The sequence below is a fragment of the Alosa pseudoharengus genome, unplaced genomic scaffold, assembly GCF_046254945.1.
Source record: "Alosa pseudoharengus isolate Yale_2024_CS ecotype anadromous, Long Island Sound unplaced genomic scaffold, YU_APseudo_1.1 YU_APseudo_1.1_scf_10, whole genome shotgun sequence".
NCBI lineage: Eukaryota > Metazoa > Chordata > Actinopteri > Clupeiformes > Clupeidae > Alosa > Alosa pseudoharengus.
This window is the reverse complement of record NW_027468565.1, coordinates 2316619-2604976: the sequence shown is the minus strand read 5'-3', so window position 1 is coordinate 2604976 and position 288358 is coordinate 2316619. Positions and strand designations below refer to the sequence as shown.

The 288358-nt window shown below is 39.9% G+C and overlaps 4 protein-coding genes and 1 long non-coding RNA gene across 6 annotated transcripts; 3 read left to right on the top strand and 2 right to left on the bottom strand.

Annotated features, from left to right (window-relative positions):
- Window positions 1-53098: 53098 nt before the first annotated feature.
- ppib (peptidylprolyl isomerase B (cyclophilin B)) lies at window positions 53099-55878 on the bottom strand. Its single transcript, XM_076302740.1, has 5 exons — window positions 55520-55878; window positions 54754-54867; window positions 54541-54634; window positions 53803-53987; window positions 53099-53666 (listed from the first exon to the last, which is right to left on the bottom strand). Exons 1-5 carry the CDS (start codon window positions 55652-55654, stop codon window positions 53544-53546), a joined length of 651 nt encoding a protein of 216 aa, XP_076158855.1. The 5' UTR covers window positions 55655-55878; the 3' UTR covers window positions 53099-53543.
- Window positions 55879-57598: 1720 nt separating this feature from the next.
- On the top strand, window positions 57599-63838 carry LOC143142070 (uncharacterized). The gene is made up of 4 exons (XR_012990881.1): window positions 57599-57802; window positions 58126-58181; window positions 61550-61699; window positions 61885-63838. It is a non-coding gene; the product is annotated as an uncharacterized LOC143142070 (long non-coding RNA).
- A 6970-nt stretch (window positions 63839-70808) lies between these two features.
- pclaf (PCNA clamp associated factor) lies at window positions 70809-83750 on the top strand. Its single transcript, XM_076299582.1, has 4 exons — window positions 70809-70975; window positions 71641-71724; window positions 71849-72020; window positions 83518-83750. The coding sequence occupies exons 1-4, from the start codon at window positions 70930-70932 to the stop codon at window positions 83552-83554; spliced, it is 339 nt and encodes a 112-aa protein (XP_076155697.1). The 5' UTR covers window positions 70809-70929; the 3' UTR covers window positions 83555-83750.
- A 6530-nt stretch (window positions 83751-90280) lies between these two features.
- bbs4 (Bardet-Biedl syndrome 4) lies at window positions 90281-212576 on the top strand. Of its 2 annotated transcripts, none has more exons than XM_076302728.1 (16): window positions 90281-90434; window positions 116274-116319; window positions 138534-138613; window positions 142857-142920; window positions 165509-165620; window positions 166237-166309; window positions 172485-172538; window positions 172624-172751; window positions 178993-179047; window positions 179346-179414; window positions 179514-179666; window positions 179788-179959; window positions 185532-185601; window positions 185695-185839; window positions 191819-192026; window positions 211377-212576. In XM_076302728.1, exons 1-16 carry the CDS (start codon window positions 90414-90416, stop codon window positions 211502-211504), a joined length of 1578 nt encoding a protein of 525 aa, XP_076158843.1. In that variant the 5' UTR covers window positions 90281-90413; the 3' UTR covers window positions 211505-212576. The 2 variants fall into 2 exon arrangements, with proteins under 2 accessions (XP_076158843.1, XP_076158850.1); XM_076302735.1 differs by lacking the exon at window positions 90281-90434 and adding an exon at window positions 92143-92527.
- Window positions 212577-260376: 47800 nt separating this feature from the next.
- LOC143141776 (carboxypeptidase A2-like) lies at window positions 260377-270851 on the bottom strand. Its single transcript, XM_076302487.1, has 11 exons — window positions 270781-270851; window positions 270554-270635; window positions 270246-270380; window positions 270056-270154; window positions 268676-268777; window positions 268485-268586; window positions 263589-263699; window positions 261298-261388; window positions 261007-261206; window positions 260784-260868; window positions 260377-260564 (listed from the first exon to the last, which is right to left on the bottom strand). Exons 1-11 carry the CDS (start codon window positions 270849-270851, stop codon window positions 260377-260379), a joined length of 1266 nt encoding a protein of 421 aa, XP_076158602.1.
- Window positions 270852-288358: the final 17507 nt, after the last annotated feature.

Sequence of the window (288358 nt, the reverse complement as noted above, 5' to 3'; positions counted from 1 at the left end):
GTTAGGTTGAGAGTTCGAATCCTGCTAGAGCTTTAGGCTCAAGATGCACATGCTATTGGTTATTGAAGATTCACACTATTGAACAGCACCTGAATGACCTCAGACAATTAACATTCACACTCATTAGTTGCCAAGAATCAGAATGCCGACACACTCTATGACATATAGGGGAACTTCTTTGTTTACTATTTTTCCTTCATCATTAACCCTTAAGAACGTACCGTCACACTGGTGTGACGGCCGTTAACTATCCGTAAAAGCGTACCGTCACACTTTTGTGTTTGGAATGTTGCTACATAAGTATTCTAATTGCTGCTTAACAATGGGCTACCACTTGTTGGCTAACATGGGCTGACATTGTACATTCTCAAAGTCAAAGATGGTCTCTCGCAAATCACTTTGCCACTACCATTTTGTTATGTCCACATTTTGCAGATCTAGTTTATATTATGATTGTGTGGTCGGGCTATACATGACAAAATCCACGGAAGTGGCAAGTATTGGGAAGACGTTTACTTACAGGAGGCTACAAATGTTGCTAGCTTCACTGCCATTTATTGCCATATTTCTCAATGTCAGTCATTACACCAAGCACAATAAAACACGCAAAATGTGTTTTTTTTTTAAATTAAATGATGTTATTCAGTGTTTAGTCAAATCTCATGCCCACTGAAAAGATGAAAATCAAAATGACCGCGAAATGTACGGAATGCTGGAAACAAACATCGTTCATTCACGAGCTATGTAGCTTTGAGTAACGCACGGCTCAGGAAAAATAGTTTGCTACATTCATAACATTTAAACTCGCACAAGAAATGCGCATACATCTTTATCTTGTCCCATTATAATCACAGCTTTATTTGCGCAATAGCAGTGCATCCATCAAGTCCGTCAATGCAAAACATTACAGCGACCGGCATCTCGAAGTATATTCATTCACAAAACAATCGTAGTATATTTACAGACGCTATAATATCATAGATAATTTTAAATTAGGTATGGCACATTTGAAAAGGCGTCAGCTTACTGATGAAGAGATCAGGGTGATTTTTACATCAAATGATGACTCTGACATTGAACCTGCACCTGTGGAAAGTGACTCCTCTGACGAGGAGTTGCCGGACAATTTGGCAGCTCTGGAGGAAGAGGCGCCGGAGGACACCGGGGATGTCAACTGGAGGGAAGGAAACTTTCGTCCGAAAAGTGTCAACTTTGCCAGGTCTTTATCAGGGGTTAGGAAGCAACCTGACAATCCGACGGAGGTGGAGTGTTTTAAAATGTTTATCTCTCCCTTCACTGTGGCTACTATTGTGGCAGAGACCAACAGCTATGCCCAGACACTGAGGGAGAAGTTAAACTGTGTTGGAAAGCTGGCAAAGTGGGTGGACACCACAATAGCTGAATTGTATCTCTTTTTGGCCGTCTTAGTTCTCATGGGTCTAGTTAAAAAGAACAACATCAGAGATTACTGGACCACAAATCCCCTGCTATCCACACCATTCTTTGCCACTGTGTTCTCTCAGGACCGCTACCTCTTGCTACTTAGAGCTCTGCATTTCACCGGCATGACCTCAACTGACCCCCTCCAAAAAATTCGATCTGTTTTGACCCCAATTATCACATCTTTCAGCCAGATTTTTTATCCCCACCAAGACCTATGTATTGACGAGTCGATGAAGTGGAAAGGGCGACTATCCTTCAAACAGTACATTCCATCAAAACGACATCGATTTGGCATCAAACTGTTTGTGTTGTGTGACGTAAAGACAGGATATGTTCAGAACATGATAATTTACACAGGGAAATCGACAGATATTACCATGTCTGAGGGTGTAGGGATTTCTGGGTCAGTTGTTCTCACATTGCTGGAGCCTTTTCTGGATAAAGGTCACATTCTATATGTGGATAATTGGTACACCAGCCCTGCCCTTTTTAATCATCTTTTGCAGCATACAACTGGTGCCTGTGGTACTGTTAGAGCCAACAGGAAAGGCATGCCACATTTCCCTAAAAAAATATCTAAAGGTGATGCTGCATTTTTCAATAATGGACAAATGCTGGCTGTGAAATGGCATGATAGGCGTGATGTGCATGTTTTGTCCACTGTGCACTCTGGAGACATGGTACCAACGGGCAAAGTGGACTATGCCACAGGTCAAGGAGTGGTGAAGCCAGTCTGTGTGGTGGAATATAACAAGAAAATGGGATCTGTGGATAATTTAGATAAACGAAACACCTTTGTTAACTGTGCTCGAAAGTCCTTCAAGTGGTACAAGAAGCTATTTTTTTATGTGCTGGATGTGGCTGTTTTCAATAGCTATGTGCTCCACCATGAATTGACCAGACAGGAGATGACATATGCTCGGTTTAGAGAGAACTTGGCACGTCAGCTGCTGGAGGAATTCCACACTGCGAGGAGGCCTTCAAGTGGTGGCCGTCCAACACTTGACAACCCAGTCCGTCTCACTGCTCGCCACTTCCCATCACTGGTGACACAGACATCTCAGCAGGGTATTCGCACAAGGAGGCGTTGCAGGGTCTGCCAGACAACAACCAGGCGTCAACAGCTGCGGAAGGCCACCAAGCACATGTGTGTCCCCTGTGATGTACCACTGTGTGTGACTCCCTGCTTTGAGGAATACCACACCCTCAAACATTTCTGAGTGTCCAGTCATGTCAGAAAAAGACAAAAAACATACAAACAGTAGTTAATATTTCAATAATCTATAGTTCTAAACAGACAAATGACAACTTTTTGTTCCTGTTCCTGTGTGTGTGTCTGTCTGTGAGTGTGTGTGTGTGTGTCTGTGTGTTCATGCCTACATGAGGCACACGTGTTTGCCTCATGGGCCTTCCAATAAATGGCTTCAAAGTTCTTGAATTAATCTGACCGTTTTAGACATTCATTTTTGTCATTTACCTTGTTTCCAAAATTCCAAAAATCTGATAAAAAAGATCCTTTATCAGATATTGAAACCCCTAGGTTCAGAAAGTAAAATTCTCATATTGTGTGCATTGTGTTCATTCAAAACAGCTAATTTCCTTTCATGCCTCGTCTGCCTGGTTTAAGATTTGTGCTAACAGAATTAGGTTTATTGAATGGATGGAATATGATAGCCTATGACGTTCACTTTCTTTAGTGTGTCTTCCACTTCTAAAAGTATATTATCCTGACTGGCTACTCACAGAGTTCACTACCATCGACTAACTATCTTGCCCTCTTCCCCTCAAACACAACAAAGACCAGTATGCTAACATTATATGATAATGACATCTGTAGGCTACAACATCGATTGCTGTAAATGACAACGCTATAACTTATGAACTGATTTCTAGATTTGATACATAAATTATAAGGGCACTTACGTAAAATCCATGTGAAGGAAGGAAACGGACGACAACAAAAACTTCCTTGGAGTTAAACATCCGTCTGAGGTAAGAGATATTCGCGTGTCTTGTTATCCTCGTGACAATTGTAGCACGTTGTCAGCGCGACTTCATTTGCGTAATCAGGTGCATGCATGCAACACATGTGATCACATGATGAAAGCATGTGTGTGTGTGTGTGGTACTTTGCAATGTTCACGTGAAATAAAACAGATCAGGCCATGCTAACACTGCATAGATTGTAGGCCACCTAATAATGACTATAGAATTTCAGTGTAGAACGCTAGTGACGCAGCCTAAAAAACTCACCCAGTGGAGTACGTTGGTTTAAATAAAACCTACGTTCTTAAGGGTTAAGTCTATCATATTTATATTTCATCCATTACTGTTCTTCTCTATAAATGTCTAATTGCCCCAGAATATCCAAAAGTTTTCAGGTGTATTTTTTCAGGAAAGCCCTTCATTTTATTGTCAAATATATACTTGGAGTTTTTCTTGTGTGTTTAACAACACACATTTTCACCATGTGAATGTGACTACCCAATATGTAGGATTTTCAGTGGCTCAGTGGGATAATGCCTAGTGCTGGTGTTTGTTAGGTTGAGGGTTCGAATCCCCGGTAGTGCTTTAGGCTCTAGCTCGAATACTATTGGTTATTGAAGATTCACACCATTGAACAGCACCTGAATGACATCAGGCAATCAACATTCACACTCATCAGTTGCCAAGAATCAGAATGCCGAGACACTCTATGACATATAGGGGAACTTCTTTGTTTACTATTTTTCCTTCATCATTAAGTCTATCATATTTATATTTAATCTATTAGTGTTCATCTCTACAAATGTCTAATTGCCCCAGAATATCCAAAAGTTTTCAGGTGTACTCTTTCAGGAAAGCCCTTCATTTTATTGTCAAATGTATACTTGGAGTTTTTCTTGTGTGTTTACCAACACACATTTTCACCATGTGAATGTGACTGCCTATTATGTCGGATTGTTAGTGGCTCAGAGGGATAATGCCTAGTGCTGGTGTTTGTTAGGTTGGGAGTTCGAATCCTGCTAGAGCTTTAGGCTCAAGATGCACATGCTATTGGTTATTGAAGTCACACCATTGAACAGCACCTGAATGACATCAGGCAATCAACATTCACACTCATTAGTTGCCAAGAATCAGAATGCCGACACCCTCGAAGACATATAGGGGAACTTCTTTGTTTACTATTTTTCCTTCATCATTAAGTCTATCATATTTATATTTCATCCATTACTGTTCTTCTCTACAAATGTCTAATTGTCCCAGAATTTCCAAACATTTTCAGGTGTTCTCTTTCAGGAAAGCCCTTCATTTTATTGTCAAATGTATACTTGGAGTTTTTCTTGTGTGTTTACCAATACACATTTTCACCATGTGAATGTGACTGGCAAAGATGCAGGATTGACAGTGGCTTAGTGGGATAATGCCTTGTACTGGTCATCCTTATGTTGAGAGTTCAAATCCCACCTGAAGCATTAGTGTTAAAATACTGTTGGGTTGTGGAGGTTAGCATACTAGAATAGAATGCTGTTGGGTTGTGGAGGTTAGCACACTATAACATTACAGCATTACAGCTACTTGTCAATATGGACTTGTAGTGCAAGGCAAGTATAACTGTATAATTATACGCTGTTTATCTTATTGACTCCGACACAGAATCAAGATTTGATCCAATCCGATAGCTGAAATCCGGTAACTGAAATCCGATAACCGAAATCCGATCACGTTTCTTTTGAACAATTGTGCCCAAACAATCAAAGCATATGTAAAACTAAAAAGCTATGCTATCATGTTCGTTTTGCTCGGACCCCGTAAATCACCGCTTGCGGTTATATTTATTATTATTCCTGTAAGCCCGATTTTGGGCCAGCTCCTGCTCCTAGACCTTTTGAGATATCACCACCGATCCAACTCTGGAACGTCCGGCCGGAATCGGTGTAGTGTGGAAATTGAAAATGACGTCACTGACCCTTGTCATTCTTCCGCCATATTGGATTGAATAGAAAGCGAAACTAAAGTTTCACAGGTCACAAATTTGGTCCGAACTTCACGAAACTTGACGTACATGATCCTTGGACCAAGCCTCACAAAAGTTACAGAAAGGATTTTTGATTTTCAGAAGCGTTTGCCCGTCACAGCCAAACGAAATCGGCGGCATTGCTGCAAAACAGGAAGTTAGGTATTATTTCAGGAACGCTGTCACATATTGAAACCAAACTTTGTACATGAACTCGGGACTCCAATGTGAGGATGAACAAGATCTGAAAAAATAAAGATTAAATAAAATGGTATGCCAATTGACAAACCCTTTTATCTATGCCATGAAATTCAAGCCCACTTGTGCCTGCTGCACCCTCACTTACATATTGCTGCACTATGCACAGATTAATCTCAACCTTGCCACGCACTTCAATTCAATATCATGCCATGGGATAGTATGGACTTACAGATATTTAGTGAGAGGAACCATGTGCTATATATACCAGCAGTACTCTGCAGTACACTATTATGGTTTTCAAATCTAATTTACTTAATTGTCATGATATGAGAGTATTATTCTAAATTTACATGTACAAAAGTATGCAAATTAATATATTTATGGAAGATTATGTAATATTAAGAAGTTTTGTGATTTTTAAAGACTTGCAATGCATTCTGGGTAGGCAGCGGCCATTTCACACTTTTAATGTTAATGCAAGACAGGTGGCACTGTTGTATTACATTTCACAGAGGACCAACGTGAGAAGGCAGTAAGGCACGTTGTTTTATTTCTGGGGTAATGAGTTTGCATTGTGGCTGTTCATGACTGCAATATCAGTAGCCTACGACGGGAATACAGTTTGTGAAGGTGTGCATTGATGAACCAAGTAAGTTAGACGTGAACCTTTTAATTACGTAGCCTACCAGTTGTAGGCTACTTGAATGAAGAGTTTAATGAATGCCAACGAGGGACTGAATGTTAGCATATGTTTACTTTGTTATAGACTGCTAGCTAAGTCTGCTAACGAACTTTTGTCTTTATTTTCCACTATGTATTTGATATCTAATATGATAGTCAGTATAGCGGTGAACATTGACATCACGGTTATGATTTATTTAGTAGCCGTTTCTATTCATGTTAATTAGTTAACTATCTCCTGGGTGGACATTGCTTTTTGTGGCATTTCACCAAAGAGGGTTAAAGCGGAGCTAGTAATCAAGGATATTGATTTTACGTCGTGGTGTTTTGAAATTAGCCTGGACAATCCAGACCCTGATAATCTATTTTGAAATGCGTCTACAGGAGCTTCCAATCAAAGATTCTAGAACAGAGCTCTAGAATCTTGCGAGGGAACAATTTAGCATGGTAGGCATAACTAAGGGATGCAGTAGCCTAACACCACCAACAACAACCAAAACTAGCCTACTCATTGTCAACATGTACATTAAATGTGACATTTCATTGTGAGTCAAATTAAAATGTTCTCCTCTTTGCAAACGTAGGCATAGACATATGGTGACAGATTCATTTAATAATGTTGCTGCGTGAATCATCACGGTAAGCGCGAATGAGGTGGCCACTTCTTAATGGGACCCACTGTATGGAAGTAGGCGAGATGTGAGATAAGGTTAATCAGAATTCTAGGATATGCCCGCTTGACAACGGCAGAGATAGAACTGGCCTTTGGCCATAGCAACCATCCATTTAGAACGACTGGCCTTCATAGCAACCAAAGATCTTAGCTGTGATTCATGTAGCCTACTGTAAGTATGCATGCAATGTGATGCAAAGTATAGAAAGGTGATGAAATATACAGAGACAGGTCAATAACTATAGTGTAATGTAGACAGTAGTATAGAGTTGATTTAGAGTAATATGAATTAAATATGTGCAGTAAGTAGCAGTTACCTCATACAATAAGTAGAATAATGTATGTAGATGTAGCAGTAACATTATAATAGTTCAAATAATAATAATATATATGCAGTGTATTAACAGAATATAATAAAACAGAATAAATGTGGATATTCAATATGACAAATATATAACAGATATGTACATAACATACAGCTATGTGCAGTGTGGTAACAGTGTCATTGTAGTGCAGAAACAACATTATAAGAGTAGTAAGAATAAGTCTATGTGCAGGATGAATAGTATGAAGATCAGTAGAATAACTATGTATACATGTAATTACAGTAGGCCTATGTACATTTGTAAATAAATAGAAAACTATGGGTGAGAGGGATAATTAATTTTATTTAATCGTAAAAGTAAATTGCATTAAATTAAATTGCAATAATGCTATAATGGCTATAATGTCACGCAAAAAGTACAACCAAAGCTGAGCTTGATCAACTAGAATGTCTAAAGAACCAGAACTTCAGTGTCGTTTTTTGCTGGGTCCCAGGCCATGTTGGTCTGAGGGGAAATGAGAAAGCGGACAGTGCTGCTAAGCAAGTCCTCAATGAAGAAGTCACAGAATGTCAAATCCGTGCCCCAGACCTTAAACCTATACTGAACTCTTACATCACAGATAAGTGGCAATCTGAATGGGATTAATGTACCAACATCAAGCAAGGAATGTGAATTTTGACACGTTTTCATGATCGACTGGGTCGTTATGGGCCACACAAAATACGGTGTTGCTAAAATTACTCCTATTGTGGCTATTAGAGACATGCGTTCATGAGTATTCAGCTACATTTAATGAGTTAAGTAAAATACATTCACACAAAAAAAAAACATCAATAATGTTGTGGACATTACTTTATTCTGAGATACATCAATAGGCTCTTAAAACAATCCTAAACAGACATAAGGTCTTTATAGAGCAAATCCATATCCTATTTGTCAAATAAACCAGTAAAACAGAATTAGGGGATGGAATATATAACATTCACACTCATAGCTCTTATTTTTAAAATAAATCAGTGAAAAAGTATCCTGACAAACAAGCAGCATTTGAATTCCTTAGTCATATTTCATCATTTCAATTCTTCTAGGTTACCTGATAGCCCAGTTTGAGAGGTGCAAGACACGTGACATTATTTATTTTTGCAACCAATCACTGCTGTTGTTTTATTTTATTGATTTGATCTTAGTCATAGAAGCTAAATTCAAAGGCAGGCCACAGGTAAAATCCAACGAGCCGCATTCACCCCGCAAGTTAATAGTTGAATAGCCCTCTCCTAGAGCTTTTGCGGTATTGCCACTGCTCCAACACTGAAAGGCACTGTTAGAATGCTTGGATCAAGCCAGGTTCAGCATAGCGTATGCCACTGTCTGCTCACGTTGGTGACCGGACCAGGGCAAGCACACTTTGTGCCTATATTACTATTTGTCTACTGAATGTAAAAGTTACTATTACATGTCTATTTGTTACTACTACTGTACATGTATATTTGAATGTAGCTAACCTACCAAAGTCAAATTCCTTGTGTACCGTACTGTAAGTAAACTTGGCCAATAAAACTGATTCTGATTCTGCTTGCAAAAGACTGTAACACATTTAAAACATGCAGCAAAAGCCAATTTTGCTTTCAAACAACACAACATGTAGTCAAATTACTGTTTGCTTCCAATCAATCATTACACACTGCACAACAACATGCTAAACACTGTTCTCAAAATGAGGAGATTCAGCATTAATTTTTGCTATATCTGTGCGATTTACTTTTTATTTTTATAACTGCATTCATTTTTTCCAAGATGTAACTGCCATTGACATGTGACCTACAGACAAGACACATTTCATTGCACTACAACATGCCATTTTGTATTGAAATAGATCTACAGTTTTTGTACTGTTTTCTTCACCAAATACGCAATACAGTACTTTCTCTAAATCTGCCTTATTAGATCCATACCTCCAAATAGCAACACAGAACAGACATGGTATCTCTTATGGATAATGAATGATTGCTCATTGAAGAATTTTGCAAAGGAGTTTCACACAGGTGTATCAGAGATTCAGACTTATTTACAGGTGGTAGAGATGTATTGCATAGTTTCCTTTTGTTTAGCACAGGGAAACCAATAGGGTTTGGGGTCTTTGAATGATAGCTGTGTTAACTGTTTTGTGAACCCAATAAAACGTGTGACACACTGGCAAGAGATGACTTCTGCTGTTCAAAGGTGTTAATGAAGACCAAGTGGATCCCAATTTCTTTAAGCAGATCAAAGCATATGAGGGAAAATTGTAATTTGTAATGCTGAATAGGTCAAAGTTCGAGTTAATGTAAGTGCAGAAACAGTAAACTCTTTTCTAAAACACGTTCTTGTTTAAGGCTTGCTTGTAAGTACTGAAAAACTGTGAGCTATGTAGCATGACGTTAAATGGTTGTTTGAACTACGTAGCATATTCTGTGCAATTGTTGCTTATCTAAATAGTGTGAAGGGAAGCATCCTAAATAGATGCAGCAGAACAGATAGCTATAATCTCTTCTAGCACGATGCTAATCGTTGAATCCTGTTTGTGTACATGCAGTTTCATTAAGTAAAGGCATGGTAAGAAAACGGGAAGACATGGGCATATTTTGATTTTCTGTTTATTTCCCGTCTTACAAAAATGGAATTTAATTGAAGTAAAAGTTAAAATACAGTCAGCTTCCTTTCTAGAGCTAGTTGGGTAGGAAGGCAGAGCTTGAGACATTAGCTTAAAGCTAGCAAGAGACTGTCACCTCATCATCTGAGAAATGAAAACAAACGTCCCCTTGTTACAGTAGAGTAGACTTTTCGGCGTTTATAAACCTGACACTTGACATACATTTTCATCTTGTTACTCTCGTTAGTACTATCATTACTGATACTGACCTTCCACAGTATTGCTGCTGCATGACTAAACAGGAGCTTTTTAGGTTCTTATTACCATTGTAAGACACGGAGTCAACAAAGTACGCAAAAATCCTGCCATACGTTATCCTATGCAATTTTTTAACTTAGTCGTTCCATCCAGTAACTGTGGAGGGCAACGGTATATTTATCTTGCCGTTTTTTTTACTCGGCTATGTTGTGTTCCTACCATGGAGGTATTATATATAACTGGAGAGAGTGACTAAGTCCCGCCCTCCATACAAATGAATGGTGGAGGCTAGGCTAGTAAATCCGGCCAATTCATAGGCAACGCCATCTTGAACACTGGGGTTCGGATCCAGCGCCAGTCGACTCTGACCTATAGACAGTAAAAGAAATGGACGAACAGACTCCGTCGTTCTCAATGGGAGGGTACTGAGTCATTTTTCAGTTGGTCCCCCCAGTACTGCGCAGACTCGCACTTAACTTCGTGACGTTAGCCATCGAACTGAATCTTGTAACTCGTATGATAGATAGGCTACACAGAAATTCTTCTCACACTTCCTTCGCCTTCAAAATCATCAAAGTTAAAAATGTATTTATGTATTATTATTAATATCATCCTCACAAGTGATATCAAGTCGTGTTAATGTTGAAACTACCACACATGATCATCTTCGAAAACAGTCATGGTAAAACAAAACAAAAAAGTTATAGCCTTGAGGCTAATCTTCTTTCCACTTTTCTGACCTACGTCAATCCATCGAAAACCTCTGAAATGATTAACGTTAGACTACCTAACGGTAAAACTACTGTTTTTCCATTAGGTTTACTTGCCTCTATGCTTTACCTTAACATAGGCTACAATGCTATTGTAGGCTACATAGCTTTGTTCACGAGTTTCCGTGCTGGCTGGACTACGCTTCTTATCCAAACAATACGGTTATCTCCCTTCAGTGCGTTAGCTTCCCTTCAAACGGACATGTTAAACATTCTTCTTACGGGAACCTAACGTTACGTATGAGGTAGTCGAGTCTTGTTTTGCCTTTTATTGTTTATGTAGATAACACAGAAGCTAAAATATCGGCACATGATATATGTTATATGAAGTTATGGGAGTTCAAAAAAATCCTAAATGGATGGGCGTTCTATGGGGTTAGCAGAGAGTTGATAACCACCGCTACATCGATGCTTCTACTTCCGGGAATTCACCTGCCCCCTTGCTCTGACCATGCGCCAGTTACAAAGCTGGAAATGACGCATGGACCAACGTCGATTTTTATTGGATATTCTGTAAAAAGAGTGTCATCCTCCAGTAAGAGGGTGGCGATAATGCACATAAAGTCCTTGCCTCATAACAAGAAGAAGAAAAAGTTGCTCGGGAACGCGCATGGAGTCCGAGTGGAGTCGCCCTGAAGCGCAACTTAATTTCATTGGATAACACAGCGGCTCTAACTAGGAGCGGTCTGCTTGCTGTCCTGCTGCAAATATGCATTCGAACTTGACGTGAAATATCCGTATTCGAACTATAAATAAACTATTCGGTTTTTAGTGCCAAGTGTAGCGCATTTTTACAGTCTATGATTAGTTAGTTTTTTATTTTATTGTTTGCCATCTCATAGCGGGTGCTCTAAACGTATTCTAGCGTTGGCCCATGACCAAATCAAGACAATAATAGCCAGTAGCCACAATAATGACTGGAGCCAGAGCCCTCAATAGCCACCCTGTTTTGAAAATAATATTGAAGATAGTATTGAAGATAACGCACAAAACGGTCAGCCTGAGCGGACAATTACGTCCCCAACTCATCTAAAATGTGGAGTCTTTACTTTGAGTTGTACACCGCAGATGGTGAAGTAACGGTTAAAGAGAATGTTGTCTGCGGACTCAGCAAAAAACAGTTTACTTACGCATCCACGACGTCCAATCTTCGCGCTCACCTGTGGAGTTACCATCCAAATGAAGCAGCGGTGTCACAGGCACAGTAGACGGCCAGAGCATCGCCAGGCGTCCAACATCGTATGATTGCATTTCCGTAAATCCTAAATTATGTCCAGGGTCTGCTATTTACTTAGGCTGCAAAGCACAGGTATTTATTTGAGGTATGCTTATTCGAGGCAGACCTTTATTTCTTACATTGTACGTTATTGTGAGACATGCGTTTTGTTTGGAGCGGCATACCAGGCTATCAAACGCAGACGATTTTCGGCTTTGGTATGGGATTTAATTTACTTTTTGACTTTTATTATATAGTTAAATGTTGAGGCTGATGGGCATTTAAATATAGAGGGTATTTGATGATCACTGTAAAGTTTCGTGTAGTTGAAAAAGTGTTGGAATTTCCAGCTGTTTATTGCGAGACAAGGCCATTTTCATTCATTGAACGTGCGCTGTGCTCTAATGGAATCCTTATTGCATAGAGAAGTAGCCTAAATTGAGTTTTTTTTTTAATTATGCATGGTTTACTTTTTATTAAATTCGTAGGCTGGAATGCCTCGCGGCAATAATTGTGTTTAAATGTAGTAGCCTAGTGCTTCAGCCTCTGGCAAGCTCCAAAGGGGGCGGCTATAGGTTGAGAGGTCTTTATGCCGCTGTTGTATAATTTATTGTCTTTAATCATGTTTAGGCTACGTTTGTTCGGGACAAACAACAAGGAAACAAGATCAATACAATTTTCTTTATTTGTTTATTTGTCATATGATGGATAAACAACCATAATATGCACGTCTTCTTATAGGATCCTCAAGAAATACGCACTGAATAACGTTTGGCTGTAGCCGCCGGATAGGTACCCGCCCACCAACATGTACGCGCATGAGAGCTCGTGCCCAACACGGATTTTCGTGCATGGAGTTGGTTCCAAATGCTCCATGCAGCGCCATATTTGAAAATGGCGTATGCTAACATGCCGAAGCTAATCTGCACGCTCTTGACCCCCTGGTTCCTACAGTGTAGTGAATGACAGGCGGCGATTTTTTACATCGATCTCAGCAGCGTGAACCTAGCGAAAATAGAATGTTCGTGCCGGATGTATCTATTGCTAGCAAAGGCGGCTAAGAGTTAGCCATTTTTTCAAAATAAAAGTCCCGCTAACCACATTGGGTTTAATGGAGATCGTTCAGAATAATGAAACAAACTTTTGATTTGACTAACCCTATAACATAAACCTATGTGAAATAAATAATTTATTAGGAAAAAACTGGTTAAATGTTCAAAAATACATTTAGTTTATGAAGCTTCTTATGTGTTATGATTTGTATAGTATTGTTTATTGTTTATTAGGCTGTTAATTAATTAGACATTGTTGTCAAGTTGTTGAGCTAAGAAAACTAAGTCTTGTGCCCCCTCAACATGGGGGTGAAATGGCATCCTCACATCATCAGCTTTCAGAAAATGTACAATTTATGCGGATTGAATCGCCCGGGCGGCCTACGGGCATCATCATGTGCCAACTGCATCACAAGCAATGGTATGGTATAGTGACATTCAAGTTGTTGAGCTAAGAAAACTAAGTCTTGTGCCCCCTCAACATGGGGGTGAAATGACATCCTCACATCATCAGCTTTCAGAAAATTTACAATTTATGCGGATTGAATCGCCCGGGCGGCCTACGGGCATCATCATGTGCCAACCGCATCACAAGCAATGGTATGGTATAGTGACATTCAAGTTGTTGAGCTAAGAAAACTAAGTCTTGTGCCCCCTTAACATGGGGGTGAAATGGCATCCTCACATCATCAGCTTTCTGAAAATGTACAATTTATGCGGATTGAATCGCCCGGGCGGCCTACGGGCATCATCTTGTGCCAACCGCATCACAAGCAATGGTATGGTATAGTGACATTCAAGTTGTTGAGCTAAGAAAACTAAGTCTTGTGCCCCCTTAACATGGGGGTGAAATGACATCTACACATCATCAGCTTTCTGAAAATATACAATTTATGTCGACTGAATCGCCCGGGCAGCGTATGGGCATCATCATGTGCCAGCCGCGTCATAAACAATGGTATGATATAGTGACATTCAAGTTGTTGAGCTGAGAAAACTAAGTCTTGTGCCCCCTCAACATGGGGGTGAAATGACATCTACACATCATCAGCTTTCTGAAAATATACAATGTATGTCGACTGAATCGCCCGGGCGGCGTACGCACATCATCAGCTTTCTGAAAATATACAATTTATGGCGACTGAATCGCCCGGGCGGCGTATGGGCATCATCATGTGCCAACCGCGTCATAAACAATGGGGGGTGAAATGGCATCCTCACATCATCAGCTTTGTGTGTGTGTGTGAGAGAGAGAGTGAGAGAGAGGCTATGCCATGACATGAACTGACAACATCAAGTGTGTCTGTGTGTGTGTTTGTGTGTGTGTGTGAGAGAGAGAGAGAGAGTGCATATGTGTGCATGCATTGGTGGTTCACATGCACAAGTGATATAACATGATGTGTGTGTGTGTTTGTGTGTGTACATGGCATGAACTGACAACATCAAGTGTGTGTATGTGTGTGTGTTTGTGTGTGTGTGTGTGTGAGAGAGAGAGAGAGAGAGAGTGTGTTTGTTTGTGTGTGTGAGAGAGAGAGTGATGACATGACATGAACTGATAACATCAAGTGTGTTTGTGTGTGTGTGAGAGAGTGACAGAGAGAGTGAGAGTGTGCATATCATGCATTGGTTCACATGCACAGTGACATGAAGTGACAACATCAAGTGAGTGTGAGAGAGAGAGAGTGTGAGAGAGAATGTGTGTGTTTGTGTGTGTGTGAGAGAGAGAATGAGAGAGAGAGAGAGAGAGAGAGTGCATATGTGTGCATGCATTGGTGGTTCACATGCACAAGTGATATAACATGATGTGTGTGTGAGAGAGAGAGAGAGCATGCATGTGTGCTAACATTGGTGGTTCACATGCACAAGTAGCCTAATAGCCTATGACATGAACTGACAACATCAAGTGTGTGTGTGTGTGTATGTGTGTGTGTGAGAGAGAGAGAGAGAGTGTGTGTGTGTGTGTGTGTGTGTGTTTGAGAGGGAGTGTGAGAGAGAGTGTGCATTGATATGTGTGCTAATTCATTGGTGGTTACATGCACAAGTGGCTATGCGGTTGCTATGACATGAACTGACAACATCAAGTGTGTGTGTGTGTGTGTGAGAGAGAGAGTGAGAGAGAGAGAAAGTGTGTGTTTGTGTGAGAGAGAGAATGAGAGAGAGAGAGAGTGCATTTGCGCATGCATTGGTGGTTCACATGCACAAGTGATATGACATGATGTGTGTGTGTGAGAGAGAGAGTGTGCATGCATGTGTGCTAACATTGGTGGTTCACATGCACAAGTAGCCTAATAGCCTACGACATGAACTGACAACATCAAGTGTGTGTGTGTGTATGTGTGTGTGTGTGAGAGAGAGAGAAAGTGTGTGTGTGTGTGTGTGTGTGTGTTTGAGAGGGAGTGTGAGAGAGAGTGTGCATTGATATGTGTGCGAATTCATTGGTGGTTACATGCACAAGTGGCTATGCAGTTGCTATGACATGAACTGACAACATCAAGTGTGTGTGTGTGAGAGAGAGTGAGTGAGAGAGAGAGAAAGTGTGTGTTTGTGTGTGTGTGAGAGAGAGAATGAGAGAGAGAGAGAGAGTGCATATGTGTGCATGCATTGGTGGTTCACATGCACAAGTGATATGACATGATGTGTGTGTGTGAGAGAGAGAGTGTGCATGCATGTGTGCTAGCATTGGTGGTTCACATGCACAAGTAGCCTAATAGCCTACGACATGAACTGACAACATCAAGTGTGTGTGTGTGTGTGTGTGTGTGTGTGAGAGAGAGAGAGAGAGAGAGAGAGAGTGTGTGTGTGTGTGTGTGTGTGTGTTTGAGAGGGAGTGTGAGAGAGAGTGTGCATGCATATGTGTGCTAATTCATTGGTGGTTACATGCACAAGTGGCTATGCAGTTGCTATGACATGAACTGACAACATCAAGTGTGTGTGTGTGTGTGTGAGAGAGAGAGAGAGTGAGAGAGAGAAAGTGTGTGTTTGTGTGTGTGAGAGAGAGAGAGTGAGAGAGAGAGAAAGTGTGTGTTTGTGTGTGTGTGAGAGAGAGAGTGAGAGAGCAAGGAGAGAGAGAGTGAGAGAGAGAGAGTGTGCATGCATGTGTGCTAACATTGGTGGTTCACATGTGTGTGTGTGTGTGTGTTTGAGAGGGAGTGTGAGAGAGAGTGTGCATTGATATGTGTGCAAATTCATTGGTGGTTACATGCACAAGTGGCTATGCAGTTGCTATGACATGAACTGACAACATCAAGTGTGTGTGTGTGTGTGAGAGAGAGAGAGAGTGAGAGAGAGAGAAAGTGTGTGTTTGTGTGTGTGTGAGAGAGAGAATGAGAGAGAGAGAGAGAGAGAGAGTGCATATGCGCATGCATTGGTGGTTCACATGCACAAGTGATATGACATGATGTGTGTGTGTGAGAGAGAGAGTGTGCATGCATGTGTGCTAACATTGGTGGTTCACATGCACAAGTAGCCTAATAGCCTACGACATGAACTGACAACATCAAGTGTGTGTGTGTGTATGTGTGTGTGTGTGTGAGAGAGAGAGAGTGTGTGTGTTTGAGAGGGAGTGTGAGAGAGAGTGTGCATGCATATGTGTGCGAATTCATTGGTGGTTACATGCACAAGTGGCTATGCAGTTGCTATGACATGAACTGACAACATCAAGTGTGTGTGTGTGTGTGTGAGAGAGAGAGAGTGAGAGAGAGAGAAAGTGTGTGTTTGTGTGAGAGAGAGAATGAGAGAGAGAGAGAGTGCATATGTGTGCATGCATTGGTGGTTCACATGCACAAGTGATATGACATGATGTGTGTGTGTGAGAGAGAGAGTGTGCATGCATGTGTGCTAACATTGGTGGTTCACATGCACAAGTAGCCTAATAGCCTACGACATGAACTGACAACATCAAGTGTGTGTGTGTGTATGTGTGTGTGTGTGAGAGAGAGAGAGAGTGTGTGTGTGTGTGTGTGTGTGTGTTTGAGAGGGAGTGTGAGAGAGAGTGTGCATTGATATGTGTGCGAATTCATTGGTGGTTACATGCACAAGTGGCTATGCAGTTGCTATGACATGAACTGACAACATCAAGTGTGTGTGTGTGAGAGAGAGAGAGTGAGAGAGAGAGAAAGTGTGTGTTTGTGTGTGTGTGAGAGAGAGAATGAGAGAGAGAGAGAGAGAGAGTGCATATGTGTGCATGCATTGGTGGTTCACATGCACAAGTGATATGACATGATGTGTGTGTGTGAGAGAGAGAGAGTGTGCATGCATGTGTGCTAGCATTGGTGGTTCACATGCACAAGTAGCCTAATAGCCTACGACATGAACTGACAACATCAAGTGTGTGTGTGTGTGTGTGTGTGTGAGAGAGAGAGAGAGAGAGTGTGTGTGTGTGTGTGTGTTTGAGAGGGAGTGTGAGAGAGAGTGTGCATGCATATGTGTGCTAATTCATTGGTGGTTACATGCACAAGTGGCTATGCAGTTGCTATGACATGAACTGACAACATCAAGTGTGTGTGTGTGTGTGTGAGAGAGAGAGAGAGTGAGAGAGAGAAAGTGTGTGTTTGTGTGTGTGAGAGAGAGAGAGTGAGAGAGAGAGAAAGTGTGTGTTTGTGTGTGTGTGAGAGAGAGAGAGAGTGAGAGAGCAAGGAGAGAGAGAGTGAGAGAGAGAGAGTGTGCATGCATGTGTGCTAACATTGGTGGTTCACATGTGTGTGTGTGTGTGTGTTAGGTTAGCTAAGGCTGTCACATGCATGTTTTTACAATCAAAGTACATTATGCATGTGATGCACCAAAAATGCTTGCATGTGACGCAAGTTATGCAGGTGGTGTACTTGATACAGGTTATGCACAAATAAAAGAGAAGCCTGTGGGTTTTGCAAAAGTGAAGTCCTGAAAAGATTTCTGTCAGTTGCAGTGCCTGGCGGCTCGTTAGGAAATGTAGCCGATTTTTGCCGTCATTTCACGTCAACGATCAAGACAGCGGGAAAGTTGTGACCAATGATAAGAGTCCAACAGAGCTGGCAGCAGCGGAGTATTTAAAGGTCCTAGACGTCATAGCGCATCATTTCTATGCTATTTGCTCTCGCATCGCATGTAAGAAAAAATGAACGCAATGTATGGTACAGGATATCGCCACCGTCCTATGCAGTGGCCGAGATCTGAGCTCACAGGTCACTACCACAAGACGGTCTTTCCAGACGCATCGACAGACAAGAAGGTGAGTTAAGTTAAGTTTAGCCTACTTCAGTTAGGATAAGTTATAAGTAATGCAATTTCAATCAGGGTGCCATACGAAGATCGCTATAGGTTTTTGCAGTCTGACTATTCCATTTAGGACTTATAATTTAGAATAAAGACATTGTAATTTTATTAACTTATAATTAGAATATTAACTTATTTAGAATAAAGACATTGTAATTAGTGCCTAGTGCCAATTTTTGACAAAATTTGGTTGTGTGTGCTATTTGACTTGTCATTTGCAAATGTGTGCATTTCTTTAGTTTGTCATGGTATTTGGGGCTTCCCATCTTCGAAGTCTGGTAGATGGGATTGTGTCCTTGCCGGTAAGCGGTCTGACCTTCGGGTTCGACAGCACGCCGGGGGCTGCTGCTAAGGCTCTCCGGCAGGAGTTACAGGCAGTCACCATGCCACAGACTCCAGACCTGGTATGTATTATGGCTCCAAGCAATAACATAACTTGGTCCACTCGTCGTCCCCACAAATCAAGCTTGGCTTTAAATGCAGCGACTTTATCTGCCAGTTTAAAGACAGTCGTCATTCTCCCCTGGAGTGACAGGTTGAGGTCATTAAGCAACCCGAATGTCACACAGGTAATCCTCATCACTAAAATGTGCAGCTAACGGTGACTTTTTTTCTGTAAGAAATCTCTGCAGCGGCTCTCGCAACTCAAACACCCTGGCCAGTGACCTGCTAAAGATACTTGTTTTTTGTTGTTCATTCTAGCAGTTTAGCTAACTTCGTGTGACACTACCGTTCGCCAAGAACTGATCAAGTGAAGTGAGCTGACCTGAGGCTGCGCAGCGCTGAAGGCAATTACTGTATGTAAAAGTGTTGAAGGCGGGCAGACAGACGTAAGAAAATAGACCTTGCATAATGCAAACATGCGTGCAATCAAACAACTGCATATAGGCCTATGCCATGTAAAAACGTGACATTATTGCGAATTAAATTTAGTTTAGTTTGCATGCATTTTTCTTTTAAACTCATGTCGTAGGCTACGGTCCGGTTAGGAATGTCCTGCGGCCCGGTGGTTGGGGACCGCTGCCTTAGAGCGCACCCATCACAGAGCCGACATTTCATCCCCAGGGCAGGTAAGAAAACAGTAATTAGGAAATCCGTGTCATACATCCATAATGCAATATCAGTCAACTGATGTGACCTATGATCTTAAATCAATAATATGTCACAGGGGAACACCAACACACGGGCATTATTGGACCATTCTTTGCCATCGAGATCAGGATATAAAGGCAGACGATGTAAGTAATGAGATCATAACACGCGATAAACATCACGATAAGAATGGCGTCATTTTTATTTATGAAAAGTCAAGTGGTGACGGTGTTGCTGAAAGCCCTCAGCAATCCATAGACCTAGTTAATGGCTTGTCCCCAGAACTCAAACCAGTGTCCAGCGCCACTCTTCAAAGCCCAGAGCGTTCGTTATGTAGTTACGACATAATAGAAGACATCCATGTCTGCAAGGGAGATTGCTTGTTAAGTCTAAATGAAACCGGCGTAGGCTTACATATTCCACCAACTTCAAAGGAGATACGCGAACATCTTAGTACAGACGATGTTGCTATATTAAAAAGTCTTCGATGGTTAAATGATGTAATTATTGATTCTTACCTCGACCTTTTAAACAAACAAAGTAGGTCTAAAGGCAACACCCTAACAGTGCCAGCGACGTTTGTAAGTCAAAGTCTATACAAGTCATACATGTCTGATCCTGGGTCGTTACCCCTTCCCTCTAAACGAAAAAAGAACAACTGGTGACAGTATCATGAAATAATTGTTCCCATAAATATTTCGTCCCATTGGGTGTGTGTCATAATCAGGATTGATGCTCATAATAAAAATGGCAATGTAGTAGAGATACCTGTAAAAGTAATGGATTCTCTAGGTAAATTCGACAATGAGTTTCAACTCAGATTACAATTAATTCAGAGGTATCTCACGGTACAATATTTAGATCTTTTTAGCGAGATTGTCAAGGTTACATTCCTTGTTAGCATAGAGCATGAATGCTCCACATTTATTAAACAATCTGATAACAGCAGCTGCGGTTTGTATGTGTGCTTGTTTGCGAAAAAAATATGTACAGGTATAAATCAAATGAGTGGCGATGGGCAGGACATGCGTAATGCAATAATTGGTGACTTTGAATTTTTATTGGACCATTCTTTGCCATCGAGATCTGGGTATAAAGGCAGACGGTGTAAATAAAGAGATCATAACACGTGATAAACGTCATGATAAGGAAGGTGTCATTTCAATGAGAAGCTAGAAAGCTCAGTGTGTAAGCTTAGTCGAAAAAGGAGACTTTACGCCAAATCTGTCCTATCATTCAACCATATGAATAATTGCTGGTTTGATATTGTAACTCAAGCCATTGTAAATGCAAATGATGTTATCCAGCACTTGGCGTGCCGTAACCCTGTGCTGTGGTCAGAGGTAGACTATCAGACTTCTGTTTTCATGTGCAGTTATACATAATACTTATGTCGACAATGGTGAGAATGTATGATCGCAAAGCCATACATGGTTAGTGTAACGGTCAGTGTTTTGTAAAGGTCAGCTGTGTGCGGTGTGAAAAAAAATTACAGCGCAGACAATTTGAGGTCAGTAGGGAGAGTAAAAATACAATGTAGGCTATGCAATGTTCTAACTTTCCAGCATGGCAAAGGAATTGTTTTTGTAGGGTTCGAATGTTGGCATTGTTTACCACCTCCTGGGTGTAGATGTGCTCCGCCATCCCTAAGCATTAACTGGGCAGAGAGAAGAAACCATAAGAAAAGAAAAGGCATAAGACCAGACAGTCAGGATAGGAATGTAACAGGTACTGTAGGGACAGTTGGAGGAAGGGCAAGTCATATATGGTTACAAGTGTTTTGTAATTGTCAGGCTATGTGTGTCTGAAAAAGATTGCTGAATTCCTGTAGTGCAGCAGCTCTTTTGCATTTCGATGTCAGATTTTTCTTTTGTAGCACTGTGCATAGTCAACTGATGTGATCTATGATCTTAAATCAATAATATGTCACAGGGGAACACCAACACATGGACATCATTGGACCATTCTTTGCCATCGAGATCTGGGTATAAAGGCAGACGATGTAAATAGAGATCATAACATGATAAACGTCATGATAACAACGGTATCATTTCACCTATGATGTTAAATCAATAATATGTCACAGGGAAACAAATCCCAGAGCGTTAATGTGAACATAGAAGACATCCATGTCTGCCTGTTAAATGAAACCAGCATAAGCATAGGCTTAAATATTCTACAGACTTGTAAGGAAATATGCAACGTACCTGGCGATGTACAAGACTTGCGAAATGCAATAATAGCTGACTTTTGAATATTTCAAAGTAATAGACAAATAGGCCTAATTTGTAATCTAATGTAATGTATTATACTGTACTGAATGGATGGTTGCTATGGGCAGAAGCCAGTCGTTAGTACATATTTAGATTGTTTATTGCGCTTCTCAACCAGAAGAGGGACCCCGACAGCGAACACGTGTCATAGGTGTGCAAATAACCTATGTTCTAAAGAGCACATGACCATGGGAATTTAACGAAGCAGTGGTATACTATACTACTATAACCCAGTGTTTCTCAAAGTGTGGTCCGGGGACCACTGGTGGTCCGCAAGCTATCCCAAGTGGTCCGCGAGCAGACGTGGTAAAATATAATATAGATGAGTTGTTTGCCATATTGAACTAACTTGTATGTAAATCCAAACAGTTCTGCAACGCTGCCTATGTAAGTTATGCCAGTTTAAATCATATGAATCCTCTGACACAATAAGCAAGGTGCAAAGAAAATAAGCAATGTGGCTCAGTGAATAAGCCTATTGTGTAAGTAACTATTTAAGTAGGTCTACTCTTTTTTTAGCTAGGTGGTCCGTGAGTTTTTTTTTTATTGATTAAGTGGTCCTTGGTCTGAAAAAGTTTGAGAAACACTGCTATAACCTACCTTAATATGAATGCAGACACTTGCCACAAGTTGTACAGAGTGTCATGAGTGGTAGCCTAGCACTGTCAGGTCACATATTATTACAGTGCATGAAAATGCACTGTACTGTTCTTCCTAGGCTTCTTCTTATTACAGTGCATGAAAATGCACTGTACTGTTCTTCCTAGGCTTCTTCTTATTACAGTGCATGAAAATGCACTGTACTGTTATTCCAAGGCATTTTATTATTATTATTATTACAGTGCATGAAAATGCACTGTACTGTTATTCCAAGGCATTTTATTATTATAGTGCATGAAAATGCACTATACTGTTCTTCCTAGGCTTCTTATTACAGTGCATGAAAATGCACTGTACTGTTATTCCAAGGCATTTTATTACAGTGCATGAAAATGCACTGTACTGTTCTTCCTAGGCTTCTTCTTATTACAGTGCATGAAAATGCACTGTACTGTTCTTCCTAGGCATTTTATTCTTATTACAGTGCATGAAAATGCACTGTACTGTTCTTCCTAGGCTTCTTCTTATTCTTATTCTTCTTCTTCTTCTAACGCGCTTAATACAGCTTCAACCGTTTAACGTAGAAACTTCATTCAAACTGCGTTGCGTAGGTCTTACTTATGACATGGGTGCTATGTATTTTTCATCTTTGTAACTTTTATACTTTTTAAACTATTAATTAAAAACTAATCAAAATTTCCCCATTGACTTAACATTATGATTATGACATCACAATACAGCCGTTAAGCAATTAGAATCCTATGGCAGGTGTTCGGGCCACCTGGATCAACTGCCAGTTTCAGGCTTTAAGCATACAAACTGGCCCTATTAAGACTACACATCCTGTTCAACTGCTTCCTCTGCCAAAAACTGTTTCAAAATAAAAGTCCTCACTACAATATTTCACTGTTAAACAATTTAACCCTTAAAACTACTGAACTTTTTAACTGTTCAGCCATTGTAACTGTTACTTGTCATCAACTATGACTCCTACCCACTGTAGCTAGTTAGCATGGTTAGCATAGTTAGCATGTTAGCATGCTAGCATGTTAGCATGCTAGTTAGCATTTTTAGCAAAACTGCTAAAAATGATTAGCTAAGTTAGCTAAGTCACATGGTTAGCATAGTTAGCATGCTAGCATGTTAGCATGCTAGTTAGCATTTTTTGTAAAACTGCTAAAAATGATTAGCTAAGTTAGCTAAGTCACATGGTTAGCATAGTTAGCATGCTAACATGTTAGCATGCTAGTTAGCATGCTAACATGTTAGCATGCTAGTTAGCATTTTTTATAAAACTGCTAAAAATGATTAGCTAAGTTAGCTAAGTCACATGGTTAGCATAGTTAGCATGCTAACATGTTAGCATGCTAGTTAGCATTTTTTATAAAACTGCTAAAAATGATTAGCTAAGTTAGCTAAGTCACATGGTTAGCATAGTTAGCATGCTAACATGTTAGCATGCTAGTTAGCATTTTTTATAAAACTGCTAAAAATGATTAGCTAAGTTAGCTAAGTCACATGGTTAGCATAGTTAGCATGCTAGCATGTTAGCATGCTAGTTAGCATTTTTTGCAAAACTACTAAAAATGATTAGCGAAGTTAGCTAAGTCACATGGTTAATATAATTAACATGTTAGCATGCTAATTAGCATAGTTATCATAACTAATAAAAATGATTAGCTAGGTTAGCTAAGTCATATGGTTAGCATAGTTAACATTTTAACATTGTTAGCATGCTAGTTAGCATAGTAACTTGGTTAACATTATTATCTTTATTAACATAGTTAGCATAACTACTAGCAAACATTGGAGCCATTCTAACTGTTAGTTATCGTCAACTATCTGCCTAAATAATTTAACCATTTCAATTATTAACCTATTTAACTGTTCAGTCATTCCAACTATATTAAACCTTATCTACCAAGCAAATAATTTAACCATATGAACTCATCATATTTTTGCATTTTCATGCACTGTATTTCCTTCAGGAAATGCTTTTCTAGTTATACTTCTTCTTCTAACGCGTTTAATGCAGCTTCAACCGTTTAACGTAGAAACTTCATTCAAACTTTGTTACGTAGGTCTTACTTGTGTCATAGGGGCTATGTATTTTTCAACTTTGTAACTTTTATACTTTTTAAACTATTAATTATTAACTTTTAAAAAATCCCCATTGACTTAACATTGCCCTTTATGACATCATCGCAATTAGAATCTTGTGGCAGGTGGCCAGGCCAGCTGGCCCAACTGCCATTCTCAGGCTTTAAGCATACAAACTGGCCCTATTAAGACTACACATCCTGTTCAACTGCTTCCTCTGCCAAAAACTGTTTCAAAATAAAAGTCCTCACTACAATATTTCACTGTTCAACAATTTAACCCTTTAAACTACTGAACTTTTTAACTGGTCAGCCATTGTAACTGTTACTTGTCATCAACTATGACTCCTACCCACTGTAGCTAGTTAGCTAAGTTAGCTAAGTAACTTGGTTAGCATAGCTAGCATGCTAGCATGTTAGCATGCTAGTTAGCATGCTAGTTAGCATTTTTAGCAAAACTGCTAAAAATGATTAGCTAAGTTAGCTAAGTCACATGGTTAGCATAGTTAGCATGCTAGCATGCTAGTTAGCATTTTTAGCAAAACTGCTAAAAATGATTGGCTAAGTTAGCTAAGTAACGTGGTTAGCATAGTTAGCATGCTAACATGTTAGCATGCTAGTTAGCATTTTTAAGAAAACTGCTAAAAATGATTAGCTAAGTTAGCTAAGTCACATGGTTAGCATAGCTAACATGCTAGCATGTTAGCATGCTAGTTAGCATTTTTTGTAAAACTGCTAAAAATGATTAGCTAAGTTAGCTAAGTCACATGGTTAGCATAGTTAGCATGCTAGCATGTTAGCATGCTAGTTAGCAAAACTGCTAAAAATGATTAGCTAGGTTAGCTAAGTCACATGGTTAACATAGTTAGCATTGCTAACATGCTAGTTAGCATAACTACTAAAAATGAAAACATTAGCTAAGTTAACTAAGTTAAGTATTATCCACCTATTTAACCGTTCAATCATTCCAACTATATTAAACCTTATCTACCAAGCAAATCATTTAACCATATAAACTATCCACCTATTTAACTGTTCAGTCACTCCAACTATATTAAACCTCATCTACCTAGCAACCAATATAGTTAGTTTTTACTCTGTATGATATTTTACATCATATTTTTTGCATTTTCATGCACTGTATTTCCTTCAGGAAATGCTTTTCTAGTTCTTATTCTTCTTCTTCTTCTAACGCGCTTAATACAGCTTCAACCGTTTAACGTAGAAACTTCATTCAAACTGCGTTGCGTAGGTCTTACTTATGACATGGGTGCTATGTATTTTTCATCTTTGTAACTTTTATACTTTTTAAACTATTAATTAAAAACTAATCAAAATTTCCCCATTGACTTAACATTATGATTATGACATCACAATACAGCCGTTAAGCAATTAGAATCCTATGGCAGGTGTTCGGGCCACCTGGATCAACTGCCAGTTTCAGGCTTTAAGCATACAAACTGGCCCTATTAAGACTACACATCCTGTTCAACTGCTTCCTCTGCCAAAAACTGTTTCAAAATAAAAGTCCTCACTACAATATTTCACTGTTAAACAATTTAACCCTTAAAACTACTGAACTTTTTAACTGTTCAGCCATTGTAACTGTTACTTGTCATCAACTATGACTCCTACCCACTGTAGCTAGTTAGCATGGTTAGCATAGTTAGCATGTTAGCATGCTAGCATGTTAGCATGCTAGTTAGCATTTTTAGCAAAACTGCTAAAAATGATTAGCTAAGTTAGCTAAGTCACATGGTTAGCATAGTTAGCATGCTAACATGTTAGCATGCTAGTTAGCATTTTTTATAAAACTGCTAAAAATGATTAGCTAAGTTACCTAAGTCACATGGTTAGCATAGTTAGCATGTTAGCATGTTAGCATGCTAGTTAGCATTTTTTGCAAAACTGCTAAAAATGATTAGCGAAGTTAGCTAAGTCACATGGTTAATATAATTAACATGTTAGCATGCTAATTAGCATAGTTATCATAACTAATAAAAATGATTAGCTAGGTTAGCTAAGTCATATGGTTAGCATAGTTAACATTTTAACATTGTTAGCATGCTAGTTAGCATAGTAACTTGGTTAACATTATTATCTTTATTAACATAGTTAGCATAACTACTAGCAAACATTGGAGCCATTCTAACTGTTAGTTATCGTCAACTATCTGCCTAAATAATTTAACCATTTCAATTATTAACCTATTTAACTGTTCAGTCATTCCAACTATATTAAACCTTATCTACCAAGCAAATAATTTAACCATATGAACTCATCATATTTTTGCATTTTCATGCACTGTATTTCCTTCAGGAAATGCTTTTCTAGTTATTACAGTGCATGAAAATGCACTGTACTGTTATTCCAAGGCATTTTATTATTATTATTATTAGAGTGCATGAAAATGCACTCTACTGTTCTTCCTAGGCTTCTTCTTCTTCTTCTTATTATTCTTCTTCTTCTAACGCAGTTAATGCAGCTTCAACCGTTTAACGTAGAAACTTCATTCAAACTGCGTTGCGTAGGTCTTACTTATGACATGTGGGCTTTGTATTTTTCATCTTTGTAACTTTTATACTTTTTAAACTATTAATTAAAAACTACTCAAAATTTCCCCATAGACTTAACATGGGCTGATGACATCACAATGGACTAATTAACTTGATTTGCACCTGGTATCATCTTCCAGCTGCTCATCTAGGCCCCATCAAAGAATCAGTTCAACTGATTGCACCTGTATCAACTGCTTTCTACTGAACTAGACCAACTCTCTCTGTCTCTCCATTCTACAAGGATATAAGACACATTTCATCCAACTTTCTATCCATTCATCCTCTTCAAACCATTCACTCATCCACCCATTAAACTATCCATCAACATCGATTAAACAATCAGCCTATCAACATCCATTCAACTTTCTGTCTATCAACATCCATTACACTATCTACATTTAACTTTTAAACTATATACTCTGTCTCAGGCTTTAAGCATACAATATGGCTCTATTAAGACTGCCGTTAAGCAATTAGAATCCTAGGCCAGGTGGCCAGGCCACCTGCACCCTATCAGTTTCTCAGGCTAACCTTTTAAACTATCCAGCTATTTGACTGTTCAGTCAGTCCAACTATATTAAACCTCATCTACCTAGTTCAGTCATTCCAACTATATTAAACCTCATCTACCTAGCAAATAATTTAACCTTTTACACTATCCACCTATTTAACCGTTCAATCATTCCAACTATATTAAACCTCATCTACCTAGTTCAGTCATTCCTATATTAAACCTCATCTACCTAGTTCAGTCATTCCAACTATATTAAACCTCATCTACCTAGCAAATAATTTAACCATTTGAATCCTATGGCAGGTGTTCGGGCCACCTGTTTCAACTGCCAGTCTCAGGCTTTAAGCATACAAACTGGCCCTATTAAGACTACACATCCTGTTCAACTGCTTCCTCTGCCAAAAACTGTTTCAAAATAAAAGTCCTCACTACAATATTTCACTGTTAAACAATTTAACCCTTTAAACTACTGAACTTTTTAACTGTTCAGCCATTGCAACTGTTACTTGTCATCAACTATGACTCCTACCAACTGTAGCTAGTTAGCATGGTTAGCATAGTTAGCATGTTAGCATGCTAGCATGTTAGCATGCTAGTTAGCATTTTTTGCAAAACTGCTAAAAATGAATAGCTAAGTTAGCTAAGTCACATGGTTACCATAGTTAGCATGCTAGCATGTTAGCATGCTAGTTAGCATTTTTTGCAAAACTGCTAAAAATGATTAGCTAAGTTAGCTAAGTCACATGGTTAGCATAGTTAGCATGCTAGCATGTTAGCATGCTAGTTAGCATTTTTTGCAAAACTACTAAAAACAATTAGCTAAGTTAGCTAAGTCACATGGTTAGCATATTTAGCATGCTAGCATGTTAGCATGCTAGTTAGCATTTTTTGCAAAACTGCTAAAAATGATTAGCTAAGTTAGCTAAGTCATATGGTTAGCATAGTTAGCATGTTAGCATGCTAGTTAGAATTTTTTGCAAAACTGCTAAAAATGATTAGCTAAGTTAGCTAAGTCACATGGTTAGCATAGTTAGCATGCTAACATGCTAATTAGCATTTTTAGCAAAACTGCTAAAAATGATTAGCTAAGTTAGATAAGTCACATGGTTAGCATAGTTAGCATGCTAGCATGTTAACATGCTAGTTAGCATTTTTAGCAAAACTGCTAAAAACAATTAGCTAAGTTAGCTAAGTCACATGGTTAGCATAGTTAGTATGCTAGCATGTTAGCATGCTAGTTAGCATTTTTAACATAACTGCTAAAAATGATTAGCTAAGTTAGCTAAGTCACATAGTTACCATAGTTAACATGCTAACATGTTAGCATAACTACTAAAAATGATTAGCGAAGTTAGCTAAGTCACATGGTTAACATAATTAGCATATTAGCATGCTAATTAGCATAGTTATCATAACTAATAAAAATGATTAGCTAGGTTAGCTAAGTCATATGGTTAGCATAGTTAACATTTTAACATTGTTAGCATGCTAGTTAGCATAGTAACTTGGTTAACATTATTATCTTTGTTAACATAGTTAGCATAACTGCTAGCAAAAATTGGAGCCATTCCAACTGTTAGTTATCGTCAATTATCTGCCTAAATAATTTAACCATTTCAATTATCAACCTATTTAACTGTTCAGTCATTCCAACTATATTAAACCTTATCTACCAAGCAAATAATTTAACCATATGAACTCAACATATTTTTGCATTTTCATGCACTGTATTTCCTTCAGGAAATGCTTTTCTAGTTATTATTATTCTTCTTCTAACGCACTTAATGCAGCTTCAACCGTTTAACGTAGAAACTTCATTCAAACTATGTTACGTAGGTCTTACTTAGGACATGTGAGCTTTGTATTTTTCAACTTTGTAACTTTTATACTTTTTAAACTATTAATTAAAAACTAATCAAAATTTCCCCATTGACTTAACATTATGATTATGACATCACAATACGGCCGTTAAGCAATTAGAATCCTATGGCAGGTGTTCGGGCCACCTGTTTCAACTGCCAGTCTCAGGCTTTAAGCATACAAACTGGCCCTATTAAGACTACACATCCTGTTCAACTGCTTCCTCTGCCAAAAACTGTTTCAAAATAAAAGTCCTCACTACAATATTTCACTGTTAAACAATTTAACCCTTTAAACTACTGAACTTTTTAACTGTTCAGCCATTGTAACTGTTACTTGTCATCAACTATGACTCCTACCCACTGTAGCTAGTTAGCATGGTTAACATAGTTAGCATGTTAGCATGCTAGCATGTTAGCATGTTAGTTAGCATTTTTTATAAAATTGCTAAAAATGATTAGCTAAGTTAGCTAAGTCACATGGTTAGCATGCTAGCATGTTAGCATGCTAGTTAGCATTTTTTGCAAAACTGCTAAAAATGATTAGCTAAGTTAGCTAAGTCACATGGTTAGCATAGTTAGCATGCTAGCATGTTAGCATGCTAGTTAGCATTTTTTGCTAAACTACTAAAAATGATTAGCTAAGTTAGCTAAGTCATATGGTTAGCATAGTTAGCATGCTAGCATGTTAGCATGCTAGTTAGCATTTTTTACAAAACTGCTAAAAATGATTAGCTAAGTTAGCTAAGTCACATGGTTAGCATAGTTAGCATGCTAACATGTTAGCATGCTAGTTAGCATTTTTTACAAAACTGCTAAACATGATTAGCTAAGTTAGCTAAGTCACATGGTTAGCATAGTTAGCATAGTTAGCATGCTAGCATGCTAGTTAGCATTTTTTTACAAAACTGCTAAAAATGATTAGCTAAGTTAGCTAAGTCACATGGTTAGCATAGTTAGCATGCTAACATGTTAGCATGCTAGTTAGCAAAACTGCTAAAAATGATTAGCTAGATTAGCTAAGTCACATGGTTAACATAGTTAGCATGTTAGCATTGCTAACTACTAAAAATGCATTAGCTAAGTTAACTAAGTTAAGTATTGTCCACCTATTTAACCGTTCAATCATTCCAACTTTATTAAACCTTATCTTCCAAGCAAATAATTTAACCATATAAACTATCCACCTATTTAACTGTTCAGTCACTCCAACTATATTAAACCTCATCTACCTAGCAACCAATATAGTTTGTTTTTACTCTGTATGATATTTTACATCATATTTTTTGCATTTTCATGCACTGTATTTCCTTCAGGAAATGCTTTTCTAGTTATTCTTATTATTCCATGTCTTCTAACGCAGTTAATGCAGCTTCAACCGTTTAACGTAGAAACTTCATTCAAACATTGACGCGTAGGTCTTAATTAGGACATGTGGGCTTTGTATTTTTCAACTTTGTAACTTTTATACTTTTTAAACTATTAATTAAAAACTATCAAAATTTTCCCATTGACTTAACATTGCCCTTTATGACATCACAGCAATTAGAATCTTATGGCAGGTGTTCAGGCCAGCTGGCCCAACTGCCATTCTCAGGCTTTAAGCATACAAACTGGCCCTATTAAGACTACACATCCTGTTCAACTGCTTCCTCTGCCAAAAACTGTTTCAAAATAAAAGTCCTCACTACAATATTTCACTGTTAAACAATTTAACCCTTTAAACTACTGAACTTTTTAACTGTTCAGCCATTGTAACTGTTACTTGTCATCAACTATGACTCCTACTCACTGTAGCTAGTTAGCTAAGTTAGCTAAGTAACTTGTTTAGCATAGTTAGCATGTTAGCATGCTAGTTAGCATTTTTAGCAAAACTGCTAAAAACGATTAGCTAAGTTAGCTAAGTCACATGGTTAGCATAGTTAGCATGCTAGCATGCTAGTTAGCATTTTTAGCAAAACTGCTAAAAATGATTAGCTAAGTTAGCTAAGTCACATGGTTAGCATAGTTAGCATGTTAGCATGCTAGCATGCTAGTTAGCATTTTAGCAAAACTTCTAAAAATGATTAGCTAAGTTAGCTAAGTAACATGGTTAGCATAGTTAGCATGCTAACATGCTAGTTAACATTTTTAACAAAACTGCTAAAAATGATTAGCTAAGTCACATGGTTAGCATAGTTAGCATGTTAGTTAGCATAGTTAGCATAACTACTAAAAATTTAAACATTAGCTAAGTTAAGTAACTTGGTTAACATTATTATCTTTGATAACATAGTTAGCATAACTGCTAGCAAACATTAGAGCCATTCCAACTGTCAGTTATCGTCAATTATCTACCTAAATAATTTAACCATTTAAATTATCCACCTATTTAACCGTTCAATCATTCCAACAATATTAAACCTTATCTACCAAGCAAATCATTTAACTATATAAACTATCCACCTATTTAACTGTTCAGTCATTCCAACTATATTAAACCTCATCTACCTAGTTCAGTCATTCCAACTACATTAAACCTCATCTACCTAGCAAATAATTTAACCATATGAACTCATCATATTTTTGCATTTTCATGCACTGTATTTCCTTCAGGAAATGCTTTTCTAGTTTGTATTATTATTATTGTCTGAAAGTGTATAACTGCCTATTCCCTGCGTTAGCAGGTTAGACATGAAGCTTCTCTGGTCCTCCCAGCTGGTGAGACAAGGAATGGACTATGTAGTTTATTTACAGACATAATTTCTGAAGTACATTGTATTTGTTTAGTGCCAGTTGTATGCACTGTAAGGTCCTTCAGCTCTCGGAATAATGTACTAGGCTATGTTGGTAGAAACCTGACTTTAAAGCTACCAAAGGGTACCACACACACATTTGCATGTTATGTCCATGTAGCTTCTTATCATATAATGTCAGCTTAAACACAAACAATTCAGTTTACTGATTAATGTCTACATTTGAAGGCTAATTGGTTTCGTTTTCCCTGCATTACATATGTATGTCATTAATTAGCTTAACACTAGGCTTAATTGTATCATATTGTGTGTAATGCAGGTTTTGCTTTTCCCTACAAAAAGGCAAAAAATGCTGGTGGTGGCACTTCTGGTTTTACCAGGGTGGGGTTCAACTCCCCATAGCATTGCCTTGTGTTGGTAGAAAAGTATTTGGCCAATTGGGTCACTAATTGGCTAATTATTATGTATTTTTTTGGAAATTATAATGTACTGTAGGCAACTTTATGTACCATTTACTGAATTACCTGGTAAACTGCCTTAGTGTTATTTTAGGCGTAGTGTCTTTTGCTATATTTAACTACTGTTAACCGTTTTGTACTTTCTGTGCTGTACGACATTACTGTGACTTGACCCTCAGATTTTGAATATAATGCATGTGTCTTCCAGCTGTTCACTGTTCCTGAAGGATGCACCGCAGGATGAGAGCTACGACTCCAGTGCCTGAGTGTGGTCATCATCATTGACCAAGCATCTGCATAAGATGACCACAAATTCGTTATTACTGAAGTTGTGTGGATTAACAAAAGTATTGATTTTATACCACTAACATGGGGTTAAAACATCAGCTTAATTAATACATGTGCATGTTTTGTACTGTCTCTTCTGTTTTTAAACTACTCTACATTTCAGTGCTGTACAACGTTACTGTGACTTGACCCTCAGATTTTGAATATAATTCATGTGTCTTCCAGCTGTTCACTGTTCATTGGGGTTAAAACATTAGCTTTATTAATAAATGTGCATTCTAAATTGCGGCATTGTATCATTAATTCTTCAGTATTTATGTGTAGCCTAAATAGGCCTAAACAAACAACTGATTGTTGATGAGGAAACAATGAAACTACACGTGCAATAGAATTACACATTCTTAAACCTATTAAATATTTATTGCAAATGAAATGAAGAACAATAAAATAAAATTTAAACAAAACATTTACCACATTTGTTTCGCTTATTTTTTATTGTTAGGCATTTGATTTCTGGTCTTGTGTCCTGTAAACAATAAAGCATATTAAATGGATATAAAGCAAATCAAATGGACCGATATTCTGTATGTAATTAGTGTCTGCACGGACCCGTTTGGGTGTTGCACCTAGTGAATCAGTACGTTACACTCAGAATAGCGACAGGTTCAAAATTCTCTATTTCATCTGACAAGTCAATCGAACTTGAGCAATTATAGACGGGTTTGCGTACCTACAAAGACGGAATCTGCTAAAAAACAGGTCTAGAACACGTTGTGTATTACGCGACTTTTATTTAGCAAATTCTGCTCAACCGGAAGTCTTATTTTCACTGAACAATCGCTAATTTCGCTAGAATAACAGAACTATCGATCTCGTATTAACCGGAAACGAAGCCCACAATCGCGCAAAGCATCACGGGGCAGTGGAAACTTGTGGATAGGCAAGAACCAAGGGGGCAGGCGAATTCCCGGAAGTAGAAGCATCGATGTAGCGGTGGTTATCAACTCTCTGCTAACCCCATAGAACGCCCATTCATTGAGGATTTTTTTGAACTCCCATAACTTCATATAACATATATCATGTGCCGATATTTTAGCTTCTGTGTTTTCTACCTTAACAATAAAAGGCAAAACAAGACTCGATTACCTCGTACGTAACGTTAGGTTCCCGTAAGAAGAATGTTTAGCATGTCCGGTTGAAGGGAAGCTAACGCACTGAAGGGAGATAACCGTATTGTTTGGATAAGAAGCGTAGTCCAGCCAGCACGGAAACTCGTGAACAAAGCTATGTAGCCTACAATAGCATGCATTGTATGTTAAGGTAAAGCATAGAGGCAAGTAAACCTAATGAAAAACAGTAGTTTTACCGTTAGGTAGTCTAACGATAATCATTTCAAAGGTTTTCGATGGATTGACCGTAGGTCAGAAAAGTGGAAAGAAGATTAGCTTCAAGGCTGGAAGCTATAACTTTTTTGTTTTGTTTTACCATGACTGTTTTTGAAGATGATCATGTGTGGTAGTTTCAACATTAACACGACTTGATATCACTTGTGAGGATGATATTAATAATAATACATAAATAAATGTTTAACTTTGATGACTTTGAAGACGAAGGAAGTGTGAGAAGAATTTCTGTGTATCTATCATATGAGTTACAAGATTCAGTTCGATGGCTAACGTCACGAAGTTAAGTGCGAGTCTGCGCAGTACTGGGGGGACCAACTGAAAAATGACTCAGTGCCCTCCCATTGAGAACGACGGAGTCTGTTCGTCCATTTCTTTTACTGTCTATGGCAAGAACAGTATTGAAAAAACTCTTTGAGCCAGAGGGCTGGCCGATAGCATCAGGGGTCAGTAAAGCATATTGAATGAATGTATTTCATTGCATTGTGCCCAATTCACAGTTACTTGCAAAGATTCAAAAATAAAAACATAATTAAATAATAATAATAATAATAATAATAAAAACACTCTTACGTGTCTTAGTGTTTGCTTGAATTTTCCCTGGGGATCAATAAAGTATCTATCTATCTACACTAGGAGCTTATTCACCTGTAGGCTAACAAGCCCCATAGGCATATAACTGATTTGCCAAATAGGCTGTGAAACCCCAAAAACCTGTTCTGCCAAAGCATCATTAATGTAAATGGAGGGGTGGAAGGGCTTTGCAAGTGTTTTGAAAGATTTAGATAGATAGATAGATGGATAGATAGATAGATAGATAGATACTTCAAGGTCTCAGTAGCATACAGACATCACACACAACATGCACTAACAACAAAAAAAGTAATAGAAGTATATAATATAAAAAACACAACTAAGCAATAAGGACAGTAGAAGATAAAGGGTATACTAAAATACAAATTATACTGAATAACACTAAATCTAAAACAAGTCTAAAACAGTATCCATAGTGTGCTTAGGGGTGATTAAGCATGAGGCGCTTGCAATGACTGAGGATGGGACTGAGCCTGTGATTCTCTGTGCATAGTAAGGTAAGGTGCTCTGTGAGAGTGAGTGTCATTGTGATGGTGCAAATTAGTTAGTCCAACAGTGCAAGAATAAAGTCTAGAGACCAGCATAAAATAAATATGGACATATAAGAGAGTAGACAAGGTAATATAAAAAAGACTATAGAAAAACTATATCAGTGCAAGAATGGGTTGACGTAATAGGGTTACAGCCGTTATACGAGTATTGATTATAAAGCATTAAGTATTAAGTATAGGTATAAGTGTGGCCAAAATCCAGCTGTGGGATGGAGGGAGGGGTTATGCATATGTGCTAATATAGCATGCCAACAGTGAAGCAGTAAGACAGTGGTAAAAAGTGGCTAGTGGACAGACAGTACAGCAAGATTTTGATACTCTGTTAAAAACACCTAGCATAGACATATCAAGACAGTGTTTCTCCAATAATTTGTTGTAACACTTCTGGGGGGAAGATTGGCCTGTCACTTGATGTGCTTGATTGAGAGGGTGAGAATTGTCCGACAGCTTGTCCTGTAAGACTAGAGAGAGAGAGAAAGAGAGAGAGAGAGAAAGAAAGAAGAGGAGAGAAGGGGAGGGAGATTAGATACCATATTCATTAGCACCAAATACAAATAAATGGCCAAGTTTGTTTTTGTTTCATTTGTAGCCATGTTAGAAAATGGCAAAGTACAGAGACAGTATGTAATACCTTTCACTGCTTGCTGTCGGGAAGGTGGTGCTGACGTGGGCCGATGGAGACGATGGGAGCAGCTTGTCCTGCAGGGCTAGAGAGAAAGAGAGAGAGTTTTTTTTAACCATCTTCATGAGCAACAAATAAAACTAAATGGCAAAGGACAAATATAGTAAGTGATACCTTTCACTGCTTGCTTGAGAGGGTGGGAGGGGTCCGCCAGCTTGTCCTACAGGGCTAGAGAGATTACAGAGAGATGAATAACAGACACTACTTATCCACAATTATACCTGCCACCAAAACGTAGCTTCACATCCACCAATGTAATAGTGTGCCATTGCCATGCTAGCTAGCACGTTAACTCTTACCAACGAACTCTTACCAACGATGCTAACGAACACGAACAAACATCCAACTTAACAATGTACTCTGGTCATTTCAGTCCATATAAGTATTATCTGTGATTTCAGCTACACGGGAAAATACTGGGCAAAGTCTGCGCAGCAAAATCTAACATCTAACTACAAAGAGTTTTAAGTTATACGTTGCTCTCTTCTGGCTAGCTGCTAAATATGAACAAGATAACATGAGATTACCGAACCACACTTGTTGCTTTTACTATCAGATTCTGATACAATTAAGACGAAACAACAGCTTAGTGATGTAGGGTAAATGGAAATACTTCCCCAATGTTGTCAAAACAAACAATAGTCAACTTACTGACATCTCTCAATGGAAAATACCGAGAAACCTTCTCGGTGCACACACGGGATGAAATTGAGGAAAAGGAAGAAGAAATGACATCATACCCAGCGTCACTTCAAGCTCTTCGTGATTGGTCGATGCTGCAGTACCAGGAACGCCCAATGGGCGTTCTTGTTTAATGACGGACACGCCCATGCCGCAGACGGACCCTACTCTGACACGAGCGCTTCCCTATGAATAACACAGTGCGTCCATTGCGCATCGGGTGCTATCTGGGCCTAGGCTACAGATAAAAAATAAATAAATAAAACTCCTGTTTTTCACGTCAGTTCGCGCCCCACCTGGCATGTCTCCGCGGCCCACAGTTTGAGAAACGCTGTTTTACCCTCTCTGTCTCCAATCTCGAATATTTTGTTAATCCGGAGAAAATACGTTTTTAATGTGCAGTGCAAATGCGGAAGTTAAGTTATCAACGTGGGATAGAGAAAACGTTTGAAAAGGCATATTACATAGATATTTTTTCACGTACCCCCTGAAATCAGTCCACGTACCCCCAGTTTGACAACCGTGGGCCTAGTGTAACGGATGCCAGCTAGCTTAGCTGTGCTTGTGGAACGTTGGTAAACCTCCGACGCCTCAAGAATGCTGCTGGCACGCGAGCCACCTAGCAGAGTGGAGTTTGAAATAACAAGATGCATCGGTTCATGCATGCTTAGCTTAAGGAGAACGAGTCATTGAAAACTCAAATTCGATTCTACAAAGGCAAAGTAAGTAAACTGTAGGCTATTGAGTGCAGGGCAGACTTAAATCATAGCGAGAACTCCAAGAATCAAAGGAAGTGTTCACCTACTGATGCCTCTCCAAAAGCAGAAACTGTAAGATACTGGAGACAACAATAAAGACAGCAACTTTGACTGCACGGTAACTGGTTTACTCAAGCACTGTATATAAACTTCATTGTTGGTGACTACTACTAACGAACAGGTACAGAGAACATGCAGCGCCCCTAGAGGCACAACAATACATTACATCTCCCCTTCAGCTTATTTGTGGGGACTCCATAGCAGATTAAATAACTGAAGGTTTCTTACACACATTTAAAAGCAAAGATAAACAATATTCAAGAACCTTCCAACTTATTAATGTCAATATAAAAAGGCACCACAATTGGCATATTTCTTTAACTATTCAGGAGTAACTTGAGTCCATTACCAAATATTGAAAGCTATCAACAAACAGTCGGGCCTACTGGCTCATTTCACTACTGAACTCATCTAACTCATGACAAGTAGCAACTTCAAATCCAGTCTTTCGGGAGGTTTAACTACTCTGCCATGCTTAGTGGTGTAGGGCCGAGAGGGCTGTGGTTGACCCACATTCAAGGGTTCCTTGGCAGGTAATGCTGAAGACCCAACTAGGGAAGGACTCAGTTCCTTTTGTTCAGGGAGGACATCAGGGACCTCCTCCCAGGGCTCATCTTGCACGAGGTGACGTGACTGATTCGCTTTTTCAGTGCTTTTGCGAAGGTGCTGACAGTTCCGGCGGAACTCCTTGCCACCAGAATTGACGATGTAAGACCTGGGTGTGCTGCTATGTTGCTGGATGACAACAGCTGGAGACCACTTGGAGTGGCCGGGGTAGGGCTGCATTCTGACTTCTTCCCCTGGTACCAGTGCAGAGCGAGCGCCCATTGTCCTGCCTTTGTCATAGTAGTACTTTTGGGATGCTTTGGACCTATTGAGTAGGTGTCTGACTTTCAAAGAGTTGTAGGCCTTTGGGACAAGCAGTTGTTGAGCTGCAGGGAGTTTGTTTCTGGGTCTTCTGCCCATGAGCAGCTGCGCTGGGGACAACTCCACTGTCTCTAGCGGGGTTGTTCTATAGTCAAGCAATGCCAGATGTTTGTCTGAAGCTTTGTTCCACAGTCTTTTCACTGTTTGTACTGCCCGTTCGGCCTCTCCATTTGAGTGAGGTGTGTGAGGTGATGATGTGAGATGTGATATGCCATAGTTCTCACAAAAGTCTCTAAACTCCTCTGACACATACTGGGGGCCATTGTCTGTTCGTACAGTAGGAATCCCATGTCGACTGAACTGTGATTTCAGTATTTCGATGGTGGTGCGGCTTCGCTGATCTTTGAGCTCATCCACTTCAATGTATTTGGAAAAGTAATCCACTAGAAGAATTAAGTGCTTGCCCTCAAACTCAAAGATAAGAGGCCACTAGCTCAAATGGCAATTCTGGGGTTTCAGTTGGCTTTAGAGGCAACCTTGGTAGTTTGTTTTGGAACTCGGCACATTTGCTGCAATTCTTCACTACTTCCTCTATCTCTGCACTCATGCCCGGCCAGTAGAGCACTTTGCGTGCTCTCTGCTTGCTTTTCACAATTCCTAAATGAGACTGGTGTATGAGTTTTAACATGTGCTGTCTCATAGTGGGTGGTATTACTATACGCAGCCCTTTGTACACTACTCCATCACATATGGTCAGTTGACTTTTTGAGTCCCAATATGGCTGAACAGTCATTGGGGGCTCTCTCCTGTACTCTGGCCAGCCTCGCTGGATGATGTGTTGTAGGGAGCTCAGTTCTTTTTTTGTGTATTCTTGTAGCTCAGCGTACTTTTCTTCACTTACAGCCACAAAGTTCCTGGAAACACATTCCAACTGTTCCAATTCTGGAGTATTGTGTGTCAGTGTGTCAGGCAGCTCCATATCTTTTCCTTTCCTGTACCTCACAGTCAAATCATACCACTGGATTCGCAGGCGCATCCTCTGTATGCGCATGGGGGTGGAAAGCAGAGATTTCTGAAAAATGTGGTTTATGGTCATTATACACCGTGATTGACTTTCCAAAGATATAGTGGTGAAATGTTGTGCATGCATGGACAATAGAAAGCATTTCCTTTTCTATCTGTTCATAGCGGGTTTCTGCATCGGTCAGAGACCTTGAGGAGAATGCAACTGGGTGATCGTCCTGCAAGAGCACAACACCTAATCCACTGCTGCTTGCATCACAGAAAATCTCAACTGGCTCTGATGGGTCGTAGTACTTAAGTACAGGGGGGTCTGAGCACAGTTCTTTGAGCCTTGCAAAGGCTCTTTTCTAAGCCGGTTGCCACGCGAACTCCACATTGCCTTTCAGAAGCTGACGCAGTGGGGCATCTTCCTCACTGAGATTTGGTATGAATTTTGACAAATAAGTCACAAACCCCAAAAAGCGGCGAACCCCTTCCTTGTCTGTAGGTTCCGGCATGCCCCTTTCAAAATTTCAAACTCAGCATCTGTGGCACGCTGTTTGTAGTGCACTGATAAATCTACAGCAGCGACTGGCTTGAGCTTATGATTAGAGTAGGAGTGCAACAGCTTGTTAGAACGCTTCAATTCACCAGTGTGCACGAGTTTTTGGTAACTGTCAAGGGTCAATGTGTTGCACCTGGCACCAGTATCTATTTTGAACTGGACTCTTTGTGAAAGAATCATCAAATGTACCGACCATTTATCCACAGTTAATGCAGCTGCCGGAAGCACAACATCCGTTAGGCTAATGTTCAGTATTTCATCATCAGTCTCCTCCAGTGCCTCTACATTCAGTGTGTGAACAGCACGTTTACGGCACACTGCCATCCAGTGGTTGGGTCTGTGGCAGTAAGAGCATGTTGAGCCCTTGGCTGGGCACTTGCCCTCGTTCCATTTGTGATCAGGATGCTTGCCGCAGCTACCACAGAAAGCTGGGGGCTTTGACTGAGTGAACTTGCGATCTGGGTAACGAGTTTTCCTACTTTGGCCAGAAGGCTTAGGTTGAACACTTTCTGCTACAGTGGACACTTGAGAGCATGTAACATCATCTCGAACTATTTTCAATTGTATCTGAGACATCTCATATTGCTGAGGGATCTCAATGGCCTTGGCTAGCGTTAATTCCTTTCCTTTGTCCAGTAGTCTTTCTTGCACTCGTTTTTCACACACTCCCGCGATAATCGCGTCAATCAACATGTCGTTGGGTTCGACATAGGCACAATCCATTAACAGTAGCCGTAAATCTTTAACGAAATGGTCAAAGCTTTCACTTACGCCTTGTTTCCTTTGCTTGAAACGATGGCGAGCTATCCTCTTGTTCTTCCTTGGCCTGATATATTTCTCAAACTTTTCTAGTACTTGTTCGGGATCCTCTTTCTCTCCTTCAGCCCAGGTGAGCGTTTTGTAAATTTCTCTGCCTTGTCCTTGTCCACGTACCCAGCCAGCCGGCTTGCTGCTTCGCAGTCAGGTCGGATAATGGACCATCAAAAACGAAATTAACGTGGCTCCGAAAGCGGTCGAATTCCTGATATAAATCAGCAGCTTCCCAGTCAATTTTTGGGTGCTCAAACTGCGGGTAGTCATGCTACACTTCTGACACCATGTAAGATACTGGAGACAACAATAAAGACAGCAACTTTGACTGCACGGTAACTGGTTTACTCAAGCACTGTATATAAACTTCATTGTTGGTGACTACTACTAACGAACAGGTACAGAGAACATGCAGCGCCCCTAGAGGCACAACAATACATTACAGAAACGAAGCGCAATCACGCCATTACGTTAAGACATGTTAAGAAAAAAAATATTCATATTTTGCTGTAATCCAATGACACGAAAAAAAGTAATCCACATCGATCAGTAGGCCTAGCTGCACTAAAAGGGTCATCTAGCCAGGCCTACGCACGTCACATTCACCAGCCAGTTCCAAACAGGTGAACAAGGCTTTGCCACTTTGCTGTTTAAACAAAGTGGAATAAAAAGTCCAAATCTACACACAACGCAAAATCAATTAGTAAGCTGACAGGACATTTATATACATGGCATTTAGGCAACCTTTATTGCAACGTTGGCACGGCAAGATGTCCATACTAGTGCAACAGTAATTTTCGCGTTTTTTGCGTCCTGCGTCAGGTTGGCCGTAATGTCACTTTTCAATGTGAAGGATCGCAAGAGAAGAAAACCTGGCTGCTCCCATCATCAACCGCAGCCCGTTCCCTATTGTTGTTTTGTGTTATTTAAATTATTTTTAAAATACACCTGGTTTGACATAGTCGCTCCTACTCATCCTGGATTGGCATTAGTGAAACGAGTTGAGCTAGGATGACCAGACAACGCTATGAAAAACCTCGCTTTATCACTTATCTTGGATGTCTTAATTCTGTCTTAATACCCCTCTGGAAGAGCTCCTAGGTAGCATCACACTTGGTTGTTGGACCATGGTCTGTTGGATCTTTCCAGCCGGCCGACTCACATCAGGTTTGTACTGTTGGCAGATTGAACATTCCTGTATGTACTGCATAGCGCCACCAACTGGCAACAGAAAGAATGGCAATTACACTGATGTCACGTGATCAATTTTAACATACTCCTTCCTCCTAGACGGTTTGTCAGATCCATGTGAAATTTGGCAAACATGAGGTCAAGATGTCGCTGATGTTAAATTGTGAAGGCATTATTGTGATGATATTCACATGTGTAATTCACATGCCTAGCATAGCGCCACCATCTGGCCAAGCAGGAAGTGTGCCTGAAATGTTCTATGCTTTGAATGGATCGTCTGAAACTTCTCAGATTAATAGATAGTATGATTATGATGATATCCAGACACCCAATGGGCCGGCCTGGCATAGTGTGTAATTCACATGCCTAGCATAGGACCACCATCTGGCCAAGCATGTTCAATGCTTTCACTGATTGATCTGAAATTTTACAAAATATTAGATATCATGATGATGATATATTCATATGTGGTATTAACATGCCTGGCATAGCGCCACCAATTGGAAAAAGAAGGAATGTGTTTTTTCACTTTCACTTGGATATCACAATCAGATTCATCAGATTAATCAGATTAGGTGTATATGACATCCAAACAACCAATATGCCTGTCTGGCGTAGCGCCACCAGCTGGCCAAAGTCAGAATAGTTTTTTGGAATTAAAGGTGCTCTAAGCGATGCTGGGTAACGTCACTTCTGTTGACTTTCAAACAAAACAGAGAGCTAGCTCGCTACTTACTCCCCCTCCCTCCCGTGCTGCTCCCGTGCAATTGAAACTCTCCTAAACGCGCATCTTGTCTGTGATTTGCTGGAACAGTTTGTTATGTTTTTATGGGCTAGGTTTGCCCAGGTTGTTTTTGTTGCCGTTTTTGGAGCCTGGGCTGTCCACAGAGATAACGTTTTTTTACAGTGTATTCAGGACACAGACAGCTAACGGTTGTTTAGGTGATGTTTGCAGTAAGTGACATAAAATGTTTAAGTGACATAAAACGTGTGGCATCGCATAGAGCCTTTAATTAACAAAATATTAAGTTAATATAAATCTGATGATATCCACATGCCCAAACTGCCAACCTAGGCTAGTGCCACCACCTGACCAAACAGGAAGTGTGCCAGACATTAACAACACATTGGTTAATTGGTTGGAAACTTTCAAAAATATTGGATATTATTATTATGATGATATTCACATGCCTAATTAATGTGTGTGGTATAGCACCACTAACTGGCAATAGAAGGATTTTTTCCATTTATTTTGGATATTGATGTCAGATTCATTAGATTAATTCAGTATAGGTGCATGTCAACTTACTAGTGTCCTGACTTGATACCCATACATCTACACTTGAACACACATACACACACACACACTAGTCAAAACACACGCAGACACAAAGAGGCACATCATTGCAACCTACATATTTGGTGAAGTGTCACCTAGTGAGTATCATCGTCACAGTGTAAAATGTCACACCCAACAGGAAGTGAGTAAGTGTTTCCAATGTATGAAACTTGCAAAAACAAATTGCAAACACATCATTGTTGCTTTATGAAATGGCACGGGTCGCGGAGCCACATGTGCTCGGGCCCGTCATGGCTGCTTGCGGCTATTTTTTATTCATTTTTTTGTTTGTTTTTTTTTTTTTTAGCCTATTATTATTATTTACGGTATTTATTATTATTATTATTATTATTATTATTATTTGTTATGTAAAGCACTTTGGTGCCATGCTGTTGCTTTTAAATGTGCTATAAAAATAAATTGACTTGACTTGACTTGACTTGGAAATTACTGCTTTTCAGCCACCTGATGCTCATTCCGGTGTAGGCTATGACAAGATAGCATACAGAAGTGTAAAGTGTATCAATTAATATACAAGTATATTAAATCAAATATATTTAAATTAGCCATCACCGGGGTTTTTTTTTTTAGGGTGGGGGTTGCTCTACCAAATATTGATTTAATGTTGATTTTCTCTTTAACAATATTTTTGTTCCAACTGAAAATGACACCATCACATGCCAAAAGGTTGCAAGACAATGTGGGACAAACATGGAATCAAAAAAGAAGCGTTTATCTTTTTTACAAATTGTATGAAAAATGACATGTCCAAAATGATTCATACTCTTTTTAAACTAGATGTACCGCAGAGCGGTACAAAATATGACCGCCGCCCAGTCCAGCACATTTTTTCCACAAAAATAAATCACGCTGAAAGGCCTGTATGATTCTAGCTGTCTCACTAAATTGCATTATCCACACTCAATTCTCACTGATATCTGCTAGACAACAAGTACCAAAACATGATTAGTTCATAGATTTCACATGTAAAATTCATTTTATACAACCCCACCTCCATCTTGCCTGTTCATAATTCTGAGAAATTCTTGAATTGTGTGCATGTGTGCATGTACATGTTTATGTTATGTGTGTGTGTGTGTGTGTGTGTGTGTGTGTGTGTGTGTGTGCGCGTGCTTGTGTGTGTGCCTGTGTATGTGCCTGTGCATGCAAGCGTACATATGTCTACTGTGTGAGTATGTGTCATACGTATGATTACTGTGAATGTATGTGTGTGTGTGTATCTGTTTGTGCACATGTGTGCACATGAAATGGGTTAACATGACCCCTGGAGGCAAACATACGGAAAAAAAATGGTCATCCTAGTCCCTACAGTTCTCAAGATATTCACAGAGAACTGTGTCTGCCCTACTCTCCTTTCGGGGGGTCCAGTCCAGCGGGGGGGCTACAGATCAAAACGAAAAACGACGGTTCCATGCTATCCATGTGGGGTTACATGCCCACCAAGTTTTGTGTACCCCGGTCTTTCAGTGTCCCGGGAATCCTTGTTGGTGTACGTCACTAAATGTACACATACATTATTTTATTGTAAGGCCCCCCATGAACGAAAGTACACAAAACTTGGCATGCATTCGGAGGGTGTCATAATGATCCTACACTTTTAATTTTGTGCAGTTTTGACCTTGTCAGCCAGATATATTGTGATGAAAACACCTAATTTTTTGCTTTTTCATTTTTAACTAGGTGGCGCTATAGATGAAATAAGTGGTAATGGGATGGGTTGACATGCCCCCTTAAGACCAACATACATAAAAAAGGTGGACCTCCTAGGCCCTACGGTTCTCGAGATATTCACAGAAAACTGTCTCCGGCCACCTACAGGCCAGTTGGTGTATAGTAACATAAATTAATTTATTGTGTGGCCCCCCATGAACGGAATTCCACAAAACTTGGCGTGCATACAGAGGGTGTCATAATGATCCTACACTTCCAATTTCGTGCAGTTTTGACTATGTTAGGTCACAGATACCTTCAATTACAACACCTCATTTTTACTTTTTTGTGTTTAACTAGGTGGCGCTATACATGAAATGAGTGGTTATGGAATGGGTTGACATGGCTCCTTGAGATTAACATACAAAAAAAATGGTCCTCCTAAACCCTACGGTTCTCGAGATATTCACAGAAAACTGTGTCTGCCCTACCCTCCTTTCAGGGGGTCCAGTCCAGCGGGGGGGCTACAGATCAAAACGAAAAAAACGATGGTTCCATGCTATCCATGTGGGGTTACATGCCCACCAAGTTTCGTGTACCCCGGTCTTTCAGTGTCCCGGGAATCATTGACGGAAATTTGGGCATGCGAAAAATTAAAAATAAAAATAAAATCTGACTAAACCTACCGGTCATAATAATCAATGGACCAATGGATCTTTGCACCTTGCTTTCAGATGATTCATATGATAAATAGGCATATCTTACATAGGCAGTGTTGCAGAACTCTTTGGATTTAGACTACATACAAGTTGGTTCAATATGACAAACAACTAATCTATATTATATTTTACCACGTCTGCTCGCGGACCACTTGGGATAGCTTGCGGACCACTTTGAGAAATACTGATTTAAGGCAACAGGCCCCAGAAACAGCCTATTCTGAAAGGGACTGAAACTGGCAAGAATGGAGCTGCTGATAATGTGTAATCTGAGGGGAATTGTTTGCAAACAGCTTCAGGGACATGTTTTGAGCAACTCATAGTTCTATTTTGACTTGTTGAAAAAGAAGTATAATATGAATACTCATACCACGTCCAGTATTACCAGTATTAATGTTGGAAGTTGGACAAAAAGGCTTGGTTACAAAAATGCTTAACATTACTTCACATTTCAATAGGTTGTAGTTTCAAAACTATTAGTGATACCAGATTTTTCTGAGAAACATTCTATGACCTAAGACCTATGAACTCTTGCTCAAAATGGGTGGTTTGATATGACCCTGATATCAACAAGGGCAAGGGAATGCATGTTTACAATGACAAAATAGCTTACTTTATTTCAACTTCCTTCATCTAAAATAGTTACTCAAAAATATGTACCCATGGTATAAATGTTGCTTTAATGGAAAATTGAATCATCTAACTCATAAATGTATGTTTTGTATGGTAAAAGCCTGTAAATACCACAGAAACTGCTTCATTTTACAATACAATTTAAGCTTCGATACTGAGTAAAATGTTGTGTTTTGCAGTTTTTCTTTTTTTTTTTGTAGCGGTGGTAGCATAGCGGTTAAGGAGCAGTGCTAGTATACAGTAGCCTGAAAAGTAGGGTTGGGCGAATGAAGCCCCATGAGGCTTTGGAAGGTTCTTCCTGATTGTATCGTAAGTGTTTCGAAGTGAAGCATCGAATACAAAACAGTGACATCTGGTGGTTAGCAGACATAACGGCGGCTCTCATTAGCGATTATACAATCACAGACGAAGCCACATGCCGACCAAATGGCCCTTCTCTGACACTGGTAAAAAAAAGCGGAGAGACAACATGTTCTGTTCCCTTGTGAGTAAAAACTATTAGGCCTACAGTCATTGGAATAAACATTATAGTTTTGATATGCTTCTAATAATTCGAATTGAAAATGTAATGTGCTTGGTTTTAAATAATGCTATGTTTCCGTGAAAACCTTAAAATGGCCTGCCATGTTCATAATTGCCATGAGTTAGCATTACTTGATATTGCATGCTTCTCTATAGTGGTTGTGTTTAAGACTTCATTTGATGTTTTGCAAAAACTAATGGCAAAATAACGTATACTAATTGCTGCAGATGACCACAGCAGTGTCAGATAACAGAAAACATATAAAGGGCATTGTGAAAACATGGGGCATTGTGTACAGTGGGGATTGTGAAGTGCTTGTGTAGGGCTACAATTTTAGAAGGGTGCTTGTGCAACAAAACATATACATAAGGTTTATCGAACCCCTAACGCTTTAGGGGTTTGATACAAGCACCGGTGCCCCTGTGTCAAATGTCCCATTTAAACTTTTCAGTGACGTCCGAAGCTTCATACGTCATCAGTCACGTGACCTTACAACTTTGATACGCGCTCCGATACATTGTGCCGAAGCAGATTGCTTCGCGGAAGTGATACGAGCTTCGGTGCCTCGGTGTCAGACTTCCCATCCCTACTGAAAAGTTGTAGATTCAATACCCAGTTCCATCATTGTGCCCTTGAGCTAGGCACTTAACCCCAAGTTGCTCCGTTCCTTATAATGTAATTGACATGTGTGTCTCTTTCAGTGGCGTAACAAACCAATGGTGGGCCCAGGTGCGAGAGCACTGTGCGGGGCCATCCCGATATACTTAGGCCCAGGATGATTTAGCTCTGATACATGCAATACACATTATGGGTGACTTTAATTGTTTATACAAAGGGCCTGAGGCACTGAAGTAGTTTAGTAGTTACATATTACAATTTCAAATAAAAAACACACGACTACATAGGATGCATTACATGTGAAAACATAAAAAATAATTTTATTAACAGCCTGCAGGCCATGGTAATCTAATATTACTGCATTACATCAACTCGCATGGAATTATGGGAACACTCAATGCGCTCAATGCTCTTCTTCAACCCTCTGCTGAAACTGCAAGCGTTGCTTGCTTATAAACTCGCACTGCGCAGAAACAAAACTTAATGTAGCTTATTTAACCGTGCAGAAACCAAATAAAATCATTCATATGCATACAATCCCCAATATGCGTGAATTAGGCCATTAGAAGAAGGCCATCTTACGAGCCTTTCGTTGTGCAAAATCGTTAACGATGTTCCCAATATTTAATGCTCTGGCTCTCGTATTTTCAATGGACAGGATAGCTACTGAGCCTCTCCTGCCCCATGCTGCTCCTTAGGTAGGTCTTAATAAGTTTGAGTTTGGAAAAAGATCGCTCAGCTGTTGCCACAGTCACAGGCAATGTGAGAAACAACATGAGAGCAGTATACACTTCCCCGAATGTGGATGTTACACTGTCATAATCTACCACCAGCATTTTGGCAAGTTGAAAAATAAATGACTTCTGTGAAATCTCTGCTTTAAAGCAAGACCTGAATGAGAGGAGTTGTGTTGGGAATGTCGGTGCAATGTCCCTGCTATAATGGTCTGACAAACGTCTTGCCTTTTCAAGCAGTTCATCATCACCTGCGAGTTGAAGGGTCATAGGACGTAAGACTATAACACATGACAAGTTTCCAGCATACTTGCAAATCTTTGGGAGAGCTGACTGATTGTGATGTCCAGAGTTGCATTAAATACCTGCACTTTGAAGTATCTCTCTGCATCGGTTAAGCGCTCATCTTCCGATAGTTCGTCAAAGTGACGCTTCACTCTCCGTGCTCTAACATTTTCAAATACTCCCCATTTATTTGCGAGCGTCTGCGCTGTAGCCTTGGGCTGGTCAAAGGCACGCCGGTAGTCAGAAAGGACCTGTATAGAATTTTCCAGCAATTGCATTGCGGGGGTAGCGACGGGCCCCAGGTCACAGGCCCTGGTGCGACTGCACTTGCTGCACCTACTATAGTTACGCCACTGGTCGCTTTGGATAAAAGCATCTGCTAAAATGTAAATGCTGTAGCTTTGATTAAATGTAGGCTAAGTGTCGGACACCCTTTTTTTACAGTATGGTTTCATGTCATGGTCATGTTTCATCTAACCTAATCACAAAACGTGATAATGTTGCAGAACATACATGGTAACGTTATGCTGATTGCATGGGAAAGGGAAAACCTAGGTAAAAAACAAACGACTTCATTTTACAGTGTGGTTTCTGCTACTTATTGAGTAAACTGTTAAAACATCAGCAAAAAGGTCCCAGTATTTAAGATGTTCCATGATGGAATCGCTCGATCCTGTGGATGTTAGGGAAATGGAATATACACATTAGGGGGATTCGACTTGATGTAGAACCGGAATTGTGCATGTGTCATGGTTGAAAACGGAAAATCAGAATCTCAGAAATAATCATGTTATGCAGTCAGCTTAATGTAATGGATGCCAGCTAGCTTAGCTGTGCTTGTGGAACGTTGGTAAACCTCACTCCCCGACGCCTCAAGAGTGCTGCTGGCATGCGAGCCAGTAGCCTGGGCTATTGGCTCAATTGTTAGCGCGCTCGCCTCCCGATCCGAGGTGCTGCTGTTTCGCGGGTTCGAGTCCGGGCGTGTGCAGGGCTGAATCGCGCAGGTTCAACTCAACGCAGGTTACATTAAAGGGAATAGGCATTTAAAAGAGAGACAGAGAGTGATATGACTCAGAAATGACATCGGGCGATGGCAGTGTGAGATGTTCAGAACGTAAGAGCTAAAACTTCTACAAACTCAATAACATCCACAGCGGAAAAAGAAGGTAAGAAAAATAGTCGGAAAACTTAGATGTGTAAGGCAAGCAAGCAAGTTTGGCGGTTGTTACTAAAAATGTGAACATGCACGTTGCACTGTTGTGCGGTGGACTTTCAGAATGAATGGAGTCGGAGCTATAAAATGAATTGCGATGTCTGTCTGAAAAAGACGCGCTCGTGCAGTCAAAATGAATGGGAGTCTTCAGAACAGGCTTGTCAGTCAACCTGACATATGTGTAAAGTAGCCTATAATGTGAATGACTTGTTATTTTATCAAGGATTTCTTTCTTTTTGCAAAAAATAAAGTACAATAGGCATTAATTAGGCCAGGAGCATGCTGAAATTATGTGGAAAATTGCGTTTTTTTATTACAATGATAAAATTGTAAAATGACGTGACCGAAGCTGAGGCAAGCCAGGCAATAGGCCTAGGCATATGGCCCGACGGTAATTGTAAAGCAATTTACAAAAGATTCACTGAACAAAAATGCTGATGTGGTACATGAAAATGTAGCTAAAAATGTGGAGAATGCAATGCAATCAAGCATTTTGGACGATATATTGTCACAAGCTGCATGGCAGAATAGGCAACAGGCCGATGTGCGTTTTATTTGGAGACTGTTTTGCGCGACAGAGACTGAGTTTGCTGCTGATATTCTGGGGATAGGCCTAGCCAATGTAGGCTACGACTTCAGCCTTTTAATATATTTGCTGCATTAGATCAGTCTTTCTAGAACAGGCAAGGGCTTTCTAGCCTCACGTCAGCAGCGCTGCATCACCCATAGGCTATAGCCTACATTAAAACAACCAACGGATGGTGGGCGGGTGCCGTTTTGAAAATTGGTCAACTAACTTTGGTGCTGATGGATGGCTGATGGATGATAAGTTTTGCTATGCAGTTATGGTTGAAATAATAGCCCATCAGCGCATCTCTAGTGTGTGTGCCTCTCTCTCGCTCAGAGGGGAGGGAGAGGCTGAGGGTCGATCCAGCATGGATTCTAAACTCTGTGGTGGATAGGATCGATCTACAATTAGGTGTTAATAATATTACCACGCTAGGTCGAAGTACTCCCAAGTGCTATTGCGCCACACATTGTAGTTCTCCTGTTTATTCGCTTGGAAAATCGCCACGTTTCATGTTGTGTGACGTACACATTTTTATCAACTACTCGTGCAACTGTATTTAAGTAGGGAAAAAATGGAGGTGTTTGATTACTGCTATGTTCCTCTCTGTACGGCCACGGCAGAGCCCGCTAGCATAGCAACATGCTAACACATTCGCGCCGCGCGACAGAGCGTTTGAGTGCACCTACCGGCGCGGGAGAGGTATGACTCAACTCGTGAAAGTTAAGGTAAGAACATATATTAGGGGAGAGCCGGGACAGTTGAAACACTTTTAAATTAAACGTAATTTACAAAGCGATCGTACCACACTGAAAGCTAATATTTGGTCACTAGTAAGCTACATCTGTCCTCTGTCAAATACAAATGCATTTTCAGCTTTGAACAAAACCGTTCAGGAATTATTACAGCAAAAGTGGGACGTGCGTTTTGTTTCATTCGTCCCTCCTGGTCGGGACAGTTGAAACAACATAAGGGGACGAATGAAACATACAGTTTAAGCCATATAAACGTCCCACAACTTCAAAATGTTACTACATATCATGAATAGTACTCCCAAAAGGTGTTATTTTAGATAGATTGTTGCAGGGCTATACGTCTTCGTGCATGTCTGTTTACAATTCATTGCCATCATCGTGAAGCGTGTATGAAGCGGTTTTTGAAATATCATGTCCTGTGGATGATTCTGCCATGTTTATAGCTAGAATGGTAAGCTTTCCCATTTATATCATGTTTATATTGTTGAAAATGTCGTTTCACTAGGTTTTTACGTGGGTTAGGCCACTGCACATCCAAATAATAGGCTTAACGACCCATCGGCCGTCAGTCTCCATAGGATAACATGGGAAAACTCAACCCCCTAGCCTACCTGGTGGGCCCAAATGTATTTTCATCTTCCTAAAACTGTTTTTCCATGTCTCACCTCCATAGATGATTGTTTAAACACAGATATTTGTGCATTTAATTAAAATACATGGAGGTACAGCCTGTTCGGGACGATTGAAACACTTGTTTCAATCGTCCCGACACAGACATACACTATAGCTTGTTTTGCTTTCCATGTAAACAAGCATGCGATATGAAAGTCTGGGATTGTGGAGAACACTAAATGGTGTACTGAATAAGCATTAAGTCGAAACTTTAAATGAAAAACACTGATTAATAATCGAAAAAATTTAACCGCTAATGAAGTTTACTTTTGCGCATTAAAACTCGTTTATCGCCTGTAACTCCGTGATAAAATGACATAGCAGGAAGATATTTGGCTGATAGAAGGAGGTTAACATGCTCTATGTTTTGACCAAAGGACGTCTGTCTATCATCATTACACTCGGAGAAAACTGGATTGTTTCATTCGTCCCGTGTTTCAATCGTCCCGGCTCTCCCCTACTACTGATTTTGGGTGGCGTGTTCCTTTAAGACAGCTGCAGGCGGCTACATCAAGTCGAATCCCCCTATTATAAATGGGTAAGTCATTTATTGGACGGTTCCATCTTAATTTCTGGGTAACATAATTAAACATATTTAAACCTGGGCTGTTACCAAAGGACCCTTTTCACAGCAGCCATTTTTGACATGAAATATACAGCAGGCCCAGGTGTTGCTAATGAGATTAATTAAGGTTCTGATTCTGTTGCACTTAAACTGAACAGTCTCCATTAACGTATTTAGTAACACCTGTACTTACTACTAAATGTAAAAATGGCTGCTGTGAAAAAGGTCTATTCATGGGTTTCATCAGGTCCCTTTCCACAGGTGTATTAATCAAGCACCATGCAGGCTGCGTTCATAATCTAAGTGTTTGATTTTATACACCTGTGGAAAGGGACCTGATGAAACCCATAAATATTACGCTTGAATAACTACAAGTGTTACTGGAATTGAATGGTTACAGCAGGTGTTTCTAAGAATGATTTGCTTACTTTCGTACAAAGTACATTACCTGCAACCATTCACAACATGTTTCTTAATGGAGTTGATAACTAATAGTGGAAGTTTTTCTTAGTATTTGCACCGTAGTTTCTCTGAATCTACCAATGTGTTACCTGTTTCAAGTCCAATTCCCCAATAATGTTTCATAATTTATTGGTAATAAATTTATGTTCAAGTGCTCCTTTCATGTGGTACTTACCTTTATGTGTGTTAAATAGTGAATAAAGCGTTACCATCTTTTTTAATTTATTTTTTAAGGTGTCTTTCAGTTACAGGTTGAACAATAACTTCGTTCCTCTTAACATGAGCCTGTGACACATTTATTATCTTAATCACACAAACCATTCCTCAAAATATCCTTAAACAATTGGCATTCATTTTATGATGGTGGTATCAAAAACATGTATTAAGTAAAAACCTTTTGGACTTTGGACCAGGCTCAAATACAAACTAAACATTTCTTTTCAATGAATATGGCAAAAAAGGTCCATTCACAAACCATACAGTTGCAGAATGTGCTACTGGGTAAAGAAGTTGCCACTAGTCTGAAACTCCAGCATTTGGCCCACAAAAAGGACCATAAGACTTGTACATAACGCACATAAACACCAGTGGACCGCCCCCCTCCTCCCCCAGCCTCAGGGGGAGGGGGAAATAATCATTTTCCACTTTAATTACTCCTTTGCAATAGCAAAAGGTTTTTCTACATCCACCTTGCCACATTCATGAATAGCCACATCTTTGAGGGGCTTATCCCGACCATCTGTCTTGGTTCCTTCTATCTTCCGCACCACATCCTGTTAAAAAGTAAAATAAGGTTTTATACATTTAACATCATGAAAACTATTAAATGCTGTGGTGCAGGACCAAATGGATGTTCATCAAGCATTTAGGCTGACATATAGAAATATATGTGCATATACATTGACTCACCATGCCTTCAAGGATTTTGCCAAACACAACATGCTTCCCATCAAGCCATGGAGTCTGAACAGTTGTGATGAAGAACTGAGATCCATTGGTGTCCTTTCCAGCATTGGCCATGCTCAACCAACCAGGTCCATAATGCTTCAGCTTGAAGTTCTCATCTGGGAAGCGGTCCCCATAAATGCTTTTCCCTTCAAATACAAGGTTAATAAGGTTTTGTTAAATGTGTGACTCATTTCTAACAGCATCATATTATGAGCCATTTTATTACCATATCTCAGTTTACACATTTGAACAGGGTTCCCACAGGCAATGGAATTTCTGGAATATCATGGAATTTTGTAAAGTCTATTCCAGACCTGGAAAGTCAGGGAATTTCTATCATTTTTGGGGCAAAGTCATGGAATATCAGCGAATTTTGTTAAAAATGTTAACAAAATTCAGTTTTTAAAATGTCAGTATAAAATGTACTTATACATTAATATATTCATTCAAATAGGTCTACGCAGAATTTGAATATATCTGGTTATTAGCTTTAATGCTTGCTTGAGTAGCCCAAATTCATTTATTTAATGCCCATTTATTCATTCAAGAAATAAAAGATTCTTGAATGCTACCCGGCTGCTCTGAAATCATTGGTCGGTATATTGTACAATTAAGTCATGGAAAGGAATGGGAAGGGAATGACCTACGGAAATAAATTAAGTAAAAAAAAATAGTAAATCTTAAGATAAACTATCTTACCCCCTGTGCCATCTCCTCTGGTAAAGTCTCCACCCTGAATCATGAAGTCTTTGATCACCCTATGAAATTTGCTCCCTTTGTAGCCAAATCCTTTCTGTTTGGAAAACAATTTGTATTTCATTCAGTGGGCCTTCTGTTTGTCGTTTTTCCAACATGTCAATTTCTCTGTAAGGCAGAACATTTTGTTTCCACTTATGGTTACCGTTTACTTACCTCCCCAGTTGCCAGTGTGATGAAGTTCTCCACTGTTTTTGGCACGGTTTTCCCAAATAATCCGATTACAATTCTTCCAACATCCTCATCGCCGATTCTCATGTCAAAATACACCTGGAAGCAGATACACCACACTTCAACTGTCGGAGTTTAAGCATGCAGACACCACTGATGCTGCTCCATAGGCCGCAAGTGAGACGTGGCTCATTTCGTTGCGACATTACATTGCGATTTACGACAGTCGTCGCGGTCTCCTATTAAAATTACCTTTGTGTTGCATGGATGTATGCTGAAGCTAAAGCATATCATACACCTTAATACCAAACGATAAATCGGTTTCAACACAAACATATTGATCACAGAAAATACAGCACGCTTGAGTCCAAATTCTGCAACGTTAGTCCAAGCTGCAGCTTTGGCTAACGTTACCCATAAAGTTAGAGGCCGCAGATATGTCGTTAACCGGCAGATAACTTAACTTTTAACGTTTGTCGACGTTGCATTTTCAACTTGCAAGCTATGTTAGGCCTACAAGCTACTACAAATTCCGTCATTTTAGAAACTAAGTTACAGTAGTCCCTCGACAGACCTTGGAATAAAGCACACCTATACACTCCAGCTAGTTAACGTTTAGTCCATGGACATTCACATTAACGTTACCTAAATAGTTACGATTGATGAGGGCATTTTATACGAATTAGTTAGACACAATCATCCAACGGTAAATATTACAGTAAGTCGCTGACCAAATAACGTTAGCTGCTACCTTGGCGGTGACTTTGGGGCCTTTTTTCTTTTCATCCGCATCTGAACCCCCTGGGAAGAGAAGAAATACCACCGACCCAACTATGATAGTAACTGCAAGTAAAAACTTCATCCTCCTCTCACAAATTCGAACCATGAAAAAGATGGTATAAAATAGTCGTGATATATTTGTAGCTGCCTTGAGTAGGAGGGGGAACCGGAGAAAATGAAGGCTGGAGAAGAAAATCTTCACTAGGATAGGACCAGCTGTGAAACAGTGTTCACATCTAGCCAATAAGAGTATGAAACGCGTAAGAATGTGTTGATTTCACGTTTACGCAACAAGATCCAATCAGGGTGGAGCGAGACAACACTTCGGCAAAAGGAAAGCTCGAGAGACTCAAACAAAGACGACCACTTCCGCGTTCTCTCTTTGTAAGGGGAGGAGTTTTTCCCGGGGGCGATATTTTTTTCCCAGGATGGTAGGGGAAGACTGTCTGTGATTGGCCAATACCGCCCTACTCTGTCTGTGATTGGCTGGGTTATGCATGAGAATACGCCCTACTCTGTCGGTGATTGGCTGGAGTTATGCATGATTGACAGTTGCTGCCTCTGGTTAAATCTGACGAGAACGTTAAAAAAACAAAAGACAAAACTGATGGGCTTCTATCGCTAGCATCAGCCATGGGTAATTATAAAATATCCCACCTAAATGTCTGACAATGACATGTTTTAAGCCTGCAGCAAACAAACAGTCCTAAACTCCTGTTAATTATGTCAGTTCAATTTTATATTACCCTGATAACCTACAAGTTGATATGCTAGTTGTCAGTTTGGTTCTGGCTCACAAGGATGCACTAGCTAGTAGCAGCTAGCTAGCGCTACCTATCAGTTTATAAAAATAAGTTGGGGGGAAACCCCCCAAACCCCCTTAAATACCGTAACACTTATTCATCATGTTGACAACATAGTCTGTAAACAAGCTATTTTAGAGTCTTTGGTTGACAACTTCAACCCTAACCTTAATCAATGCAATCCTTGTTAGCTAGAGGTTGCTATGCTAGTTGTCAGTTAGATTCTGGCTCACGAAGTTTAGATAGCAGCACCATGGCAGCCATAGATATATATAGAACACCTATCAGTAGGGAATTTAAAATAAGTTGGGGGGAAACCCCCAAACCCCCCTATTGCTAATACAAACAACCTATTTCACAGTCTTTGGTTGACAACTTCAACTATCAGTTGCATTAAAATTGTTCAACGTCCACGACCAGAATGATGATTTGATTACTACCCATCTCCATAGAAACGGACAAGGTAGTAGCCGGCCAATCACAGGGCAGGTAGGACGGGACTCTTCCCCTACCATCCTGGAAAAAAAATATCGCTTTGGCAAAAGGAAAGCTCGAGAGACTCAAACCAGAGCCCTTCTAAGGAGAGCCTCCCCACTCTCTATTAATCCCATACAAACCGAATTTGGCTGCAGTTCACCAGAGTTCACCTAGATGGCGATCGCGGGCGAGTCCAAAATACATGGGGTCCTATGGAGCTACATGGCTACATTTGTTGTTTTCACCTATTTAACAACTGAAACCCTCAGATTTGATTTGATTTTTCGCAAAATGGATATGGATTTTCAATCAAAAGTGAAATAATCCGGGAGTCATGTCCTTTCGTTTTCTTACAGGTTGGGTCGTTGTTGCCCATAACACGCTAGCATTGATGCTATGCTATGCTCTGATCATGCTAATGAATGATGTCATTGGCATGTTTGAAAGGCTTTTTAGAACAATTAAGTGACTTTAAAAAATATAATACTCAACCAAGTGTATTGTCTTTGCCTCCCCTTTCGAATACAATATTCAAATTACTTGAAAAAAAATTATATCCCGAGAAAAGTGGATTTTGAGGGGTACAGCTCCATAGACCTCCATTCATTCTGGACTCGCCCGTGAGCGCCCCTAGATGCAGTACCACACCGGAAGAGTTCCGAGAGTGAAGGTTCTCTCCTTATTAGACATTCTCTGCTCAAACAAAGACGACCACTTCCGCGTTCTCTCTTTGTAAGGGGAGGAGTTTTTCCCGGTTGTGGCTAGTGTCAGTACACGATCCGTACCGCCTGCCAGATCCGTTCTGCGCATGCGCATAATTACGTAGAAGAAGACGTAACGATTCCTCTGTAATATCTGTACCACGCATGTCTTGAAACAGTTGACGGCCAAGAAGCGGCACATTTGACGAGACCAACTTCGCAGAAAAATATATTTTGTCTACGCACGACGAATTATGTCCACAGATTGTGCAGGTAAGAGTACAGCGTTCAGATGTTCAATGTATCTTTGTCTTTAAAAATGTTGCTATTGTTGGTTAAACGTAATGTCACTATATCTTGCATATGGCAATTGTTAACAGTGAACGTTAGCTATCGTTAGCCGTTTGGGTAATCATTAACTTAACAGTAACGGTAATTTAAATAGGGACCGCATTGAGCATTAGCTAGTATTTATTCATGCCAACACCGCAACCTAACTTATCCAACACTTAAGTGTTGGATAAGTTAGGTTGCTGTGTTTCATCTGAAGGTTTATGGGCTAAGGTTAAGGTAAATAATATGCATTTATTTATCAGGTTGATGCCACTAAAGGCCACGATTAACTTCACCAAAGGACATGGAAATATGTGCGGTAAGTAGCCTACTTTTTTTTACTGGTTAACGTTAGTTAAGAGACCTGTTATTCAGCACATGTTCCAGACAAGGTCGTAGTCTGAATTTTTAAAATACCGAGGTCAGGGGCGTCGCTAGAAATTTTGGGCACCCCAAAATGCTAGGGGCTTCTGAGCCCTCCGATCATTTTGCCAACAATGACACAGAAGGATAGATTTGTTAATTTTACATGTTTTTTCTTTTTTTTTTTTACTTGAACCAACACACTTTTCCACAATATTCTATTTATTTTAGATGCACTTTTATATCTCGAGCCTTTTCCCAAATTGGCTTTGGATATTTACAGTGCATAAGGAAAGTGTTCACAGCGCTTCACTTTTTCCACATTGTAAGTTTCAGACTCATCTTAAAATTAATTCAATTCTCTCATCTCAATCTACACACAATACTCCAACACTCCACAGAAAGTGTTTTGTAAATTTATAAATAATAAAAGACTGAAATATTTAATTTACAACCAAATGTTTTAGAGCCCGCGTTGAGAGATGTATTCAGGGCAGGGCTGTACCTACACATATTTGTTGCACATGCTACAAAAATCATTCTTTGCGATGGATGATTTAGTAGCCTGTCAACATTACACCGGTCCGATACAGTTTTGCCTATGGGTATACCATGAGACTGAGACGCTTTTTGTTTGTTCGAAGTGCGTGTTTAGGGTGTGAGAGGGGAGTGATGTGCTGTGATTCCAGCTTGGTAGTTGTAGTCTATGCGATTAAAAAGCATGTGTGTGTGAAGTATCCAAACAATGATAACACTTTCATTATGGCTGCTTTAGCCACAGACATTCAGCTACTGTACCGTGGGTCCCTTTTAGAAGTGTCCACTTCATTTGCGCTTTCCGTGATTCACGCAGCTGCGTGAAATGTATTACTACTGATATGCAAAACTATTAACTTTTCGCCAAGAGGTGGCAGTTTAAGTCCGCTTGATACTGTAAGCCATTGGTTCCCAAAGAAGATTTTATTTGGGTCGCCAGCATAGCCTAGTTACAATTTATGTTGTGTAATAGGCCTAGCATAGGGCCTACCTTATATAGCTTATAGTTTGTTAAGTCACGGTTTTGTCATAACTCCCTCTATGCACTTTTGCATTTAGATAGCTCTGAAGTCAGTAAATGTATGCCAAAGTAAAACTGTGGTGTATGTCAGCATAATGAAATGTATGTAATGCAAAAAGGTGTGTCAGTGGGGAGCGCAGCCGCAAGTGTGATGTCGAGCAAGCAAGCCAGCAAGAGGTCTTTCGCGGACTGGGAGGTCCAGGTTTTATCCGGCTCCTAATTACGCCACCAATTAGCCACGTCATCAGAACCCTAGAGCTCCCCATGCAACCAATGAAAGTAGTACAACATATTGAACAGGTCGGCCTCTTTTTAAACTGAACTACATTTCCCTTGTGCAATAAGTGCATGCCTGCTGGCAACATGGGAGATAAACAGAATAACAAGCTATAAGGTGTCCCAATATACGGAATGAATTAACTTGGGAGAGAATTCCACTCCGGGAGGTCTTTGTCTCCGTCTCCTCCATTATTTCTGCATATCTGGACACCTCAGCGGATATTACTCCTTACATAAATCCTCATGTCAAATCCAAGTTTTAATACTGTCCTGTAGTAAGAATAAACATCACAATGGTCATAATGTGGCATACCACAGCAAGGAAAATGGGTAAACATGTGTTGTATAAAATTATCCTATGGGTTGTAGACATCATTGAGAGAGAGTTTGAAACTGTAAAGCATGTATTCATATAACCTTAATCATAATCAAGTAATACACTGAAGTTATTCCTAACCATAATACTCTTATAACATTTTAAATAACAAGTTTAACTAATACTATTAACATACTGAAGCTATTCTACCAGAATTCCCCCTATGTGCGCTCTGTATCCCTATGTCTCTGTTTGCTGCCCTGTGTCTCATTTTGTTGCACTGTGTCTCATGCTGCCTTAGCCTAGGCCTTTTGAAGAAACCAAAGTCGGCCTTGAAGCTGCAAGATAACGCGTACACAGGGCGAGATCTACTCATAACAACCAGTAGGAGAGTGCAGGGGGGCGAACGATATTTAACCCATGCACAATGTATGAGCTGTGATCACTCTATACTGTACACCCCTGAACTTTCCATAAACTTAAGGTGAAAAGTTCGTTCGGGGTAGTGTTGTGTCAGTATTTTGAAGGGGTATAAGTAAGAGAGTTCTACCTTTGTTCGGGAGTGCAATCGTGCGATCCACTCAGGCTTTGCGCTATGTAGTCATTAAAGGAATTTTTGCACGGAACTCTGCCGGACTTTTGCGCCTTCTTTCTAATCTAAACCGCAGTAGGCTCATGTTAATCTAATGGGCTTTGAGACATCTTTTTTGTCTTGTGACAAAGTCTCCTGGTTCAATTGTTTCCAGTTTCATTTATTGTTTATAATGCTAAAGAGGAAAAATAAAACATATGGTTTGCAGGGACCACAAACAAGTTATGTCATGAATATCTAACATATTAAAGACTGTTACAAAAAAAATCTCAAAACAATTCAACTGATTCTAAAAATAAGGTATGACCACTAGAAGCAATAGAGGGTCTCCGCGGATCCTTAAAAAGTATTAAAACGTCTTAAATAAAATATACATTTTTTAAGGTCTTAAAATGTATTAAATTTAGCTAATTTTCTCATCTGGGTGGAATGTAAGAAATATGTCTGGAGAGACTATTTTCCATGCTAACGTTATTTCACCAGTGCACATCCCTGTCTAACAAGACAGTGCCAGGAGTGATTTCAGTGAAGCAGAGAAAAGCTGTGAGTTGATAAAATAGGCTGTATGTGCTCTGAGCAAAAGCTCACTTGTAGTCGGCAAACCAGTTTCCTGTTCTTTGACATGGCTGTCAACAAGCACCTGAAAATGAGTGCTTTAGTTCTACTAAAACGTAAAAATTAGAATGTACCGCCTAGAACAAGGTAGCGATGGAGTTTCTCAGACATTCGTCGTGACAGATTTACGGAGTGTCGTAAATCATATACTCTGAGGCTGTAGGGGGAGCTCTGTAGAGAAACCTGCCAGCAAAAAGTGAGAAAACAGAAAAGAAATGGCCAAAACTGCATAGTTTCTCTTTAATCACAGATGCATCAGAGTATTTATTGGATTATGACCTAACGATTCTTAGCGTTTGCCCTTTTGTTTTTCTAATCAGTATTACAGTGTATGAATGATGATGATGATGATGATGATGATGATGATTATGATGATGATACTCTGTTTTAATGCTGTAGTAATATTATTCTAATAAATTATTTTGTCTGTCCTATTTCTCTCTCTCACACACTCTCATTTAACAGTTCACACCACCAGAAGGTGCAGTGCAACCAAGTCCACCAAGACCCCCCAGTACACGTAAATCCCCCAAGCCCCCCCAGGACACATAAATCACTCAACAACATAGAATGACAAAATGCCACCCCAAATTGTCAGATGGCACAGTTCATGTTGTAAGTTCACCGTATGTTTTTTATGTATAATGTAACCCCTTAGCTGAAAAAGTTGGAAAGTCCTTATAGGGTGACTTATTTCTCCTATTTTAGTCAGTGTCAAACCACTGCATAAAAACTTATAATACATTGGTGTAAATAAAGTGCATTAAAAATGGTCAACTCCAGGTGATTCTCTTTCACAGAAAAGCCCAAGGACTCGGAACATGAAGCCAAAGAAGTAGATGATGACTCGGCCCAGTGACACCAAATGGAAAAGCCCATCGCAGTAGTCAACCCTACTGGAGATGAATGCATCAATAAGTTATCTAAATCATGTTTTGACATTAGACATCTAAGTTTGGCCATGTTTTTGAGGCTTATGACTCTGCCACTGCACATGGTTTGTAGAGAGAGGCATGCACACTCTATTCTGTGAGATGAAAATGTTTGCATGGCTCTGATTGGAAATTGCCAGAAGGGATAGGTCAAGCAGGAGCAGTGTGAAAGGCGTCCTAATTGCTTGAGTGGGAGGGGAAACGTCTAATGGCCACCTTACACCAAACAAGTTTGACAAGATTTGGGAAAGATTCTTAAAAGATTGTAGTATTTTAACTAATGCCCCCATTCAAGCTTTACTCAAAAGACTCCAATCTTTGAAGAATCTTTCCCAAATCTTGTCAAAGTTGTTTGGTGTAAGGAGGCCATTAGTCTAATAGCCTTGCACCAAACCACCAAAGTACTCATGACTGTCAGGTAGGGGTGTGACGGTATTTTAACACTATTTCAAAAATGTCCAGTGATGACGTATTACAGCAAAAACCTTTTATAGACTATTTCTTTGTACAGTGTACTCATGCAATGGGCAGCAATCGTGAGCTGTTTGCTTAATGTTATAGTTGTGAAAACATTAGAAAATGTTATGGGCTTGAAATTGCATACAATACCTGATGTATTTTTTCATGTTACATGAATTAAAATTAAGTGTTATTTATATAAGATCGTACTTATGTAGTTAAAAAAAAATATTGAACGGTGAATAGTCTCTTGTAGCCTATTAGTGTGTTAAGTCAGAAGTTGCAGAGCATCTTCAAAAGGATGAACACTCATATGCTCTATGGCCTTGAAGGATTTGTTATTTATGCATGCAATAAAATGATATTGATAAACGGTCATTGAGTCCATGTTCTTGTCTCAACACAGCAAGTTAGTTTACTTGTTGCCCTCCCCCCCCTCTCTCCTCCTATAGGGCTCATTCTCTCAATGCATTTATTCATGGTTGTAATAGCATACATCTAAATGTAGGTGACCATACTCATCTTTGCAATTCTGTCTTTGATTCAGTCGAGTTATTTACACAGGCAAATACGTAGGCTAGCAAGTTCACAGTAAAGGAATGACTGATTTGATCATTCCATGTGTGAATTTTAATGTGTGCTCTCGTTTTGATGCAGTGTTGCCTCCTGAAACGCTTACGCAGGTGTCGTGCGTGCATGCATGCAAACGTTATGGGCCACTAAATGAAAGTATCCAGTTCCCAGATCAGTTCCTATTTCATTATTAAAGTATAACAATGTTATATGTGAAAACAAAGACTTAACAGTTAGCGTGAGGAGATGGCATGTAGGCTAATGAGAGCTGTCAATTGTGTAACCTAGCTTAAGTGTAAACTAGAAAGCTGTTTCGTACATCTCATCCAGGGTTTTGGTCTGTAGAAGTTACAAATATTTTTTTACGTTCTTCACGTTTTCATGCCGTTGATTCATCGTTGAATTTCGGTCGTCTGACAAACCGTTTCCCTAATAGTTGCTAACCTGTTAGTTGGTTGGCAATGCGGAAATTGCATTGCAACCAGCTAAGATGCTAACTTAGTTAGCAGCTAGGAAACGCAACCCTGACCAATCAACGTTGATTCGACCTTCTTTGCTATGTGGGTAGCCTCCATACATTTCCGTTGGTTCCTTAAAACATGTACATTTAACTATTAGAACTTTATTACTGCTACAAACAATGTTAACTTGACTTATTATACATTCTCGTTCTCTGGATAGGTAATACTGACAATCGCGCAAGCGTAGAACCGATCATGTAGTGTCGTAAACCATCGTAAAAGACGTTGAACTTCTGCGCATGCGCGAGATTATGCACATGCGCAGAACGGATCTGGCAGGCGGTACGGATCGTGTACTGACAGCTAGATGGGATACAGCTAAGAACGGAAGTTACGTAACAGACAGTGAAATATCGCAAAATCTCGACGACGATACCAGAGCCCGTTTACGGACGATATTGTTACTATAATGATGGCAGCTTTCTTGTCGTACAGGACTTTCTTGTCGTACAGGAGTTTTGAGAAGTACCTCAGTGATTATGAGGAAGAAACCATGACTAAGTTTACAGTCTTAACTAAAGACCGCAGTTTTGGTCAGGACGGTGAGTTCAGCTAAAAAAATGTCTATTTAAATCGATAGTCTAGCTGTTAGCTTAGCATTGTATGCGCGAGTTTGTTTGTGTGTGTGTGTGCGCGCGTCTCCCCTCTCCCTCCTGTGTCATATAATGTGTCATATAAAGGCCAATGTTATAATGTAAGCAACTTAAAAACTTAAAATTCAGATTGACAGAATCTCCTGTTTTCCCGGGGAGTGCGCGAGTGTGTTTGTGTTTTTTTAGAAGTGGGGTTTGTTGGTTTGTAGTGGACACCTTCTGCTAACCAGTGCCTAAGGCTGCAGATTAACTGTAACACTTTACTGAATTTCCCCTGGGGATAAATAAAGTATCTATCTATCTACTGAAGTACACAGATACTTAATCTTACAAGTTACTTAATCTTACAGATCCAAAAGCAGGTCTGAAAAAAATAACGTGGGAGTTAAAATATGTGCCATTTAATGGGACACCCTTTGAGGTAGTTGGGAGGAAGATCTATTCCTGCCATAGATAAACATAAAAAAGAGAAGCAGGCCAGACAACAAAAACTGGTATGAAAATTAACAGGCATCACCAATCACCATCATGTTTACCCAATAGTCCTGTTTGTCATCCGGTTTCTTCCATATATAATTTGCATGTTTTTTGTCTTAGCTTGATGACCAAGCAGACCACAATTACAGAGAGACGCGGCGTCTTGTGCAAGACACCAAAAAACTTGACTGTCCAGCAAAGGTCAATGTTTTCCACATTATCAGGTTCCTTGACTACAAGGTATTTACCGAGGTATTAGACAAGAGTATTGGGACACTGGTATTTTCACCAGGCTTCCCTTTAGTACCCCTTTGGGTGTCTTTCTAACAATATATTTATTTAAAGGTGCAACGTGACCAAGAACAAAAGGTGCAACAAAATCTGAGGAGAGAAAGTGCTGTGCGTTTGCGTCACACTTTACAGACAGACCCGTCAGCAGTACATTTTGAGGAGCAATATGTGGCTTGCTTCCCAAATGTTGAGGAGCATGAGAACCATCCTGTGGTAGGACAGGTCAGTTGCAATAAGTAGATTTTAGTTTAGTAGTTTATTGTAAGGACTGACTCCAAATATGCTTTTTCCCATCAGTTATGTCCATGTGTGTTTACATGTAGAACTGCTAATTTAAAGAGTTACAGGCATTCCCTGATACATGATATCACTGATTACTTTAGGCAGCTGAAGTCCGTGAGCCAGTGGATCCTAGGGTGGAGAGGTACATTGAGCATTTAGCTTTGGCTGGTGTTAGAACAGTGAGTGAAGTTAGGAGACACTTGGCCATCTTTGTGACTGACTTGTTCAGAGGAGAGGCTCCCCCTCCACAAACAAGGAGGAGGTTCTTCCCTCTGGACAAAGACATACGCAACATCATCAGGACAGTAAAGGAGAGGAGAAGACAGTCAGGTGTTGACCAAGTCAATCTGCAGGTAACATAGATGTTGATAGGAGATGAAAATCACAAACTAGCTGCAAGTTTGAGGGCCTTATAAGACCTCCGACCTTATGTAGTTATTGGCTATGTACAGTGTTTCCTCTAGATTTTATTTTTAGCACTGGGGGCAGGCCAGTCCGCAAACTCCCAGCTCCACCCCCGGTTCAAACCCCGACCAGTAGGCACGGCTGAAGTGCCCTTGAGCAAGGCACCTAACCCCTCACTGCTCCCCGAGCGCCGCTGTTGTTGCAGGCAGCTCACTGCGCCGGGATTAGTGTGTGCTTCACCTCACTGTGCGTTCACTGTGTGCTGTGTGTGTTTCACTAATTCACAGATTGGGATAAATGCAGAGACCAAATTTCCCTCACGGGATCAAAAGAGTATATATACTTATATACTTATACTTATATATACTTAAATCAACACAACAATACATACAGCAAACATGAAACTGGAAAGACCCTAATAACCTCTGACTAGTTCTACTTATTGTTAAATTGCAATGTGAACGCCAGACATTGGGGAGGACACGTCGGCAGGTTCATGTAAAAGTCAACTGCGACCACATTGTGCATCTACCCTAATTCTGATAGAGTGGGGGCAATCATTTTACCGTAGGGGGCGGCCATGGCAAAATAAACGTAGAAGAAACACTGTACATGGTTTTGTATCAATGCTCACATTTTGAAACGTAGTGCCAACCATAGGGCTTACATGTTGCATTGTAAGGCCCTCTGGTTTGTAGCTTATATGAACAGAGACAGTACTGTGGTTCTTATAATAAGACCCTTTCCATTACATAGGGGTTGGTGGATGACTGGTCAAAGCGTGACTGTCTGGTCAGCTTCAGACCTAGTTTGGAGGAGGACGATGGCTCCTCTTCGAAGCTGCTGTTCTGCCTGCAGACCACCTGGCAGCAAAGGCTGCTTCTTTTGTATGGGCAACAGATGTGCCTGCTTGACGCAACATATCGGACATGTCGCTATTCTGTGCCCTTGTTCTTCCTGTGTGTACGCACTAACGTGCATTATTGTGTAGTAGGTGTTTTTGTCACACAGACAGAAACATCTTCTGACATAAAGGAGGCTCTGAGGGTTTTTAAGGAGTGGAACCCAGAGTGGAAGCCAAGCCACTTCATGGTTGACTTTAGCGAGGCTGAAATTGGTGCCCTGGAGGCAGAGTTTCCAGGTAATAGTGATTGTACAATGTTCTCAAATGTGGTTAATTTTACTCATTGGTTGTTTTGTAACATGGTTTTATAAATTATTCTCTCTGCACCAACATAATTCATTATGTGTGTTTGTGCATGTCCTCTACAGAGTCCACAGTCATCCTCTGTGACTTCCACAGAGAGAAGGCCTGGGTGGAGTGGACCAGGAAGAAGGACAATGGCTGCCATGATTCTGTGCTCCCTCTCCTTAGGTCAATTGCAGATGCACCAACAGAGGATGAGTTTGAGCAGCGTCTCCTTCTGCTCCGCCAGAGCGAAGCCTGGCGGGGAAATGACAAATTGAGGCGGTGGTTTTCAAGTAAATGGTTGCCCCAAGCAAAGGTTTGTATCATGTTGCTATGGTCAGAATTATTCTGTCATTGGATTGGATACACAATAAACATTAAACAAAATATTTTCTTTTCTAAATCAAGAGATGGGTGCGAGTCCTCAGAGCCGAGAGTCTCAAAGTCGCCATCTACACCAACAATGGTGTAGAAAGGCAAAATGAGACTCTCAAGCACACTTGTTTGGAGGGCTACAAGAACTGCAGTTTGAGCGAAATGCTGACGGTGGTGGTTTCTGACTTTCTGCCCAGATCGATCATATCAGAAGTAAGCTAATAGTCAGGGAATTTGAGTAAAAACTTTACCTAGAAAAACTAGAGTTAATACTTTAACTTTTACAGAAGTCTTTTTAAACCCTAGTATCTATACTTTTGACACCTCTGGTAAATACACTATATTATTGAAGGGAGATGGAAGAATGTAACGTAATGTAACTGTCTTTAAATAGCCATCCATTTAACTCATCATGTTGTTTGTTTTCTCATTACAGATACATAGAGTTGTGAGAAATGTGAGAAATGTGAAGTCTTCTGGTGGGTACAGGAGATACAGCGACCGACTACCCTTCTTCCTCAGAGACAGACCTCGTGCTGTGGTTGACCACATAATGGACCGTCATCTCCAGGCAATGGCCTACCGGCAGGAGCACATCACACTGTGTGGTGAGGGAGCCTTCGCTGTTGCGAGCCAGACAGCAAATTGCGAATACAAGCTACACTTTGAAATCGCAGGAATGCCCTCATGCACTTGCGAGGATTGGCAGAGGAATCTGCTGCCCTGCAAGCATTTTTGTGCAGTTTTCAGGCTGGTACGTGGTTGGGGCTGGGAGAAGCTAGGTTCCATATACAGGGACAACCCCCTATTTTCCCTGGACAAGTGTGTTTTCACTGCTCCTAGCAACACCACCAGCTATTTACCAAGCGACGTAGTCACTGCATCGAACAACACCACCAGCTCTGCTCCAAGCGACGTAGTCACTCCCAGCAACACCACCAGCCCTTTTCCATGCGACGTAGTCACTGCAACGAGCAACACCACCAGCTCTGCTCCAAGCGACGTAGTCACTCCCAGCAACACCACCAGCCCTTTTCCATGCGACGTAGTCACTGCAACGAGCAACACCACCAGCTCTGCTCCAAGCGACGTAGTCACTCCCAGCAACACCACCAGCCCTTTTCCATGCGACGTAGTCACTGCAACGAGCAACACCACCAGCTCTGCTCCAAGTGACAATGATGCCAGCCGCAGTGGTTCAAGCCATGTCACCAGCTCTGCTTGGAAAGCAAAAAAGAGGCGAAAGTGTGGCTGCTTACTGCACGAAATCACTGATCTGTCTTACCACCTCCAGGATGAACCATTTTTAGACAGTGTGATAGGTCGCCTCACTGACCTTTTGGAAGATGTGAGGCTTCATACTCCTCACGATGAAACCCTTCCTCTCTCATACACACCACCATCGAAAAAGTGTAACAAGACAATCAAACCTCTTAAAGTAGTTCCCAAAAAACTCCCATTTTCTGGGAGGTTTGGTCGCCGTGCTGAGGCAATTAGAGCGAGCCCTAAACTGTAACCCAACATTTTCTTTCCATCTCTCTCTTTGCCCCTCTTTTCTGTGAGGATGGACACTGGTTTTCAGCGGCCCTCACAACCCCACACCACCACCCCACCCCTTCCTGTGAGGATGGACACTGGTTTTCAGCGGCCCTCACAACCCCACACCACCACCCCACCCCTTCCTGTGAGGATGGACACTGGTTTTCAGCGGCCCTCACAACCCCACACCACCACCCCACCCCTTCCTGTGAGGATGGACACTGGTTTTCAGCGGCCCTCACAACCCCCCCACACCACCACCCCACCCCTTTCAAGTGTGCATATTGTATATAGTTCTCTGCAAACCTATGGTGGCATCATGCCTTCAGTGTACATATTGTATATAGTTCTCTGCAAACCTATGGTGGCATCATGCCTTCAGTGTGCATATTGTATATAGTTCTCTGCAAACCTATGGTGGCATCATGCCTTCAGTGTGCATATTGTATATAGTTCTCTGCAAACCTATGGTGGCATCATGCCTTCAGTGTGTCTTAAACAACCACACATAAAAGGTATTATATTATATTGATATTTTATTGTATTTCTCTAAATGCATACTTGACTGTAGATAGATTTATGAGTAAAGTTACCAACACAGGAAATGTTCTATTTTGTCTTTATTATTTTGTCAGAATGCACCAGAATGCTTTGTTTGTATGTGAAAATCACAAACCCCACCCCCCTAAAATTAAATTAAATCATATTGGACATATTGTGACTCTCTAACTCTTATCTTATGTAGCTGTACAAGCAAGTCTCTCTGATGTTTATGTTACTGTTTCTGCACTACAATTGTACTGTTACCACACTGCACATAACTGTACTGTACATATCTGTCCATATGGTTCATACCATATTTATTCCGTTTTTCTTATAATATATTCTGTTCACTGCATATATCTATATGATTCATAATGGTACTGTCAATACATTGCACATATATGTAAGCCTACATGTTGTGTTCTCTACAGATGGAGTCGAGTCTCCATGCAGAAGTAGATATTGCATGCCAGGTTTCAAAAGTTACGATCTCAGTCCAATCGTTAGCAGCTCCATCACAGCAAGTTATGGTCCATCCCCAAAGGGAAATGACAGTGTTCGGTGTGCAATTGAAGCAACTCTTTCACAACGATCCATAAAAATAGTTTTAAAAATAGTTTTCATTTATGACACGGATATCCATGGCTGAGACGTCTTTAGATCGTCTTTAATTATAAGTTTTCGTAACGCGGGGGGTAAAGTTAAACTTACAGTACGTGTCCATATATATTATACTTTGGGACACCCGTGATCATAACTTAACTATTTATTTTGTAATAGTATTTCTAACATGAATTTATAACATAAAAGTGATGTTAATGTTCGCAAAATAGCTATTTTTCTTGTTTCCTTTGGAATATCCATGATCGCTCCCTACTTCCTGTCCTGAGCGGCGAGATTTCACTGTCTGTCCGTTCTTATCTATGGTTCTTAGCTGTATCCCATCTAGCCACAACCGTTTTTCCCGGGGGTAGGCACGTTCGGAAAGGTACGGGTGGGTCAGAGCCGGTCAGAGCCATGGACAGTAAAATCATTGTTCAACCCAGCATGCATCGCATCAAGTCAGATCTGCGCAGATCTTCATCAAGTCTAATATGCCTAATGACTTCGACTGTTCATGGCCACGGGAAAATCTCTTTTCCCAGTGAAACCATCATCATTCACGCCACTTCATGTGGCACAAGAGGTGGGAAACTGGGGCTAGATTTTGCTAACGGAGTTGCCCAGTTGCATTTTCACTTTGTAGTTCGTTCGTAGTCCTTGTGGCCTTTCATGTCCCACCGTTTTAATGTGAACTTGGAAATGTGCCGTTTTTGTCACATGAAAGCTGCATCCTTCTGTCAAAAAAGCATATTTGAGATTAGTGAGCGTAGTTTTAACCTTTGTTGTGGCATCCATGTTGTTCACATGGCAAAGCATATGAACACTCGCGGTGGGAAAACAACGTAATCACAGGGGAGGTCCCTGATATTCCCAGGTGGCCTGAACACACCATTAACCCCAACCCCTACTGGCTGAGCTGAGAGATGACTATGTGAAGGCGGAACACTACCCAAGTGTAAGATTTAAGCCCTGGCGGGAATCCGAAGTCACAGGGTGTTTTTTTCCACCAGCTTCAGCTTTAATTTGCGATTTCGTTTGAGCAGATCCCTGCATAAACTCGAATATGGTTCGTACAAAGGCTGATGGTGTACCTGGGACGTACAGAAAGGGTAAGTTAAGACTTTCCCTGTAATCGGCAAAACAGTAACGTTAGCTGCTATATGTCTCGAGTTCTATGGGGTAACGTAACGAACGTGAACGTTATCGCAAAGTTGTTTGAGCCTTTAACGATATCTGGTCACTCCCTTAGTATTTTGGCGTATTTTGGTGGTTTCCCCCCACTAAGACTCGGTATAATGTCTGTTTAGTTTAAGCGGAGATTGCCGCTTATCATGAGACTTCAACAATTTCCTAAAACATTAGCTATTGTCTGCTACCAGCTCTTGGTAACGTTAGCGTTTTACTGTTTATCTCCGCAGAAAGCCACATGTCTAACCTTAACTTGCTTCAGATATGTGTTATGGTCTGTTCAATGTTACACCATTAAATTCGGAGGAAATAAGGATTTAACTACTTGTCACGGCAAACGGTGAGATGGTCTAGTTGCTGTGATGTTAAAACTGGCGCCAGTTTCGTTAGTTCCAAAACACGTAACGTTAGTTGCACAAGCTAACATTACCGTAATTTGGCGCCATGAATGGCCATTGTTCAAGTTATTACCGATATCATTTTACTTGTTATTTAAGGTAAAATTGACATCGTTTATCTAATTTTATACGCGTTCTGCTAGAGAAATGACCCATCATTCTGTTTTTTAAAACATTTATTCGCCCAGCTGTGGCTGCATCCGCACCAAGAAAGTCGCTTGGATCCTCCAGCTCTGCAAATGCATCCTGTAATTCTCAAGCAAGTGCTTCTGGTGAGCTTCCATAATGCATGTATTACTTGTCAACTACGTAGTCAATGATTTGTAGAAAATCCCAATACTATTAAAGCTACTATTACTAGTTAAAGCTGTTTTTGACGATGCCTTCTTTATTCAGCCAAAAGTAAGTATGCTGGCGGTAATCCTGTGTGCCCGAGGCCGACTCCTGCGTGGCAGAAGGGCATCGGGGATTTTTTTGGCGGACCTAGCCGAAAACCAGAGAAGGAGAACGAGCTGCCATTATCGGAGGAAGAAGCTGGTAGCAGCAGTGCATCCAAGGCTCCTAGGAGGTAATTTAAATTGATGGCAGGACGAAATGATATATACCCAAATACTGTATAACACAACTGCAAACAGAAAGTGCAAGTCTTTTCAGACAACTGTGCTAGCAACCGCTTCTAAGTAAAATAATGCTAAAATAAATATTAATACAAATTATTATTTTTTTAAAAAGCATAAAAACAGGTATGTGCGTGTCACACCAAACAAAAATATTTTCCTCTCATAACTTATTTAAACATTTCAAAAGGCTATGGCTTGAAAGTGGTCAGAGATAAAAGTCCTACTGTAAATGTAAACATCTTTGAGTATAAACAAAAGTTTATGAAGGGGGTAAATGTACCCGTCTAATTTGCCACTGGATGGCAGGCACCTCAAATTATGCACCTTTCAGTAAATACTGGATGTTGAACATATTTGAGCAGGTTTACTTTCTTTTTTGTCATATTACCCACATAACAAATTAACAGGAAAACAGTAGGCCTAAGATGTAAACCAACAATAGTAAACTATTACTATAACCACAAACCATTATTATAGGCCTACAATGAAGTAGCCTGGTCAAATCAGTTCCTATTGCAAGTGACTAGTTCTTCAGAGCCTTATTTTTACTACCCCTACTGTCTGTACCACATCCATTACGGACACTATTACGATTAGCACTGCCACCTCCAGCTATGTTGGGCAGAAGGTAATAAGCATTGTATGCTTAGTGGACACTAGAGCCCTGCGCGGGACTTTTTTTTTTCCATCTCGCTCCCGCTGAATTTCTGACTATTACCGCAAATGTGTTACACTCCCACCCCAGCAACGTGTGTTACACACTCCTGCCCGCTCCCGCAATGTGTATGTCCGCTCCCGCAAAGCTCTGAGAATTTATGCCCGCGCAATAATAGAGATGCATTGATTTTGTCTTCTCCCGTCCCGCAGGAGAAAACACGTCATTATTAACCCATTTACTTCTAAAATGCCTGCTAAAAACGCCTATAGAATCCTATGGCTTTCTAGACTAAATAACCTTATTTCCTGAGGGTTTTCTGAAAACATACTAAAAATTGTCAACGTCTACCAAAATGTAATATCTAAGCCTCTGTAGCACCTAGAAACATGAAATAAAAAGCATGCTGCGCTACGCAGCATCCAGCGGGAGGGTCAATGTTGCGCTACGCAGCATCCAGCAGGAGGGTCAATGTTGCGTCATGCAGCATCCAGCGCCAATGGGTTAATAAAGAGATTCATGGGGATGTTTGTTTCTCTATCTTGTCGCTAGTGTTAACCTTTCCTGATTGCTTCGTTTCTGACCGTGGTCAGAAAACCAGGTGAGACTCGTTACCTCCAGGGCCGACGTTATAAAATAACATTGGGGTTTATTTCGGACACTGAACACCTACAAGACTTAGACTTATACCACCAACTCTGCTCCTGTTGCATATAGCCTACACGTCTGCTTCCTTTTTCTCTCTATTCCTGCTCTACCCACTTCCCACACAGACACAGACAGACGGAGCTCTCTTAAAGAAGCCCTATGCAGGTCTGGTTATTCCTTAGCTGTTTCTGGGTTTTCGCCGGATTTGGGCTCGCATTTTTCATGACATAGCTCCCCCTGCAGCTTCGGTAGCAAGTGACTGCTACGCTAAACCCCCACTAGCTAGCAAGCTAGCCATCAAGAAAACCAAGCTAAACACATACAGGGCTCACAATAAAACGGTCGAGCAAACAACAGTCAAGAGACTATCAAACCACATTACAAAACGAAGTTCACCCAAGGGTAGGCTACTTACAATTTCAACAGCAACAAAGCCAAGTCGGCTTACGATTTGCAATCTTCTTAGAAACTACAATCTGACTACATTTTCCAGGCGCGATTAGATACTTCCGCTGAGTCACATTCGGATTTACTCGGTCCGGGTTCAGAAAGTTGCATATTCGGTTTTTCCGTGGAGAAGCGATAGAGGGAGACGAAGCACCCACCAAACAACCCAGAAAGTGTTGTAGAACCATCAGAACGACTCTCAACCTGCATAATTAACTCATTGAATGCCAAGCTGTATTTGGAAGCTTTGTCCTAGAGTGCCAGCAATCTAGAACATTGTTGATGATTTTTGTACAGCCACAGCATATTCTGAACACATACAATGGCTTGTTTAAAAGGTGAGACTTTATAGGAACACGCCACCCAAAATCAGTAGTAATATACGTTCTTACCTTAACTTTCACGAGTTGAGTCATACCTCTCCCGCGCCGGTAGGTGCACTCAAACGCTCTGTCACGCGGCGCGAATGTGTTAGCATGTTGCTATGCTAGCGGGCTCTGCCGTGGCCGTAGAGAGAGGAACATAGCAGTAATCAAACACCTCCATTTTTTCCCTACTTAAATACAGTTGCACGAGTAGTTGATAAAAATGTGTACGTCACACAACATGAAACGTGGCGATTTTCCAAGCGAATAAACAGGAGAACTACAATGTGTGGCGCAAAAGCACTTGGGAGTATTTCGACCTAGCGTGGTAATATTATTAACACCTAATTGTAGATCCTATCCACCACAGAGTTTAGAATCCATGCTGGATCGACCCTCAGCCTCTCCCTCCCCTCTGAGCGAGAGAGAGGCACACACACTAGAGATGCGCTGATGGGCTATTATTTCAACCATAACTGCATAGCAAAACTTAGCATCCATCAGCCATCCATCAGCACCAAAGTTTGTTGACCAATTTTCAAAACTGCACCCGCCCACCATCCGTTGGTTGTTTTAATATAGGCTATATGGGTGATGCAGCGCTGCTGACGTGAGGCTAGAAAGCCCTTGCCTGTTCTAGAAAGACTGATCTAATGCAGCAAATATATTAAAAGGCTGAAGTCGTACATTGGCTAGGCCTATCCCCAGAATATCAGCAGCAAACTCAGTCTCTGTCGCGCAAAACAGTCTCCAAATAAAACGCACATCGGCCTGTTGCCTATTCTGCCATGCAGCTTGTGACAATATATCGTCCAAAATGCTTGATTGCATTGCATTCTCCACATTTTAGCTACATTTTCATGTACCACATCAGCATTTTTGTTCAGTGAATCTTTTGTAAATTACTTTACAATTACCGTCGGGCCTATTGCCTGCTGCCTCGGCTTCGGTCACGTCCTTTTACAATTTTATCATTGTAATAAAAAACACAATTTGCCACATAATTTCAGCATGCTCCTGGCCTACTAATTAATGCCTATTGTACTTTATTTTTTGCAAAAAGAAAGAAATCCTTGATAAAATAACAAGTCATTCACATTATAGGCTACTTTACACATATGTCAGGTTGACTGACAAGCCTGTTCTGAAGACTCCCATTCATTTTGACTTCACGAGCGCGTCTTTTTCAGACAGACATCGCAATTCATTTTATAGCAGGCCATCGGACAAATATGACGCCTCGATATTAAAGAAACTCCGACTCCATTCATTCTGAAAGTCCACCGCACAACAGTGCAACGTGCATGTTCACATTTTTAGTAACAACCGCCAAACTTGCTTGCTTGCCTTACACATCTAAGTTTTCCGACTATTTTTCTTGCCTTCTTTTTCCGCTGTGGATGTTATGGAGTTTGTAGAAGTTTTAGCTCTTACGTTCTGAACATCTCGCACGGCCATCGCCCGATGTCATTTCTGAGTCATATCACCCTCTGTCTCTCTTTTAAATGCCTATTCCCTGAATGGTAGGCTACAATTATGTGTTTTATATATAGGCTAATATCTAAACAAAATAACCCAGGCAGTCTCATCTAGGATATAACACAGGTTGAAGTCAACGTCAAGTTGGTTCTATTTAGGGAGGTGAATGTGTGTAAACATCTGTAGATGACTCAGAAATGACATCGGAAGACAAGGAGTAAATTATGGCAAGAGGCAAGCCGAAGTCTGCTGACAAGGGCCCGACGGTAATTGTAAAGTAATTTACAAAAGATTCACTGAACAAAAATGCTGATGTGGTACATGAAAATGTAGCTAAAAATGTGGAGAATGCAATGCAATCAAGCATTTTGGACGATATATTGTCACAAGCTGGCAGAATAGGCAACAGGCCGATGTGCGTTTTATTTGGAGACTGTTTTGCGCGACAGAGACTGAGTTTGCTGCTGATATTCTGGGGATAGGCCTAGCCAATGTACGACTTCAGCCTTTTAATATATTTGCTGCATTAGATCAGTCTTTCTAGAACAGGCAAGGGCTTTCTAGCCTCACGTCAGCAGCGCTGCATCACCCATATAGCCTACATTAAAACAACCAACGGATGGTGGGCGGGTGCAGTTTTGAAAATTGGTCAACAAACTTTGGTGCTGATGGATGCTAAGTTTTGCTATGCAGTTATGGTTGAAATAATAGCCCATCAGCGCATCTCTAGTGTGTGTGCCTCTCTCTCGCTCAGAGGGGAGGGAGAGGCTGAGGGTCGATCCAGCATGGATTCTAAACTCTGTGGTGGATAGGATCTACAATTAGGTGTTAATAATATTACCACGCTAGGTCGAAATACTCCCAAGTGCTTTTGCGCCACACATTGTAGTTCTCCTGTTTATTCGCTTGGAAAATCGCCACGTTTCATGTTGTGTGACGTACACATTTTTATCAACTACTCGTGCAACTGTATTTAAGTAGGGAAAAAATGGAGGTGTTTGATTACTGCTATGTTCCTCTCTCTACGGCCACGGCAGAGCCCGCTAGCATAGCAACATGCTAACACATTCGCGCCGCGCGACAGAGCGTTTGAGTGCACCTAACGGCGCGGGAGAGGTATGACTGAACTCGTGAAAGTTAAGGTAAGAACATATATTACTACTGATTTTGGGTGGCGTGTTCCTTTAAGCTCTGTGGGTGCAAACCGTGTATTTCCACACGCCTCTGTTCCTGAGAAATCCCAAGCTAAACAGTGGCTAGTTTTCATCAAAATCGCTGTTTTTTTTTTCTAGAAATGGAGATATAACGTCTTTCATGAAATATTAAGTGTTGCCTGTGAACTTTCCGGGAAATGATCAGCGAGACCTGGCGGGACTGCCACCTAGTGATAGACCCACGAAAATGGCCTGGTTTTGAGATGACATGCATGCATCACTGATTCGACCCAAAGCGGCAACCGAGTTATGATAAAATGTCCAGATTGTGCGTTTTCATGAGTTTTCGATCGTCATATATTTCATTTCCATTCATCACAGATGTCCCAAAATCACATATATAAGGTGTGTTAGAGTGTCTAGTTTCGTAATTTAAAAAAAAAAGCTAAAAACGTAATATTACGTTTTTGGCACTCAACGCATGGGAAGGAAAAACGTAATATTACGTTTTTGGCACTCAATGAGTTAAGGTCCTTTTTGCTAAAATTGTTGCATAGGGCTTCTTTAAAGAAGCCGCAGCACAATTTTACAACACTAGGCTACATCCTGATCCCGCAGTGTTTTTTTTTTTTGTTTTTTTTTTAAGCCGCCCGTTCCCGCCCGCAGCAACGTTGAAACCGCCCGGTCCCGCGAGATTTGCATTTGGTCCCGCGGGACCCAATCCAGCCCTCTAGTGGACCCCATCGTATACACGCAGACGCACCTCCATTCACAGACGCAGTGACTATCGGGGGCAGCCGTGGCCTACTGGTTAGCGCTTCTGACTTGTAACCGGAGGGTTGCCGGTTCGAACCCGAAGTGCACGGCTGAAGTGCCCTTGAGCAAGGCACCTAACACCTCACTGCTCCCGAGCGCCGCTGTTGTTGCAGGCAGCTCACTGCGCTGGGATTAGTGTGTGCTTCACCTCACCTCACTGTTCACTGTGTGCTGAGTGTGTTTCACTAATTCACGGATTGGGATAAATGCAGAGACCAAATTTCCCTCACGGGATCAAAAGAGTATATATACTTATATACTTATCACTGTCAATAGACAATCGATCATACTCTCCAAAAGGCAGATATTCTCCTTCAAAATCTGAATAGGTGAATAACATAGCCTACCCAAGACTTCATCACACGTGAACTTTTTTTTCAATATTTGGTGTAAGCCTATTTCTGCTTCAATTTGTGCAAAACGTGCACCGCTTCCGCGTCATTAGAAACAAATGCACGTCTTCGTCTTTCTCGCGCGTATTCCAGTATTTCCTGAAAACTTTGTGCAGCGAATTTGGGCTTGAATTGAAGCTCTGGATGTCTAGCAACTAGTGGAGGAGAGTACAAATGAGATGTCACTGTACTTGGATCTATCGTCTATTTTAATCAGTGTCGTTGTTCGTCGCAATTAAAAATACCCTCAAGGGTCGAATTACATTATTATTTTGACATTAGGTCGCGGGCCAGAATTGGGTCACTTGCGGGCCGGGAGTTTGAGACCCCTGCTCTAAATGGAAGTAGGGCCTATAGCCATTACTGTCCCCTCCAAGAAATTAAAGGAACGAAAGTAATCGTGAAATGCGCATTATGCCCTGTGCAAAAGTGCCTATCCACGTCGGTGTCGCGTAATTCAAACTTAGGCTACTCAAACATCTTACAACGTCGCATGCTTCCACGAAATTAGTGGCCAACACCAACGAAGGAGAAAGAGACAGTGCCACAAAACCTCAGCAACTGAAGCTTGCCCCACCACACGGTTTGTCTCGGACCAAACTGAACAAAATGGTAGCCAGGTATGTAGTAGAGGATATGCTGCCATTACCTACGGTTGAGTCGGTCTCATTCAGGGCACTAGTTGCCAAAATACCGGTCAGAGGAGGGGTAGCCCTACCGTGTAGAATGATATTTTTAAACTATATAGACGGCCAATATACTTGAGGGGCAATAAATATCAAAAGTTCCAAAACATATATTGTATATAACGGAGGAAGGAAGGTGCCCTTGATTGGTGTTCGTGGCAAATGTGAGGTTGTGATGGTGTTAGTGGCACATGTGAACAATAGAGTATGTAGGCCGCCTACCCAGACACATTTATAGCAGCAGTATGTACTATGTAGCATTTTAACTAGCAATAAATGACCTAAGGCGCTAGGCTAGCATGCAGAAGCCAGAAAAGTTGTCAATTCTTGGCTTCCACCATTGTGCATTTGAGCAAGGCACTTAACCCCAAATTGCTCCAGGGACAATGGACTTTGTAATATAATTTAAATATATGTCACTTTGGATAATAGTGCTAAATTGATAAATGTAAATAAATGTAAATTTAGGTCTGGGAAGATGTGTAGGTCTAGTTATGAAATACTGTTTTCCAGATGTGCAAAATTATGGAAAGTCTGGAGGTTTTGCTCAATGTCATAAATTTGCAGAAAAGTCTATAATACTAAAAATAGACACTTGTTTTATAAAACCATGTAACTATTTACCAGTTAAAAATAGACCTTAAATGTGGTTATTTGTAGCATGCTATTGTTTTTAAAGCCAAATTGCTTTAATTTAAAGACAGGTTGTAATATACTCTAAAGTTATTGAGGATGTCAATAAAGGAATGAATCATGGTCTGAAACAATCATTAACAATGTTACCATCCAAAGATACAGTTAGAACGGTGAAAACAAGAACATATTAACAAGAAGAACGTTATTTAACAATAAGCCTATTTCACAGTGTCCAGGTGTCCGGCCTCATTGATGTTAATGATGCCTTAATTGGCAGGGTAAAACGTCTTCCTGCTTTTGTCTTTCCTGTGGACTTTTCTTTTGCTCTCTATGGGACAGTGCTGTTCCACAGGAAGTTGATTTACACAGCGGCCCCATCTTGTGAAATGGGCTAATCGTTTAATTAACTCATTGAATGCCAAGCTGTTTTCGGAAGCTTTGTCCTAGAGTGCCAGCAATCTAGACCATTGTTGATGATTTTTGTACAGCCACAGCATATTCGGTGTTATAGCTATGAACACATACAATGGCTCGTTTAAAAGGTGAGACTTTAAGCTCTCAGTGGGCACTCAATGAGTTAAGGCATAACTTGGAGGATTATATCAACGCATAACTATCCAAAAATGTTTTATCACCAAATCCCTGAACTGTCCACGTTTTGTGACGGGCCAGCTGCAGGCTATAGCTGTGCTTACGTTACAGTACCAGTTAGCCATGAGTATTTGTCATACTATGTAGCATTCAGTAGCCTACACTAGCCTTACCATCTTTTTTGGAATATGAATTTTTGGAACTGGTCTTCCTGCCTTGATCCTAACCTTCGCACTGTATTTGAATGTATAAAAGATGGACATTGTCCTGATTCCATTGTACTCTTTATTTCACGAGCAAAAAACAAGCTTTCCGTTCAACACAAGATTCACGTGATTCACGAGACGCTGGGGTCTGAGGTGTTTATAATGGACTTCAATGAGGGGCTTGAGGAGGAAGCTCCTCCATACAGTAATTTTCAATTGCGATAGGGGGTGCTGTTGGCATTTTGACCTAGGGGAACGATTTTGTACATTCAAAGTGTTCAAATAGTAATATTAACAGTAATTTATCAGATTAGTAATTCACTTTATATATTTTTTATTTTTCTCTGAAATTTTAGGGAGGGTGTTCCTTCCTTTCGTCAATGAAGGAGCCTCCTCTGATATCTACATACATGGCATTTGATTGGAGGCTAGTCTCACTTTGTCCCACAGCAACATTAAAATAGCTTAGATTTGTGTACATTGTTTCTGTTAATAATGTATTGTAAGTCTCCATTTCATTATAATACTCAGATTTATCCTAAATAATTGAACATGCACATGTATTTTAAATTCCGCTAAAGAGGGGTGGATGTGCATGGGGTCACATTTGAGCATCTAAAAATGTACTTGAAAGTAACGCAGTACTTGCTTTCTGAAGTAACTAGTTACTTTTATAATTTGTAACGGAGTAACTTTTTTTTAGTTATTTTTTGGATGAAGTAACTAACTAATTACTTTTTTAAAGTAACTTGTCCAGTAACTCTCCCACTAGTGTTTACTGCTTACAGCAAACCCATATTGATGAATAAACAGGTTCATGGTAACGAGATTAACTAAACAAGGAAAATCTAGAAGTTTATTTCCGCTCAGTTTTATGCCAAACATAAACATGAAAAATAGAATAGGTCTACCACATCTGTCATGACCAAAAGTAAAAGAAAACTGCGACAAGATATCCATGGTCTGTTGAGGTAACATGATTTAACCATGCCACCATGCCGCATTTGAAATTTATCGACATATTAGGTCCTTGAATTTGAGGATATTGGGCCTGAAAAGTCCTTTGAAAGGTCCTTGAATTTGATCTTAACCAAGGTTTAGGAACCCTGAAATAAACTGTAGCCTATACCTCACCATGAGGAAGAGATTAAAGGCATCAGGCTTGACTTAAACATTACTTTCCCTAAACTATCCCTAAATTAAATCGATTCAATTTAATTTTCGATTTTAAAGTCACGATTCAATTTTCGATTTTTTTTAATATATTACTATTAATGCATTCCTTATACGTTTACTTTTTTTGGCCTTTTCGTTTTCTCTTTCGGGGGCTTTTATTTTGAAACCGCTTTTTATTTTGAAACCGTTCCAACCGCGAGGTTGTAATGTAAACAGAACAAACATTAGGCTAAACAGAGACGTGATCATAGTGAAACGAAACAGCACAGAATGATAATTTGATCGTTTCAGCACACTCCAAAGAGACCCAAGGTTAGTGTTCATGGAATATGTACTTATCAATGTGCATTTTAAGCTGAGTAGGCTTAGTTAGTGTTAATTGACGTGAATGAACAACAAAATACTTCCACACCGGTGATTTCAAAGTAGCAAGAGGGGCTTCGATTTCGGAAGATTGATGTGTATATTTTAATTGAAATTAAAATATACACATCAAATTAAAATTAGAGGAGTATTGATGCCGCAGTTCAGCACGTGCGTGTGCGTTTGTGCATCTTAGCATACATGCTGGACGTGACATTTGGGGTGTGGCTGCATCGTCGATTCTGCTTTTGAGTTCAAAGTTCGAGATTGAAATGTAATTTCGATCGATTGCGATATAAAATCGAAATCGTGACACCCCTAATAATGAATTGTTGTTGTTGATTATTATTATTTAAAAAATAAACAATGTGCAGCAACTTGTAGCAGCCTACTTAACATCTGCAGTATTAAAGTAAAGAAATGTAAATGTAGCCTAACAGATTAGTGCAAAATATTTTAAGTGCAAGTGGCATTCCACCTTTATGAAGTGGAGCCACACTTTTTCTTTGTCATTGTTAAGCCTGGATGTTAAAATGCCTAGGGGCATATGGCTGCGTAACTAGTTAACTTAAATAAAAGGAGAGTAGTAAACACAAACAAGGAAGTAAATTATTGAGATGACCAAAGGTTATTTTTTTAATTTATTTTTTTAAAGTATTTTTTGGGGGCTTTTTATGCCTTTAATTTGATAGGACAGTGGAGAATGACAGGAAGCGAGTGGGAGAGAGAGAGGGGGATGGGATCCGGAAAGGACCACGGGGCGGGAATCAAACCCGGGTCGCCGGCGTACGGTGCAGGTGCCCCAGCCAGTTGCGCCTCGGCTGGGGCCGAGATGACCGGTTATTGATAAATCAAAATAAAAGTTCAAACAGACAATGACACCAAAAGTATGAAGACTGCTAAGCCTGAGCCAAATAGTAACAAAGAAACATACAAACACACAACCTCCCTACTGGGAGTAGTTTTGCCAAACCCGGCACACCCTGGCCACACTAGGCCAGTATTTTGCTACATCGTAGCCACTCTCCCCACTGGGAGTAATTGCCGCACTCGGCACACACTACTACTGTAGTAACCTAAAAATGAGAAGGTCACACAGCATGACAACAGCTCAGGACAATATACAACATAAACACAATACACACAGCCATCCACGGCTCACACAACCGTAGATGCTGGCGGGCTCAATGCTCAATCCGAAAATCCAAATTTTCTCTGCATGCAATAGGATAGCGCTACAACCGGCTACAATGAATCCCATGCATCTTTCCACCAGCGGAGCTAGATGGCTTGTTGATCAAACTTTTGCCAATTTAAAAAAAGCTTAACTCGAGTCACGATTCAAAGCCTGCAGTTCGCCAGCAGCAGCATCCATCTTCTTTGTTTTCAAGTAGCAGGTAATTAACGCAGAAATTCACCGTCGCCGACGATGTGATTGGCCTGATAGAAGTTTCATTTTTCCAGCTCGCAGGCCAAGGGAGATTTGCTAGACTACCCTGGCTGTAGAAAATAAATCTGCTCAAATATGTTGAACATCTAGTATTTATTGAAAGATGCATCATTTTAGGTGGTTGCCATCCAGTGATGTCATGATATGCAAATTAGATGAGTACATTTACCCCCTTTATAAACTTTTTGTCTGACCACTTTTAAGCCATGGCCTTTTGATATCATGTCAAATTCAATTTAAGAAAGTATTGTAGGTCGTTGCTATAAAATTAAAATATTATTGTGTACAACAGTGGTTCTAAAACAGCGAGGCGGGAAGAAATAGGATTAGGCCTTTGACTCAAAAAGATGAAAATGACCATGTGTTGTTTTTCATTCATAGAGCCAGACCACTGTCAGATGATGAAGAGGATGAATGAAGTGTGTACGCCTGTTTATTTTAAGCATTTTTAAATGATTTGGGTCTTAATGTGTGTGTTTTTTTTTTTTTGTATATTTTTGTACATAGCTTCTTTATCGATGAAGAGATCAATAAATGACACTTCTCTCTTTCATCTTTGTGTGAATGTACCGGTGCCTTTTTTGATATTGTATGAATAAAAGTTAACATTTCCATTTCCTTGTAGTTTATTCAGTGATTTGGGTTCAATGTTATGTTAACTTTCAATTTCAAGATCAAATTTATTTCTATAGCACACTGTCAGACACAATGGTCACACATATTATACAAAGGACACTAAATCATTTACATTTCGTTATTTAGCTGACACTGATCCAAAACGACTTAGGGCTTCACTCCTACCTTATTTGGGGCCTGTACTACGAAGCGGGGTTACTGGCTTATCTGGGTAACTTCGAGAGTAACTTGATCACGTGTGGCGTAACTTCCCGATTAACCTGTACTACGAAAGGTGGATAGGTTTTAACCGAGGTATGCTGCCATGGCAATTTACGCTGCATCTCAAACCTGCTCCGAGCAGGTTTTGTTCTTGGTTAACCTGAGGTTTATGTTAACCACACCCTTTATAAGTACCACCCCCACCACACCCTTTATAAGTACCACCCCTCCACTAACAATTTCTCCCGAAACAATGTCGGCGTACCTGGATGATCCATACGACATGGACGTCTCTAATGTCAGCCGTCATAGCAATGCCCGTACGTGGACATTCATGTATTCCATCGGTGATCCTGAACATCTGAGCAAGAATACTGTATGTCCGAAAATAAATCGGACATAGGCCTACAGTATGCTGAACATGAGCAAGAATAGCCTAAAATAAATCGGACATGGCCTACAGTAGCCTAGGCCTAATAAATTAAAATCACCATTTTAACAAACTTGTTGAATGTCATTTTACTGTACCCTGCATATAAAGTCTACACATTTCCTAAGCACCAGAATCCGACCGAATGCCTCCCTCAACCCCTTCCATAATCGGCCTTCCACTATTATTTGCGATGGCCAACTCCTCTGCTACTGTAAAACACTCTGGTGCCTTTCCTCCTACAGTAGTGTTCAAAGACACCTTATTCTTGTTAGCTGTAAAACAGGCCAAGTGAAGGCTATAAGCATACTAGGCCTACATGTTTTCATAATTAAGAAATATTAATGCAAGCTATAACTATATAAACCTACTATTCTGAATAATGTTTTTGTGTTTCATTTTCACCTGCTGCCATGTGCGTTTGGCAATGGTGTTGCATCTGAAATGTTCACAGGATTAGGCATAGCCTACACTAAATCAGTCAATGGGGGCTACTTAAACATTCAATTATCCTTATTACTGTAATCTAAATGCCCACTTCTGAATTGGGTTGCATTTCTATGAACTCAAAATAGGCCATTTAATTATTTCAACTCATTTCAGACATTCCGCAAGCTACTAGCCTAATCCTCCGTAACACATATTTGAAGAACATGTGGGAATAAAACTTTACTTTTAGGCATTTAGGCTACCCGATCTGCAATACGTTGCCAACAGCCTTGCTTTGTTCACTGCCGACGTATTTGATTTTTGTCGTAGAGTGGGTTTTAATTCCTCATAACTTTAATAATTGTGCATTCCTCATCCATAAAATAAGGTGATCGCGTCATCATTGAAAGTGGTGACTTGCGCTGCAACCCGCCCCTTTTATGTGAACGCGCACAAACTCCAATTAGGTTAACCCCGGCTCAACAAATCAACTTCATAATCAGCGTCGTAGTACCGATTAACACCACTTAAGATAACCAGGTTTTGTCAACCCTGGTTTAACAAAGTAACCCTGGGTTACATCTGGGTAGGTTAAGCTCCCTTCGTAGTACAGCCCCTTGGTCCGGACTTTCATACTTTTCAGTTTGTTTCAAACCAGTATTGCAGGTGAGAAAGGTGCCTTGAACCATGGTCTGACCAAAAGAGGTGGACTCGGTCCGGATCAAACTGAACCATGATCCAGTTTGTTTGCTGTATGAAAACACTTTTTGTATGGTTCAGACTGTCACTGAAACAATTACAGGAAGTTGAGGCGGCTAGCTACCATAGAAGTAAAAATACCGGATAATAAATGGCATATAATGAGTCACGGACACACAGGGAGAGGATGAGATCAGCCTATTTAATGACGATTTGATTTAGTCAGTTAGAAAAAAATCCCTAGTAATACTGACTAGTGTAGATTGATTGATTGAAAAAATGAGCTGAATCCATTTTAAAGGAGAATTCCGGTGTGATTTTGACCTAAAGTGTTTTGAAACATGATACCGAGTGTGAACGTATGTCTCATAGCCCATCTCCGCTTGTCCCCTGAACTCCGAAATCTGGCGCTAGTTAGCCGATGCTACCAACAAGGCGGTCAATGGTGGTGCCTCGGCATCGGCATAGCCATGCAAATAAATCACTGTTTTACACCATTTACGAGGCTCAATGTATCTCCACACTTCATTGGTAGACTTCCGAGGGCCCTGACATTTAAAAACGAGACATTGAGAACTTTGAAAAAGCACTGGTAGTTTACTTACAAGACGATTTATACAGACAGTATCTTCACGATAGTGTTAATTTCGTCAGACGAGACGAGAGGAAAAATGTTCGTCAACAACCTTTTTTTCCATGACTAAGACGAGACGATGACGAGACTGCACTAATATCCTGAAACACTGACTAAGACTATCTTAAGATGCATTATTGTTGACGAAAAAAGACGAGACTAAAATGTTTTGCATGAAATAAAAACTAAGATAAAATTTCTCTTCCATTTTCGTCTACAAAATGAGAAGACAGAATAGCTGTTACATTTTCAAAATATTCCGAATGAGTTCATGGTTCATGTGCAGCAGCTTTCCTGTAGGCTAGTCTACGTGCTGTTGCTGAAACCCTGTGGCTGCAGCAGGAAACTACATGGAACAAGAACACCGGAGATTTCTGCCAGAGTTAGGCTTTATGCCACAATGCTACATACCCAGAAGTTGAAGCTTCTCTCATACATATACAAATTAACATCCCCCAGAATGTCCATACGAAAATTTTCAGCAAGTAATGTCAACTATTTAACTAGTTACACTGATGATGCAAAGTTTGCTAGCAAGTAAGCTAATATGGAAAGTTCGCTAGCAAGTTAGCTAAGATTGAGAGTTTGTGTTGCGTTTGGGCGCATATCGCCATCTAGCGTGGCAGAGTAAAACATTCATACTTGGGTCCAAGACCGTGTTTCTCAAACTTTTTCAGATGAAGCACTTAACTAATCAATAAAAAAGAAACGCACGGACCACCTAGCTAAAAAAAAAAAAATAGACCTAGCAGTATATTAGCCTACACAATACTCACTGAACCACCTTGCTTATTGTCTTTGCACTTTGCTTAATTGTATCAGAGGATTCATATGATTTAAACTGGCATATCTGACATAGACAGTGTTGTAGAACAGTTTGAATTTACATACAAGTTGGTTCAATACTGCAAACAACTCATCTATATTATATTTTACGACGTCTGCTCGTGGACCACTTGGGATAGATTGCGGACCACCAGTGGTCCCCGGACCACACTTTGTGAAACACTGGTCTATGAAGATCATGACAGTGGTCCAGTCAAATCTTTTACTGTCTATATGGCCAAATCCCAGCCGAGCTATAACTGTAGCTCGACTTACCTGTGCATGTACTGACTGACAAAAAAATCAGAATGAGTAATTATAACAGTCGAGTAGCCCTGTGGACACACAATATTGTTAGAAAATTGAGATGTGTGAAACACTATTTGACTGAAATGGTAATCAGAAATAATTCGTTATAAAAAAAGACTAAAATGTTTTGACTAAAACTGACTAAGACTAAGATAGCTTTAGTTTTCTTTTGACTAAAACTAGACTAAAATGACGAGACTTTTAGTTGACTAAAACTTGACTAACAAAAATGATATTTGAATGACTAAATATGACAAAGACTAAAAAGGACATTTCGTCACAAGACTAAGACTAAGACTAAATAAAAAATAGGTGACAAAATTAACACTACTTCACGAAGTTTAGCGTTTGCAGCCATCTTGAATTTAGTCACGATAAGTCGAGCAACGAGTAAGAATGAACAGGTATGATAAGGGATCAGATTCCAAAAATAATTCTGTGGAAATGCATGGATTACAGTTTCTTCCAGTAGCAGCAACTGGAATCCATGCATTTCCACGGAATTATTTTTGGAATCTGGAATTGGAATGGAATTTGGAATCTTGGAATTCTGGAAGCCTGATTTCACTATATGGATTTTTTCTCACAATTTGGTCCCCCTCACTTTGAAAATATCTCCTGTGCCCCTGTGTTAACGTATTGATGAGCGTACGTAGCAACAGGCCAACAGCAGCAGAATAAATAACAGGCGCACACCTGATATAATTCCAGACTGGAATGCTCAAAAATGTACCTGAAATGGTCAGAAGGGTTTGAGGATCATGAAAACATGCCCAAAATTCACATTCCTAACTCTATAGAACCTGAGCTATGGCAATGGAACTACCTCTGGACTGCATAAAGGGGGATTTTGACCCTCGTGCGATCCGGGGTTCCCAGAAGTGGCTCCTGATGAAATATCTTGCTCCGCCATATAGCCTACGATCTTTGCTACATCGATTCCCCAACTGGGCAACTCATGTAGCAAAATCTTCCCCCAGTTTCCCACCTCTTATTCCCACATGAAGTGACGTGAATGATGATGTTTTTCCCATTAGTCAAGTAGAACCCCAGGATAGGTGTGACAAGGTACAAATGCAATTTTTTTTGCATAGATAGTTTAGGGTGTAGACTCAGAATCTGGCACCCTTGAGCATTTTATTAAAGACATAATCAGCTACGCCCCACTTTTTTGACCATCTAGATGCATATTACTGTATAAACCCATAATGTATGATATCAAATGGAAGCTCTTCTCAAACAGAACTCAACAATGTCTATACAAAATGCTAAAAATGATTTCAAGTCCCTCCAGAGAACATAATATCTGTAAAGTCCGGTAAGATCACACTGCTGAAATAGTAGGCTGAGCAACAAATTGTCTCAACCCTCAACAATTAATCAAATAGACAAAGTTACAAGGAACAAAGTAGTACTTTCTTACAGATTCTGATAGCAACTATCTACAGAATATGTTGTCAGGCTAGACTTGTACACATCACAAACATCAAATGTCTCCTCCAAAAAACATTCATTCAATCAGACATTTCTCCCTCGCTGTCATCAGTATCCTCCACTGAAAGTGTAGCCATCTTCAAATTTTTATTTGCACACTGTTCACCACCTTTGCAATGGCAGTAGGTGGTGCATGGTAGTCTATCTGACTGACAGGTGCAAGAGGCCCTGGAGCATGCTGGTACTGCCTTGCATCCACAAGCAACAAGCTGTAGAACTGTTTTGGGTGCAATGTCGGTGTTGCCATGAAGAGGCACAGCAATTCCATCCTCTGTTTTCCAGCCAAACAGGGATACATCATCAGTACACATGGGAGGTGTTTTTTTGTCAGCAGCTCTCCACAGAAGGACTTGCAGCCGTAGCTTGATGTGTTCTGCTGCACATTCTCTTGTTAGAGGAGGACTTTATTTTAGGAGGATCTCTTTTCTTGGGGAATAGCATGTATCTCAAGGTACTGAGGCTTTCAACAGTCTTTCCATAGTAGAGGCAAGAAAGGAATCCATTCCTGCCTTCATCCACTCATGCTCATCAGCTTCTACATCTGTAAAATTCTTCATATCAAGATTCCTCTTGAGCATCAAATTGATTGCTGAGGTTTTCCCTTTGCCATATGGATATGACACACTGTCACAACCAGACAATGCATGAACAGCCAACAAATCACAACATTTGTCTCCTAATTTGGCAGCCGTAGTCAAATTTGTAGTTTCTCATGTCTCATTCCATCGAACTACAGATCCGCTACCTGATCCGGCAAACTTACATAGTGTGGTTATAGCCGATAGAGGGCCGCGAAGCGAATGCAGAAAGTACCGTTCACCCTGTTACGAGTTGATGAACCACTGAAACGATTTTGTAAACATTATTTTAAGGTACAAAAAACTCTTTGGTGTTGCTTTAAGGGAAATTATAGCTAACATGCTAACTAACCGGGAAGTTGGTGAACTAGGGTACATCAGACTTGCCATAATAGCCTATTCATATTAAAATGAATTACTATTGAATGATTGTATTCCTGTAGGCTATGTATTAGGCTACATGATAGTTCCATAATTTATTTAATTTAATACCAAACATGACATGATTTAAAGGCATTAAGCGGCAAAAAGGAACATAATCTGACTTTAAAGGGCACTTTGCAAAAGGTATTTTGTTCTCTGGACAAAATGTTATTTCCCCCCCACCTTTTTTATGATCAAAGCTGATTTCTGTATGAGAAGAGGTGAAATGCGTTTACACAACGGAAAACGTTACTAGCATGAGTACTTGCTGGTCAATGTGGTAGACTATTTTCTCTATAGATTACAGTTTATAAATTGCAATGACAGAAGGCGGCAATTTACCTCGGCGATTGAAAAGCGCAGAATAAATTGCACTTAGCCGAGGCGAGGGGCTTGTCTGCGATTTATCGACCAATCACATTGTATTCCACACATACGTAGGCACGTAAAATCCACGTTGCTTCCGTGTTCTTGTGTGGTTATGAGGACTGCATTATACCTCCTCCAATCATCAACATTTGCGGTGCTGGCCCTTAGTTTCTTCCATAGACAGTAAAAGGTTTCTTCATGCCTCGAGGCAGAAAGGAATAAAGACGAGCCTAATCCGTTGCTAATAAATATGTCTGATAATCTGATACTGGTGAGTCCAAATTCGCATTCTGTTTATGTAGGTTTATCTAACTGTTATTTTGATGTGACGACGAGTTGTAGGCTAGCTTCTAGGTTATCAAGAGAAACCCTGTCGTTACTGAAGTTTAAATCGCGCTTTTCAAGACACCCAAAGCGCTTCACGGTGAAGCAACCTCACTAGGATGAAGTTTAAGGAATATATTAGGGGAATTTCATGGGCATTTTGGTTAGAAAGTTACTGAACGCTGAACGACAACGCTAACGTTAGCAAAGTACAGGTTAAACCCCTCACCAATGCTTCCTTTCTGTAATCCTCTTAGTCGCTAAGCAACGACCAAGCCCCCATGGAGTGGCATTTTTAGAGCCCGAGCACCGGAACTGTCCAAAAAAAGACAAGTCAAGTCAGTTTTATTTAGTATAGCGCATTTAACATGCACAGAGTGCAACCCAAAGCGCTCCACATACAAGACATTGACACAAAACAAAAGACAATAAGACAAAAAATGCCAGACGGAGCGGCGTAGTCGCCAGCGTAAAGACAAAAACAAACAACAAATGAAAAACACAAAAGATGCGGAGGGAGCGGCGTAGTCGCCAGCGTTTCCGTGACACTAAGACATACAAGACAGACAACACAGCAAATTGAAAATAAATAAATAAAATAATAATAATCATGTTAAAATTTTTCTAATTTCCAACTGGCTGAAAAAGTCCAAGGGCAATGATGACCCGCGTGAAACTGCGTACAGCCAAAGCAAGACCAACAAAGTTCTTAAACTGACCAACTCAGAGAATTTACTGGCAGTCTGGAGAGCAGAGCACAGGAAGAACAACAGTCTGAAGTCATGATGGGCGATCTTCCTGCGGATCAGCAGCTCGGTGGCTTTAGCAAGGACCGTTTGTTGCTTCATGGCTCCCGACGTCAGCACTCAATCCAGACTGCAGGCACCCAGCGTCAGATACGTTAACGTTATGGCAGGTCAGCCGCAGCTCGGTGGTCGTGGCAGTTGCAGATCTCTCGCAGAGTAGGCCCATTGCTCTGAGCAATCTTTCCGTCCAGACGAGTCCAGACAGAGGATGTGCAGCGTCAGATGGAAGAGGGACGGCTAGTCAAGGCAAGCTCATCAGCCCAGTCGAATAGAAACTAACGTTTCCGTTAGTTATCAGCCAGAAAAAAGGACCACGAATAACACAAAACTATCGAAAATAACGTAAATAAAGGGTGAAAACATTTAACTTGACAAATAATTAGACAGCCCCCTAAAGAGATGGCATAATGTCATATGTTTCAATACATTCATATATTTTGTAATTTATATCTTTTTATCTTTTTAATAATTAATATTCTGTGACCTGCATAATTAGCTTACTAATAGCCAACTAAGTATCTAGTAATTTCATATTGATTTAAACTATTCGACTACACTTTTCTTTAATGTCATTACATTGGTGGTGTGTAAGTCTAATTGACTGCCTGCCACTTTAAGGACGTGAGAGTAGCCTAATTACATTTCTGAGTGGATTGGAAGGCTTGCATCTCAATGTGTTCGGCTATGAGTGGAAAAAACTTTTTGCATAGTGCATTACCATATGTGGATGCAATTCGGGATGTTTTCTATGTCATTAGTTAAAATAAATGTTAAAAAATAACTCGAATGAAATCATTCTTGGATCATAGAAGAGGTAGCCTAAATGTCTTGCGATGTTATGCATTTCTATTAGCCTAGAAATTTAGACGCGCCCCTAGCGGGCTAGTCTAGCAACTCTCCGTTGGCTTGTGAGCTCCAGAAATCGAAACTTAATCAGGCCAATGAAATCGTGTATAGAGTCGTTAGGTGGGCTTAACATAATGATTGATGGCAGAGTTGCAACGGTTTGGCTTGAATTCCCTGCTACTTGAAAACAAATAAGATGGATGTTGCTACTGGCGAACAGTGTGACACGAGTTAAGCTTTTATTAAGTTGGCAAACGTTTGAACTAGCCAACTAGCTCCGCTGGTGGGAAACGCATGGGACTCATAGCGCTGCCGCTGTCCTATTGTGTGCAGAGGGAATTTGAAAGACAACTGATTATCCCGCCCCTCGGACTGAGCACTGCGAACGGTGAGTGCCCAGACCCTACATTTTAATGTGGGTCTGGCTCGTCAGACTACATTTCTATGAATTTAGTAGCACGACACAAACTGAGCTTACAAGCTAGCAAACATGACACGAGCTAAAAGGACATCTCCAGGTTTGCCAATGTGTTGCATAGCCTACTCAAATGTCAGTAAACCAAGTAGGCCTTAATTACTTTCATAGGTAGGTTAGGTACTGTACGATATTTACCGGGAGGGGAGGGCCGGTCGTTAGGGGGGGGAGGGCCTAAGATAATTTTTTAAGCCTTAGGGAAGGCCCAGGAGAAATATTTTTGGCCTGGGGGGAGGGCCGAGGAAAATTATTTTTTCCTGATCCATGATATTTTTTTCCCCAGATCAATGATCCGTTTTCGATATTTGAAAAGGTTTGTAGGCCAAAACATGATTCACGTCTCTTTGACAGAGTGGGCGAGTCCAAAAAGTAGCAACCCTACCTGAATCTCCCACAACTCCCCTCGTAAGCTTGCAGGTCACCCGCGGTTATGAGTCATAAACCAAATATTTTAATGATATTCGGGTCATTTGCGGGCGGGTCAGTTAAAATTAATTAAATATATATTTTCTACAAATAGGCCTACTTAAAATATCACGAGAAGGCTAGCATCAATACAGTAAAGCATCAATACAGTAAGTCAACAGTAAAGAAGCTGAAGACGCGGTTTTAAAATAATAAAGACACCCCTTCAGGAAAAGCGATATAGGCTATGGGAAATATTGGGAAAAGTTCTTAAAGAAGATGACAGTAGTACAAGTTATGGTCTATGTAGGCCTACTTCTTGCGAAGCCATTTAAAAGTATGACAGCCGAAACGGGCAGCCTGCAGGAATAAGTCTTATGGCACAGACTACACAGCCATATCTACCGGTATGTATAGGTTCGCGCATGCATAAAAGTTACCTTAGTTCGTTGTGTTTGTGACTTTAAACAGTGGATGTGCTTTAGTAAAGCTTTGTGCTTCATTCAGCATTTTAAACCAGTTCTTACGCTAACGTTTTGACCAGCAATGTATCTCTCTTGTCTACCTTGCCTCCCCATTTCTATTTTCGAAAGAAGTATGTCCATGGCCAAATCTTATCCTAGTGTTCTAATCCTTGGTGGTTGCGTGCAGGGGCGGAGCCAGACATTGTAAACATTCGGGGCTTAGCCCTTTTTTTTTTTTTTAAATAACCCCTTAAATAATGACTTCTAGTGAATTTTGTGTAAACTAATGGACACATTGAGATTAAAAAAATGTGAAACTAACATTCAACAGATTCAAGGTATCTGACTGGCACTACACTGTGTAAAATTATAGTATTGGGTCTTTCAAGAGGCAATATCTGTTCATATCTGTTTAGCATGTACTTAGTTAATTAAGCGTTTCTTATGGTTTGTATATTATAGTATTTGTTTATTTTCATTAGGCTATTGTTTGATATGACATTATTATTGACAAATATATAGAATATCTTATACTATAATATACATAATATTATGATATATTTTACAGTATGGCCAGTCATCATGATACAAGGGTATTTTAGAAGGAATGCATTATCATCTTGACATAGGCGTTTCTAAATTATATTAATTTTGTAATTTAGCAAGATTATTCATAGGTTTCATCAGGTCCCTTTACACAGGTGCATAAAATCAAGCACCTAGATTATGAATGCAGACTGCATGGTGCTTGATTAACACACTGATTCCTCTCAATATATCATTGTAATGTTTTTTTTTTTTAGTTAATAATTAGTTAGGCAGCCAAAACAACATAACATGACTTTTATATTTATGTGGACTCTTGGATTATAAGATCTGTGGTGGTGGATAGGATATCAACAAGGTTTTAAGGTAGGCTAACAGTTAACATTCTTTTGTGCAACATATGACACTGAAAAGTTGACATGGGCAGCAGATAACTGTTAATGGGTTTTTCTGACATTTCAAAACAGTGTAGCCTAATTTATTAGCTACAAGACGAGATCACTTTGTTTTGGGAGCTGGAATTTCTTATTCTGCAGTAGGCTTAGCTAGCCTATGAGAGTACTGAATTTGCCTTTTCCGCCGACGAACGAGGACATTTAACGTTAACGTTAAGCATTTAGTGCTAGTGAGCCAGCCAAGTAGCCTAACGTTAGCCTGCCTAACTGACTGAAAGCTCTTAACGTGAAATCACCAACCTGAAACAACACTATCCGTCAGTTCACTGGGCGATGCTGTTGCTTGAACGGAGCTGGGTGGTCTTTTGAAAAACTTTCTAATATCCATAACGTTTCAACAACATGTACACAAAGTGTTTTATCACACTGTAAAAGTGACAGACTTCTGACAGAGGCTTTTTGGAACACCGAAGCCATAACAAAGCGTTGTCAAGGCAGCATTTTTACTGGATCTAAACAAATCAATCTAACCATTAAAATCACCATAGCGGATAGCCCAGAGACCTGGCATAGATCGTGTAGCAAGTCAAATTATTTTTCAATATTGGGCTTTGAAAATAAGGGATATATTTCCTCAGTAATAGAGCATTTTGTGACATTTATAGAGAAACCGAGGGGAAGTTATATTGGAAATAGGGGTGAACGATTTTGGAAAAAAATCTAATTGCGATTTTTCTCACCAATATTGCGATTGCGATGCGATTATTTTGAAGCTCTTTATCTTCTGTCTTATTCAACAAAGACAAGCAATATATTATTCTATAGTATGACCAACACAAAATTAGATAAGTTAAACATAAACTGTTCTTTCCTGGAGCCCAGGCCTATGTTATGATGGCATTAGGTCATTGAATAAGATTGATGAATTAAATAATTTTTATTTAACTATTTTAATCACATTAGTAGACCTTTATTTGTTGAACTTCCAGCCTTGTAAACATTTAATGATTCTGATACGTTTCTATTTTGTTTCTATTTCATGTAGATATGATCTTCTTTCTTTAGTTAAAAAATAGGTCTACATGTAGTGGCACTGACACGGCTTCTTCTTGTCCTGTGCTCTCCATACACGCGCACGCACGCACACACACACACACACACACACACACAAACAGACCCGCTCCTCTCCTCTGTAGGCTACTTGCACGTGAATCGGAACAAACTACTGTAGATTGTTGTAGCAAAAAAATGCGGCCGAATGACCGTTCGGCTAGGTGTTAACTAAAGGTTAGCATCATCAACACTGCAGCGCAATACGCATGCATGCAAATTAACTAGTTTGTTCATATCACAACAAAGCCAATCGCGGATACAAAACTCTTTAAACAGGCAAAGTTATCAGCAGTTAGCAGCATGTATGTAGCCTAGAGCCTTAGCTGGTAAGCTAATGTTAGAACAGCTGGGTTTTTGGTGGTTAGCTGTGTCAACTACTTGAGGATAACAGTATGCATCAATTCATTACCTGTGAGATGAAATGTTGTGCCGCAAATGCAAATGCCCCCACTGTACTGTACTCCAGTAAAAAAAGTCCCCAGTGCACAGATGAGTGCAGCCTAAACAGTCGTGGAGTTTTAATCGTCAGCTGGACAAGTGAACGAAGTTACCAGCCAGAGTAGCAGCACAGGGTATTTATGAACTAGAACCAGGGGCATGGCAGGTTCGAGCAAAAGGTAATGAAGAGGTTTATTTTTAACCAAAGTAGCTCTAGTGATCAGACCTTTCTTGACACTGTTAGCTGGTCCTCTTGTTTACATTTTTTGCTTCTTCAGTGGTCGGTGTTAAGAGTCGGTGGCGCGTCGTCAAGCGCAAGTATAAATGCGTTTTGTTGACGTCACATATTACGAATCGCAGCCTTTGCGGTTTGAAAATCGCGTTTCATCATATCGCGATATTATCGCAAATGCAATAAATCGTTCAGCCCTAATTGGAAATAAGAATTGCCGGGAATTTAAAACACTAAAAAAAGATTAGGGGCTTAAGCCCCCTAAGCCACCCCCTAGCTCCGCCACTGGTTGCGTGCGTGCTTGCGCTCTTATTCTCATTCTCTCTCCTGCGCAAACATTATGTCCTGCATGCCTGCGTGTAGTTCTACTGCATAAAGTTTCGCAAATAAATTAGTTTGTTTTATAGAAATGGACTACTGCATGCAGGCTATAACCAAAAGCACACATTTTGTAAATAAGTGGGTCGGATCGCGGGTCGGGTATAATTTTGTCCTAATTAATATTCGCGGTCCGAGTTGCGGTCGGGTTGATTAAAATATCGGGCGACCGCGGGCCGTTTGTGACCAAACCCGCGCAACACTGGTTTGTAGCCCCGTGTGTGTGTATGTGTGCTTATGACATTTGCTGGCCGTTTTAACCTTGTAAACGTCATTTTTCGACCAGTTTTATTTGATTCACGTAGGGGGAGGGCCAGGCAGAACATTTTTAACCCGATCGTCTGGCGACCGGCCCTCCCCCCCCGCTAAATATCGTACAGTCCCTTAGCAACACCAGGTTGAGAGATGCAAGTAAGGCGCAGATCATTAACGTTAGCCTTCTATTTATTGTCATCAAAACTGCAGGAGTGAACAAAATAGGGCAGTCTCTGGTGTTTGCAGAAGTGAGTGTGGCATCTGACTCAATATTCTGCGCGAGGGACTGTTGTGGTAGGTGAAATTTCACGGGGAAACCATGATGATTGGTCAAATTTGCAAGGTCGCCCAGAATTCACGAGGATTTGCTGAATTTGCGTTAATTGTTGCGATCGCAACATCGCGAATTCCTGGAGGGTCTGGATTATAGAGCTGGTAAGTCCCGCCCATCCGCTAAACCCCCAGTGGACCTCTAGATTGAAAAATCGTCAATGCAAGTGAATGTGAGAAAATAATTATTTTCTGGTCCCGTTTGAATTGTGCCATGAATGTGAACATATGTTGTCTGTGAATTTTTAATATAAATTTTCATGTTACGAGTTTGACAGTATATTATATGATTCTTCGGCTATCAGTTGTAGAAAAGACATAACGAGAAAGACTACATGTCGCCTGTGACGTGAGCTAGCTCTAATCGCTAACATTAACTGAGATGCTAGTTTTTGTAACGGCAGGAATAAACACACATGGTAACAAAAATATTCGAAACCTGTCTAGCTTCACTCAACACATTAACACTATGATACAGTGTGATTGTAAAGTTGTATGGTTCACTGTGTTCAAAGTCGATCTTAATAACCCTCTACATCTCGACCAACTGATGGTTGTTATGGGAAATTAGCTAGCTGTCGTCTAGCGGAAAGTTGTAGTCCACAAAGTGCTCCCACACAAAGTTTAACCGCATCAAACTTCTACCCGCTCAATTGTAGCATTCTTTACACGAAAATGTATATTAAAAATTCACAGACAACATATGTTCACATTCATGGCAAAATTCAAACGGGACCAGAAAATAATTATTTTCTCACATTCACTTGCATTAACGATTTTTCAATCTAGAGGTCCAGCGGGGATAGCGGAAAGGGCGGGATTTACCAGCTCTATAGAGCTCAACAATCCAGCCCCTCCTCCGAGAGCACTTAGTTTCCGGAAGTAAGTTTCCCATTCATTTCTTCCATCAACGTCTGGAAATATCCATAATATAAGGAGTTTTAGACCAGCTACAATATGACTCATAATCATGCAACATATAATTTCGAGCAAAAAAACAAACGGCCTTTTCAAACTTACACATTTCAAACATTTGCAGCCTAATGATAGTTTAACATAGCCTAGAAATCTAGAGGCACCCTAGCGGCGGCAAATTAATTTGCTCAGCCTGTACGTCTAGTATCGAACCATAGGAATTTCTATTGGCTTAACACCGTGGATGTTCTCCAATCACAGCGCTCTATTTCGTTAGAGAGTCTTAAGGCGGGCTTAACAGGATAACGACAGTCCTGTGACGGTGAACAAGGAAGGTGGCTATGGCGAACGAAGATCGGTTGTTTGAATCGGCGTTGGCGTCAACTTTGGAGGAGTTGGACTTGTGCTTTTCTTTGAAAGTTGAGCAACACAATGCACTTAAGTCATTCCTTTCTAAGAAGGATGTGTTTGCCGTTTTGCCTACCGGATACGGATATGGTCGTAGCGCTGGCCTATTGCATGCCTAGGCAGTTTGAAAGACAATTCTCTGCCCGCCCCTTGGATTAAGCGAGGTGAATGATTCGATGCCAGACTATACATCTCAATGATATAGGATGGCCCCGCCAGGCTAAGTTTAACATGCTTCTATTTTTAATTCCGCACAAGAAGATTACTAACTTCCTACCGTTTACATTGAGTAAATTTAACTTTCAAGATGAGAAAAACAGTTTTTATTGGACAGCCACACATCGGTTCTGACAGCCTCGGTATCCATCTTGATTCCAGAAAGTAACAAGTTGACAGGCGCGGAAACAGTGGCATAAACATTTCCATGGCAACGGCGATCTCTAGCAATCAATGGCTCTGCTTTTACCGGCTTTTACACGTTAGGATTATGGCTAGTGTAGTACTTTTCCGCTACATCGCAAATAAATAACTATTAACTTTTGGTGTCTATATGAGCGCGTACAATCGCTTAGTCATGTCATAGCTGGTTTTAAGTCTACCATGGACGGTTACGATTTTATTCCAATTATATTCCAATTGTCAATGGAGAAATTGTATTGTACTGTATTCTTACTACCGGAATCGGTTGTTGGACTGTTGCGGTCTATTGTGGTTTCCTGCCGCTGCACTCCTTTTTTTAGGTGGCTCTCATGTGCAAATGATATTTGGCACATCCGGTGTCAGTCATTACACAGGGAGAAAGGTTTGACCCTGGGTGTGACTAGGCCTGTCGCGATATTCAATAAATCAATTAATCGCATGATAATTAAAATTAGCTCGATAATTTTTCTGGCCGCGATAAATGCCATTTGCATGCTTGTTTGTTTTCCTCGTCTCTCTCTCTCCCTCTCTCTCTCTCGGGTCCTTAGAGTAACGATGAGTGAACCCTCATGTCAGTCACTTATCAGTCGCATGGTGTGTGGGGAGGCGGGACTACTGGCGTAGCCTACCACAGAGTGCAGCTAAAGAGCCGCGTGAGAAGTATACCGGTAGGCACTAGGCAGAGAGAAAGCTAGTTGCGAGTTCGAGTAGGCTACGCCTAATAAAGACAAAAAAGATGGAATTTGTTTCTAAGCCTAACGCGACAGCTGCAGTGTGGGAGCATTTCAGATTTAAACCGAATGCCCGTGGTGAACCACTGAACGTGTGCGAGTCGGTGTGTCGAATTTGTTGGAAAACAGTCGCAATTAAAAGCGGCAACACAACAAACATGCATATGCATCTAAAACACAATCATCCGCTGCAGTTTTCCCAGTTGGGGAAAAAAAAAACACAACAAGTGGGCCGTCTTCCTCTTCCCGAGGAAAATTCTCAGAACGACAATATTATCGCTTATCGCAATAATTTCTGAGACAATTTATCGTCCAGTAAAATTTGTTATCGTGACAGGCCTAGGTGTGACCAAGGGACTGTCTAACGCCCCCTTATGTGACTGATCCCCTGGTTGGCATACAGTTTGAGCTACACCAGATTTGGTAGGTGTGTGTATTTCCCCAAGATTAATAACTTTCGTATGTACAATGCATTAGCCATGCCCAACAGGAAGTGAGGTATGAGTATCTCGCCACATAATCAGGAAATGTATAAAAAACATCACCAAGCATTGTTTGACATGGTTCAAACGGGTTATGTTATTGATTATTGCGGTAATGATCATATCTGCATGCCCACAATATGTGGCATAGCGCCACCATCTGGCAACATAAAAAGTTGGCTATACCGCTCCTAGACAGTTCATCAGATACGTTTCATTTTTTGGTGTGCATTAAGTGATGGGTGTCCTGATTTTATATTGTGAAGGGGGCTTTGTTATGTTGAACAATGCAGCCATGGGGAGAAGATGAACGTGGCTACCTTTGCTGACCATAGAGACAGTATTCTTTTGGCTACGCCCACACCAGATGAGAAAGAAAAGTTAGTCTGTAGCCATTGATTTTGGACTGCAAGAGATGCCTGCCTCCACAATTTGTTACCTGCTACCGGCTTTGAACCGGTTCACGGAACGAAAACGAAAACCAGAAACTTTTGATGTTTTGCTAGGAACAGAAACAAAACAAAACTTTACATTTTTTTATGTTCCGGAACAGAATCGTTTATCTAAAATAATGGTAACCGGTTAATACCGTTATTTTTTTCGTTCTTTGACTACATTTCTGTTCAATATGACTTTGTGAGGTTGACTTCCGGTCATTCACTCATCGGGAGAAATGTAATAGAGAAGCTTGCTGCCAGCTGTACAGGCAGAATCTTTTTTCATTTCCCTCTGGGCCCTGACAAGGTTTTGGGCATTTGTTTATAAGTTTAATATTTACAATGGAAGCTATGCACGCCCCATTGTGGTTTTGTATTGTCTGATGACATAAGAGAAACAAGCGCACTGATTGGGCCCTGACCAGGTTTGATCAATTGAAGTTCTCTATGACACCTATGTAGCCTGCCCTATTTGTCATTTGCACCAATTGAGCTATGTAAGAAGTATAATGGATGTGTTCAGTTGTTTGCCAATAAACAACATGGCAGACATTTTACTTCATTCATGTAATACTGAAAAAAGGCATGTCAGAATTACAGTTATGCCGCTTACACAATGTAGCCTAGTGATTTTTATTGATGACAGGATAGAGACGTATACTAACAATATCATTTTAAAGTTCGAATGATCAGCCTACTTATTTGTGTCCCGCAGCTGACATGGAACGTTATTAACCGGTTCGGGAACTTTATTTTATTGTTCTAACCGGTTCAGGAACGTCAATTTTAGGGTTGAACCGGAAATGGTAAAATACTGTTTCTGTTCCGAACGAACCAATTGGGAAAAAATTCTGGTTCAAAGCCCTGCTGTCTTGTGAGACTTTGTGTTAGTAACAGGTGATTGAAGACAGGTGTGGCATAGCCTAAATCAAGACTAGGTAAGTTAACTTACATTAGGGCTGGGCGATAAAACAATAGCGATATATATCAGTGGCGGCCGGTGGTTAAAAAAATAACGGAGGAAGGAATGTCCGCTTGATTGGTGTTAGTGGCAAATGTGAGGTTGTGATGGTTTTGGTGGCAAATATGTGAACAATAGAGTATGTAGGCCGCCTACCCAGACACATTTATAGCAGCAGTATGTTCTATGTAGCATTTTAACTGTCAATGTTGTGCAATAAATGCTGTTCTGACATTCTCAGGGGGGGTCTGACCTAAGGAGCTAGGCTAGCATGCAGCAGCCAGAAAAGTTGTGGGTTCAATTCTTGGCTTCCACCATTGTGCATTTGAGCAAGGCACTTAACCCCAAATTCCTCCAGGGACAAAGGACTTTGTAATATAATTTAAATATATAAGTCACTTTGGATAATCGTGCTAAATTAATACATGTAAATGTAAATAAATGTAAATTTAGGTCTGGGAAGTCAGAGAAGATATGTAGGTCTAGTTATGAAATACTGTTTTCCAGATGTGCAAAATTATGGAAAGAGGTTTTGCTCAATGTAATACATTGGCAGAAAAGTCTATAATACTAAAAATAGATATAGACACTTGTTTTATAAAACCATGTTACTATATACCATTAAAAAATAGACCTTAAATGTGGTTATTTGTAACATGCTATTGTTTTTAAAGCCATATCGATATAATTTAAAGACAGGTTGTAATAGCTAAGTGGGAATTTATGAAAGCATACTCGAAAGGCAAATGTTATTGAAGACGTCATTAAAGGAATGCATCATGGTCTGAAACATTCATTAACAATGTTACCATCCAAAGATACACTTACAACGGTGAAAACAAGAACATATTAACAACAAGAACATTATTTAGTAATTGTTTAGTTAAGGCATAACTTGGATGATTATAACAACGCATAACTATCCAAAATGTTTTTATCACCAAATGAACTGTCCACGTATGTGACAGGCCAGCAGTAGTTGATTGTTTTCTGTGCTAACGTTACCAGTTACCCATGAGTATTTGTCTGACTATGTAGCATTCAGTAGCCTACACTAGCCTTACCATCTTGTTTTGGAATATGAATTTTTGGAACTGGTCTTCCTGCTTTGATCCTAACCTTCGCAGTGTATTTGAATGTATAAAAGATTTGAGATTGTCCTCTGATTCCATTGTACTGTTTATTTCACGAGCAAAAAACAAACTTTCCGTTCAACACAAGATTCTTAGCTGTATGACTGCAGATAACGGTCTTGCACCGTTACCGCTAAAAACAGCACCCCCTATCGCAATTGAAAATTACTGTACTGAGGAGCTTCCTCCCTTGGCCATTGAAAACGACGTGATTCACGAGCCGCTGGGGTCCGAGGCGTTTATAATGGACTTCAATGAGGGGCTTGAGGAGGAAGCTCCTCCATACAGTAATTTTCAATTGCGATAGGGGGTGCTGTTGGCATTTTGACCTAGGGGAACGATTTTGTTCATTCAAAGTGTTAAAATAGTAATATTAACATTTATCAGATTAGTAATTCACTTTATATATTTTTTATTTTTCTCTGAAATTTTAGGGAGGGTGTTCCTCCCTTTCCTCAATGAAGGAGCCTCCTCTGATATATATATACAACCCCAAAACAGAAAAAGTTAGGAGGGTCATTCCACGTCAATTCACGTGTGAATCTCTCATGTAAAAGACGATACGATTCACATCTAGATACATGGGCACGATTCGATACAAGAAAAGATACATGTTCATAAAAAACGATTCAGTACGATTCGATGCGATACGATTCGATGCAGTTCGATGCAGTTGAAGAATGGAAAGCATTCTGAAAGATTTTTTATCATTTGCTTAAGGTGCAAATTAATTTTATATTATAAATGATCATGGTCATGTCAATTACGCAAAAACAAATGTGTGAATATGATTATCTAAACTGAGGTTTGTATCATATATTGTATTGAAATGAAAAAAGAATAGTCTACATTTCAGCCAAACAAAGCAGCCAAATACAACATAAAAATACATTTTTATAGACTTTATAGATTTTATAGAGTTATATCTGATTGTTTTCAAGGAGCTGTAGCCTATTGTTGAGGTAAGACAATACCGAAATAAAATAAAACAGTGCTTAAGACACTCTTCTCATAGCTAGAACAACATAGGCCTACATATCAATGAACTGGGCCTATTTTGTTCCAAGTCTGAGTGAATATGAACAAAATAATAATAATTTGTACATCGTTTTAGCAGCAAGGGCCAAATTATTCTTTAACATTAAGGAAATCCCTTCATCAAACGTAAGGCTACTCTACAGACTATCGTTGCCGTTTAGGAATGCTATAGTAAGTGTTTAATTTCGCGCTGGATTTTGACAAACAAAAGTGAGTGTAGCCCAAAACGAACTTCATTACCCACAAATCCGTGCCACGTGTAGTTTCAAAACAGGAAGTGGGATGAACGCGCTGCTTGCAACGTAAATCAGAGTCTTAGCGAGCAGAAAAGGTTATGAACTGATTTGTAACAAGTAAATCGATATAACGACCGGTTCATTTCAGTTTTATTCCGATACGGGGCTTCACATATCGATGTAGCCGTATCTTACACGTTAAAAACGGATACCGATACGTATCGGTTAATCTTTACACACCTAACGTCAATTCAACCAGGGCCCACGCACTTAGGTCTCAAAAAATTCTGAAAAAATTACCAGGTGTACCTATGTTATCCAGGAGACACACTGTAAAATTACTCTTATGTAAAATCAATACTTTCCAAGATACAGACAGTTTTACAGGGGGAGGGGGGTGTCGATTTTGGTCGGCCTCTTTTTTCAGTTCACAAGCCCACAGCGCAAGAACTAAACCATGTAGGAGGCTCACATTTTGCATTCTGGTACATAAATAGGAATAGTATGTAGCAAATTTGTCATGTTTGGTCTGGATAATCTGGTTAGAGTATGTTAATGTTAGAGTATTAGGTCTAACATAAAAATATTGTAAACTTAATCCCACATGGATTATGTCCAAGCAGCCATATGTCATCGTGTGACTTCTTTCCAGCGGTGATGTGACTTTATGTCATCATGTGATTTATGTCAAGCAGTCATGCGACTTCATGTCATCATGAGACAACACATCTCTTGTGTGTTTAAATGAGTTATTTCCTGTTGCATTGATTACAGCTAACAATGGCATTTGGATGACACCAGAACGTCTTGCACCTCATCATCCCGGCTAATCCCATGTTAAAATTAACCATTTTAAAAGATTGTAAACTCAAAGTTACATAAACTCACCACTCATGTATGTGTACATACACGGGAGAAATACAACATACACTCCTACACGCGAACGTATGAGAGGAACATAGCAACCAATTGAACAGCTGCGCACAGTGTAAATGGGGGTATAGACCCTACGGAAAAATATGATCAGTCAATTACATTACACACACCTCCGCTCTTGTATGTGAACATACAAAGGGGCAATAAACATCCACTCCTGCACACGGATGTGCGAGGGAAATATAGCAACAATCTCACCAGTTGCGCACAGCAGTTAAGGGAGATAGTAATTTAACCGAAACAAAAGGGCTTTGCATCTCCGGTGCTTGGGCCCTAACTCTGGAAAACGAAGTAAAGCGAATCTTCTCCCACCACATGTGAACACGCCGTTTAGGCCGGCAGAGCGAAAAAGACTCACTGTGCACGAACACACTGTTTGAATTGGAGAACAAACTTCTACTGCATGTGAACACGCCATTTAGGCTGGGAGAACAGAAAGACTCACTGTACGCGGATGTATTGCTAGACAGGAGAAAAAAACTTCCCACTACATGTGAACACGCTGTTTAGGCCAACACGCCATTTAGGCTGAGAAAAAAGAAAGACTCACTATGCGTGAATGCTCTGCCCAGCCAGACAAACACGCTTTATCCCCACTGCGCGTGAACGAGCTGTTTAGGCTAGTAAACAGAGAGACCTACTATGCACGAACACACTGTTTTCTCTACTCCTGCTGCATTTGAAAAGGCTGTTTAGGCCGCAGGACCAAAAGGCTTACCGTGCGCAAAACGGAAATGTTAAGGTTAGCAGACTAGAAACGAAAGACAAGCTGCAACCCACCGTGCGCGAGCATGTCGATTAGGCCAGCAAACTGAGAGACTTAAGTGCACGAACACACTGCTCGGACAGCGACACCCTTTATACCTACTGCCCAGTAAACAGAAAATACTTACTGTGCGTGAACACACTGCTTTTTTTTTTTTAAAATCCTGCTGCTATCTAGCAAACAAATGACTCACACTGCGAACACAATGCATAAACGAGAATGTTAGGGCTCGTAGACTTGAAACACAACAAGCTGCAACCCACCGCGTGTGAACACGCTGTGTAGGCCAGCAAACTGAGAGGCTTACTGTGCGCGAACACCGCTCGGACAGTGACAAACTTTACTTACTGCACAACAAACAGAAAAGACTTACTGTGCACAAACACACTGCTTTCTTTATTCCTGCTGTATGTCGTGTATCCCGAGTTCTTTTAGGCTGCAGGACCAAAAAGGCTTACCGTGCGCGGATGCACTGATTATTACCCCAACTTTCTGCGTAGGCCTACTGCCTAATAACAGAAAGACTCACTGTGCGCGAACACACTTCTTAGGCAGGGGGACAGCTTTCCTCCTACTGCCTGTGAACACGCCATTTAGGCTGGATGAGCAGAAAGACTCACTGTGCACAATGCACTAGAGTTCTCAACGGGCCTGAAAATTACAACCTGACCCGACCCGGCCCGTGGCTTTTAAAGCCGGACCCGATGTAACCCGACACATCAACATGAATTATCTCCCTGAACCCGGCCCGACGTAACACATCAGCGTGACAATTTACTTAAAATAGTGATTTTCTCCTCTTCTGCGTATCGTGACGGAAGAACCATGTCAACTTTGGATGCGGTTATCTTTGTGATACTTTTTGCAATACCCCCGATATAGCCTACATATCGTTGGAAAGCTTAGTTTATGGCCGTTCATGTGAGCACAATAACTTAATTTTGTAAATTTTACCAAAGCGACTGGTTTCGCCTTGCAGGGTCACATATTTCATCAGCACCTTGCATTTTGAGCATTGCACATAACTTGTAGAATTTCCATCAGAATCCAGCACCACTCCAAAAACTTTCCAGACCTCTGATTTTCCCACTCCTGTAGTGGCGACGGTGAATTCACCTGCGGCAAGTTTACTTTTCACCAACTCCATCTTCTTCTCCAGGCTAAAGGCGTGGACGCAGCGGCGTCAGGTCTACCCCCGTCCCTCTCCATGATGCACATTGCACGCAGCAGCCAGACTTTCTTCACGGTGAACAGCAGTGATGATTAATAAACTTTTTTTTTTTCACTGAGCGGAAAAGATTAAGCCCGAAGTCCGACTGGACCCGAGTCATTTGCTTATATTTTCGACCCGAACCCGGCCCACACCCACAGGTCCCAAATTTTTCTCCTACAGCATCCTTAATATGCGCAAACGCATTACTCAGACAGAAAAACAAGCTTTATACCCACTGCGCACAAATGCGCTGTTTAGGCAAGCAAACCAAAAGACTCACTGTGCACGAATGCACTGCTTAGACAGGAGAACAACTTTTCTCATACTGCATGTAGTTTAGGTCAGAAGACCAGAAGGACTCATTGTGTGCGAACGAACCGCTTGGACAACAACCTTTTTCTCCTAGACTACTACTTGTGAACACACGGTATAAGCTAGTAAATTAAAAGACTCACTGTGTGCGAACGCACTGCTTTAGCTATACAACTCCAAAAGCCCTTACGTTTTCGTAATGAATTTAGGCCGATTACCATCCCTGCACACGTATGTGTAGTGGGAAATCCTTAACAGCACAAGACAAGGTAAGGCTTGACCACCTTACCAATTATCAGCATTTGTTTTCTAAAAAAAGCAATATCACTCACGCAGCTTGTACCAACAAAACGCGCTAAGAGAAACCCAACAGGTGTCAACAATTAAACCAGCTACACTCGCTTGCATTCTACAGTGAAGGCGAAATTAAACGCCTCGCTAGAACAAATGTCAAAGGGAAGACCAGTTTGGATTCTCAGGGACCCAAGGCACCTGCTAGCCTGGCTAATGCCAAACCTCATGTCATTGAGATGGGGTCTGGGAACTACACATTTTTTCGTATTTGAAACGTGGTTACGAATGCCCAGAGCCGTTTATTGGGCACTACTAGGAATGTCTATCAAATGCGTCTGTACATAGCTCATAACCGCTTCGGTGTGTCGTCATTGTCTTGCTGCCCCCCCTCCGTTCTGTGATTGGTTCCTTTGTTGAGGTGAAAACGAAGTCCATGGAATACAGGCTGCCTAGCAGCATGAATGAAATTGTGCGCGTAAGGCAGCATGGGAAAACCCAGGCTAGGCACCTGCGCGATAACGTGGTGGATTACTGGCTTCTAATGAAATCATACTCACCGGTCTCAGAATTGAGGCGAGAAAGGCAAAGAGGAAGAGGCATGACCCTGAATGCATTATATTGCTGCGGGACAGCCCCCAGGTCAGTCACATGACATTGTTGACATAATGGTCTCGAGAAAAGGTAGAAGGATGGCATCATTCAAGGTGTAGACCGTGGTGACAGTCTGAGGGAGGTCGAAATAGATCTGCAGTTTTTTCAAAGTACAGTGCAGTTATACTACAGTACAGTGCAGTACAGTAGTATTTTCACGTCCAAAATACTGCATTTCTGTAGTGAAGTACAGTAGGCTACTATGCCGTACAATGCAGATTTTTCGTGTCCAAAAAATACTGTATTTCCTGCATAAGAATTGCAGTTTTGATACTTAGAAAACTACAGTTTTGACAGTTTTTTTTCCCCAGACTATAATAATTATGTAGCCCTATTTGGTGAGGTAGCTTAACCTAACACCGGGAGTTGTTACAGTATGTGTGTGTGTGTGTGAACGCACGCACGAGAGAGATGGAGAGATGAGGTGAATGTGTGTGATGAGTTTTTTTGGTGTATTGCTCACAGTGATTCTGCTGGGGGGGCAAGCTGTTTTGGCCTGTTCAAGCATGCGTTTACACTGTTGTACACTTGCCAAAAATACCTAAACCTGCTTACTATACCTTTAAACAGTACTTTTCATAACTGGGTTAAAGACGAATAGGGTGTTCCAAGCACAAAAAAATAAAATTATTTTGTGTTTTTAGTGTTGTCGACAAATAACAATGACGCAAAAATGTCATTCAGTGCAACGGCTATGAAAGAATACATACAGAAGGAACAATCTTAGCCATTTAAAATTGATGAGTTCAGTATATCTCTTACAATAGATTTTTTAAAACAAGAAAGTGCTGTTACTCTGTTTTAAATTGTCTGCACCTTGTTTGCATTCTAATGTGTCTTGTGATTTTGTTAGTTTGTATAAAAGGTTTTGCTATGCCTTCTATTCTATTTAAAAATCATTCAAACTCTTTTCTATGAAACAGGCATGGTTTCTCTTACATTCACATGAAAAAAGATATAATAATAATATTAATTGTAATAGTTATTTTAAGCAAAAGTTTCTGTTGTACTGTATGACGATTTTCTGTTGTACTGAATGACATCCTCCAAAGTGTCCCGTTATGTTTCTTGGTAATATTTGGATGTTTTAACTTAAACGTCTTACACTTAGCTCCTTTAAAGTAGCAGTAGTAAAATGTAAATATGCCACCCCAATGGCAAGTATGAGTTATGGTATTACTACATAATGAAAAAAAGTAAGGCAAACAGAGGTATACTTGTTCAGAAACAACAAAGCATCATCTTTATTCTGAAGTAAAACAAGAGACAACAATATGAAAACATTGTTACTGAACTCGTAACAACTCGTAAGGCACAACACATTTAAGGAAACAGATTTCTTTAAAAATGTGGAATCAATTGAAGTATGAAGTAATTCTCAAAGTCTCATAACATGTGAAAAATGTGGTCTAATGTGGAATCATTTCAAGTAGGTTTCAAGATGTTAAATATGTCATGTAAAATAACTTTCAGTATTTCAAATAAATATTTGAAAAAAATTAGTATAATGTGGAATCATTTCAAGTATGTTTCAACTAGGGATCGACCAATATGTTTTTTTCAGGGCCGATACCGATATCAATTATTACCAAAACAGGAGGCCGATAACCGATGTGTAAAACCGATATGTCAGTTGTCAAAAAGGGGGGTAGATAGTAAAGGTTATATGCTGCAAAAAAATAATTAAAAAACATTTAATTATGCAAACTTTTCTTTCTTCTTTTGATACACAATTGTCTATCAACTTGCATCACTTTGCAAGTGTAAATCATGTGTATCATGTTAATCCAAGAGCTGAGTTATAGCAATTATTTGCATAGAGTAGGCCTGCACAATGGGCTATGTGCTTGTTAAGGGACCTGTCACAAAGAGGATGCTTTGCCATCGTGTGTGAGTGCACGAGAGGGAGAGGAAGAGGTGCATGCGCGATGGCAAGTGTTACGGTTGAATAGTTTAACAAAACAATTTTAAAATAGTTCTTAGGCTATTTAAGCATGCAATTTGTGTCCATGTGTAGGCTATAAGCTACACTTTTGAGAGCCTAAAAGGCACGTTAATAGCCAGCTCAGGAGATTTTGTTCAAGTCGGATTAAATTACGGTTGGCCCTGGGTGCATGTAGTCTTTTCTGACAGTCTGTTTCAAAAAGGAGCAATTAGACTTCTTGACGTTCGCTATCGCATAATTTAGGACTTGTCTGTACTATGTACGCCGAGGTGTCCCGTTATTCACAATTAACGAACGAGGCGGAGGCAGAGAACTCCCGACGCGCAGCACCCGAGTTTGTGGGATAACCAGTAAACAACATCAGTAACGTGCATCAATCGGGAATTCGCTAAATGAAGGAAGTGGGTGCTTTACTTATTGATCCGGATCAAAGAGACAATAGCTTACAAAGTGGTGTTTTTGTAACTTCAGTGTAGATGATTGTAATTCACTGCAACTTCAGCAATGTAGGCTACCTTCCTTAGGCCTACCTTCGAAAAATAGCTCCGTAGGCTACAGCTGAAGCCCAGTCTGCCTCAGTGAGAATCCTAAACGTTGTCTGTGTTCAGTCTTCAATCCTGATTGGCTGCATTCGTGCTAACTAACAAATCAGACGGTGTAGTGGGCGGGACAATGCTCTTGACCACAGAGCAGCAAATTCAGGGAGTGAGAGACGCTTTACAGACAAAGTAGCGCATTTCAGTCTTTATCCATTTCAATATCGGCTTATCGGTGGAAAAAATGACTGATACCAATTATTATAAAAATGCTAAATATCGGCCCTAATAATCGGCCAGGCCGATAATTGATCGACCCCTAGTTTCAACATGTTAATATAAAAAGAATGTGCAATAACTTTCAGTATTTCAAACATTTAAAAATATGTTAGTGTTTAAACTAGTTAAAAACAGCTTTTTAATAGCTTTGGGCTTTAACTCTTAATTCATCAGAACAGAAATTCAGTACTCTGTAGAGCATTTCTAATGGGTGTCTAAGGTTTATAACATTTTAGTTCATGAACTGAACAAATGTTTCCCAGTCCTTTTCTAACCTTGAGGCTCTATTTGAAGATGGCTCAGGTTCTGCGATAACAAATTTGACGTCTGTCTTGAAGTAGTGAATTTCATCTGGTGGACTTGGCCACACAAAGTTATTTCTGTTTCCCTTTTGTAGCATGCAGCTAATTTGTACCTCATCTCCTACAGACAGCAGTACCTGCCCAATGAATGGCAGGTCATCGTACTGCACAATAGCAAATTTGCCATTTAAATTTTCAGCAGTTGCCAGGGCAGGGAAGAGACTGCTTCAGCTTGTGGGCTGACCTATACTTCTCTGTTAAAATGAATCTCTTTTGGTGAATCACACACACAGGTGGTGTTGGTGCGGGAGCAGAAACATGATACTTCTCGGTGCCAAAATTTCCCGGGAACCTTTGTCAGAGACTTTCTAATAATGATTGACACAGCACTCAAAAAATCCTCCATAGAAATGCATGGGGCTAGTTTGTAACGCCGTTGTCTACACACATCCCACCCCTTCCTCGGCAAAACGTTGACGTGTGAATACATTGAGCCAATCATGTGGTGTGATGTGAATACATTGAGCCAATCATATGGTGTGTTGTGAAGACATCGTGCCAATCATGTGTTGTGAACTCGCCGCTGGAGCAAGATTGGTGTCGTGAAGCCTTGCGCACGCGCATTTCTGCCGAATAGGATGCCCGATGAGTGCCCAAAAAGCGCTGCAATATGGCCGCTGAGTGGAGGGACTTGCCTAAAAGAATTTTGCCTTTGTGGTGATCTGATGAACTTTCAGTGTGCCTTTAACAGGAGGCAACTTCTCAGGGACCGCTTCATCATACTTGGCCACATCACTGTCAGCAATCCAGAAGAATTTGATTGTAGTCAGCACATCTTTTGACCGCACCACCCACACCATCGGGTGCACTTTTGCCATGATTTTTTTCAGAAAAATTCCAGGTAACTTCCTGGAACCCAAGGAGAAAGGGAACTGTGCTGATCAAATAGAAATTCTTCTTATCTCTGTATTGGGTTAAAGGCCGGTCACTCATGAAGTGTACCACAGACACCAATGGATTTCTCTTCTTCAAATCTTCCAAAACAGGTTGCAGATGGGCCCAGACTGCCCGCTCATCATGCCGCAGACTCTTTGAAATTGTGGCGTAGGACTGGGTCTCCTCTTTGGTATAAACCACACTTGTGTGGTGTGGATGGTGGTTTGTTGTCTGCTTCCTCCAAAATGGAACGCTTCCACTTCAGTGCTGAGTTTGCAGCCATCATTTTCAGAAAAATCCATATGGACTACAGCCTCATTTTCAAACAGTGTCTCCTTTAAAGTTCTGCACTGCGCTACTTGATGTAACCAGATGTACTGGTGTTTTGTGAGAGCATTAAGTTTTCTGTTTAGAAGTAGCAGGAGTTCAGTCCATGTTCCAGTGTGTGTTTTCTTTATGAAGTGTGTGAATGTGCGGTCCTCTTCTACAGTATTTTCTCTTTCCCTCTGCTGCCACTGAATTTCTCTTCGATCTTCAGGCAGGGTCATTTCGATTTCATTATAACAGCATTTGGAGCAAAGACGGTACATGCATTGTTTTTTTTGTGTCACACAATTGCAGATAGCATCTTGGATGTGCTTTTTGTTTTCAAAAGGCCTTTTTAATAGAATTTTTCGTGGTCGATACAGATACAACGGTGCAAGATACAGCTTAGGCTACACCAAACCAAAAAGTATGTTTAAAGGAGCGATTTGTAGGATTGTTACCGAATGTTCTGTAGGCCAAAATCAAAATACTGGTGAACGTTCTCAAGACTACCAGATGCGAGCCTCTTCTGGGTTGCCAGATGTAATGAAGACTTAGCTAACGTTAGTTGACCTGCAGCTGCTTTAACGTTTCTCCAACCATGACCCAGCTACACATTACGGAAACAGTGAAAACAAAAAATACCTCTCTAACCAACGTAACATATTTAGCTGAAGTTAGCGATACAGATGAAGTTTAGCCTAGGCTAACTGTTGTGGAGAAATATGGCCAGCTCTGCGTCAGACTTGATATTCTTCGTTTGACGAAGACGTCACCATCTCAGGAAGCTCCTCCGATGTCCACTTAATTTGTTTCTTGTTTTATTTTGGAAATTTGCCTGCCTCTCGTAGGCGTTCATGACTACAATTGACAGCAAGTTGACAGTTGGCCTTTGCTAATTTGGCAACACAAATAGGAGGACACGCCAGCCCATTATTAATACGCTATTCTAGAATTAATCGTTCAAAACATAAACGAAAATTCCAAGAGATTCCGCCCCGTAACTCATTGTTTTTCATGGGTTTTACGGGTTATAGTAATGTTGTCAAATAAGCCATTACTTCAATTCATCGTGTTTCCTTACTCTCTGACAACATATGTTGATCATTTTTGGAATGGTTACAGGTTATTTTCCATTATTTCCTACATACTGGTCTTTTAATAAACAAAATCTTTGTGATAACTTGTTGCTCAAATATTTAATTTAACATATTGATGAATAAACCAACAGGTTAATGGTAACGAGTTTAACTTGTTTAGGAAAATCTAGAAGTGTAGTTCAGCTCAGTTTTATGCAAAACATAAAAATAGAATAGGCCTGGGGTACCAGATCTGACCAAACATAAAAGAAAACTGCAACAAGGTATCCTTGGTCTGTTGAGGTAACATGATTTAACCATGCCCACGCTTGAAATTTATCGACAAATTAGGTCCTTGAATTGAGGATATTGGGCCTGGAAAGTCCTTGAAAGGTCCTTGAATTTGATCTTAACCAAGGTGTGGGAACCCTGAACAAGTCATCCGAGCGCTGTGAGGTCACGGTGAAGGGCTAAGGGGTCTTGGCGGGTCTGGGTCTGTTAAGATTGTAGAGGCACCCAGTGCTTGTGGTCAGCTTGTTAGTGTACATTGTAAGTGTGTAGGTCTAGTTGAGTGCCTGTCACTTTAAGACGTTCGCGAGGGAGGAACCCTTGCAGTTTTAACACAGTTTAAAGGCTACTGATATGTGTGGATGCAATTCATTCGTTTTCTATGTAGTTAGTTAAAATAAAGATTCATACGTGTTCTCCTTGGGACAAGCACTTTTAAGTCTTGTAAAACACTTTTCCATTTACATCGGGATTTTGCATTCAGTGTCAGTCAATAAAATGAATAGAGCCCTGCACGAGTAGCCTAGTCGAAATTGACAAGCAGCTGTAACTAAGCATGCTAAGCTCGACATCCAAATAGAGATACAGCTTGATTGCATATTTACTATGTTGTGATAAGACCTTAGCAGAGTTAACTTGAATGCAGGAGTTTTGAACAAATTTGCGCAGCATGGTCACGATGCTAAGCGAATTTAAAGCTGCAGTTGGCAAGTCTGACAGATTGAGGGGACTTAACCAACATTTTTAATGTTTACAACTCTCATGCCCCTCCCCCACTACCACCGAGCACACTCTCATCGAGTTTGTGCTCATCAGTGCGCACCAGACTGTGATTGACAGTCAGATATCACCTGCTCTGATTGGACCAGAAGAACCGGGAGCTGTGGATTTTTGCAAAACAAATAACAGGCTCTAGGTGGAGGTAGAAGTGCAGATTTTTTCTAAAAAACAATCTTTATGTTGTTCTGTCGGAGCATAGTGTTGGTTTCAGTGAATATGATCAAAAAAATCTTGCCAACTGCAGCTTTAATAGCAATTTAGCCCGTCGTCTTCTATGCAATGCTTCTATGTGCCAGCAATTTTTTTTTTTTTTTTTTTTTTTTTTGGTTCCAAGTCTCGCAACCCCCTTCTCTAACCGGCGGAATTTGGTTTTGGAATGTTGCGAGATGGGCATTGGAAGCAGAGGCTATGTCAACACCAACACCTTTTTCATGAATATGACCTAGAATAGCCAATGGACTAATTATTCAAACTTATCATTTGAAAATTCAACAGACTAGAGAGAGAAAGAAACATGCAGTTTTTTAATGTAACGAGACAACAGGGAGAGGGTCCTTCACAAGAGGTCAAGAAAAGAAGAGAGTTTGAGGTCTTCCTAAGTGAGACAGTGAAGTTGTGGACCAGATAGTAGGATAGGTCCTTAATGCTATGCAGGTTATCCTGCAAATTTATAGTCAAGTCAAGTCAATTCATTTTTATAGCACATTTAAAAGCAACAACATTGCACCAAAGTGCTTTACATAAAATAACAATAATAATAATAATAATAACAACAAAAACAATAATAACACTAATAATAATATATACAATTAATAATAGTAATAATAGTAAAAAATGTTAATAGGCTAAGTAAGGAAGACAACAAACTTAAAAACGCAAAGATAACAACAGATGGCCCTTGTAGTAATAATAATAATAATAATAATTGGGGAAGAGGTGAAGGGGTCAGGGAGTGTTAAAAGCTAGGGAGAAGAGGTAGGTCTTTAGGTTGGATTTAAAGCTACTCATAGTGGGGCAGGATTTGACATAATCAGGAAGGCTATTCCAGAGTTGGGGAGCATAGACAGAGAAAGCTCTGTCACCTTTAGATTTATAGGTCATGTATCCATGGTAACTCCTTAATGTCTTTATTGTCTCCTTAATGTCAGCTCTGGAAAGAGTTAAGATACCACTGCACACTTTTTTATTCTTTCTTTCTTTCTTTCTTTCTCTTTCTTTCTCTCTCTGTCCCTGCCCCTGTCAGACACACGTACACATACAAACACAAGTATGCTATCAAGTATATGGCAGACATGGCATCTAATAAACTGTTTTACGGAGTTATTATTGTATTGTGAGGTTTTGATTTTGTTACACTTCTATCAGGTGAGGTAATGAAACTCATTTTAATGTATAGTAGGAAGGATCATTCCATGTCAATTTGTCAAAAAATGCCTCAGATTTGTCTAAAAAATGCAGGGAGACTATCCTAATATCTTCTTATTGTCAAAATTTACGTTTACTGTCATTAGCTTTAAAAAAAAAAAATCCTTTGGATATTTCACTCAAATTTGGATGGTAAGGAGGGTTTTTCATAACATCAATGAATTGCAATGGAATGACTGATATCACTGTTGAATAGTTTTTTTAGAATTTTTTTGTACCATTTAGTTTCTGTTGAGATTATTGAATTAAAGAAAGTGTGCCTTTTCTTTCTTATGCCCCTTTCTCTGATTTTAGGAGGGTCAACATTCAGATTCTGAGAAGAAACAACGATCCAATAAAGGTATTCTGTACATCTTTATTATATAAAAAACAATCTCAGGAAAAGAGAGATCACATATTTTTGTGAACATTTCGTAGTGGTCCAGGAGGAATAAATGCAACACAGACAAAAACGAATAAGGATGTTAAAATTATGTCTTTATTTCAACCAAATTCCTGGTTCAAAACTACATACAAATAATAATAATAATAATAATAATAACTAGAAGTGCAATTCCAAGGAATTACCTGTGCATGAAAATGCAAAAGTTGTGATGTAAAATATCATGTATAGTTAAAATAGATAATACAGAGATGGTTACTACGGTGATGCTGGGATAGACATGGTGGTTGCATAGCTTAATAAAAGTTGATAGTTTAAAAGTAGACCATTTAAAAGTTGAATGTAGATAGTTTAAAAGTTGTTGATAGACAGCTAGTTTAATAGATAAATAGTTTAATGATAGTAGAGTAGACTGTTTAAAAGTTGAACGTGGACAGACTGAAAGTTTAATGAATGTTGATATTCAAATAGTTTAATGGCTGTGTATAGGTAGATATATGACGATAACTAAAAGTTGAAATGGCTCTAATGTTTGCTAGCAGTTATGCTAAAAATGTTAACATGCTAACATGTTAACCATGCTACTTAGCTCCGAGACACGCCGCTCCGTCTGGCATCATGTTTTTGTTTGTTTTTATGTAATGTTCGTAATTTTATGTAATGTCATGTTTATTTTTTGTATTGGTTTGTCTAGTTCAGCGGTTCCCAAACTTTCCCCCCTGCGTACCACCGCCTACATTCCGACTCGGCTCGCGTACCCCCACCATCCGACACATAAACACATAGCCTAAAAACGTAACGCATTCTATAACACCCCCCCCCCCGCGTTGACAATATTTGTCCGTTTCCCGGTTTTAGGTGCGTGCATTTGGTCAGTTAAAAAGTTATGAAAATTAGCCTGCATAGTAGCCTAACTACATCCACATACAATATCTTATCTTATAATAGGCCTACAACAACGCATGACAAGGATGTATTCGTTTGTACAACACTATACAGCCTAGAAAGGCTAAACTTAGGCTACCTTTAGTTTGTTAAATGTAAAGCCTAGCTTAATGTTACCTTTCTTGCCCATCTGAAATAACTCCTAGCTTTGCTCCTTCCCTCCTTTCTGTTTTTGTTGTTTTCAAAAACCTGTTATATCCGCGAAACTTTCCCCCCACGGACCATCCAACGCATTCAAAAGTAACGCATTCTATTAGCTATTCCAGGCGTCATGTTTAATAAGCTGCCCTTTTTTTGATGAACACATACAGAGTTTATAAATGATATCCTTTAATTTAATGTTTTCATATCATTATGACCTGATTCGAAATTATGTATTTATTCATGAATTAATTACAAAAGATTTACAATTTTCATTTTATAGGCTACCTGTCCGCCATAGCCCTTTTCATCTCGCGTACCCCCTAGAAGCAGCTCGCGTACCACCGGGGGTACGCGTACCACAGTTTGGGAATCCCTGGTCTAGTTAAATGTTTTCCATATTTATTTACGCTATTTTTGATAGTTTTCGTGTTATTCTTAGTCCTTTTTACTTGTAAGTCAGCTGATGTCGTTGACATTTGTCCATTGGGAGCTTGCTATGGCTAGCTTTTGCCCTAGCTGGGCATCGGACATCCTTCCATCTATCCGTGAGCGGTGCAGCACTTCACTGTCTGGTCGAGGGGATCTCTCGGGACAGCTGGACCTAGGCTACTCTGCGAAAGATCTGCCGTGGCCGCCGAGCTGTTGCTGACCTGCGAGCTGCCATGCCAACTGCAGACTAACTGGGCCTCTGACATCCTTCCATCCATCCGTGAACAGTGCACTTCACTGTCTGGTCGAGGGGATCTCTCGGGACAGCTGGACCTAGGCTAGCTACTCTGCGAAAGATCTACCGTGGCCGCCGAGCTGTTGCTGACCTGCGAGCTGCCTTGCCAACTGCAGACTAACGTTAACGGTGAAGAGCTGCAATTTCACGGAGCAACAAACGGTCGCTGTTAAGTCCACTGAATTGCGGATCTACACGATCGCTCAGTACTTTGGACTGTGCTTCCATCATCTCCAGACTGCAGTCTAGCAGGCCTAGCTTTTAACGTTAACGTTATCTCCAGACTGCCAGAGAATTCACCGGGTTGGTCAGTTGTAGAGGTGGATTTTGTCGTTCGTTCTCATGACACAGTTCGCGTCGTTCAGTTCGCCAAGATGATTCGTTCTGAATCGTTCGTTCTTTCGTTCAGTCGCATTTCCGGTAGCCTACAACGTAGTTCAGCGGTGAATCATGGAATGCAGGTTCTCAGCTCCTCGTTTGTGAAAACGGTCAACACAACACTGTAGCCTAATTGTAGCGGCAAATATAGCTGCAACTAAATGATTATGTGTACTTTTAGACAAAACAGCAGTAGCTAATGTGTTCATTCATCTTGACATTAAATTGACACACTGAAGTAGACTACGGCTAGATCAGCTAATTTCTTTTTTAAAAATGTGTTCATTCATAAAGGAACAAAGACCCAGTAGGCTATGCCGACAAACATGTTTAAAGGCTTGGCAGAAAGATTATATTGATGAAAAAGTTTCAAGTCCCCATTTTGCCCAGGCTACAGAGCCATAATCACTCTGCTTCTTCTGCTTCACTCCGCCAAGAACGAGTGACTGACTTAACGAGAACGACAGACCGAAGTGAAACAGGTCTTGGCATGAGAACGAACGAACGAGACAGATTGAAGAGACATTTATTAACCTGACATGACACAGAAAATACAAAGACAGCATGCATTTACCATTAGACAGATATTTAAATGTAAATGCCAATATTGAAATGCAAAATGGAATTGTTAATGTACATTATCGTTATTTTTTTATCGTATGCTCTCCCACTAGTCTCACTAGCCCATTTGTTTTTTTTTCATGGAAACGGTTGCTATGCTTTCATGCCCCTCATTGGCTAATTCGATGAGAACGTTTTAGAAACAATACAGACAACAGCATATGATTGGTTTGGCTCTCGCCTTAGGAAGCTGGGCCAGAGGCATTCACAGCAGCACTAGGTCAGTGTGATTCAGCGACGAACGAAAGAACGAACAAGAACTGGAAAGGCGAACTAGTTCAGGTCGTTCATTTTAAAGACCCGTTCGAAGGAACTAGTTCGTTTGCGACCGACCCACCTCTAGTCAGTTGCTAAAGAACTTTGTTGGCATTGCATCGGTTGTGAAGACACAGCTCTGTGCGCAGTTTTCACGGATCATCATTGCCCTTGGACATTTTCAGCTGGTTTGGAAATTGGACTAATTTTAACATCACTTTTCGACTTTTTAAATATATTTTCTTTTTTTTATTTGTTTATTTGTTTTGTTGTCTGTCTTGTATGTCTTGGTGTCACGGGTACGCTGGCGACTACGCCGCTCCGTCCGGCATTTTTTGTATTTGTTATTTTTTAAATGTATTTGTCATGTCTTGATGTCATGGGTACGCTGGCGACTACGCCGCTCCATCCGGCATCTTTTGTCTTGTTGTTATGTGTCTTGTTTGTGGAGCGCTTTGGATTGCACTATGTGCATGTTAAATGCGCTTTAAAAATAAATTTGACTTGACTTAGCTAATGTTTTCTAGCAGTTTTGCTAAAATGTTAACTATGCTAACAATGCTAACATGTTAACTATGCTAACCATGCTACTTTGCTAACTTAGGTAATGTTTCTAGCATATTTGCTAACAATGCTAACTAGGCTAACCATGCTACTTAGCTAACTTCGCTAATGTTTTCTAGCAGTTTTGTTAAAAATGCTAACATGTTAACCATACTACTTAGCTAACTTAGCTAATGTTTTCTAGCAGTTTTGTTAAAAATGCTAACATGCTAACTAGCTACAGTGGGTAGGAGTCATAGTTGATGACAAGTGACAACACGGTTCTAATATGGCACCGGTGCCGACACAACGGTAGTAACTGCATTAGGGATCTACCGATATGGTTTTTTCAGGGCCGATACCGATATCAATTATTACCAAAACAGGAGGCCGATAACCGATATGTAAAACCGATATGTCAGTTGTCAAAAAGGGGGGTAGATAGTAAAGGCTATATACTGCAAAAATTTAATTAAAAATCATTTAATTATGCAAACTTTTCTTTCTTCTTTTGATACACAATTGTCTATCAACTTGCATCACTTTGCAAGTGTAAATCCTGTGTATCATGTTAATCCAAGAGCTGAGTGATAGCAATTATTTTCATAGAGTAGGCCTGCACAATGGGCTATGTGCTTGTTAAGGGACATGTCACAAAGAGGATGCTTTGCCATCGTGTGTGTGAGTGCACGAGAGAGGGAGAGGAAGAGGTGCATGCGTGATGGCAAGTGTTACGGTTGAATAGTTTAACAAAACAGTTTTAAAATAGTTCTTAGGCTATTTAAGCATGCAATTTGTGTCCATGTGTTGGCTTTAAGCTACACTTTTGAGAGCCTAAAAGGCACGTTAATAGCCAGCTCATGACGCAATTTTGTTCAGGTCGGATTATACGGTTGGCCCTGGGTGCATGTAGTCTTTTCTGACAGTCTGTTTCAAAAAGGAGCAATTAGACTTTTTGACGTTCGCTATCGCATAATTTAGGACTTGTCTGTACTATGTCCGCCGAGGTGTCCCATTATTCACAATTAACGAACAAGGCGGAGGCAGAGAACTCCCGACGCACAGCACCCGAGTTTGTGGGCTAACTAGTAAACAGCATCAGTAACGTGCATCAATTGGGAATTCGCTAAATGAAGGAAGTGGGTGCTTTACTTATTGATCCGGATCAAAGAGACAATAGCTTACAAAGAGGTGTTTTTGTAACTTCAGTGTAGATGATTGTGATTCACTGCAACTTCAGCAATGTAGGCTACCTTCCTTACCTTCGAAAAATAGCTCCGTGGGCTACAGCTGAAGCCCAGTCTGCCTCAGTGAGAATCCTAAACTTTGTCTGTGTTCAGTCTTCGATCCTGATTGGCTGCATTCGTGCCAACTAACAAATCAGACGGTGTAGTGGGCGGGACAATGCTCTTGACCACAGAGTAGCAAATGCAGGGAGTGAGACGCTTTACAGACAAAATAGCGCGTTTCATTCTTTATCCATTTCAATATCGGCTTATCGGTGGAAAAAATGACCGATACCGATTATTATAAAAATGCTAAATATCGGCCCTAATAATCGGCCAGGCCGATAATTGGTCGACCCCTAAACTGCATAGAATAACAACGTGGATTTCGGTGCCTCATTTCGGTGCTTAAATAGCGTTTTATTTATTTATTTATTTAATACGAGGCATCACTGCATGTCATGCACCATCTCTAACGTCTTGCTCTGATAGCAACACATCCAGATACAGTTAGCTAACATAAGTGGATGTATTTACCAGAGGGGTGCACCACATAGGCGAGTGGACAGTGTTTGACAGCTTGCGTGAGCCCAAGTAACTTACTTTAAAGCGATATCGCTAGCTCCTGTCAAAATCTAGCAGTGGGCCTAACTACACACAAGCAAAAGGCTATGAAACAACATCAACAGCAGCCTAATACCTTACACAATGTCCTTGCTAATGCGCTAACTGGCATTTATTTGAAATGTTATCAGCAAAGTTGTAAGGTGAAAACTTTATTTCACGGTGTGTTCTAAACAACATAATGGCATGATATTAATCTTTCATGTACATGAGGCCCATATAGCATCACAATGACTTTAAAGCGATATCGCTAGCTCCTGTCAAAATCTAGCAGTGGGCCTAACTACACACAAGCAAAAGGCTATGAAACAACATCAACAGCAGCCTAACAGCAGCCTAATACCTTACACAATGTCCTTGCTAATGCGCTAACTGGCATTTATTTGAAATGTTATCAGCAAAGTTGTAAGGTGAAAACTTTATTTCACGGTGTGTTCTAAACAACATAATGGCATGATATTAATCTTTCATGTACATGAGGCCCATATAGCATCACAATGACTTTAAAGCGATATCGCTAGCTCCTGTCAAAATCTAGCAGTGGGCCTAACTACACACAAGCAAAAGGCTATGAAACAACATCAACAGCAGCCTAACAGCAGCCTAATACCTTACACAATGTCCTTGCTAATGCGCTAACTGGCATTTATTTGAAATGTTATCAGCAAAGTTGTAAGGTGAAAACTTTATTTCACGGTGTGTTCTAAACAACATAATGGCATGATATTAATCTTTCATGTACATGAGGCCCATATAGCATCACAATGAATATGAAGATCATGTTAAAAGTTAGCTGGCAAAAACATAAATATGTAAGTTACATACCTGATGTCACTGAGCTGTCAAAGAGGCTACGAAACCATCTCCGTAGCCTACGTTATCGCTAATTAAACTCAGCTGACTGCTGTTAAAATGACTAGGCTAGCGTTGGGAATCTAAACACTTCAACACCAACATGTAGCCTGACATGTTCAAAACTATTGCGTGTTATGGGTTAAGACATGAAATTTCTTGAAGCATTTGGGAACACACTGAATTAACTGGAAAGTAGAGTCCCTGTTAGATTAGCCTGCTTGCAAATGCAGTTGTCCATGTTCTATGGCAAGCGGTTTTAACATACCTTATGGCAAACCGCCTACACTGGGTAAACTTGAAAGCAGAGCTTACCATTGTGTGTGCATGCATGGCAAGCTGTTTTAACATTTAAATGTATTATTTGTAGGAGCAATGATATATTGATAGTAAATTTAATATAACAGTTCAATTTCATGTTCAAATTTGTCTTATCAACAAAAAAAAGCCATTCATGCTTTAGACCATTTTAATTTAAAACATTTTAAAAACAAAGTACCGGTTCAGGCACCGTTTTAAAAGTATCGATTTAGCACCGGTATCGGATAAAACCCAAACGATACCCAACCCTAATGACAAGTGACAGTTACAATGGCTGAACAGTTAAAAAGTTCAGTAGTTTAAAGGGTTACATATTTTAACAGTGAATTATTGTAGTGGGGACTTTTATTTTGAAACAGTTTTGGGCAGAGGAAACGGTTGAATAGGATGTATAGTCTTAATAGAGCTGCACAGTCCCGCCCACAGCCAAAACGCGGTTAGGTGCCGGATGTAAGATTCCCATTCATTTGTCCCATTGACGTTTGGAAAAATCCGTATCTAAAGAGTTTCACAGCATGTCTTAGGCTAACCAGCTACGGCATAACTCATAAGCATACAACATATCATTTCGAGTGAAAAAACTAAGAGAAAATCCAAAAAAAGTCAAAGGTACAAGACTGTGTACATATTTTCATTTCCGAGCGAAGGAACTACTCATCCCATAAACCACCGCTCCTCACTGAATAATATAAGCAATGCACGAACCGCGCGAAATCATTTCAAAACCGGCGACAGCAGGCGAACCCTTTCCTCCAAACAGTGATTTTTATATAGTGAATGTGCAGTTAATAGCAGTTATTTCAGGAGTAATCGTGTAAATAATAGTGTTTTGATATTGAATTTTATATTTATCATCGTGTATTTTATATCGTGTGTGAAAGCGGTTAACGTTAACGGCAGTGCTTCGTAACGTTACCTGACTCATCCTATGCTGTCATCACTGCTCAGTCGGGCTGATGCATGGACTGGTGCATGGTCTGCTCTTGGACCACCATATTCAGTTTATTAATTTGCCGTGAATTATTACACAAAATGTTCATTAAATGCACGAAGTATTCCTAGGTTAATTATTGATATGAATCATACAGTATGAAGGCTACAGTAGCCTAGCTAATGTTAACTAGCAGCATTAACGTTACCAACCTCCCTGCTTAACTCACCAAAACTTTGTAGGCCTTGTCCCTGCTGGCCCTTACAAAACCCACAAACTGACTCTCGGACACACAACAGTCAATAATGTGACCCGATTTAAAGTGGCTTTCACCCCTTTGGACACTCACTAAAACATAATATATTTCATACCTGTGTTGCAGCATGTAGGCTAATGTTAGCTGCATTATGTAATGACATACAATGTCGGAAATGCTAAAGGTTAGCCTGTCGGCTAGTGCTAGCCTACCTGAAAAGTTTGAGTGTTTAAACTAACATTTACAGTGGTCTATTTGATAGTGTATTGGCCCTGACTAAGTTCGTGTGATGTATAAACCCCAATCCTTGTTGATACAAGTACCAATATTCGTCAAGAAAGTTTTTAATCACATTAAGATTTTCGCCATAGGCAGTAAAAAACTCCGCCATGTTTGTCAATATTTTTCCGCTGAGAAAGTTTCAAACTATGACCATAACAGCCTTTCCACCAATCAGAGGCATCACTGTGGGATTGTGGGATTGTTCAGGATTGTGGGTAATGAAGTACTATCCAAGAGATCGCGAATAAAAGGCATTTATCTCAAAACAAGGTTAGTGCCCCACGAACTCTTGGTGTCTATAGGAGCATATACAATCGCTTAGTACAACCGTAGCTGGTTTTAAGTCTACCACGTGCAGTTAAGTTTTTATGGCTTACACCGCAATTGTCAATGGAGAAATTGCATTGAATTTTTACATCCGGCATCGGCTGTGGGCGGGACTGTGCAGCTCTATTGACCCAGATTGTATGCTTAAAGCCTGAGGCTGCAGGTGGCCTGTGGCCGGTTGCACAAAGCCCCTTAGGTTAGGTTTTTCCCTTAAAATCTGATTTAAGGGTCCCTTAAAATAAAAACAGTTGCACAAACACCCTTAAGTGTTCTCCTTAAGATTTCCTTAAAGGAACCATATGTAAGATTGTGGCCAAAACTGGTACTGCAATCACTTTCAAATTACTTTAGTGCGGTGTATCCCCTCCCCCTCCCCCCTGACTCGAGGTTGCCAACCCAGATGCCGAAACACTACTGACTTTGTGATTAGTAGATAGGTGGAGGGTGGCGCATCAGGACAAAACACAACATGACATGACAAAACACAACATCAACATCAGTTGAGGGCTGCAACTTCACTTTATAAATGACAATATCCTGGCCGGACTACTGTTGTCAGTGATATAAGTATTTGAAATTAACATGATTTCTTAATGTCTAGTGACATATCAGGGCCATTTTATGATTAATTGAAATACATTTCTTACATACGGTTCCTTTAACATTTTAAGGGTTAGTCCTTATCTTATAAGAAATCCCTTAAACTGTTGCACAAACGACCTTAGTAGTCCAACTAAGGGGAAAAACCTAAGGGACATCTGACTATACCTTAACCATATTATTAACTGAATCTGTGCTGATAAATGAAGTATATTATTTATATTATATATTATATCTGTCAAATAGGCCTAGCTTCTATCAGAAACATGCCGTATTGTTATTGTGTAGTTTATGTTGGCTAACGTTAACAATTCATGTGGATGTCTTGTTAGCCTATGAACTTCGGTTCGGTTCGCTAGGCAAAACGTTGGTGCACTGGACAGTCAGGATCATCTCTAACTTGCCAACTAGTATTGTTCAGTTAATGTATATAACATGCTTTACTTGCTACCTGGATAATTTCCGTGAATATTATTAAGGTAAGATGAATGATAAGATCATTAAGCTTTACTGTGTTCGGTGGGTTAACGGCATCGTGGCTAAGGCAGCTAGTAGCCTACAGCGTTGAACAATCTCCGTGGAAACTATAGAATTTTCGTGCCGAAAAATCCCTTTCAATGCAGTAAATCGCTTAACGTTTCTCCTTAACTAAGGAAACATTTTAAGGTATTCTGTGCAACACCCTTAAGTAAATCCCTTACCTAAGGAGAAATTAAGCCTTAAGGGTCATACTTAACTCATTGAGTGCCAAAAACGTAATATTACGTTTTTAGCCTTTTTTTTAAATTACGAAACTAGACACTCTAATACACCTTATATGTGATTTTGGGAACTCTGTGATGAATGGAAATTAAATATATGACGATCGTGAAACTCATGAAAACGCACAATCTGGACATTTTATCAGGACATTTTATCATAACTCGGTTGCCGCTTTGGGTCGAATCAGTGACGCATGCACGTCAGGTCAAAACCAGGCCATTTTCGTGGGTCTATCACTAGGTGGCAGTCTCGCTGATCACTTCCCGGAATGTTTACAGAAGTAAGTAACAGGCAACACTTCATATTTCATGAAAGACGTTATATCTCCATTTCTAGAAAAAAAACAGTGATTTTGATGAAAACTAGCCACTGTTTAGCTTGGGTTTTCTCAGGAACAGAGGCGTGTAGAAATACACGGTTTGCACCCACCGAGAGCTTAAAGTCTCACCTTTTAATCGAGCTATTCTACGTGTTCATAGCTATAACACAGAATATGCTGTGGCTGTACAAAAATCATCAACAATGGTCTAGATTGCTGGCACTCTAGGACAAAGCTCCCGAAAACAGCTTGGCATTCAATGAGTTAAGGGGAAAAACTTGTGCTTGTTGCTTTGTGCAACCGGCCACTGAACACCTGGCATAAGATTCTAATTGCTTAATGGCCGTATTATGATGTCACAATCGGCAATGTTAAGTCTATGTGGATTTTTAAAAAGTTTTTCTTTAATAGTTTAAAAAGTATAAAAGTTACAAAGTTGAAAAGACATAGCAACCTGATCCGTTTGAAGACCTACGTTACAAAGTTTGAATGAAGTTTTTAAGTTAAACTGTTCAAGAGAAATTGCGTACGGAAAATAGCCTGGGTGTTCCCATGCTGCCTTGCGCGCGATTTGATTCACGCTGCTAAGGCAGCCTGGAGACCATGGAGCAAATTTTCGCCTGAGATAGGGGACCAGCTATGCACAGACGCATTTGATAGACATCCGTGGCACCCAATAAACGGATCTGGGCATTTTTTTCATTTGGTTCCCAGACCACGTCTCATTGAGAAGTGGTGGCGCTAGTCAGGCTATACGGAAAAAGTGGTAAGCGTAATAATAAGAATAAGAATAAGAAAAAGTTGTTGCCTAGGAAGAACAGTACAGTGCATTTTCATGAACTGTAATAATAAAAAAGTTCAAGAAGAAAAAACAGAAACCAAAACAAAGTGTAAAGGAGTGTAAAGATATGTGCTGTAACCACTAGCCTCTGACCTAGCTTCTTAGGCTGCAACACACATTGTAGCCTTGTCTGTGGTAACCTTGCTCAGCCTCCCTCTGCATTCCCATTCCTATGGGGGTGTCCCCCTCGCTCTGGTGCATGTCTGAAAGTTAACTTGCGAGAGACACTGGGTAATATTGTCTACTTGTCTTTTCCGATAGTCATTTTTAACAAACAATGTAAAAAAATGCTCCCATAACATTATTCTAATAAAGGTGGGACATTATGTCATCAAATAGGCCTAACTATTTGGTTTCCTAATGAAATGTTCTTGTAATTTATTTTTTATGAAATAAGGAGTGTCAGATCTTTGTTCTGTGATAACCACATTGCCACAATCTACATTGTGAGCAGTTTATGCTTTGACTATTCTTTTATGCAAGCAAAACATATTACAAGTATGATCTGTTACTTTATTTTTAGCCTTTGTAAACCATGCACTTCCTTACTTGGTGTAAACACCTTTGCTGAAATGCAAGAAATTGAAGACTGAAACTGTGGAGTTGTGGGTGATTGAGAATTAATGTTGGCTCAGAACCCTGATTTCATATGCTCACATTTATTTTGTGTGCACTCTACGTGGTCAGTTTACAAAGCACTGACAGGGCCACAAAGGACAGTATGAGCAGAAAAACATTTGTAGCAAACCAAACTGTGTCCCAGCGGATGCATCGTAGACAGGCATCTATTTCCTGATGTCTGAGCAAACCATGGCATTAGCAAATGTTAGCGTTGTGGCTAACTAAGTTAGCTCCTGTCAGTATGGTCAGAAAACATTTCACAAACAAAACATCTTTTCTACATTCTTTCTTTGTTTATGCGTTTACGCGTTTCATTTTTGGACGAAGAAAAAAATGTTTCAAATGAAATAATTTGGCGGACCCCCGGTTGAAGATCACTGATATAGAGAACAAACCATTTTGTAGAAAGATGCATCATCATATGAGATTTGCAACGATGTGACTCAAAAACAGTCTTTGGTAGAATTTGATATGTCGCTCTGTCTGCCACTTGTTGTCTAGCTGTGTGGCATTCTGAAACATTGTTAAATTCGGGACCATTAGCCTATCGCTTGTTTCAGTTTGGGACCTTCCAGTCAGCATTGTCGTTTGTTTATTCAAAGTCTCAAGTCCAAAGTAGTCTGGGCCATTCAAAGTGTCTGTTTATTGCACATCATTATTATCATGATAGTGTCATTTTGAATAGCCACTGCTAGGGCGATTTCCCCTAAATTGCCGTTTGACAATGTGTACATTAAAACATCGTGATGGACGATGATATCGTGGTGGGGGGGGGGGGAGTAAACACTAATTAATTACCATATGTCTGTACAGAAATACATTTATAATTTTCTACATTAAAAAAAAAATATAGGCTATAGCCTACGGCCTGATGAAAGTGGACAGCTAAGAGAGACATACTGACCCAGCGTACCTTCTAAAAATAGCCAACAGGTCGCCTGCAGATCACGTTCTAAAAACACGCTCCATTGAGAAGTCTAGACCAGAACCATTAAGAATGTATGTGTGGCCCCAGCAGTGGTGCGACTGGCTGGGGCACCTGCACCGTACGCCGGCGACCCGGGTTCGATTCCCGCCCCGTGGTCCCTTCCGGATCCCACCCCGACTCTCTCTTCCACTCACTTCCTGTCAGTCTCCACTATCCTATCTGAGTAAAGGCATAAAAAAAAAAAAAAAAGCCAAAAAAATATACTTAAAAAAAAAAAAAAAGAATGTATGTGTAACCGTGCTATTTACAGCACGCAGGACTTTTACCCTTGCGGCACACTAGCAATACGCATAAACCAAAATTTCATAAAAGTACAACATTTATTTTAGACATCAGTTTAAAAATATACACTAACATACACTACTGCACAGGTAAAAACACACACAATATAATTGTAACTGTAATTGTCTCCAATCCAATGGCTAGGTGGAAGTTGCGGATCTGGCGCCCCCTGGCTGACCAGCGAATAAACAGTTATAGGCTACCACAAGAATTTCCTTAAGTAGTTGTCTTTCGCACAGCACACAGTCACACGTGAAAGTTACACAGCAAGGTAAAAATGCATGAATAAGAAAGTACAAGTGTAAGCACTGCAAAAATAGGCACACGTTGAGAGATGCAATTCTATAGCTACATTAATACATTCAGTGGCAGTAGAGCAGAGAAAGCCAACGCGCTTCTTTTACCAATATATTTAACGATATCTTTTGCATTACTTATCCATAACGTCAAACTTGGCACTGCACTTACTCGTGCCCGTAGTAAGACACTTCAAGGACTTCTACAACAGGAGATGCATCAGAAAGGCCAAAAGAGTCATTATGGACCCCAGCCATCCTAGTCATGGGCTGTTTCAGCTGCTACCATCTGCAAGCGATATTGAAGTATTAAGGCTCGGACCACCAGACTCCAGAACAGTTTTTTTCCAGCAAGCAATTAGGCTTATGAACATTGAAACAAAGACAGCCTGAGCCTGTGCTTGTCAGTTTTTGCACTACAACACTTATTCCCCCCCCCCCAGGAGCAACAAAAACACAATAATTTTACTCTCTTATACCCGTATAATGAGATGTAATAAAGATAATCTTGAATCTTGAATGTATTACTATAATATTCCTATTGAATTTGTTATCATATGTCGAAGAGAGAAATTGACATTTACCTCACACAATATTGAGTAATTATTAGCCCTTGAGTTTTGTCTCTTGACCTTCTGCTCCTACAGTGGGCATTACAGTGGCCACTTCATTCACGCATTACGTGACGTGAAAAAGCAGGAGGCTACCTTGAAACATAATTGTTGCCGAGCCCCAGCCTACGAATTCAATAACAAAATAAATCATGCATAATTAAAAATTACCTCGATTTAGGCTACTTGGGTATGGCATAAGGCTTGGCTACACAGTGGTTAACGAAAATCGAAATCTGCTTTTGATAGCCTACCGGTGCCGCTCCACAAACTCCAAAACGAAAAAATATTAATTTGCTGTCTACGGTATTGTCAGTGTTGGGGGTAACGCGTTACAAAGTACAATTCAAATTTCAGTAATTCGTTACAGTTACTGAATAACTGTAACGTCCATTCCTGCATTACTCTTGATATCTCTAATATATTGACTTATTGTTTCCATAGGCATGCAGTGATTGCTTATTGAAAATATAGATTAGCCTAGACACATTATTTCATTGTAGAGATATGCGCAGGATAGAGCACACATTCTCTCCTTGCACCGCTCTCCCTCAAACAGGTTGGCTTCAGGTGTAGCCTACACAACTTTGTTCGAAATTGATGCATTCAAGTTAACACTAAGTTAGTGTTATAGCCTACTTATCACAACGTTGTCATTCGCAAACGCTAATTTATTCTAACGTCTCTCTACGGAACTACCTGCTTAATTTGCGGAGGATGAAGAGAAAGCACCTTTTTGATAATTAAGCCAGTAGAGAAATAACTGTTCAGAACTGTAGCCTAGGGTAGGCTTCTGCAGAAAACAATGTTGTTGGCGATTTAATACTATCTAGCAACATTTTTAACAGGTTACGCAATAGAGGCTTAGACAACTATGACCCATGTTTTGGTTTCGTAAATTAATTTGCCCTACTTCTTGACTGCAATGTAGTCAATTGACTGCTTGACAGGTTATTTTTTATTTTTCTGTACAATAAACAAATAGATCTGTTTTATGCTGCAGAATTACGCACTTGGCCAGCCTATAGAACGGGCACATTTTGGAGAGAGAATGAGAATGTACGCACGCAAGAATCTGTAGGCTATTGGCGGGTTACCAGCAAACAATGTTTAATGCATTAACTCAAGGCCTCAAACGTTTTCTAAACAATAAAAACAGAAAGGATGCAGCAGGCAGCAAATGTAGAAAAGTCATTTCCAGTGGAAGAACAAAATGCTGAATGAAGCCCAAAGCTATGAAGGCATATCTGGCAAGTTGTTATTTTATGTAAATAAAATGGTTGCTTTGCTTTGATTAATGGTTTCGCTATAGTCAAGTTTGCAAGAAGGAGACATAACACGTGAGCATGCCACACTATCCAGGGACGCACTCACACAGCTGTGGTAGCGGGGGCAGGAGGACAACTTTATATACAATTCTTCAACAGAAGCCTTATGAAATAAAGGCCTGCCTCGAATGCATGCTTGCCCAAAATAAAGGCCTGTGGTTTGCGCAGCCTACAGTAAGTAAGTAAATAAATAACAGACCCGTCACAATATGCGGTATGATGATTTTTTACGACCAAGATTTTTTTGGTGCCCTACACAGCTGAATGGTGCCCTATAACTTGACTAAAACTGGCCTATAACTTGACTAAAACCGTGCAAAACTGAGGAGGCACACCTGTTATTATCTGAGCAGTCTAATGTATGTCCTAATTTTGCGAATGCGAGGACGATATGAGCCTGTTGCATTTCGTCAGATGTCCGAGTCACGCATAATGTTTGAAAACCACTGGCTCGTAATCACAGTAATTTAACACACGACAGTTGGATACTTCATCATGTTCCCATGCCTATGTTTTGGTGAGTAGCATAGAGATTGTTAAAAAAAATAAAGTAAGCACATATGGCTCTCCATTTGGGACATCGAAAGCGTATATTTTTAATAGGGTAGACTACCGTCGGATATGCTGACTTGCAAAGGCCTCGGGATAACATGTTATCTCCACTATCATCAGTCAATGTGTTCTTCATTCTCTGATTCTAAAAATGTCATTTTTGAGTCATTAAAACTTAATATAAAGTGGTTTTGAGCCATTTTAAATCGCTGAGCTGCAGCGTCGCGCGTTCGTAGACTGTGCGCTCCTCCTCCGTCCACTGACAGCCAGGGCGTATACATTTCTTCTACGGCTGCAAACAGGATTCACTCGCAGTTAACCAAATATTTCTTTATTAGGACAGGGCAGACATATTTCTGGCTATTAAATTATTTCTAAACCAGTCTGCTAAAGTCTGTAGTAAAGTCTGTGTAGGGTTTTCAAGGCTCCATTTCCTGCTCACAAGAGCCATCTGGCAGTTGTTTGGGTTGTTGCAGCAATACAAATTACAGTTTTTTCTGATTGCTTAAGCACATTTTTTGTAACTATGGCTTTTTTTGCAAAACTCTACACACAAATAGGAAAACCTTTCACACAATCAGCAAAACATTGTAGTTCTCTTGCAAAAGCTAACACACCTTACTTAACTCTTCACACCTTCGTAAAAATGATGTTTTCGTATCAAACAGTAAACACAAGCCATCACAATAGTAAGCACACAATGTGCCAACTACACACTGATGGTCTGAATAAAAAACACATCTGGCTTTTGCTTTCTCTGTGCACAAGGTAGACTATGTCAGTTTGAGGTCATACTTTTGTCATAGTTCTGTAAACATACAGGGATCCAAACTTCAAGTATTGGTATTTATTTACACACATCAAAACAAACACAAGTGTGTTTTTCCAAGTCAAAAAACAAAATAGCAATTTCACTGAGACAAAACAAATCAGTCTACATCGGGTCGTCTCTCTCAAAATTCTGTCTACATCACATGCAATGTCCTAGTCCAAGGCACCGGGAAAAATATATTCTGGAATGACGTATCCAGGCCTGACATGACAATATCCCCACATGTAGACTGTTTTTTTGTCTGTAAAAGGGCTATTTCTTTCTCTTCTCACTCTTCCTGCTCACTCCATTGTACCCATTGTACATTACCTGTGGCTTATTTATAGTGCTTAGGCTGATTGCAAAGTGAACTAATTATCTAAAACAGTTTTCACATGAGAAAGTGTGCCAGAGAGTTGCCAAAATAGTGTAAATAATAGTCATTGTGCCTACAGTTGTGCAAAGTGTGTGTTAGAAAATTGCAAACTGAGTGCAAAGCAGTGTTTGTGCTTTTAGTTTTGCGAACTCAGTGAGTGGTTTTGCTATAAGTATTAATAGTTTTAGAAATTGTGCTATAAGAATCACAGTTGTGTTTAAGCATTCAGAAAAAATTGTAAAGTCGCGTGATCGCGCGTGAAGCCGGCCAATTTGAAGTAATGCCCACTGTATACTTTCTGCCTTTTTGAGTCACGGGGGAAATTGTGCAACTGTTTTCCGCTTCCCGGTCTTTCACTGCAGTCACACGCGCAACAGTTCGGCATTTGAAAAAAAAAAAAAAAAATTGTATTTTTTATTAATTAAGATACGTTGTCCTCTGTTCGCTGTACTATGTCAATGGGGATCTGCAGAATGTTGAGTAGGAACATGACATCCATGAAACACGTGACCACCTCGGAACCCATCGTTAACGGAATATCTCAGAACATTCGATTCCCTAGTTGTTGCAACTCTGTAATGCTGTGGAACTTGGTAGCCAACTATTGGGGGACAATCCAACAAAGCTAGATTGGAATTTTGTATACCTCCATGAGATACTCGAGTCCTTTGATAGATGCTAAATGAAATCATATACAAGGATACAAGGAAGTTGGTAACACTCCATAATAAGGTGCCATAATAAATAGCAAACTAGTAATTACCTAACCCTTTGTTAATTGACCGATCCCAAGCCCCTCCTCCCATTGTCAGTCCCATAGTTACTGTTGCTAAGTCGGACAAGTTTGCAGGAAAGTGTGCGAGAACGCGTGTTCAACATGGGGACGCAGCACCCCCATTTAGCCGAGTGCAACAGTATGCTGGATTTCTGGGCGTCAAATAATATTGATATATTCAAAAAACAGAGGTCAGAAAAGCCTTCAGTATGCAGATGGACACATTCACTATGTCCGCTGTTATCAACGAGGTGGAACACCACAAATTGAGGACAAACCAATCCGGTGTCGTGGATCTTATGGGATGCATGTTAACTGGGGATAAACAATTAGCACGTTATCACGAGCAGGTAGTTTACCGTATTTGCTGCAGATGTGACTCTGATTCAATAAACAGGTCTGTGCAAAAATATGGTGTCGACGTGTCCATAACAAAATCTAACCATATTTCGAGGATTAATAAGACGGGACCAAGTGCTGCAGATCCAAGTTCCCACGCAACTTAGGAGAGTGACTAGCCTGTTAAGCAGCTCATGTTGGGGTGGAGAGATAGCTTCTCTTCGGTAGGCCGATAGCCTACTTATTATTTTGAATGGCTGCTTTAGAAGGAAGAGTTCAAATAAACATGATACAAGTGTATTGAAAAGAAACCACTCCGAGTTCAAACCCATATCATGCATGACATATGTTTGCAGACGTGATTTGTCTTGCACTAGACTTCATCAGTGCCCGCTTATGCTATAATTAATTTAAACATAGGCAATGTAGTAGCCTATGTCTAATATTGGCGATTTCGAGACTGCATAGCCTATATAGCAAGGCATAGTTTTGAATTTGCACGATTCGATCTTTAGAAGACATTGGCTATCTCTCGTTCAGCCATGCAGTAGGCTATTATTGCGTTCATGTGAAAAAATGATCGTTAGCTTATTTCTGTGAACAGTCTTCTATCCCAAGTTAAACATGGCAAGGTAGCAAAGCTGAAAGTAGGCTTATTCTTGTTGTGTGTAAGGCGATACGTGATTGAAGGTGTAGCCTTTTGCGCGTCTTTCGTATGAATGTGCGAGTTCAGTTCCTGCAAGGTAGGTATAATTTTTTGCGTAGGCTTATGTTGTCGTTTCATCAGTGGAAACCAGATTTAGTTATGTTTTTGTGTGTAGTTATGAACACAAATAAAGGCAACATTTTCGTACACACTCAGATTTCTTTACTGAAAAGTAGCTATCCAAAGTTATGCAAAGTTAGGCCTATGTGTGTTAACGTTTCACACGGTCAGGATATCGGATGTCACTTCTACAAGTATCCCAGGCTTATCTTTGAACCTTTTTGAGCTCTTTAGTTATTTAGTTACTTAGGCTACTCGCAAAAGAAGCATTATAGCATTCGCATAACGGCGTATTGCCATACAGAATGGACACTAGAAAATTCAAAATTGACCGAGGTTGACCGAGGTCCTCCGAAGTCCTCATTGTGACATAGTAAAAGGGGGCGGGGCTTGGGATCGGTCAGTTGTTACTAACATATCTATTTGGTACAAGTTAATAGTTTTTTCATCATTAATTAAATATTAGTTGTTTGCATAAAAACTGTATGTTAATGCTTTAGCAAATCTATTAACTAATATTGCATTAATATGTGATTACTAATTAACAGTTATATCTTACATCATTTAAATGTTTAATTGCAAACTACTGTATATGTTAATAGAAAAGTTAATGACATATTATTATTTAACTAATTGTTATTAAACTGTCCTTCTGCCTATCCCAATATGAACCACTCTCCATAAGACCCTTACAATAGATAGATAGATACTTTATTGATCCCCAAGGGGAAATTCAAGAAAAAAACATGGAGCTACCTTGACATGTTGCCACTGTTGTCAGCGCCGGAACCGCTTGCAATAAAGTTGGCTAAGCTTAATTAATATATTAGTGGTATATAGCTATAAGCGTGGGGTCCCTTATAATAAAGTTGGTTAAGCTTAATTAATATATTAGTAATATATTACTATCAGTATGGGGGACCCTTATAATAAAGTTGGTTAAGCTTAATTAATATATTAGTAGTATATAGCTATCAGTGTGGAGCCCCTTATAATAAAGTTGGTTAAGCTTAATTAATATATTAGTAATATATAACTATCAGTATGGGGGACCCTTATAATAAAGTTGGTTAAGCTTTATTAATAAATTAGTAATATATACCTATAGTCAGACGGTGAAGGGACTGAGACCAAAACTGGCTTATCACATTTATTCTTTTAGGAAAAGTTAAAACAAAACAACAAGTAGTTGAATGGGCTATATTACATGCATCATTCCTATACCATCACTGTCAGCCCTACTAGCAAGGGAGACATGGAATGTTCAGGTGCACAGAACGACAGTTTATTAGTATTCTGAGACTCACTAAACACTCACAGACGTAGACCATACGGAGGTAATGCATAAACATAATGCTAAACTAAATGTACATTCATTTCCTGCTAGACTGAATTGCACTTTCCATGCACACTAAGCTAAACTACACTGAATGCATGGAAAGTTGCTAGCGGAGTTTACAGCTAGTCCCTTTAGACTCAGTGTGTATGAACTCGTGGTCATAATGAAAACATTAATAAACGTTCTCTAAGTTGCTAGAATTGCACCCAAATCTTAAAAATACATGTAAAGTAACATAATACAGGTGGTATATCAAAGTTTTCAACTTAAACAACATTTCACAGTTACAAAAGTGGAGAGTGCTTTATACAGTCAACCTACCCAATGCAAAGCATACCGCTTCTGATCGGCTATGGCAACAATACAAGGACAAAACGCAGCAGAACTGCAGTATAGCGTTTCTCCAAAGGGGGCTCCAAAACACCAATATCAATAAAGCTGCTTAATTACGGCGAAAATCTAGCCTAGAAATCTAGACGCACCCTAGCGGCGGCAAATAGGATGGCCCGCCAGGCTAGCGAAAATCACATACAAACACTAAACTACATTTCTAACTCTGTTACATAATGTGCTGTGTATGTAGGGGGGGGGGGGGGGGCAGGGACTTACTATTGCAAGCAGAGTCCTGTATGTATGATGTATGTGAGTGATGACAGTGAAGATGTGTGTGTGGGCGGGAGGGGAGTGGAGCAGTGACTGTGTGTGTGTGTGTGTGTGTGTGTAGTGTGTGTGTGGGCAGTGTGCTGTAAGTATTTTGGGGATGTGTATTGGAGAAGCTTCCTGATGAAATAATGTGCTGTGTATGTAGGGGGGGGGGCAGGGACTTACTATTGCAAGCAGAGTCCTGTATGTATGATGTATGTGAGTGATGACAGTGAAGATGTGTGTGTGGGCGGGAGGGGAGTGGAGCAGTGACTGTGTGTGTGTGTGTGTGTGTAGTGTGTGTGTGGGCAGTGTGCTGTAAGTATTTTGGGGATGTGTATTGGAGAAGCTTCCTGATGAAATAATGTGCTGTGTATGTAGGGGGGGGCAGGGACTTACTATTGCAAGCAGAGTACTGTATGTATGATGTATGTGAGTGATGACAGTGAAGATGTGTGTGTGGGCGGGAGGGGAGTGGAGCAGTGACTGTGTGTGTCTGTGTGTGTAGTGTGTGTGTGGGTAGGTGGGGGCAGTGTGCTGTAAGTATGTAGAGGATGTGTGTTGGAGAAGATCCTGAAGACAATGTGCTGTGTATGTAGGGGGGGGGGGGGGCAGTGTGCAGCAAGTATGTAGAGGAGGCTTACTGTAGCAAGCAGTGTGCTGTATGTATGTGAAGTGATGACAGTGATGATGTAAGTGTGTGTGTTGGGGATCGGGGTGGGGTGGGGGGTGGAGGGGGCAGAAGGCTAAACCTTCTGGGGGGATGACAGGGGAGATGGGAGTTCAGGGGCAGAAGGCTAGGCAATCAAGGACATGGGTAGATGGAGGAGAAATCAAAAATAATAAATAAAAAGTTCAATGGAGATGTGGAGAAAGTCAGATATGTGTGTGTGTGTGTGTGTGTGTGTGTGTGTTTTGACGTGTGATGAAATAAGAAAATAAATAAAAGGTCTGTAGCATAGGGAGAGGGATGTAAAAGTGCTAAAAGTCTTGTAGGTGTGTGTGTGGGGGGGGGGCAGTGTGCAGCAAGTATGTAGAGGAGGCTTACTGTAGCAAGCAGTGTGCTGTATGTATGTGAAGTGATGATGTAAGTGTGTGTATCATTAGGTATCCAAAAGTACCTCTGTTTATTTTTACTTTTGGCTCCCATTGCCGTTCTAGTCAACTAGTGATTTTTGTTAGTAAGTACTAGTTAATACTACTGGGGGGTGGGACTGAGATACACTTAGGTCCAGCAAAGAGATACTGAGGGTGCGAGTTTGACAGCGTATTTTGCTGACAGCGCATGCGCAGCGTGGCCAAAGCTAAGTCAGATGCACAAAGTGGGCAGAGTTAGACAGAAGTTAATTAATAAAATATAGACAGATCAGAATTTAACACTGGTTGCATGTGATTGGTTTATTCACATTCACTTCACCGGAGAGGTCTCGCCCATTTCAGAGTCCCCACCTTGACAAAGTTTTTTGAATTTTTTTTTTTTTTTTCTCTGTTGTAGCTCCAGACCTACCAATACTGGAAAAAAGGAACTGGTTAATTCATTTATATTACATTCGCAAAGACTATGAGACCTGCAAGGTGAGTGTTCGTTCTATTTCATATTCTGATTCTGAGGCCTATCTGTTGTATGTTGATGGGTTGTGATTGTGTATTTATTTCAACATTGTAAGAGGAAAATTCATGCTTATGACAATGCGACTCATATATTGATTAATTCTGTTAAAGAAAAGGGAAGGGGAATTTTGTGTAGGATACTTTTCCTTGTTTACTTGTTCATTGGTCTTTTCTCCTCAATCCTTTCTTCTTGTTTCCTGTTTCCTCTAAGAGCATCGTGCAAGGAGTAATAAAGTGGAGTAATGCTAGATTTGCATGCCTTATTTAAATGAGTGTTAATGTACACGGTCCCTCTTAAATAAACTAGATGTTCCGCATAGCGGTACAAAAAATGACCGCCGCTCAGTCCTTTACATCTGTTCCGCGAAAATAAATCACACTAATCAATTTGTCACCATCTTCTACTCCATCCCCCACTCTTGAAACTACATGCTTGTTTGGCATGCCTGTGTGTATGTGTGCGGGTCACACAGAAAGTAGCCTACTGGCGCTGGAAAGGTGAATAGATTAGCCAAAAAATGTGTAGCATTGTTATAAAACCTTTAAAATCTCTTAACAATCACAAGTAGGGCAGTTCATCACAGTTCATCCATTGCAACTGGACTGATGAAAGGTCATGTACACCTGTAGGCTACATTGTATTTGGGAAAAGCAGAAGGTATCAGTTTTACTTTTATTTATTTATTTATTTATTTATTTATTTATTTATTTATTAATAAACAAAACAATCCCTGTCAGTTCCATGCAGTTTTCAACAGCTATCAAGAAGAGAGGTCATGCCATGGATTTTTGTGAATGTTTCTTCTACTACATACAGTATGCAAGATTTTAGTCATCTTTAGTTCATATGATATTCAACTTTATTGCAGTTTTACACTAGCCTGACGAGCCAGACCCACATTAAAATGTAGGGTCTGGGCATTCACCATTGGCAGTGCTCAGTCCGAGGGGCGGGATAATCGGTTGTCTTTCAAATTCTCTCTGCACGCAATAGCACAGCGCTACGAGTCCCATGCGTTTTCTCACCAGCGGAGCTAGTTGGCTAGTTCTTTTGCCAACTTAAAAAAAAAGCTTAACGTGTCACACTGTTCGTCAACAGCAACATCCATCTTCTTTGTTTTCAAGTAGCAGGGAATTCAAGCCAAACCGTTGCAACTCTGCCATCAATCATTATGTTAAGCCCGCCTAACGTCTTTATACACGTAATGTAATTCGCTGCCGCTAGGGTGCGTCTAGATTTCTAGGCTAGTTTTACACCTAACCAGTAGTGCAAATAACTGACATGTCCAAAAGGGCCTTCATGAAATGCGTCGCTAGACTGTTCATACACATTTTTAACAGGCCAAGTTGAGAGCTGTTGTCCGTTATTGTTCGTGCAAATATAGGCTGATTCATGTTCCCTTGCATTTTGCAACTGTGAGGTCCATGGTTAGTCCGGATTTCATAAGCTTAAAATTAAGAAATCGAAAAAATCGCCAGCAGATCAGATTGGGTTCACCCAGCCTAGTCCATGGTAGGCACCCGATAGAAATATTGTTTAATTTTGCGATTGAGATATCCACGCTCTGGCATCCCCTCTGCGACGCGTTCACCCCCCCCCCGTTTCAGAGCTATTCTAAATGCAAAAATGCATAGAGGGAGTTATGACAAAACCGTGACTGTTAACAAACTAGATCCTAGAAAGCGGTTAGCTTTCCTAAGCTATATAAGGTATAAGCTAGGCCTATTACACAACATAAATTGTCACTAGGCTATGCTGGCGACTAGGGTTGGGCACCGAAACACAGTTCTAATATGGCACCGGTGCCAACGCAAATGGTAGTAACTGCATCGAATAACAACGTGGATTTCGGTGCCTCGTTTCGGTGCCTAAATCGCATTCTTTTTCGAGGCATCACTGCATGTCATGCGCCATCTCTAATGTCTTGCTCTGATAGCAACACATCCAGATACAGTTAGCTAACATAAACACTGTATGTATAAACCAGAGGGGTGCACCACATAGGCGAGTGGACAGTGTTTGACAGCTTGCGGGAGCCAAGTAGCTTTAAAGCGATATCACAAGCTCCTGTCAAAATCTAGCAGTGGGCCTAACTACACACAAGCAAAAGGCTATGAAACAACATCAACAGTATACGTTACACAATATCCTTGCTAATGCGCTTGCTGGCATTTATTTGAAATGTTATCAGCAAAGTTGTAAGGTGAAAACTTTATTTCACGGTGTGTTTTAAACAACATAATGGCATGATATTAATCTTTCATACTGTATGCATGAGGCCCATATAGCATCACAATGAATATGAAGATCATGTTAAAAGTTAGCTGGCAAAAACATAAATATGTAGGTTACATACCTGGGGACCAAACTAAATTTTTCCGTAAAAGTCTAGTGGGGCTACATACCCACTAAATTTCATGTGCCCCGGTGTTTTTGTGTCCTGGGTATCGTTGACCAAAAAAAAAAAAACTTTGACAATCCCTATATGACCGTTTCGCTAGCTACGCTGCAGACTACAACTACAAACAAGCCTGGGTGAACTCAGACAAATCTGTGAGCACATGTGAATTTGCTCAGTAGGTCCGTCTGCCAACCTTCTCATTCAAGGCAATTTCTGAATCACCTCAAACCCAGGAACCAATCATGGTAGGGGGCGGTATTATATAACATAATGACAGACAGGAGAAAAGTTAGCAGTGTGTTGACACTACCAATGGCTGCATTGATGTGTTAAACAACATGGGCATATATTTTCTTTAGGGCTGTCAAACAATATTTTTTTTCTTAATCACAGTTAATCGCTGAATTTCAGTAGTTAATCACGATTAATTGCACGTTCTATAACATGATAAAAATTCTATTATTTTGCATTTTAGAACTGTAAGTCCATATTAGCAATGTAAAGCAATTCTTACCAGTGTATCTTCATTGAGAATCAAATGAATGCAAAGAAAGTTACTTTATGAAGTTAACTTTAAAATGTAACAATTATTTCAAGTCAAATTTCAAAAGATGTGCAACGAGCCTGAGCCAACACAATTGGTGTGTCCCAAACTTCTGCACTTGTGCACTCATACTAGGTATTGTAAGCACATAAGTAGGCAAATTGGAACACAGTCAATGTCTTCTTAAGAAATATAGCTTGCTTTAAACTGAAACTAGATGTACCGCAAAGCGGTACAACATATGACCACCGCTCAGTCCTGCACATTCTCTCCACAAAAATAAATCACGCTTGTCAATTTGTCTCCATCTCCTACTCCATCCCCTACTCCATCCCCTACTCTTGCAACTTTTGTGTATATAAATGAGTGTGTGCATGTGTGTGTTTGCTTTTGTGTATGTGTGCTTCTCTGTGTGTGTGTGTGTGTCTGCTTGCCTGCATGTGTGTGTGTGTTTTATGTGTCTGCGTGTGTCTGTGTTCGCTTGTGAATGGGTGTGTGGAGGTAATGGTGTGTGTGTGTGTGTGTGTGTGTGTGCGTGTGCGTGTGTGTGCATGTGCCTGCATGTGGGTGTGTTTGTGCATGCATGTGTGTACGTGTTTGTGTGTGCATGTGCCTGCATGTGGGTGTGTTTGTGCATGCATGTGTGTACGTGCTTGTGTGCGTGCCTGTGTGAGTCTGTGCCTGTGTGTGTGCATGTGCGTGTGAGCGTACTTATGCCTACATTTCTACTGTGTGTGTGTACAGTGTGTGTGTGTGTGTGTGTGTGTCTGTGCTTGTGTGTGTGTGTGTGTGCATGCGTAGTGTACAGTCACTAAATGTACACATATATTCATTTATTTTATGGTTCCCCATGAACGGAATTCCACGAAACTTGGCATGCATTCAGAGGGATAATGATCCTACACTTTTTACAATTTTTTTTTTTTTTATTCATCCGACCATATGTTTGCCGGTAGGTAGAGGTTAATCGCCTCTCGTGTACGTCTGTACACGACAAACAACGCACAACAAAAATCAAAAAGACTCAAATTATTTCTGAATTTCTGTGAGGGGCATTGGAGATGTTATGGACTCACTGATGGGTCAAAAATGGCTTCACATGTGGTTTGAGATTTTAACATTGTTTGATTACTGTGTGGTGTGTCCTAGATTCATGATCATCTGCTTTTGCATTGTAGTCAAATAGCTTACAACAAGATCTGTAAGAGCCCAGTATCATGGAAATATTTTCAAACAATTTTAACTTTGATTATTTCCTCAGGCTATCATCAGAGAGCAGCTGCGGGAGACTCAAGGCATGTGTGAATATGCCATTTATGTTCAAGGTTTGTATTTTTTCTGCAAAGCTTAGTTTGATTTGAAGATGTTTCTAAAGAATGGTGGTTAATGGTGAATGATGGTTTCACTGGTACCAAAGTGTAGGGCTGCATTCACAGGGACATCTCAAAAAATTGAATATCATGGAAAAGTTCAATTTTTAATTGTCGCGATTTTTCACGCGCCTGCTGCGCAAGTAAAAGTGAACCACTGGAGATGGCGTGTGTAAGCAACAAACTACGTTATTTAAAACTATGAATGAAGCAGGTCTTGCTTGAAAACAGCATAGAGACTGGCTAGTCTAATCCAAAAATGGAAATAGATAGATAGATAGATAGATAGATAGATAGATAGATAGATACTTTATTATCTATACGCGAAATTAGACTGTTGTAGGCTATAGCCTAAGTTAAAAATTGAATGGGCATAAGTCACGACTTGTTGAAACAGAGGTAAATATCTGTAGCAAATTTGGTGATGACACAGCCTTTAAACATTTAGCCTACCGGTATTTCACTCTCGCTGAAGTGAAGACAGAACGGGCTGTTGCGCAAACAAATGAATTAGGTTGATCTGCATCTCCGTTCACCAAACGCTACGGTTTTGCTAACCCATTCGCACAATAAATAATGAAAGGTTCATTGTTAACGTGCAACATTTCTCCATGTGGGGTAGTGTCAAGCAGTGAAGTGACAGTGAGAGCAGGCGCGCTCAACTCCAAAACTCACAACAATTTCGGGTGCGAGCCAAAATGTCACAACTTAGAATAGAAAAACCGCACTCTCAAGTTCATTCTCTTTATTTATTTATTAATACCATGTCCACAGACGCGTTTCGGCCTAAGCCATCGTCAGTGTGTAGTGTGACTACCAACATGAATGCTTTTTATCTTTGAAGGGGTAAAGGGTTACAGGTGAATCACATGAGGTCATTAGGTGAGCTGCACCCAAGGGTGCGCTGCACCATCAGTTTTTGCACACAAAGGACACAATACATCCGACTATAGTAAATAGACACATGCAAACCCTATCAAACAGTTGCCAAATTAATCAGCATTAAGAAAAATGAAAAAATAAAATAAATGATAATATAATGGCCTAAATACAATTGATTGACACATTAAATAGGCTAAGCCTATTTAAAATTAGGCAAAAATAGAGAGAGCCCACCACATAGGCTATACATTACATATAGCCCAGTAAATAGATATGCATTACACAAAGGTCATAGAAACTCACAAGAAGCAATTTAAAACCAGTTCTTCATTTAAACCATTAGGGTGTACTGTTTGGAGCGTATAGATCCAGAAGGCCTCCCGTTGAAGGAGATAGCGATCCCTGTCTCCGCCCCGTTTAAGAGGCTTAACTGCCTCGATGCCTTGAAATTTCAAAGTACAGACGTCGTGCCTAGATTCATTAAAGTGTCTTGCCACAGATGACTTAATGTCATGATTACGTATGTTGCTTTTGTGTTCATTTATTCGTATTCTTAATTCTCTTTTTGTTTTACCAACATAACAAAACCCGCATGGGCATTTCAGTAAGTAAACGACAAAGGATGTGCGGCAAGTGATTCTCCCCCTCACAGAGAAGGACTCGCCGGTCCGTGGATGTAAAAAGGAGTTGCCTTTATTCATCGCATTACAGTTCACGCAACTCCTGCAGGGGAAGTTGCCAGGATCGAGAGTTGAAAGCCAATTGGTTGGCGGAGTGAAAGAGTCCGCTCTCACCAGCGTATCTCTCACATTTTTACACCTCTTATAGGCAAAAAGTGGAGGGTTTTGAAAAGATTGGCGGATCTGTGGGTCGCTAGATAAGACATGCCAATGTCTTTTGACTATGGACTTAATCTCACCAGAAAGGGGTGAAAAAGTCGTGGATAAGACAACACGATTATCTGAAGTGGCTTCTTTTTTCTTAAAAAGTGATTCTCGTTCTGTGCCGCGTACCTTATCCAAACATAAATCCAAATTAGTGTTATCATGGCCTTTGGCGAGGAAACGGTCATATACAATTTTGGCCTGATCTTCAAACTCTTCGTCAGTGCTACAAATCCTCCTCATACGTAGAAACTGGCTATATGGGAGACTTTTTTTCATAGAAGGGGGGTGGTAGCTTTTGGAATGCAAAAAATTATTCCTGTCCGTTGGTTTGTAATACTTGTCCCATAGACCTAAATACCCTAACATCAAGGAAGGCTATGGAAGACATGTTGTATTCCAATGTAAATCGTATAGAGTCAAGTCTTGTGTTCGAGAATTCATGAAATTGATTAAGTTGTTCCACTGTTCCACTGAAAACAAAAAACACATCATCAATGTACCGAAACCAACATTTCAGACAGTGGTGGAAGATATTATCTGAAGAATAAACAAAATCCGCTTCAAATTTGCCCATAAATAAGTTTGCATAGTTTGGGGCAAATGGAGATCCCATTGCCGTACCCTTTACCTGGTGGTAAAAATTGTTTTGAATTTGAAATAGTTCATAGTCAGCACTATGTGTGCCAGGTCCCACAAGAATTTAGCTGGAGGCTCATCAACATCTCTAGATTTTAAATAGTGTTCTAAGGCACATAAGCCTAAATCATGGGGAATGTTGGTATACAGGCTAGTTACATCCATAGTGCATAGCAAGTCATTGTCAGATACATGAATATTCATCAATTTATTGAGAAAATCAGAAGTGTCCCTTAGATATGAGGGCAATGTCCATACAAGTGGCTTTATATACCAATCTACATATTGTGAGATGAATTCAGTTAAGGATTGGCAGCCGGCTACGATTGGACGTCCAGGGATGGTACCTTCACATTTTTTATGGATTTTCGGCAATGTGTAAAATACAGGTCGTACTGGGTGCGCTTGTAATAGAAAATCCAGTTCATTCTTTGTGATGTAATTTTCTGATTTGCCACTGTTCAAAGTTCTTTTAATCATATTGAAGAAATGACTAGTTGGATCGCACGTAAGGGGGGAGTAGAATTCCTGATCTCCAAGTTGATTCAGAATTTCATTACGGTATGAGTCTTTGTCTTGTATTAAGCGCTATCTCCTTCAACGGGAGGCCTTCTGGATCTATACGCTCCAAACAGTACACCCTAATGGTTTAAAATTGCTTCTTGTGAGTTTCTATGACCTTTGTGTAATGCATATCTATTTACTGGGCTATATGTAATGTATAGCCTATGTGGTGGGCTCTCTCTATTTTTGCATAATTTTAAATAGGCTTAGCCTATTTAATGTGTCAATCAATTGTATTTAGGCCATTATATTATCATTTATTTTATTTTTTCATTTTTCTTAATGCTGATTAATTTGGCAACCGTTTGATCGGGTTTGCATGTGTCTATTTACTATAGTCGGATGTATTATGTCCTTTGTGTGCAAAAACTGATGGTGCAGCGCACCCTTGGGTGCAGCTCACCTAATGACCTCATGTGATTCACCTGTAACCCTTTACCCCTTCAAAGATAAAAAGCATTCATGTTGGTAGTCACACTACACACTGACGATGGCTTAGGCCGAAACGCGTCTGTGGACATGGTATTAATAAATAAGTAAAGAGAATGAACTTGAGAGTGCGGTTTTTCTATTCTAAGCAGTGAAGTGACCCAGAGTTCAAATAAATCCCAGAGTTCGGTTTCATTAAGGTTGCATTATTTACCTAATTTACATCTCTTGAATGGGACCGAAATTCTATTTTTAATCTATTTCCTAACGTTTCGGGCCTACCCGCACACGCCCTTTTCCTCTCAGGTTTAACGATTTTAAGGCTATTTCGCATAGGCTACTCAATGGTGCTATTTCACACACATTATAGCAACCCCCACTCACCGGGGCTAGGTGGAAGGTGTTAATAGCCGATTGGCGTAGCCTACAGTGGACTAGGGCTGTCAAAATTGCTCAAAAATGACGTTCGAATGTTCCCTCTAAAATAAACACATGTATTCGAATAATCGAATATCTAGGCTATATTATTTGCGCATTATGTCAATGACGCGCATCACGTAATCTGTTTTTAACTTTTTGGAAACTTTTGAATTAACTGAAAGAAGATAAATATTTTTTGTTAGTTTTGGAATTTTGAAAGCCGAAATTAGACTAGGCCTACCTCTTTTTGAAACAATGAGTGAGCAGGCCGCCGTTTGTATGGTTATATTGCTTGACAGGGGGGGATCCCAAGCAGCTTTCAGCCATAAGGCTACTTTGAGAACATTTCCTAATTTACCTGGCACTGATATTCAAAATGTTGAAAACTATTTCGGCATACAAGCAGTTTAATTAAATGTAATTTTCGTTGTAAACAAACAGGCTACTTGGTGAGGCTTGAAAAATCTTCACGTTATAGGCCTATTAACTGACCGCCCGATTCACGTTGGCTGGGGGGCCCACCAGACATTTGTGCCCAGGGGTCTATGAATTGTTAACCCTTAGAACCCTAAGCTGTTTTTAGGGCATTTTCACTCCCTTTATTCATAAGGATTTATTCTAGTCATTGTAAGTGCCACACACACATATTATATATTGTTTTTTTTCTGCAGAGTCGAGGCTATCCAGATCTGCCATCATTTCATGTATTAGTACTAGCATTGATTTTATTTAGATTTTTAAAGAATTCAAATATAAAAAGCATATTATAAAAAGTCTTATATTTCGACATGTATCTCACCACAGCAAGCTCATAGCTCTACATGCATTTCATGTGTGTGTAGGGCAGACTGTCCTGAATCGGGCAATATAATTGCCATGTTGGAGGGATACTCTGGGGCTGAGAAATTTACAGAAATATGTGGTGTGTGATTTACGGAAATAAAAGCCATTTTTTAATTAGTGATGAAAAATGACCTTTCTGCGCTCCATATCTGTGACACGAACTGATCTGACCTGACTTGACCCGAGGTTGCCTGTTAACCTGCGTGTATGCACTCATAAGGATTCTCAACTTTTTACTGCATTGCCATGAACAAAGTAAAGGCAAAAAAGGTGTTTCTTTGTTGAACAAATTGGGATGCAATGTGAGCCTTGAATTGGATGCCATGCAGGAATTTGCTAGGATCTCAAAACCGGATTATGAACATGCTTTGCCATAGAGAAACACACGATAGTGTTGGATTATAAACATGCTTTGCCACAAAAACAGACAAAAACGTGGGGTAAGTCCAGCAATATGAAGTTATTATTTTGCTGTCACTTCGTTTGTTTTATAAACCAGAAGGATGTACTTGGCATCAAATGATAGCTCTTAGTCTCCTCTTTCATCTGACATGCGTGGCATATCTATCCGATCACGGGTCGGCGAGTAATTCAAACGAGAGTAATGGGTATGCAGCATTGGTTTGTGTACATGAGGTTATTATTTTGCAGTCACTTCGTCTGTTTTTATAAGCCAGAAGGATCGATATACATGGTACCAATGGATAGCCCTGTGTCTCCTCTTTCATCTGATATGGTTGCCATATCTATGCGATCACGGGTTCGCGAGTAATTCAAACGAGAGTAATGGGTGCGCAGGTGAACACAGAGAAGTATAGACTGTAAATATGATGCAATTTGATTTAATTTCATGATTTCTTTACATTTTTATACTTGATCGTACAGACAAGGTTTCATCGCGGTGCGATGAACAGATCCGGAGCAATTTAACAGAGAAGAAAGGGTGTGTTTTTTGACGCACTTTGCGTCAATCGGGTTCTAAGGGTTAATCTGGCCCTGCCCCCAACAAATCGCACCTTTCCACCTCTGGGACAGTTAAAAGAAGTCGAGAGGACTCCTAACTCACTAAGACCTATTCAAAAACCGCTTTTTGTGGCATTTCACGTCGCAATGTTTTGAAATCCTATGCGGCTACAGGAGTTTCCAATCTCGAGGAAACAATTTTGCATTGTAGGCATAACTAACTGATGCAATAACGCAACCAACAACAACCAAAACTAGGCTACTCATTGTCAACATGTAAATTAAATGTAACGTTATTGTGAATCAAATTAAAATGTTCTCCTCTTTGCAAACATAGGCATAAGGCTATGGTGACAGATTACTACTCCAGGCTACTAGGCTATTTGTTTGCCTTACTCTTGATTAATTTAGGCTAGGCCTTTTTATTCATCATCTTCCATCCTTGTGTAGCGCATGCATTCTCAGACCTGTCACCTGTCACTCATCATCGTAAGGGAGGTGTTTGGAATCATTGGTCACTTCAGTCAAGCTCGTGCATGAGTAATGACGTCATCCATAGCAACGAAGACTCTTAAATATGAGGGGACTGACATGCGATTCTCTGTGCTTAATGAAAATATACATTATTCCCAAATCACAAAATAATGGTTGAATATTACTGATGATATTTCATTGTTATTTAAAAACATGCAGTGCGCGTAGGGCACCAAAAAAATCTTGGTCGTAAAAAATCATCATACCGCATATTGTGACTGGTCTGTTATTTATTTACTTACTGTAGGCTGCACAAACCACAGGCCTTTATTTTGGGCAAGCATGCATTCGAGGCAGGCCTTTATTTCATAAGGCTTCTGTTGAAGAATTGTATATAAAGTTGTCCTCCTGCCCCCGCTACCACAGCTGTGTGAGCGCATCCCTGGATAGTGTGGCATGCTCACGCGTTATGTCTCCTTCTTGCAAACTTGACTATAGCGAAATCATTAATGAAAGCAAAGCAACTATTTACGTCTTCATAAAATAACAACTTGCCAGATATGCCTTCATGGACAATAACGTAGACAGCAAATTAAGATATTTTTTCGTTTTGTGGAGCTGCACCGGTATCAAAAGCAGATTTCGATTTTCGTTAACCACTGTGTAGCCAAGCCTTATGCCATACCCAAGTAGCCTAAATCGAGGTCATTTTTAATTATGCACAATTTATTATGTTATTGAATTCATAGGCTGGGATTCCTCTCGGCAACAATTATGTTTAAAGCTAGCCTCCTGCTTTTTCAGAAGGGGCGGCAGGCAGGCTACTGGCAGAGCGACGCACAGTGGTTGAAAGTGGTACTAAAGCTTCACGCAGCTTCACGTCACGTAATGCGCGAATGAAGTGACCATTTCAAAGTAATGCCCACTGTATACTGCAGGCCAGTGACGTGCGTTCAGGGTAGCCAGTGCCTACCTTGTGATTTATGCTAATCCAGAGAACTACTAAAGTCCATTGTGGATAACAAAATAGATTAAAATCAAAATATTCAAATTTTTTAAAACTTAAACTTTTCTGATAAACATAAAGCAGCACATCGTCCAAAGCGTTTGTTTTCAATGGCAGAAAAGGCTCTGCTTTTCCCTACATTGACTTAACGTTGAGTGAATTTTGGACTTGCATGCATGTTGAGACTAGCCTAGAAATCTAGACGCACCCTAGCGGCGGCAAATTAATTTGCTCAGCCTGTACGTCTAGTATCGAACCATAGGAATTTCTATTGGCTTAACACCGTGGATGTTCTCCAATCACAGCGCTCTATTTCGTTAGAGAGTCTTAAGGCGGGCTTAACAGGATAACGACAGTCCTGTGACGGTGAACAACAAGGAAGGTGGCTATGGCGAACGAAGAGCGGTTGTTTGAATCGGCGTTGGCGTCAACTTTGGAGGAGTTGGACTTGTGCTTTTCTTTGAAAGTTGAGCAACACAATGCACTTAAGTCATTCCTTTCTAAGAAGGATGTGTTTGCCGTTTTGCCTACCGGATACGGATATGGTCGTAGCGCTGGCCTATTGCATGCCTAGGCAGTTTGAAAGACAATTCTCTGCCCGCCCCTTGGATTAAGCGAGGTGAATGATTCGATGCCAGACTATACATCTCAATGATATAGGATGGCCCCGCCAGGCTATGTTGAGACCCTTGTGCTAAAGTCAACGAGGGGCGAAAGGCACTGCTTATTGAGGGGGCGTGGTTAGGTATGTGCAGACCACAACAGCGCGGCTCCGCTGAGATGGTGCCTTCAAGGATATCATTACCGGACTGCTCAGAAGTCAACTTCCAGATTATCAAACCAAGAATGTTTTCAAAATGTAACGCAATGTATTTTACACCAATTACATTGCTTACATGCAAAACTAGCAAAATTGGCTAATTGGCTACACGCCTCTGTTCCTGAGAAATCCCAAGCTAAACAGTGGCTAGTTTTCATCAAAATCGCTGTTTTTTTCTAGAAATGGAGATATAACGTCTTTCATGAAATATGAAGTGTTGCCTGTTACTTACTTGTGTAAACTTTCCGGGAAGTGATCAGCGAGACCTGGCGAGACTGCCACCTAGTGATAGACCCACGAAAATGGCCTGGTTTTGACCTGACGTGAATGCGTCACTGATTCGACCCAAATCGGCAACCGAGTTATGATAAAATGTCCAGCGTTTTCATGAGTTTCACGATCGTCATATATTTCATTTCCATTCATCACAGAGTTCCCAAAATCACATATAAGGTGTGATTGTGTGTGAGTGTCTAGTTTCAGAATTAAAAAAAAAAGCTACGTAATATTACGTTTTTGGCACTCAACGCATGGGAAGGAAAAACATAATATTACGTTTTTGGCACTCAATGAGTTAAGTATTGCACATAATAATAAAAGTCCCACAACTCTAGCCATCATAATGTGAGAAATTCCCACACACATTTTACAGCGCTGTCTGGTAACGTTAATGGAGCGGCCTGAATGCGGGACTATTGACTGGACGGACCAACTCTGAGCCCCATGCAGAGACAAACACAGGCCCGCAGGACCACTTTGCGGGTGCCTCTCTCTCTCTCTCAGCAGGATTTGTCACCGCTGAAGTCAAATTATAGCCTAGGTGCTTCTACATGAACCGCTATTGACAGGAAAGGAAAACAAAGGTTTAGCGATCAGGAACCGTCAGGAATTTTGCAAACACAGAAGCATGACAGCCTATAACGCGAGAGAATATGGATGTGTTCTCCATTTGAGGAACGTTATAATCGATTGCGGACGTGAACATACAGCTACAGACAGGGAGCGCATAGTAGACCTACTTGCACTTTCTAGTGTGCACATTCATTACGTGAAAGATAATTACCGTAAAACTCCAAATAATAGCCCGGGCTTTTATTTTCCCAAATTGCCCCAAACTGCACAGGCTAGTATTAGAGACAGGCGTCTATATGAGACAGGCCTTTAATTCCCTTTACACAAAACTTTTCCTCTGCAAAGATGGAAAATATTATCGAATTAATTATTTCAAACACATTGAATGTCTACCTATATGACTAGGCTATCTGATGACAATTACGGATCATCATTCATTTAGTGTTGTTGAGATGTTGTTCATTGAGTGAGATACAGTAAGATCCAAATAGCGGGGATAGCCAGAACAGATGAATTAAACGTAATCTACAAAGAGATCGTATCACACTGAAAGCTCATATTTTGTCACTAGCAAATAGCCTATATCGGTCATTTGTCAAATACAGTTGCATTATCAGCCCTGACCAAAACCGTTCAGGAATTATTTATGCAAAAGTTGAACGTGCTTAATGTTTCATTCTCCCTCCTTTTCGGCATGAATGAAACAGCATGAGAGAGCATGAACCATATTGTTTCTCCCGTTTTGTATTTGCCAAATTTGACAACAGTCTACATTCAAATCATAGGCTACTTCCAGGCGCGTGGGAACATATTTTTGACCAGGGGTGCTGAATAACAAAATAATCATGGATGTCCGACGATTTCTCCCCCAGCATATGATTCGAATTTAGACAGCTAAATACGCCATTTCACTGCCGTGTATTTCTGACTCTGAGTGAGAAGTTTTATAATGCCCTGGGCAGCCACATTCCACTGCAACTATGCGCAGCACTTGCCACTCTTACTCATCAATAAAAACTGTGCACGCACACACCAGTCCCTAGAAGCGCACTTGACTTTACATCATAAACCTATTTCAGTAGGTTATATAGCCAGAGAATGTCCGTAGACGGGCTCTGATATAGCCTAGTCTAAGGTAAATTCTGACTTCTTTCTCTTTATCGCCATGGCATTTAGAATAAAGAATAACGTTCGCGAACCGTTCTGGTTTTGTTGCCAGCATAAAAACAAGCTTACCATCCTATCCGCAAATTTTAAACACAAGGTATGAATTGAACGATGACGAAGTCGGACATATAGGCATAGTTCATATTTTAAAAAAGTTATACAATTTGGAACTCTAGCTTTTTCCCACCACAGTCTTTTAATGCCATCTAATCATAACGTGCGCAGTCTGCACCATACTCACAGCCCAAATCACACCCAAGATTCACAACGAGATGAGCAGCAACTTGATGCAACATTCTAAAACCTTGCAACTGTGACCAGACATGTGAATGCTTTGCGACGGCTTGTAACGATGTGCAACATCTAATTCACACTGCTGTAACCTCCTTTCTGTAACGGTTTCGTGTCATTGCGAATCTTTAAACAGACGATCTGACGGGTTTTAGAAGATTAAATACAACCCGAAACTAAAAAACAGACCAGATCTCTACTGGAGACCGGCCTTTAACCCAAACCTGTAGCCACGCCAGGCGTTTAAAAGAGACAGGCGTCTCTTAGGGACTCGGCGATTATTTGAAGTTTTACGGTAGTAGCAAAACAGCGATCAAATATTACATGGCAGTGAGTTTTGTTTTCAAATGTTTTCATGCATGTCTAGATAACGGGTGAGGAATGTTTACGAGACAGACTATCATAAATCCTCAAATTATGGCTGGGGTCTTTTATTTAGGCTGCGCAAAGCACAGCACCTTTATTTGGGGCAGGCTCGTAGAGGCAGCTAGGCCTTTATTTCTTATGCGTTTTATTGTGCGACATAGGCCTACTTTTTGTTTGTAGCGTCATACTGGTAGGCTATCAAAAGCAGAAGATATTCAATTTGGGATTTAATTTACGTTTGGACTGTTTGATTATATTGCTAAATATCGGGACTGATGACCACTGAAATCTGTGGGGTATTTGATGGTTCACTATTAAGTTTCATGTAGTTGAAAGAGTGTCGGGATTTCCATCCGCTTATTGCAAGATAAGGCATCCGCTTTCATTCATTCATGGAACGTGTGCTGTGCTGTAATGGAAACCTTATTCCGTATAGCCAAGGAGGTCTACGATAGCCTAAATTTAGTTATTTTTTTTAATTATGCATGATTTATTTTTTTATAAAATTCGTAGGTTGATGCCTGGCAGCAACAATTGTGTTTAAATGTAGGTTACTGCTTCAGCCTCTGGCAAGTGTGTGTGGCTGTACTTCCTGAGGAGGCTACAGTCCTTCAATATGTGCAGCAAGCTCCTCAGGATGTTCTACCAGTCTGTTGTTGCCAGCGTCCTCTTCTATGCAGTGGTATGCTGTGGAGGTAACACAAAGAAGAAGGATGCGGGGCGACTTGACAGGCTGGTAAGGAAAGCTGGCTCTGTAGTGGGAGCTGAACTGGAGTGCATCACTTCAATATCTGACAAAAGGACCCTGAACAAACTGATCAACATCTTGGACAATGAGTGTCCAATCATGTCATCCACTCCATAGCACTATTGTAAAGCAGAAGAGCCTGATCAGCTGGTGACTTCGCTCACTGCCAGACAGGCTGAGGAAGTCATTTGTCCCCAGGGCCATTAAACTGTTCAATGCTTCACTTAAGGGAAGAGGAGAGATAGACTTATTTTTACCACTGTCTTTCTGCCTTACTGTTTGCGTTCTATATTAGCACATATAAAAAACGTAAAAAACTTAAAAAACACAACTAAGCAGAGGTGGAAAGTAACTAAGTTATATACTTTGAATTACTTTTTTCTGCTGTTAGTGAATGTGTGTGTGATGTCTGTATGCTACTGAGACCTTGAATTTCCCCTGGGGATCAATAAAGTATCTATCTATCTAAGCTCAGAAGGGGGCGGCAAGCGACTGGTAGCTTGAGAGCGATGTGTTGGAGACTCATGGTGTAGGACAATGACTTTCCATTGGCAACAATATTAAACCAACCAACGATATAAAATATTAAAGCAACACTAAAGCACTTTTCCTCTGTGCACGCATGCATGCGTTTTGTTTATCCAGCAAGGGCTTTGTAAATAACTATGTCCACAGACACGGTAGAGTAGCCTATGTTGCATGATTTTATGAAAGTATGATGTATTGCGACATCAGATTTTGTAGTTTCTTATGTCTCATTCCATCGAATTACAGATCCGCTACCCGATCTGGCAAACTTAACATAGTGCGGTTGTAGCCGATAGAGGGCCGCGAAGCGAATGCAGAAGTGCCCTTCACCTTGTTACGAGTTGATGAACCACTGAAGCGATTTTGGAAACATTATTTTAAGGTACAAAAAACTCTTTGGTGTTGCTTTAAGGCGAGACACTACAGGTGAAAAGGGTAACATTTTTAACAAGCAGAAACTTTTGAAACTTCCCCAGTTGATTACTTACATTACTTAAACTTTTGCTGAATTTAGGATAAATATACAGGCGCGAGTAGACACAATATAATGAAATAAACACCTACATGTGTAAATCAGACTTTTTTGTTGTAGTAGTGTGATAGAATACATGCTAAGGTAACATACTAGCTCAAAATCTCGAAATTGACCAGTGCATGAAAAAAACGATGTTTTCACCTGCCGTGTCTCGCCTTAAGAAGAGCTCTTTTATGAGTTAAATGGAAACAAAATTATTACTGGCCTTTATTTGTCAGAATCTGAGGCCCAGCTATAAATAGAATCCCGGCAATAATTTGAGGATTTAGGATTTGAGGATGCACGTGTGTTTCAGGCATAGTGCAAGCACTAATCTCTGACTGAAAGTGCACAGAACTTGTGCATTTGAGAGTGCTCTCTCACGGCTTTAGACGGTAATGTTTCAAGTAGGGTTCTTGTCAGTTAATATGAGTTAACATGTTTTAAAAAGAGCGACTATAAGTCGCAGGACCAGCCAAACTATGAAAAAAAGTGTGACTTACAGTCCAGAAAATACGGTACAACTTGTGATTCATGTTGGAAACTTATTCACTGTAGAGAATAACTTTCAAAGCCTAGTTAAATTGATAATGTTTCCATGCAGGCTATCATCATTAATGCGGGATAGTCTGATTGGCTAGGCCTATATAGCAGCCTATTGTAAGTGACAGGTATGTTCCATCCCCTTGTCTTGGCTAGGGTATTTGTAAAAACAATGAAAGATATCAAAATTACTCTGCCTACCCTGGCACAGACGCCACCGCACGCCACTGCTGCAGGCTCGGAAAAAGAGTCTCTAAATGACTTAAACCCTACTAAAAATAAGGCAGAAAAACGACATTCCCATGCTGCTTCCTTATGTTGGAATGTGCAAATATGTACAATCCCAAATCAGAAAAAGTTGGGACGTTGTGTAAAATGTGAATAAAAAACAGAATGTGATAATCTGCAAATCTCTTAAACTCATATTTACAGTAGTTGCAAAAAGGACACAGACAACATACCAAATGTTGAAAATGACAGGACAGAAAATGTAGGAATTTCACGGCGGCCACGACGGCCATGGCCGTCGTAGCCCCTTGCGTTGGCCGTGAAGCCCCTTTGAAAATCATAGGTTTACAGGCCACGGTGGCCTTGGTGCCCCCTTCTTTCAATATTCTGCTTTGTCCTACTAATAGCGATTTTTATTTAGCCTGTGGCCTGTCAAAATAATCTTAGCATTCACAGCGCAAATTAATTTAGTCTTTTACGCAGTGGAGAAAGTGACAGCACTAGAAAGTGCGTCCAAATTCACCCATTCTTCTCAGTTGAACTACTCGCGAAGTAGCTATTCATCACACAGACATCACAAGTATCACATGAAAGAGCTTTTTCTCAGCTTTTAAACGATGTTAGCCGATAATTGCTGTTTTAAACGGTTCGCGAGAAAAGTAAATAATATAATTCAATTTAATCATACATTCTACTGAAGGTTTTGCGTCCATGATCGATCTCCCTACCCATTCATCTCGGTGGAATACTTCACGAACCCTTCTTTTAACACATGACAAACCACATATCAGAATAAACAGCAGACCTTACCGAACACAAAGGTGTAAAGCAGTCCCCTGTACAGTTAGCCGTTCCAGAGTAATCCAGTTTTGAATTTGCAGTAAATTTCGACATGCATGGATGTCTCCAAATTTGGGCTTTAAGTTTTACAATGTGTTTAAATTGTTCCACATGATTTCATAACGGGCCAAATACAAAATAAATGTTACAAATATCGCCTAGATATTGGTAAATCAGAGGACAGCTGACTAAGAGTTTGTGAAAGTAGCCTTAATGATCACAAAATGCTAAGCATGCATCTAGGCTATTTGAGTTTCTTAAAGCTGAGCTGTGCTACATTTAAATTGTTCAATACATGATTTCATAGCAGGCCAAATATAAAATACATTTTATATATAGCCTAGATATCTGTTTTTATTAGATGATCAGATGATTTACAGTTACATGTAATATGTCATGTTTCATGTTTTTGTAATGTTTCATACAGTGATGCAGGTCTACTGCAGTGAATAGGCTAAATACAACATCATTTTTATAGCCTACTACTGTATAGTTAACTTTGGCCTTGGTGCCCTGACATGTGGCCTTTGTGCCCCCCACCAAATATGCCCAACTGAAGGCCAAGTGGCCTTGCCCCCAGAATGGTGAAATTCCAAGCCTGTACATCACTCTGTGTAAAGCTGTGTGGACCAATGATTAAACAATGTAATTTTAATGCTTCTTAACATTTCTTAACAAATTGTGAAGTATTTGGGGAGTTCATTATTTGCAGTAGACAATATAATTAAAATATTCAGAGAATCCAGAGAATTCTTTGCAAACAAGGGATAGAGCTGGAAAACGATATTGGATAGCTGTGGTCTTTTGGACCTCAGATGGTACTACATCAATACCAGACCTGTTTCTGTAAAGAAAATCATTGTATGGGCTCAGGAAAGCCTCTGAAAACCATTGTCTACTGTATGTGTACAGATATCCAACCTATCCAACTTGTTTTAGTGTTCAGTTTAAAAGCCAACATATATGACAGTGTGGAGGTGCATTAGTGCCTACAGCATGGGCCTCTTGCACATCTGTCAAGGCACAATCAAAATGAATTCTGCACATATGTAAACAGTATTTCTATTATAGAGGAAGAGTCCAGGTGCTAAAATGGCCTGTCTGCAGTCTAGACCTGTCAAATCAGGTGCATCATGAAATGAAAAACATGATTAAGAATACCCCATACTGTTGGGCAACTGCAATCCTATATCGGGCAGGAATGGGACAATATTTAGCACAGTGGTGAACATTCCCTGTCCCAACTTTTTTGAAACATGTTGCTGGCATCAAATTCAAAATGAACATATATTTTCCCTGAAATAGTCCACATTTTCATTTTAACATTTGATATGTTGTTTATGTCTTTTTTGCTGCTAAATATGGGTTTACGAGACTTGTACTGTATATTATCACATTATACACATATTTGCATTTTACACAATGTCCCAACTTTTCCTGATTTGGGGTTGTACAAAAAAAAATATTTCTGCCCATGGGTCAGAACCGATGAGCAAAACACCGGCCCAGGCTACACTCCCCCAGGGAGCAGACTGCGCTCCACTCTGGGACGTTCATTCTAAATCAATGCAACATGTGTGGATTGATGTATTTGAAATGTAGGCGAATAACATTTTATACTAGTTTGGTATGATTGACTGTATTGTAAAGTTCCTGAGTTAAGTGTAATGTCCTCCTGTGCATCCGAGACTCCAACTCTACAGCTCCAGCTATCACCTCGGGATGGCTTCAAATTGTGCTTTCAGTGTATCTGGGCCTACTGCTCATTTATTTTCCAGAGGCAGTGGTCGTCATTAGCCTATATTAATTGTGAACAATTATTGAAGTTATGACTCTGTTGCGGTAACCACATTTATTGTGCGACATGAGATTTCGTGCGACGTGAGCTACCAATTCTTCGCAAAGTTTGTATGATATCACTTAAGATTACCAGCAATGTTCAAATAGACCAGGTTAACCTATTTCACTTCTGTGTCCCCGTTTCCCAAACCACATTTGCTGTACAAACTTCTGCTGACAGAATTAGGCTGCATTTCGTGTGGACATCATAATGCAGTTTAAGGCTGATTTATGCTTCTTTACTGGTGAGCCTACGTGAGTCAGCACCAGTCATTCTCGCGTTCTCCTTTACAACAACAAGACACAATTCCTCCAACTCTAGCCTCGCCTTTTACTCATTGCCTTCATCTTTTTTCCCCTTTTCAAAAAGTGTGATTTTCATATTAAAGTCATGCGCGTTCTGTCTCCCTGTACATTGGAGACTCCTCTGCAGTTCCAGCTGAGGGACAGTGGTTGTCATTAGCCTATATTAAATGTGAACGATTATCGAGGATATGATAATACTGCTATGATACTGCTTTTATTGCTCAACTGAGAAATAGGCAATTGTATTGGGCTATTATTCGGCTACAAGGTGATGCAATCTGTCCGAAACATCTACCAAGCCTTCTCTGGGTTTGTTGCTGGGTGGATATTGCAATGTTCAAATAAAGCATGTATAAGTATATATACTCTTTTGATCCTGTGAGGGAAATTTGGTCTCTGCATTTATCCCAATCCGTGAATTAGTGAAACACACTCAGCACACAGTGAACACAGTGAGGTGAAGCACACACTAATCCCGGCGCAGTGATCTGCCTGAAACAACAGCGGCGCTCGGGGAGCAGTGAGGGGTTATGTGCCTTGCTCAAGGGCACTTCAGCTGTGCCTACTGGTTGGGGTTCGAACCGGCAACCCTCCGGTAACAAGTCCGAAGTCCGAATGTTAACCTATTTCACTTAATTCACTTCTGTGCGCCTAATTCCCAAACCACTTTTGCTAATGCTGACTTTAGACAGAAAATTACATGTTTGTGGACATTATGCTGTTTACCTGTGAGCCTATTATGTCAGTCAGCGGCACTCTCACGTCCTTTACAGCAACAGGACACACAATTCCTCCAACTCTAGCCTCGCTTTCCTTTCAAATTTGTTATAGGCCTATCACTCAATTCTTGCTTTAGTTAATTAGCAAGTTACTACCAAAAGCAAAAAATCTGACTCTCTGGCACGCTCAAAAATGCCTTCATGTAGGCTACTTTCTAAATATTCAACGTAGTCGGGAGCAGCTGCAATTGTAACAGGACATTTTGAAAGTGACCTTTCACACTGTTGAATGGTGACATACACACAACTTGAAAAAAATTTAACTGCTTTGAGTGAAACTAGTCATTACTGTAGTTAGTTGTGCACTGTTTCCAGCTCAGTAGTAAGGTAATAGCCTAATCCGATGGGTTTTGTTTTTTTGTCAATGTTCTTGTCGACCCTCCCAGAAGACACACACACACACACTAATACCGGCAACACAGTTTAACTTAATTAAGAATGCTACCGCACATTTTCAATGGCTGATTTTCTTTTTATTCAGATGAATATTTAGTCTTTTATTTTTAGCTCTTATAAACGGCCTGATTGTAAATAGAAAAGCAAAGAAGTATCATCTACAGTAAAGGCCTAGGCCAGGGGTGGGCAAACTTTTTGGCTCAAGGGCCACATTGGGTTTTGAAAATTGGCTTGGATGTGAACTGCCTCCCATCCTCATAGATCTTTTGCTTGATGATGTTCAAAGGTTCTCAATAGGGTTGAGGTCAGGGGAAGATGGGGACCACACCATGAGTTTCTCTCCTTATATGTCCATAGCAGCTAATGACCCAGAGGTATTCTTTGCAGCATGAGATGGTGTCATGATTGTCATGCATAAAGATGATTTTGCTACGGAAGGCACGGTTCTTCTTTTTGTACCACGGAAGAAAGTGGTCAGTCAGAAACTCTCCATACTTTGCTGCTGTCATTTTCACACCGTCAGGGACCCTAAAGGGGCCTACCAGCTCTCTCCCCATGATTCCGGCCCAAAACACGACTCCGCCACCTCCTTGCTGACGTCTCAGCCTTGTTGGGACATGGTGGCCATTCACCAACCATCCATTACTCCATCCATCTGGACCATGTAGGGTTGCACGGCACTCATCCGTAAACAAAACTGTTTTAAAATTAGTCTTCATGTATTCCTGAGCCCACTGCAACCGTTTCTGCTTGTTTAGGGGTGGCCGAATAGTAGGTTTATGCACACTTGCAAACTTCTTGAGGTTCCTACACTTTGAGGTTTGCGGGACTCCACAGGCACCAGCGGCTTCAAATACGTTTGCTGCTTTGCAATGGCATTTTAGCAGCTGCTCTCTTAATCCTATGAATTTGTCTGGCAGAAACCTTCCTTATTATGTCTTTGTCTGCACAAACCCAACAAATTTTAGGAAATATCCAATGTTTTTTGATACCTTGTCCAAGGTAGTGCACAATTTCACGCTTTTCAGCAGCAGAGAGATCCTTTTTCTTTCCCATATTGCTTGAAACCTGTGGCATGCTTAATAATGTGGAGCATCCTTCTTAAGTAGTTTTCCTTTGATTGGGCTCACCTGGCAGACTGATTATCACAGGTGTCTGAGATTGATTTCAATTATCCAAAGAGCCCTGAGACACAATACCATCCATGAGTTTAATTGAAAACAAAAAAATAAATGTTTATGACACTTAAATCCAATTTGCATAGTAATTTGGAACACGGTGTATTGAAAATGATGTAAATAAAGAGTGAATACATTTAACTAGACAAATAAATACAAAAAATGAACAGAACATTACATAAAATTACAAACATTACATAAAAAAAACATGATGCCAGACGGAGCAGCGATAGCGCATGCCACTAACGCCTATAAAAACAATATATTTATGGAATAAAACTAGACCATTACATCTGATTAGCTTTGCTGTTTGTTGTTAAAGATCTGAGCACCAGCCAGTGGAGGACATTTATAGCCTAAGCCTACCTTTATAGCTATGCTAGCGGCGATCATAATAAAAGGGGAAATATCCACAGGGAGTGAATACTTTTTTTTATAGGTACTGCATGTAGAGATGACTACATCAAGGTAGGATAGATTAGACATGGAGCCCTGCTCCAGAATGATCTGAGTTTTGATCCCCCTATATTGATTTTCTATTGCTTTTCCTTTTAAATTGCTGTTGCTTTTAAGCAGTGATGTATAAAGTACTAGAAAGCAATACTTGAGTAAAAGTACAAGTATCGTACTAGAAAAAGACTTTGGTAGAAGTGAAAGTTACCTTTTAGAATATTACTTAAGTGAGTCTTAAAGTATCTGATATATACTGTACTGTAAGTATCAAAAGTAATTTTCTGATATTTAATGTACTTAAAGTAAAAAGCAAGCGGTTTTATTTTGAACTTTTGTGAACTTTATTTTGGCTTTCTTATAGTAAAGCATAAAGCATATTCAGGGTTTCCATATCTTCTTAATCTCACTCAGGCCACACACAGGCCACCTATGTCCAGCAGCTACTAATATGCCACTTGAAACTGAAAAGGTGTCTGTTCATCTTCAAATGTTTTCAAAGTTGACAGAATTCAGTGCCCGGGAGTTTCAGGCCCAAGACTGGCCAACGTTTTCCATAGTGGAAATTGGATAAATGAAGCAACATTTCAGCTCTTACTATCCTGTAGTTTTTATTAGTACCATGGTTAAACAAATGTGTACAGTAAAGGTTATATAATAATTCACTTCAACTGAGAAGTTAACAAAAAATATTCCACTATTCCACAAGTTAACAAAGAAAGAAAGAAAGAAAGAAAGTGTCAGGGTTCTGGCTTGAATTTCTACTTTTCTGTTATGCCCCTGCAGAGGTATTTCACAAAACCTAGATAAGGAATTAAGCTGGGATTTTTAGGTTATCCTGGATGAATTTAGCCTTGACTTGGTTTCACAAAAGAGATGGCACATAAGTTACCATGGGGATTTATTCTCTGCACCTAGCCTGGTCCCGACCAGGCTAACAGCCAAGCTAAGTTCATTCTAATGGTAATTATGTTGTCTTATTGGTTCAGCTAGCTGTCATTCACATCAGACCTCCGTGCTAATTTTTAAGGAGCTTTATTACATTTATAAACTATTTGATAAATGTATTTGTTCACAAAACAAAACAGATTGTCTGCCTACTACCATATGGTTATTATTTCAATTGTGATAGCCTTATAATTATTAACATAGGCCTAGGTAGCCTACTCATTGTTTGCTTATTTTATTGATAGATGTTTGATGAATGAATGAGCCTACTGTAGTTGATTGGAAGTAGAGGGGCAAGTTTTCGAAGGTATTTTCAACTATAATATTAAGGTAAATCATACTATGTGCATTCTTTGCAGTGGCAAGCGCTTTCTTAATGATGTTGCGTGCCGAGACAAGGAAGCACTCACACGTGGGTGCATACGTAAATTTGCATTCAGTTGGTCTACCACGCATACTTCTGCTGTTTTACAGAAATAGCCATGATTCACCATTCCAAAAAGGATAACTTTACTTCATTGTTAGTCTATATCAAAAGCGGTTGTTCACTTTGTGTGAATGACGCTATTTTCCGCGTCTTTTTTATTCCAACCGTGGGCACTTTGGAGCAGAGACGAGAACGCGCACACATCCTGAATTACTTACACCTGGCTTGACATAGTCGCTCCTACTCATCCTGGATTGGCATTAGTGAAACGAGTTGAGCTAGTATGACCAGACAACGCTATGTCAAACCTCGCTTTATCACTTATCTTGGATGTCTTAATTCTGCCTTTGTGAAATACCCCTCTGGTCTTGACTGCCATTTGCTTTGTTTATTTTGCCATGTGGCAATGTTGTTGTTTTGATCCCGCCCTCACCTGCCTTGTGTCACTTCCTGTAATTGCAGTTCCCCTCCATTTTGTCTGTGCTCACCTGTTTCTCATTGTGCTGTCATTTAGATCCAATCACCCAGTGTATTTATACCCTGCTCTTTTCAGTTCAGTTTGTCAGTTCGTCACAGTTGTGTCTGTGTGTCGTGCTCTTTCTCTGTGACTCTTGTTGTGGAGTTTTTTGACTATTTGCCTGCCTGTTGTGTTGGACTATTGTTGGACTACTCCTGCTTGCCCTCTGGATTATTTTGCCTGCCGTTGACTGCTCTTTCTGCTATTGACCTCTGCTGCACTGTGTTGAACTTGTTACAAGGAATAAAGACTTGTTATTGCAACTGCTACTAGTCTGCTTTTGGGTCCGACTAGAAAACCTGACAGAAAGAAAGAAAGAAAGAAAGCCTTTGAAATGTAGCCTATCCCACGCTTCCACAAAGAGGCATATTGAACTAATATTTATGCTACATGTTTTTTGCATGGGTAGGCTATATTGTTGTTTGGTGATTTAGCCTACTCCTTTACTACACCCTCTTCTGAACAAACAAGGCATATTTATCATGTAGGGTAATTGCTCTTTCTTACATTAAATAACTTTAATTTATCCTCTCTACTTGTCCCTGTAGTCATGGCCTCCTCATCACTAATTTCGGGCTCATCATTTTCAGTGGTTGACTGGTTGATCTGCTGCTCAGTCTCTCCTGGCCTCTTTCTACCATCCATCCTTCCTGACGCTTGTGTCTACTGTAGGGCCGGCTCGGCTATCCTTATCTGAGAAAAACGTTTTGGAAAAGACGGGCTATATGGACCCAACCAACTCTTTTTGGGAGGGGATAACTCCCTCACGTAGGCTACAACCCATGCAGAGTCATTGCATTGGTGTCATGCACAGAATGCGGAGCGTGTCCTACTGAAAAGATAGACTAACGTGACAAATGTCAATATTTTTTTCATCGACCGGCCCAAAAGTGAAGCGGCCACCGGGAATTATCCGATTACCCACCCCAGGCCTGATTCAGTCTTACTCTTCTTGGACTGAAGACAAGTCCTGCGATGCTAAATAGCCTTTCACAGGCCGCTGAGGCAGGTAGCGGAGTGTTCAGCTTCACAGAAAGCTGCCAATGTACAGAAACATTGCTTGCAAATACGGCCATGGGTGTATGACGTTATCTTCACCACTACCCTGTTCACCGAGTTTGCCACTATCGTCGGGGTGGTCATCTATGATAACGGGAGGTCCTCCAGTAGGTGCTTGTGCTTCCATGGCGGTTTCAGTTGTGCGTCCTCCTCCTTTAGCAACAAACAATCGCTGAAATAGAGCGCGGAGCGTGCGTAATGCAATCTAGGAGCAGTGATTCGCCAAACCTCCCTTATTGCAGTCGCACACATTTCTTCTAATTTTATGTTTTAGTAACGAGTAACAAAGATGCTTAGTGGAAATATAACGGAGTAAAAGTATACATTTTATCTAGGAAATGTAGTGGAGTAAAAGTGAAAGTTGACATAAATTTAAATAGCGAAGTAAAGCACAGATACGTGAAATTTCTACTTAAGTACAGTAACGAAGTATTTGTACTCCGTTACATTACAACACTGCTTTTAAGTACATGTTCTAATAAATAACTTTTTCATCTACTTTTTAATACCTGTAAGTGTTTTCAGTGTTATAATACATGATTGTCAATGTAGTTTGTAGATTGTCAATGCTGTAGTTTCGGGATATCTTTTGTCTTGAATGGTCACATTGATTTCAGATGGATGCTCATTACTTTTGTTGCAGCTCTCATCTTGCGTATGGAAGGGAAGATTCAACACTCTCTGGAACTGTTCCAGAGCTGTGCCATCCTCAATCCCACCAGTTCTGACAACCTGAAACAAGTGGCCAGATCACTGTGAGATATTTTAAAGTAGAGTTTTAACATTTCCAAACATCTTTGAAACATTGTTGAATCTTAAGAGTGTATGATAAATGCCCTCTCACTGATTTTGATTAAACTTGGCTAATTTGAAGGGTGCACCTAAAAACGCCACGGTTATTCAAGGTAACCTTGGTTCTGAGGAAGAGCATGAGACGTGAACACTTTGGGGATGATGTGACTTTTGCACAACAAACTTCAACCAACTCTGACTGAATGCTCCTTACTCCCCATTCAAGGAATGGGTTGGTTAAAGTTCTCAGCACAGGCACGCATGGAATGGATTATCCCCGAAGTGTTGACATTGAGCCATTCGACCAAAAGAGAACTCAAAAAGCCAGTAGTACACAGACCCAAGTAGCTCCAATGAATAACCTTCTATTTCAAAATCATTTATGATACAAAATATATTTTCAGATTTCAGTGTCAAACTCCTGCTAGGTTGTTCCAAAATTCAGACTACTTTTGCTTGTTGTTTAGGTGGACCCTTCAAACCGGCTGAATTTCTTTGAAAATAGTGATATTTGTATTGCCTGGTCCTCTCGAGGACACATGGGTTTATGACCATGAGTTGTCTCTGTCTTTTGTTAAGTTTTCTCCTTGGAAAACATAAAGCTGCAATAGAGGTTTACAATGAAGCTGCTCGGCTCAATCAGAAAGACTGGGTGAGTCTTACTCTGCAACTGCATGAGCTCACAAATTAAACATTCCTATCATACATGTTATTGCTGAATTATTGGGATCCTGCCTTAAAGATTTAAGATGCCCTGTAATGGCCACATAAATAAAGTATACATTCATTGATACTAATATGGACAAAACAAATAAATAGTTCTGATAATTGTTATTAAGAGCAACAAAAAGAGAATATAAGGTGCTCAATAGCCCAATCCCCACTGTTGCCCCAAAGACGTGCGTATTGGAGCAAGTCGAGGCTAATCCTGCCCCAATGATTACTTCTCGGGCATAATCACACCTAGGCAGGGCTTTTTCGGGACTAGTTTCTGGCATCACTTTTACCCTAGGGGCAACAAATGCTTAGTTGTGCTTGAGGCGGTGTCAAGGTGAAAAGCAGGACTGTCAGATAAGGGGATTCAGTGCCAAAACAAAGGCAAGGCTGTATTACTGGCAATTTTAGTGTGAGTGAGAACAGCCAAAAATAGATAATGGCAATAAGAACCAAGAAGTTTTGATTTACAACACTATCAATTTATGTGTGAATTTCTAACCACAAAACGTGAACATGGATGTAGGGATATTGAATTAACGTTACACTTTGAAATTCAGAGTGTAGCTCTTTCCATAACTAGAGGTTACATTAGACTTTTTTTTGGCAGGACAAAATGTCCGGTAATATTCCAGAATACTCAGAATATTCTCTCATACTGAGCAGGATTACCATTTGCAACAACAAATCTTCAGTCGGGGCAGCCGTAGCCTACTGGTTAGCGTTTCGGACTTGAAACCGTAGGGTTGCCGGTTCGAACCCCGACCAGTAGGCACGGCTGAAGTGTCCCGAGCGCTGCTGTTGTTGCAGGCAGCTCACTGCGCCGGGATTAGTGTGTGCTTTACCTCACTGTGTGTTCACTGTGTGCTGAGTGTGTTTCACTAATTCACGGATTGGGATAAATGCACGGGATCAAAAGAGTATATATACTTATACTTAAAACTAACCTGTCTCACAACTAGGGCTGTAACGTTATGCATATCGAAACCGAAATTTCGACACTCATATCCACAAACCTGTGTCGCGTGTGAGAAGGTAGAATCGCAACACACCCCTTCTAGTGTTTCCCGTATCACTTTGCAGCTTAGGCTGCCGCCTAAGAAACACACGTCTCCCGCCGGTAATAAATAAATCTTCATTTCATAGCTCATGTAGCTTTCATTGTAGAACTATGTGTGCAACTTTACCAAACAGTAGCCTATAAAAGTTTCCTAAACCCTCTCTCCTTGCAATTGTCTCTCTCTTTCTCTCTCTTTGGACTTTATCTTGGTGATCTAAAACGCATGGTCACTGGCGAATAGCTTAGGGGTTTGTTAAGTACACATTGAGGGTGGTTTTGTTATCAAACGTTATAATGGGTGAGTTTAAACCAATGAAAATGACATCTGTCATTCCCTTTAACAGCAAGCAGCGCAACTTCAAACATTGCATCTGTATTTTGATTGTCAGTGGCACATTTGAAGGAATATGCTTGCACGCGACACCATATGGACCAGATATTCCACTAAACCATGCTTTACTAAAACCTAGCAGAGTATAGCCTACACGCATCAGCACTCTTCTATTATTTGAACTCATGGCAAAGTCAAACTAAATTCACAGTGGTGCCATAATCAACGACAAAACAGTTATACATAGTTGATTACTTTCATTATTGACTGACAATGGGTTACATAGGCTGAAAAAAACAACACTTACCCCAATAATGTTCAAATGACTGAATAAAAAAACTTAAGGACAATTATCGTGCAGAGGAGTTGCTGCTTACATCTTCTGATAGTGCATCTTCAGCTGTGCTTCATATGCACCTTTTGCTATAGACCAGGTTTTTCTTGGTCAGTGGCGAAATGCTTTTTAGATAGTATTTTTAGATAATGCGCTAGACCAGTGGTTCTTAACCTTTTTTCAGTGATGTACCCCATGTGAAATATTTTTTCAGCCAAGTACCCACTAACCAGCGCAAAGCATTTTTAGTTGAGAAAAAAAGACTTAAAACTGTGCCATCCGTGCCAACTGTGACATCCGTGTCTAATTTATTAAACTTTGGAACCACGACTCCATCCATAAACTTCAACCAGGACTCCATCGTATAATTTTATTAACTTATATTTTCCTGAAATATTTATTAAATAATTGTATTTTTGCATGGATTCTACTTTTTAAATCTATGTATATTTTAACCATAAGCTGTTTTTAGGGCATTTTCACTACCTTTATTCATAAGGATTTATTCTGGTTATTGTAAGTGCCACACACACATATTATATATTGTTTTTTTCAGCAGAGTCTATGCTATCCAGATCTATCCATGTATTCCATGTATTAGTACTAGCATTGATTTTATTTAGATTTTTTTAAGAATTAAAATATAAAAAGTTTATTATAAAAATTCTTATATTTTGACATGTATCTCACCACAGCAAGCTCATAGCTCTACATGCATTTCATGTGTGTGTAGGGCAGACTGTCCTGAATCTGGCAACATCATTGCCATGGTGGAGGGATTTTCTGGGGCTGAGCAATTTACAGACATATGTGGTGTGCGCCTTACAGAAATAATTTTCTGCGCTCCATATCTGTGACACGAACTGATCTGACCTGACTTGACCCGAGTTTACGCCAGAGGAGGCTCCTTCATTGAGGAAAGGGAGGAACACCCTCCCTAAAATTTCAGAGAAAAATAAAAAATATATAAAGTGAATTACTAATCTGATAAATTACTGTTAATATTACTATTTTTAACACTTTGAATGAACAAAATCGTTCCCCTAGGTCAAAATGCCAACAGCACCCCCTATCGCAATTGAAAATTACTGTATGGAGGAGCTTCCTCCTCAAGCCCCTCATTGAAGTCCATTATAAACGCCCCCAGCGGCTCGTGAATCACGTCGTTTTCAATGGCCAAGGGAGGAAGCTCCTCCGTACAGTAATTTTCAATTGCGATAGGGGGTGCTGTTTTTAGCGGCAACGGTTCAAGAATGTTATCTGCAGTCAAACTACGAATCTTATGTTGAACGGAAAGCTTGTTTTTTGTTCGTGAAATAAACAGTGCAATGGAATCAGAGGACAATCTCAAATATTTTATACATTCAAATACACTGATAATGTTTATCAAAGCAGGAAGACCAGCTCCATATTCATATTCCAAAACAAGATGGTAAGTGTAGGCTACTGAATGCTACATAGTCAGACAAATAGGCTACTCATGGCTAATTGGTAACGTTAGCACAGAAAACAATCAGCCATAGCCTACTGCTGGCCTATCACATACGTGGACAGTTCACTTGGTGATAAAACATTTTTGGATAGTTATGCGTTGTTATAATCATCCAAGTTATGCCTTAACTAAACAATTGTTAAATAAGGTTCTTGTTGTTATGTTCTTGTTTTCACCGTTCTAAATGTATCTTTGGATGGTAACATTGTTAATGAATGTTTCAGACCATGATGCATTCCTTTAATGACGTCTTCAATAACATTTGCCTTTCGAGTATGCTTTCATAAATTCCCACTTAGCTATTACAACCTGTCTTTAAATTATAGCGATTTGGCTTTAAAAACAATAGCATGTTACAAATAACCACATTTAAGGTCTATTTTTAATGGTAAATAGTTACATGGTTTTATAAAACAAGTGTCTATTTTTATTATTATAGACTTTTCTGCCAATGTATTACACTGAGCAAAACCTCCAGACTTTCCGTAATTTTGCACATCTGGAAAACAGTATTTCATAACTACACCTACATATCTTCCCTGACTTCCCAGACCTAAATTTACATTTATTTACATTTACATGTATTAATTTAGCACTATTATCCAAAGTGACTTATATATTTAAATTATATTACAAAGTCCATTGTCCCTGGACGAATTGTCCCCCCCCCCTCCCCCCGAGAATGTCAGAACAGCATTTATTGCACAACATTGCCAGTTAAAATGCTACATAGTACATACTGCTGCTATAAATGTGTCTGGGTAGGCGGCCTACATACTCTATTGTTCACATATGCCACCAACACCATCACAACCTCACATTTGCCACTAACGCCAATCAGGCAGACATTCCTTCCTCCACTGGTTTACGCGTGTGTGCCTATGGTGCCTGCACTCATGATTCTCTACAAGTTTTTACTGCATTGCCATGAACAAAGTAAAGGCAAAAAAAGGTGTTTCTTGAAGCCTTGAATTGGATGCCATACAGGAATTTGGTAGGATCTCAATCCCGGATTATGAACATTCTTTGCCATAGAGAAACACACAATAGCGTTGGATTATAAACATGCTTTGCTACAAAAACATACAAAAACGTGAGGTAAGTCGAGCTATATGAAGTTATTATTTTGCTGTCACTTCGTCTGTTTTATAACCCAGAAGGATTTACTTGGTATCAAATGATAGCTCCGTGTCTCCTCTTTCATCTGACATGCGTGGCAGATCTATGTGTTCGCGAGTAATTCAAACGAGAGTAGCCTAATGGGTGCACAGGTGAACGCAGAGAAGTATAGACTGTAAATATGGTGCAATTTGATTTAATTTCATGGGTTTTTTTTATTTTCATACTTTAAAGTACAGACAAGTGTATGGTCTCGTTGGAAAGCCCCACTTCTGTCATGCAATAAAGGTTTCATCTCGCTGCGATGTAACAGAAAAGAAAGGGTGTGTTTTTTGACGCACTTTGCGTCAATCGGGTTCTAAGGGTTAAAATCTCACGTACCCCCTGGAGTGCCTTGACGTACCCCCAGGGGTACGCGTACCCCCATTTGAGAACCACTGCGCTAGACCACACAGTGGGTTGTTAATTACCACACCCCTGAGTCCATTGTTCAGTAAAAGAGACGGGCATGGCAAAAAATCTGAGTACGATAGGAATAAGCTTTGCGTCATGATAAGAATACGCTTTGCGCTGGGTCAAAATAGGGCCCTTTCTCTCTCTCGCTCAAAGGACTATGCCCCTCAGTATACAGATTTAATCCAAAAAAAAACATTCACGATCGTGAAAGCATGGACGCATAGAAGACGACCAGGGTTCTAAATTAACTTTTTTGATCACCAGCCAGTGTGGCTGGTAACTTTCTAAAGTTACTAGCCAATCAGAATTTCTACTAGCCAATTTTTTTCCAGTAAAAATAAGAGAATTATGAGTTTATGAGATGAGTGTCACTGAATGCATTTGATCATTTTATTAACATTGTTGGCATGAATACATACCACAAAATATACACAGAAAGTGCAAACACTTCATTTCATGTTTGGGATCTCTATCTATCTATCTATCTATCTATCTATATCTATTTATCTATCTATTTCTCTGTCGATATCCTCATCCCCTGCTTCATTCCTCTTCTCGCCCCCATAAGTCTGTCCCAACCACCGGCACATTTAGTTTAATTTTAACTTTATAAAAAGGAGATATCAATTATCATCAACAAGCCAGCTGGAAGTTGCCACTCGTTTTCTCTCCCCCTCGTGTGTGCTCAGACGCGTTCTCAATTAAATGCAGTAGCATAGGGCCTACTTTCAAGTTGGATCTGTATAGAGAGGACCCGAAAAGTATCATCTTTATGTAACATGCTGTTGATGATACTAACAAGAGTGAAAAACAGTTTGCAGTACAGCTACTATTTATTGGCTAAATGTTGGTCCCTCCTCTGTCTCTATGCACAGTGCGTGATGCGTGTGGTGGTGGTGATCACTGATCAGGCAACTTTTTAAAACTGATCATTCACTCACCTGGACTGAGGATGTGCACAGGATATATTTTCAAAGTGAGGGGGACCAAATTGTGAGCAAAAACCCAGATAGTGAAATTAGGCTTCCAGATATCGGACCACCATTGACGACCATCATAATATTTTAAAATATGTTTTGATCAAAATTGCCAAAATTGGAGAATGGGCAGAATGCCAGATCTGCCCTCAGACCAGCTTCTTGTTATGTGAGAAGTCTCAGCTTTTACACTTAGGCCTATGCAATTCTACTTTTATTATTTTTGAGTTATTTCACACTGCTTGGGCCAATGGTTGAATACTTTTAACAGCTACATGGAATGTTGGCATTTTATGAAGCCATGAATGAACAAGAGTGTAAGATATGAGTATCTTTATTTGCAGGAAATGAACCACAACCTGGGTGTGTGTTACATGTACACAAAAGACTTCAGAAATGTAAGTTGCAATTGATATTATTAGGGTTTGTAAATTCATGTTTCTCTGAATAGGATGCAACTAATGATTATATTTTTTCTTGCAGGCAGAAGATCAATTGAATAGAGCCCTACTATTAAATAAACATGACTTGACTTATATGATGCTTGGAAAAATCTGCTTGCTTGAGGGGGACACTGCAAAGGCCATTGAAGTGTACAAGTGCGCTGTTGAGTAAGTAGTAGTAGTACTAGTTGGAAAACTATTTAATATATTTACTATTTAATATATATCTCAAGTGCCTTGCTCAAAGGCACAAAAGAGGCAACGGTGACTTGAGATAGATCACAAACATAGGCATGTTGTTTGGTTTAAAGGGATACCAGGCAAGCCTGATGCTTTTTCTCTATGAAGCTCCCCCTACCGTCTGTACGTGTCGATACGTGTGCGAGCCCTCGCTCGGTCTGAAGCTCTTTTCCTTTTCTTTTTCGCTGCTTATTCGCCGGCTCTGCCATTATACACACGTTTGCAACAATCGCTAGCATTTTGTTAGGCCTCTGTGCTGGGGATGCAGGATGTAAATTGATCCTGCTTCTCGCGATGTCTGAGACTTTGTGAGACTGAAGGTCGGCGGGTAGGATACAACGAACTTGCAAGTGGGATATTCTTCCTACAGGCAGTAGGGGCCGGCGAGAGAGCCTTCATTCGCCCCGTAATAAGTAATTTAACCATATACTGACTTACGAAGATGATTAATTAACACAAAAACGTTGCCTGGTGTCACTTTAATGCCAAACAACTTAATGGAAATCGTGCCCACAATTTGCACAAGGGATCATGGGACTGGAACGTTGTGGATAACAGGCTTGTGCAAAATTCCAGAATTGAATTGAAACTGGCTCTTAAATTCCAATTAAATTCTTGAATTTCACTTGCATTTCAATTGAGGTAGCAAACAGGAAGCAGAATTGCAATTTGAATTGTGCACAACCCTAATGGATAATTGATCTGAATTTCTCAAGCTTGATTGCCAGTAGGCTTAGCATGACAGTTTTTTACTTGTTAAGATAAATAAGATAATACTTAAATGTCCTTTTACACAGAAATCTGTCTTGCATTACAGCTCAGCAATCAGCAATCAGCATAGAAAGACGTTATTTGTTGTTTTGAGATGAACTAGGACTGGGCGATATGGCTGAAATAAGGATGTATAAGGATAAAGTGTTTAATATCAGTCATTATCAATAATCATTGATATTTTTCACCTACTTGAAATAAGGACCAGAAGGTTTTTTCGTTTTTCAATTTAAACACTTTTATTATAAAGTTAACCTTTTAAACATCTCAGTTATTAATCAAGGCAAACAGGGAAAAGCCTCGGTTAGGGCTGGGACATAGTGTCGGCGTAATCGATGACGTCGATGGAAAAATACGTCGACACAAAATATGCGCGTCGATTCGTCAAGCATAACGCGCACCCCCAAATATTTGTAATTTTACACCTTCAGTGTTTCCCATACGTTGACTAATCTGTGGCGTGGCGCCACGAAATCAAAACCGGACTATTTGAATTAAAGATAAGATAAATCCTTTCATTGAGCTGCGCTTTTTATGCACGCAGCCTTTCCTTGCCCCGCCCGCTCTCTCTCTCTCTCGTAAAGAGCCCGCTGCCCCTCCTCTGCATGTGCATTTAACAAAATATTCACGATTGTTGAAGGATTGTTGTTGCCACATAGAAGCATTGCATAGAACACGGCGGGCTAAATTGCTATTAAATCCGCTTAGCATCGTGACCATGCTGCGCAAATTTGTTCAAAACTGCTGCATTAAAGTTAACTCTGCTAAGGTCTTATCACAACATAGTACATTGAGGAGACTAAACTAAGTTAAGTTATGCAATCAAGCAGTATCTCAAAGCTAACGTTAGAATACTGTTTGGATGTCGAGTTTAGCATGCTTACTTACAGCTGCTCGTCAATTTCGTTACTCATGCAGGGCTCAATTTATTGACTCTGACACTGAATGTTTGCAAAATCCCGATGTAAGCAAAACACTTGAAAGTGTTTTCCAAGACTCAAAAGTGCTTGTCCCAAGGAAATGTACGAACCGTCATTTGAACTAACTACGTTAGGAATTGCATCCACACATCAGCAGCGTATGGAATGTTTTTTGTGCCAAAATTAAATAAATAAATGAAATATGAAATCAATAAATGAAATATGAAATAAATAATTAAAAGTTGAAATAAATAAATGAAATATGAAATAAATAAATAAAAGATTAAATAAATAGTTAAATAAATAAAAAAAATATATATTAATAAATAAAAGATTAAATGTAAAAACCATATATACATTGACATTGACATTTACATTCCATATGCAAGGTCTTGCAATGTGCCATGAAATAAATTAATACGTCAGTCACCCATCAAGGCGGGACCTAGCCGCTGATTGGTTGCTGCCTAAAAAAAAATCAAACTTTGTGAGCATGACTGGCTGATCATAATAAAGTCATTGATAGAAGCTAAAAGCTAGTGCTACTGCTAACAGCCATAACCTAGGCATTTTCATTCAGAAAGATTGTGTGTCTATGTTGCTAACTCTTGGCTGTGAGTTATGAGGACGTAAAAAGCATCTAGTGCTGTCAAAAATCCTTGTTGGCTGCTGAGTTATACCCTCATATTGAGAACTAAAAAGTCTCTGGAAAGTTGTGGACACTGCTTTGGGCAATGTAGCAAGCTGGCACTGACACTCACATAAGAGTTCACGGCATGGGCATCTCAACCTTTATTGTTTATGTATCATATAACAAATTAGGTGAATTCAGCTCAAGTGAAGTTAACTGGGACGTCTGGGCACCCTACTATAAATAGAAGCAATAGCAAAGTCGTTTGCCATAGATAGAAGTTCGCTTTCTGTAGATGTCGATAACTAGCTAACGCTTGTGCTAACTGTTAGCGCTAGCTCTAGATGTGCACATAGCATGTCTATCAACCCTCAGACACAGCAAACAGACCCATCAAATGACAGAATGCTTTCACGCCTGATATCTTCCCAAAAGTATGAATTTAGAATGAAATCCTTGTTGTTGTATGTTTCGTGAGTTATGATACAAGTCTGAGCTATGTCCTTAGTCCAGTGGTTCACAGGTAGCAAGCCAGTACAGTCTGACTCAGGCAGCAATCAGTGGTTAGGTCCCGCCTTGATGGGTGACTGAAGTATTTATTTATTTCATGGCACATTGCATGACCGTGCATATGGAATGTAAATGTAAATGTCAATGTATATATGGCTTTTACATTTAATCTTTTATTTATTTATTTATTTCACATTTTATTTATTTATTTAACTTTTTATTTATTTATTTAATCTTTTATTTATTTATTTCAACTTGTAATTATTTATTTCATATTTCATTTATTGATTTCATATTTCATTTATTTATTTAATTTTGTCACAAAAAACATTCCATATTTTAACTGTGTTAGTGTTACAACTGCAAGGGTTCCCTCACGAACGTCTTAAAGTGACAGGCACTCAATTAGACCTATACACTACTGAACTTTATTAAATGCTACCTCTGACTAAGAATGCATTACTTTGCACTTGTATAGTCTTTTATTTTTGAATTTTAAGAGCAATAAACATATATTGCAATGTTAAGGAATTCATGTTTTTTCATTCAGATATGTAAATCAACATACAAATTGCTATTAGTCAATTAATGGGGAGATAATCGATAATCGAATTGAATTGCCTTGGTTGCTAGGTAACCAAACTATATACAAAGCTGGCATAATATCTTTAGACTGCTGACAAACTGACTGTTTTATGCGTTCACTGAACAAAGATTGTGGAAATTAAACACCCCTTTTCCATCAGAAACATTATTTGTAAAAAGCATAAGGTGGGTTAATAACGACGTAAGCGATTATGATTGGCTAAGGCAGAGTCATGTTTCATGATAGCCAATCAGAGCCAGTGTTTTTACACAATTGCCAGCACACGCGCCACACACGCACAACAGCTAAAATAGAGATTCGACGAAACAGCAGAGGTCAGGAGCAATCCGATGGAAAGTTGGCATTTTCAAGGTGGAGATATAAGCACTACTTCAAATTCATTGTGGTCAAAGGCAAGAACGTGCATGTAATGTCGACATCCGTTGTAAGCATCTCACACACGCATCTAAAGCTAATGGCCAAAAACACCGATACCTCCACAACAGATGATAGCTCGCCATCCACTAGCAAGGACTCGGAGCAAAGTCCTCCAAGCAGCAAAAGCTAGATCTTTCTGCCTCACAACAAAAACCTATGACACAGGCTGAAGTCAACCGTAGGTCTGTCGATGTGCAATATCTTGAATTTCCCCTTGGGGATCAATAGTATCTATCTATCTATCTATCTAATAAATATCGAAAGTTACGTAGCCTACAAACACCTGTCTGTTCTACTCATTTCAACTGGTTGCTCAAAAAATCCAAATTCTTTGACATAATATAGCAACTTTTTTTTTAACAGTAACGCAAATAGTTACTTTCCCTGTTAACGAGTTACTCTTATCATAGAGTAATTCAGTTACTAACTCAGTTACTTTTTGGAACAAGTAGTGAGTAACTATAACTAATTACTTTTTTAAAGTAACGATCCTAACACTGTTTATAAGTGTATTAGTTATCCACCTCTGATGGTAATTTTGATACCACAGATGAATAGAGACCCAGTCAGACCAATAGTATGAAAAATCAGGAACAGAGTTTATTTACAATGATGCGCATCAAGGGAGAGACAGCATGACTTCACCTAAAGATCCATCAGCTGCTCTAACTAGACACGGAAATAGTTAGGGTTTAAGTATCCTTCCAGGAGATGGCGTTGGTCATCCCATCACAGTGGACTACACTGAATCAGACTCTGATTAGTGGCAACCTGGTAATCTGGAGCAGATAGCTACTGACGCAGCCATGCAGAACAGTGAAACACTGCAAAATCATAATATTCCCGCTTATCTCTAAATACAGTCACACACAGATATACACAGGGACAAAGTGTCAAAGTGACCCACTAATGAAAAATGCAGAACATTAAACCACATATTGGAATATTGGACATAATGTTCTATTCCACTTTCTCTCAGCCTTTATGGCTGGAATATTTCATCAAATACTGCCACTGGAAAATGCACAAATGATAAATGATATAATGATATAAATGATTATACAATTGTTTCATTAAAGTTAGATCCAAATAAGCAGGTATGACTAGATACATAATTTCTTCATAAGTTGTGAAAAATAGCTACACATGATTGGTGTACAATAACAACCACAGTAAATCAAAAACAAACCATCACGACAATCAAAAAAAGAGCTAGTAAACCAAAAAGACTATATTTGTTTCATCTCTCTAAGCTATCCAGAAACTGGTCTATATAGTTTCTATATCAGGTTGGGTTAACCCCATTAGTGTACCACCTTTTCAGATTATCAACCGATTTAGAGGCCTAACGAGACATTGAGAACTTTGAAAAAGCACTGGTAGTTTACTTACAAGACGATTTATACAGACAGTATCTTCACGAAGTTTAGCGTTTGCAGCCATCTTGAATTTAGTCACGATAAGTCGAGCGACGAGTAAGAATGAACAGGTATGATAAGGGATCAGATTCCAAAAATAATTCCGTGGAAATGCATGGATTCCAGTTGCTGCTACTGGAAGAAACTGGAATCCATGCATTTCCACTGAATTATTTTTCGTGACTAAATTCAAGATGGCTGCAAACGCTAAACTTCGTGAAGATACTGTCTGTATAAATCGCCTCGTAAGTAAACTACCAGTGCTTTTTCAAAGTTCTCAATGTCTCGTTTTAAATGTCAGGGCCCTCGGAAGTCTACCAATGAAGTGTGGAGATACATTGAGCCTCGTAAATGGTGTAAAACAGTGATTTATTTGCATGGCTAGCCCGATGCCGAAGCACCACCATTGAAAAAGCTGTTGGTAGCATCGGCTAACTAGCGCCAGATTTTGGAGTGCAGGGGACAAGCCGAGATGGGCTATGAGACATACGTTCACACTCGGTATCATGTTTCAACACACTTTAGGTCAATATCACACCGGAATTCTCCTTTAACAAGCTGCTTGTTAACACTTACAGGCTGCATGTTAACTGTTAACAAATATGCTTGTAAGTAACTTAAAAGGCTGCTTATTAACACTTACAAGCTGCATGTTAACAGTTAGTTAATGTTATTAAAGGATAACAACAGTTAACTAACTGTTAGTAATGAATTGTTAACTATTTATTATGCACTGTTAATACCTAATAATGTTATTCTAACATTACGTTACCCATATTTTTTATTGATATTGATTACATGCCTATCGAGATAAATATCGCTATTGTGTTATCACCCAGCCCTAAAATGAACACCTGTTTAATGGAAGATGGTAAAGTAGTCGTTGTAATTTCAGGTCGTCTCCTGAGAATACCGATTTTTTGGCAACACTTGGACTGCTCTACATGCAGGTAATGTTATACTGTCATTTAAAGAGCCATTTCAAAGTTTGCAACCAACTACTACTGACAGGGATAAAGGCTGGCTAAAACCTAAAAATGTGTTTCTGGCTGATACATTTTGTTACTATAGTTATGTAAAATCTCGAAAAAGTACAAGAAACAAGTATATTGTATTTATATCTCTTTAACATGCCTATGTATCGGCAATCCTATACATACAATCCTATAGTGTAACAGCAGTTAATTCAATCTTTATGATAATTGTGTTGAAGTAGGCTTTTATTTGTGTCTTTTCTTCACATTGAAGAAAGGGAAATATCAGAAAGCTTTTGAATACCTTGGAAATGCTCTGACCTATGATCCCAACCATTACAAGGTAGGTGGTAGGTAAGCATTTTTCTGTATTTTCTGTATTTAACAAGTGTTAAGTGTATTTAAAATTCCGACAGCTATGTTTGTGTTTATGCTTCACTAGGCTATCCTTGCAGCAGGCAGTATGATGCAAACCCATGGGGATTTTGATGTAGCCATGAATAAATATCGTATTGCAGCCTACGCTGTCCCCGAGAGCCCTCCATTGTGGAACAACATTGGCATGTGCTTCTTTGGGAAGAAGAAATATGTCGCTGTAAGTGTTTGTCATGTATCCATCTCTATCTTGAATATCTAATCATTTCCTTTCTTGTAGTTGATGATGTTCACAGTTTTTTTTTCTCTTGTTCATTCCACCCCGTTTCCCTCTTTTTAAGGCCATCAGTTGTCTTAAGAGGGCTAACTATCTGTCACCATTTGACTGGAAGATCTTGTACAACCTAGGGCTGCTACACCTGACCATGCAGCAATATGCCTCTGCATTTCACTTTCTCAGTGCTGCCATCAACCTCCAACCTAAGATGGGTGAACTCTACATGCTGCTGGCAGGTTAGGAGTCTCACAGAATCTCCAGTACTTACCAGTGACTTCTTTTATGGAACTTGTTCTTGTTTTACTTGTTCATTTGGATGAAATGACAAAAAAAGAAAAAAAGTATTTACTGAAAGACGCATAATTTTAATACAATTTTAAACCCTGGCAAGTACATAGTTTAAAAGTTGAATGTAGATAGTTCAATGGATTTTGATAGACAGAAAGTTAAGTGGATGTTGATAGGCAGATTGTTTAAAGTGCCCATATTATGACTATTTTTCAACAAGTTAAAATAGGTATATGAGTTCCAGAAAACATGTTTCTGAAGTTGTTTGCTGGATATAGCTTGTAGGAAAAGATTCTTACCTACCTCTATTACACTCTTTTTCAGTCCCTTTCAACGTGTGCTGTTTCTGCTGCTCATTACATATTAATGAGCTGCTGCTCACTTACCCACGCCCCACTCCATTAACTGTTACCAGGGTCATTCGTGCCAAATCAACAAATGCCTCCAGCCTCGCCTGACCATCTTGGCTTTGCTTCATACTTTATGTCAATAATGCTAAATATTACCCAACAACTACTGTGCAAAGGTTTAAGCTTGTATCTACATTATTTTCTGAGATATGGAGGCTTAAAAAACAGTTAAACTCGTAGGCTTGGTGCGGAGAGGTGGGGTGTTGATTATGCAACGTCTGAAACACGGCAATTCAAAATCCCCTAACATCTACTACACCTTCGTTTTACATAGTATAGTTAGGCTACAGAACTGCATCTTCTCAGATGAAGCACTGTGATATTATCTTGGTCAATAATTGCCAATTAGATTATTTAGCGTCCATGTAAACAAGTCGGTTGAAATCTTTAATCAGATTCATTTCAATCGGATTTAAATAAAAATGTCCATGCAAGTCCATGCTAACACAATGGTTATGAAGAAATGTGTATATGTAACTGACTCATGCCGAAACTAAGTACACTACCAACCTAATTCGTTTCCAATACCCCAGTGTTGAGAGGACGAATTTAGCCCCTAGCTGACACTTACCATAATCTCTATGTAAAACGGTTAGCTTGCTAGCTAGCTATCTAACAGTGGAACTTAAGCGGTCCCCAACCACTGGGCCGCGGCCCGGTACCGGGCCGTGGGACATTCCTAACCGGGCCGTAGCCTACGACATGAGTTTAAAAAAAATGCATGCAAACTAAACTAAATTTAATTCGCAATAATGTCACGTTTTTACATGGCATAGGCCTATATGCAGTTGTTTGATTGCACGCATGTTGGCATTTTGCAAGGTTTATTTTCTTACGTCTGTCTGTCCCGCCTTCACCACTTTACATATTGCCTTTAGCGCTGCGCAGCCTCAGGTCAGCTCACTTCACTTGATCAGTTCTTGGCGAACGGTAGTGTCACACGAAGTTAGCTAAACTGCTAGAATGAGCAACAAAAAACAAGCATCTTTAGCACTGGCCAGAGTGTTTGAGTTGCGAGAGCCGCTGCAGAGATTTCTTACAGAAAAAAAAGTCACCGTTAGCTGCACATTTTAGTGATGAGGACTGGGTGTCAAAACTCGCTTACCTGTGTGGCATATTCGGGTTGCTTAATGACCTCAACCTGTCACTCCAGGGGAGAATGACGACTGTCTTTAACCCTTAGAACCCGATTGACGCAAAGTGCGTCAAAAAACACACCCTTTCTTCTCTGTTACATTGCTCCAGAACGGTTCGTCGCAGCGAGATGAAACCTTTATTGCACGACAGAGCAGAAGTGGGGCTTTCCAACGAGACTACACACTTGTCTGTACGATCAAGTATGAAAATTAAAAAAAATCATGAAATTAAATCAAATTGCATCATATTTACAGTCTATACTTCTCTGCATTCACCTGCACACACATTACTCTAGTTTGAATTACTCGCGAACCCGTGATCGCATCGATATGGCAAGCATATTAGATGAAAGAGGGGGCACAGGGCTATCCATTGGTACCATGTTTATCGATCCTTCTGGCTTATAAAATCAGACGAAGTGACTGCAAAATAATAACGTCATGTACACAAACCAACGCTGCACACTCATTACTCTCGTTTGAATTACTCGCGGACCCGTGATCGCATAGATATGCCACGCATGTCAGATGAAAGAGGAGACTCAGAGCTATCATTTGATACCAAGTACATCCTTCTGAGTTATAAAACAGACGAAGTGACAGCAAAATAATAACTTCATATAGCTGGACTTACCCCACATTTTTGTCTGTTCTTGTGGCAAAGCATGTTTATAATCCAATGCTATCATGTGTTTCTCTATGGCAAAGCATGTTCATATTCCGGTTTTGAGATCCTAGCAAATTCCTGCATGGCATCTAATTCAAGGCTCACATTGCATCCCAATTTGTTCAACAAATAAACACCTTTTTTGCCTTTACTTTGTTCATGGCAATGCAGTAAAGAGTTGAGAATTATTATGACTGCATACACACAGGCACGCAGGCTAACACGCAACCTCGGGTCAAGTCAGGTCAGATCAGTTCGTGTCACAGATATGGAGCGCAGAAAGGTAATTTTTCATCACTAAATAAAAAATGGCATTTATTTCCGTAAATCACACAGCAAATATTTTTGTAAATTGCTCAGCCCCAGAGTATCCCTCCAACATGGCAATTATATTGCCCGATTCAGGACAGTCTGCCCTACACACACATGAAATGCATGTAGAGCTGTGAGCTTGCAGTGGTGAGATACATGTCAAAATATAAGAATTTTTATAATACACTTTTTATATTTTAATTCTTTAAAAATCAAAATAAAATCAATGCTAGTATTAATACATGAAATGATGGCAGATCCGAATAGCCTAAACTCTCCTGAAAAAAACAATATATAATATATGTGTGTGGCACTTACAATGACCAGAATAAATCCTTATGAATAAAGGTAGTGAAAATGCCCTAAAAACAGCTTAGGGTTCTAAGGGTTAAACTGGCAGATAAAGTCACTGTATTTAAAGCCAAGCTTGATTTGTGGGGACGAATGGGAACGGGGTGTATTTGATATGTTCCAAACAGTAGTGGGGGTTTTGGGAGAGACTGAGGGGCCCTTTCTCTCGCAGCTGGTGCGCGATCACCTTGTTGCGCTTTCAAATGAGTTTGAGCGTTACTTCCCATCCTCCAAAGATCCACGGCAAACCAATGAGTGGGTCCGCAACCCATTTGTCAATATCCAGAATAGTCTAACTTGTCAGCGCAGGAGGAAGAGCAGTTGATCGAAATTGCAAATGACGGTGGTCGAGTGTGTATGAGGAAACCTCTCTGGCGGGTTTTTGGATCAAAACCATAGCAGAATATCCTGAGATAGCCGTAAAAGCGCTGAAAAATTTTGCTACCATTTTCCACCACGTATCTATATGCGAGGCCGGGTTTTCTGCAATTACTGCAACTAAGACCAAATTGCGCAATCGACTGGACATTTCAAACACACTGAGAGTGTCACTGTCTTCCATCACCCCCAGATGGAACCTACTTGTTGCAGGGAAACAAGCACAGGGCTCCCACTGATTATATTCGTAATGCACGTTTAGTTCCCATGTTTTGTTCCCATATTTTGTTAAGCATGTTCACACTTGATGTAGCTTCAAGTTGTTAAATTTTCATAGTTCATAGGCCTATTGTTAAATTTTTACTTCTTCAAGTTCATGTTTTTCACATTTTTAAGAGTTCGTTACCTTCATTGTTCATACATAACTGGAGCTAGTTCTTTTCAAGTAATGCATGCACAACACATATGGAACATGGAACCCCCAACCCACTACCCCCCCGCCCCCCGGTCCGTGAAAAAAAAAATGGGAATCAAACCGGTCCATGGCACATAAAAGGTTGGGGACCCCTGGCCTACAACATAAGCTTAGCTATCTCACCTAGTTGTAGGAAATATGTAAGTGATGGAATTAGAATGAATCTCATGAACAAACAGATAACTCTTACACCAACCTTATTTTGTGCATTTTATTCACGTTTGTTCAACGATTTAGTACGTATAAATCCTTTTCCCTGCCCACTTCGATGCAGCTCCATAGGTTTCCATTATATCCACGTAACGTAATTGCCCTAAAAGGAGGTGGTAGGTGGGAATATTGAAATGTTTCGGCTTGTGACGTCAAAAGCCTTGCCGATTTTGACCAGCTCACCCTGGAGGCTGAAGGCAGGATACATCCAGAAACCCTTATCTCACTCAAAACAGCATGGATGTTTTTTTTTCCAAGTTTGTATGCGTGTGGAAGCACCAGAGACACACAATAACACATCAAATCCCAGAAAAAGTGGGCACTTTAATGGATGTTGATAGATAATTTAATGGGTTGATGGTTTAATGGTGGGTGAATGGTTTTAAGAAGATGAATGGAAAGAAAGTTGGATGGAAGGTGCCTTATATCCTTGTAGAATGGAGAGAAATACCAGTAAAGAGAGTTGGCCTAGTTTAATGGATGTTGATAGTCAGAAAGTTTAATTGATGTTGATAGGCAGAATGTTTAATGGACGTTGATAGGCAGATTGTTTAATGGATGTTGATAGGCAGATAGTTTAATGGATGTTGATGGACAGAATGTTTAACCCTCTAAGCGGAAAAGTCGCAAAATTACGACAAACAGCAACACTGATTAAAACAGACAGTTTAAAAGTTGAATGTAGATAGTGTAATGGATGTTGATAGGATTTAATTAGCCCTTTATGATGTCATAGTGCCAATGCAAAGTCTATGGCAAAAAATAAGCTTGTTTTTTTGTTAATATCTCAAAAATAAAAAATACATTCTTCAACTGTCCTTTTCAAAACCTACGTTACAAAGTTTGAATGAAGTTTCTAAGTTAAACTGAATGCTGAAGCTAAATTACACGCAGAAATTTGGTTGGAATAAGGAGAAGAAGACTTCGGATAACAGAACAGTGCATTTTCATGCACTGTAATTAACTGCACAGTGTGTAGGAAGCTAGTGAACATCACTTCATCGGAATTTAGATGACACTGGGGCTGCATCCCAAAGTTCTATTTGTATATGGCCTCTCTCCTCGGTCCTCCAGCTTGTGCCCCGGAAATCATTCAAAGCTCTACATCATCGAGGATGTCTCATTTATCTAATTGTAACCAGAGGAGGTGAGAACAAGGAGAGAGGAGTGAGGCGAAAGGGTCGATATGTGAGGAAACACAACAGCATCCTATGCAGAAGCCTTTTCAGTCGGAATTATGCGATCATTGATCCAAGTTCCCTCCCACGTCTATCAACTTTCAGTTTCCAACAAGTTTGTAGGGATTTATTAGCTTTTAAAGAGAGGCACACTGCTTCCCTTCTTGCTCAGAATGCTGGAAAGGTTTGTGTGTAAACAAAAGGAAGGGATTTGAGATTTGTCTCAAATTGGTCTGATGATGGAGTAGTCAGTAATTTGGGCCTGTCAAAAAAAGATAGATGAAGAAAGCTATAGAGGGCCAATCATACAAATAACAGAGCATAATTCTGAATTGTTGTAGTACAGGGACCTAACAAAAGACAATGTTATTTTTATCTATTTTTCTCTTTACTCTGTCAATAGTTGCATTGACCAATCTGGATGATGTGGAGAATGCACGACGGTCCTATGAGCAGGCTGTACTTTTGGATGGGTATGGATAGGTATAATGAGGATTTTTGGATGGGTACAGTGAGGACTTTTGGTGTAGCATAGTATTGAAAAAAATACTTTCCTCTTCCTACAGGTCCAACCCTTTAGTAAACTTGAACTTTGCAGTTCTGTTGTACAATCAAGGAGATAAGAAGGAAGCCCTGCAGCAGTACCAGGAGATGGAGGAGAAGGTCAACTCACTTATGGAAAACAAAATGAACATAGAATTTGATGCAGAGGTAAAGCTATACAAACCTAACAGTTCCTCATGAAACAAAGTATCAACAGATGTTTACCTATGTAAAAGTCTTCAAAGTATAGTTTATTTAAAGCTGCAGTTGGCAAGTCTGACAGATTGAGGGGACTTAGCCAAAATTTTGACTGTTTACAACTCTCATGCCCCTCCCCCACTACCACCGAGCACCCTCTCATCGAGTTTGTGCTCGTCAGTGCGCACCAGACTGTGATTGACAGTCAGATCTCACACAGCCCTGCTCTGATTGGACCAGAAGAACCGGGAGCTGTGGATTTTTGCAAAACAAATAACAGGGTCTAGGTGGAGGTAGAAGTGTGGGTTTTTTTTTTTTAAAACCGGCTGATTTATGTTGTACTGTCGGTGTCGATTTCAGTGAATATGATCAAAAAAATCTTGCCAACTGCAGCTTTAATGGCTTCAAGGTTTTATTGTTACAGTATGTCCTTAGAGTAATAGGTTGCAGGCATGAAAACTCTTTCGGCGAAATTCGCCGTTTTGAATCCAAAATGGGAGACGTGGTTCACGTAGATCCGATGAGAAAATATTGTGTGTAGGGGGGGGGGGGAGGGGTATGGGGTTACAACTGAGTTTACAAATCACGCGCAGACGTGAACGCATCTTGATGCGTTGTCAGAGCCCCGTTAAAACTTGTCTGATCCAGCAACGAATATGTGAATGCAGCCCCTATGCATTTAGCCTATTAAACAGTGTAAGCTAATTTTTGCAAACAGAACGCTTGCGCTGGAATAGCCTCCCTGTCTATGTGACTGCAGATATATGCATCTGAAATGTCAGCTGGATTGTGAGCCTGTCGAGGAGAGATGCTTATTGATGTCACAGGTGGGCTAGTTGAAACTTTCAACTTCTGTCATAGACATAACCAGTTAATTTGATGAAGAATAGGCTACGTGCAGTTTGAGCCATCTAGATCGACAAAAGGTGAAGCAAATAGGCATACTTTATCAGTATAGCAAAGGCTAATGTGAATAACTAAATAGTTTAATTAAATGCTCCTAAACTGGTTTTGTCGAGTTCAGAGACAAAAGCAGTGTTTGACATGGTATGCTGTCTTTTAATAAACGTTCAGTGGCCTGATCAGTAGTCTGTGTCTACAGGGTACAGTTTAACATGTAGGCCTAATGTGAACACTGTTCACACAACTTTATTGGTTGGTTAAACACACTAGTACAATGGCACAATCTGTAAGTAAAAACATTTCAAACCAATTTTACAAATTAAAGCCTAGTCTACCCTACCCAAGTTTATTTATTACCTGGTTTGGTCCAACAAATATTCAGACTAGTTCTAATTCTAATAGTCTAATAGTACTATGAAGTGTCCATTAGGCCTATGCAATCTGATAACTTCAGGCACAAAGAAAGAAAGAAAGAAAGAAAACTCATGTAGATTACTGAGGAGGAGAGGAGGGCCAGGCTTAAGCATGTTGCCAAACAGCGCAAGCGGGCCCCTTCACACTGGCCCAAGCCAAAAAGAAGAAATAAAGGTATTTTTTGGTAAAAATTAATCATTTTGTAGTTTGTTTACTTTATAAATCTCTGGTTTTAGGCAACTTCATACTCTATGGAAGCTATGCACTATTGGCAACGATGTCACTCAAGCTTGTTTTGCTATGAAACGGCCATTTCCCTCTTCGCGCACCCTTCTCACCTTTTTCACCCCTGACCCGTTTTCATGCCTGAGGTTGAATTGTACAATGAAATGCTTAATTGAATTAGCTTCTAGTTCTTTTTATTGGGGCAGTGTTCAACTTTTATGCCATTGTGGGTTTCCCTTTCTTAGCAACCGTTGCCACTAGTAAACAAAGCTATCTAATATTATGTTATAACAATAGTTGGATAATGAAAAATACGACTTAAAGCAGAGCCTTAAGGCAAAGCCGAGTCAATTTAAATGTGTAAAACAGATAGTTATATTCTTTGATTATGATTGGCTAAGTCACGTTTACAGCCATTATAAAATACTCTGCAAACATACACCTAAACACACTTTGTCTTATGCCTAACAATGCCTAAAAGCTGTTCTAAAATCACTATAACAGCATCTTGGGGCTTATTGTTTAATTAACTGAAACACTGTTTAAACATTAACGCTTTAAACTAGGGCTGTCAAATGATAAAACAATAACAAATGAATTTCATATATTGAAATGAATTAATCTAGATTAATTGTGATTAAAATGTTTCCCCCTAAAGACTAAGGGTCCGTCCCATTTCTCCCCCCTTAAAACTTCCACTTGGTTTTGATTGCCCTCAACATTAAAGCCCCCTCGACAAGGGAAGTGGAGGTGAATATCTTTCCCTATGAATTGGGACACCACTATATGCAAATTAGCGTAGCGAACGTGCTCACCTACGTCACGCGCAGCGCCGACGTGTCTACCGGTAGTAGCCTGCTACTATTTTCATTCAGTAACATGCCCGTTCCAGCGGTCATCGTTGTGTGGGCTGTGCTAGTAATTCTACGTCTGGTTAATCAACAATTTCACCTCCCACTTTGTTTTAAGCCTGCATCGGTCCTGGCTATATTTTGAGGGTTGATTTTAAGGGGAAAATAGCACTTCCCCTTGCTCCCTAAAGTAATGGGACACCCTAGCCCTACACGTGCACGCGCAAAAACGAGGGTTAGGGCAAAAATCTAGGGGTAGGGGAGGTATTGGGATTCTTAAAGGGCATATTAAATACAAAACATCGCCAAATTAATGAGTAACCACAAAGAGTGTATATCTGTGACACAAGTAAAACACTTATATTATTTAAATGATAATAATGACACAGTCATTTTGTTTTCAAATATTAATTTCTTAAGAAATACTACTAATTTGATGCTGTTTAAGTCGTTTACGAAGGGTGCACTGTCACTTTAAAAGCACTGTGTCTACACATTCTCATAATGATCTTTTATAAGCTCCATTCAAATATTGGGCAACACTTTACTTGACAGTATTTGACATAAGAGTGACATGACACTGTCATGAACACATGTCAAACCTAATCCTAACCTCTAATCCTAACCCCAACCCTAACCATAACTCTAAACCTAACCCTAATCCTAACACTAACTTGTTATGACAAAAACTGAATGTCACTTGATAACAGAAGCGTTATGTCATAAACATTTATGACTTGTTAATGACACGTTCATGACAGTGTCATGTCACTCTTATGACGACATTGTTAAGTAAAGTGTAACCAAATATTGTCTGTGGCTAGTCCACAAACTCTAACATTGTGACACACATGTATAGCACAATATTAACAATGATAAACATGATATTAAGTTGGTATTAACAGTTTTTATTCTTTTGGATATAGAAACATGTAATGATATGATGCTAGCTAGATATTTTCTGTTTGCAATTAAAAGTGAATTATGAGCATGGTAGCCTACATGTATAGCTAAGTGGAATGTGTTTCAATCGGCATATCATGTGCTTCATGTGAACAAATTACTGAAGACTTCAAGACTCACCAGTTCCATTACACAAGGCAAATACCACTCTTTATATTCTTGCCTATTTCCCAAATCACAAAGAGTTCAGCCTATGTCAAAGTGCCCTGGCTCTCACAGTTTATAGCTGGTCAGTAGTGGGGAACTGGATAACTCTGCAATCTCCTATAGCATCGTCTTTATTGTGTGGCTTATTGCTTTTCTAAAACGGTTACTACATATCTGGCAAGATTTCATAAAATAACGGCACAGCAAAGATAAATATAATGATTAATTATAGGGCTTTCAAAATAGAAATAACTTTTAGAAATAAGATTATATCACTTTTTGCATTGCACATGTATCACATCACATGAAATAGCTTTTTCTCAGCTTTTAAACAATGTTAGCCACTAGTTGCTGTGGTAAACAGTTCGCGAGACTAGTGCAGTGCCCGTTCAAACATGCCATTCCTGTAGAAAACCGTAGCCCAATTAAATGCCCAATTACATGCCCATAGGTACGCCTGCTTTAAAAATAGGATGATAGGGGAAAACATATAAGCATATTGAAGTTCTGAGTGCATCACGACAATTTTTTCTTGACTCAAAGTATTCTCTACCGCCGTGGGCACCTACGTTTACAAACAACAAACAAGTCCTATGAACATTACCAAAAAATGCAATCACACCTTGTTTTATCCATAATATCTTCATGTACATTTGTTGGAGAGACCTCAACTATTGACTCAACATTAATAAAGTATTTTATTTGCAGACAAAATAATGATTGAGGGCATGTGGATACAAAAAATAACTCTCAATATCAGATTTGCACTTTTTTCCATATCTAGGGCCTTATACAGTACCCTCCAGAATTATTGGCACCTCTGCTAAAATTGACTAGAAACCGGTATAAAAAGTAATCTGTTGGCATTTTATTGTAATCTCACAATGAAAACAATACGGAAATATCCAGCCTTGAAGGGAAGCAAAGCACTATATTTTGAATTAATTTGAGCAACGTGGTTTTGTTAACAAAAATATTTATTTTTTCAAAATAAATGTACTTCTTTTCAAGGATGGATTTTCCCTCATTGTTATCATTGTGAGAGTACAATAAATCACCAGAAGATAATTTTTTATACCTGTTTTAGTCAACCTATGGAGGGTATAAAACGAATGGGCAGTACAAACTCTTAACGGTCCAGACATAATGTCTGTCTTCCACCCTATAAAGTTTGAGCAGGCTAGGAATATACTTTTCAAGATGTTAATGCCCAAACATGGCCTAAGATAAGGCATTTCTTAGAGTGTAAAAATTATATAAAATCAAGGGTGACAAAATGTATGAAAACATTGGAATTTAGCAAAAAATATATTTTACACGTCTTTGTTTTGGGACCTAAATATTAGGTAGACAAATTTTGCTGCACAGTCTCAGAATTTCCTCAACCATTTTCCTGAATTTTGTCTGATTTGACATAGAATGACCCTGCTGGCTTAAAGGAACACGTTATGGATGTATAGATGTTTAATTACCATCAAATTCAGAGTGGTTCATAATAACACTACATTTTAGGCAGCCAAGATTACTTTTTAGCCAGCGGTGATTAAATATGAACAATTAGCATGCTACTGGAAACATGCTATGTTACCATTACTAGAAACTAATTTTGACTTAAGTGAACTGCCAACTGATTTGATATCAGACCAACATCTTCAGGCTACCAGTTAAATGTATTGCTGAATTTACTTTTAAAACACCATGGTATATAGGAAATATGTACTAATATATACTAAATATGTCTACCTTGATAAAGATGCTTTATTTGCATGTTAGCAGCTGTTAATGCTACACTGAGCAACAAATGGCTACAGCAACCTAGACTGCATTACAGTGAATGAACTATAGTAACTTTGAGATGACCTGGCAATTTCTGTAAAAAAAAATTAACATGTTTACTGGAGATGATGGTTATTACAGTGTGGAGTCGCTACATGCACCATAGCTGAATGAACCATGATCACTATTTTGAGATTACCTGACAGACACTTTCTGGAAATGCATTTTAACTATGGTCAAACTGGTTTATATGTTAAGACCTTGGAGTTGTTGTTACTGTGTGGAGTTGAAATTCAAAGTAGAAATATGCTTTAGTTATAATATATAAGTTAACACATCACATTTTCAAAGAACACATCATCAGGCTTCCCTCCATTAATGTGAGCATTACGTTAGCTTTGTAGGCAGGATTTAGGACAAGACAGCAGGACGATCAGCCTGATAATCGGGAAAGAAACGTCTTTTATACTTCATGCTTGAAGCCCGGCCATTATCACCTGTAGGCTCGAATACAGCCTTGGCTCGGCCTGGCTTGATAGTTATTGTTGCACTACCATGTCCTTGTTGCACTGTCCTTGATGGTTCTCTATTATTATTCACTTTGAATAAAAGCATCAGTTAAATGACTAAATGTTAATTGTTAATGGCCTATTTCTGTGCTTTATGTTAGTTGATTGATATGGCTCAGAAGTTAGGATCAGCCCTCCAGTCAGGAGAAAATGTTTTATGGACCAGACCCAGCAAAGATGGAAAAGCCAGTCAACAACAGACGACCCACCGAACCACCACTACTCAGCAGCGCCTGGGCACCAATCAAGCCTTGGGGCAGGCAATGTCCTCTGCAGCAGGATATAATAAGAGTATCCAACTTACTGCAGGTTTGTGTGTGCTGTGGGTAGTCCCAGTCATTTAGATTTATAAAAATGTGTAAATCATAACTTGTGGCAAACTTCAGGTACATCATGGTAAGATACTGTATAATTACAATATTACAACATATCAATAAAGCTTTTAAATTTAGAATCAGCAACATCTTGACATGATGTATACCATATTTGACATGAATCAGATGAATCGTCTAGGAGATGTACATCAAAATTGTTCATGTACACAATGCACAAAATCCCAAATATCTCACATCCTGTTGGGTGTGGCTAATGCAATGTACATGAAAGTTGTTCGTCTTGGGGAGTTACATGCACCTACCAAATTTGGTGTGCACAGCTGAAAGTATATGTCAACCATGAGACGTAAGTGACATAAGGGGGCGCTATAGGCCTTGAGCATGTGAATCTCTCGCATATATATTTTATGCGAGGATGAGATACAGAAAGAAAGTGACAAGTGAGAATGACAGCATAGTGGCCTCTTTTTATGTTATTTTTTCTTCAGCCAACGGTGGGTTAAAGTGCGTATGTCAGGTTAAAAAACATTTTTGACAAATGAAGGGACATGAAGCAAGATAGTAGTGAGTAGTGATTTTTCTTGAAAAATCTACTTTAAATACAATTATACAACAATTGGTTTCTATGGAACTATTTATTTGTTTCTGATTGGCCGAGAGACGTTCCATGACTTGGAATATCCCTGGACATTTCAACTCAGACTTTGCACAGCTAATAATAAATCACTCCGCTATACAATGCGAAGAATAGATTTGCATTTGACACAGTTCTCATCCCAGCTCTCCACTATTTCAAGCAATGGGTTACTCCTTAGCAAACCATAACGAAACAGTGCTTCACCACATCTGTGGATTAAGCCACACAGTCAACTCAATGTAAGTAAGATAAACGAGGATGGTAATTATTCTCAGCATTGTGTATAATATGATTGTCACTTGGAGGAGACTTGTAGATAACTAACGTTAGCATAGTTAGCTAACCGCTGCTAATGAGCTAGCATCGTCACGTCAGGCTGTGCACAGTAGTGTAACATTTATTCACCATAAATTAATAAAGTTGAGTGGTTCTGCAATGTAGACTATGTTTCCGTTTTTTGCTGTACCATGTCCCTTACATGACATGGCCCAGTGTCCTTGTAACATGCATGCAGCAAACCTACCTAGATATGAATGTGATTTCAGCCCGACTTTCAACATTTCTTTCAAGAAGACACGTAAACCACAAAGACCCGTAACGAGGGATCTGGAATGTTGGTTACCTAGCAACCAATATGCTGTCTATTGAAAAGGGAACTATTTAAAAAATGTAAAATTTTTAAACAATAACGGGATGTTTTCAGATTATTTAGTTTGTGGTAGAATTGTTGTATAAAAGCAATATAGCACTCGTGATCGTTTGATTGGTCATGGATATTCCCACGGCTGTTGTTGCCTGCGCCACTCGGCCTCCGGCCTCGTGGCTACGGCCGAACAACACCCGTGGGAATATCCATGACCAACCCCACTCTCACTCGTGCTATATTGCTTAATAGAACAATATTTACAGTTATTTTTATAACTGAATTTATGAACATTCCAGGAAACATTCCAGACACAATGATGACCTCATAAGAGGGAGTCCAGCAAAGTTGGTAAATTAAAACACATGGGATAAGGGATCATACAGTAGGTTTTTTTACACTTATGAGGCCAAAAACATTTTCATTCAACAACTTCATTCCAGTATGTCATGCTAGAGTCTACTACCTGCCTGACATAAAAATATCCTGATGCATATTTTCTTTACTGGCAACCATTATTGATCTTAAAATGTGATGAAGAGGGTATGGGTAAGTAGCAATGCTTGAAAATGCCAGTTGTGTCACTTGCCATCACATATAGGCTAAACTAAGTAGAATCAGTAAGCAACTCATTAGTCTGTGTTCAGCCAACGATGGGCATATATGCTTTTCTTTAGAGACCTGACTATAAAACCATCAGTGTATGTGCTACCACACATTTGCTCTTTATATATATACATCTGCTTATCAACTAATGTTAGCTATAGACAGGCTATTCATTTGCTTACTGATTCTACTTAACTTGTTGTATATGAAAGCCTATGTGATGGCAAATGACACTGCCATTTTGAAGCCATGATACATACATGATACATGATACTAATCAATTTCTCACTGATGATTTGATAGCCATGATTTACCTAAATTTTGTAGCCTATTCGTCTTTACTTTGTCCCTGCCAGTCAGGCTCATGCTTATGAACCACTGGTATGTCATAAAGAACATTTTTGGCCTTATCAATGTAAAAGAAAATGCAGCTAAAACCCATTCTCCCCTAAGCTCAACTTTGCTGGACTCCCTCTTATGAGGTCATCACTGTGTCTGGAATGTTCATAAATTCAGTTATAAAAAGAACTGTAAATATTGTTCTATTGTATTTAAAGTTGATTTTTCAACAAAAATCCCTACTCACTACTATCTTGCTTCATGTCCCTTCATTTGTGAGTTGTGAGTGCGATTGTAAATTCACCTAGGCCTATAGTTTGACTATGTCTTGGAAAGTTATTACTTGTTCACGAGTTGTTTCAGTTAGCATATTTTCAATGTGTCGCTGATGGTTAAAGTTTTCATAACTAAGGCGCTAATGGAGCGCGGACCTTTCCAAGGCAAAATCCAGCCATTAACTCATTGAATGCCAAGCTGTTTTCGGAAGCTTTGTCCTAGAGTGCCAGCAATCTAGACCATTGTTGATGATTTTTGTACAGCCACAGCATATTCTGGCTCGTTTAAAAGGTGAGACTTTAAGCTCTCAGTGGGTGCAAATCGTGTATTTCTACACGCCTCTGTTCCTGAGAAATCCCAAGCTAAACAGTGGCTAGTTTTCATCAAAATCGCTGTTTTTTTCTAGAAATGGAGATATAACGTCTTTCATGAAATATGAAGTGTTGCCTGTAAACTTTCAGGGAAGTGATCAGCGAGACCTGGCGAGACTGCCACCTAGTGAAGGACCCACGAAAATGGCCTGGTTTTGACCTGACGTGCATGCGTCATTGATTCGACCCAAAGCGGCAACCGAGTTATGATAAAATGTCCAGATTGTGCGTTTTCATGAGTTTTCGATCGTCATATATTTAATTTCCATTCATCACAGAGTTCCCAAAATCACATATAAGGTGTATTAGAGTGTCTAGTTTCGTAATTTTTTTTAAAAAAAAAGCTAAAAACGTAATAGTACGCATACAACGAGTCTGAAAGTGGACCAAGGCGAAATATTTTGAGCTGCTAATTAATGAGTGTTCAATTTGTTTTTTTTCTTTGGAGCATATGGATCCTTCTTCTTGATTAATAGCGTAAGAACAAATAATAGGCTTACAGACGGAGATCGCGCACCTATCACTGTAGTTGGGATAATGTAGGCCTAATCATTGCGGCCTCACAGATGGCAGAAAGACACCGCGATCTGAAAGAAACTTAAGTGCACGTGCAAGTGAAATTCTTTAAAAGCAATCAGTAGTTTGCATTAGTCAGCAGGTAATAATTGAACAATGAATGTTTTTTATTTTTTTAACAAATAAAGAAAACATATAGGTTATTGTGAGTAAAGGGATAGACTACACACTGACAACAGCAGATGTCCATAAGCCTCTATCTACTGTAGCCCACATCCAGGTGAATTAGATATGTTGGCATAACATGGGCGATAGATGTATTTCTTTACAAAATAAATCTTTAATAATAATGAATTGAAAAAAGGTAATAATACCAGACATGATTGATTAGAGGCCACATATAAGAAAATGGACAACATATCCACATCAGTGCCTATCAACACAAGTGGTTTTCATAGGTCAGGATTATTAGCAGAGACTTTCTAATAAGGAGACACAGCACTCAAAAAATCCTCCATAGAAATGCATAGGGTTAGTTTGTAACGCTGTTGTCTACACATATCCCACCCCTTCCTCGGCAAAACGTTGACATGTGAATACATTGAGCCAATCATGTAGTGTGATGTGAATACATTGAGTCAATTATGTGGTGTGTTGTGCCAATCATGTGTTGTGAACTCGCCGCTGGAGCAAGGTTGGTGTCGTGAAGCCTTGCGCATACGCATTTCTGCCGGATAGGATGCCCGATGAGTGCCCAAATAACGTTGCAATATGGACGCCGAGTGGAGGGACTTGCCTAAAAGGACTTTGTTATTAGGCTCTAAAACAGATTGTCAACAACATTATAGAGCTACTGTAAAAGATTCAGTTTGCACTTTCAGGAACACATTGGATCCCATTTAGATAGAAATTCAACATTAAAGATGGGTCGCTATCCAAAACGTGTCTTGCAAGTATGGCTATGTCTGTTTTTGGCTGCATGCATGAAGGCCGACATGAGCAATTTTTTTTTTTTATCGGCTCGAGGTGCTACTAAAAAAAATTCTTCAAGGTTGGCAGGCTGAGATGTTGCAAAACACATCGAAAGACGCAATTAATCAGAAATAAATAATGTAATCTGCAGCGCTTTATTTAACAAACTGCAAACAACAAGAGAGTTGAGTTCACTGCGAGGCCAAACCCAAGAGCAGAGACGAACTGATCTCTGCAATAGTCATTTTGGAGGTACAAACTCTCCCTGCTCCTGCTTCCATTTTACATTGACTTGACATTTTTTTAATTGAATTTTTGCGACGTTCTCCTGATGTGTCTTTTGCACGAAAAAGAACATAGGCTACTCACCTGTTCTGCTACTAGGCCACTGAAAAGAACAACAGAAAATCTGTTTAGGCAGTCGATATACAGTATGGTAACGAGCTGTGTGCGCCTGGAAATACGATAGAAGATATGCTTTCTGAATAGTACAAGTGTTCTTCCCAATTGTTTCCATAAAATAGTCAAAGACAGAAAACTAAGTCTTATAATGACATAATGGTATAGTCTGTTTTCCATTTAGGATGTGCGGGTGAGGAATAAGGCTTTCATGGTGGACCACACACTTTTTTTGTGTCAGGAACTCTGCACATAGGCTTAGTCCATAGTCCATAGCCCAGATCCAGCGAAGACGGCTCTGGTCATCCCATCTTACCCTACCCCCACTTCCTCTAGCCTACCATTCAGGCTATGAAGACCTGCTGGGAGTAAAACAACTTGTTGCCGTTTTGGGACATTACGCTACGTTAAGCTTTTTCACGTTAAGCCCCCCTCCCCCACTCCCTTCTTTCACAAGCAGTGCAGCTTTCTGAGGTGGTGCTTTCTGAAGCTAATGTAACAACAAATACCACCAATATTGTTGTGTGGCAATAAAAGTATCCAGGGTTTGCGCAAGTATCCTAAATATATAAATAAATTAATAAAATTCTTAACGTGAAAGCTTAAACGTAGCTTAATGTCCCAAAACGGCAACAAGTTGTTTTACTCCCCGTATGCGCTCATTATAAAGAAAGTTTAACGTGTCCCAAAAACAGCTATCAATTACCAATCACCAAACGTCTTATAAACAAGTCTTGCCAGGAGCAACACCTTGCAAAAAAAAAAGATAAAAAATAGGCCTAGGCCTAATAATGGTTGGAATAGAAAGATGCAAGTTATGTTTTAAAAACAAATGCTCCCGTTACCCCGCAGAAGTTTCAAAGTAGCCTACACCCAGCCTAAGCCTACTTCAGAACACCTCATCGACTGTCTGTAGTAGGCTAGTAGTCGATTCAATAAAAAGATTTCTAAAGAAAAACGTTGCATCATTAGGCTACTCCTACCTGGATTGGAACTCAGGACTGCCTGAAAGAACAGACCTGTTCGGGAAACACGCGCATTAACCCACTCGACCATCAGACAACGCTAGGTGCATCGAGTATTGGGTAGGACCAGGGTAGGAAATTCACGGCCCTTGTGTTGGCCGTGATGCCCCTTTGAAAATCAGAGGTTTACAGGCCACTGTGGCCTTGCTGCCCCATTCTTTTCAATATTCTGGTTTGCGTCCGACTAATAGCGTATTTTATTAGCCTATGGCCAGTCAAAATAATCTTAGCATTCACAGTGCAAATTAATTTAGTCTTTTACGCAGTGAAGAAAGTGATGGCAGGCAAGCGCACGGCAAGAAAGAAAGTGCGTCCAAATTCACCCATTCTTCTCAGTTGCACTACTCGCGAAGTAGCCTACTCATCACACAGACATCACAAGTATCACATCACATGAAAGAGCTTTTTCTCAGCTTTTAAATGGTGTTAACCGCTAATTACTGTGGTGAACGGTTCGCGAGACAAGTAAATAATATGATTACATTTAATCATAAATTCTAGGTTCTGCGCCTATCTCCCTACCCATTCATCTCGGTGGAATACTTCACAAACCCTTCGTTCAACACATGACAAACCATATATCAAAATAAACAGCAGACCTTACCGAACACAAAGGTGTAAAGCAGTCCCCTGTACAGTTAGCCGTTCCAGAGTAATCCGGTTTTTAATTTGCAGCAAATTTCGACATGCATGTCTCCAAATTTGGGCTTTAAGTTTCACAATGTGTTTACATTTTTCTACATTATTTCATAACAGGCCAAATACAAAATAAATGTTACAAATATCGCCTAGATACCGGTAAATATTAAAATCAGAGGATATACAGCTGACTTAGAGTTTGTGAAAGTAGCCTTAATCATCACAAAACGCTAAGCATGCATCTAGGCTATTTGAGTTTCTTAAAGCTGAGCTGTGCTTAAATTGTTCAATACATGATTTCATAACAGGCCAAATATAAAATAAATGTTAAATATAGCCTAGATATGTGTAAATATTACAGGATCAGATGACTTACAGTTCTATGTAATATGTCATGTTTCATGTTTTTGTAAGTTTCATACAGTGATGCAGGTCTACTGCTGTGAATAGGCTAAATACAACCGTGAACATGGTTATAACCTACAACTGTATAGTTAACTTTGGCCTCAGTGCCCTGACATGTGGCCTTTGTGCCCCCCACCAAATATGCCCAACTAAAGGCCAAGTGGCCTTGCCCCCAAAATGGTGAAATTCCAAGCCTGGGTAGGACTGTACACTGGTTGCTGTGGCACAGCCTTGAGTGACCGAATTTGTTTTCCTTTGTCATATGAATGCTGTCATTTTGTTAACATTACTGTTAAGGAGATGCTGTATGCTGCAAAGGCTATATTTCAACCTCATTAGTGTATTTAATTTTTTTTTACCGCGGAACGCCACAGCGGACCTACGCTGCCCCCTAGCGGCTGAAGTTGTACTTACATTTCAGGCAGCTCTGTTTTTTTCCCGTGAATGAAGTGTCCATTTTTAACTAGTACCCACTGTAACATTGTTCCATCATTTGCGCACACAGGTTTACACAGAGTGATGAATACCACTACATCTTTTCTTCTAAGAAACCCTGCCAGTTACCCTAATTAGTTGTGAAATATTCCTTCTTTTGTTTTCTTTATCATTACACAACTTTTTATATGCTTTCTGTCCTTTTTGCAACTAAATGTGAGTTTAAGAGATTTGCAGATTATTACATTTTATTTTTATTCACATTTTACACAACGTCCCAACTTTTTCTGTTTTGGGGTTGTATTATAGCTATCATTCCTTATGTGAACAGCCTAGAGTTTGTAGCTGTCACATACATCTGTTTCTCTTAGTTGCTTCCTGTAGCCTGAAGTCCATACCAAAGTTTAGTTTTCAACCACTCGGTGAGTTGCACAATTTTGAAAACGAACGTTAAGGGTTGTTTTAGGACATGTTTGAGTAGCCTACAGTATGCCTGCTGGCAGCCACTCTGACTAGTCAAAGGCGATTCAAAACGAGTCAGAAAGGTTGAGACAGGACCAATCGTCAACATTTCGGTGTCCACCACTATAGTTCATCCAAAACAAACCAGAAAAGGGACTCAAAGTGCTAAATACCAGAATTTTCCTTTAAGCTATTCCAACTGTCACTTGTCATCAACTATGACTCCCGCCAACTGTTTTCTCTGCCTAAAACTTTCAAAATAAACGTCCTCACTACAATAATTCCCTATTAAACTAGATGTACCGCATAGCGGTACAAAATATGACCGCCGCTCAGTCCTGTACATCCAGTCCGCAAAAATAAATCATATTAATGAATTTGTCTCCATCTTCTACTCCATCCCCCACTCTTGAAACTTTTGTGTATGCTTGTTTGAAATGTGTGTTTGCGGGCCGCACACAAAGTAGCCTACTGGCACTGCAAAGGTGAATAGATGTGTAGCACTTGCCAAAAAATGTGTAGCATTGTTATAAAACCTTTAAAATATATAAACAATCACAAGTAGGGCAGTTCATCACAGTCCATCCATTGCAACTGGACTGATGAAAGGTACACCTGTAGGCTACATTGTATTTGGGAAAAGCAGAAGGTAGCAGCATAATGTATTTATTTATTTATTATTAAACAAAACAATCCCTGTCAGTTCCATGCAGTTTTCAACAGCTATCAAGAAGAGAGGTTATGTCATGGATTTTTGTGAATGTTTCTTCTTCTACATATGCATAGGTTTAGTCATCTAGTTCATATGATATTCAGCTTTATTGTCAATGCACAAATTAAATACCAGTAATCTAAAACAAAATGCCGTTTTACCCAGTGGTGCAAATAACTGACATGTCCAAAAGGGCCTTCATGAAATGCGTTGCTAGACTGTTCATACACATTTTAATGGGCCAAGTTAAAGAGCTACTGTCCGTTATTGTTTGTGCAAATAATATGCTGATTCATGTTCCCTTGCATTTTGCAACTATGAGGTCCATGGTTAGTCTGGCTTTCGCCAGACCAAGCTCAATCTTTTAAGAAATCGAAAAGGAATCGCCGGCAGATCAGGCTGAGTTCACCCAGCCTAGTCCATGGTAGGCGCCCGATAGAAATATTGTTTAATTTTGCGATTGAGATATCCACGCACTGGGGCCCCCCTTGCGACGTGTTCGCCCCCGGTTTCAGAGCTATTCTAAATGCAAAAATGCATAGAGGGAGTTATGACAAAACCGTGACTGTTAACAAACTATAAGCTATAAAAGGTAGGCCCTATGCTAGGCCTATTACACAACATAAATTGTCACTAGGCTATGCTGGCGACCCAAATAAAATCTCCTTTGGGAACCAATGGCTTACAGTATCAAGCGGACTTAAGCTGCCACCTCTTGGCGAAAAGTTAATAGTTTTGCATATCAGTAGTAATACATTTCACGCAGCTGTGTGAATCACGGAAAGCGACACTTCTAAATGGAACCCAACCCACTGTACAGTAGCTCAAGGTCTGTGGCTAAAGCAGCCATAATGAAAGCGTTATCATTGTTTGGATACTTCACACACACATGTTTTTTAATCGCATACACTACTACTACCAAGCTGGAATCAAAGCGCATCGACTCCCCTCTCACACCCTAAACACGCACTTCGAACAAACAAAAAACGTCTCAGTCTCACGGTATAGCCATAGGCAAAACTGTATTGGACCGGTGTAACGTTGGTACTAAATCATCCATCGCAAAGAATGATTTTTGTAGCACGTGCAACAAATATGTGTAGGTACAGCCCTGCCCTGGATACATCTCTCAACATGCGCTCTAAAACATTTGGTTTAAATGGAGATGTAGTTCATGGGTGCGTTAATAAATGTACATTGCGGCGAGTTGACACAAATTATTCACTTTGACGAATTTATGTAGTTTCAGTCCTAGTTACTTTACTTTGAGCCATGCTCTTCCTTACTTGAACCACCTTTGAAAATAGAGGATTGAAGTAGCCTATATGGGTGTTTGGGAATGAACGTTGACTCAGATGCTTTTTGAGACTTTGAGCTAAATGTCCCAGCCCGGTGTTTAGGATGCATCATAGACAGGTTATCTTTCAGGTAGCCTATATATTTTCCATTAGAACGTGTTGTGGCTAACTCACTTAGCTCCTGTTAGTAGCCTAGGTTATGGTCATAAGCAAATGAGATGACAGTCGAAAGATGCAATTAGTGCTGTTATCTGTTAGCTGTATATAGGCTTCTTGGTAGCCTATAACCGCATTTATGGTTTTCTACAAATACATCAATAATCAAATTGGCTTCCATCACTCAACCAATGCTAACGGTAACATTATTTTACCTACTCTAGGCTATTGATATAACTTAAGATTAACGTAGCCTGCCTGCAGTAAAATCAAGCATGTCCGATAAACATTCTCAGATTTATTTCGGCTTCAAGAAGAAATGGGAAATATAGCTGCAAGCAGCAATGCGGGGGCCTAGCAGTGTGCTATAGCAGGAATGGCGTTGCCATGGCATGAGCAAGCACTCACAGCAAGTTTGATTGCAATTGGATAAATAATGGCTGAGAAATAAGCTCATTTACTTTGTTACAGCGCCCCTAGAGGCCAAATTGCCCCAATGTCTTTGTGAGCTCTCACAATCAGCTACCATGTCCCTCTACCAAGTTTGGTAGTGTTGTTGAGATGTGAGCTCACTTTCCTTATTACAGCACCCCTAGAGACCAAATGAGACCACTTTCCTTGCATGTCCTCACAATCAGCTAATATGTCCCTGTATCAAGTTTGGACTTCATACATTAAAGCGTCACCGAGATGTTAGCCCACTTCCTGTTTTGCGGCTTCATCGCCATATTTGATTGGCTGTCATGGAATTTGAAAAATCTGACATTGTTTGTGCGGCTCGGTCTGAAGATCATCTCCGCCAAGTTCCGTGAAAATCAGATGAAATGTGTGACCGCTGAAACTTTTTGTAGAGTTTGGACTAAATCCAATATGGCGGAAAGTGACGTAATAGGGGTCAGTGAACTCTGGTCGGTCCAGTGATTCCAACAGTGCTTTATTTGTGAAAATTGGTCGCACCGTTCAATGGTCACATGCATGAATGCAATCTAGTTTCGACCCATTGGTGGCGCTAGAGTGTTGGGCATAGAGTTCTGTAAATTGGTGAGAGTGATCATGGGACAGTGCTAAATCAGTGTGCCGAATTTCATAACTTTAGACCCAGCGGTTCAATTTTCGGCCAGATTTTGACCTGTTGGTGGCGCTAGACGGCTGGGTTTAGAGATCCGTAAATTTGTATGAGTGGTCAGTGGAGTGTCACAAAACTTTCTGCCAAATTTCCGCACTTTTTAGGCAGGCGTTCTATGGGCTGCCATAGACTCCAATGGCGGAAGTATAATAGGAAAAGCTAGTAACTCAATAGATAGATAGATAGATACTTTATTGATCCCCAGGGGAAATTCAAGGTCTCAGCAGCATACATACAACACAGACACATTCTTTAACAGCAGAAAGAGTAATTAAAGTATATAATATAAAAACACAACTAAGCAGTAAGGACAGTAGAAGTTAAAGAATATGCTAAATATACTAAAATACAAATTATACTAACACTTAATACAATATATAAAAATATACTAAAATACAAATTACAAAAATACAAATTATACTAACACTTAATCTAAATCAATTCTAAAAACAGTATCCACATAGTGGTGATTAATAAATCAGAGGCGCTTGCAATGACTGAGGCAGGGACTGAGCCTGTGATTCTCTGTGCATAGTAAGGTAGGGTAAGGTGCTCTAAGGTGCTCTGTGTGAATGAGTGCAATGGTGATAGTGGTCATGGTGATAGTGCAAATGAGTAAGTCAACAGTGCAACAATGCAGAAATAAAGTAAAGTAAAGTATATCTATATATTTAACTATTTAAGAAAATGTATTAGCCTGGCTAGCGCCACCACTTCTCAATGAGACGTGGTCTGGAAACCAAACGTTCATTTTCTCGTATTTGAAAAAAATGCCCAGATCCGTTTATTGGGTGCCACGGATGTCTATCAAATGCGTCTGTGCATAGCTCATCATCGTCTTGCTTTCCCCCTTGTTCTGTGATTGGTCCCCTATCTCAGGCGAAAATTGGCTCCATGGTCTCCAGGCTGCCTTAGCAGCGTGAATCAAATCGCGCGCAAGGCAGCATGGGAACACCCAGGCTAAAAATGTATAAGTGTGGCCACAGTTTGCTGTGGCATGGAGGGGGGGGGGGGGAGTTATGCATATGTGCTAATGTGCTAATATAGCACGCAAACAGTGAGGCATAAAGACAGTGGTACAAGTGGCTAGTGAACAGACAGTACCAAACATGGAGGGGGTGAATAGGCAGGCAGACTATGCAGACAATGGGCCCTTTCATGACATTCTAAAGTGCATCGTCACTCGTCAAAAGTCTATTCAAATTTAGTAGGATGTCCAGTTCACATTGGGAGGGGTTTCGCTATCAAAAGTGGAGCGCATGGCGTAACAAGGTGTTCCTAGGTCTTTTAATCAGTCATATGGGTGTGTTTGGGGCGTAACATCATTTTAAACCAATGAGAATGACATCTGTCATTCCTTTTTAACGGCGCAACGCGCGATATGTCAAATAAATGCATCGGTATTTTGGCATTCAAAGGCGCATTTGAAGGAGGCTGCTTGCGAGACCGTATAGAATAGTCATTCTTAAACCATGCTTTACTAAAACCTAGCATAGCCTTCACACATTTGTACTCGTCTATTTGAACTCATTGGCAAAGTGAAACTAACTTCACCAAGGAGTCAGTCAACGACAAGACAGTTATATGCAGTTACTTTCACTATTGACTGACAATGGGTTACCACCGAAAACATAGGCTGGAAAAAGCAACACTTACCCTAATATTGCTCAAATGACTGAATAAAACATTTATCCTGCAGAGGAGTTGCTTATATCTCGTGACAGTGCGTCTTCAGCTGTGCTCCATACGTGTCTCTCGCCTCTCCCCTAATCACTTTTAACCGTCATTACCAATTTGCAAATGATGGTGAATAACTACTCATTATGAGATGTACAGTATTTCGTAATATCTTTGTTCTAATTATGTTTCCCATTGTAATCGTGCAATTTGTAATGCTTTGCATGGACGTGCGCTGGTGTGCGTTCATGAATGATAGAAGGATGGTGCGTGCACCTGCCAATATGACTGGTGACATGCGCTCTTAAAATAGCATATGAACAACTCGCCATTGACTTCTGACCAGGTTTAGGTGGTGTATGATAGCGATTTTTAGACAACGCTCTATAGTCAGGGGGCCAATTCTGAAAAGGGCTTCCGTTAAGACTTTTGCGGACATGTTTTGGTACAAGCTGTCACCCTATTTTTTTAGGTAGAAGACACCCATAGGTAAGAAATCAGGGTGGTTGTCAAGCTGAATTTTTTTGTGTGTGACTTGTACAAGCAATTTCAGGCCATTTTTTTGGTTTCCTGCTCAACACGACATGCCAGCAATAAATGTTGAATATCTCCACAACCACAAGGACCATATACATAAAAAAGGTATCAAATGAAAGCATGTGCTGTCTGCAGAAGTGTCAGAATTGACATTTATTGTACAGTGTAAGAGACAACAGAACTAGAACATGAAAAAAACAATCTCCGCCTAAAGAGAACCCATTTTCAAAGTGAATATCAGCTTGGAAACATAGCATAGTATCCCAAAACCTCTATCAATCAGTACCCCTATCTATGGGAATGAGTCAAGCCAAGTTTAAAGCTTGTAGGGAGAGACAGTGCAATACTGCACAAGTTATAATTCTTTAATGTCAAGGCGGAAATGTAGAACTGTAGATGGTGGTCTATGGTGCTATTTTACTTCATTAATGTACCAGGTTGTAACACAAATTATATTTAATTAACATATCACTATAGTTATTAATTCCATCCTAACATAACTGCTCTTTCACTTCTTTAGGGTTAGGGGTAAGTAACTAGTTAGTAGTAATAACTATATAATAGTCGTATGGCAAAGGTATGTTTTTCCCCATCCAAGCAGTGACTCTCAGGTAGGCAGCCAACAGAAGGCACCCAGGGACCATGTCCATGTGCTCAGTCTGAGTCCTGGTCAGGGACACAAAAGAAGCGTTTACTGTTTTGATAATGAATACCTTCCCAATACAAAACATGCATGCATGCATCCAAGGGCATAATATAAATCTAATCTACAAAACAGGAGAAAAAAATATCATGCCAAATAATCTGAAACAATATAGTTGCTAGCCTAGAAATCTAGACGCACCCTAGCAGCAGCAAATTACATTTGCTGCCAGGGCTAGTCTAGCAACTCTCTGTTGGCTTGTGAGCTGGAAAAATTAAACTTCTATCAAGCCAATCAAATTGTTAGGCGGGCTTAACATAATGATTGATGGCAGAGTTGCAGCGGTTTGACTTGAATTCCCTGCTACTTGAAAACAAAGAAGATGGATCTTGCTGTTGGCAAACAGCTTGACATGAGTTAAGCTTTTTTTAAGTTGGCAAAAGTTTGAACTAGCAAACTAGCTCCGCTGGTGGGAAAACGCATGGGACTCGTTCTAGCGCTGTCCTATTGCGTGCAGAGGGAATTTGAAAGACAACCGATTATCCCGCCCCTCGAACTGAGCACTGCGAACGGTGAGTGCCCAGACCCTACATTTTAATGTGGGTCTGGCTCGTCAGGCTATATAGTTGCATAGAATGTGGCAAAACTCAATAATAATGATGTGAGTACCTGAGTATTCTTGCACCGAGCTGCACAGGCACATCCACATGCCCCACTACAAAATATTCCACTTTTTTGACATTGCCTGGTACTGCACTGCCTTTGTTTGATAGTGGGCCCTCATTAGGTGCAGAGACAAGGCATCCTGAGTTGGTGGTAAAGTATCCAAATTGGCTTTCACTTTCCAAAACAGGGCACAGCAAACATCATGGATTGAAGTGCTGGTCGTTTTTGGATCATACAGTTTGTAGACAAACTGTTCTGTTGAGGTTTGGGGCAGCCGTGGCCTACTGGTTAGCACTTCGGACTTGTGACCGGAGGGTTGCCAGTTCAAACCCCGACCAGTAGGCATGGCTGAAGTGCCCTTGAGCAAGGCACCTAACCCCTCACCTAACCCCCTGAGCGCCGCTGTTGTTGCAGGCAGCTCACTGCGCCGGGATTAGTGTGTGGTTCACCTCACTGTGTGTTCACTGTGTGCTGAGTGTGTTTCACTAATTCACGGATTGGGATAAATGCAGAGACCAAATTTCCCTCACAGGATCAAAAGAGTATATATACTTATACTTATGCTTATAGAATAGCTGGACTTGGTACTTCATCCTCACCAAAGTTGTAGAGAAGATGAAGGCACAACCTCATGATCCCACAACCAAAGGGTATGAGAGGCTCATCATTCAGTGCAGTGACACAGATGTACTGTGAAATTTGGATGAAAGCAGGAACTGCCAAGAAACCACGCTACATTAAAGTGCATGATATTAAAATGTCAAATGAGATTCTGGATGGTCTGTTGGCATTTCATGCCATCACTGGATGTGACACTACCAGTCAGTTCACTAGAATAGGAAAAAGGATGGCGTGGAAAGTGTTCCATCAGTGCCCTCATCTTCTCCACAACTTTGGTGAGGATGAAGTACCAAGTCCAGCTATTCTATCCTCAGCAGAACAGTTTGTCTGATGATCCAAAAACAAACAGCACTTCAATCCATGATGTTCGCTGTGCCCTGTTTTTGAAAGTGAAAGCCAATGTGGATACTTTACCACCAACTCAGTGGAAACAGTCACCAGTGACCCATCCACAGTTGCCCTTACCAACCAGTTGTGATTGGCACATGAAGGATGGAATGCTTGTCCCCCAGCTTTTAACCAAAGAACCTGTACAGGCCAGGTGCTTGGAGCTGACGATATGTGGATGCAAGGAAAGTGGAAGTCAGTGCAGTACCAGGCAGTGTAGATGTCAAAAAAGTGGAATATTTTGTAGTGGTGCATGTGGATGTGCCTGTGCAGCTCGGTGCAAGAATACTCAGGTACTCGCATTATTATTATTGAGTTTTGCCACATTATATGCAACTACATTGTTTCATATTATTTGGCATGATATTGTTTTTCTTGTTTTGTAGATTAGATTGATATTATGCCCTTGGATGCATGCATGTTTTGTATTGGGAAGGTATTCATTCTCAAAACGGTAAACTCTTCTTTTGTGTCCCTGACCAGGACTCAGATTGAGCACATCCCTGGGTGCCTTCTGTTGGCTGCCTTCCTGAGTGTCACTGATTGGAAAGGGAAAAACATACCTTTGCCATACAACTATTAGTTATTACATTACATTACATTTGGCTGACACATTTTTAACTAAAGCAACTAACAACATGGTTAACAGTTTAAGCTTTATAAAGCAATTCTCTCAACACGTATAGGACCATTTTAAAAAGCTCTAGTACATTAAGAATAAGTGCATCAGTGAGTGCTGTTTTTTAAACAATCGAGAGTCAGTTCTAGTCAGGTGGAAAGTGCTAGGATCAGCAAGACTAGTTATTACTACTAACTAGTTACTAACCCCTTACCCTAAAGAAGTGAGAGAGTAGTTATGTTAGGATGGAATTAATAACTATAGTGATATGTCAATTAAATATAATTTGTGTTACAACCTGGTACATTAATGAAGTCAAATAGCACCATAGACCACCATCTACAGTTCTACATTGCTGCCTTGACATTAAAGAATTACAACTTGTGCAGCATTGCACTGTCTCTCCCTACAAGCTTTAAACTTGGCTTGACTCATTCCCATAGATAGGGGTACTGATTGATAGAGGTTTTGGGATACTGTGTTATGTTTCCAAGCTGATATTCACTTTGAAAATGGGTTCTTTTTAGGTGAAGATCTCCTGTTCTAGTTCTGTTCTCTTACACTGTACAATACATGTTCATTGGCTTTCATTTGATACCATTTCTATGTATATGGTCCTTGTGGTTGTGGAGATATTCAACATTTAGTGTTGGTATGTCATGTTGAGCAGGAAACCAACAAATTGGCCTGAAATTGCTTAATATCATACACACACACAAAAAAAAAATCAGCTTGACAACCACCTTAATGATCATGCTTGCACATAAATTGGATTATATTGCACATTTGCCCAAAATTACAGTAGGTAACATGGAAGAAAATGAAAGCACTTTGGGAAAAAAGTCCGCTTTTACTACTTATAAGAATATAGTGTTAAAATGGACAAAAAAACATTTTCTAAGCTGACAACCTGGCTAGAACACATGTTAAGGGGTTAAATATTAATACTGGATAGGTTGTATGCTTGTACCAAAAAGTGTCCGACAGAGTTTTAATATCAGTTTTGGCCCCCTGACTACTAGGCCCCTCCCTAGGTTGTTAATTGCCACACCCCTGGGCGCAATGCTTAAAAAATAAACGTGCAAAATACCGAATTCAACTTTGCGCGGGTGAATAACGAGTATTACACCATGCGCTGGTGACCCAAAATACAGCCCAATGGGGGCCTTCGCAGCTTCGCTGCTAGGCCCCCAATTACATGTCATGCAGAAATCATCCTACCCTTATTAGGCGTTCTCTGCGGTAAACTACAGTCTTGTCCTTAGGAAGTGTAGTGTCTTTCCAACCCACTTTAGATTAACTTCCAACAAAATTACGTCTCACTGCAACGATGCGCCATCTGGTGGACAAACGACTACGTGACGCCAATACTGGAAATGCAGGCAAATTATTATGATGAATATTTGGTTTTCCTTTAATCCTACTGAATTTGTAATTATGTATCGCCCGTTGTAATTGCCGATACTGATGGTATGTGCGTGCCTGTGTGTGCGTGTGTATATGTGTGCACCACCATACAGGCCAATGAGTTTACAGTCACTAAATTTACACATAACTTAATTTTTTTAGACCCCCCCCCCATGGATGAAATTTTACGAAACTTGGCATACCCCCAGAGAATGTCAGGTTAATCATACACATAAAATGTGGTGCAGTTCTGAACATCTTAACTGAAGAGAGGGGCGATTAAAGCAGAATGATATTGCATTTTCATTTTTTACCGGGGGGTGCAAATCACAAATGAGTGATTATGGGCTAGGTTGATGTGGGCCCTTGAGACCAACATACCATAAAAATGTCTTCATCCTCGGTGCCACGGTTCAGGTAGTTATTTAGGAAAAATTGCATTTTTTGGGTTTCCCAGCGCGGGGGTGGGGGGGGGGGGGGGGGGGATTGGCCCCCGGGGACCAAACGAAAATTTTCCGTAAAAGGGGCTACATACCCCGGTGGTTCAGTGTCCCGGTGGTTCAGTGTCCGGGTATCGTTGACCAAAAATTCAGGAAGTAGATTCCTCTGCCCACAACTGTTTCAAAATAAAAGTCCTCACTACAATAATTAACTATTAAATAATTTAACTATTTGAAACTATTCAACTATTTAACTGTTCAGCCATTCCAACTATCAGTTGTCATCAACTATGACTCCCGCCAAATGTTTCCTCTGCCCACAACTGTTTCCAAATAAAAGTTTGTTTAGCATTTTATGTTAATATATGTTTTGCATTTTCATGCACTGGTAATTCCTCGGAATTACATTTTCTAGTTTATTTCTGTATTTCCACATTGCCACATTTATGTAGGTTATTTATGTATCTCTACATAGTTTCATTCCTGTATGTATTTCCACGTTGCTTAATTTTATTATTATATTTCCGTAACTGTATTATGGAAATTAGGTAACAATTACGTAGTTGCAGAAATGAATTACCAGTTTTACCAAACTGTATGGATCAGTTTATTTAATTGTACTCTCTCTGAATTTATTTCTGCATTTATTTATTTATTTATCCTAAAGTCATCTTTGGTCCTCCATCTTCTATTCAGTAATGCTGCTGTGCCAGCTGCAGCTCTCATTTGGATGTTAGCATAGCTTGTAGCCACTTTGGCGGCTTAAGCCGCCAGCCGGCTTACTTGTGCTACGTAGCACCAATTTTCTTTCCACATTTTTCTCAACCGACAGTACATGACTATTTACATTGTAGATACATCAAAACTATTAATGAACACATGTGGAATTATGTACTTAACAAAAAAGTGAATTAACTGAATTAAGTGAATTCTAGTTTCTTCAAAGTTGCTATTTTTTTTTTAATTTAATACCATATTCAGCAAGCCATAACTTGACAAATATTCATCTGTGGGCCAAATAACTTTGCATTCATTCATAGTTGAATTGAAATGAGAAGGTGTGTCCAAACTTTTGCCCTGTACTGTATACTACAGATGTTAATAACCAACTTTCTGTATTCATGTAAACACCATATCCTGAATATGATGAAAACCGTGATACGCCTCATAACGGAGATACTGAAGTGCATGTCATTTTAATGTCAAAATATGGAAATAAGGCTAATATATTGTTTCATTTATGATCTTTAGTAACTTAAATTTTTCATTTTCGAAATTCTTAAATGACGTGGTGTATATTAAATCTATAGGTTCATCGTCCATTCCCTTGGCACCTGATGTGGAACCCAGTCCAAACTGCACACCACCAGAATCCCCTGGGGACGAAGACACTACAGATTTTGATGAACCTAAAACTACAGACAAATCATCCCAGTGAAAAACAATGGCTGTGTAGAGTTTTGCAGGGAGATAAACCTTTGTAGAAAACAGAAGAACTTTTGGTATTCTAAACTGGAAGTAATCTTTTGTCATTGTAGATATCTATGGTAAGAAATGTATACGGTAGAAATGTATACGGCACATTAACAGTTGGTATTCATATTGCCATTGTGTTATTTTCCATTTATATTTGTGTCGTTTTGTGTTGGTTATGTTTAATATTGTTAGAAGTTAAAAGTTCATTCTTTGCCTGATGTTAAATCAGTATCACATCCTTTGGTGTACTGGCCTCATTGAGCATTTCAATACTTCCCCTTGATATGTCAATGAAATCTGGTCTTACAAATGCTATTTGATAGGCCTTCTTCTGCACCCTTCCTTCTTACTTCTTGCTAGAGTGCCGGCTAGGTGTTCAATAGCTTATCCTAAATGTGTACACTGCGTTCCAAATTATTGTGCAAATTACATTTTTCTCAGATTTTCCTAAATTAGTTGATGTAAATGACAGTCAGTATAATTTTCAAGTCATCAACCGTATAATTCGAATTTTATTGAATAAACCTCCCAATAATAACAGTATTTTTTTCAAAAATAAAAAACTCAAAATGCACTGTTCCAAATTATTATGCACAATAGAGTTTCAAGACATTTTATAGGTTGTAAAGAACTAAAAATGGTATGAGTAATTTGGAGGTCATATAAATTAAATCAAAAGTTATTTCAATCAAAAACATCTTAACAGGCCAGGTTACATGTTAACATAGGACCCCTTCATTCACAATTCTTGCATCCATTGAACTTGTGAGTTCTTGGAGAGTTTCTGCTTTAATGTCTTTGCAGGATGTCAGAATAGCCTCCCAGAGCAACTGGGATCCATGCATTTCCACAGAATTATTTTTGGAATCTGATCCCTTATCATACCTGTTTATTCGTACTCGTCGCTCGACTTATCGTGACTAAATTCAAGATGGCGGCGAACGGTAAACTTCCTGAGGGTACTGTCTGTATAAATCGTCTTATAAATAAACTACCACTGCTTTTTCAAAGTTCTCAATGTCTTGTTTTAAATGTCAGGGCCCTCGGAAGTCTACCAATGAAGTGTGGAGCTACTTTGAGCCTCGTAAATGGTGTAAAACAGTGATTTATTTGCATGGCTAGCCCGATGCCCGAGGCACCCCCTTTGAAAACCTGTTGGTAGCATCGGCTAACTAGGGCCAGATTTCAGAGTGCAGGGGACAAGCCAAGATGAGCTATGAGACAAAAGTTCACACTCTGCATCATGTTTCAACACACTTTAGGTCAATATCACACCGAACTTCTCCTTTAAACCTTGCGCCCAGGGGTGGGGCAATTAGCGACATAAGGTGTGGTCTGGCTTATGATCCAAAAATCACTGTCTTACACCCTCTAAAAATCATTACGCTACTGACCTGGGGCCGTATTCACAAAGAATTTTAAGGCTAAAAGTAGCTCCTAAGTGGCGAATTTAGGAGCAACTCCTAAAAATAATGGGCGTGTCCCTCCTAACTTTAGGACTCCTAATTTTTTTCCCTAAAAGTAATTCACGAAGCATTTTAGACCTAAAAGTAGCACCTAAGTCTGGGACAGCTTAAAAGTAGTCCAGAGGACTCCTAACTCACTAAGACCTATTCACAAACAGCTTTTTGTGGCATTTCACGTTGCGATGTTTTGAAATGCGTCGCCTATGCGGCAACAGGAGCTTCCAATCGCGAGGGAACAATTTTGCATTCATAAAAGGGATGCAATAACGCCACCAACAACAACCAAAACTACTCATTGTTAACATGTAAATTAAATGTAACGTTTCATTGTGAATCAAATTAAAATGGTCTCTTCTTTGCAAACGTAGGCATATGTGACAGATTAATTCAATAATGTTGCAAAGATACTGCATCAGTCCGTAGGCCTATGTTTCATTAGGCTACTACTGTAGGCTATTTGTTTTGCCTTACTCTTTATTCATTTAGGCTAGGCCTTTTTATTCAGTTATTCATCATCTTCCGTCCTTCGAGCTACTTGTGTAGCGCACGCATTCTCATACCTGTCACCTGTCACTCATCATCGTAAGGGAGGTGTTTGGAATCATTCCCGCGTTACAATCATCAGCCAATCAAGGTGGTCACTTCAGTCAAGCTCGTGCATGAGTAATGACGTCATCCATAGCAAAGAAGACTCACTCTTAGTTTAGGAGTTGTCATTTTTCCTTACTAAGAGTAGGTCTGAAAGGCTTTGTGAATAACTTTTAAGAGAAAACTCCTAGCTAAAATATTTTAGTGCGATTTAGGAGTACTCCTAGTGGTAAGATAAAAGGCTTTGTAAATACGGCCCCTGGTCTATAGTGAAAGGCACTGTGAAACACAGCTGAAGATGCACTGTCACGAAATGTAAGCAGCAACTCCTCTGCAGGATTAAAGGTGCTCTAAGCGATGCCACGCGTTTTTTAGGCTAAAACATTTTATGTCACTTACTGTAAACATCACCTAACCAACCGCTAGCTGTCTGTGTCCTGAATACACTGTAATAAAACACGATCTCTGTGGACAGCCCAGGCTCCAAAAACGACAACAAAAACAACCTGGGCAAACCCATAAAAACATAACAAACTGTTCCAGCAAATCACAGACGAGATGCGTGTTTAGGAGATTTGAATTGCACGGGAGGTAGGGGAGGAAGTAGCGAGCTAGCTCTCTGTTTTGTTTGAAAGTCAACAGAAGTGACATTACCCAGTATCGCTTAGAGCACCTTTAATATCTTTAGGATTTGTGTTAAGTCATTTGAACATTATTGAGGTAAGTGATGCTTTTTTCAGGCTATGTTTTCGATGGTAACCCCTTGTCAGTCAACACCATCCAACCCCTCAGACTGGGAGACAAGCTCTTGCAGATGGGTGTGGACGCTCACCTGGTAACCTGGATTACAGATTACCTGACCAAGTGACCACAGTTCGTCAGACTGAAGAACTGTCTCTCTGACACTGTGATCAGCAGCACCGGAGCGCCACAGGGAACTGTGCTCTCTCCAGTCCTGTTCACCCTGTACACATCTGACTTCTGCTACAACACCGAGTCATGCCATATGCAGAAGTTTTCTGACGATACTGCAATTGTGGGGTGTATCAGGAACGGGCAGGAGGAGGAGTACAGGAGCCTGGTGGAGGACTTTGTGCAATGGTGCAAACTCAATCATCTTCAACTCAACACTTCAAAGACCAAGGAGATGGTGGTCTAAGGTCTAAGCCCACTCTGCTACCAGTCCACATTGATGTGTTCAATGTGGAGGTGGTAAGTACCTGGGACTCCACCTGGACTATAAACTGGACTGGTCAGCCAACACTGATGCACTCTACAAGAAAGGGCAGAGCAGGCTGTACTTCCTGAGGAGGCTGCTGTCCTTCATTTTGTGCAGCAAGCTCCTTAGGATGTTCTACCAGTCTGTTGTTGCCAGCGTCCTCTTGCAGTAGTATGCTGGGGAGGAAGCACAAACGGAAAAAGGATGCGGGGCGAATTGACAGGCTGGTAAGGAAAGCTGGCTCTGTAGTGGGAGCTGAACTGGAGTGCATCACTTCACTATCTGACAAAAGGACCCTGAACAAACTGATCAACATCTTGGACAATGAGTGTCACCCACTCCACAGCAGTATTGTTAAGCAGAAGAGCCTGATCAGCTGGAGACTTCGCTCACTGCCTTGCACAACAGACAGACTGAGAAAGTAATTTGTCCCCAGGGCCATTGAACTGTTCAATGCTTCACTTAAGGGAAGAGGAGAGATAGACTTCTCTGCATAGTCTGTCTGCCTCTTCACCCCCCCCCCCCATGTTTGGATACTGTCTGTCCACTAGCCACTTTTTACCACTAGCCACTTTTACCACTGTCTTTCTGCCTCACTGTTTGCGTGCTATATTAGCACATATGCATAACCACTCCCTCCATGCCACAGCCGAACTGTGGCCACACTTATACCTTTTCTTAAAATAGTTATATATATAGAATATAGATATATAGACTTTATTTCTGCATTGTTGCACTGTTGGACTTACTCATTTGCACTATCACCATGACCACTATCACCATGACACTTACACAGAGCACCTTACCTTACCTTACTATGCACATAGAATCACAGGCTCAGTCCCTGCCTCAGTCATTACAAGTGCCTCTCGATTAATCACCACTATGTGGATACTGTTTTTTAGTATTGATTTAGATTAAGTGTTAGTATAATCAGGGCTTAATTTGAGCCGGAACATGTTCCGGCACCTCCGATGTTGGATCCAGAACCTCTTTTATAGAGCTGCACAGTCCCGCCCACAGCCAATGCCGGATGTAAAAATTCAATGCAATTTCTCCATTGACAATTGCGGTGTAAGCCATAAAGACGTAACTGCACGTGGTAGACTTAAAACCAGCTACGGTTGTACTAAGCGATTGTATATGCTCCTATAGACACCAAGAGTTCGTGGGGCACTAACCTTGTTTTGAGATAAATGCCTTTTATTCGCGATTTCTTGGATAAGTACTTCATTACCCACAATCCTGAACAATCCCACAGTGATGCCTCTGATTGGTGGAAAGGCCGTTATGGTCATAGTTTGAAACGTTCTCAGCGAAAAATATTGACAAAGAGTCTTTTACTGCCTATGGCGAAAATCTTAATGTGATTAAAAACTTTCTTGACGAATATTGGTACTTGTATCAACAAGGATTGGGGTTTATACATCACACGAACTTAGTCAGGGCCAATACACTATCAAATAGACCACTGTAAATGTTAGTTTAAACACTCAAACTTTTCAGGCAGCCGACAGGCTAACCTTTAGCTAGCATTTCCGACATTGTATGTCATTACATAATGCAGCTAACATTAGCCTACATGCTGCAACACAGGTATGAAATATATTATGTTTTAGTGAGTGTCCAAAGGGGTGAAAGCCACTTTAAATCGGGTCACATTATTGACTGTTGTGTGTCCGAGAGTCAGTTTGTGGGTTTTGTAAGGGCCAGCAGGGACAAGGCCTACAAAGTTGTGGTGAGTTAAGCAGGGAGGTTGGTAACGTTAATGCTGCTAGTTAACATTAGCTAGGCTACTGTAGCCTTCATACTGTATGATTCATATCAATAATTAACCTAGGAATACTTCGTGCATTTAATGAACATTTTGTGTAATAATTCACGGCAAATTAATAAACTGAATATGGTGGTCCAAGAGCAGACCATGCACCAGTCCATGCATCAGCCCGACTGAGCAGTGATGACAGCATAGGATGAGTCAGGTAACGTTAGGAAGCACTGCCTTTAACGTTAACCGCTTTCACACACACGATATAAAATACACGATGATAAATATAAAATTCAATATCAAAACACTATTATTTACACGATTACTCCTGAAATAACTGTTATTAACTGCACATTCACTATATAAAAATCACTGTTTGGAGGAAAAGGTTTGCGTGCTGTCGCCGGTTGGAAATAATTTTGCGCTGGTTCGTGCATTGCTTATATATTATTCAGTGAGGCACGGTGGTTTATGGGATGAGTAGTTCCTTCGCTCGGAAATGAAAATATGTACACAGTCTTGTACCTTTTTTTGGATTTTCTCTTCGTTTTTTCACTCGAAATGATATGTTGTATGCTTATGAGTTATGCCGTAGCTGGTTAGCCTAAGACATGCTGTAAAACTCTTTAGATACGGATTTTTCCAAACGTCGATGGGAATCTTACATCCGGCACCTAACCGCGTTTTGGCTGTGGGCGGGACTGTGCAGCTCTATTGGATCCGGCAACTCTTACGTCAATATAAAAAATGAATCGTCTAAATGAAAAAAATAAATTACTGTTTGTGTAGTCTTCAATGTTGATATCTTTCTTATTAGTCTTTAGAAATGTTGTGTTTGCATTTTCGATGTGTTTTGAGGTGAATTTTCAGGGTAGGAGAAGACAGAGGGGGGAGAGGGAGGGAGGGGGAGGCAGTTAAAGTGACACATGGCGTGTGCTGATTGAGATTGCTGTTAGCCTGTAGGTTTCACTCAGGAAAATGTCAAAAAGACAAAAAAGTTTACTTAGCTTTTTCAAATATGCTGGCCAGTCGAATCCTAAACAAGCAAAAATCATGTCGATCACTGATCAAGAATGTGAAGACCAAGGTGGTAGCAGAAGTAGGCTATGCCTAACTTTGATGCTGCTAATGCACCTGTTGTTAGTGGGAATGATGACCCAGACCCACACGGGGAAGGGGAACGAGAAGGAGAAGAGGACGAGACGGCTGATGGGGACTTTCAATCTGTGAGAGATTGTGATAACGACGAAGCAGGTACTTTTGTCGGGGACACTCTAACTGGGCAAATCTGGACAGACGCTCAGTTTACAGAGAAAAAAAAAAGTTATCCTTGGCTTACAATGGACAAATTTGGACTGGGCTGTGCCATATGTAAAAAAGTGGGATCATGGGTCCGGAAAAAACGGCGGGTGTGAAACTGGCAAAAGAATGGATCTCGGGCTCAGTGACATCATCTGCGCCAGATTTAAGAAAAAGCAAAGAGCCTTAAGGAAAAAGGTTTTTGAGCATGGGAGTACTAAAGCACATGTAATGGCATCAAAGCAAACAAAAATACACTGGTAAATGCAGTAATTCATAGCCAAAGCGAACAGGTGCAAACGACTGCCAGAATTTTTCGCACAGCTTACAAAGAGGCCAAGCGTCACAGGCCAGCTCACGGATTTGAACATGAAATAGACTCAGGAAATGAATGGTGTGGATATGGGGAGAATTCTCCACTCTAACGTGGCATGTTCTCATATACAACAGCATATTGCAACTGACATGAAAAGAAAACTGCTTGAGAGGATTGTCACTTGTGCTCCAAAAATCGGACTCATGCTGGATGAAGCCACAGGCTTAAATAAGAAGAGCGCATTAGTCTATTTACGAATGCAGTTGCGAGATGGAATCACCCAAGAACATATTTTTTGATCTTGTGGAGTTGGATGATTTTGGAGCAGAAGGCATTGTCTGCAAACTGTTGAATGCATTGGATCACGCCAACTTAGGCCTTCCTCTCAAAAACACTCGTCGGTCTCACATGTGACGGAGCGTCAGTGATGCTCGGACGCAAGAGTGGTGTGGCAACTCGTCTTAAAACCCGCTTCCCAAACATCATGGTGTGGCACTGCTCTGCGCATCGACTTGAGCTTGCAGTCGGCGATGTGATGGAAGAAATGGGGGCTGTAAATCATTTCAAAATTCTAATGGATAAACTTTATGCGCTGTAGGCTACAGCACATCAAACAAAAACCGAGTTGAGCTCAAAGAGTGTGCTGACGGCTTGAACATTCAATTGTGCAAAATTGGTTGAGTGTTAGACAACAGATGGGTGGCATCTAGTCTCAGAACAGTCGAAGCTGTGTGGAGAAGTTATCCTGCTCTCCATAGACATTTTACACACGCATTTTACATTTACAGAGCGCAACTCGGGAAAGCTACAACGGCTTGGCAAAGCGCCTTTCATCCCATGCCTTTGTGTACAATTTAGGACTCGTGTGACGCACTGCAAGAACTGTCAGAGCTGTCTCTTGATCTCCAAAAACGAGATAGCAACATCATAATGGCGCATAAAGCCATTTGCCGACAGATCAGGGTGTTCGAGGCTATGTCTGAGAGGCCCGGTCAATACAGCCTGTTGAGCCAGCGCGGGGTCGAGGAAAACAACTTCCAGGCTGTACCCCTGCATGCAGGACGGCTCACTGACAGAACCCTGGACCAGAGGATGTTTTTTGGGAGCCTGGCAAGAAATCTGGAGAAACGAATGTTATCACAGGGGAAGGACCAAACAGGATATAATAACAAACTAATTGAGGATTTAAAGGTGCTTTATCCACAATATTGGCCACAGGATGGTGACGCGCTGTTCGGGGAGAGAGAAGTTGAGACGCTCTGCCAGCAGTTTAGCATTGACAGCCCGCGGAATGTCATCAGGGCTTTCAGGGAATACCGTGACAATAATGGGACATCCATTCCAGATGAGCTGAATGGCCTCTTGGCTGCGGTGGACACTGTCCCCATCTCAAGTGCTGAGTGTGAGAGGGGCTTTTCACAGATTAACCTAATCTGTACAGCAAACAGAGCGTCGACTTCTCCCCTCTACCATCTCCTCCCTACTCTTCATTTGCCTTGTCGGCCCGCCGCTTACCCGGTTCAACCCCTTTCCTTACGTGAGGTCATGGATTTCCAAAGGACATAGAGCTGCACTGGACACAAGGTGTAGAGAAAGAAGCAGGGTAATGGAGGCCAGGGGTCTGGAAGCTGTATGGGGGGTTTTGGACAAGTAGGCCTGCTACGGTAGGAAGAAATCGCGCTTCCACGCTGTATTGATCATTGATTACTGGGTGCGCGCGCGCGTGTGTGTGTTTGTGTCTCCCCCTCCCTCTCTGTGCCATAATGTGTCAGTTCCTATGTGTTTTGATCGGGGGTAATATTTAGGGGTTCAGAGTTCAGATATATTACTGGGTGGTCATCATTGCAATATATAGCATACTACTGTATATATGTTTTATTCCGGCCTATGCTAAAGTGTTTGTCTAGTTTTTTTTCTCGATAATTTGATAATGGATAATTGCTGCTTTTTTTACATTTTACACCCGTACAGTCTGTGGTGTATTCCACTAAATAACACACAGTAGACAGTCAGCACTCTTGCTGCACGTTCGCTCTTTACTCGGCTCAAGCATGAACTGAATACAGATATCCCAGCATTCACTAGCTAGGCTGGTCTACGGCACAACCAAGTTACCAAAATACCAAAACTCAAAAGTTTAATACATCACATCACCCCCCTTTTTAAATGAAGGTACTCTTCTGCTACACTGGATACTTAACTCATATAAATCAGTGCCTTATTACTCAAACCAGTAAGTGTAACATATACCCTTATCCTAACAAACATTTTTATTTTTTTTTATTTTTTTGAAACCAGTGTGATCATTTTTTTTTTTTTTTTAATACATTGTGCTAGAACAGTGTTAAATCAAAAACAGTCCATTCGACCCATAGTCCAATGTTGAACCTATTTTGCAAAAAGAAGTGAACTGCATTTTAAGGGTCATAGTGCTCAGGCGGTTTCTTCTCTCTGGCTGAGCGACGTAGACTTTGAGATGCTGTTGGCAACTCGTCACTGTCCATGTGCACAGGATCAGCATCTGCTGACATGTTGTCCTGGATCACACCGGGTTGGGCTGATGTGTCAGTGGTTGCACAGTCAGTATTCAGATCCAGTTCATCGGCTGTGACACGAGATCTCAACTGATCCCCATGTCTCCTGTATGAGATGTCTGTGTCGGTCCCTTGAACTCTGTAGGACACTGGTCCTGTTTGCTCCACTATTACTCCAGGAATCCATTTCTCTCTTCCCCCCGCTGTATTTTGCAAATATACAGGGTCATCCTGAGAAAAAGATCTGTTCACCGCTCGCTGGTCATGGTAGAACTTTTGCATGTACTGTTTCTTGCGAACAGTGACCGTTGTGTCAGGATGGATCAGATCCAGGCGAGTGCGCATATGCCTGTTCAAAAACAAGTCTGCAGGCGACTGGCCTGTAGTGCAATTTGGAGTACAGCGGTACTGCATCAGGAATACAGAGATCTTGTCCTCTAAATCCATTGTGGTCTGTCCAAGCTTTTTCATTCCACTTTTAAATGTCTGCACATACCTTTCGGCGAGACCATTACTGGCAGGGTGACCAGGGGCGCTGGTTGAGTGCAGAATTCCATTCTGCCGCATGAAGTTTTTAAATTCTTCAGACGTAAACTGCGTTCCATTGTCTGTGACAACGTGCTCGGGAAGACCGTATGCTGCAAACAGTCTCCTTAGCCTTGTGATGGTGGCTTGTGATGTTGGGCATTTTGAACACCTCCAGCCACTTGGAGTATGCATCCACAACTATCATGAAAGTGTGACCTAGGAATGGACCGGCAAAGTCTATATGTAGTCTTTTCCAGCTCTGGCCTGGAAACTCCCATGGATGCAATGGCACCTGTCGAGGCATCCGCTGTTCCATCTGGCAAGACTCACAGGCTTTGCAGACCTGTTCCACATCCACATCAATCTTAGGCCACCACACATACTTCCGTGCGAGGGCTTTCATTTTTACAACACCCTGGTGACCAGAATGCAACTCTTTTAAAACTATTTTTCTCTGTTTCTCAGGTAACACTACCCTGGTGCCCCAAAGGACACATCCACGCTCAACAGACAGTTCATATCTGCGTGTGTGGAAGGCTCTCAGGCTTTTATCCACGTCATTAGGCCATCCCTTCATGATGAACTTCAGAACCTTGGATAGCACGCTGTCTGTACGTGTCACGCGTGCTACTTGGTCAGCATTCAATGGTGCCTGCTCTAGATGTTCTGTTAGCAGTGCATGAATGCTCGCTGATATGGCTGTTGACCCTGCATCGCTTGTTTCCGGCAAGGGAACTCTCGAAAGTCCATCTGCATTGCTGTGTTTTTCCGATGCACAATACTCAATGGTATAATCGTAAGCAGACAGTATAATTGCCCATCTTTGAATTCGAGCTGCAGCCATAGTGGGCAGACTTTTGTGCTCTCCAAAAAGAGTCACCAGGGGCTTATGATCAGTCACTAGTTTGAATTTCCTTCCCCATAAATACTGGTGAAACTTTTTAACACCAAATATTAATGACAGTCCCTCTTTCTCAATCTGAGAATAATTTTTCTCAGCAGGGGCCAGCGTCCGTGACGCATAAGCAATGGGCCTCTTTTCTCCTGATGGCATTTCATGTTGAATGACAGCCCCTATGCCATAGGCTGATGAATCGCAAGCCAGTGTGAGAGGTAAATCTGGATTGTAGTGCACAAGAACCTTGTCACTCGTTAACAACTCTTTGCACTTTTCAAAGGCCTTTTGCTCGGGTCTCTTCCACTCCCATTCCACCTGATCCTTTAACAGCCTATAGAGTGAAGCTAGCACAGTGCTTTGGTTTGGCATGAATCGCCCATAGTAATTCGCTAGCCCCAAAAACGCTCTCAGCTCTTTCACAGATGAGGGCGCTGGTGCATCCTTGATTGCCTTTACCTTGTCCGGAGATGGATGAATGCCTTGGCTGTTCAACACATGGCCTAGATATTCAATCTGTTCTTTTCCAAACTCACATTTGGATTTCTTGACTCTCAAGCCAGTTGCTCAGTTTTCCCTGTAATTAGCAAATCATCCAAATAAACAACTACATCCAGATCTTTCATGAGGTTCTCCATAATGCGTTGAAAAATGGAGGGGGCGGAGCTAACCCCAAAGGCTAGCCTATTATACATGAATAGACCTCGATGTGTGTTGATGGTCAGCAGCTTCTTCGACTCATCCTCCAGAAGGACCTGCTGATACGCTGAGGCCAGGTCAATCTTTGAGAATATCGTACCTCCACTCAGTGTGGCCATCAGCTCCTCAATCCGAGGCAGGGGGTAGGTCTCTGTAGTGGCAGCTTGATTGACCGTTAATTTGTAATCTCCACACAAGCGAATTGTGTTGTCTCTTTTTACTACAGGTACCACTGGTGCAGCCCACTCGCTGTGTTTAACGGGTGAGATTATACCTGCCTTCTCCAGTCGGTCTAGTTCAGCATCCACCCTTGACTTCATTGCAAACGGTAATGGACGGCTCTTGCAAAACTTTGGGTTGACTTCTGGGTTAACGAGAATTTTGGCTGTGATGCCACGTAGGGTGCCCAATTCTTCCTTAAACACCTCTGCGTGTAACTTCAGCACTTCCTCTATTGATTTCGGTTCATGCATCTCACTTACATGTTTTATTTCTTTCCAATCCAATATTAGCTTTTGCAGCCAGTTTCTGCCGCACAATGCCGGGCCAGCACCTTTCACTACAATCAAAGGTAGCTGTTCTCTTTGCTGCTTGTAGCTAACTTTGGCTTCAAACTGCCCTAGCACAGGCATTACTTCTCCTGTGTAAGTCCTTAGCTTAACACTAGCAACACCTAGTGGCTGTTCTGGGAACTGATACTCACGGCAGCCCCGTGTCAATTTCCATTTCCATGTTTTTGCCATCCACTATGAAATTCGTTTTGAATGCTTGTTTGCATTCTTCACTGGCTAGTGTAAACATTGGCAATTCATTCTCTTCTGCCTCCACATATTTTGTGTTCCTTTCATAACGTTCATGACGTCTTTTATTTGTTTGAGTAGCAGTTACTTTTCCTTTGCAAGCTCTCTTAATGTGCCCTATCTTTTCACAACCGTGGCATTTCACATCTTTGAAGTGGCATACCTCTGGACTGTGATTTTTACCGTTGCATCGGTAACACTTCCTCCCCGTTGAGTTGAAGGAACGCGCCTCAACTTTGTGCACTGCCTCCGCACGCGAATCTTGTTTCCGGAGTTGCTGTGCGTCCCTCTCAGCTGTCTCCATGTTCAAAGCAATCTCGAACGCTCGGGCAAAAGTCAGGTTCGCTTCCGACAGCAATCGTCGCTGGCATGCCTCATTTCGTATACCACTCACAAAACGATCCCGCAGTGCCTCATCTAACGTTGCTCCGAACTGACAATGAACTGCACACTGCTTTAGCTCAGCAGCATAGATGGTCACGCTTTCTTCAGCCTTTTGGTTGCAATGGTTAAAACGGAATCTTTCTGCAATAAGTAACGGCTTAGGTTCGAAATGAGCCGTCAATGCGTCAACAATGTCTTTATAGGTTTTATCCTTAGGCTTAAGTGGTTGAACTAAATTCCTTAATAGTCCATAAGTCGTTGCTCCCATTACGCTAAGCAAGGTGGATACTTGCTTGTCTGCTTCGATGTCGTTAGCCACGAAGAACTGTTCCAAACGTTCCACATACGCAGACCACGACTCCATCTTCGGGACGAATTCCCCTATGGTCCCTATTAACGCCATATTGTCTAACTTTTAGACGTTTTATCCTCGTCGCCAATTTTTCTGTGGTGTATTCCACTAAATAACACACAGTAGACAGTCAGCACTCTTGCTGCACGTTCGCTCTTTACTCGGCTCAAGCATGAACTGAATACAGATATCCCAGCATTCACTAGCTAGGCTGGTCTACGGCACAACCAAGTTACCAAAATACCAAAACTCAAAAGTTTAATACATCACACAGTCTGTTACAAGTTCTGAGGTTAATAAACATTGCACTGATGTAGCCTACACACCGCGTTGTTTAGTTTTTTTTTTCAGAGCTGTATGCAGGGTTTTTTGTTGTTGTTGGTCCGTAACCTCAAATCCCCGTTTTGAGTCGTCGGATCCACCCCGCCTTTGTGCTCCGGCACCTCCCACTTTACAAATTAAGCACTGAGTATAATTGTTAGTATAATTTGTATTTTAGTATATTTAGTATATTCTTTATATTCTACTGTCCTTATTGCTTTTTTATATTATATAGGCTACTTTAATTAGTTTTTCTGCTGTTAGTGAATGTGTGTGTGTTGTCTGTATGCTACTGAGACCTTGAATTTCCCCTGGGGATCAATAAAGTATCTATCTATCTATCTGGCTAAATTCTCAACCTGGCTCATTCAATCTGGCCCCCTAATCATCCCCCACTGTAATTGGCTCATTCACTCCCTCACTCTCCACCTCAAGCTGGTGTGTGGTGAGCGTTCTGGCGCATAATGGCTGCCGTGCATCACCCAGGTGGGTGCTACACATTGGTGGTGGTTACTAGTGAGGACCCCTAACCCCCCCCCCCCCTCATTGTAAAGCGACCTTGGGTACCATGAAAGGCGCTATATAAGTCCAAGGTATTATTATTATTATTAATTAACACAATCATTTTCACCTAAATCACTGGCTATATTGAGAACAAAGTTCACAAAACAGTTATGATTGTATTCATTATTATTATACAGATGTTTCAGGATACTGAATATCCTTTTTAAAAATATATTTTGTCACATAAGGCTTAAAATGGAACATTATATAACACAACTATGCTAACACAATTATCAGGAAAATGCTAATGTTGATGCCAGGGGCGCTTCTAGATCATTTGGGCCCTATGATAGACAATAATTCTGGGCCCCCTGATAATATAGTATTAGCAACAAAAGAGGCCCCCTGTCAGTGCTGGGCCCTTAGAATCGTCCTAACTACCCCCCCAGCGGCGCCCCTGGTTGATGCCTATGAAACCTATTATTAGTCCTATTATCCACTATCCACTATTTTAAAGCAAACCATCCTCTTCATCATCAATCCCCTCCAGATTTCCCTGGCTGACATTTCCACAAATTCTGGTCTAATGCTTGATGTTGGTCCTTCCGGGTGAATCTCACGAAGCCTGTCAAACTGACATCAAAATATTATCTACCTCATGAACTTTTGTGAACTTTTATTTTCTGATAAAAGTATTATAGTAAAACAATTTAATATAACTTTATTTCAATGTTATGGTAGCAAGATCCAGAATAATTCTCATTACCAATATGTTTTTTTTTTCATTTACACAAATAAGTACATTAAATGAACAGTACTGCACATCAAAATGTATATTTTATATATTTTAAATTCCATTTCAAATGAATTAACTCTCATTACCGAAATACAATGTGTATTGTAGAGTTCAATTTTTCAAATAATCTCTTTGTTATAGATATATTTTGAACAAAACCCACACATGGGGCACAGTTAAGGAACATATTATAACAAAATGAAGACATTTTTGTCTCTGAGAAATAACATCTTTACAATATCTATGCATTTTTATGCATTACGGTAATGAAAGTCTGTTACGGAGGATGATAATTTATGTTACGGTAATGAGAATGATTTCATTTTACCAAATGAATTTCAGATACACACAGGAGAGGTGTTAAATTGCTAGTGTCACAGGAAGGGGATTTACCAGAGTGGCCAGTCAACAACCAAGTATTTTTACCATCAAAAAATCACCAACAAAGCAACCTTTGTGGGCAAAAAACATCACCAAAAGAGTAGCTTTCGAGAGCATTTCACTGGGCTTACAAGCAGATACCTTCCTTTGTCTGTCTTTTGTTGGATTAGAACCCATGACACCTCCAGAAGGCTCAACAGTGGTGTCTGGCTTTCCAGATCCACCCTCCTCCACACTCCTGATTGGTACCAACAAATACCAACAAATTCTTTGGGCATTCCTGTTCATTGCTGTGGCTATGATCCAATCAGCAACATATGGCACCAACAACTACCACTCTGGAAACACAGCAGCAAGATTTAACAGATCTCAGAGTCAATTCAGGTTGCTATGAGGGCCTCAGTCATGGCCACTGACTTCCTTTTTCAGCTCCTTTCAGTGACCATATTTTAAATACTAAAAGTGTTGTGGTCGACTTACAAAGCCTCAAACACCTACATGTATCTCCACTGTGGGTGCTTGCCGGCCACCTTCCCTTACCTCTGATACCAGTTCTGCATACTTTACCTTTCAAAGGCTTTCTCCATCACATCATCAAAAGAGAATAGTTAGCACAATAAAGTAGACAATGTGCTTACTCTCCGAAAAAAAATTTCATGTCTGCTCTCAAAGCAGTCACAGCCATATGTCTCTCCAATTGCAGTAGCATCCATGGCCCTAGCTCTCTCAGTTGATCTACTCCACATCATCCCAGTTCATCCATATTCCTTGTTTTGCTTGAGGCATTGCTGTGGAACGTCTAGTTTGCTCCTCTTGTTCTCAAAACAAGCTGGTTACCATCCGACTCTTCTGCTGTGCTGTAGACTTACAGTACCCCACACTTTCCAACTGGTCCTTGCAAGGGCGCGGGAAGGGGGGTGCTGCAGCACCCCCTGCTGGCAGGAGATAGATTTTTAAAAGATATTATATATATTTTTAAATAATTACTAATTCGCTTTCTGACATTATTTATATTTTTGTATGTGAAATGATGAGTCAAATAGCAAAAAAGGGTTATGGATAGGTTCGAATAGTATAGGCTACTAAAAATTAACAGTTATAGAGATCAACATGAACGTGAGTCAGTTACTGTAAGAACCGTAGCGTGGTTTCATCTATGTGATAGCGATCAAGTGTGTAGGCCTACGGTTGATATAGGCCTACATATTCTATGCGATTTACACGTTAAAAAAAAACATGGATAAGCTGAAAGAAACTTTAATTGTGTTTTACAGTTTTGCAAAAATAATAAATGCATAGCTAGTGAAATCATTCACTAGTCGCTAAGATAGAAATTATTACACATACTTGCTGTGGAGACGACACACTTTAGGCTATTCAGAAATTATTTGCGAGATCATTGCAGCCTGATTATTACCCTTTATTTAAAGCCTAACATCTCTGGTGTGGTTTTGACGATCAGAAAAGTAATTTTCCTTAGCTATACTGAAATAGGCTAACGATGTCAAGTGCGCTTCTGTGGGGTTAGGGTGGGCGCAGTGGACTCGGAGTGCTGTTGCGGAACATTGGAATTTGTGGCTGCCCAGGACTTTTCTAAAACTTCTCGCTATCACCCGCACACCGCACTAAAATTACGTATTTAGCAGTCAAAATCCTAAACATGTCCGGGGGGGGGTTATGGGGAATCGTCGTACATCCATTAATTTTGTTATTCAGCACCCCTGGTCAAAAATAGGTTCCCGTGCGCCTGTATCCTTGTTATCCATTTTATCATTCAACTTGGCCTACGGGTACATGGAGCCGACGGATACATGGCCACAAGTACATTGGTCATGTCACCCACATAGGCTCAGATGGGAGGTATCTGAGTGCCCACATCGGCTCAGTGGGGCCACATAGGCTCAGATGGGAGGTATCTGAGTGCCATCCTGCACCTTTTACTGTACCTGTAACAACCAATTTGACAACCCATTATGGTGCCCTCATAATTACCTCCATTGCCATGGTGAAAACCAATGGTAGTTAAAAGAAATAAAAAGAAAACATGACATTACTGATTGACAAGAGATAGAAAAAAAACACAAGCAACTGATTAAAACGCTATCATTGGTCTTAATGCCTGTGTTGTGGTGTGCCATGCAAGTAAACTTGGCACCAAAAAATGAGACAGAATCCACAGTCAAAAACACAGAGCCAGTACAGAGCAGACCAGACAATCGGGGCAAAATGATATCAAGGGACCGGGCGAAACTGTAGATAGGTGAACCTGACTAGTAGAGGAACGAGTCATCTTATATCAACATCATCACCACATCATTACCCAGGGGCGGACCTGGACACTTTGAGGCCCAAGGCAAAGGATTCCGAGGCCCCTCCGAGCCCCCCCCCACACACACACACACACCACAACCCTAAAAATAAAACACACTTTATTCTGTAATAATGGGACGCTGAGGCATACTCAAATACAACAAATATTTTTTGCCATAGATGACAATCAAGAAACAGTAAACAGTAAAAGTGTAGGCTAGGGGTTTGGCGTCTGTGTGTGAATATACTCTATGTAGCTATGTACTGTATGAGAGTCTGTCCGTGTAGGCTATGTGTAGAAGAGAGGGAGAGTGAGTGTGTGCGTGCGAACTAAATGAGTTGTTCGATCTTCTAAAAAGCAGACATCCAAAACAATAAGCGTATGCACTGACCGAATAAACTAGCCATTTTCTGTTTATTTTTTCTCCATTTTTTATGGTCATGTAATAATGTTCAACCGTAAATCTTCTGGGTGGTTTATCTGCATTTTTGGGGAATTCAAAGTTATTAATTTGCACGGGGCCTTTTTTAACGATTTCAACTTGCTCTGCATCTCTTACGGTGTCTTGCCATAATGCAGGCTCGTCACTGATAACTGTAGTGCTAGGTATCGTGTTTTACTTTAGTTACTCACGTTACTGGTTTCGTTGCACCCAAAGCTTCTGCTACTGTGTCCGTAGCAGCACCAACAGCACCAGTGCGGACTTCGGCAGTGACAGTGATCTTGTCCCTCACGACTGTTTCACTTAGATCAACATCATAATCATCATCATCATCAGTAGAAAATTGTGTAGTGCAAGTTGCTGGTGGTGGTGCATCAGTGCCACAGCTGCTGCAGCTAGCATTAGCTACACCACCCAGCTCAGCAGATGTTGCAGATGTTGTTGCATCACTGTCCAAATTACTTTCTTCCGTGGAAGAATTCTTCGACTGGAAGAAGTTGGTTAATTTAGGCAATTTCTTTCTAAATTCTTCCTCCTCCCTTTTTCTTTTTTGTTTATCACTTCCACTCTGGAAACGTTTCATGGCTGCTGTCAATCGCTCAACTCCACACCTCACCAAGACCTCGTTCAGAATAGCTAGTTGCTGAAAGTGGTGACAGGAAGCGGACCTGCACTACAGTCATTTTATTTTATGATGAGTTTATGAGCAATCATGAGGCAAAATATTTTTTTCCAATCTTTATTATGGATTAGAATATATTGTTTGGATGCGGTGATCATTTATTTAAAAAAAAAAAAAACGATATAGGGATGACGAGGCCCCCTGGTGGCCGAGGCCCCAGGCAATTGCCTGACCATGCCTAATGGCAGGTCCGCCCCTGTCATTACCGCAACTCAGCTTCTCATTACCGTTATTACCCTTTAAAATGCGTGGTAATGAGAAATTGGAGTAACGGTAATGAGATGTCCTTGACTAAGTTGGCAAATAACACTATTAAACCTCATCTACCTAGCAAATAAATTAACCTTTTAAACTATCCACCTATTTAACTGTTCAGTCATTCCAACTATATTAAACCTCATCTACCTAGTTCAGTCATTCCAACTATTAAACCTCATCTACCACCTGCATCAACTGCCAGTCTCAGGCTTTAAGCATACAAACTGGCCCTATTAAGACTACACATCCTGTTCAACTGCTTCCTCTGCCAAAAACTGTTTCAAAATAAAAGTCCTCACTAAAATATTTCACTGTTAAACAATTTAACCCTTTAAACTACTGAACTTTTTAACTGTTCAGCCATTGTAACTGTTACTTGTCATCAACTATGACTAATACCCACTGTAGCTAGTTAGCATGGTTAGCATGTTAGCATTGCCAACATTGTTAACATTTTTAGCAAAACTACTAAAAATGATTAGCTAAGTAACATGGTTAGCATAGTTAGCATGCTAGCATGTTAGCATGCTAGTTAGCATTTTTAGCAAAACTGCTGAAAATGATTAGCTAAGTTAGCTAAGTCACATGGTTAGCATAGTTAGCATGCTAACATGTTAGCATGCTAGTTAGCATTTTTAGCAAAATTGCTAAAAATAATTAGCTAAGTTAGCTAAGTCACATGGTTAGCATAGTTAGCATGTTAGCATGCTAGTTAGCATAGTTAGCATAACTGTTAAAAATGTTTAGCGAAGTTAGCTAAGTCACATTGGTTAACATAATTAGCATGTTAATTAGCATAGTTATCATAACTAATAACAATGATTAGCTAGGTTAGCTAAGTCATATGATTAGCATAGTTAACATTTTAACATTGTTAGCATGCTAGTTAGCAAGGTTACTTGGTTAGCATTATTATCTTTGTTAACATAACTGCTAGCAAACATTGGAGCCATTCCAACTATTAGTTATCGTCAACTATCTGCCTAAATAATTTAACCATTTCAATGATCAACCTATTTAACTGTTCAGTCATTCCAACTATAGTAAACCTTATCTACCAAGCAAATAATTTAACCATATGAACTCATCATATTTTTGCATTTTCATGCACTGTATTTCCTTCAGGAAATGCTTTTCTAGTTATAGTGCATGAAAATGCACTATACTGTTCTTCCAAGTCTTCTTATTAGAGTGCATGAAAATGCACTCTACTGTTCTTCCTAGGCTTCTTCTTCTTCTTATTAGAGTACATGAAAATGCACTCTACTGTTCTTCCTAGGCTTCTTCTTCTTATTAGGGGTCCGAGCAGCGTAGCTGCAGGAACCCTATTGTTTCTGTACCGTTCATTTTTTGGCCAAAATTCTGTAAAAGTCATACTGCAGCCTAAACCGTAACTCCAAACTCTTGACATTTTCAGGTATGGTTACCAGTACCCCCCTCTACCCATAACCCAAAATTTGGGGGTACTGCACCCAAAGGTGGCGCTATTGAAAAAAAAAGTTAATTATGCTTATTTCTCCTTACCAGATTCACCTAGACTCAAAATTCTTTCAGAATATTAATCTCTAAACTCAGATGCATCTTTTTGGCCCTGGTCTTATGGTCTACAAATGTTTACTTTTTCCACAATTTCATGGAAAAGCCAAACATTATAAAAAGTTTCACACTCTTCAAAAATAATCGAATCTTCACCAAAATTCTCACAGACAATGTTTAGACCAAGCCTCACAAAAGTTATCGCTCAGAATTTTGATATTTTGTTCCATTTCAGAGATATAGGCCAATAAAGTTAGACCACTTAGGCCTTTTTTCCTAGATCACCTATATTCCTATAAACCGTAAGTCCTAGAAACTTGACATTTTCAAGTATTGTTACCAGTACCCCCCACTACCCATAACCCAAATTTGGGGTACTGCACCCAAAGGTGGCGCTCTTGTCAAAAACGCTTATTTCTCCTTACCAGATTCACCTAGACTCAAAATTCTTTCATCATATTAATCTCTACATTCAGATGCATCTTTTTCACCCTGGTCTTATGCTCTAAAAATGTTTACTTTTGCCACAATTTCAGAGAAAAGCCAAACATCATAAAAAGTTTCACAGGCTTCAAAAATTATCAAATCTTCACCAAAATTCTCACAGACAATGTTTAGACAAAGCCTCACAAAAGTTATCAAAATAATTTGGATACGTTGTTCCATTTCAGAGATATAGGCCAATAAAGTTCGACCACTCAGCCCATTTCTCCTATATCACCTATATTCCTATATGAGTAATTTTTTTTTCTTGGATAACAACCATACAACCATCATTAGGTGGATACCATTAACAGTGCACATTTTCAGATATGTACTCTTTTTTATAAAGCCCTTAATTCTATTGTCAAATGTATGCTAGGAATTTTCTTGATGTTGTGTGTTTGCCAACACACATTTTCACCATTTGAATGTGACTGCTCAATGTGTATGATTGTCAGTGGCTGAGTGGGATAATGCCTAGTGCTGGTGTTTGTTAGGTTGAGAGTTCGAATCCTGCTAGAGCTTTAGGCTCAAGATGCACATGCTATTGGTTATTGAAGATTCACACTATTGAACAGCACCTGAATGACATCAGACAATTAACATTCACACTCATTAGTTGCCAATAATCAGAATGCCGACACACTCTATGACATATAGGGGAACTTCTTTGTTTACTATTTTTCCTTCATCATTAAGTCTATCATATTTATATTTCATCCATTACTGTTCTTCTCTATAAATGTCTAATTGCCCCAGAATATCCAAAAGTTTTCAGGTGTATTTTTTCAGGAAAGCCCTTCATTTTATTGTCAAATATATACTTGGAGTTTTTCTTGTGTGTTTACCAACACACATTTTCACCATGTGAATGTGACTACCCAATATGTAGGATTGTCAGTGGCTCAGTGGGATAATGCCTAGTGCTGGTGTTTGTTAGGTTGAGGGTTCGAATCCCCGGTAGTGCTTTAGGCTCTAGCTCGAATACTATTGGTTATTGAAGATTCACACCATTGAACAGCACCTGAATGACATCAGGCAATCAACATTCACACTCATCAGTTGCCAAGAATCAGAATGCCGAGACACTCTATGACATTCAGGGGAACTTCTTTGTTTACTATTTTTCCTTCATCATTAAGTCTATCATATTTATATTTAATCTATTAGTGTTCATCTCTACAAATGTCTAATCGCCCCTCCATGCTTGGAGTTTTTCTTGTGTGTTTACCAATACACATTTTCACCATGTGAATGTGACTGGCCAACATGTAGGATTGACATTGGCTCAGTGGGATAATGCCTTGTACTGGTGATCCTTAGGTTGAGAGTTCAAATCCCACTTGAAGCATTAGTGAGTTGTGGATGTTAGCATACTACAATAGAATGCTGTTGGGTTGTGGAGGATAACACACTATAACATTACAGCTACTTGTCAATATGGACTTGTAGTGCAAGGCAAGTATTACTGTATAATTATAAGCTGTAGCCTATAATTATTTGTTATTCTTATAATATTTGTCATTTCTTATACATATTTAGTCGGCTCTTCCACTTGACAGAACAACTCCATATCGGTTAAGGATGTCACGCATGAAACAATGCTGCAGAAACACGAAAATACGACTTTGAGTTTAGTAGGCTATAATTTTCAGTTCCTGTTTATCTATTGCACAATGGGTAATAATTTAAAGAAATCATGTTGCAGTCTTGTAAATAGTGACCCTGCAAGATCCCTAGTCATTGCAAAATCATAGTCTGTGACTTAAAACTCTACTACTTGTCTTTAGATGTGAGAGGGTCTGAGACTGTAGTCTTTCAAAAATCTTTTCCAAATCTTTGCAAATCTTTCCAAAGTTTACCCGCTGGGAAACCCTGTAGCTCCGGAGCAGGGGCTCAGACCAGGATAAATTGTTTGCTCGCCCTCAGTTCGCTCTTTTGTTCATCTCAACCCAGCACTCCAGTGTGTCCTGCTCTGTGTGCGTCTTTGAGTTAACGTAAGTCATCACTTTAATCACCCTCACTATGACTTTTGTGATGTTTATCAGTTTGTAGAGTAGCTCTGCCATCATGTGTAAAGTTAAGGTCTTTGTTTGTTGGTTTGGTGTGTTGGAGTCCCATGTGAGAGATGATTAGGTGATGTTGGTTGACTTGGGATGTCAAGTATTGTTTAGTTGTACCTTATATAGCCATATGATTTCAGTTTATTGTTCAAATGTCAATTGGTTTGTTTGTGAGTTGGGATCTGTACTGATTTACCCCATTTCACTGATTACTCCATTTTCTGTTTGTTTCCTCTTTGATGCAGCACACATACAAGTAAAGAACAAAAGAACAGATGAATTGAAACTCAAATAAAGTTAACTTGTGTTGCACCGAAACCTGCCATCTCCGTGTCATCACTCCATACCATTGAGCCTTCTGAGTCACACCATTGAACAGCACCTGAATGACATCAGGCAATTAACATTCACACTCATTACACACTGCTGGTGTTTGTTAGGTTGAGAGTTCGAATCCTGCTAGAGCTTGAAGCTCAAGATGCACATGCTATTGGTTATTGAAGATTGACACCATTGAACAGCACCTGAATGACATCAGGCAATTAACATTCACACTCATTAGTTGCCAAGAATCAGAATGCCGACAAACTCTATGACATATAGGGGAACTTCTTTGTTTACTATTTTTCCTTCATCATTAAGTCTATCATATTTATATTTCATCCATTACTGTTCTTCTCTATAAATGTCTAATTGCCCCAGAATATCCAAAAGTTTTCAGGTGTACTCTTTCAGGAAAGCCCTTCATTTTATTGTCAAATGTATACTTGGAGTTTTTCTTGTGTGTTTACCAACACACATTTTCACCATGTGAATGTGACTGCCTAATATGTTGGATTGTTAGTGGCTCAGAGGGATAATGCCTAGTGCTGGTGTTTGTTAGGTTGAGAGTTCGAATCCTGCTAGAGCTTTATGCTCAAGATGCACATGCTATTGGTTATTGAAGAGTCACACCATTGAACAGCACCTGAATGACATCAGGCAATCAACATTAACACTCATTAGTTGCCAAGAATCAGAATGCCGACACACTCGAAGACATATAGGGGAACTTCTTTGTTTACTATTTTTCCTTCATCATTAAGTCTATCATATTTATATTTCATCCATTACTGTTCTTCTCTACAAATGTCTAATTGTCCCAGAATTTCCAAACGTTTTCAGGTGTTCTCTTTCAGGAAAGCCATTCATTTTATTGTCAAATGTATACTTGGAGTTTTTCTTGTGTGTTTACCAATACACATTTTCACCATGTGAATGTGACTGGCAAAGATGTAGGATTGACAGTGGCTTAGTGGGATAATGCCTTGTACTGGTCATCCTTATGTTGAGTGTTCATATCCCACCTGAAGCATTAGTGTTAAAATACTGTTGGGTTGTGGAGGTTAGCATACTAGAATAGAATGCTGTTGGGTTGTGGAGGTTAGCACACTATAACATTACAGCATTACAGCTACTTGTCAATATGGACTTGTAGTGCAAGGCAAGTATAACTGTATAATTATACGCTGTTTATCTTATTGACTCCGACTCAGAACCCACCACCACAAATACAATTAAATTCTGTGGGAAACACTGCCTTCCATTATCAAACCCTTCATCTTATCCACAACAAATAAATAGTCCTGTAGAATCAAGTATTGTTAGAATACTGTTGGGTTGTGGAGGTTAGCACACTATAATGTTACAGCACAGGGTAATCCTAATTTTATGCATCAAATTTATTCCAATCCAACTCAAAAGTTTTGAACGACACAAAGTGAAGGTTTTATCCAGATCAAAACCAAGAATAGATTATGTGATCTAATCCAATTTCAGGATCCTTGTTTCCCTTTGAACAACCCATTTTCAAGATTTGATCCAATCCGATAACCGAAATCCGATCACGTTTCTTTTGAACAATTGTGCCCAAACAATCAAAGCATATGTAAAACTAAAAAGCTATGCCATCATGTTCGTTTTGCTCGGACCCCGTAAATCACCGCTTGCGGTTATATTTATAGTGCATGAAAATGCACTATACTGTTCTTCCTAGGCTTCTTATTATAGTGCATGAAAATGCACTATACTGTTCTTCCAAAATGTCTTATTATAGTGCATGAAAATGCACTATACTGTTCTTCCTAGGCTTCTTATTCTTATTCTTATTCTTCTTCTAACGCACTTAATGCAGCTTCAACCGTTTAACGTAGAAACTTCATTCAAACTATGTTACGTAGGTCTTACTTAGGACATGGGTGCTATGTATTTTTCAGCTTCGTAACTTTTATACTTTTTAAACTATTAATTAAAAACTAATCAAAATTTCCCCATTGACTTAACATTATGATTATGACATCACAATACGGCCGTTAAGCAATTAGAATCCTATGGCAGGTGTTCGGGCCACCTGTTTCAACTGCCATTCTCAGGCTTTAAGCATACAAACTGGCCCTATTAAGACTACACATCCTGTTCAACTGCTTCCTCTGCCAGAAACTGTTTCAAAATAAAAGTCCTCACTACAATATTTCACTGTTAAACAATTTAACCCTTTAAACTACTGAACTTTTTAACTGTTCAGCCATTGTAAATGTTACTTGTCATCAACTATGACTCCTATCCACTGTAGCTAGTTAGCATGGTTAGCATAGTTAGCATGCTAACATGTTAGCATGTTAGCATGCTAGTTAGCTTTTTTAGCAAAACTGCTAAAAATGATTAGCTAAGTTAGCTAAGTCACATGGTTAGCATAGTTAGCATGCTAACATGTTAGCATGCTAGTTAGCATTTTTTACAAAACTGCTAAAAATGATTAGCTAAGTTAGCTAAGTCACATGGTTAGCATAGTTAGCATGCTAACATGTTAGCATGCTAGTTAGCATTTTTTGCAAAACTGCTAAAAATGATTAGCTAAGTTAGCTAAGTCACATGGTTAGCATAGTTAGCATGCTAGCATGTTAGCATGTTAGTTAGCATTTTTAGCAAAACTACTAAAAATTATTAGCTAAGTCACATGGTTAGCATAGTTAGCATGCTAGCATGTTAGCATGCTAGTTAGCATTATTAGCAAAACTGCTAAAAATGATTAGCTAAGTTAGCTAAGTCACATGGTTAGCAGAGTTAGCATGTTAGCATGCTAATTAGCATAGTTATCATAACTAATAAAAATGATTAGCTAGGTTAGCTAAGTCATATGATTAGCATAGTTAACATTTTAACATTGGTAACATGCTAGTTAGCATAGTAACTTGGTTAACATTGTTATCTTTGTTAACATAGTTAGCATAACTACTAGAAAACATTGGAGCCATTCCAACTGTTATCATCAACTATCTGCCTAAATAATTTAACCATTTCAATTATCAACCTATTTAACTGTTTAGTCATTCCAACTATATTAAACCTTATCTACCAAGCAAATAATTTAACCATATGAACTCATCATATTTTTGCATTTTCATGCACTGTATTTCATTCAGGAAATGCTTTTCTAGTTCTTATTTTTCTTCTAACGCGTTTAATGCAGCTTCAACCGTTAAACGTAGAAACTTCATTCAAACTTTGTTACGTAGGTCTTACTTAGGACATTTGGGCTATGTATTTTTCAACTTTGTAACTTTTATACTTCTTAAACTATTAATTAAAAACTATCAAAATTTCCCCATTGACTTAACATTATGATTATGACATCACAATACGGCCGTTAAGCAATTAGAATCCTATGGCAGGTGTTCGGGCCACCTGCCTCAACTGCCAGTCTCAGGCTTTAAGCATACAAACTGGCCCTATAAAGACTACACATCCTGTTCAACTGCTTCCTCTGCCAAAAACTGTTTCAAAATAAAAGTCCTCACTACAATATTTCACTGTTAAACAATTTAACCCTTTAAACTACTGAACTTTTTAACTGCTCAGCCATTGTAACTGTTACTTGTCATCAACTATGACTCCTACCCACTGTAGCTAGTTAGCTAAGTTAGCTAAGTAACTTGGTTAGCATAGTTAGCATGTTAGCATGCTAATTAGCATATTTTGCAAAACTGCTAAAAATGATTAGCTAAGTTAGCTGAGTCACGTGGTTAGCATAGTTAGCATGCTAACATGTTAGCATGCTAGTTAGCATTTTTTGCAAAACTGCTAAAAATGATTAGCTAAGTTAGCTAAGTCACATGGTTAGCATAGTTAGCATGCTAGCATGTTAGCATGCTAGTTAGCATTTTTTGCAAAACTGCTAAAAATGATTAGCTAAGTTAGCTAAGTCACGTGGTTAGCATAGTTAGCATGCTAACATGTTATAGGTTGATAATTGAAATGGTTAAATTATTTAGGCAGATAGTTGACGATAACTAACAGTTGGAATGGCTCCAATGTTTGCTAGTAGTTATGCTAACTATGTTAACAAAGATAATAATGTTAACCAAGTTACTATGCTAACTAGCATGGTAACAATGTTAAAAGGTTAACTATGCTAACCATATGAATTAGCTAACCTAGCTAATAATTTTTATTAGTTATGATAACTATGCTAATTAACATGCTAACATGCTAACTATGCTAACCATGTGACTTAGCTAACTTAGCTAATCATTTTTTGCAGTTTTACTAAAAATGCTAACTAGCATGTTAACATGCTAGCATGCTAACTATGCTAACCATGTGACTTAGCTAACTTAGCTAATCATTTTTAACATATTTACCATATTGTATGCTTAAAGCCTCAGACAGAGTATATAGTTTAAAAGTTAAATGTAGATAGTGTAATGGATGTTGATAGACAGAAAGTTGAATGGATGTTGATAGGCAGATTGTTTAATGGATGTTGATGAATAGTTTAATGGGTGGATGAGTGAATGGTTTGAAGAGGATGAATGGATAGAAAGTTGGATGAAATGTGTCATATCCTTGTAGAATGGAGAGACAGAGAGAGTTGGTCTAGTTCAGTAGAAAGCAGTTGATACAGGTGCAATCAGTTGAACTGATTCTTTGATGGGGCCTAGATGAGCAGCTGGAAGATGATACCAGGTGCAAATCAAGTTAATTAGTCCATTGTGATGTCATCAGCCCATGTTAAGTCTATGGGGAAATTTTGAGTAGTTTTTAATTAATAGTTTAAAAAGTATAAAAGTTACAAAGATGAAAAATACAAAGCCCACATGTCATAAGTAAGACCTACGCAACGCAGTTTGAATGAAGTTTCTACGTTAAACGGTTGAAGCTGCATTAACTGCGTTAGAAGAAGAAGAATAATAACTAGAAAAGCATTTCCTGAAGGAAATACAGTGCATGAAAATTCAAAAATATGATGAGTTCATATGGTTAAATTATTTGCTTGGTAGATAAGGTTTAATATAGTTGGAATGACTAAACAGTTAAATAGGTTGATAATTGAAATGGTTAAATTATTTAGGCAGATAGTTGATGATAACTAACAGTTGGAATGGTTCCAATGTTTTCTAGTAGTTATGCTAACTATGTTAACCAAGTTACTATGCTAACTAGCATGTTACCAATGTTAAAATGTTAACTATGCTAATCATATGACTTAGCTAACCTAGCTAATCATTTTTATTAGTTATGATAACTATGCTAATTAGCATGTTAACATGCTAACTATGCTAACCATGTGACTTAGCTAACTTAGCTAATCATTTTTAGCAGTTTTGCTAATAATGCTAACTAGCATGCTAACATGCTAGCATGCTAACTATGCTAACCATGTGACTTAGCTAACTTAGCTAATCATTTTTAATAGTTTTGCTAAAAATGCTAACTAACATGTTAGCATGCTAACTATGCTAACCATGTGACTTAGCTAACTTAGCTAATCATTTTTAGCAGTTTTGCAAAAAATGCTAACTAGCATGCTAACATGTTAGCATGCTAACTATGCTAACCATGTGACTTAGCTAACTTAGCTAATCATTTTTAGCAGTTTTGTAAAAAATGCTAACTAGCATGCTAACATGCTAGTATGCTAACTATGCTAACCATGTGACTTAGCTAACTTAGCTAATCATTTTTAGTAGTTTTGCTAAAAATGCTAACTAGCATGCTAACATGCTAGCATGCTAACATGCTAGTATGCTAACTATGCTAACCATGCTAACTAGCTACAGTGGGTAGGAATCATAGTTGATGACAAGTAACAGTTACAATGGCTGAACAGTTAAAAAGTTCAGTAGTTTAAAGGGTTAAATTGTTTAACAGTGAAATATTGTAGTGAGGACTTTTATTTTGAAACAGTTTCTGGCAGAGGAAGCAGTTGAACAGGATGTGTAGTCTTAATAGGGCCAGTTTGTATGCTTAAAGCCTGAGAATGGCAGTTGAAACAGGTGGCCCGAACACCTGCCATAGGATTCTAATTGCTGTGATGTCATAAAGGGCAATGTTAAGTCAATGGGGAAATTTTTATAGTTTTTAATTAATAGTTTAAAAAGTATAAAAGTTACAAAGTTGAAAAATACATAGCACCCATGTCCTAAGTAAGACCTACGTAACATAGTTTGAATGAAGTTTCTACGTTAAACGGTTGAAGCTGCATTAAACGCGTTAGAAGAAGAATAAGAATAAGCATAAGAATAAGAAGCCTAGGAAGAACAGTACAGTGCATTTTCATGCACTGTAACTAGAAAAGCATTTCCTGAAGGAAATATAGTGCATGAAAATGCAAAAATATGATGAGTTCATATGGTTAAATTATTTGCTTGGTAGATAAGGTTTAATATAGTTGGAATGACTAAACAGTTAAATAGGTTGATAATTGAAATGGTTAAATTATTTAGGCAGATAGTTGATGATAACTAACAGTTGGAATGGCTCCAATGTTTTCTAGTAGTTATGCTAACTATGTTAACAAAGATAATAATGTTAACCAAGTTACTATGCTAACTAGCATGCTACCAATGTTAAAATGTTAACTATGCCAATCATATGACTTAGCTAACCTAGCTAATCATTTTTATTAGTTATGCTAACTATGCTAATTAGCATGCTAACATGCTAACTATGCTAACCATGTGACTTAGCTAACTTAGCTAATCATTTTTAGCAGTTTTGTTAAAAATGCTAACTAGCATGCTAACATGCTAGCATGCTAACTATGCTAACCATGTGACTTAGCTAACTTAGCTAATCATTTTTAGCAGTTTTGCAAAAAATGCTAACTAGCATGCTAACATGTTAGCATGCTAACTATGCTAATCATGTGACTTAGCTAACTTAGCTAATCATTTTTAGCAGTTTTGTAAAAAATGCTAACTAGCATGCTAACATGCTAGCATGCTAACTATGCTAACCATGTGACTTAGCTAACTTAGCTAATCATTTTCAGCAGTTTTGTAAAAAATGCTAACTAGCATGCTAACATGCTAGCATGCTAGCATGCTAACTATGCTAACCATGCTAACTAGCTACAGTGGGTAGGAGTCATAGTTGATGACAAGTAACAGTTACAATGGCTGAACAGTTAAAAAGTTCAGTAGTTTAAAGGGTTAAATTGTTTAACAGTGAAATATTGTAGTGAGGACTTTTATTTTGAAACAGTTTTTGGCAGAGGAAGCAGTTGAACAGGATGTGTAGTCTTAATAGGGCCAGTTTGTATGCTTAAAGCCTGAGACTGGCAGTTGAAACAGGTGGCCCGAACACCTGCCATAGGATTCTAATTGCTTAACGGCAGTCTTAATAGAGCCATATTGTATGCTTAAAGCCTGAGACAGAGTATATAGTTTAAAAGTTAAATGTAGATAGTGTAATGGATGTTGATAGGCAGATTGTTTAATGGATGTTGATGGATAGTTTAATGGGTGGATGAGTGAATGGTTTGAAGAGGATGAATGGATAGAAAGTTGGAGGAAATGTGTCTTATATCCTTGTAGAATGGAGAGACAGAGAGAGTTGGTCTAGTTCAGTAGAAAGCAGTTGATACAGGTGCAATCAGTTGAACTGATTCTTTGATGGGGCCTAGATGAGCAGCTGGAAGATGATACCAGGTGCAAATCAAGTTAATTAGTCCATTGTGATGTCATCAGCCCATGTTAAGTCTATGGGGAAATTTTGAGCAGTTTTTAATTAATAGTTTAAAAAGTATAAAAGTTACAAAGATGAAAAATACAAAGCCCACATGTCATAAGTAAGACCTACGCAACGCAGTTTGAATGAAGTTTCTACATTAAACGGTTGAAGCTGCATTAACTGCGTTAGAAGAAGAAGAAGAATAAGAAGAAGAAGCCTAGGAAGAACAGTAGAGTGCATTTTCATGCACTCTAATAAGAAGAAGAAGAAGAAGAAGAAGAAGAAGAAGAAGAAGAAGAAGCCTAGGAAGAACAGTAGAGTGCATTTTCATGCACTCTAATAAGAAGACTTGGAATAACAATATAGTGCATTTTCATGCACTATAATAAGAAGAAGAAGCCTTGGAAGAACAGTAGAGTGCATTTTCATGCACTCTAATAAGAAGAAGAAGAAGAAGAAGAAGCCTAGGAAGAACAGTAGAGTGCATTTTCATGCACTCTAATAAGAAGAAGAAGAAGAAGAAGCCTAGGAAGAACAGAACAGTGCATTTTCATGCACTGTAATAATAATAATAAGAAGAAGCCTAGGAAGAACAGTAGAGTGCATTTTCATGCACTCTAATAATGTTAACCAAATAACTATGCTAACTAGCATGCTAACAATGTTAAAATGTTAACTATGCTAACCATATGACTTAGCTAACCTAGCTAATCATTTTTATTAGTTATGCTAACTATGCTAATTAGCATGCTAACATGCTAATTATGCTAACCACGTGACTTAGCTAACTTAGCTAATCATTTTTAACAGTTTTGTTAAAAATGCTAACTAGCATGCTAACATGCTAGCATGCTAACTATGTTAACCATGTGACTTAGCTAACTTAGCTAATCATTTTTAGCAGTTTTGCTAAAAATGCTAACTAGCATGTTAACATGCTAGCATGCTAACTATGCTAACCATGTGACTTAGCTAACTTAGCTAATCATTTTTAGCAATTTTGTTAAAAATGCTAACTAGCATGTTAACATGCTAGCATGCTAACATGCTAACTAGCTACAGTGGGTAGGAGGGGTGGGGTGAAATATTGTAGTGAGGACTTTTATTTTGAAACAGTTTTTGGCAGAGGAAGCAGTTGAACAGGATGTGTAGTCTTAATAGGGCCAGTTTGTATGCTTAAAGCCTGAGACTGGCAGTTGAGATCCAGGTGGCCTAAACACCTGCCATAGGATTCAAATGGTTAAATTATTTGCTAGGTAGATGAGGTTTAATATAGTTGGAATGACAACTAGGTAGATGAGGTTTAATATAGTTGGAATGACTGAACTAGGTAGATGAGGTTTAATATAGTTGGAATGACTGAACAGTTAAATAGGTGGATACTGTAAAAGTTTAAATTATTTGCTAGGTAGATGAGGTTTAATATAGTTGGAATGACTGAACTAGGTAGATGAGGTTTAATATAGTTGGACTGACTGAACAGTCAAATAGGTGGATAGTGTAAAAGGTTAGCCTGAGAAACTGATAGGGTGCAGGTGGCCTGGCCACCTGGCCTAGGATTCTAATTGCTTAACGGCAGTCTTAATAGAGCCATATTTATTGTATGCTTAAAGCCTGAGACAGAGTATATAGTTTAAAAGTTAAATGTAGATAGTGTAATGGATGTTGATAGACAGAAAGTTGAATGGATGTTGATAGGCAGATTGTTTAATGGATGTTGATGGATAGTTTAATGGGTGGATGAGTGAATGGTTTGAAGAGGATGAATGGATAGAAAGTTGGATGAAATGTGTCTTATATCCTTGTAGAATGGAGAGACAGAGAGAGTTGGTCTAGTTCAGTAGAAAGCAGTTGATACAGGTGCAATCAGTTGAACTGATTCTTTGATGGGGCCTAGATGAGCAGCTGGAAGATGATACCAGGTGCAAATCAAGTTAATTAGTCCATTGTGATGTCATCAGCCCATGTTAAGTCTATGGGGAAATTTTGAGTAGTTTTTAATTAATAGTTTAAAAAGTATAAAAGTTACAAAGATGAAAAATACAAAGCCCACATGTCATAAGTAAGACCTACGCAACGCAATTTGAATGAAGTTTCTACGTTAAACGGTTGAAGCTGCATTAACTGCGTTAGAAGAAGAAAAATAACTAGAAAAGCATTTCCTGAAGGAAATACAGTGCATGAAAATGCAAAAAATATGATGTAAAATATCATACAGAGTAAAAACAAACTATATTGGTTGCTAGGTAGATGAGGTTTAATATAGTTGGAGTGACTGAACAGTTAAATAGGTGGATAGTTTATATGGTTAAATGATTTGCTTGGTAGATAAGGTTTAATATAGTTGGAATGATTGAACGGTTAAATAGGTGGATAATACTTAACTTAGTTAACTTAGCTAATGTTTTCATTTTTAGTAGTTATGCTAACTAGCATGTTAGCAATGCTAACATGCTAACTATGTTAACCATGTTACTTAGCTAACTTAGCTAATCATTTTTAATAGTTTTGCTAAAAATGCTAACTAGCATGCTAACGTATTAGCATGCTACCTATGCTAACCATGTGACTTAGCTAACTTAGCTAATCATTTTTAGCAGTTTTGCTAAAAATGCTAACTAGCAAGATAACATGCTAGCATGCTAACTATGCTAACCATGTGACTTAGCTAACTTAGCTAATCGTTTTTAATAGTTTTGCTAAAAATGCTAACTAGCATGCTAACGTATTAGCATGCTACCTATGCTAACCATGTGACTTAGCTAACTTAGCTAATCATTTTTAGCAGTTTTGCTAAAAATGCTAACTAGCATGCTAACATGCTAGCATGCTAACTATGCTAACCATGTGACTTAGCTAACTTAGCTAATCGTTTTTAACAGTTTTGCTAAAAATGCTAACTAGCATGCTAACATGCTAGCATGCTAACTATGCTAAGCATGTGACTTAGCTAATCGTTTTTAACAGTTTTGTTAAAAATGCTAACTAGCATGCTAACATGCTAGCATGCTAACTATGCTAACCATGTTACTTAGCTAACTTAGCTAACTAGCTACAGTGGGTAGGAGTCATAGTTGATGACAAGTAACAGTTACAATGGCTGAACAGTTAAAAAGTTAAGTAGTTTAAGGGGTTAAAATGTTTAACAGTGAAATATTGTAGTGAGGACTTTTATTTTGAAACAGTTTTTGGCAGAGGAAGCAGTTGAACAGGATGTGTAGTCTTAATAGGGCCAGTTTGTATGCTTAAAGCCTGAGACTGGCAGTTGATGCTGGTGGCCTGGCCACCTGGCCTAGGATTCTAATTGCTTAACGGCAGTCTTAATAGAGCCATATTGTATGCTTAAAGCCTGAGACAGAGTATATAGCTTAAAAGTTAAATGTAGATAGTGTAATGGATGTTGATAGACTGAAAGTTGAATGGATGTTGATAGGCAGATTGTTTAATGGATGTTGATGGATAGTTTAATGGGTGGATGAGTGAATGGTTTGAAGAGGATGAATGGATAGAAAGTTGGATGAAATGTGTCTTATATCCTTGTAGAATGGAGAGACAGAGAGAGTTGGTCTAGTTCAGTAGAAAGCAGTTGATACAGGTGCAATCAGTTGAACTGATTCTTTGATGGGGCCTAGATGAGCAGCTGGAAGATGATACCAGGTGCAAATCAAGTTAATTAGTCCATTGTGATGTCATCAGCCCATGTTAAGTCTATGGGGAAATTTTGAGTAGTTTTTAATTAATAGTTTAAAAAGTATAAAAGTTACAAAGATGAAAAATACAAAGCCCACATGTCATAAGTAAGACCTACACAACGCAGTTTGAATGAAGTTTCTACGTTAAACGGTTGAAGCTGCATTAACTGCGTTAGAAGAAGAAGAATAATAAGAAGAAGAAGCCTAGGAAGAACAGTAGAGTGCATTTTCATGCACTCTAATAAGAACTAGAAAAGCATTTCCTGAAGGAAATACAGTGCATGAAAATGCAAAAAATATGATGTAAAATATCATACAGAGTAAAAACAAACTATATTGGTTGCTAGGTAGATGAGGTTTAATATAGTTGGAGTGACTGAACAGTTAAATAGGTGGATAGTTTATATGGTTAAATGATTTGCTTGGTAGATAAGGTTTAATATAGTTGGAATGATTGAACGGTTAAATAGGTGGATAATACTTAACTTAGTTAACTTAGCTAATGTTTTCATTTTTAGTAGTTATGCTAACTAGCATGTTAGCAATGCTAGCATGCTAACTATGCTAACCATGTGACTTAGCTAACTTAGCTAATCATTTTTAGCAGTTTTGTAAAAAATGCTAACTAGCATGCTAACATGCTAGCATGCTAACTATGCTAACCATGTGACTTAGCTAACTGAGCTAATCATTTTTAGCAGTTTTGTAAAAAATGCTAACTAGCATGCTAACATGCTAGCATGCTAACTATGCTAACCATGTGACTTAGCTAACTTAGCTAATCATTTTTAGCAGTTTTGCTAAAAATGCTAACTAGCATGCTAACATGTTAGCATGCTAACATGTTAGCATGCTAACTATGCTAACCATGTGACTTAGCTAACTTAGCTAATCATTTTTAGTAGTTTTGCTAAAAATGCTAACTAGCATGCTAACATGCTAGCATGCTAACTATGCTAACCATGTGACTTAGCTAACTTAGCTAACTAGCTACAGTGGGTAGGAGTCATAGTTGATGACAAGTAACAGTTACAATGGCTGAACAGTTAAAAAGTTCAGTAGTTTAAAGGGTTAAATTGTTTAACAGTGAAATATTGTAGTGAGGACTTTTATTTTGAAACAGTTTTTGGCAGAGGAAGCAGTTGAACAGGATGTGTAGTCTTAATAGGGCCAGTTTGTATGCTTAAAGCCTGAGAATGGCAGTTGGGCCAGCTGGCCTGAACACCTGCCATAAGATTCTAATTGCTGTGATGTCATAAAGGGCAATGTTAAGTCAATGGGAAAATTTTGATAGTTTTTAATTAATAGTTTAAAAAGTATAAAAGTTACAAAGTTGAAAAATACAAAGCCCACATGTCCTAATTAAGACCTACGCGTCAATGTTTGAATGAAGTTTCTACGTTAAACGGTTGAAGCTGCATTAACTGCGTTAGAAGAAGAGGAATAATAAGAACTAGAAAAGCATTTCCTGAAGGAAATACAGTGCATGAAAATGCAAAAATATGATGAGTTCATATGGTTAAATTATTTGCTTGGTAGATAAGGTTTACTATAGTTGGAATGACTGAACAGTTAAATAGATTGATCATTGAAATGGTTAAATTATTTAGGCAGATAGTTGACGATAACTAACAGTTGGAATGGCTCCAATGTTTGCTAGTAGTTATGCTAACTATGTTAAAGATAATAATGTTAACCAAGTAACTATGCTAACTAGGATGCTAACAATGTTAAAATGTTAACTATGTTAACCATATGACTTAGCTAACTTCGCTAATTATTTTTAGCAGCAGTTTTGCAAAAAATGCTAACTAGCATGTTAACATGCTACCATGCTAACTATGCTAACCATGTGACTTAGCTAACTTAGCTAATCATTTTTAGCAGTTTTGAAAAAAATGCTAACTGGCATGCTAACATGCTAGCATGCTAACTATGCTAACCATGTGACTTAGCTAACTTAGCTAATCATTTTTAGCAGTTTTGAAAAAAATGCTAACTAGCATGCTAACATGCTAGCATGCTAACTATGCTAACCATGTGACTTAGCTAACTTAGCTAATCATTTTTAGCAGTTTTGAAAAAAATGCTAACTAGCATGCTAACATGCTAGCATGCTAACTATGCTAACCATGTGACTTAGCTAACTTAGCTAATCATTTTTAGCAGTTTTGCAAAAAATGCTAACTAGCATGCTAACATGCTAGCATGCTAACTATGCTAACCATGTGACTTAGCTAACTTAGCTAATCATTTTTAGCAGTTTAGCAAAAAATGCTAACTAGCATGCTAACATGCTAGCATGCTAACTATGCTAACCATGTGACTTAGCTAACTTAGCTAATCATTTTTAGCAGTTTTGAAAAAAATGCTAACTAGCATGCTAACATGCTAGCATGCTAACATGCTAACTATGCTAACCATGCTAACTAGCTACAGTGGGTAGGAGTCATAGTTGATGACAAGTAACAGTTACAATGGCTAAACAATTAAAAAGTTCAGTAGTTTAAAGGCTTAAATTGTTTAACAGTGAAATATTGTAGTGAGGACTTTTATTTTGAAACAGTTTTTGGCAGAGGAAGCAGTTGAACAGGATGTGTAGTCTTAATAGGGCCAGTTTGTATGCTTAAAGCCTGAGACTGGCAGTTGAAACAGGTGGCCCGAACACCTGCTATAGGATTCTAATTGCTTAATGGCCGTATTGTGATGTCATAATCATAATGTTAAGTCAATGGGGAAATTTTGATTAGTTTTTAATTAATAGTTTAAAAAGTATAAAAGTTACAAAGTTGAAAAATACAAAGCTCACATGTCCTAAGTAAGACCTACGTAACATAGTTTGAATGAAGTTTCTACGTTAAACGGTTGAAGCTGCATTAAGTGCGTTAGAAGAAGAATAATAATAATAACTAGAAAAGCATTTCCTGAAGGAAATACAGTGCATGAAAATGCAAAAAATATATACTATATAAACTATATTGGTTGCTAGGTAGATGAGGTTTAATATAGTTGGAATGACTGAACAGTTAAATAGGTGGATAGTTTATACAGTTAAATGATTTGCTTGGTAGATAAGGTTTAATATAGTTGGAATGATTGAACGGTTAAATAGGTGGATAATACTTAACTTAGTTAACTTAGCTAATGTTTTCATTTTTAGTAGTTATGCTAACTAGCATGCTAACATGCTAGCATGCTAACTATGCTAACCATGTGACTTAGCTAACTGAGCTAATCATTTTTAGCAGTTTTGTAAAAAATGCTAACTAGCATGCTAACATGCTAGCATGCTAACTATGCTAACCATGTGACTTAGCTAACTTAGCTAATCATTTTTAGCAGTTTTGCTAAAAATGCTAACTAGCATGCTAACATGTTAGCATGCTAACTATGCTAACCATGTGACTTAGCTAACTTAGCTAATCATTTTTAGCAGTTTTGCTAAAAATGCTAACTAGCATGCTAGCATGCTAACTATGCTAACCATGTGACTTAGCTAACTTAGCTAATCATTTTAGCAGTTTTGCTAAAAATGCTAACTAGCATGCTAACATGCTAGCATGCTAACTATGCTAACCAAGTTACTTAGCTAACTTAGCTAACTAGCTACAGTGGGTAGGAGTCATAGTTGATGACAAGTAACAGTTACAATGGCTGAACAGTTAAAAAGTTCAGTAGTTTAAAGGGTTAAATTGTTTAACAGTGAAATATTGTAGTGAGGACTTTTATTTTGAAACAGTTTTTGGCAGAGGAAGCAGTTGAACAGGATGTGTAGTCTTAATAGGGCCAGTTTGTATGCTTAAAGCCTGAGAATGGCAGTTGGGCCAGCTGGCCTGAACACCTGCCATAAGATTCTAATTGCTGTGATGTCATAAAGGGCAATGTTAAGTCAATGGGAAAATTTTGATAGTTTTTAATTAATAGTTTAAAAAGTATAAAAGTTACAAAGTTGAAAAATACAAAGCCCACATGTCCTAATTAAGACCTACGCGTCAATGTTTGAATGAAGTTTCTACGTTAAACGGTTGAAGCTGCATTAACTGCGTTAGAAGAAGAGGAATAATAAGAACTAGAAAAGCATTTCCTGAAGGAAATACAGTGCATGAAAATGCAAAAATATGATGAGTTCATATGGTTAAATTATTTGCTTGGTAGATAAGGTTTACTATAGTTGGAATGACTGAACAGTTAAATAGGTTGATAATTGAAATGGTTAAATTATTTAGGCAGATAGTTGACGATAACTAACAGTTGGAATGGCTCCAATGTTTGCTAGTAGTTATGCTAACTATATTAAAGATAATAATGTTAACCAAGTAACTATGCTAACTAGCATGCTAACAATATTCAAATGTTAACTATGCTAACCATATGACTTAGCTAACCTAGCTAATAATTTTTATTAGTTATGATAACTATGCTAATTAGCATGCTAACATGCTAATTATGTTAACCATGTGACTTAGCTAACTTCGCTAATCATTTTTAACAGTAATGCTAACTAGCATGTTAGCATGCTAACTATGCTAACCATGTGACTTAGCTAACTTAGCTAATCATTTTTAGCAGTTTTGCAAAAAATGCTAACTAGCATGCTAACATGCTAGCATGCTAACTATGCTAACCATGTGACTTAGCTAACTTAGCTAATCATTTTTAGGAGTTTTGCAAAAAATGCTAACTAGCATGCTAACATGCTAGCATGCTAACTATGCTAACCATGTGACTTAGCTAACTTAGCTAATCATTTTTAGCAGTTTTGCTAAAAATGGTAACTAGCATGCTAACATGCTAGCATGCTAACTATGCTAACCATGTGACTTAGCTAACTTAGCTAATCGTTTTTAGCAGTTTTGCTAAAAATGCTAACTAGCATGCTAACATGCTAGCATGCTAACTATGCTAACCATGTGACTTAGCTAACTTAGCTAATCGTTTTTAGCAGTTTTGCTAAAAATGCTAACTAGCATGCTAACTAGCATGCTAACATGCTAGCATGCTAACTATGCTAACCAAGTTACTTAGCTAACTTAGCTAACTAGCTACAGTGGGTAGGAGTCATAGTTGATGACAAGTAACAGTTACAATTGCTGAACAGTTAAAAAGTTAAGTAGTTTAAAGGGTTAAATTGTTTAACAGTGAAATATTGTAGTGAGGACTTTTATTTTGAAACAGTTTTTGGCAGAGGAAGCAGTTGAACAGGATGTGTAGTCTTAATAGGGCCAGTTTGTATGCTTAAAGCCTGAGAATGGCAGTTGGGCCAGCTGGCCTGAACACCTGCCATAAGATTCTAATTGCTGTGATGTCATAAAGGGCAATGTTAAGTCAATGGGAAAATTTTGATAGTTTTTAATTAATAGTTTAAAAAGTATAAAAGTTACAAAGTTGAAAAATACAAAGCCCACATGTCCTAATTAAGACCTACGCGTCAATGTTTGAATGAAGTTTCTACGTTAAACGGTTGAAGCTGCATTAACTGCGTTAGAAGAAGAGGAATAATAAGAATAAGAAGAAGCCTAGGAAGAACAGTACAGTGCATTTTCATGCACTGTAATAAGAAGCCTAGGAAGAACAGTACAGTGCATTTTCATGCACTGTAATAAGAAGAAGAAGCCTAGGAAGAACAGTACAGTGCATTTTCATGCACTGTAATAAGAAGACTTAGAAGAACAATATAGTGCATTTTCATGCACTATAATAATAATAAGAAGAAGAAGAAGCCTAGGAAGAACAGTACAGTGCATTTTCATGCACTGTAATAAGAAGAAGAAGAAGAAGAAGAAGCCTAGGAAGAACAGTACAGTGCATTTTCATGCACTGTAATAAAATGCCTTGGAATAACAGTACAGTGCATTTTCATGCACTGTAATAATAAAATGCCTTGGAATAACAGTACAGTGCATTTTCATGCACTGTAATAAAATGCCTTGGAATAACAGTACAGTGCATTTTCATGCACTGTAAAAAGAAGCCTAGGAAGAACAGTATAGTGCATTTTCATGCACTATAATAATAAAATGCCTTGGAATAACAGTACAGTGCATTTTCATGCACTGTAATAATAAAATGCCTTGGAATAACAGTACAGTGCATTTTCATGCACTGTAATAAAATGCCTTGGAATAACAGTACAGTGCATTTTCATGCACTGTAATAATAATAATAAAATGCCTTGGAATAACAGTACAGTGCATTTTCATGCACTGTAATAAAATGCCTTGGAATAACAGTACAGTGCATTTTCATGCACTGTAATAATAAAATGCCTTGGAATAACAGTAGAGTGCATTTTCATGCACTCTAATAAGAATAATAAGAAGAAGCCTAGGAAGAACAGTAGAGTGCATTTTCATGCACTCTAATAAATCGGATAACAATAGAGTGCATTTTCATGCACTGTAATAAGAATAATTCGGATAACAATAGAGTGCATTTTCATGCACTCTAATAAGAAGAAGAAGCCTAGGAAGAACAGTACTCTAATAAGAAGCCTAGGAAGAACAGTACAGTGCATTTTCATGCACTGTAACTAGAAAAGCATTTCCTGAAAGAAATACAGTGCATGAAAATGCAAAAAATATGATGTAAAATATCATACAGAGTAAAAACAAACTATATTGGTTGCTAGGTAGATGAGGTTTAATATAGTTGGAATGACTGAACTAGGTATATGAGGTTTAATATAGTTGGAATGACTGAACAGTTAAATAGGTGGATGGTTTAAAAGGTTAAATTATTTGCTAGGTAGATGATGTTTAATATAGTTGGAATGACTGAACTAGGTAGATGAGTTTTAATATAGTTGGAATGACTGAACAGTTAAATAGGTGGATGGTTTAAAAGGTTAAATTATTTGCTAGGTTAACGAGGAAATACTCTTTTCTGATTGGCTGGCGGGTGGCCTTTAATTCTGAATAACAGGACACCGTTCCATATCAATGCTTATGAATGGTAACTATAACAACCATAGTAGGACGACGGTTGCAGCGCTCTAGAATCTTCTGGTTGCAGGCTTCCCAACAATGGAATCAACTGTAAACAAGCTAACTGTCCATGCTAAAGTTGTACAACAAGCTGAACTAGTGAGCTTCTTTTTAAACAGAACCGCGTGTTTCCAGTGTTTCCAGTGGCAACCGGGTGATAAGCGGGATAACGGCCTTCGAGGTGTGTCCAGTTATACGGAATTAATGGACTGCGCGTCGGGGAGTTTTTGCCCCTCGCCCTCGTCCATTAATTCCGTATAACAGGACACCTCGGCGGCCGTTATCCCTTACTTAACGGCTCTATTGTGATGTCATCAGCCCATGTTAAGTCTATGGGGAAATTTTGTTAGTTTAAAAAGTATAAAAGTTACAAAGTTGAAAAATACAAAGCCCACATGTCCTTAGTAAGACCTACGTAACATAGTTTGAATGAAGTTTCTACGTTAAACGGTTGAAGCTGCATTAAGTGCGTTAGAAGGAAGAATAAGAATAAGAAGCCTAGGAAGAACAGTACAGTGCATTTTCATGCACTGTAATAAGAAGAATTCGGATAACAGTAGAGTGCATTTTCATGCACTCTAATAAAAAGCCTAGGAAGAACAGTACAGTGCATTTTCATGCACTGTAATAAAAAGCCTAGGAAGAACAGTACAGTGCACTGTAATTAGAATCCTATGCCAGGTGTTCAGGCCACCTGGAGCAACTGTCTCAGGCTTTAAGCATACAATATGGCTGTATTAAGACTACAGATCCTGTTCAACTGCTTCCTGTGCCCACAACTGTTTCAAAATAAAAGTCCCTTTAAACCAGGGGTGTCAAACTCAAATTCACAGGGGGCCAAAATTAAGAACTGGGAGTATGTCGCGGGCCAAGCTCAACATTGAATAACCGATGTTTTTATTGAATTAAAACTGTATACACACACAAGAAAAAATAGAATGCAGGCATTTCTGAATATAGCCTAATAGAAAAAATATATTGAATATCTGAATAGAAAAAATATATTGGCCTATTTTTGCAGGTGAACTATACATGGATTTCTATGGAACGTCACGAAAACATGCGTGCGCAACCAAGAGGCAGAAAGCACCATAGAACAGCATAGAGCAATGCAAAAGAGCAAAAGAATAAAATGAGTTTTTGTGCTGAAAACTGCACCAGTTCGAAATCACGATGGTTAGAGAATGTTAAATATGTTCAATATCCCTAACGGAATGCATGTCTTCGCCAAAAATGACAAAATACGATGTTATATTAATAATCCAAATGAACGTCAAACTTTGAAATATAGTCTGAAATGAGATGTTAATATCATTGAGACAACAGGGGTATACAAAAAAATCCTTTTGTAGCTTACAGCAGCCGACTATTTAGGTTAAGTTTATAATGTTGTGGACGGCCAACAAGCGTCTTCTGCCTCACGGCTGCGCGCGCATCTAGTTTTGTTGGTAAACGGGAAACCCGTGTATAAAACATTTAACAACTATCAAAATTGTAATTGTAACTATGTATCATGAACTCATGACAGTTCACGTTCACGTCATGACAGTCACGTTCAACGTGGTGCCGTTTTATGTTGTACTCTTTAGTGACAGCTACGGTGAATCCACATACCAAGCAAACGGGTTTGTCCTTGAATAATATGAACATATAATCGTTTTCCCACCTATCTTGAAAGCTCCGATTATCAATCTTTCGCTTCGCCAGTTTGTCTGGTTGCATGGATACATGTTTTGTTTATGAACAGAAAAGGCGGCATTAACGATGCAACGCATTTTGGGATATGAAGTGTTATCGGTGTATGATACACTGTGCAGTATGTAGCAACTTGATGGGCTGCGTTGTCCTGGGCTGCGCTCATGCGCTGAATAGAATAGCGTGCTGGGCCAGCTCTAACGCGGATGCGCTGAAGAGTATACTGTCGGGCCAACTCAGATATGGATGCGCTGTATAAACTACGCAGCGGGCCACTTCTAATACAGATTGAATAATGACCTCGCGGGCCACAAATAAGCAGCCCGCGGGCCAAAAATGGCCCGCGGGCCTGAGTTTGACATCCCTGCTTTAAACTATCCAACTTTTTAACTGTTCAATTGTTATCAACTGTTCAACTGTTGTAACTGTTTGTCAACTATGACTCCCATCAACTGTATCCTCTGCCTTCAACTGTTAAAATAAAAATAAACAAAATAAAAGTCCTCACTAGCTAGCTAGCTAGTTAGCATCATTGTTAGCATTGTTAGTAAAACTGCTACAAATTATTAGCTAAGTTAGCTAAGTAATGTGGTTAGCATAGTTAACATGTTAGCATTGTTAGCATAACTGTTAAAAATGATTAGCTAAGTTAGCTAAGTCACATGGTTAACATAGTTAGCATTTTTTTCATAACTGCTAGAAAACATGAGCTAAGTTAGCTAAGTAACTTGGTCAGAATAATTAGCTTTGTTAGCATAACTGCTAGCAAACATTAGAGCCATTCCAACTGTCAGTTATCTTCAACTATCTACCTATATAGAGCCTTTAAACTATTTGTCTATCAACACGCATTAAACTTTCAGTCTGTCAACAACTTTTAAACTATCTACATTTAACTTTTAAACTTTCAACATTCATTAAAAATTCATGGAAACTCTAGGGTGTTGTTCTCTACCATTGATAGGCTATTGCATCAAACACCTTTTGATACACTCAGTCAGGCATCCTCTCTAAGATGCGAAGAATTTGCAGACTTCTTCAAAAACAAAGTAATTTCTATAAGGGAGGCTATTGGTAACACAAGTAATATGTTTGATAGTACACCCAAAAACAGCCCCCCAAAATTAAGGTCCTTTAGCAATATTACTCAATCTGAGCTTGATAAAATTATAACTCAAACCGGCTCCTCAACATGTGTTTTAGATCCAATCCCTACTAGATTCCTCAAAAAAGTATATGATAGCTTAGCTCCCTTTATTCTCAAGGTAATAAATACCTCATTAGAAACAGGTATATTTCCAACTGCTTTTAAAACCGCTGTTGTGAAACCTTTACTTAAAAAGTCAAATCTCGACCATACCAATCTGAGCAACTACAGGCCTATATCAAATCTACCGTTCCTGAGCAAAGTACTTGAAAAAGTTGTTTGTAATCAGTTAAATACCTTCCTCAACGAAAACAGTATCCTTGAAAAATTCCAATCAGGTTTTAGATCAAATCACAGCACAGAAACGGCTCTAGTAAAAATAGTCAATGATCTCAGACTGGCTACTGACTCAAACAAAGTCTCAATCCTTATTCTTCTGGATTTGAGTGCGGCATTTGACACCATTGATCATAGCATCCTAATTCACCGCCTTGCGAAGTGGGTGGGTCTCTCTGATAATGCTCTAAACTGGTTTCAAACCTACGTTACTGGCAGAGATTTTTATATCAGTCTAGGAGATCATGTATCTGAAAAACATGACTTGCCTTTTGGTGTGGCCCAGGGGAGCTGCCTTGGTCCCCTGCTATTTTCCCTATATATGCTTCCATTGGGAAATGTCATAAGTCAGCATAATGTAAACTTCCATAGCTACGCAGATGATACCCAATTGTATATTTCTGTGGAGCCAACTAACCCAGATGGCCTTTGCTCCCTCACTGCATGCCTAACCTCCATTAATCAGTGGATGAGCAAAAGTTTTCTGAAACTAAATGATGACAAAACAGAGGTACTTTTGGTGGGACCAAAACTAAAGCGAGATATTGTTCTTAGTAATCTGGGGAACTTGGCACACCAGGTCAAACCAAAAGTAACAAGCCTCGGTGTCATCTTAGATGCAGAGTTAAGTTTTAAGCCCCATATCAGTAAAGTTACTCAAACAGCCTATTTCCACTTGAGAAACATTGCCAAAGTGCGGCTCTTTTTAACTCAACAAGATGCAGAAAAACTAATTCACGCCTTTATCACTAGCAGGTTAGACTACTGCAATGCACTTTTCACTGGTCTTCCCAAAAAACATCTAAAGAAATTGGCACTCATACAGAACTCTGCGGCTAGACTTTTAACTAAGACTAAGAAGAGAGAACACATCACCCCTGTGTTGGCTGAACTGCACTGGCTCCCTATTTCCTATAGAATTGATTTTAAGGTTATGTTAATTACTTACAAAGCTCTGAATGGCACAGCACCTTCATATATCTCTGAGCTTTTAATATCTTATCAACCACAAAGGAAACTTAGATCATCCAATTCTAATCTTTTAATCGTACCCAAAGTGCTCCACAAACAAAGTGGAGAAGCTGCTTTTATCCATTATGCCCCCAAACTATGGAACACCCTGCCTCTGTACATCAAGCAGGCGAGTTCAGTAAATATTTTTTAAAAAGATCTGAAAACATACCTGTACAGGAAAGCTTTTAGTTAACTTGTCTTATCCTGTAGACTACTTTTTCAGATTATTCTACATCTGCTGCTATTGGAGGGCGCAGCCAGCCAGAAGCAGATGGGCTCCCCCTATTAAGTCAGGTTCTGCTCAAGGTTTCTTCCTGGAATATGGGAGTTTTTCCTTGCCACAGTTGCCATATGGCGTGCTTGTGGGGGGTAAGAGGGTTAAGGCTGCCAGTCTTATGACATGTCATTTTCTATATTTTTGATATGTTGCTGAGTGGATCATAAACGGCCCCAGCAATGAAGAAATGTGATTGATAATGACTGACTAACTATTATTTTGTTACATGCTTCAAATGTAAAGCACTTTGAGCTGCATTCTGTGTATGAAAGGTGCTATACAAATAAAGCTTATTATTATTATTATTATTATTATTATTAAACTATCTGTCTATTAAACTATCTGTCTATTAACAACTGTTAAACTATCTACATTCAACTTTTAAACTGTCTACTTCTAAACTTCTAAATCTAAATCAACTTTTATTAAGCTATGCTATGTCTGTCCTAGCTTCATTTTAATGCACTCGTAATTCCCTGGAATTAGATTCTCTAGTTATTATTGTTATCATACTTAAAATTGTCTGATCAGCTGATGTTAAAATCATTTCCATTGAAAAGAAATAATAACTATTTTCCAAGACTTGATCTACAGACATTTACAACAGTTTTAAAAATTCTACACAGTTAGATCTGATGAGACAGAAACTGAAATTGGATCAAGGAACATGAGTTCATTTGCATATCTACAGCAGCCAAAGAAACACAAGAGGTTAGGGATGATCTGATTCAGGCTCATACTACAGACAAAGATGCAAGTTCAAGAAATAAAGGCTGGAGTCAGATACACCTAAGCACAAATTCCATGATACATTGACAAAGCAACATTTAAAGAAATTTACGAGTATGAGTAAAAAAAGAAAACACAGGCACATGGCAAGACCATCATGTTAAAGACTGGACATGAGAAGTGCCGTTCGTCATGTTATATTTTTTACAGTTATGAGGTTATGTGCCATCAAAATGTTTTTGGAGACGTAATGTTAAGGTCAAAATGTTGTTAAGGGTGCCTTTAACAGCCTGTGTGTTGAGTGTTTCATTAATTCACGGATTGGGATAAATGCAGAGACCAAATTTCCAAACTTATAGCCTACTATACGTATACTTACTTAATGTATTTCCGAAGAAAAAAAAACATGTAGGCTGTTAAAGGCACCCTTAACAACATTTTGACCTTAACATTAAGTCTCCAAAAACATTTTGATGGCACATAACCTCATAACCATAGACTGTAAAAAATATAACATGACGAACGGCACTTCTGCCATTGTCTGAGCAGCCTTCTCTAGACGATTGCCGACCTAGCAACTTTCTAGTTTCGGGTAGGAAACTGGAAACTGCACTTTGGTTATCCCTTTAAACCAGGGCTTTAAACGAATTTTTTTCCCAATCGGTTCGTTCCGAACAGAAACGGAATTATAACGTTTCCGGTTATGAGTTCCACCAATAAATTGATGTTCCCGAACCGGTTAGAACAAAAAAATACTGTTCCCGGAACAGTTAATTTCGTTCCTGTCAGCTGTTTAATGCTATAGAATTATGTCACTTCTTTCTCATCCAGCTTAAACCAAATGTAATAATATTACAACCATTATTACATAATAATAATTATATTATTAATAATAATAATAATTAAATAGGCCTACAATTATTTCAAATGTGTAGTTTATTGTTAAAAGAGAACATTTCCACACAAACGTAACGACATTATTAAGACACGTGGTTATGCCACTCAGGCAAAAACAAATTGCAACTGTCGGGGGAAAGGCCATCCAGTAGGCCTAATGTTCGCTAGTCCATCATTAACGTGGAGTCGACAAATATAGCTATTGATATTGTGTTTGGAATGAGCGTTTTAATTAACGATGGATCGTAATTTACCTCTTATTTAAGATGTGGAGTGGAGACTTTGTAATCCACCACTCTCTCTCCATTCAGTCAGCGAATGTCTGATGTGATGTCACACAGGAAGTGAACCTCAGCCGTCATGGTAACGTGCGCAGGAAAATAATTACTTTTTTTTTTTTAGTTAATTAGGCAACGAAAACTTTGAGGAACGAAATAAAACCGGTATTAACCGGTTACCATTATTTTTAAATAAGTGTTCCTGTTCCAGAACATACAAAATAATAACGTTTCCGGTTTCTTTCTGTTCCCTGTAAAAAGTTCCCGGTTTTCGTTTTCGTTCCTTGAACCGGTTCAAAGCCCTGCTTTAAACTGCCTTTAAGGGATAGCCTGCACACTGACAACAGCAGATGTCAATAATCCTCTATCTACTGTAGCCTATATTCAGGTGAATTAAATATGTTGACATAACATGAGGGATAGATGTAGGCCTATTTCTTTACAAAAGAAATATCTAATAATAATGGATTGAAAAGTGGTAGGCCTAATAATAGACCAGGCATGATTGAATAGATATAAGAAAATGGACAACATATCCACATCAGTCCCCATCAACACAACTGTTTTCACAGGTCAGGATTATTAAGCTCTAAAACAGATTGTCGAAATTATAGAGCTACTGTAAAAGATTCAGTTTGTATTTTCAGAAACACCTTGGATCAAATTTAGAGATATGCAACACTAAAGATGGGTCGCCATCCAAATGTATCTTGCGTGTATAGAGCTCAACAGCCCCGCTTTTATTGTAATTATTGTTTTTGCACATTTAAAACACTTTAAAAAAGTGTTCAAAATAGTCTTTTGAGGCAGTGTTTTTCTGTTAGTGTTGGGCCGGCCAATAAAGCTCATTATCATACATAGTCACCATGTCTGTTGACACAAACTCAAATCTGCTCACCCTAGAATAAAAAAGTCCCAGACGACTTTGAAATTCCGCCCGAACACATTTTTAGGTTTCAAAAAGAGGACATGTCTGGGCAAAAGAGGACGTCTGGTCACCCTAGAATATGATCAACAAAATCTTACTAACTACAGCTTCAAGCTTTAGAAACGATCAAGTGTTTTGGATTGGTATGAGTTAATAGTAAGACCAGGAGTATTGAAACATTTAACAAACTGTGTTTATTATTATTTCTTTACGGTTGTGCCTTAAAGCAACATATTGCACTTTAGTATGGATGTTCATGAGTATACATCATTAGGTGCTTCAAAGCCAACCATGTTTCAGATGCAGTTGGAATGATCTGACTTGCTGGCAACACAAAACCATAGCGACCAGTGTCACGAAGCTCAAAAGCAAATGAGTACTTGATCCCAAAATCGTAAGACCAATCAATGCTTCCACCACTTGCTTGATCTATTAAGGGAAAATAAGATATGAAGGATTACATTTAATGAAACAGCTAACAGACTTTGATCTTGTACCTGAGAACTAAAATTAAATCTAGCTATTTTCTGCTAGAATCAGTACCCAGCTTCTTCTGGGCCCTTTCAAAGTATTACAACATGATATCGTGCATTGGTGCTTCTTTCAAATATCTGTTTTTCTGTATTGTAAAAATAATTTGGAACTTACAGATAATATTGCAAATGCTTCCCACTTTATAACTTGTCCCATACAAGGAGCTGAGGGCATTCACGGCAGCTCTACCCACAGAGTCCTACAGTAAAATAAAAAGTAATGTGATGATGTTGATAGAGATCAGTTACAATCTTCCAGTGCTGTATCATAGCTCCAGTAATTTAAAAGAGCAATTTAAAACTGTAACTGTGGATGTGGGAATTACTGAATTACATACCAACTCTGCCTGGTGAGGTGCATTTTTGCATGAATATCCATAAGGATACATGAGGAGCTGCGAGTAGGCATGGATGGAGATGAAGGATTTGAAGTTGCCATGAGTCTTGATTAAGTTTACTACATTTTGTACCTCCACCTCTGAATGAGCATGGAGCCCATGATAAGAGTCTGAGCAGGGGTTCTTACTGGTTCCAGGGCCTAATTTATATCCAGACAAGAGGAACAGGATCATCACACAGTTACAACAGTATATTAAATATTACTCAAAAGGACAGAGTAGATTACAAACCTCCAAAACCCGAGTCCCAGTTTCTGTTAGGATCAGTTCCACGGCACAAAGATCCAGGATTACTTGAGCGAGTCTTGCGCCACATGCGATCCTATTGAACATTCCATATAATTATTTACAACAAAAGTTCAATACAATTTTAGTGCTCAAACTGGATGACTTGGAGATCTTAAAAAGGCTTATAATACCAAAGAGAGTTTGTTTGAACCCCAAAAACTAGCCCTGTGGGGACTTGGACCCAAATGTGGTAGGAAGCATTATAATATTTACCAATATAAATATTTTTAAAAAGAAATTCAAATTGCCCTTAATTTTTATTGTTAAAAAGACACTATTAAACAGCATTGGTGTTGATTCTACATTAATAGTGTTTGTGTTGATTATACATTAAATCTATTACTTTACACTGAAATATCCATTATAAAAAGCTTGCACAATAATGTGTTCAGTAACACTGAGGTAATGCAGTGCATTTAGTAAGGGTTAGTTAGCTAGTCGGTCATTGGTAAAATAAACAATAGGTTTGCTTCTGAATGGTCGGGAGTAGCTTGACAAGGCTGGCTGTTAGTGTTATTTATTATCATCAAGGGGTGTGCTAGCTTGTAGCTCCGGGTTACTTCCTGTTGAGGTGATATTTCAGACTTGATGAACTCCCATGTTAAGGAAATTCCTTAATGCAGAAATTGCAGAGAACAATGTTCCTGTCAACAGTTCCTTCTGGGTTTTTTGAACGTAAATATTCCATTCACTGGCCCAATGGTGCGTTCTTGGGCTACTGTGACGTCACTCGATATAATGAAACTTGTTCCATTCACAAATAAGTCACTTCATTGTTTGTTAATGTTATACTCATAAGCACAGGTGATTGTGATATTGAACAGTACTTCCCAGAGTACCTTTGAGTAAACTACATGATGTTATTCCACTGCTTGGTTGAATTTCCCGTTGTCCTACGTAATTTAGAATGACCATTAACATTATGTTATTTGAACACCTAGACTATGAAGTAGGCCTAGATCCATTTTTTTGGCCGTATCACACTTGTATATTAATTCGCCAAACTCGTTGTGAAGTTTAAATGAACTGTCAAGTTGCATCCGAGCTGTATAATACAGACGTTCAGAACATAGCAACATTGTAGCATATGACGGAGGTGGCTTTTAGCTAGATGGATGGCAGTAGGCAAAGTAATAGCGATGTTTCAAAGCTAAAGTTCATCAGAATCCTGGGATATGTCCGCTTGACAACGGGAGAGATGGAACTAACGACTGGTCATCACTGTCATCCATTTAGAACTGCGGCAGTTTGTCCTGGAAGTGTCGGGAAAAAGTAGTTCTACAAACAAGACAGTTCTAGCTATTAAAATGTTTAAATTATAACAGGAAGTGTACACAAAGCAAGTAGCAACAGTGGAATATGTGGGATAATGGACTCCACGGTGGTCTGTTAACAGAAATGAACGCACTTACGCTGCGCGTCGGGCCTTATTAGGCTACGACCGTGCATTAATTTCTGTTATCACCCGGAGAGAAGAAATACTCTTTTCTGAATGGCTGGTGGGGTGGCTATTAATTCTGAATAACAGGACACCGTTCCATATCAATGCCAAAATATGAATGGTAACTATAACAACCATAGTAGGACTACGGTTGCAGGCTTCGCAACAATGGAATCAAGTGTAAACAAGGTAACTGTCCATGCTATCGCTGGCCAATGGAAGGTGTACAACAAGCTGAACTTGAGCTTCTTTTTAAACGGAATTGCGTGTTTCCTTTGCTTTACAGTGGCAACCACTGCGCGTCGGGGAGTTTTTTGCCACTCGCCCTCGTCCATTAATTCCGTATAACAGGACACCTCGGTGGCCGTTATCCCTTACTTAACAGACCACCGTGTCGTCCATTATCCCTTACTTAGCCTTCTGGCTAGCTACCCTATGAACATTAGCAAGGTCGCCCATTTGTTGTTTTCAAATGAACACTCTCAATATGGAGGTGTAAAGTTCCAAAGTGGGAACCTTCCCATTTCCCAGCTGCATGAACACTGTCAGCACTGAAGCGTTTTCTCATCTACCTCCTTCAGTCACTACAGTAAATGTGACTAGAACTGTAGCCTACTGGGTCAAGGGTCACTACGGAATGTGATTAATCAGTGTTCATTTTCTTTAATGCATTATTTTTCCTATGATTAATTTCATCAAATTGAATGTGTTATTTTGACAGTTAATGTACATAATATAAAGGCATGCAAAATACACTTACGAATATGTACAACTAGTCAGATAGATTACTTACATTTGTGTGAGAGTACACATAACCATCAGGATTGGTGATGATCATCAGGTAGATGTCCATTGCATTCAGGAGATTTGTCACTGTGGGATCATTATTGTAGTCTGAGGCAATCTAATGTACAAATGTATCCACACACACACACACACAGACACACACACACTAAGAATTAAGGTTGTTCCATGCATGAAGATTGCACGAAACTGGAGAAAAAGGTAGGTTCTCGACTGTTGTAGAAAGAAATGGCTGATCTTTAATGCAATACCTACATTGCCCATTATCAGCAACTATTCATCCAATGTTCCAAAGGCACATTCTGTTTACTAATCTGATCATTTCAAAAGGCTAACTGAGAAAACATTGGAGAACCCTAAGCACATAATGCAATCTGAAAACTGCTGCCCTGATTAAAATCGAGTGGAATGGAAATTTCTAAGTGAACCCAAACTTTTGAACGATAGTGTATAATGCATTATACAAAATGACCTGAGATTTTTGGTCCATAATGATATACAGTAATCTGGTATAACCATTACTTATAATGCATTAAAGCAACAGTTCATAATGAATTATGACAAATGCTATAGAGTCTTATGCTTGTTTGTGAACTATACATCACATTATAAGGTGAATGTATGCATAACTCATTATACTGTAAGTGACCTTCATGGAAATTGTTACCAAAAAATGCTTCAGTTACATTTTGTTGTTAAGCTTTGTGATAGTAATTGTGGCACAATTGTAGCCTGACATAGTCATACTCAATTCTAGTCAGAGTATGAGTCTGATACTGCTCCATTGGGACGTAATTATGGGGCGTGTTTCAACCGATATGGGGGGGAATGCCTCTGCACTCAATTGGATAGACCTAACCAATCAAAGCAACAAAATAGCTTACCGTGAGGTGTAGGAAGAAAACACACGAACCATCTTTCTTCTCCACAAATGCATTAACATTGTTTTCTGGTCTTTTGTAAAAGTTAGTGCCGTCAATAACTCCTAGTCTACACTCATTAGCGAAATCTAAGACATACGTAGGCCTAGTAGGGTAGGCTATTAGGAAAAAACTGATAGCCTATATCCCCTCCGTTTTTAAAAATAAATCTGTTGAACACTGATATGCTACAAACATGTTAAACAGCCGGGAAAGGCTGTCGCAAATCCCTCGAACAGGTGGTCAATCAGAGATTTCAAACAAACGAGGGAACATGTCGCAATGCAACAGCGCTGTTTTCCATTGATGGAAGTGAAACCACGAGTTTTCCCACATCTCAACTTTGGCCAAAGTTTTCAGAAATAATCGTTTCCTGTGATAAAACCTCATTAATTAATATGCATTTTCCATATAGGGTCTTAAAAACCATCCTTCTAGCCACAGCGTTTTTGTTTCAAACATAAACCTAATCTAAGCGTGCTCAGACGACGTAATAGACCAGGCGCTGTTGCTCACCTGTCCATCATCGTAAAGCCCGATTTGATTGGTCCGCCCGATCTAGGGCGAGCATACTTCCTCCACAATGGAGCAATGCCAGACCGAACTTCCCGACCTCAAATGTTGTGGGCGGGACTAAGTTCGGAATGGCACCCAGGCTAGCACAATTGTTTAATTGGTAACACTCCATAATAAGGTGCCATAATAAATAGCAAACTAGAAATTACCTAACCCTTTGTTAATATTTGTTAATTGTTACTAACATATCTATTTGCCACAAGTTAATAGTTTTTTCATCATCAATTAAATATTTGTTGTTTGCATAAAATCTGTATGTTAATGTTTTAGCAAATCTATTAACTAATATTGTATTAATATGTGTTAATAGTTAACTAAATGTATTTTTGGCACTAATTAACAGTTATTTCTTACATCATTTAAATGTTAAATGTTTATTTACAAACTATATGTTAATAGAAACAAAACATGCCTTCAGGCACTGGCATACATAAAACAGCATCTGCACGAGCAAAATAAAAAGTAGTAGTTGAATGGGCTATATTACATGCATGATTCCCATACCTATTCTTGAATTTCCCCTAGGGATCAATAAAGTATCTATCTATCTATCTATCATCACTGTCAGCCCTACTAGCAAGGGAGACGTGCGACATGGAATGTTCAGGTGCACAGAACGAGTTTATTAATATTCTGAGACTCATTAAACACTCACAGACGTAGACCATACGGAGGTAGGGGAGAACTGGTACAATTGTAACAGCGGTACAAATGTAACAGTGTTTTATTCTCAAGATATGGTGTAGCTACGGAAACGTAAACAGACACATATCATGTAATTATGTATAATCTTACAGCCATCCAAATATGAATGGTCTACTATAAATACGACCAGAGATATTAAGCAAAAAGGTGCAAAATTCAAGCATCGCAATTTTTTTTTTATTTTTTAACTGCAACTGTTTGTTTAAGTTTGCTTCGTGAAATTTGAGCGTGTGGACTTCAATCACATGTCATTCATATCTTCAGTCCCTCTGTTTCAAGTTAACATGAGTGCCATTTGATTTATATAGTCACAGCAAATGCAATTAAATGAAAATAAGAACATGACCTGTGCGGGTCAGTTGTAACACCCGTCTCTATGGCAAAATGAACTGATTTTATCGCGCATGCGCGAACATTCTCATTGCGAGTTATGGATTATGATTTTTGTGCCGCAATCACCCATAGACTGTATATATAGAACTGTACAGTGTGGCTGCATTCTGCGGTGTTCTATGGAATTGAAGCCGCCGAGGCGACGCCATCTTGGAAAATTTGGAGCCAATTTGAAGTGCGACTGCAGTGAAGAGAAGTCGCGGTCAGGCACGCCAACTCAGTTGCCACTCAGCGAGTTAAACACGCCCCTTGTCAAGTGAAACCCGCCCCCTTCTCCTTTCCACAACGCAGGTCGACTCGGCGCCGAAGGCTAGCTGGTTGGATGAATTTTGCGGCTGTGAGTTAGCTAAACAGTACAAACAACAATCGGTTTGTTCTTGTCTGGTAAGTGTTGCGTATCAACTGAAAAGTTTTTTTTTTGTCTATTGGTGTTAAATACGTCTAAGAGAGCTTATTTTGATTATAGACTGTGACAATTTAGTATGGTGAATACTAATGAGCTAACAACAGAAATACGGACAGCGAATTACATGCTAACGTTAGCAGCTACATTAACGTTACTGTTAACGGGAGGCTAAGTTAGTCGTTGAAGTGAAGATTAGCACACAGCTCCCGTAACAGTCGATGCATGATATACTTGGTTTTATTACAGTGCATGAAAATGCACTGTACTGTTCTTCCTAGGCATTTTCTTCTTCTTCTTCTTCTAACGCAGTTAATGTAGCTTCAACCGTTTAACGTAGAAACTTCATTAAAACTATGTTACGTAGGTCTTACTTAGGACATGTGGGCTATGTATTTTTCATCTTTGTAACTTTTATACTTTTTAAACTATTAATTAAAAACTACTCAAAATTTCCCCATAGACTTAACATGGGCTGATGACATCACAATAGAGCCGTTAAGCAATTAGAATCCTATGGCAGGTGTTCAGGCCACCTGTCCCAACTGCCATTCTCAGGCTTTAAGCATACAAACTGGCCCTATTAAGACTACACATCCTGTTCAACTGCTTCCTCTGCCAAAAACTGTTTCAAAATAAGAGTCCTCACTACAATATTTCACTGTTAAACAATTTAACCCTTTAAACTACTGAACTTTTTAACTGTTCAGCCATTGTAACTGTTACTTGTCATCAACTATGACTCCTACCCAGAAAGTATTTAAGTCGGAGAGATTTTCAAAAGTCGTCATTTTGCTGATTTGCCGCGCTGGAAGCTGGATCGTCATCGGTTGCTTAATAACGCAACCAGAGCCATATAAAACGCAACAATCGGCATCTGCATCGAACGTTTGGAACGACCGCCCCCTGTCCATCCGGCTGATCCATTCTAGCATCAACCAAGACAAAACGCAGCAGAGCTGCAGTATACCGTTTCTCTAAAGGGGGCTCCAAAACACCAATCTCAAAAAAGCTGCTTAATAACGGCGACTCTGTAACACCCCTCCCCTGAATTTCACCAATTTCAAGCAGCAACCAAATAGTACTTCCAAAGGCAAAGAGTACACTACTTTCAAACACTAGACAGGGTCACCAATTACAGAACAGCCAACCACAAAGGTATCCAAGAAGGATGAAGTGGAAGAATAGGTGTGCAAACTCTCACACAACCAACCGCTGGCAGTAGGGTGCCTTATACACCCCACAAGACCATAAAGCCATAAACCATAAATTCTCCACAAAGCTAATCAGAAAAGCTAGATAAATAATAATATGTCATTAACTTTTATATTAGTATATAGTTTGTAAATAAACAGTTAACATTTAAATGATGTAAGAAATAACTGTTAATTAGTGCCAAAAAGACATTTAGTTAACTTTTAACAAATATGAATACAATATTAGTTAGATTTGTTAAAATATTAACATACACATTTTATGCAAACAACTAATATTGAATTAATGATGAAAAAACTATTAACTTGTGCCAAATAGATATTTTAGTAACAATGAACAAATATTTACAAAGGGTTAGGTAATTACTAGTTTGCTATTTATTATGGCACCTTATTATGGAGGGTTACCATCTAATTTTCTTGAAAATAAATATTTCTTGATAAAAGATTTCTTCTCACCGATATTTGATCTAACTAAAGGCTGAATTTCTCATACATTTCTAGTGAGAGATTAAATTAATTACCAAAAAAGGTGAATTTTGTACAGCACTTTTTGCTCATATTTGCCAAGGGTGCAAATATAGCCACAATATAATATGACGGGTGCTATATAGTCATACATTTTCATTATTTGAAAAAAGAAAAAAAAAACAGAATCAGTTGCCTGTATTCACCTTGTTGGCAATCCATACAGCACTGGCCTGAGACACCCACTCCCTGGAGTGGATACCAGCATCAATCCAAATGGCAGGCCTTTTAGTTCCTCCTGTGCTGAACTACATGTGGAACAGTAAAATATTATTTTCTTTTTTTTAAATTGTAGACATGTACACATGCACACAAAACATTTTAAACTTTCACATACCTTCAGGACATACATTGGACGATTCTCATAGGACAATCCAATTTGTTCTTTAGATACAACATTGGGATAATCAGCTGCAAGAGTGTCCATCCAGCTGTAGATCTGCATGGAGAAATTTAATAGATCACAACAGAATACACTCACACTTCAACTGGGTACAGCAGTAATGACAACATAGTTAGTATTTCTTAGTTGTTTAGATTTACGTTATTACATTAGCCTCGTTGACGTTGACACCAGACCCTTCTCAAGGTTCATTGACTTATGACTTCCAGCAGGGGCATAACTAGCAGTGAAATTAAACTTAAATTGGTGCATTAAACTCTAACCAAATCATTTCAGAAGTGTAGCAACCTTGTAAACGAAGGTTTTAAATGCAGTTGTTTACTCAATTCCAAAGAAATACAAATCCATGCCAGATTAGCGATTGTATTTGCATGCCTGCAATGGCCACTTGGTCAGACAGACCTGCAGAGCATATCTGAAATTTGCTGAGAGGTCGTTTGGGTATTCCCAGGCTATTAATACATAGTTACATTATTTAAAATCCAGTTACTGTCCCAGAATAAACGAAACTCCAAAAAAAAAGATCTCTTCTTTGCCTAACCTATTTCTCCTCGACACAGTTGAGCTCTATTTGGGCAGGTTGTGTTCCTACTGGCTACCCCACATACCATTTTAGTCCTGTTTATTTGTTGTGCAGGTCTAAAATATTGGTACAACAAAACAAATTGCCATTCTTTGGCATTGACATTGAACCAAAAATACTTTACAGGTATTAGGTTTGGGACCTAAAGATAGACAAACTTTGAGCAAAATCTGAGACAGTAGCCACGTTTACATGGGCACTTTTAATCCGATTAGAAACGGTATAACAGTTCAATCGGAATAAAAATTCTCATATGAACACCTCAATCGGAATAAAAATGCCTGATCCGATCAGAATTTTAATCAGAATGAAAGAGGTGGTGTAGTCTGTTCCTATTCTGGTTGAACAACCATGTATACGGTCAACTGGATTGCCAGCTGTATCTTCTCAAGGTAAAGTAGGCAACAACAGCTATTCCGATCAAAAATTCTAAAGCACTTGAGAGCACCTGAACGGAATAGAACACCCATGTAAACAGACTGCACAAAATGTTCAATCGGAATAGTTTAATCGGAATGACTAAAAAACTGTCCATGTAAACGTGGCTAGTGAATACTGCAACCATTTTCTGTATGATTTTACACAAAATGATCTGATTGTGGCAAATGTAAAATTTGAATGAACATAGAGGCTGATGAAAGCTGTGAAGTTTGATGAAATCTTAGTATTTGAACACCAGAGTATGTAGGTATGTATTTTGTATGAGTGTACACATGCTGATTTTCACTCACTGTTTCAAGTTTGTGATAAGCACCAAAGTTGAAACTCCTCAAGTTGCGTTCCCTCCCATTGTTCTCTTCCATCTCTGCCTGCTCTTCATCTAGCATTTCCTGATAGGATAAGAAGGTCACAGCATAATGTCTATCATGCTGTATACATTTCCCTCAATGCGAAATCTATATACATGAATGTCAGACTTACTTGTAGATTGTTGATCATTACAGAAAATGGGATGTTGTTGTCCTTGAGGTAATCTTTTACAGCATTTAGACTAGCATAAGGTACATGAATGTCGACTGGCAGCTCAGAAGAGACAGGATGCAGCCAAAAGTCAAGCTGGGAGATAAAGGGATTTTGAGTCAAACCTGCTGTGGCACGTAAAGTTTAGTTCTTTAACATCTAAATGTGTTTTAGAGTGATCAATCATTTTTTTACAAAAATGTTTATCCTTAGCCAGAATGGATACTGATTCACAGGGATTTAATATCAGAATTCTTTGGTTAACAAACCTCCCAGTCCTGTTCCTTCTCCAGTGCCTGAAGGAGTTCAATGTGCTGATCAGATTCCACATGGATTCTGAGCACTTGGTCTCTAAAGTTTGCAAATAGAAAATCCATGCATTTACAGAGCACAACTGGACTACACTAAATCTACTATAAATGTTACATTAGTTTAGTTTTTCTACTCTAAGACAGTAAGCAGTTGTTTATCATTTTCAGATGTAAACTAAACCCACCCAATGAAGACCTTGTTGCATTGACCTGTTACAACAAGCACAATGAAAATCAGACAGGTTCTCATCTTCATCTTAACTGCACACAAGACACAACTCTGTGGTGAGTAGATGTGATGGATTTTATACCCATGCAGACATATGGCGAGTTCTCACAGTGTTTATTCAGCTGGATTTACATATCAGTTTCTCTTACCTGTGTTTTGCAATATTGATATTTTAAGGACTGAACTTTTTGTTCACTTTCAGGCATATCTATCACAACTTATCAGTTCTAACATTTACTCCTAGTGTCCATTTAGGCTGTCAATTTGACATATACAGTGCTGTGCATAAGTTAAGAATCCATGCTAAAGTTGACTAAAAAGAGGAATAAAAAAATAATCTTTTGGAAAATGAAAATAAATCCAACCATTAAGGAAACCAATTTTCTTTGTGAATGAATCATGTATCGTAAATAAATAAATGTTATTCCTTAATATACAGGGGGCCCATGAGAGAAGACCATGTATGTGTGCTGTCTATATTTCACTCATGTGCTCTTTTGGTCTTGTTGTGAGCAAGTTATATTACAGTTTTTTTCAGTCGCTAACAAGCGTTTGTCTTAACCAGTTGTCACATTTTCAAAACTCTAAACTCTAGCACAGCATCGGTCTTTTGTGGCCATACCATTCACACATTTCATGTCGTTTCCACACAATATGCAGCCAGTGAACACATTTCCACAATGCTTACATTTTCTTAACAGACAAGCTATACCTCCCAACAAAACTATGGATTGTTTTTGTAGTATTTACGAATGTTAACACACATCCCACAATAGCAAACACAATATTCCAAACCTTAGATACAGTATAAAAACCTCTGTTTCTGCTACCAAATGGTTTTATCCCAGGTGCATCACCTGGATAATATCAGATGCGATGTTGATGAAAATGTGTGGCCTAACTCTGAAGATCACAGAGATTAGATACAGTAATTTTATGTTTTTTTTAGTACCCCCCCCCCCTTTTTATCTGGGCTTTTTGCTGTTGTTTTTTGTTCAGCTCTTATGTGTTTCATGGATATTTTGTTCACTGTAAGCAATACTGTAATCCTGAATGCTTTTGAATGTGAACAGTACATGTGGACATACAGTTCCCAACCAAAATAATTAGTGTAAAAACGGTGGATAGCATGTTTTGCATGCAAATACCTGTAAAACTGAAACATACAAGTCTATGCAGTTTTTGTAATGTCAGCAATAGCCAGTATTTTGAAACCTGGTGTACTTTGATTGACTGCATGTACCTTGTGAAGTGAAAACAAGTGTTATTCTTTGACAGAACAATTTCATTTTGAGTCAGATTTCCAGTGTTGTGGTAAAGTTAGTGTGTGCAGAGAAAGATTTGTTCTGTATTGAAATGAAGAGTTAGTATATATTTAACAAAATGTGTTTTTGAGAAGAAAATTATCCATTTGGCCAATTGTGTTTTGTAGGTGTGAGTCTGTGTTAAAGGAGAATTCCGGTGTGATATTGACCTAAAGTGTATTGAAACATGATACCGAGTGTGAACGTATGTCTCATAGCCCATCTCGGCTTGTCCCCTGCACTCCAAAATCTGGCGCTAGTTAGCCGATGCTACCAACAGCTTTTTCAATTGTGGTGCTTCGGCATCTGGCTAGCCATGCAAATAAATCACTGTTTTACACCATTTACCATTTATTAATTCAGTGGAAATGCATGGAAGAAACTGGAATCCATGCATTTCCACTGAATTATTTTTGGAATCTGATCCCTTATCATACCTGTTCATTCTTACTCGTCGCTCGACTTATCGTGACTAAATTCAAGATGGCTGCAAACGCTAAACTTCGTGAAGATACTGTCTGTATAAATCGTCTTGTAAGTAAACTACCAGTGCTTTTTCAAAGTTCTCAATGTCTCGTTTTAAATGTCAGGGCCCTCGGAAGTCTACCAATGAAGTGTGGAGATACATTGAGCCTCGTAAATGGTGTAAAACAGTGATTTATTTGCATGGCTAGCCCGATGCCGAAACACCACAATTGAAAAAGCTGTTGGTAGCATCGGCTAACTAGCGCCAGATTTTGGAGTGCAGGGGACAAGCCGAGATGGGCTATGAGACATATGTTCACACTCGGTATCATGTTTCAATACACTTTAGGTCAATATCACACCGGAATTCTCCTTTAAGAGTTTAGAAAAAGTATCTGAAGTATGGGTAAGCGCTTGTTAGCGATTGAAAAAAACTGTAAACATGACTAATCTGAATTTTTACTTGAAATTTAGAGATTAAACTGTGTCAGAGGTGCCAGGCAGTATTTGCTGCCAATTCAATTGTAGCCACAGTTACAGCGAAGCTATCACACAAATCAAACAACACAAACACGTTTTATAAGTTTCAAATCATAAATTGTGATAGTTTAAATTAAACCAAAAATATTCATACATAACTTAAATAATCAATGTCTCTCCATACAATCGAACATAAAATCATATTTAAGCAAAAAGGAAAAGTATGAAAGAGTTGAATTCGGTATTTTGCACGTTTATTTTTTAAGCATTGCGCCCAGGGGTGTGGCAATTAACAACCTAGGGAGGGTCCTAGAGTGTTGTCTAAAAATCGCTATCATACACCACCTAAACCTGGTCAGAAGTCAATGGCGAGTTGTTCATATGCTATTTTAAGAGCGCATGTCAACAGCAGGGCCGGAGTGGGGCCACTTTTCAGCCCGGGAGTTTCATGCCCAAGACCGGTCCACTTTTTTAGTGGTGGTGGAAATTGGATAAGGCAACATTTCAGCTCTTAGTATCCTGTAGTTTTTATTATAGGCTAATATTCCACTATTCCACAAGGATAGGTTGATAAGTTAATAAAAACAGGAAGGAAGAAATAAAGCATTTGAAATGTATCCCACAATTCCACTAAGAGGCATATTGAACTACTTTATTGTTTACTTGTTTTTTTCTGCATGGGTCAGCTATCATGTTGTTGTTCGGTGATTTACTCCTTTACTACACCCACTTCTGAGCAAGCAAGCCATATAGGTTGATCATGTAGCCTACTGCTGTCATAGCCTACTGTTCTTTCTTCCATAAAATAACTTTAATTCATATGGTTAACTCTATTATCCTTTCTACTTGTCCTTATAGTCAGTTAATTTCGGGCTCATCATTTTCAGCGGGGGACTGGCTGATCTGCTGCTCAGGCTACTTTTGTTTTTAGGCCTATAGGCTACTGCATACACAGATCAAGCTTGAGTTTTGTTATCAATATTTGCATAATATTTGCAAAGTCTATGAATAGCCATATTGGATGATACCAAAATGCTATTTTAATTAATTTAATATGTTACTTGCGAATAGGTTGACAACGCTACAACGTCCAGTAGGTTATTAGCCCAATTACGTCGTTATAATCATGGCTAGCTCTCTTTACCCATAGACTGTATATATAGAACTGGACAGTGTGGCTGCATTCTGCAGTGCTCTATGGAATTGAAGCCGCCGAGGCGAAAATTTGGAGCCAATTTAAAGTGCGGCTGCGCAGCAAACGTTGAAGCATGCGCAGTGAAGAGGAGTCGCGGTCAGGCACGCCCACTCAGTTGCCACTCAGCTAGTTAAACACGCCCCTTGTCAAGTGAAACCCGCCCCCTTCTCCTTTCCACAACGCAGGTCGACTCGGCGCCGAAGGCTAGCTGGCTGGATGAATTTTGCGGCTGTGAGTTATAGACGGCGGGCCAAGTCTGTTTTACTGCTTTAGTTTTCGAATTGGTAAATCTCCTTCAGGGAACTGGTTCATTTTTCATAATTGGCTAGATAAATTGTTTATGAACACATTATTGATTGTTTCCGACGCCAATTGTTGCGTATTTCAAATAAAACTTTAATATAATGTCGCTAGCTGGTGACAAAAAAGTTACCACCAGCGCCGGAGTGAGATCCAATCAAAATTCGTTTTGTTACCTTGTGAACTTCGCTTGACCAGTGACGTTACACCTCTCACTCGGATTACAGCAAGAAGGCAAGGCATTCATTGACAACGTCCAGGTAAGATGTTTTTTTTTTAAAATGAATTTACTAAATTTACTAAAATATTGTTTCATATATGACTACAAGCTATATCTTGTTATCTTGTGCTTGCTTGTGCTAGGCCTGTATCTTGTGCCGTGATGATTGCCGTTATAGCATTAACGTTAGTGAAAATAATAAATAGCCTAACTAGTCTAACTCAACTGTAGCCACATGCATAACGTTAGCCTAGGCAAAGTTACCTTAGGTACATTAAAATTATTCTGCAAAGTCTGCCTATTTAGCGAATTAACAATAGCAGACAGAAATTAACTTGAATCAAATGAACTTTCACTGTAATGCCATTTAAAGATGCACTTAGAAAGGACACGGCCATTTACTTATGGCAATCATGTGTGAAACAAGTGACTGAAGGTTAGCCACCAGCAAAGAAGCTAGTCAGCTAACGTTATATTCTGCAAACTCAAGCATTGACAATAGCAGACAAAAATAACTTCAATCAGATTCACTTTTACTGTAATATCATTTAAAGGTGCACTTAGATTACTCTCTAACTTTTATCAAATATAAGGGCACAAATCCTGAAGCAATTTGTTTTATGTAGAAAATAAAATACTGCTGTCTACCAGTTCATTTAATGATGTTGAAAGTTTCTTGGAGTAAGATTTGACTGAGAAGGGGCAATATAGAAGAGACAGTAGACTTTATGTATGGTATATCCTTGCTTTGCCTTGTCACAGATCAGACTCTTTTCAATATTCAGAATATATGGGAAGAGGAGCTAAATTATCAGCACCATATTCTCTGGATCCCAATATAATGCTATTTTTTAATGGGGTGTAATATTGGTAATGATAAATATTTGCCAATTTATTTCTGATGATAAAAGTAATGCGTATTTATGTATCTGTGTTACAGGTCATTCACAAGTGGCTCCAGTCTGGTTTTGGGGGCTACCCTGTCTCATCCTGTCCTGCCACCCAAGTAAAGTAAGCTATACAGTTTTACATTAGTCTGGCTATCACCATACTAAACTCAATCTTTTAAGATTGAACATTAGTCTGGGGAGTCTGTGCTTTATTTCTACTGCACAATAGGCATGATCAATGGGCATAGTTCAAATGACTCTGTATGCTTTTGGATAGTCCTTCAACCAATCAGACCAACAATCTGGGTGCGCCTTTTGAATAAGTTAGTTTTTGATTGGACCCAGTAAACGTGGAAAGGAAGCAGGAGAGGTAGATGTGCAGGTTTCCAGCCTGAGCTGCAAGGCGAAATCCAAATTGCCAGCAGATCAGGCTGGGTTTTTACCTATCCTAGTTCAGGATGAATTGAAGGTAAATGTCAACATACATAAACACCATTAACATATCTGCCTATTTGATTACAGGTGCTGTGAGGAAAAACAGTGACATGGTCAGCCAAGGACGCGGAGGTCACCAAGCACGCAGTCAGGTGGTTCAACCTGGAGGCGGATCGGGCAACGAGGAGACGTGTCCTGCCTCCATCCACACAAACGGAGTAATAGGAGAAATAAGAATTAAACAATATTTTTATTGAACTTCTTGTCATTCACCAATTATTCATTTTCTGATATTTTAGCTGTGCATAGCACAGTATTTCATTGAAGGTGTAGCCTAATGGGTAAAATGTTTTATGTCTGCACCAGGCTTGGCATTTCACCATTTTAGGGGCAAGGCCACTTGGCCTTCAGTTGGGCACATTTTGGTGGGGGGCACAAAGGCCACATGTCAAAGGCCAAATTTAACTTATACAGTAGTAGGCTATAAAAATGATCAAAGTTGTATTTAGCCTATTCACAGCAGTAGACCTGCATCACTTTATGAAACATTACAAAAACATGAAACATGACATATTACATAGAACTGTAAATCATCTGATTATCTAATATTTACATATATCTAGGCTATATTTAACATTTATTTTATATTTGGCTTGTTATGAAATCATGCATTGAACAATTTAAGAACAGCTCAGCTTCAAGAAATTCATTTCATTCATTCATTAAGGCTACTTTCACAAACTCAGCTGTCCTCTGATTTTAATATTTACCGATATCTAGGCGATATTTGTAACATTTATTTTGTATTTTGCCCGTTATAAATCATGTAGAACAATTTAAAATCATTGTAAAACTTTAAGCCCAAATTTGCATGCATGTCGAAATTTGCTGCAAATTCAAAACTGGATTAGCCTACTCTGGAACGGTACAGGGGACTGCTTTACACCTTTGTGTTCGGTAGGTCTGCTGTTTATTTTGATATATGGTTTGTCATGTGTTCAACGAAGGGTTTGTGAAGTATGCCACCGAGATGAATGGGTAGGGAGATGGGGTTTTAGCACTCGAAGAAATATACAACACTTCATATTGTCAATATTGTAATGATCTGAGCCTAGCTGTATGACTGTACTCCCATAATGCTGTGCGTGTGTGTGTGTATAATGTTGATGTGGTTGTAGTATGAGTAGTGGCGTTTGCCTTGTTGTGTATGTGTTAGCTGGTATGGTCTTTCTTTGTGTTGTACCTCATGTGTTTATCCCGTGTATTGTATGTGACTACCCTGTTTGTGTATCGTGCTTGTTTAATTGACCTCCCTTGTGTTGCCTGTTTTATGACGTTCGTGTGTTTTGGTGCGAAACCAATAAAGACCATTTTGAGACAACCTTGCAGATTGTTACATTGGTGTCAGAAGTGGGATGACGACCCCTACTGGACGGGAGGAGAAAGCTGTAACTGATTACCTGGCGATGATGAGTTTCCTGCCAAGACGGCTCTTCGACAGCACGCTCGCCCATGGCCACCTGCTGAGCCAAGCAGACGGAGCCAGCCTGCAGCGTGACCGTGATGAAGAGACCCGCCCCCGGCCACAGGAGGAAAGGAACCGGGCTGATGACAGCATCCCGCCACTGGAACCCGCTCCACACGGGAGCGATGGAAACCGGCCGGTCCTCGGTGCGACGGCGGCGGTAGAAGGGCGCCCCAGCGTAAAGTTGCCCCACTACAATGGCGAAAGGCCACTGGCGACATACCTGGTACAGGTCCGGCTGGCAGCCGAGCTGAATGGCTGGTCGGCGGAGAGAACGGGCGTACAGGTGGCGTTGGCCCTGGAGGGGGAAGCGCTACAAGTATTAGAAGACCTGCCACCGGCGGAGCAAGTAAGCTGGACTGCAATCGAAGCAGCTCTGCAACGACGATTCGGCCAGAGAATCTTCATCAGCGATGCCAAAGAACAACTCGCTTCCAGACGGCGACACAAAGACGAGAGACTGGGCAAGTTCGCGGCTGACCTGCAGCTGTATGCCCGGCGGGGCTACCCAACGTACAGCCAGGGTCTACATGAAGAGATGGCACTGGAAGCGTTCGTGCGAGGCATCCACCCAGAGCGGCTAAAAGAACACCTTCGCCTGAGTGCCCCCAGCTCGCTGTCCGTGGCACTCGCGGAAGCCGAACGGGTGGAAAACATCTTCCGCACAACAGAGTCGCGGCATTGCGCACGCCAGATATCGATGGAGGAAGACGGGGAGGAACTGGAGGTGACGCGGCAGACCACGGCACAGCCACCACAACGGCGCCCACGCGAGTGGAAGAGGCCGGCCAGCGGAGACGGATGCCACCGGTGTGGCGAGCTGGGGCACATCGCGTGGTACTGCCCAGCCCCGGCACCCCTCAAGCTCGCACCCCAGCAGTTACTAGAAGAAGGTGGCACGGCGGGAGGGGCTATGGATTGCATTCGGCTGGGCCGGCTCGGCCAAACCAGAGGACTGTATGTGGACTGCACGCTGGATGGGACTCGGTGTCGCGCCTTGATCGATACTGGCTCCACCATCTCGCTTGTGCGCCCCGGTCTTTTACCCGACACGCTGGTAGCCAGACCCAGAGGCTGGGAAAAGACAAAAACGCGCATCACGACAGTTACCGGAGAGCGAGCGGAACTGTATGGACAAAAGTTGGTGTGCGTGTGCATCAACGGTGAGACGGCAAGCCGCCGGCTTTGGTTGGCTAGCATTCAGGATGATTGCATTCTCGGCCTGGACGTGCTAGAGAAATGGGGGGCTGTGGTGGACATTTCCCGGTTCACACTACACTTGGGGACGAGCAGCGTAGTGTTGCACACGGCAGGGAAAACAGAGCATGAAGTGCGGAGAGCTGGCGCGACGAAGAACTCTCCAACTCGCTCCACACAAGTCCGCAGGAAGCGAACTCGCAAAGAGTACTCGTCATCCCGGACTCCGCCCCTCCCCACACAAGCCCGCGAAACTCAAGCCCGCGAAAACAACAGGTCTCATCCAGGTCCGCTTGCTGAGTCTCCGCCCCTCCCCACACAAGCCCGCGAAAACAACAGGCCTCATCCAGGTCCGCTCGCTGAGGCCGCCACTCCTCAGCTTACGCCCACCAGGGAGAAGCCAAGAGAGCGGGTTGAGCAAACACCACTCTCCGCTCAGAGAGCGCGGCCCTCTTTAGAGACAAGGCAAGCCGTAAATGAACTCTGCACTCGTAGCTGTGAGGGGCTGAGTGAAGCACAGGGTAGCCAGGTGCGGAGACTACTAGCAGCGTACACCGATATCTTCGCTGCAAGAGACGAGGACTGCACCCGAACGAGCCTGGTCCAACACGATATCGACACCGGAAATGCTCGGCCCATCCGACTTCAGCCTCATCGCTTACCGTTCGCCAAACGACAAGCAGCTGAAGAAAAGATCAAGGAAATGGCCGCGGCAGGAGTGATAGAGCCAAGCAGTAGTCCCTGGGCTGCGCCGGCTGTACTCGTCCGGAAGAAGGACGGCTCGTGGCGGTTCTGTGTTGACTACAGGCGCCTCAACCAGGTAACCCGGAAAGACTCCTACCCGCTCCCCCGCATTGACGATGCGCTGGACAGCATTGCCGGCTCCTGCTGGTTTAGCTCGCTGGACTTACGCAGTGGCTACTGGCAGATTGAGCTAGCCCCGGAAGCTCGCCCGAAGACGGCGTTCACCATCGGGCAAGGGCTGTGGCAGTTCCGGGTACTTCCGTTCGGCCTATGCAACGGGCCAGCGAACTTCGAGCGACTGATGGAGCGTGTCCTGGCGGGCATTCCACGAACATGCTGCGTGGTTTACCTGGACGACATCCTGTGTCATGCAACGGACTTCACCGGTGCCATAGGACATCTGGAAAAGGTGTTCGACGCAATACGAGGTGCTGGGCTCAAACTGCACCCGAAAAAGTGCCACCTGTTCCGAAGGCAAACCGGGTTCCTGGGCCATGTCGTGGGGGCCGCCGGAGTGGCCACCGACCCAGCTAAGGTGGAGACGGTGAGGCGTTGGCCTGTTCCACGCGACGGTGCTGAGCTACGGAGCTTCCTGGGCCTGGCGTCATATTACCGGCGTTTCATTCGGGACTTTGCTACAGTCGCCAGCCCGCTGCATCGATTGACGCACAAAGGCCAGCTCTTCGAGTGGACACGAGAGTGCGACGCGGCATTCCGGCGGCTGCGGAGGGCGCTATGCGAGGCCCCAGTGCTCGCCTTCCCTGACCCTCGACTGCCGTTTATCCTGGACACCGACGCCAGCGACGTGGGCGTCGGCGCCGTCCTCTCACAAGCAGGCGAGCAGGGCGAGCAAGTGGTCGGATACTTCAGCCGCTCACTGGACCGAGCGGAGAAGAATTACTGCGTGACACGCAGAGAACTGTTGGCTGTGGTGGTGGCAGTGCGCCATTTCCGAACCTACCTCTACGGCAAACGGTTCCTGCTGAGAACGGACCACGCGTCACTCACCTGGCTGCTGAACTTCAAAGAACCGGAGGGCCAGCTGGCTCGCTGGCTGGAGGCGCTCCAGGACTACGACATGGAGATTCGACACCGGGCGGGTCGCCTTCACGGCAACGCGGACGCCCTGTCCAGGCGTCCGTGTGCAGCAGACCAGTGCCAACACTGCCACCGGAGGGAGGAGAGGAGCCTGGCCGCAGCTCAACCGGAGCCCGCTCGTCGGCTACAGGCTGCATCACCGCTGGCAGAGAGAGAGAGAGTCGCTGTTTTCAACGCTCACCAGCGTCGCGCCAACGAGAGGGTCAACGCTCGCCAACAGCACGCCAGCGAGAGACTCAACGCTCGCCAGCGCCGCGCCATCAAGAGAGCCACCGCTCGCCAGCTTCACGCCAGCGAGAGACACAACGCACCGCAGCCCAACGCCACAACACAGCACTGCAGAGCGGCAGCTGAGGCCATGGACGCGCAGTCGCCGGTGGACGTGATGTCGAGGGAGGAGATCCGGAAGGCGCAATCGGAGGACGCCACGCTTGGCCGAGTGTGGTCATGGATCGAAGCCGGTCAGCGACCGCCATGGACTGACGTATCAGCACTCGATCCAGAGACCAAAGCGATTTATTCACAGTGGCCGGGAATAGTAGCACGTCAAGGACTGTTGTATAGACACTGGCGAGCCCCCGATCGACAATCTGACATTTTCCAGTTGCTGGTTCCTGCTGGATTACGAGCCCGTGTACTGGAACAGGTACATGGGGCTGTGGGGGCGGCTCATTTCGGCATCGCAAAAACTCTTCGTCGGCTGAGAAGCCACTTCTATTGGCCGGGATGCAGGCTGGACGTTGAACTGCATGTTCACTGCTGTGACGCCTGCACAGCGAAGAAGGGCCCCACGCGACGCTCGCACGCTCCGCTGCAGCAATACGCAGTCGGGGCTCCCATGGAGCGGGTAGCCGTCGATATCATGGGCCCACTGCCAGTCACAGAGCGGGGAAATCGCTACGTGCTCGTGGCTATGGACTATTTCACTAAGTGGCCGGAGGCGTATGCAGTGCCAGATCAGAGCGCCCACACGACAGCGGACAAACTGGTCACTGAGATGTTCTGCCGTTTCGGGGCACCGGAAGAGCTCCACAGCGACCAAGGGCGGAATTTCGAGGCGGAGGTGTTTGCTGAGGTTTGCCAGCGCATGGGCATCCGGAAAACGAGAACGACACCTCTGCATCCACAAAGCGACGGGCTGGTCGAACGGTTTAACCGGACGCTAGCAGTGCAGCTGGCCATATTGGCCGACCGCCGACAAAAGGACTGGGACTTACACTTGCCCCTGGTGCTCTGGGCATATCGCACAGCGGTGCAAGAGTCAACGAAATGCACACCGGCAGCTCTGATGTTCGGGCGAGAGCTACGCACGCCGGTGGACTTGGTGTTCGGTTCGCCTCCGGAAGCGGAGATTGGAGGTAAGCCAGGGCTGGAGTACTACAAGCAGCTACGCGAGAGACTGAAGGGAGTACACGAGTTGGCCCGGCAGGCTATGAGTGAAGCTGGAATACGTCAAAAGCGAGCTTACGACACGCGCTGTCGCGGCCAGGAGTTCCAGACCGGCGATAAAGTGTGGGTGTACTGCCCGGAGAGAAAGAAAGGCATTTCCCCGAAACTCACTAGCCAGTGGGTCGGGCCGTGCGATGTCTTAGAGAAGCTGTCTGATGTGGTCTATCGTGTGAGACTGATTAAGCGTCGGAGAGTTGTGGCTCTCCACCGTGATCGACTGGCCCCGTATCGACCCCTGGCCTCAGCTGAGGGTCGTGGAGACTTTGACACTGACTCTGTGGAACTTGGTGACAATGGAGCTGTGGCTCTAACACCGATCACCGTGCAGCCTTCACCGGAAGTCACCGCCGCGACAGCGGGGCGCCCACAACGCCAGCGTCGCGTCCCAGCCAGGCTCATGGACTGACGTAGGGTAAGACTTGAGTCAAGGGGACATGGACTAAGTCTCGGGGGGCTGTGTAATGATCTGAGCCTAGCTGTATGACTGTACTCCCATAATGCTGTGCGTGTGTGTGTGTATAATGTTGATGTGGTTGTAGTATGAGTAGTGGCGTTTGCCTTGTTGTGTATGTGTTAGCTGGTATGGTCTTTCTTTGTGTTGTACCTCATGTGTTTATCCCGTGTATTGTATGTGACTACCCTGTTTGTGTATCGTGCTTGTTTAATTGACCTCCCTTGTGTTGCCTGTTTTATGACGTTCGTGTGTTTTGGTGCGAAACCAATAAAGACCATTTTGAGACAACCTTGCAGATTGTTACAATATCAATAGCATAGCCTATGTATGATACGTGGCTATCGATATCAAACTGGAGGTAGGCTACTTCGCGGTCAACGCTCGTGAGAGGTCACCAGACAGTAAATTACGCACAGTGCATAGTTTAAAAGACACTCAAACAGATTAACCAGCAAGTTAAGTTTTATTTGAAGAATCATCCGTAGCACGTATATAGCATATTGCAGCCATCACCAAATGGCGGACCGCGGTCCGAGTCCGGACCGTGACGTGATCCTATCCGGACCCAGACCATAATAGCCTAATTTAGATTTTCACGTAAGATTTCAAAGCTGCGCTAAATGTTTCGTTGGTTAGGATAAACAGCATTTACTTCAGGAGCTTCAGGAACCATCATTTCGCTTGCTGCTACTCAGCCAGTGAAATCTGTGAATTCTGATAAAGTTGAGTCAGTGAGTAAAGTAGCCTACAATGGAGATAAGACTGATAGCCTGAAACGAGCGACGAGAGGAGACGGGACGAGAAACAATCAGATGGATATCTAAGTTAACGATAAGCAAGTTATTTTCAAATCATCGATTGCTCAAATAGGAGAAAGCTAGACAGCGAGAACAGAGCTTTATATAACGATACGGGGGCAATACCACGCAAAACTGTCACGTCCGTAACGCCAACTAAATATGGATGTGACAGTTTTGCGCGGAATTGCCCTGGACCTCTTCTATATATTCTGAGACAGGCGATTTTAAGCGCCAATTTGAAGCACCTCTACTAGACAAAGCATATATTTTGAGCAAGCATAAGGTAGGCTAGGCCCATTCAACAGTGAACTGAGACCACAGAATATTTTACGATTTAAGAAGGCAATATGATTGATCCACCACAATCTAGTTAAGCCTACATGCATTCACTGCCCAACAACGTGATATTCCTGGGTTTCCAGCAATAAAAAAACAAAAACAAAAAAATTAAACTTGCTGATTAATGGGTTCAAGGAACCAGCTGTGGAATATCCATCCTTGTCTCAGCTCAAATTTTATTTTAAGTTCACGTTAAGATCTTAAAAATAGCCAAGGCTACTCAGTTTTTCTCCCCAATTAGGCTACTCTTATTTTTCCTCATTTCGAATGTTCCCTTTTAGGCTACTTATTTTATTTCACATTAAACATTAGGCCTAGGCCTACAATCTTCTATTTCTTGAATTTCCCCTTGGGGATCAATAAAATATTTATCTATCTATCTATCTATCTGTAACCGTGAGAGAAGCTAGAAAGTGTGTCCCCTGATAGTGTGTGGTTATAATGAACCTACCGTCTGTGGATAATAATGGTGCTCTGCGGACCCACTGTGATATTACCCGTTATGTAGACCAGAGAATAGGCAAGACCAGTTTCAATATATTAAATGAAAATGTATTATTAAAAAGGTAAGTCTCAAAAGTTTCAATAAAGTTTCAATTAAATTAGTAAAATATCTCAAAATGAAATATCACACAATAACATAGATGGGATCCCATTCACTAACATTCTGTATGCTATACTGTATCATCAAACTGCTATAAACTTCCATCCAATTGTCTTTACAAATGACATCAGTAAACCATTGGATAATTTCAACCACAAAATTGAATAAATAGGCTTTCCGTTCTACTGAATAGATACCAACCGCAATACATATAATTCAAGTAAGATAATCACTTAGAATAAATACCATGTAAATAGAATAAATATCACTTATAAATACAATTCGAATACCAGTTGACAATCTTCAGGGTATATGCAGGAATCAATGAGTTGAATTTACTACTTTTTACTACCTTTTTTACTACCTCCACAATATTTTTTACTACCAACACGACATCAAGCAGCAGCCCTTTTTTTTTGGGGGGGGGGGGGGGGGGGTATGCAAAGCGCCACTTAGCCTACTACTTGCTATAAGGTATAAATCAATATAGGTACACTAACAATTTCTAATTGTGATCATTAAGTATTGTCATTGTCAACAACAATGTTTTTTTGTAGTGTCGAGTTGAGTTTCAGTTGTCCTAAGCCCTAATAAGGTTAATAATAACCTTAACACTTCTGAAAAACAAATGACACTTAAAAACCAAACATGTGTGGTCAAAAATGAAGAACAAACACCAGCGACTAACCCCCCCCCCCCCAAAAAAAAGGATAGGCCCAGAAATCTATTTATATGGATATATAAAACCATTATTATTGGTATGGTATTGTTGTTGCACATTTGACACTAAAGCAGTCCGTGAAAACATGCACATCAGTGGACTGCTTTACTAATGCAAAATTGAAAACTATGATTTCATTGCATTACTCAGTATGGTTGCACAATGCTTGCATGATAAATACTTCCCAAAACAACAGTAATTATAAGGATGACATTTAGGAGTGTAAATCAAGTTTACACAATTCGGTACAATATTGATTCTTTAAGCCAACAATTTGATTCTTTTCAATACTTCAAAATGTGTAGCAATACGATTCGATGCGTTGCTGGGGTCTGTTGTCGATAGGAAATGATAGATTTTGGTTAATTTTCATGGATTCAAATGCCAATATTATAGGCTAAATTATAGGCCAAATAATGAACAATGACTGTGGAATCAGGTAGGTTACAATGTTTGTTCTCTTCCCCCCCCCCCCCCCACACACACACACTCTCTCCCTAAAACCACCTGTCACTAGCTAGATGCTTTCAAATTTAACATGGTTTAAACTCGTATGTTGCAGTATACGTTTTCTGTCACTGCAATAAAACTAGCCTATTTGGAATATTTTGTAGGCCTGCTGTTCCTTTTATGAGAACAATTTAACTGACTGATCAAGTTTTCATAGGCTATTGAATGCTTTAAATGTGAATGCCATAAACTTAATTCACCATTAACTAGATTATTGGTTCTTCACGCAGTTGTTATCTAAATGCAGTGTTTTGTAGGCTATTCAAAGCATTTCACTCAGTTGTGGTGTAGGCCTATGTCTTGAGTGATCGCTGTCCCTTTAAATGTCTGGGACTTTAAATTATGTTTTAACTCCATGCTGTTTTTGTTGATCGACAATAAATGACAAACGCACTTGCGTGGTTAAAAGTGAATTGTTTTCACTCGTTTTCTTGCAATTTCCACGTAACATTAGATACTACAGTAGGTCTAGGACGGTTACATTTAAAAAAATGTTGTCGATTACTATGTCAGTGACTAACTTTCGTTCGAACTTTGTTACTGATGGGCTAGGTGGAATAATTTCATTATTGCACGGTTCTGGATGATCACAGTCAGATGGCAGCGCCACTGTCAGCTGAACGAAAGCTTACACTAGTCAAGTCCACAGTTGTTAAAACTTCCAGCTGAAGTAGCCTAGTGCGAACTGAGAGAGTTGCCTCCTAACGGAGTGAGTGTAGCCTATATTTTCTTAGCTGCTATCAGAGTGATAGGCTAGCCTACATCTACCGCTCCTTTGCTACGTGAACAAATATTATCAGAGGAGTGACAGAAGCACCGGGCATTTGACCAGCAGGCCCATATGATAAACATGCTGCTCTGGTTCCTCTGGTAGCCTGCGGTAGGGCCAAGATGACGTGAAAAAAACGAGTCGCCAAAAAGCATCCCTGCATCCCCCGCCCGAAAAAACTCTGCGGATCTGCACGATTCATAGAAGTCGCCCAAAGGAACGTGAAGGAGGCACCGAAAAGCGCGCTGTTTGCATCCCTGTAATATCAACTGAGGCGAAAATGTTGTTGGCATTGCTGATAGGCTGTCAACCACAGAACGCTACACAGTTTACTTTTACGTCATTGCTATCAAATCCGACTGACTCAGGTCCTGTTAGCACGTATACATTTTTAATTAGGTAGGATGAAGTTAAAACATGACACAAATATTAAGCAAAAAATGTAAACTCATTATATATTGAGGTGGTGATGAAAAATTTACTACCAAGTCAAATTGCATTTATTACAGTGCATGAAAATGCACTGTACTGTTCTTCCTAGGCTTCTTCTTATTACAGTGCATGAAAATGCACTGTACTGTTATTCCAAGGCATTTTATTATTATTACAGTGCATGAAAATGCACTGTAGTGTTATTCCAAGGCATTTTATTATAGTGCATGAAAATGCACTATACTGTTCTTCCTAGGCTTCTTATTATAGTGCATGAAAATGCACTATACTGTTCTTCCAAAATTTCTTATTACAGTGCATGAAAATGCACTGTACTGTTATTCCAAGGCATTTTATTACAGTGCATGAAAATGCACTGTACTGTTCTTCCTAGGCTTCTTATTATAGTGCATGAAAATGCACTATACTGTTCTTCCTAGGCTTCTTATTATAGTGCATGAAAATGCACTATACTGTTATTCCAAGGCTTCTTCTTATTATAGTGCATGAAAATGCACTATACTGTTCTTCCAAGTCTTCTTATTCTTACGATTATTACAGTGCATGAAAATGCACTGTACTGTTATTCCAAGGCTTTTTAGAGTGCATGAAAATGCACTCTACTGTTCTTCCTAGGCTTCTTCTTCTTCTTATTAGAGTGCATGAAAATGCACTCTACTGTTCTTCCTAGGCTTCTTCTTCTTCTTATTAGAGTGCATGAAAATGCACTCTACTGTTCTTCCTAGGCTTCTTCTTCTTCTTCTTCTTCTTCTTCTTCTTCTTCTAACGCAGTTAATGCAGCTTCAACCGTTTAACGTAGAAACTTCATTCAAACTGCGTTGCGTAGGTCTTACTTATGACATGTGGGCTTTGTATTTTTCATCTTTGTAACTTTTATACTTTTTAAACTATTAATTAAAAACTACTAAAAATTTCCCCATAGACTTAACATGGGCTGATGACATCACAATGGACTAATTAACTTGATTTGCACCTGGTATCATCTTCCAGCTGCTCATCTAGGCCCCATCAAAGAATCAGTTCAACTGATTGCACCTGTATCAACTGCTTTCTACTGAACTAGACCAACTCTCTCTGTCTCTCCATTCTACAAGGATATAAGACACATTTCCTCCAACTTTCTATCCATTCTACTGTTAACAACTTTCTATCTCTTCAAACCATTCACTCATCCACCCATTAAACTATCCATCAACATCCATTAAACAATCTGCCTATCAACATCCATTCAACTTTCTGTCTATCAACATCCATTACACTATCTACATTTAACTTTTAAACTATATACTCTGTCTCAGGCTTTAAGCATACAATATGGCTCTATTAAGACTGCCGTTAAGCAATTAGAATCCTATAGCAGGTGTTCGGGCCAGCTGCATCAACTGCCAGTCTCAGGCTTTAAGCATACAAACTGGCCCTATTAAGACTACACATCCTGTCCAACTGCTTCCTCTGCCAAAAACTGTTTCAAAATAAAAGTCCTCACTACAATATTTCACTGTTAAACAATTTAACCCTTTAAACTACTGAACTTTTTAACTGTTCAGCCATTGTAACTGTTACTTGTCATCAACTATGACTC

What these genes read in the sequence shown, in the direction of transcription:
- pclaf (XM_076299582.1), top strand. Translation starts at nt 70,930, where the DNA reads ATGGTTCGTACAAAGGCTGATGGTGTACCTGGGACGTACAGAAAGG. An exon ending in ACCTGGGACGTACAGAAAGG is followed by an intron (nt 70,976 to 71,640) that starts GTAAGTTAAGAC and finishes TTATTCGCCCAG; the next exon opens with CTGTGGCTGCATCCGCACCA. An exon ending in TTCTCAAGCAAGTGCTTCTG is followed by an intron (nt 71,725 to 71,848) that starts GTGAGCTTCCAT and finishes TTCTTTATTCAG; the next exon opens with CCAAAAGTAAGTATGCTGGC.
- bbs4 (XM_076302728.1), top strand. Translation starts at nt 90,414, where the DNA reads ATGTCTGATAATCTGATACTG. An exon ending in GTGTACAAGTGCGCTGTTGA is followed by an intron (nt 172,752 to 178,992) that starts GTAAGTAGTAGT and finishes TTGTAATTTCAG; the next exon opens with GTCGTCTCCTGAGAATACCG. An exon ending in TTGGACTGCTCTACATGCAG is followed by an intron (nt 179,048 to 179,345) that starts GTAATGTTATAC and finishes TTCACATTGAAG; the next exon opens with AAAGGGAAATATCAGAAAGC.
- LOC143141776 (XM_076302487.1), bottom strand. Translation starts at nt 270,851, where the DNA reads ATGAAGATGAGAACCTGTCTGATTTTCATTGTGCTTGTTGTAACAGGT. An exon ending in TGCAACAAGGTCTTCATTGG is followed by an intron (nt 270,636 to 270,780) that starts GTGGGTTTAGTT and finishes TGCAAACTTTAG; the next exon opens with AGACCAAGTGCTCAGAATCC. An exon ending in AAGCATTTGCAATATTATCT is followed by an intron (nt 260,565 to 260,783) that starts GTAAGTTCCAAA and finishes TTCCCTTAATAG; the next exon opens with ATCAAGCAAGTGGTGGAAGC.
- ppib (XM_076302740.1), bottom strand. Translation starts at nt 55,654, where the DNA reads ATGGTTCGAATTTGTGAGAGGAGGATGAAGTTTTTACTTGCAGTTACT. An exon ending in TCACACTGGCAACTGGGGAG is followed by an intron (nt 54,635 to 54,753) that starts GTAAGTAAACGG and finishes TTTTCCAAACAG; the next exon opens with AAAGGATTTGGCTACAAAGG. An exon ending in GCAAAATCCTTGAAGGCATG is followed by an intron (nt 53,667 to 53,802) that starts GTGAGTCAATGT and finishes ACTTTTTAACAG; the next exon opens with GATGTGGTGCGGAAGATAGA.